Source organism: Eleutherodactylus coqui, chromosome 2 (genome assembly GCF_035609145.1).
Source record: "Eleutherodactylus coqui strain aEleCoq1 chromosome 2, aEleCoq1.hap1, whole genome shotgun sequence".
Classification (NCBI taxonomy): Eukaryota; Metazoa; Chordata; class Amphibia; order Anura; family Eleutherodactylidae; genus Eleutherodactylus; species Eleutherodactylus coqui.
Window position 1 is genome coordinate 298,488,342 of NC_089838.1, and position 239,215 is coordinate 298,727,556.

General features: G+C 44.2%; 2 protein-coding genes across 11 annotated transcripts; both read left to right on the forward strand.

Annotated features, from left to right (window-relative positions):
- The first annotated feature begins 32,087 nt into the window (after nt 1–32,087).
- On the forward strand, nt 32,088–216,213 carry ANK1 (ankyrin 1). 10 transcript variants are annotated; one of them, XM_066593421.1, is made up of 46 exons: nt 32,088–32,241; nt 36,651–36,750; nt 74,750–74,851; nt 96,480–96,578; nt 97,427–97,525; nt 97,615–97,713; nt 99,284–99,469; nt 100,646–100,744; nt 100,830–100,928; nt 103,126–103,224; nt 103,378–103,575; nt 104,655–104,753; nt 110,843–110,941; nt 111,089–111,187; nt 116,406–116,603; nt 119,826–119,924; nt 121,235–121,339; nt 122,666–122,863; nt 124,216–124,314; nt 125,486–125,584; nt 127,263–127,361; nt 127,658–127,750; nt 129,297–129,369; nt 129,551–129,574; nt 135,103–135,196; nt 135,287–135,419; nt 138,940–139,037; nt 146,678–146,902; nt 147,003–147,157; nt 148,768–148,979; nt 149,076–149,280; nt 149,368–149,464; nt 149,853–150,081; nt 150,727–150,852; nt 152,772–152,891; nt 156,946–157,030; nt 159,875–159,949; nt 170,936–171,067; nt 172,232–172,405; nt 181,553–181,861; nt 181,953–182,025; nt 185,970–186,141; nt 194,454–194,537; nt 198,868–199,020; nt 203,556–203,697; nt 214,769–216,213. In XM_066593421.1, the coding sequence occupies exons 4-45, from the start codon at nt 96,528–96,530 to the stop codon at nt 203,652–203,654; spliced, it is 5,364 nt and encodes a 1,787-aa protein (XP_066449518.1). In that variant the 5' UTR covers nt 32,088–32,241; nt 36,651–36,750; nt 74,750–74,851; nt 96,480–96,527; the 3' UTR covers nt 203,655–203,697; nt 214,769–216,213. The 10 variants fall into 10 exon arrangements, with proteins under 10 accessions (XP_066449518.1, XP_066449510.1, XP_066449513.1 ...); XM_066593413.1 differs by lacking the exon at nt 36,651–36,750; XM_066593416.1 differs by lacking the exon at nt 36,651–36,750 and having other exon boundaries at nt 135,287–135,365.
- Nucleotides 216,214–225,593: 9,380 nt separating this feature from the next.
- Nucleotides 225,594–230,939, forward strand: NKX6-3 (NK6 homeobox 3). Its single transcript, XM_066590041.1, has 3 exons — nt 225,594–226,777; nt 227,882–228,051; nt 230,181–230,939. The coding sequence occupies exons 1-3, from the start codon at nt 226,405–226,407 to the stop codon at nt 230,409–230,411; spliced, it is 774 nt and encodes a 257-aa protein (XP_066446138.1). The 5' UTR covers nt 225,594–226,404; the 3' UTR covers nt 230,412–230,939.
- The last annotated feature ends 8,276 nt before the right edge of the window (nt 230,940–239,215 follow it).

The window sequence follows — 239,215 nt, forward strand, 5'->3', positions numbered from 1 at the left end:
TAGGCTCCACACAGTAACTGCTGCTTATAGTGACCCTCGCACAGTAAAAATGTCCCCATTTAGTATTAATGCCTTATGCCTCCAGTCAGTAATGTGGTATAAGGATTGATGCAATATCAATCAGGTGCTGTTGAGGACCCTAGGTAACCTGAACTGACATCCTCCCTCACTCCTCTAGCTCGGATACGAGATGTGATACGGGCAGGCTTGGAGGCTCTAGTACCCTGTTGTGCCGCCCCTAGCTTGGATACAAGATGTGATACAGATGGGCATGAGGTTCTAGTACCCTGTTGTACCTCCTCTAGCTGGGATACAAGATGTGATATACGTGGACATGGAGGCTCTAGTACCCTGTTGGGCCACCTCCAGCTTGGATACAAGATGTGATATGGGTGGGAATGGAGGCTCTAGTATCCTGCTGTATTGCCTCTAGTTTAGATACATGATGTGATACAGGTGGGCATGGAGGCTCTAGTACCCTGTTGTACTAGCTCTAGTTTGGATACAAGATGTGATACGGGTGGGCATGGAGGCTCTAGTACCCTGTTGTACCAGCTCTAGCTTTGATACAAGATATGATACGGGCAGGCATGGAGGCTCTAGTACCCTGTTGGGCCACCCCTAGCTTGGATACAAGATGTGATACGGGCGGGCATGGAGGCCCTAGTACTTTGTTTTAGCATATCTAACTTGGATACAAAATGTGATACGAGTCAGCATGGAGGCTCTAGTACCATGCTATACCACCTCTAGCTTGGATACAATATGTGATGTCTGTGAGCATAGAGGCTCTAGCACCCTGTTGTACCAGCTCTAGCTTAGATACAAGATGTGATACAGGCAGGCATTGAGGCTCTAGTACCCTGTTGGGCCACCTCTAGCTTGGATACATGATGTGATACAGGTGGGCATGGAGGCTCTAGTACCCTGTTGGGCCTCCTCTAGCTTGAATACAAGATGTGATACGGATGGGTATGGAGGCATACAGGTTCCATATGGTATCCTGCCGCATATCGCTCCACATTTGATGTAACTGAGCCTCTAGATTGAGCAAACTCGTATACTGTTGAAGCTGGCCCCATACATGTTCTATTGGAGATAAATCTGGTGACCGGGCAGCCACAGATGTGTGACAATGTTGTGGAGGCATTTCTGTGACCCCCTTGTGTGTACGGTCGAGCATTATCCTACTGTCTCTTGGAAGCCGTCCTGAACATATCGCTGAGCTGTCATTGTCCCTCATACCACTACTAGGGGTGACTGACTGTCATATGGGATGGCCCCCCGCAGACCATCACACCAGCAGGGGGCAGTGTGCTGCTCCACAGCAAGTGCAGGATTGAGGCGCTCACCCCGAGATCTCCGGACACGAACATGGTTGTCATTGGTGCCCAAACTAAATCTGTTAGAGATGGGGTTACCACTAGAGGCACCGGGGTCTGGTTGGTGCAGGCTGCTCATCCTGGCGTGGCTGGGGCCCAGGCTGGCGGCTCTGTCCGGGGTTCCCCCACTCTGGTGATTGGTCAGGGCGGCCAGTCCGCTGGTCGACCGTGCGGTGCTTGGGTGGGTGCGCGCCGCCGGCGGGAGCCGGCTTTATGACTTCCTCCAGTCAACATGTGACTTATCCCTGCCCCTCTGGGCAGCGAGGTCTGCATATAAACCCTGCTGGCCCAGACTCCAGTGCCAGTGTTTTTTTTGACTTGTCTGACTACACCTGCTATCATTGACCTGATTATAGTGTGTATGACCTCTGCTTGCATTTGACTCTACTTCTGCTTTGCCCTCCTGTACCCAAAGCGTGTCCTTTGGTGTGACCCTGCCGGTTTTCTTGACTACTCTCTGGTCGGCTCATCATTGTCCTAGTCGGCTCACGGTTCCCATCTGTCTGTCTCCCAGTTCCTCTTTCTTGGGGTCCCCTGACACTAGTTCAGCGCAGGGACCATCGCCCAGTTGTCACCCTGGGGCCTAGCCCAGGGGGGCAAGTAGGTAGGGACACTGGAGAGGGCTGGTGTAGGGATCCCCTATCCATCTGCCCTTGCCGGCCGTAACAAAACTTAGATTCATCACTGAAGACAATTTGGTACCACTCAGTAGCAGTCCAGTTTCATTGTTCAAGACACGATTGCAAACGGAGGCGATGGTGGGTGTAAAAGGCAATACACATAATGGGCACCAAATGTCTTTCAGCCAAGTGCCTGGAAATGGTTCTGACACACACAGGGGTGTAACGATGGCACCACCTGTCTCTAGATGAAACAGTTGGAGCTGCTCTTGCTTGTCGGACAATCAGATTATCCTCTCTACTGGTGGTCTGTTGGGGGGTCCTGAGCCTGGTCATAAATCCACTGGTCCCAACACCTCCTAACAGTCTGGCCGGAACGGCCGGTGGCGGACAATTCATCGCTACGACCATCCAGCTTCTCACATCCCAATAATGCGCCCCTCTCAGACTCTGGTAACGGGGTGAAATCTCTTCTCTGCGTTGTAGAGGCGTCTAGTGGTCAACAAGCTCCACACAAGCGGAAGGAGAGGCCACTACACACAAGGAGCCTCCGAGAGCCTCTTATAGGCCAAGGAGGGAACCACTTTGAGGGCTTCAGACAAGACTGTTCACCTAATCACCACAACTCTCATCACTTGTATATAAGCCTGAGATGTAACTGTGTGCCAGGTTTTGCAGCAAAATGACAACTTCTACGGGCTTGTTTTTTTTTACAAAGAGTGTAGTATAAAATTACAGTTTTAGGGCACGCTCACGCATAGCAGAAGTGATAAAAACGTAAATGTTGACAGAGGTGTAAACATAGCCGAAGCGGAAGCATCCACTAGGATATAAACTGTTGTTGTCACTTTGCTATAGCAGGAAAACCCCTGCCAGAGGATAATGTAATGTAGCAGCAGATTATATAGTGACATTACATTCCTAGGGTAAAATACTGTGACACATACGTGATCCGGTGCGGTGACAATGAGTGATGGGGTGACAGGCAGTAATTTAGTCTGATTGGGAAACCACGGGGAAACAGTCCTACAGCAAATAGTTTAGTGACAGACGACAGAAGTAGGGCATAACCGCAGTGATTGTAACACAATGCGATGCTGCAGTGACAAAAGCCAATGTCGTCTGACAATGCACTCATTTCTCAGAGTCAGATTAATATTTACAGCTGTTTAAGGAGCACTGAATGAGCAGCCTCGTTGTTTAACCTGTTCACTCGCTAATTATGTCACATTCTGATTATGATCAGTCTGACAGGTCTGCTCTCCAGCGGTCATGCAATTGAGCTTTGCAAAAAAAATACAAATTTACAACTCGAGCCTTAGAGCGAATTCAGTTTTTACATCCTGAAGGCTCCAGATCAGTACCAGAGCCCCATAACTACTGCATTTATAGTACTGCTATACTGTTCTAAGACGGAGGAGTTTCTGGCATCGTCTAACAGCAACTTTTGCATCCTCTAAGCAGGGGCGTAGTTAAAAGTTCTTGGGTGCAAAAATCCAGGCTGCCCTCCCCTCCCTCCTAATTCTCTTCATTATCGATGGCTGTAGTTTGCCTGAAACTTTCCACTGCATTGAATTACTTAAGTAGCCCATCAATGCAGCACTATTTGCATACCTCTAAATAACGTAGTCATCATATAATAATCAGATGTCAAGCTGATGTCTATACAGTGATAGTGATTACAGTGCAGTTACCTCTGTATTTACAGGTGGTGTCTTCTCTGATTGATGACATCTATTTTTGTTTTTCTTCACTATCTCTGGCCCAGACCGCCATGAACACTTCTTCCAGCTAAAAAATCTTCTCTATACACTCTCCTCATCCTTCCACTACCCCCTTTTCTAATTGCCCCAACACACCCACAGTAGCCCCTCAGTGCCCCCACACATGCACAGTGAACCCTCAGTGCCTCCTCAAATCTACAGCAGCCTAATAGTGTCTGCATACATCCACAGTAGCTCAAAAGTGCCCCCCACCCCCACACACAGATGTCCTTCAGTGCCCCCACACACCCACAGTGGCTCCTTAGTGCCCCAACATATCCACAGTGAACCATCAGTGCCTCCCCAAATCTACAGCGGCCCAAAGTGCCAACATAAATCCGCAGCAGCGCTTCAGTGCCCCAACACATTTACAGTGGCCCCTTAGTGTCGCCCTACTTCCGCAGCAGCCCAAAAGTGCCCCCCCACATCCACATAGGCCCTTCAGTGCCCCTACATATTCACAGAAGCCCCTCTATGTCTGCATGCATCTATACTGACTCAGTATTTTTTCACTCAGACATTCACAACTATACTCATGCAGGCAACGCCGTCGCTGCCTGAGTTGGCCATTTTCTCTTCTTGCTCTTATTGTACTGAGCAAAGGAGACAGTCTGCGTGAGTGAAATTGCAAGTGTCTCAGTGAAAAAAGACTCTGAGCCATAAGAGGTTCTGGTAAAGAGAACAGAACAGCCCTCACTATCATAGTGGCAAGGGGGCCCATGCACCCACCTGGCTAAGGTGCCTGGTCGCAACTGCAACCGCTGTGACCCCTATAGCTATGCCACAGCCTCTAAGCCAATGGAGTTTTCAATGCAAGAACGGTGGATAAATGGGGCATTGTTGGTGCTTACCCCGCAAAAGATTGGCACAGCAATTCAAACAGGCTGTTGCAAACTGAAATTTTACTCAGAAGAGGCACAAACTTTTTACATGGCACAGTTCTTGGTGATTAAAATATGCAACACCATGACGGTGTCGCGGTTGGTGGTATGTGACGCATGGCCCAGGATACAACGCAGATAATGGAGTTACAAAAATAAAAAAAATGTTATTATAACTAATGAACTGCAGAAATGGTTATTCAATTTTTAGTGTACAGTTGGAGTTATGTAACACTCGCGGAGCGGTTTCTAAACCTGACTATCTCTAACTATATGTTGTAACAACTTTGATGGATAAGAGGTGGTATAACAGTCATCTATCACAAAGTCAGTAATTCACTTTAGCAATAGAGTAAATAATATTGCTTCAGTAAGTAATAACCTGTTAACTGTGGCTTACCACAATCAGGCTGAGTATAATAAAAGAATTATCTGAAGATGTGTCCCCAACCAGCAGATATGTTCTCCTAAAGCAAAGTTTCTAGAAGACTCTGGCTCCACTCCAGTACCGTCTCTGTCTTTTTGGTATGTGCTCGAGCCAACCATTTTACTTGCATCTAAGAGAATAATGTAGTGTGACTAGCAGGCCTGTATAGTCCCTATCAGCATCTCTGTTTGTATGCACATGTGTGCTTTATCGAGGTCCGACCTCACTTACGAACTTTCAATGGTTGCTGTACTGCAGCATGGTTGAAGAGCGTTTCGACATCCGCTGGTGATCAGTACTGCAGGATGGCTCTGACTTGCTCTCTCCCTGCATGTTGCTCCCCGTAGCCAACTCGAAAAGCAGCCCCTCCAGCTGTAGTTTTTTTGTAAATGGTAGGCATCTGAAGCATATTTGTGTCACAGCAGCTCCCCCTCAAGCAAAGTTCTCTACGCTACTTTGTTGGATATTGCGCATTGTCTTTCTGGCTCCAGCCACTGGGTAATATAGCAGCAGTCTCTCTTCCCTCACTGCACAGCTATCCCTGTGCTGCTTTACTGGTCCTTCACTATACAGCTGCCACTGTGCTGCTTCTCGGAATGTTGCTACAGCCGATACTGATGCAGCTACAATTCTTTACCTAGTGTCTGCTAGGCATAGGTAAGCCTGTAGGACCTGTTTTAGGGGTGGGATTAGCTGTTGTGATTGGCTAAAAGCAGCTGCAGACTATAAGGGGGAAAGCAAACAGTGCTTTCCCCTTATGACGGTACTTGTCAAAGTATTTCTTTTTGGCACGGGGGTGATTCGTACAACCCTCGGTCAGTCAATATATCATGATACGCAGCACAACATACAACTTACAGTCTCTGGCAATATTCTCTCTTCCTTCTTAACTGGCAGCTTCCACCTTGCCTGGCACATGCTTTTGCAGCAGCAATCACCTTTCTTAGCACTCCACCAACTCTCTGAGTCAACCGCTATAATTAGGACCCGAACCATCCATTGTCGCTCACCTACTCAAGGAACTCTCCCACCTGTCCCTGTGTCACAGCTCATGGCACACTCTCAAGTTGAAGCACGGTCTCTTATGGACAGCTCAACAAAATAGTCTTGGTTTAATACAGTTCTGTACACACAGTGGCAACAATATCAGGAAAACTACAGCGCTCCATTACTGCAACAGCCTGACATTCACACTACAACCTCTCCCGTGGATTGCCCTCACTGCAGTTGTAGTGGCCCAGAACCAGTGGGGCCCCTCCATAATGTTAAATGTCTGTCTCGTACCATTGTCCTGTCTGTGTCTTATTTATAGTGTGCATTTGGTATGTGTATTGCATCTCTCTAGCACTGCATGGGTTAATGTCTGGGTTATGTCTGGAAAATGTATCTTGTGGTATGTCATGTGACTGTCATATATATGTGTGTGCAAGAGTCTTCTTGCAAAGAGAGAGTGGTCTTGTGGAGTTCTTGCAAAGAATGGGAGTCAGTTAGCAAGTCAGAGTCTGCAAGCGAGTGAACCCCACAGATATTGCTTGGCCTGTGTGGAAAATGGAAGAAGCTGAGCAATTCCCTTCTGCTTGGCCTGGGCCTACTCTACCCGGGATGTGCCGCTGCTACCACTAAAGCACTGAGAGAGAAGGAAGGAAGGACGAGAGAGAAGGAAGGAAGGAAGGAAGGAAGGACGAGAGAGAAGGAAGGAAGGAAGGAAGGAAGGACGAGAGAGAAGGAAGGAAGGAAGGAAGGAAGGACGAGAGAGAAGGAAGGAAGGAAGGAAGGAAGGACGAGAGAGAAGGAAGGAAGGAAGGAAGGAAGGACGAGAGAGAAGGAAGGAAGGACGAGAGAGAAGGACGAGAGAGAAGGAAGGAAGGACGAGAGAGAAGGAAGGAAGGAAGGAAGGAAGGACGAGAGAGAAGGAAGGAAGGAAGGAAGGACGAGAGAAGGAAGGAATGAAGGACGAGAGAGAAGGAAGGAAGGAAGGAAGGACGAGAGAGAAGGAAGGAAGGAAGGAAGGAAGGACGAGAGAGAAGGAAGGAAGGAAGGACGAGAGAGAAGGAAGGAAGGAAGGAAGGACGAGAGAGAAGGAAGGAAGGAAGGAAGGAAGGACGAGAGAGAAGGAAGGAAGGAAGGAAGGAAGGACGAGAGAGAAGGAAGGAAGGAAGGAAGGACGAGAGAGAGCGAGAGAGAGAAGGAAGGACGAGAGAGAGCGAGAGAGAGAAGGAAGGACGAGAGAGAGCGAGAGAGAGAAGGAAGGACGAGAGAGCGAGAGAGAAGGAAGGACGAGAGAGAGAGAGAGAGAGAGAAGGAAGGACGAGAGAGAGAGAGAGAGAGAGAAGGAAGGACGAGAGAGAGAGAGAGAGAGAAGGAAGGACGAGAGAGAGAGAGAGAGAAGGAAGGACGAGAGAGAGAGAGAGAGAAGGAAGGACGAGAGAGAGAGAGAGAGAGAGAGAGAGAGAGAGAAGGAAGGACGAGAGAGAGAGAGAGAGAAGGAAGGACGAGAGAGAGAGAGAGAGAGAGAGAAGGAAGGACGAGAGAGAGAGAGAGAGAAGGAAGGACGAGAGAGAGAGAGAGAGAAGGAAGGACGAGAGAGAGAGAGAGAGAGAAGGAAGGACGAGAGAGAGAGAGAGAGAGAAGGAAGGACGAGAGAGAGAGAGAGAGAGAAGGAAGGACGAGAGAGAGAGAGAGAGAGAAGGAAGGACGAGAGAGAGAGAGAGAGAGAAGGAAGGACGAGAGAGAGAGAGAGAGAGAAGGAAGGACGAGAGAGAGAGAGAGGGAAGGACGAGAGAGAGAGAGAGGGAAGGACGAGAGAGAGAGAGAGGGAAGGACGAGAGAGAGAGAGAGGGAAGGACGAGAGAGAGAGAGAAGGAAGGACGAGAGAGAGAGAGAGGGAAGGACGAGAGAGAGAGAGAGAAGGAAGGACGAGAGAGAGAGAGAAGGAAGGACGAGAGAGAGAGAGAAGGAAGGACGAGAGAGAGAGAAGGAAGGATGAGAGAGAGAGAAGGAAGGACGAGAGAGAGAGAGAGAGAGCAGATTAGTCCGAGAAGTCATCACTGTCACACCACCTTCTAGAAGTGTAATTTGTGCCAAACTGCTGTTATACGTTGAAACTTTGCTGAAGTTACAGTAAATGGACATTACCGACCGTTCCTGGTTTTCCAGAAAGTATCCATGTGTGTAAAGTTATTTACTTCACTGAGATTCACCGCAGAAGGGGAAACGGTGGCGTCAAGAAGATTGCAGGTAACCTCCGCTAACATTTTCCCCGTGACCTCCCTCAGCAGTAACTTGGACAGGTCCTGAGCTACCCCCAGGGAAGAAGATAGTAGTGCCACCGTGACAAGGCCCTTATCTACCCCTCCATCTCCTCGGCTATGGGCCCGCACCTCTTACGCTGAAGGGCGGAGTTATTGGGTCATGAACAGGAGGAATCCTTTGCGCCTTCATTAAAAAGACAGAGAAGAAGCACCTGCAACATTTTCTCGCGACACGGAAGTCTATGCCCGTGCCTGACTGCATACGGACTCTCTAGTTGCATCCAGTTCTGGCCATCTGAGCAAGTTACAAAATCAGGGCTGAGTCACTTGCAAGAAATGCAGAAAAAAGGAAGACTTCAGGCTTCATTCCTATGTGTCCAGGATGCGTTATTCTGTTACAGATAGAAGATATTGAAGACAAGATGGGGGATCAAAATGGCGCCCAGGCTTCTTCTTCCTTCACCACTAAAGAACTCACAAAACTTTCCCGCAACTCAGTTCTCGCTGTGGCTGTGGGAAAAGTAGGGGGACCAGCCGCACCATGGAGCAAGTGCAACCACAGAAAGCTGAAGACCGCCCAGGGGAGATGTCACCAATGTTGGTGAATGAGCATCTGGACTTGTCCCAACAGACCAGCTTGAGCTCCCCTGTGGACAGCATGACCTCCTACGCCTTTCTCCACTGCGTCCCTGTGGGATGTCCTCCACCCTAACCCAGGTTCTATTAGGGTGATGAGCCGGAGTTGCAGGATCTGATACCAAGTACTCCAGTTAGACTAGACTTATGGACACGGCTGCACTCTCTGCCATTATGTCACAACCCACAATGAGGTGGTTGAAGCAACTTCAACTATAAGTTCAGACTCCTCCTTTGACGAAGCCATAGGATAACTCCTTTAATGCAGTGCTTTTCAAACTGTGTGACACTCCCCACTTGTTGGTAGTTGACCAAAGTACAAAGTTGCCGACTTTTGGATATGATTCCCAGAGAGATTTTAAATAATGGCGCACACCACCCCTCACCCTAATTAGAGCTGTACATCTGTGTATAGGTTGTGTGTGCTCTCTATATATCATGGCTGTGTATGAGCTGGCTGTGCCCCTCTTTAACATTTTATAAGAGTTTGTAGCGTCATATAACCTGCCTGTGTCCCCTCCATGCTCTCTATATTATATATTATGGCCACTTGTACAGATGTAGCAATCGTTAACATGATTGGCGTGTTTCTCTGCCGCACATCGCACTCGCCCGTGTGAGGGTAGCCTTATGCTGGGATGGGGCACAACCGGCTACTAATTAGATATCTCGCTGTGCCTATTTAGCCGACATGGTGAAATATCAGCGGAGAGGAATAAAAGGGTTCAGAAGCGAAGGATCTCAGATGTTTCCTGCGTTGAAAAGTAGGATAGAACTTTACTGTGCACACTTAAAAACAACTAAGACAGAACTACAGGGGGTGGACAAAAACATGGAAACACCGTACGAAATGCATGTCTTAAAATTGGTCCCTACATGTCTTATGGAAATATGATTTATAATCCCATGTTATTTAAGTGGAGGTAATATGACACAGATGCTGCCGGGCAGAAGTGAACATCTGCCTGAGCAACAAGGTATCATTGGTCAGAGAGCCATAAGCCAATCAGCTGCTGTTACCAGCTGGCTCCCAAAACCACCTAGAGCAGGGCAAGAGGTGAAGTAAATACAAATTTGGCGGGAAAGCTCTCAGCCAAGCAGGGGTCAAAAGGGCAACTCAGTGCTAATGATTAAATTCCCATGCATTCATACAGTGTTTCCATATTTTTGTCCACCCGCTGTATAACTTCCAAGCGGTCAACCAAAGTCATTTTGGGATTTGGAACTATACTGCCTTCCTTTGTCCTGCTGTATATTGGAGAGTGCTCCCATGCTAGGCACCCCAACCACTAAGAGAGACTATATTATTAGACTCTAAATATTAACCCCTTAATAACCGCCAATACGCCTTTTGATGGCCTGTATCGGTGGTCTATGTATGAGAGAGGTCGTGGGGTAATGTCTATTCATTTATTACAGCTGACAACCGCAGGCTATAGCTGCAATCAGCCACGTAGCTGATCAGTGCTATTAACCCTTTAAATGCTCCAAACTATGTTCGAGGGTCCCGTACGGCTCCCCCCTACGATGAGATCGAAGGGAGTCGTGCGGGTGTCATGGCAGCTGGGGGCCTTCTGAAAGGCTCCAGGGCTGTCTTAGCAGACTGCCTATGAAGCCATCCCCGTAGGTCAGATTTCAGTATGATGTAACGCTATGGCATTACATCATACTGCAGGAGCGATCAAAGCATCGCTAGTTGTGGTCCCCCGGGGGGCGCTACAAAAAAAACTTAAAATAAGATCAATAATGTTTTCCTAACTGTAAAAAAAAAAAAAGTAATAAAAGTTTAAATCACCCTTCTTTCACCATATTTATAATAAAAAAAATCTAAATAATCAAACAAAAATACATATTTGTTATCACCGCATCTGTAAAAGTCCGATCTATCAAAGTAGTGCATTATCTACCCCACACAGTGAATGTCGTCTGAAAAAAAAAAAAAAGAATGCCAGAAATGCACTTTTTTGGTTACCCTGTCTCCCAGAAAAAATGCAATTAAAGGCGATCAAAAAGTTGTATGTATTCCAAAATTGTACCAATGTAAACTACAGGATGTCTCACAAAATAAGAGCCCTCGCACAACTAAATTGACGGAAAAATAAAAAATAATATTGCGCGCAGAAGATGGCGGCAGAAAATAATTTAAAAAAATTAAATGTCTTAGAAAAAAAATAAAAGTAGTACAGCAAAAAAAAAAAAAAACATACAAGTTTGGTATCGTAGTAATCGTACTGACCCGTAGAATAAAGTTATTGTATCATTTTTGTTGCAGTTTGTGCGCCGTAAAAACAAGACGCAACGAAAGATGGCAGAATGTTTTTTTTTTTTCCATTTTACTCCACTTTTTAAAAAGTTTTTCAGTACGTTATATGGTACATTAAATAGCACCATTGAAAAATACAACTCGTCCCGCAAAAAACAAGCCCTCATACAGTGACTTCGATGGATAAATAACGACGTTACGATTCCCAATCACTTAAGAAGAATTGCGGTAACTTCTTGTCCCTGGTTGTTGTATTCCCAGCCTTTGTGTACTACCGCAATCACACTACAGATATATATGCCAGGCGAAACCTCCCCCCCATGCTGTGATAATGTGGCGGTAATACTAGGACCTGATATCAACAGAAATGGGATCATTTTCTGGTATGCAGCCTGTAATGAGGACCAGTCAAGCCGCAGCGCTAACAACTGATAACATAATGACCGTAATACTGAGAGCGCTGCGGTTAAAGGTAAATGACAGCCGAGCAGCAGCCCGTCACCTGCATACTCCTTGCTGTTGACCTCTGCCTCATCTGCACTCATTCGTAAGGGTTCCCGTTCCATCAGCAGTGCTGCAGCCATCTTGTGGTACTTTAGTATTATTACATAGACTAGAAAACCCAAGTAGACTTAAACTCATCTTAAATATAGCTATTTTCAATTTCAGACTACTTGGGGCCCAAAATTGTGACAAAACCTGGGCCCACAGATGGCGTTACCACCTTCGCCACAAAAAATACCAGCCAAGGTAAAAGGGTGCGGTGGAGGATGGGGTTTGGGGGTGTAGTTAGGGGTATGGCTTATCACAACGTATTTTTTTACCTCTGTTATTCTAGTAGCCGCAACTAGTAATTGTGTCCCCCTCAGTGCCCCCAATGGTAATAGTGCCCCCGGGAGTGGCTTCAATAGTAAAATCACCCTCAGTAATGGCTTTAATAATAACAGCGCCCTCAGTAGTGGCCCCAATAGGAACAGCGCTCTCAGTAGTGGCCCTAATAGTAACAGCGGTCTCAGTAGTGGCCCCAATAGTAACAGCGCTCTCAGTAGTGGCCCCAATAGTAACAGCACACTCAGTAGTGGCCCCAATAGTAACAGCACACTCAGTAGTGGCCCCAATAGTAACAGCACACTCAGTAGTGGCCCCAATAGTAACAGCACACTCAGTAGTGGCCCCAATAGTAACAGCGCTCTCAGTAGTGGCTTCAGTAGTAATAGCGCCGTTGGTAGTGGCCCCAATAGTAACAGCGCTCTCAGTAGTGGCCCCAATAGTAACAGCGGCCTCAGTAGTGGCCCTAATAGTAACAGCGGTCTCAGTAGTGGCCCCAATAGTAACAGCGGTCTTAGTAGTGGCCCCAATAGTAACAGCGGTCTTAGTAGTGGCCCCAATAGTAACAGCACCCTCAGTAGTGGCCCAAATAGTAATAGCGCCCTCAGTAGTGGCCCAAATAGTAACAGCGCCCTCAGTTGTGGCCCTAATAGTAACAGTACCCTCAGTAGTGGCCCCAATAGTAACAGCGTCCTCAGTAGTGGCCCCAATAGTAACAGCACCCTCAGTAGTGGCCCCAATAGTAACAGCACCCTCAGTAGTGGCCCCAATAGTAACAGCACACTCAGTAGTGGCTCCAATGGTAACAGCGTCCTCAGTAGTGGCCCTAATAGTAACAGCACCCTCAGTAGTGGCCTCAATAGTAACAGCGGTCTTATTAGTGGCCCAAATGGTAACAGCGTCCTCAGTAGTGGCCCTAATAGTAACAGCGCCCTCAGTAGTGGCCCCAATAGTAACATCACCCACAGTACTGACCTCAATAGTAACAGCACCCTAAGTGGTGTCCACAATAGTAATTGTACCATCAGTAGGTGCCCCAATAGTAACATCACCCTCAGCAGTGGCCTCAATAGTCACCCGCAGTAGTGACTTCAATAGTAATAGTGCCCTCAGTAGTGGCCCCAATTCTAACACCCTTAGTAGTGACATCTATAGTAATAGCGGCCACAGTATTGGCCCCAATAATAATAGTGCCCTCAGTAGTAACCTCAATAGTAACAGCGCCCTCAGTAGTGACCTCAATAGTAACAGCACCCTCAGTAGTGACCTCAATAGTAATATCGGCCTCAGTAATGGCCCCAATAGTAACAGCGCCCTCAGTAGTGGCCCCAATAGTAACAGCACCCTCAGTAGTGGCCTCAATAGTAACATCGGCCTCAGTAGTGGCCTCAATAGTAACATCGGCCTCAATAGTGGCCTCAATAGTAACAGCACTCTCAGTAGTGACCTCAATAGTAATATCGGCCTCAGTAGTGGCCTCAATAGTAATATCGGCCTCAGTAGTGGCCCCAATAGTAACAGCACCCTCAGTAGTGACCTCAATAGTAATATCGGCCTCAGTAGTGGCCTCAATAGTAATATCGGCCTCAATAGTGACCTCAATAGTAATATCGGCCTCAGTAGTAACCGTGGTCTCAGTTGTGACCTTAATAGTAACAGTAGGCTCAGTAGTGACCTCAATAGAAACAGCGACCACAGTAGTGGCCTCAATAGTAACATCGGCCTCAGTAGTGGCCTCAATAGTAACAGCACCCACAGTAGTGACCTCAATAGTAATATCGGCCTCAGTAGTGGCCTCAATAGTAACAGCACCCTCAGTAGTGACCTCAATAGTAATATCGGCCTCAGTTGTGACATCAATAGTAACATCACCCTCAGTGGTGGCCCCAATAGTAATAGCACGTTCAGTAGTTGCCCCAACTTAATTAGCAACCGGGCTGGTGAGTTATCGGACAGGTGGTAACCCACTCCAGCAAATCACCGATCATGACTATTTTACGTCTGAGGCTGTGCCTCTATCTCTGGGGATTCCTCTGTCCTTTAAATGAGCTGCTACTCTTTTTAGATTTTAGAGGGCCACAGCAACTTTCCCCAGTGCTCGCTACCACATCTGTTGCCATCCATCTTCCCCCAAATGCCCTCTCCAACTCACCCCATCTTCTCCACGCTTCCCCAGCGTGCGCATGCTCCTTGCCACAGAGCCTCGCCTACCCTCTGAAGACTGATGACTCCTCCTTGCCTTGCTTGGACAGAAGAGGAATTCCCTGCTTATGGTGTCTCTTCTGGCTTGTACCCTACAAACAGTAGTCCAAGAGTGACCTGTATGTCGGGTCCTGGCCAGCTGCCAGCAGGTTTTTCAGACAGCAATGCAGAGTAGCACAGTCAGATGAGCGACCAAGTTGGACTTGAAGGTGTTGGAAGAAGCTTGGCAGCAAGGCAGAAGAACAATTAAGGAGACCATTATTAAATTGGCGCAGGAAACCTGAGGCGCAGAGTCTAAAATGAATGGAAACTTTACCAATAATACTAAGCCAAGCCACTGCGGTGGAAAAGGAGCTATTTACCTGCTGCAGAAATTAGCACAGAACATGAGTGCACCAGCCCTACGAACAGCTGATCTGCAGGCATCTCAGGCGGTGGACCCCCACCGATTTACTATTGGTGGCCTATCCTAATGATAGTCCATCAATAGTTTGCAACTGGACAATCCCTTTACCCCTTAGTGACCAAGCCTGTTTGCGCCTTAATGACCAGGCCAAATTTTGCAAATCTGACACGTGTCACTTTAGCATGGAAAAACACCAGAAAGGTTTTGCATATCCAAGCGATTCTGACATTGTTTTTTCGTCACATATTGTACTTCATTTAGGCGGAAAAAATAGACCGATAGAATTTGTGTTTATTAAAAGCGCCAAAATTGGGAAAATTTTGAAAAAAAAATTGGCATTTTTTCACATTTCCAACTGCAATATCTTAACTATGTACAACAAAATATAGAAATTTTTGCTAAGATATATATTTCCATCCGTTTACTTTATTTTTGGCGCAAATTGGAAAAACTTTTGTTTTTTTAACCATTTAGGAGACGTACAAATTTAACATTACTTTTCAGCATTTTGAGGAACACTTTGTTTTCCTACACCAAGCCAAGATTGGAAAGGCTCATAGGAGTAAAAATGATAGATACCTCCACAAGTGACCCCATTTTAAAAACTACACCCTTTAAAGGTATTCACTGAGGGGTGTCATGAGTATTTTAACCCCACAGTTTTTTTTAGGAGTCAATGCAATTTAGAAGAGAAAAACCAAAATTTCACATTTTTGCAAATATGTCATTTTAAAGACAGGACTTTTTTCTATAGTACACATGAAAATGAGGATTTGCACCCCAGAATGGATACCCCTGTTTGTCCCATGCTCAGAAACATACCCATTGTGGCCCTAATCTTAAGTCTGGATGCACAATGGGGCCCAAAATGAAAGGAGAAACCGGTGGCTTTTGGAACAGAAATTTTGCTTGAAGGAGATTTAGGCCCTATTGCACACTTGTAGAGCCATTGAGTGACCAAAACGATGGAGAACCCCCACAAGTGACCCCATTTTGAAAAGTAGACCCCTTAACGAATTTATCTAGGGGTACGATGACTTTTTTGACTTCACAGTTTTTGAATGAATCTAAGCCAAGCAGAAGGAAAAAATTATGATTTTCATTTTTTTGGCAATTGTGTCAATTTAAAAACAGGTTTTTTTTGTACAGTGTACATAGGAATGAAGACGTTCACCCCAAAATGGATACCCCCGTTTGTCCCGTGTTCAGAAACATACCCATTGTGGCCCTAATCTACTTAAAGGAAACATAGCTAGGCCTATAATGGAAGGAGCACCCATTGGATTTCAGGGTACAACGGAATAAATTCCAGTCCCCATTGCCCACTTGTAGAGCCATTGAGCGGCCAAAACGATAGAGAACCCCCACAAATGACCCCATTTTAAAAACTAGACCCCTTAACAAATTCATCTAGGGGTGTACTGCGTATTTTGACCTCACAGTATTTGAATGAATCTAAGCAAAGCAAAAGGAAAAAATTACGATTTTCATTTTTTTAGCAATTTTGTCAATTTAAAAACTGTTTTTTTTGTACAGTGTACATAGGAATGAAGACGGTCACCCCAAAATGGATCCCCCCGTTTATCTCGTGTTCAGAAACATACCCCTTGTGGCCCTAATCTACTTACAAGACACATGGCTAGGCCCATAATGGAGGGAATGCCTGCTGGATTTCAGGGCAGAACTGAATAAATTCCAGGCCCCATTGCCCACTTATATGGAAAAAAAATTGACTTCCTAAAAATAATCCCCCCCCCGCCATCCCCATTTTTTGGCATTCCCTAAATATTAGATAAAGGTAACAATATAAACTGCGTTTTATGTCCGAAGACAGGGGTAATTATGGAGGCTGCTTTGGATGGGCACATGGGGCAAGAAAACCGGGTATCCCCCCTCCTCTCATGTATTTTGGGGTATTTCGTAACCTCAGCGGCGGGGATGGGGTGTAGAAAGTGGCGCTCTGTGAGGCTTTGTAATCTTGCTGTGGTGCGGCGGTCTCACGGAGAAGGCGCTCAACAAACTGCTCCTGGAACTGCAGGAAGGCGAGCGTTCCCGGGGCTTATTGTAAATTATGTATTACAGGTAGCGGTCTGAATAACGCCGGGCTCACACTGACGTAGGTGGAATCCACTTGCGGAGGCCCGCAGCGGATCCCATCTGTGAGCCCGGCTGTGACCCTGCGTACGGCCTCGTAATGTACTGCGCATAACAGCCTACTCACACAGGCGGTCATGCGCACTACTTTTTTTTTTGTTTGCATTTCCCGCACCGTCACTTAGAGATGACATGGGTACCCGCAGCCCGTACACAATGTATTTGCATATGGGCTGCGAGTATATCCGCGGTCATAGAGCACAATGGGCTCTAGGTCGCGGATATTCACGGTAAAATATAGCATGCTGTGTTCTGTTTCTGCGAGTGGATTACGTAATTCCGACCCGCTAATTGGGGGGAATTGTGTAATCCAATGCATGCGATTGATCCGTGGATTACCGCTGATCAAGCGCATGCAGAACCCATATTTCCTCTCCGGTCACGCGTGACCGGCCTAATGTTAGATCGCTACTTTATCACGTGAACGGGGACCGCTCAGCGAGGCCACCGGTCACTGCTCCAAGCACTCAGCGACCATTGGTCGCTGGGAGCAAGGAGATTTACAATTTCCTGGGCTCCCCAGCTCCTGCGAATGTGTCCGGCATTTTGACGGCGGGCGCATGCGCAGCAGTCGGAAGGGTCCATGGAGGATAATCGCATCTGGATTCAAATGCGGAAGCCTCCGAGAAGATGTTTCATCTCCCCCCACCGATCGCATCGGTGAGGGGAGATGAAACTGCCACTTTTTTAAGAACTTTTACGTGATCGCCATTATGCATTGTATAACAGCGATCACGTGACCAGTAACCGCATACCGCGGCTCCCCGTGACATCTCCAGGCTCTTGGCTACCTTTTACATTTCTTGGGCAATATTTCACTTTTACGCATGTGTCCGCCATCATGCTGACGGGCGCATGCACCAAAGCTGGGGTAAGGTCCGCGGATCAACATCCCATCAGGGAACAAATCCGGGACCTTGGGTACGTAATTTCATACCCCCTTATGGATACGATCCGTAAGGGGAGATGAAACTAACTTTTTTAACTTTTTTTTAACTTTTAACTTTTTTAAAAACTTTTTAACTTTGTATGATCACCATTATCCGATGGATAACGGTGATCATATGACTGGAAACCGCATACAGCGGTCCCCAGTCATATCTCCCTGCACTCGGCTATCTGTGACAGCCGGGTGCAGGGAGATTTTGAATTTGCCGGGCTCACCGGCCCTCTGCGCATGCGCGCCACATCGGGGCATGCGCAGAAGCCAGCGGGGGTCCCGACACCGGCCGGAGGACATCGGCGGACCTGAGGTGAGTATTTTCACCTCCCCTCGTGGATCCGATCCATGAGGGGAGGTGAAACTTTTTTTTTTTTTTAACACTTTTTTTCACTTTTCCGCGATCGTCGTTATCCATTGGATACCGCTGACATCTCCTGCCTCCCGGCTACCTACAGGAGCCGGGAGCCAGGAGATTTTAAGTCTCCCGCGCCGCTGGGCCTTCTGCGCATGCGGCTGACGTAATCCCGCCTGGCACGCATGCACAGAAGGACGGCTACGGCGCCCGGAGCATCAGGACAGCAGGGAGCAGCGTGCCGGACCCGGGTGAGTAATTTCAGCTGCCCTGATGGATCCGATCCATCAGGGCAGCTGAATCTTTAACTTTTTTTGCAGTTTTATTTACTTTTTTGAGATCGGCACTATCCATTGGATAGCGCCAATCGCAATGCCGGGGGAGGGTCCCCGCAGCCCGGGATGACAGCTCCATGCTGTCGGCTACCTGCGAACACCGACAGCATGAAGCTGTCACGTCCACAGCCTGAGGGGCTTTATTTTGTGCAAGACACATGTTTTTACGTCCTCAGAGAATAAAGCCCACTTCGGGAGGACGTAAAAACACTATGGGCTGGTCGTTAAGGGGTTAAGGCAAGTGTTCAATACCATTGCAGTACCACCACAGGGAAAATGGAGCATTACAAGGTGCCTGTTGAAATTAATCAGCTGTGCATGTAATGCATGGACATTCTGGGTCCTCCAGAGATAGAGGTGCTATTTGTAACCACTCAGGCTAATAGATTGAGGTCCCGGGCACGGAACCCTCCATTATAAACCTGGAATTCATTAATTGGGTATATGAAATGGGGTTTTATAACCCAAACAATCCCTTTAAAATGTGATATATGTTAAATCCCTAGACCAAATAGTCTGTATCAGGGGTCCCCAACTCCAGTCCTCAGGGACCACCAACAGGTCATGTTTTCAGGATATCCTATGGTAAGAACACCTGTGGCAATGTCTGAGGACTGACAATAATTACATCACCTGTGCAATACTGAGGAAATCCTGAAAACATGACCTGTTGGCGGTCCCTGAGGACTGGAGTTGGGGAACACTGGTCTGTATGATACAACTACTTGCTCAAGGCCGCTTTCACATGGCTGAGAAAAACGTACGAGATTTGTGAGTTCCCAAATAAGGCCAGAAAAAAACATTGCACGGCATAGGACGCAAAAACATCTCATATCCGCATTTCAAGGTAACAAATATCTACAATATGTATGCATGTTCCCTCCTCCTAATGTAACTGTAGAAGCGGGTTTCTGAATCTGAGAGCGCCATATTCTGCGGATTTTTTAAATCTAGTATAAAACAGCTTTTTACGGCCTATATATCAAGGCACATATTGAAAGCTGTCGTACATTGGCCAAATCAAATCAAATCTTGAGCAAAAGGAAATAATATATATTATATATGATGTAGCTATAAACGAAAGCAGATTGAAACATGGAAAACACAGACCGAGACCTGCTGCTTCCAGATGCTTCATCTTCTCGGTCACCAAGGTCTTTTTCTAATGAATGGCAGATCTAGTGGAGAATCAATTACCTTTCACACTGATTCTAGTGGCTGCTAGTAAATCTAATGAATAGATGGCATATATCATGGGTAATGGCCTCTCACTTCATGACATGATGGTATCACACAGTCCTGGATAAATGCAACCACATCGGAAAGAGGTGAAGTCTCCGAGCCCTGGTGATAGAACTGGTCCCATCATATCTGATGCCAGGTACGCTAGGAGGACAGCACAATGTATAATGTATATATAATATTAAAATGATGTATTATGAGCTCAGGCTTGTGTGATAATATCGTTGTTCAGTGTGTTAGCTATGTCATAGCACTTCTGCTATGGCTTTATGTTTCCACTATATAGTAACTGAATCATACTATTATGGAGTGATTGAAGGCTGTGAAAACCTTTGTGCATGAAAAATCAATACGCACATCTTACTAAGTCCCTGTAGGAAAAAAAATGATGCACTTACCTGTTTTTGCATTGAGTTTTCCTTCTCATGCATTTAGAAGACTTCATACTTGGTTTGCAGTCTCTCTTACAATCAACTTTCTGGCTGGAAAACATTTCCAGCCCTGATCGACTCGTCTCTCTCATGAATGCGCACAGGTTCAGTACCCCCTACCCTTTTCTCTTTCAGTGGCTGTGTAGCATAACCACAGCCACTAAATACTACACAGCTATCCCTCCATCTTTCTCATCCTCTTTAGGTCTCATGTCCACGTCCAGGTCTGATTCTGACTGTCAAATCTTGCAGAATCAGACATTGTGCTTCGGCAGTGACCCCCGCGTACCTGTAAGTTGCCTTCTCTCTCTGCTCTGCAGATGTGCTGGCTGGTGCACCACCGCACATGCACAGTGCAGAGAGTAGCAGACTGTCCATGTGAGCCTGTGCAAGCCTCGCACTAAAATAGTACATGCTGCGATTTTCCCCCGCAAGCGGAAAATGGCAGTTGATTTCCGCTCGTCGGCATGGAAAACCTTTTTTCTTTGCATGTCCTATGGGGAGTATTTGCTGCGGGATCTGGAGGCGAACACTCGCTTCGGTTCCCGCAGTGCAAATACGGCCGTGGGCATTGGGCCTTATGAGTAGCTGCTGCTGGTTCCCTCTCACAGCTGATAAGAGCAAAAAGTTCGTCCAGAACGATTTAGAGCCCTCTGTGATAGTAGCTTTCTCTTCTCTGTCCTGTTCTACTTTATCACTACCAGCACTGTAATACAGCCTAATGGAAAGGCAGTGTTCACACCAATGGAGCAGGCTAGTGTAGGAGCTGTCAGTTTACTCTGACTGACAGAATTGGTTAAAATTTCAGTCAGCAGTGACCTGGAAAACAATATACGCATAGTAATCAAACAATCAGAATCTTTCCTAAAAAAAAAAAAGCACAAAAAGTCTTCATTTTCAAAAACACTTTGATTAAAAAAGAAGAGAACAAAGGTGTACATAACCTTTAAATAATACTATCAAACTGCGACTGAATAATACCACCATACAGCAAAGAGTGAACAAATACTGAAATACCACAATACTATAGGGAAATAATACCACCATACAATGACTAAATAAATACCACTATACTGTAGCTGAATAAGACTCCCTTTACACTGACAGATGATCGCTCAAAAGTCGCTCAAACGATAGTTTGAGTGACAGTTTTGGGCGATCATCTTTGCATAGTCTATAGTAGCTATGTAGCTACTAAAGAGCTATGCAGGCTGAGCGGGACACCGCTGCCATCGCTTGGTGAACAATACAGCTGTTCTGCATAAGCAAACAGCTGCATTGTTCTCCGCACTTACAGCGTGCATTCTACTGTGAACTACCAGTGGGACACGAGCTGAAAGAATCTTATCAGTGCTGCCAACTGTGATAACAGCCTGCGCCGCTGATAAAAGTTCATCGCTCAATTCAAGAAAACTAGAATTGAATGATGAACGACTCATGCACGAATACTGCACGATGTCCGTGCATTTAGCCTCAACGGTTATTGCTCAAAAGATGGCTTTGAGCTAATTATGAGCGAGAATCGTTGGGTCTAAATGGGCCGTAATACCACTATACTGAGGTTAAATAATATTACAATACAATGACTGAATTATACCACCACGCAGTGACTTATTAATACCATCAAGTGGTGACTAAATACCAAAATACTATAGTGGAATAATACCATCATACTGAGGCTAAATAATACCACCATACAGTGACGGAATAATGCCATAATGCTGAGACTGAATAATACCACCATACAGTGACAAATCTAGACCTGATGCTTATACTGTGCTTACATATATCACCAATATATTCCATGGAGTTTTACACTTAAGTGGTATTATTCAGCTACAGTATGGTGGTATGTATTTTGCCATTGTATGGTGATATTATTTCCCTATAGTATCGTGGTATTTCAGTATTTAGTCACTCTTTGGCGGTATAATTGATTCACTGTATGGTGCTGTTAGTCCCGGTTTGATGGTATTATTATTCAGCTTCAGTATGGTGGTGTTATTTAGTCACTATATAGCGGTATTATCGAGCCCCAGTATGGTAATCGCTATATGCTGGCATTATTAAGTCACTACATAATACCGCCATACAGTGACATATATAGACATGATGCTTATACTGTGCTTACATAAAGCACCAATATATTCCATAGAGTTTTACACTTAGGGGAAGCAATAAACATTAAATGCCAATTCACGAGAAAAAATAAATAAAATCAAACGGCCCCTCACCATAAAAGCTTACAATCTACATTTCCTCATGAATGCAAAATTGTTAACATTTCATTTGCAATGGTTTTATGAGCGCTCCAGAGTCCCGGCTTCAATAGGCCCGGCCGATTTCTAGGTCAGTGATAGGAGACGAAGTGCTGGAGGCAATATATAAAATGGTTTTCCTATGACCGAGTAAGAAAAAAGTGCAAAGTCACTGCCGCCTATACTCTATAGTAAGCCAGTGGCGGGTTTAATGTAGGGTAATATGGCAGTAGGATGATTCTGTATGAGCAGCGCGCTCCCCCAGGGGGCAGATCTAATTCATACAATAAAGCGCTGGTGAATAGAGAGGATTTTTCGGGCATTCGGCGGTGTTTACCAGTTACCGCTGCTGGAGGTCACGCTGGGTGATCTGGAATAGTTCAGGGTGTTAACGAGCAGTAATATAGGGTTACTGGAGGATAACGTGTCGTAGAGTAATGCAGTGTGACAGTTCAGCTTATGAAATACTACTGTGGGGCATAGAGCGACGCCGGACACATTGATCCGGTGAAGCAATGAGCTCTGGTAGACATGGAGATCTCTATTGGGGTCATATGCCTTGAAAAAGTCCCGAAATCTCCTGCATACTCCACAGGATGGACGAAGTTAAGAGGCTGACAGACAGGGGTGCTGGGAGTCCAAAAGCTACAGGCAAAGTAAGAGGAGACTACAGAGAAGTGAGAAATTTGTTAGCAGACCCAAGGGTGTACATACATAGAGGCAGCCAATGCAGCTGCTATGGGGCCCCTGGAGGCAGGAGGCTGTGTGGCTGCATCCGCTATTGTAGTACATAGTGAGGACCTGTACAGGGATTCCCTCTCTGCAGGTCTGCAATGATAGAAATCAAGGCTGTCGGGTATTACAGATAAGGTAAAAGTTAACTTAATGTGTTAAATACACAGTCACACAAACTTTAAATTGACGCCTAACAGAACAAAAGTTTTTGTAGAAGTCAAAGTTTGCTACAATTGTGTATTTAATGTGTTATGTGCCAAGTTGCTACATTTATAGGTCATTAAAAGAAAATGGGGGTAAACAGCATCAGGTCCTCCTGTGTAAGGGCATTGCTAGGGTTTTAATAGATAAGGAGCATATGCCTCCCCCCCCCCCAAAAAAAAATAAAAATAAAAAAACCCACTTTCATACATATGTAGTTATCATGTAAGACTGTTGTCGCTATATCAGGAGCAAATATTACCACTGTGTATAGTGATTAAATATTACCCACATATTGTTACTAAACCAAACACACTATACATTGACAATATTACCAATGAAACCACTACGCAGGGCCCACATAATACCGCCACAATGTGATCACTGCTGTTCCCACTACATAGTGACTCAATACGCTTCCTGAATAAAAGCCACTACTGTACAACGACCAATATTACCAATGACACCAATGTTTAAGGCCCAAACAATACCTCCAGACCAGCAGCACTACTATTACCACTACATAGTGACTCAATACTATCACCATACGGTTACTGGATAGAAACCACTGTGCAAAGAGCATACACCCTGTATAGCACCCTGGTAAAAATCAACAATCAAAAGTAGTATTTAATACTACTTCCTGTTAATACTTAGTGGACCGCCTTTGGCTACAATGACATTGGATACTCTCCGTGATATATTGTTGTTGTTAGCTGTTTAGTCGTTTACGACCCTCGGCGATCCTAAAGGCGAGCTCCCTCTATGTTTTTCGGTTTTGCACTGCTTCTTTCAGTTGTGTGATATCCATGCCAGTATCAGCTCTGACAGTATCAGCCATCGTGTTCTTTGGCGTCTGTATCTCCTTTTTGCCGCTCATCTGACAAGGATTATGGATTTTTCTAGCAACTCTGGCCAAAATACGTGAGCCCGAGTCCGGTCATCTTGCCATCCAGTAATATATATCAGGTCTTATACGATTCAGAACCTCTGTTTGTTACTCTCACTGTCCAGAGCGGGGGGTAGCAGTGGGGAACAGGGGGGAGCTCTCTCCCTCCCCCCCCCCCCACTCCCCTCTGCAACGCCCCGCTCACCCCCGGCGTCCCCCGAATCTCTTCGTCCGAGTAGTCAGTTACTCGGAAAAAGCGGTGCTCGAGTGCAAAACACCCGAACCGAGTACGTTTGCTCATCTCTAATCCCTACTTTTCTGCATGGTATACTTTCTACTAACTTCTGATACACTTCATCTGGTATGTCCCTCCATTCATCCTGTAAATGTCTCATGAGTTCTCTAAAAGAAGACATACGCATTTCATATTTCCTGAAACTGACATCAGTTCGTCCCATAGATGTTCAGTAGGGTTCAGGTCGGACTGTGCAGCCGGTCCAATTGTGGAACATCCATATCTTCAAATCAACATAAAACGGCGCTGGATGTGTGACAAGGCGCGTTGTCTTGTTGGAAGTATGGCCGACCATTCCCAGAGTATTACCACATTGTCAGCAGCACATTAGTGTCTAGAATGTCAGGGTCATAATAAAACCTCCTAACTGTTGGCACAACACACTTCGGTTGCAGGCATTCCCCAGGCATCCTCCACAATGAGGTACAGTCATCTGATGTGAAGATGGAGTAGTGTGATTCCTCACTCCATAGAATGTTCTTCCATTGCCCAACTGTCCAATGACGACGCTCCTTGCACCGTTGTAGATGGCCCGATGCATTGTGCTTCATGCTGGACAGCTTGTTTTCAAGGGCACAATGCATGTATCCAATAATGTGCAGTTCCCGTCACAAACTATATCTGACACCTCTAAGGGTCTGCATCTTATGTAGCATGGTTTAGAATACATGACATGTTAATAAGACACAGTTCATTCTACTGATAAGGGTGTCCATACTTTTGGCAGGCTAGTGTATAATGCGATATACAGTACCAGTTCTACTCAGGAGCTCTGCAGACCATATATGTGATCACATCACAGCCATATCTAATGATCACAAGTGAAGTCCTTTTTGTTTGGCGCTGTTCACTTTATTTTTTCTATTTGGCCCATACCACCATGATGATGTCTTCCAGCCACATCTGCAATATTTGCTGCAAAAACATCTTTATCTCTCCAATTACTGTAACTACTGTGTGACATGGAGCAACCAAATAGCGTACTTCAGCGATAATGTAATACATTTAATTACCATACAAAAATAGTAGCACACAGACAATGCCATTGTGTACCACAATACCAGATAATATGAAAAAAAGGTCAGCCAGTAAAGCAAAGTGTGATTGTTCTCAGTAAGAGAAACCAACTAATCTTGTAAATATGATAGCTTTTAATGGCTGACAAAAATACATGATGGTATAGTGAGCTTTCGAGTTCTTCTATTGATCCTTCATCATGCTAATTAAACTGGTTTGGACGGGGCCCAAATATAACATACAAATGCAGAGGAGAGGAAGGGGGGACACACAGAAATGTGAGACTTAAAATAACACCAGACAATCTGAGCAGGCAATACCAGATACTACACCTAAAAATAATGGTGCCAAGCAGATAGTGCCCATAAAAATAGCGCCAACCAGTGCCCAGTATTGGGTCCCAGACAGTAATACTTAAAGGGGTTGTCCCGCGGCAGCAAGTGGGTCTATACACTTCTGCATGGCCATAATAATGCACTTTGTAATGTACATTGTGCATTAATTATGAGCCATACAGAAGTTATAAAAAGTTTTATACTTACCTGCTCCGTTGCTGGCGTCCTCGTCTCCATGGTGCCGACTAATTTTCGCCCTCCGAAGGCCAAATTAGCCGCGCTTGCGCAGTCCGGGTCTTCTTCTTTTCTGAATGGGGCTCCGTGTAGCTCCGCCCCGTCACGTGCCGATTCCAGCCAATCAGGAGGCTGGAATCGGCAATGGACCGCACAGAAGCCCTGCGGTCCATGAAGACAGAGGATCCCGGCGGCCATCTTCAGCAGGTGAGTATGAAGACGCCGGACCGCCGGGATTCAGGTAAGCGCTGTGCGGGTGGTTTTTTTAACCCCTGCATCGGGGTTGTCTCGCGCCGAACGGGGGGGGGGGTTTAAAAAAAAAAAAAACCCCGTTTTGGCGCGGGACAACCCCTTTAACCAAACATAGTAAAAGTGTCTTCATTTGTAGCTCATACAATAATGTGATCTTTGCACTGAAAAAGAGAAATACACTTGGGGTCACCCAATGCTGGTCTGTGTCTGGCACCAGTGTGCTAAGGAACAAAGTTTCATATTGTTTAACCCCTTCATGACACGGCCTATTTTGGGCTTAAGGACGCAAAGATTTTTGGCGGATTTTCTTCTCCATTTATCAAAAATCATAACTTTTATTTTTCAGTCGACGCGGCCGTATAAGGGCTTGTTTTTTGCGTGGCGAACTGTAGTTTTTATCGGCATCATTTTTGGGTACATTGAATATATTGTAAAACTTTTATTTATTTTTTTATGATAGCAGGGAGAGAAAACGCATCAATTCTACCACCGATTTTTTTTTTTCTTTACAGCGTTAATCATGCAGCATAAACAAGACATTCCATTTTTTCTGCGGGTCGGTGCGGTTACAACGATACCAAAATTCTTCAATTTTTTTAGGTTTTTCCCCTTTTCTGCAATAAAACCCCTTTTTCTTTTCTAAATCGCTGCATTCAAAATCCTATAACTTTTATTTTTTGATGTACGGAGCTCTGTGTGGGCTTATTTTTTGTGAGACGAGCTGTAGTTTTTATTGGTACCATTCTGGGGTACATACAGCTTTTTCGATCACTTTTATTGCGTTTTTAGTGAGGCAAAATGCTAAAAATTAGTTTTTTAGCGTTTTTTTTACGCATTTTTCCGTATACAGTCAAAAGCATGTGCAACTTATTGTACGCGTCGATACGGATGCGACAATGCCAAATATGTGGGCGTTTAATTTTTTTTTTAACCTTTTTTTATGCTAATCTGAGAAAAAAAAATGTAATTCATTTTTTTAATCTTTTTTTTTTTTACAACATTTTTGTCCCTCTGGGGGACTTTCACCACAGCCCTGATGATCGCTATGATCACTACTGCCCTGCCTTATCGCTTATACAGCCATCTTAGGCACTGGCAACATAGGACGCCAGTGTCTGGCATCCTGTTGCCATGGCGACAGGCCGGGCTCTCGCAATAACATTGCGAGAGCCGGCCGAAGACACAGAGGGAGTGCGGGGGTTAACAGCGGGGGGCACATCTCTGATGCACTCCCCTGCTGTTGCAGCGTGAGGCCGGCTGTGACTGACAGCTGGCTCCCGCCACGGGATAGCGCGGGATCATATGTGATCTTGCGCTATCCCCAGGATGTAAGTTTACGCCCTGTTGCGGGAAGTACCCCCCTCCCAGGTCGTAAACCTACACCCTGGAGTGGGAAGGGGTTAAAAAGCTGCTGGTCAAGGATTCAGGGTACAAGCTCTGAATCTAAGTGCCTATTGATGCTCCTGCTCCTGTGCCAGGTAGTTCAAGGTGAGGTAGTATTACCAAGTACAAGGGTGGGGCACCATAGTAAAGGTGTATCAAATCTATCTATGGCCCTGGGCAGACTTTTACTAATGACACCTTACAATAGCCTAATGGCTAGAGGAACCTATAGATCCCAACAGGACCATTTTGGGTATTTTTGGCCGACCTTACATTCTGTTTTCCCCAGGCAGCAGTTCAAACCCCCCTTTCATAGCAATTAGGGAACAATCAGATGTAATAATTAGTTATGGCAGGCTTCACACCAGCGTATGCACAATTGCACATACTTAAGCGCAACATAGTTGCGCTATGTACAAGTCTTTTTTGCGTCAGTAGCGGCGCATTATACTGTACTTTTGCGGGCAACACCCCCTTCCCGCCTTACACCCCCAGAAACTTCTATGGAACCCATAAGTGAAAAATTGGGCACAATATAGCAGGTTTCATTTACACCTAAAAAAAGGGACATGACATCAATGGGTTCTATTCTCTGCGGACTGTGCGCACAAATTTTGCGTGCAAATACCTCTGTGTAAAGCCGCCCCTAGACAGAGGCTGGGGACGAGAGATGACTGAAGCTGGAGGCATTCTACTTGTCCATTATGAATTGCAGTTGGCAATATGCATTAGAAGTACTGCAAAAGGGGTGAAGGTGACAAGCACAGTAAATACAGCCTAATTAATTACTTCTGTCTTAATACAACAGATTACATTGTCTTGATGCATGTAAAATGAAGCATGGAGAAAGTTGGCAAATAGACATAATTAAAACTCTATTGTTTCATGTCTGCAGCTCCCACAGCCATAATAAAGTTTACACGCCCCTTTTAAAATGCCAGGTTTTTGTCATGTTAAAGAATCTAACAAGGATGATAATTTCAGATTTACTTCCACCTTCAGTATGGTCAGAGCCGTTATCTGTATGAGGGTGCCTACCCACTAGAGATATTTTTTCTAGTTCGGCTCTTCACTCCGGCATGGCAGTCAACTTCTGTCTTCTGGAGGCCGGGGATTGAAAAATCCCCACCCCCAGAAAGCACTGGTCTCATTGGCTGAGCGCTCAGCCAATCACAGGCAGTGCTCAGCCATTGAATGACAGCTGCCTGTGATTGGCTGAGCGCTGTGACCAATGAGGCTTGAGAGTAAAAATCGCAGATGAGTATGAAACCATGGAAAACCATTGGTTTCATAATCATCGCTTTTGCATTGCAAAAAAAAATATCGCTAGTGGGTAGGCACCCTGATTCCATTAGGATGGAAAAATTAAGAAAAAGGAGAAACTAAACTAATGTGGTTGCATAAATATGTACACACTAAAACTAATACTTTGTTGATGGACCCTTTGATTTTATGACAGAATTCAGTCTTTTTGAGTAGGTGTCTATCAGCGGGGCACATCAGAACTTGGCAATCTTTGTCCATTCTTCCTTGCAAAAGCTCTCCAAATCTGTCAGATTGTGAGGGCATCTTGTGTGTAGCGGTCTCTTCAGGTCACCCACAGATCTTCAACAGCATTCAGGTCTGGGCTCTGGCTACGCCATTCCCAAACTTCGATCTTCCGGTGAAGCCATTCTTTTGATGACTTGGAGGTCCGCTTTGGTTGTCGTCATGCTGAAAGGTGAAATTCCTCTTTATCTCCAGCTTTTTAGCCGAGGCATAAAGGTTTTGTGACAACATGGACTGATATTTGGGACTGTTCATAATTCCCTCCACCTTGACTAAAGCCCCAGTTCCAACAGTGGAAAAACATCCCAAAGCATAATGCCCCCTCCACAATCTTCACTGCAGGTATTATGTACTTTTGATGATGGACAGGGTTGGCTTTACACCAAACATACCTTTTTGAATTATGGCCAAAAAGTTCCCCCTTGGTCTCATCAGACAGAACACGTTCTCCCATGTACTTTTAGCAGAATTGATGTGGGTTTTGGTAAATCATAGCCAGGCTTGGATGTTCTTTTTTGTTAGAGAAGGCTTCCATCTTGCCCCCCTACCACACAGCCCAGATATATGAAGAATACAGGAGATAGTTGTCACATGCACTACACAACTAGGACTTGCCAGAAACTCCTACAGCTCCTTTATTGTTGCTGTTGGCCTCTTGGCCTTCCGGACCAATTTTCTTCTGGTCTTTTCAATTTCTGAGGGACATCCAGTCTTCGGTAATGTCACTGTTGTGCCAGATTTAATCCCCTTCTTGCTGACGTCTTTACTGTTCCCCTTGGTATATGTAATGTCTTGTAGATGTTTTGATCCCCTTCTCCTGACTGGTACCTTCCAACAATCAGACCCCCTTGATGTCTCGTAAGATCTTTATGGACCAACTAACAAAATGTCGGGAAAATCCTCCTAGAAGAGCCGGACTTTATATGGGGGTATATCAGAACCCCCTGTAAATAATGGCAGCGGAGGGCCGACTACTATGTAATATGAGTTTAAATGTGATTGGCTACCAATACTTTTCAACTGAAACTATTAAATGATTGCCCTGAAGTGCAAACAAGGAGGCCAGAAGAGCTGAGCCTCCTTAATCCTCAAATATTAGGATAAAACTAAGTAGTATGTCAAATATCCCCTTTATACTTCTAGAAATACTGTATGGGGCTAATTTAGGGAAGGACAACCATACAAGAGGCTAATTACAGAGGCCATGAATAGAAGGTTGTCTGCTGTAGGGCTCGTTCACATCGATGCATTCTATTTCCATTGTTCGACTCCATCGTAGGAGTCCAACAGCTCCAAAAGTGGAAGTGCTGGATCCGGCACATGTCAAACCCATTGACTACTTTGTTCTGTCCAGCTGCCATTATGCAATCCGGTATTTTTCTGCACAGCGCTATTTTATCCGAGATTTTCGCAGAAATCAGCAACGGAGGTTCCATCGCTGATGTGAACGAGCTCTTAGCCAACCCCATCCATATGCTCTACTAGGGCATATAAATGTGGGGTTCTCTACTCAGAACCCCCTCCATTAGACTTTACTCACACGGGCACGTACAACTGTGATCCGCGAAAAACAGACCAATTATTTGTGTGATTTTCATGCGTTTCATGTGTTTTTTGCTTTTTCCATGTCTCATCCGTTGTTTTGCGCATTAAAAAAAAGGAAAGGCAGCATATATAGAGTCTTTTCGCTTCCTGACTCTGCTTGTTTTTGGGCCCATAAGTCCTCTAGCAATCATAGTCAGCAACCACGTACAGTGCGGTACATGTTTAACTTTGTCGCACTCTTCCAGTTCTTGCACACATGTTATTCGGTATGGTTTGAGGTTCGGAGATTTTGGCCCTCGCCAACATGTCGTTGGTGATACCCCAACTAACTGGGACAGTCTCTGAATTGACTTTTGAGTGCTATTTGCAATCCACAGCTGAATGTCACAGACGACTTTGCACGTCCGGACAGACGGAGGCCTCGGTTTCTTCATGTTTGCCGCAAAGTTTCGCGAAACAGAAGACCGATCAGAGATAATCGATTCTCCTTTCACTCTCAACTGATAGCAGCATATGTTTAAAGGCCGGCTTCAAACGTGCGAATGCGTTTTTGCACACACCTCAGCGCTATGAATGAGTCTTTTTGCACGTGTATCGGCGTCTGTTACTGTTCTTTTTGTGCACGCTGTCATGTTCATTTGCGTATATCAGAAACACGACGCAATTTAAATGGCTTTTTTCCTAATGAGTTCTTTTTCTCACAGAATTGCGCAGTCCTTTATGTATCCCGTTGCGTATTGCACACGCATTTGCTCACCCCCACAGACTTCTATGGGGACTTTTGGTGCACAAATGTGTTAAAAAGGTAGAACAGGTTCTACCTTTTCTTTGAACAACCGAAAATGAGCGAACGAGCCCATCGAAAGCAATGGGTTGTATTCACTGCATATTTCAGATTCTGCGCACACAAATGCATCCTTGTGAGGAGCCCTTACAGTGGGATTTAATTTTAGTCTTTCTCTAGTCTTACAGGTTATACTTTGTATATTATTTTCCATGATTTATCATCACCACATTCACCGATAATCCAGCAGGAGATCTGATTATGCCAGATTAAAGGAATTTTAGTGCATTTGAGCACTGGTGGTCACCCAATATCCTCATATACATAAAGCACCCCATTTTTATGACTTTATCCTTCCTTTGGGTATCAGTTGCCACACAGCTGTACGTTGCTTCGCTATATCTAAGTCGTTTCTCATCATGTTTGCTGATTGGCGTATTTCGAGTAATGTACAGTGAGACAAAGTTAGGGAGGAGGGCAGAAGGGTAGCGAACCAACAACGCCTGGACTCATAGATAGTGAGGCTGGAGTCAGAGATAGCAAAGAACCTCTCGTCTGGGAATCAGAAGGTCCAGGACCGTAAGTGGAGGAGGGTAGGGGCACCTTCCGAGGTGGAGAACCCCTTCTTTGTGGCATTATGCTCATTAAGGTGAGTGGAAGCGGTGATGGGTAAATGGCGTCTAATGAGTGAGGAGGTTGTAGGTGGCTTTTGAACTTGAAGCCACCTCTCCGCATGAATGAATTATTGTGTGTCCAATGAAGACTGTAAAAACCCCATCTGCAGCTGTTCCCGGCGTATCAGGAAGCAGTTCCCCTACTTTACAGCTGTTCTAAATTATGTTACAAAAATACTGAATTCTCACTTTTTACATTGTAACAATGAGTAAAAGTCGACTGTGTGGAGAGAGGAATGCTGTGACAATAGTTTATCCAGTTTTATGCAAATGCAGTATGATAGAAAGTTCTGCAAAAAGTTCTAAAACTTTCTAAGGGATCTTTCACATGGGACAGAATATTCTGCAGCAGCGCTGAAGGCAATACAGTCCCTGAATTCCGTATCAAAATCCGCTCTGCTAACTGTGGATTTTGATGTGGGATTGCCGGCAGGATTCTGCTATTCTGCACTTCGCACCAAAATCTGCTAGCAGTGCGGATTTTGGGGCTACATTTTCCGCAGGAGGGCATATTCCGTAACACTATTAATAAACTTAGGGGGGGAAGTTATCATATGTGTTTTTTAAGCCAGTTTTGCTGGAGGCCATTAATTGCCAGAGATTTACGGTTAGCACTGCCGCGGAGGGATTAGCTCTATTTAATAGGGCTAATCTATGTACAAGTACCCAACGTGGGATTCCATATGGTTACTACATGTAACCTGCATCAGTAAATGACGTCACTTATGTATTTTCTGTAATGCAGACTTGAAATCCGTATGGAAAAATCCTTGCCGTCGTTCCCATCCGCGGCGGCATCTGAGTGAAATTTGCGCCGTGTGAAAAAGGTTTATGCACATGGGCGCTGGCTAATCCCATTGGCTGAAAGTGGATGTGTTGGATTGTTTGAGCTAATCCTCATTAGTTCAGCCCTAGAGATGAGCGGTGCTGGGGATGTTTGACAGCTGCCTTCTCCCTTCATAGCATACCTATTCTCTCAAGTTGAATACATGTGTTAAATAGGAGTTCAGGGGGCAATTATTTTTTCTTTAGTTATGTCTATGACCAAACTTATCCAGGGCTATCTACTATCGCAGTCTTAATATATGTTCAAATAGGGCATAAATGCTGCAGATTTTCCATAGCGAAATTGCGTACAGAAGAGCTTAAAGGGGTAAACCGGACATTTAAACTCTTGTAGTATTGCTGACCTGTCCTGAGGATAGGACATCAATGGTTGAACGGATTATGCCATTCGAGATCCTGGGTGATCAGCTGATCTCAGCCGCTGCGCTCACTTCCGTGGGTCAAATGTTGACAGCTCCATTCAAATTGGGGTCAGAGCCAGAAGTGCAATAAAAGGTATAGCTCCCACTGAAATTAATGGGAGCTATGCCTTCTATTGCACTTCAGGCTCCGACCCCACTACGGATGTCCGGTTCTGCTGCAGTGACTGCAGGGTCTCAGATCAGCTGATCACCAGAGGTCCCGAGCCATGGACTTTTGGCGATCAATTATTGATAACCTATCCTGAGGATAGGTCATCAATACTGTAAGAAGTTAAATCCTGAGGATAGGTCATCAATACTGTAAGAAGTTAAATCCTGAGGATAGGTCATCAATACTGTAAGAAGTTAAATGCCCCTTTAAATTGGTGTGAATTTATAATCTGTAGCATGTCAATTTATACTATGGATTTTTGCCATGGATTTTACCCTTTGCAATACATAAGGTGAATTGTGCAGCACCCCTGGTTGTACCGAGTCCTCCACTAGCTAATAAAGGGGTGTCCTGATGGAACAATCCCTAAAAGTGAAGCCATTTCCCACTTTTAAAGCTCAGGGTGATTGGGGGTCAAAATCAAGCAAAACAAGCAGTAGAATTAGCTGTGCGATTACTTCCACACCATGAATAGTTGGATGCTTAATTATTTGGCAGCTGCCAGGTGAAAACCTGCCATGGATATTTTGGAAGCAGTATGTTACACAGAGGCTGGCAGTGCCCATCTGAGGCTACGCAGGTGACAGGCTGGCTAGATATACATCTGTTACCTTGTTGATAATAAATCCTTATGGACTGTTTATTTTCAATATTTTTACTGCAAAGCATCATGGTCTCACCCCCCCCCCCCTCCTAACTTGTAGCACACCAATAGGCGTCTTATCACATGTAAGCAGATTATGGGTGTGGTTGTAGTCGGTGACAGTGCACTATTACGTGTAGATGTCTGTCACTGGTAAATAACTAATGGGAAAGATGTTTTTCAAAAGATGATGTTTTAAGCATTCCTATCTAACCCAAATCTTGCATGGACGTATGTGAACTTTCCTATAGACAACCCTTATGCCATATGTGCCTGGTAAAGGCGGTGGCAGGGTTTTGATATAGGTAATGGTAATAGATCAGGGTTGCAAAACCCTGCCTCAGCACTCTTGTACATTTAATATCTGAATAAAATTGCGCAACTGTTGTTTATACTAACTGCATAAAAATACAAGGTTCTATCTTATCATATTTTGATCACATATGGGCCCATCCGCCACGTCCAGGTGAACCATATTGGTTGGGTTCCTGCTCAAAAAGACACCTCTCTTTGGGCCAGAGGTCTGCGAATCATCTCAAGGAAAGCCTAATACTTGGCTTATGCTTTTATTGAAGCACCTGAGACAGATGGGTGATTGGAGTGCAAGACAAAAGAGAAGGCAGCCAATCCTGCACCAATGCACATGCATGCAAAAACTAAGTCAGCACTTCCAACTAGAGATGAGCGAGCGTACTCGGCCATGCCCCTTTTTCGCCCGAGTGCCGCGATTTTCGAGTACTTCTGTACTCGGGCGAAAAGATTCGGGGGGCCCCGTGGGTGAGTGGGGGGTTGCAGCGGGGAGTGGGGGGGGGGGAAAGGGAGAGAGAGAGGGCTCCCCCCTGTTCCCCGCTGCTACCCCCCACTCCGCCACGCCTCCCCCCGCCCCCCGGCGCCCCCCGAATCTTTTCACCTGAGTACGGAAGTACTCGAAAATCGCGGTGCTCGATCGAGTAATTACTCGAAAAGAGTAGGTTCGCTCATCTCTACTTCCAACATATAAATGTGAAGATGCACAGCAGCCCGGGCTATGACAAATACAGTAACAGAAACACACGCTTCAGTACTCATACGCATTTAGTAAAGTTGCACAAATTTATACGAACCGCAAAAAATGCAAGGTTCCTAGTGCACATGTTGATCAAAACATGGAGGCCGATCTGCCACATCCAATTAATCTAGTTAATTTAATTTATTTGTTGGAAGGGCCTTGTTTTTTGTTGCATGTGCATTTGTGTAGGAGTGGGTAACTACACTTTTGTCATGCACTGCATTCACCCATCTGTCCCAGGTGATTCATTGAGAGTAATAGCCAGGTATTCAGCTTTCCTTAAGTTCATTTGGAGGCCTTTGGACCAAGGAGGTGTCTTTTAGAGTTAGTAACCCATCCAATAATTTCACCTGGACGTGGGGGATGTGCGCTAAAAACCTTGCATTTCTATGCAGTTAGTATAAACAGCTGTGCAGTTTTATTCAGATACTACATGTGTGTGAGTGCGGAGGCGTGAGTTTCAGAGAGAAGAGAAGTGAAGCACAGCCTAGGAATAGAGACAGGTATCACTAATAGTTCACTGGGTGCCCCCCATCTCTGGGACCCCCATATATAAGGGTCTCATAATGCTGGTGTGGCATTTTTATGAGAGTAATGAAACACTCGGCTGTTTTGGCATCTCATATAGACTCCAATGGAGAGAGGCGCTTACATGGCCTTTTCCCATCTGGAGTGGGAACGTTGGAGAAGGGGACCTTCGTTCTCTTGCTGGGTGGGAGTCCTGGAAGTGGTACCGATGCCTATCAAACCTCTATGATAGAAACGTTCAATATGTCATAAATGTCTTGAATGGTAATACTCCTTTAAGTTTTATTTCGACCCTTGAGATTGACTCAATCTGACAACGTGGTCCTCATTGCAGAAAAGGTTATGCATCCCTGAGTGTAATACTGGCAATGAGCAATTACTTATGTAATCATGTTAGGAGACAAGGACACCACTACAGTTCACAATCATATTGTTAGGTTCTGCTGCTGGGACCTGTTATTCTATATGGGTTTCCAGAAGCATACTTTCATAGGGGTGGGATAATTGAGCTGGCTGGGTGTGGAGTTTATCCATCCAGCCAATCCCCGCTGGTCTGCTGCACATAAATACCAGCTCCTCTTGCTAGAGGATGCTGGTCATTTTACTCATTGTTTTTTCCCACTCTGAGCTTAATGTTCTGCAAGGTTAGTCTGAAGTGTTTCTCTCACCTCACCTGAGGATGGTCTGGACATCCGTATTTCCTGTCTGCATCTTATGCAGACCCCCTCTCCCCTTCCTTTTTACAGGTGCGGCCTCCAGACATCTGATGTCTTGTGGATGATGCCTGACATGGTTCTGAGTGGGGTTCCCAACACACTGTGGTTTTGCTTTCTTGCATGATGTGTGGTGAGTATCTGTGTAGGTGGCCGACGTGTGTGGACAGTGATGTGTTCTGTTGGGTCTGTGCTGGTGGCTAGACATGTGTTGTGAACAACTCTGTTCTGTGTTGCATGCAGTCCCTGGTGTGTGGGTGTAAACTATCCCCTGTCCTGCTTTCAATCTTTCAATTTTACCATCTTTGGGCGAATTAGGTTCCTAGGTTCCAGCGTGGGGTAGTCCCTATCAGGATGCTCACCCTGCTTGCATACAGGCTCCTGGGGTAAGTTGTCTTGTTAGAGTAGGGACCCGTGAGACAATGAGGACCCTTGAAGCAGGCTTAAGTGACTTGGTCAATTGACAAACTAATACCTTGTACTTTTATAGTTATTCCATCTGGTTATTTGTGTAGGTATGCTTAGTGCGTGTTTTGATCATCAGTTCAGTACCCATGTTATGTCTGCCCATGACTCCTAGTTCCCAATTCGCAGTTCACTTTCTGTTGGTGCTTAGCATGTATGCGTTTGCGTGTAGATTTCGGATTACAGAGCCAGGATGTCCTGGGTGGACGTAACACATATACATTGAAGACCCACTTCATTAGAGACACTCATCTAGTAGCAGGTTGGACTTCCTTTGGCTTTCAAAACCATAGCAATTCATCAAGTGCTCACAGGGTATCAAAGGACCCAGGGTGCGCTAAGAAAACATTCCCCCCACCATTATTCCACCTCCACCTGGCGGGAAGGGTTCATCGATTCCTGCTGTTTGCGCCACAATCTGACCCTACCATCCGCACGGTGCAACAGAATTCTGGATGCATATAACCAGGAGCCGTTTTTCCGCTGGAATCTCATCTCTGTTTCTCTTAAACAGCAATGGCGCTAGAACTGACCGCCTGCTGTTATTGCCTATCCTTGCTAAGGAATGGCAAGTCGTACTTTCAGACATGTTAATTGGAGCAGCAATATTGTATTCGACTGCATTTTGCAACACCTGTTCATCAGAATGATTCCTGGCATCCTCCTCTGACCCCTTTTGGCATCGAGTTGCTCACATCCACAGGATTCCGTTTCGCAGGATGTTTTCCTCAATTACGCCATTCTCGGTATACTATCCACACCGCTGTACAAGAAAACAAGGTATGCCACGAGGTCCTGGTCCCGGCTAGTCTAATATCTATGACCAGGCTTCATTGAGAGTCACTGAGATTGCTTGAATTACCCATTTTAATGTGGATTTACCCTAAAACTGATCTGTGGAAAACTTGCTCAATTGAGTTTATGTTGCACTCAGAGATCACGACTCTAATTTCCATACAGGGAATCGTGAAAGTGTTGGGGTTTCGGTAATTAGCAGAAATATGCCATTTGGGATCATTGCCATTACATTTGGGAATGCAGTTGATTAGAACTTTCACACATAGAGTCAAGGACAATTGTTTCAAACTTCACCAAAATGCACAATTCACTGTTCTCAGCATTTGTGGAATTGGAGGAACATATAAAATTAAGTATATTAAAAGGTCCATCTACCCTAAAAATTGTACAAAATGGAATAGTTTGAGACATATCCACTTTCAAAAGTTTAGGACTCACTTTAAGGCCAACTTCACACAAGTATATTACAGGTGCATTCATGATGCATCCATAATACATATGGGTGTCCTGGCCTGACCGTGGCTCTACTGCCTCAAAGGCCATGGGTCAGATGGCTTCCATTGACTTCAATGGAAGCCGTCCGTGTGGAATCCTTGCAAAAAAGGAGCACGTTGAAATTTTTCCTACGCTTGCGAAAACCGGAATTGGTTTCCGCAAGTGTGCAGGAAAAAGCGTTTTTTCCATAGCATGCTATGGGTGGTGTTTTGCGGATCCGCGGTGCGGACGCCCGCCATGGATTCCGCAGCAAAAAATCAGACGGCCTTAGTGTGAATGTCTCCATATACATTCTGCTGCTGGAGATTCTGCTCTAATATTGTAGTTAGCAAGAAACATCCATCCTGGGAGAATATAACCTCTTCTTTATGATGCCTAGAACTAGAGCGCCCCGGCCTCCCATGAGCCCGTTGTCATTACAAGGAGAAGAACTTGCATGCCGTCTGCTGTTTAATTCATATAAGGAGGAATGACTGTCTTGTAGGATATCTTCTCTTAGTAATTACTTAAATATGTATGTAGTATTTTTTCATCCGTTCCCTGCTCAGTATTTCTCTTAAGTAACACATCAAAGGATCCCCCAGGCTTTCTAAAGGTCCAGACAGTCAAAATCTTTTCTTCAAGCACATTAAAACTACAAAGTAAAAACTGAAGTACAAAATAGAAAGTGAACAATGTCAGGGGGGAATTCTGTGAAGTAGTATGCAATGAATGATGGTGGCAAATTGTTTTTCTGAAGCCTCATTCTGCTTATAACCTTTAAGACTGTAGTTAAAGGAAACATGTCACGTTGAAAATGCAGTCATATCTCTGGGCAGCGTGTTATAGAGCTGGATGAGCTGAGCAGATTGATATATAGTTTTGTGGGAAAATATTTAATAGAACTGTAAATATTGCTCATTCTGAGTTAGGAGTCCAGTGGGCGGTCTTAGGACTGCCCACTGGACTCTTAAGCCCAGACTAATATGTTTACATGAATAAATTACTAGATCTACTGGATCTTTTCCCATAATATGTATATAGATTTACTCAGCTGATTTTGCTCTAAAACACAGTGCCTGTGCACTTCCAATGTGGCAGGGTCCCTTTAACTATACTCAGAAAGGTTATGAGAAGAATTAGGTTTTAGAAAAACAATTTGCCACTAACCACTCAGGGCACCGTAAAGCGGCCAGGTAAATTATCCATATATTTAAATAAATAGCTTCTATGGATAGGATATATAAACTCAAGAAAGAACTCTCCAGATACATTAACATCTGTAATGGGAGTTTTTGGCGTATGGAAAGTGCCTGCATCATTTCCTCTACTAATGGAAGTGAAATAGTTATACCTCCCATAAAAAGCCCTGCAACGGAGCTATGCATCTGCTGACTCCAGGAGTACTACAGACTTCTAAAGAATCTCGGAGAAACTCCAGAGCGCCTATTACAAGACACCACTTGGCTTACTAACATTACAATAGCTGCGTCCAAGGCGAGAAATATGAATATAAATATCATTACATAACAGCGCAATTTGGTAATTAGTACTACTGTGAAATTCATTTCATCTGGCATCTGTAAATCCATTACTCACCGTATTTTTCGGACTATAAGAGGCACCTGATTATAAGATACATCCCAGCTTTATAAAACAGGAAAAAATATTTCATACTAATTTAAACATCTCTGGGGGTCTAACAAAGTGAAGGGGCTACCGTCATTAACTTTGGTGTTCTAATATAAAAAATGGCGTAACAGTGAACAGTCAGCTCGTATTAAACCTAGTGTGTCTATTCAAACAATGGCGCAAGCACATAAGTTCACATTGTACACATACACAGCACTGCTGCACGCACATTGTACATGCGCACAACACACAGCTCTGCAGCATACACATATAGCTCTGCCACATACACATATAGCCCTGCTACATGCATGCATGCACAGCTCTGCTACATGTACACACACACACACACACACACTGCTCCGATACATGGATGCACGCACATACAGCTCTGATAAATGCACATACACACACCTGCAGTTGGCATGTCAAACAAATTTTATTAACACTTAAGTCCTCACATACAAGTGTAATAATGCACTCATTGTAAAAAACAGTCCCTCCCCTAGAAGTTGTCAGAATCAAATGAAACTTTCTCTGTGTCATTGTAACGTTGATATAAGTGATTACAATATTAGAGCAAAAGGGGAATTTATTGTGGAAAACTGACCCCTTGAAGGGAGGCTCTAGTACCCTGTTATACCGCCGCTAGCTTGGATACAAGATGTGATACAGGTAGGCATGGAGGCTCTAGTACCCTGTTGTACAGGCTCTAGTTTGGATACAGGATGTGATACGGGTGGGCATGGAGGCTCTAGTACCCTGTTGTACCACCTCTAGCTTGTATATAAGATGTGATATGGGTGGGCATCGAGGCTCTAGTACCCTGTTGTACTGCCTCTAGCTTGAATACAAGATGTGATATGTGTGGGCATGGAGGCTCTAGTACCCTATTGTACCGCCTCTAGCTTGGATAGAAGATGTGATACGGGCAGGCATGGAGACTCTAGTACCCTGTTGTACCGCCTCTAGCTTGGATAGAAGATGTGATACGGGCGGGTATGGAGGCTCTAGTACCCTGTTGTACCGCTGCTAGCTTGGATACAAGATGTGATACAGGTAGGCATGGAGGCTCTAGTACCCTGTTGTACAGGCTCTAGTTTGGATACAGGATGTGATACGGGTGGGCATGGAGGCTCTAGTACCCTGTTGTACCACCTCTAGCTTGTATATAAGATGTGATATGGGTGGGCATCGAGGCTCTAGTACCCTGTTGTACTGCCTCTAGCTTGAATACAAGATGTGATATGTGTGGGCATGGAGGCTCTAGTACCCTATTGTACCGCCTCTAGCTTGGATAGAAGATGTGATATGGGCAGGCATGGAGACTCTAGTACCCTGTTGTACTGCCTCTAGCTTGGATAGAAGATGTGATACGGGCGGGTATGGAGGCTCTAGTACCCTGTTGTACCGCCCCTAGCTTGGATAGAAGATGTGATACGGGCAGGCATGGAGGCTCTAGTACCCTGTTGTACCGCCTCTAGCTTGGATACAAAATGTGATGCAGGTTTGCATGGAGGCTCTAGTACCCTGTTGTACCGCCTCTAGCTTGTATACAAGATGTGATACTGGCGGGCATGGAGGCTCTAGTACCCTGTTGTACCGCCTCTAGCTTGGATGTAAGATGTGATCCAGGTGGACATGGAGGCTCTAGAACCCTTTTGGGATTCCTCTAGCTTGAATACAAGATGTGATACAGGCGGGCATTGAAGCGTAGAGGTATTATGCGGCATATTGGTCCACATTTGTTGAAACTGAATCTCTAGATTGTGCAAACTCAGAGGTTTTTGAAGTTTGTGTCCCAGATGGTCCCATACATGTTGTATTGGTGATAAATCTGGTGACCGGGCAGCCACAATGTTGAAGGGACATTCCTGTGACCCCCTTGTGTGTGCGGCCGAGCATTATCCTGCTGGAAAGTACCTCTTGGAAGCCGCCATGAGAGGAACACATGTGGCTGCAGGATGTCCTGAACATATCGCTGAGCTGTCATTGTCCCTCATACCACTACTAGGGGTGACCAACTATTGCATGCAATGGCCCCCCAGACCGTCACACCAGCAGGGGGCAGTATGCAGCTCCACAGCAAAGCCAGGATTGTGGCGCTCACCCTGGGGTCTCCAGACACGAACATAGTAGTCATCAGTGCCCAAACTAAACCTGGATTCATCACTGAAGACAACCCGGTTCCACTCTGTAGTGCCCAGTTTCATCGTTCAGATACCACTGCAAATAGAGGCGACGGTGGGTGTCAAAGGCAGCACATGTAATGGGTGTCATGAGACTAAGGCCGTTGTCACATGACCGGATTTGAATTTCAGATTCCATGATCATCGTCTGTGCGGACCATCCGCGGTAAAACATGGGCATCGAAAAAGCATGTATTTTTGATTTTTTCCTCCACACTCATGGATACAAATTGCGTATAATCGCAGCATGCTCTATTTTACCACGGAATCCGCATGGACAGTCTCCATTGGTGTCAAAGGACACCAATGGAGACGACCCGCAGTCCATACAAAATTAACAAATAGAAACTAAAAGAAGCCCACCTGTACTGAGCATGACTGCCTGGGAGCCTCTGCGGTCATCCACTAGACAGGTAAGTGCCGTTTGCAGGGTCACCGTTCAGGCATGCAGAATTCAACGTGTGAGCCCAGCCTAAATGTCCCTCAGTCCCCTGCCTGGAAATAGTTACAACAGACACAGTGTAACGATGGCGTCCCCTGTGTCTGGATCATGGACAATGAAACCGTAGAAGCTGCTGGTGCGTGTCGGACGATCAGACAATCCTCTCTACTGGTGGTCTTATGGGGGGTCCTGAGCCCGGTCACCTTGTGTGCCCTCATACATTCACTGGTCCAACACCTTCTAACAGTCTGGTCAGACGCTCCTCTTTACTGGTGGTCTGTAGGGGGCGTCCTGAGCCCGGTCACCTTGTGGGTCCCCATCCACTGGTCCCAACACCTCCTAACAGTCTGGTTAGATGCTCCTCTCTACTGGTGGTCTGTAGGAGGCGTCCTGAGCCCAGTCACCTAGTGTGCCCTCACACATCCACTGGTCCAACACCTACTAACAGTCTGGTTAGACGCTCCTCTCTACTGGTGGTCTGTAGGGGGCGTCCTGAGCCTGGTCACCTTGTGTGCCCCACACATCCACTGGTCTCAACACCTCCTAACAGTCTGGTCAGATGCTCCTCTCTATTGGTGGTCTGTAGAGGGCGTCCTGAGCCCGTTCACCTTGTGTCCCTTAACACATCCACTGGTACCAACACCTCCTAACAGTTTGGTCAGAACGGCCCATGTGGCAGCAATTCATGGATATGACCATCCAGCTTCTCGCATCCCTATAATACACCCCTCTCAGACTCTGGTAACGGGGTGAAATCTCTTCTCTGCGCCGTAGAGATGTCTAGTGGTCAACAAGCTCTACTCAAGTGGAAGAAGAGGTCACTACACCCAAGAAGCCTCCGAGAGCCTTTTATAGGCCAAGGGGTGAACCACTTTTGTGGCCTCAGGTGACAAGACCGTCCATGTAATCACCACAACTCTCATCACTTGTTATATCTACCTGAGATGTAACTGCAGGATGAGTTTTGCAGCAGAACGAAAACTTCTTCTAGGTTATGACATTTACAGTCCTGCTGCAAGCCCTTAAATGTTTGCTATTTTCCACCACTGTGTATGCGAGGACGACCTGTGTCCCGGGGGATATATGTGAGTGATCTCCATCATCTTCTGGAGGGGACTGATCGGGCCAGGAGATGGAGGACTGTGCAGCCCAGAGGCGTAACTTGAAGCCCGTGGGCCCCAATGCAAAACCTGTAACAGTGCCCCCAATTATAATGCTTTATTTATATGATTGGGCTCCCTATATGGAGAGGAAAGGCCTTCTGGGCCCGGGTGCAACCACATCCCCTGCATCCCCTATAGTTACGCCCCTGGTGCAGCCTCTGTATTTATGGCTACAGAGTTCTCCCGATGATGGATCAGTGCAATGCCGGATCATTAAAGGCAGTGGTCAGGGGTCTCTGGATTTATCAGACCCCCATTCCTTTGGACCATAAGGTGCAGACGCTTTTCAGCAAGTTTTTTATCTTGCTGAAAATTGAGTCTTATAGTCAAAAAAATACGGCACAGAACTGCAATATAATGTGGAATTTCAAGCTGAGCAGAAATAATCAATTAGCAAATGTCTTTGATGAAAAGATACAAAACGTCCCACTGCTGGGACCCTCTGTGATCAGCTCTAGTCTTCTCTACAACTTGACAGTGTGTGTTCAATTTCCCTGCAGCGCCACCACAGGGGACATTAAGCATTACGCAGTTCTCATTAAAATAAATGGTCTGTCAGTGTAATGCCTGGACGTGCTGGGAACGATTCTGTAGGGGAGGCATTGTGGTAATACATCCACATTCTGAGACTCATTAGCTTTTTTTTGCTTTTGTGTCGATGGAGCTGTCTGAGGGCTTGTTTTTGTAGGGCGAGCTGTAGTGTTTATTGCTGCCATTCTTTGGGCACATATGACTTTTTGATCACTTTTTCAATTTTTATTGGAGTGAACTAAATAATGTAAATCTGGCATTATAGTTTTTTCTCAGCATTCATCATGTAAGATAAATAATGCCATACTTAAAAGGGGTTTATCGACAGGAAAGGCCATCAATAGTTTATCAGCCAGAGTCCATCGCTCGGGACCCTGAATGATAAGCTAAGCGGGTACATGCTGTCAGCGCCGTAATAACACAGAGGTCGGACCGGAAGCCTCTGCACCGACCTCTGTGTAGTGGCCGGCGCTTGTACTGCAGGCAGAAGCATCGGCTACCACACAGAGGTCAGCGTGGAGGCTGGGGGTCCGACCTCTGTGCTGACAGCATACGCCCGCTCAGCTGATCGGTTGGGGTCCCAAGCAATGGACCCCAGCCGATCAATAGTATTTCCCCGGAAAAGCCCTTTAAATAGTTCTGTTTTCTTTAGACATGGCATTGTGGGAAAAATGGAAAGTAGAAGGGTTTTTTTTAATATCTAATTTTTTTTTATACTTAAATATGTCATTTTATTGAATTCTACTTTTTTTTAAAGTCTTGCATTGCAATGACAGGAAAACGGCAGGTTTACAAGAGCGTGATCGGTCTGAGTTTCCCCGACTGATATCACGCTCATCCGTGTAAATATGGCCTTAATTTGTCTTTATCAATGGCTTTTGTTTCGTTGAGAGTCAATTTAAAGTTTGCAGCAACTGTGCGTCTAAGGGCTCATGCCCATGACGTACTCCGCCAGTGGAATATCACAGCGGAGTCCGCCACGGCGCCCCCCCTGAACTCCCATACTTACCACTCCGGATCCTCTGTATGCATCCCGCATGGAGGGCTGGCGAGCATGAAGCAGTACAGCGTGACGCGCCGGCAGTGCCAGATGACGCGGCCAGCGGTGGGCAGGGCCGCATATTCACGCGATACTTCCGCTGTAGCACAGCGGAAGTATAGCATGACGGCCAGCTTCCATTGACTACAGTGAAAGCCGGCCGCGCATATTCCCGTGGCATTTAGAACATGCTGCAGTTTATCTCACGCTGCGGAATTCCGCAGCGCGAACATTGAGCTATTAGGTTCAATAGAACCTGATAGCTGCGGGGCAATGCCACAGATTTCCGCCATGTACAACATGGCAGAAATCCGGCCATGGGCGTTAGCCCTAATGCAGCAAGTTTCTGGTTAACATGTGTAATATCTATACACTGATGAGGGGCAAACCCCCCCCAAAACAGTTGTCTGTGTATTCTGGCTTGGCTTTCAATTCCCTATCATTGTTACAAGACTTGTATAAAGAGTCTGACATTGACTCGTAGGAATGCTGCCTTCCAATAGGTGGCGCTGCAGAGTGTACTGATGAAATGCTGAAGACATACAGTTGTAATGTCATCTGAAACACGTCCATAATACGGATTTGTATTACAGACTTGTTGCCATATGTTCGTCTGAAACTGACCTAAGGGAATGCCTCCCAACCATCCTGATTCCAGTGGGACAGTTCCGATTTTCAGTGCTGTCCTGTGAAGCATGCCTAATGGCCCAATTACATCTGAACTGTGCCTGTGTCCTCAGGATGCAGGATATAGTTGAATGCAAAGATGAAGTAAAGAGCCATCAGCTACTTGCTTCACCATTCACCCTGCAGCACTGCCGGCGGCGGCTTAGAGCAGGCAGGCGCAATCTAGGGACACCATCATACCTGCTGTCCCAAGCCACAGACAGATCAAAAGAGACCCGCAGAGTGATATCCTCCATGGGAGCAGGGTTAGGTGTGTTTTGCTGCAGAGGTATTGTTCCATCTCCCTTATTTGCATATGTTACCCAGAGGAGCTTGCATGGCCTTATAAGTCTCCGCACTCACCTCCTAGGTGTCTCCACACCCCTTTTGGGTGCTCTCCTTTGGGAGAGACAATGCCACTCCCGACCCACTCACCTACTAGGTGTCTCCACACACCTTCTACGTGCTCTCCTTAAGGAGAGAGGAGACCCCTCCAGATTTTACTTTTATTGTAATGGGGAGTACAAAGGAGGCTTCATAAAATAGGGGGTGGGAGCACTAAATAGGCATCACTGGGGGCACTTTTTCTGTCTAAGGACACTAACGGGGAATCTTTACAGGCATTAAATTCTGTGGGGGCATCACTAGTGGCACATTTTCTGTGTGAGGGCACTAAGGAGGAATCTTTCCTGGGTGGGAGGCATCACTGGGGGCACTAAGGGGATTTCACATTGTGTTGGGAGCAGTGAGGAGACATTATACTGTGTAGGGGGCACAGAGTGGGCATCTATTGTGAGGTAGACATTAAAGGGGCATCCATATTGTGGGGGACGGGGACTAAGAGAATTATACTGTTTAGGGACATCACTAGTGGCACTTTTTCTGTGTGGGAGCACTAAGATGGAATCTTTCTTGTGTAGGGACATCACTGGGGGCACTTAGAGGATATCATACTGTGCAGGGGACACTAAGTGTGCATGCTTTGTAAAGGAGGAACTATAGAGGCATTCATACTGGGGGCACTAAGAGAAGATGATACTGTGTGGGGGCATCAGTAATTACATATTTTCTGTGTGGGGGCACTAAGGGATATTGTACTGTGTTGGAGGCATTAATGAGACAGAACGCTATGTAGGGACACTAGATGGACATCCTTGATGAGGGGCACTAAGAGGGCATCATACTTTCTGAGAGCATCACTAGTGGCACTTTTTCTGTGTGGGACCACTAAGGGGGAATCTTTCCTCTGTGGGGGGCATCACTGGGGCACATAGGGGATATCATACTGTGTTGGGGCACTAAGGAAGCATCATACTGCCCAGGTAGCACTTAATAGACATCCCTTTTGAGGGGGACACTAAGAGGTAATCATTACTGTGTGGGTGGCACTAAGGAAGCATCACTACTGTGTGAATAGCACTAAGTGAATATCATTACCATGAGAGGGCACTATTGCTTACATGCCACACAGAGTGCTTTGAAAGGTTGAGGGGTGCCATTGGCTTGGGGGGGGGGGGGCACTAAGCAGGAATCATTACTGTGAGTGGGGCCTCATTACTGTGAGGGGCACTATTACTATGTGCCATACAAAGAGGGTAGTTTGAAAGTGTGTGGGGCACAGAGAGGCACTATTACTGAGTTGGTGGCCCAAAAGGGGCTGGACAGGGCTAGAGGCATAGCCTAATATAAAATATTACAGTTCCATGTATACCATGCTGCAGGTCATGCCCATTTTTCATTCTCTGTAGGTTGAGAGGTAGATAGTAAAATCCTGATAGGGTTATTGAATACTACCCTCCAAATCTCCAGTGCTCCAAATGCCAGCTCCTTCTATAGTCCTGATGTAATGCTGACTGATGGCTTCAAACTATCAGACTGGGGTCTCTAGAGAAACTCTGAGAGTAGCTCATTATATATGCAAGCCGGCTTAAAGAGTTTGCAGGCAGTAAAAGGAGACTCCCATTTTTCCAATCGACCTTGTGCTACTCCGTACTGGCAGTGTCCATGTTTTTTGTTCATTTATTTAAGAAAAGACTTGCTGTGTGTCACCTTCAGTTAATTCTACATAGTCTTTTGTACACTGTGTCCGTGCTAAAAGACCAGGGTCCCCAGTGCCTCCTCCTCCTGAGGCAGCACTACACATCTTCATGCAAATGCTGAGTTCTGGCTGCTGAGGACTCTCCCTGCTGGCCTCCACATCACAGCGCCAGAGACTCTGAAGTCCAGAGGAGCCGCAGAATAACAGCCAATTAACATGTTTAGCTTGCTTGTTTCTATATCATATCGTGTCTATCTATCTAATATTTATCTATTATCTAATATCTATCTCTCTTCTATCATATAATGTCTATCATCTATCTCTCTAATATTTATCTATCATCTAATATCTATCATCTAATATCTATCTATCTCTCTCATATCTAACTATCCATCTCATATCCATCTATATATCTATCATTTAATATCTATCTCTTTTATCTATCTCATATCTATTTCATATCTACCGTATCTATTCATCTCATATCTACTGTCTATCTATCCATCTATGTATCTCATATCTATCTCTCTAATATTTATCTATCTATCATCTAATATCTATCTCTCTACTATCTACCTATCGCATATCTATCCATCTCATATCTATTTCATATCTACCGTATCTATCTATCTCATACCTATCGATATATCTATTATCTATCTATTTCATATCTATATATATCATATCCATCTCTTATATTTATCTATCATCTAATATCTATCTCTCTTCTATCTCATACCTATTTCATATCTATCCATCTCAAATCTATTTCATATCTATCGTATCTATCTATCTCATATCTATTTCATATCTACCATATCGATCTATCTCATATCTATCTATCTCTCTAATATTTATCTATCATCTAATATCTATCTTCTAGCTATCTATCAATCCATCCCATATCTATTTCATATCTACGGTATCTATCTATCTCATATCTATCTTTATATCTATTATCTATCTATCTCATATCTATCTTTATATCTATTATCTATCTATCTAATATCTGTCTCTTATCTATCTATCTGTCTATCTAATATCTGTCTCTTATCTATCTAGCTATCTATTATCTGTCTCTTATCTATCTATCATCTATCTATTATCTATCTATCTCTCTAATATTTATCTATTATCTAATATCTATCTCATCTGATGGGTCCTATTCCTCTTTAATGGGTATAGGTAGATGCCAGATTGCTCATTTTGGCATCAGTTTCCATCTTTTGGCATCAGGAAATCCCCGGTATGAATTCTACAGTTTGTATTTGATTTATATTATTGTTAACTGAACAAAATAGACCTCGCCTTTGATTAGTATTTGGCATCTGTGATGCATTGTGTTCTACCAAGTAGAGTGCACCAGGCGTCTGCTATATAACCTGCATCAGACAATGGGGTTCATGCTGTGTGCCACATTTATTATGTGTTCAGACACTTATTATGTCTCACATGGCAGCTTTACAGAGTGTACAAAGAAAGGGGCATGCCTAGGTGCTAAAAAGCTCCACTATCCCTGCAATATCTGTTTATGATAAATGTTCTTGTATTTTCTAAGTGATCCTAGTCTGCATTACCCGTACAGACGCCCCCACTCAAGGCGTCCTGTAATAGCCGTCGCTGGCACTGGATTACTCTGTATGGAAATGCCCAGCAGGTGACCTGCTGGCCGGATGCGGCACTCAAAAGATTTTCCCTGGGCCCCAACTTCCTAATAGCTGAGCTGCTTGTGTTGTATGTCATCATTTTCTAATAAGATGAGGCCGCCCAAGAAGTAACCTTAACCACTTCACTCCCAAGACTTTGGGCATCTAGATTAAAAGTATGTAATACCGAGATGCCACCTCCTTACCATTTGGGCATTTCTATAGCTTCCCAGTTTGCACTAGGACAATCATCTATTAGCCAAAGCAGAGAGCAGCTGCAGAGTCTCTTGCTCTAAAGGACCTGCTACATCCGTGTATTACTATCAGTGGCCATGCTTACTGATATACAGATACAAAATACAAGAGCGGATGTGGAACCACAATCTCCAGCAGGCAGATCGGCAAATTGCTATATGGAGGAGCAATGTGCAAGCACTCGCATACCTACCACATATTGGGGAGATGGTTGCTTAGTACTATAAGGCATACAAAGGGTGCAAGGTTCCACTGATACGCATGGTGCACCATGCAGGCTTACAACCTATTAATGTCACTACATACGATTCAGCCCGGCAGCACCTTAATGTTAGTGCAGAGACTTGCAAGAAAACGAGGACCCTTGACGTGGGTTATGAGCTACTGAGTTTTGGCCAAAATATTAACTAATGCCTCGTATTTATCATTATTTTTGCAGCAAGCAGTCTGGCTTTACATGCTGGAGGAGACGGGGTGGCAGTGCCAGTGTAGTTCAATGTCGAGGTGCAGGGCAACCCACCAGGCTGAATGCTATGTGGCATCATTAACCCTTTCCAATCCACTGTCTGACCTCTGAAGACATTATGATTTAAAGCTGTACAGCTCCAATGTTGGAAGACATCCGTCGGGGTTCTGTTACTGTATATTGCCAGCCTCTCTGCTGTCGGACCCTATCTAACGTGACACCTCATGCAGTACTGGCTTTAGCCAGCATATAGCGCTGTTGTATAACGGAAGAAAAAGAGTAAGCCCCCTAGGAAAACCAGGATACAAATTGGATTGGAAAGGGTTAATAAGTTGTAAACCTACACATATCAGTTGGTCTGCCACCCTTTGTACGCCTTATCTATGTGCAAATATTAGGTTGGATTCACACGAGCTTATTGCCGCACGCAATATACAGTGAATAGAACCAATTGATTTCAACAGGTTTGTTCACAAGCGCGTATTTTGCGTATGCAATTCCATTGTGCAAAAAAAAAAAAAACACATGTTCTATTTTCCTGCGCATTTGCACAGGGAAATAGAACAGAGGAAGCTAATTAGCCATATTAATGTACAGGAACATGGCTGCGGGTTGTTTTTGTAAGTTACAATAAAAAACGCAGTTGTGCACGCAAATACACAACAATACACAACACCCTATGCGCAATTTTGCGTGAAACTATGCAGCCATCCCCCCGATATGTAGTAGGTGTGTGAGGGGCTGTTCATCAGTATTTTGAACTTATGCAATCCTCCTCCATATAGTAGTTTGGCTGTCTGAATGCTAGGGGTTGTGGTTCTACACCCGCCCTTGTATCAGTATGGCCGCTGGTAATGATTTTTGAACGGATATGCTCTTTTCTGTGGTATGTCTGGGTATTAGACAGATAGCTGTATTGATTTCAGTGGGCATGTGTAATACTTTATTGCCCCTGTGGTGGCACTGCAGCAAAAATTAAAAGCTTATCGCCCAGATCGATCATAGATTGAAGTTGATTGCAGCGGAGTCCTAGCAGCGGGACACTTTCCTGAGCAACTTTTTATTGTATATTTAAGTTATCTCCCATGCATCCCAGATTCAGCAAGACAGTCCCAGATTTTGAGTGCTGTCCCGCCGTCCATTGGAGGCAGGTTGGTGGGTTTTACTGATACACGTCAACAAATTAGCAGGACAGGAAAGATATGTTTAGCGCACGAAGGATGGTGACAAAGTGAATGACTCGGCCTTGTGACTATCCCCAGTTGGCTTATATAATAGTCCATCCTGTAATAATCCAGGCCATCTCTGTGCTCCGTTTCTGCCGATCTTCCTCTGGGTTTATTTTTCCCCGTTTTCTATGGATTCTGTTAGTGCTTATTATAGCATGGTTCACAAATTACTGCTATTATATTACAATAAAACCCACTTCTACCACTCAACCTCCTGGATATTCTCCATCTACAGCTGTTCTACGTGATTGTCATTAGAGTGCTCTTGTGTTACTAAATACTTTATTAAATTGTATTGCTTACATGAGCTTTTAGATTGGGTCTCAATCTGTTCCCTTGTTTTCTCTTGTTGCATACATGTTCTATTATACCACTGTTTCATTTTGGTTAGACTGATACATTTTCTGGTTATTGAAGGTAAGAACCCGGAGTTTCCCAATTATTCAGTAGACTCCCTGGTGAACCACTTTTTCGTTACGCCATTTTCTGAGCTACCACCATTATGTATTTGGGTCTGTGCTTAGCAACAAATGTGTTCTGTACAGAGGTAAACACAATGGGGTAGATTTACGGAGTGTGTTTCATATGCTGGTCTAAGTAAACTTAATGCTTAGGGCGACACCTCCGAATGCCAGATTAAAACCTACACCCGCAGGAACAGGTTTATGTGGTTGTTTGGGGGACAGGGTCACAGGGGGCCCTTTAGTCATTTTTAGGCCATGCCGTGCCCCCTTAGTAATTAATAAGTCCCCACTGTGCACTCTGAGTCATTTATAGGCCCCATTGTGCCCCTTTAGTCATTTATAGGCCCTGCTGTGTTATTAATGAAACCCCTCAGAGTTACCAGAATTTTCTGGTAAAAGTTCTATTGATGACCTATCTTCAAGATAGCTCATCAGTAGTTGATCGGTCAAGTCTGCCACTCAGGACCTCAACTGATCGGCTGATTGTGCACCTGCTGACAGTAAATACACAGGGGTCGAAGCGGAAGCCGCTGCTCCGACCCCGGTGTAGCGGCCTGCATTTGTAACTGCAGACATAACTCCCATTGATTTCAATGTGTACTTGCGACGCTGTCAGTAGGCGCACAATCAGCTGATCGGACGGGGTCCCAAGCGGCAGACCTTGGCTAATCAACAGAAAACTATTTTAGTAAGCTCCTTTATTACGCTCCCATGGTGCCCTCCATCCTCTGCCTTGGCCTCTTCTGGCCAGGATCATGCAGAACAACGCAGGCAGCGCGATGACATGATTGCACCACCTGACAGAGTAGGCACCAGATGGCGGAGCAAGGAGTGCTTGGCTTCCTGTAGTGCTGCTGTCATAGCCAATTGTAGTCATGTTTTCAGGATGCAGAGACAATTTCAAAGTACGAGGACTGAATTGATTCCACCCCTCCATGGTCCTACCCAGTGGACCCCGGCACCTACTAGCCTTTGCCAAGTGCTGACAACCGTAATTATATGATGAACCGCGTGTCCACTTAGGCCTCATCCACTTTTTCAAAAAGTTGAAAGGCCCGACTTGAAAATCTAAAAAGTCACAATTTTGGCACTTGAGTAAATTGTAATTTTTTTTAAAGGGGATTACCATTAGCATTGGTGCCTATATTGTTCCCTCTGGCAAGATTTCATATACATTGAGTTACGGGTTAGTGATAGAACAGCCGGTAATAACCCTAATGGGCTAGAGTAGTTTGAAACTATTAAACTTTGGTTGGTAAAGGGTTTAATGGTAATATCTATGGTGATCCACTGCAGTTATTGGTTATTAATACCTGATATTGCTGGAGAAGGGTGACGTAAATGTAAATAACTAATTTCCCTGCTGATTTTGGTTGTGGTATTGTTACGATCGTGTGGGCAAACTAAGCACGGGGCCCACATGATCGTGACCAAAGAGACGGATACACACAGGTTACAGACAACTGGCTGTGCTACAGGGAGGATGACATGGCCCTACCTAAGCGGGGCGATCGCCCCAATAAAGGGCGGCTCAGCGGTCTTCAGATCTGGGCCCTAGCTACTCCTAGGAACCATGCACCAGAACAGGATACATACACATGCCACATGACAGGGACAGAACAACAGAACACACAGAGCCAGAAAACACAGCATACAGCAGCCTAATGCAACCACTAGTAACAGATGATAAGCTATACATAAATACCAGGTATTAGTTGACATTTGGATCAAAACGTGAAAGCTAGCGGGCCACTTCATGGCTCCTGGCTATACCGCTAGTCCCTACACTAACCAGCAGTCCAGCAGCACTGGACACAGATCACACAGAAAGCTGCAACAGGACAGAACAGAGCACTGATCACACAGCAAGCTGCAACAGGACAGGACAGAGCACTGATCACACAGCAAGCTGCAACAGGACAGGACAGAGCACTGATCACACAGCAAGCTGCAACAGGACAGGACAGAGCACTGATCACACAGCAAGCTGCAACAGGACAGGACAGAGCACTGATCACACAGCAAGCTGCAACAGGACAGGACAGAGCACTGATCACACAGCAAGCTGCAACAGGACAGGACAGGGCACTGATCACACAGCAAGCTGCAACAGGACAGGACAGGGCACTGATCACACAGCAAGCTGCAACAGGACAGGACAGGGCACTGATCACACAGCAAGCTGCAACAGGACAGGACAGGGCACTGATCACACAGCAAGCTGCAACAGGACAGGACAGGGCACTGATCACACAGCAAGCTGCAACAGGACAGAGCACTGATCACACAGCAAGCTGCAACAGGACAGGACAGAGCACTGATCACACAGCAAGCTGCAACAGGACAGAACAGAGCACTGATCACAGATGAAACTCCACAGCAAGTCTATGGTTCCTCATACAGGGAGGATAGACAGTCAGCCACTGAGCTGATATAGGGAGCTGTGTCAGGAATTCACCAACTGACACACAGAGCGAGACATAAGACGTTTGGAGGCCGCACCTTTCAGGGGAAGGGAAAAAGGGAGCTGCATGTGCTGCAGACTAGGACTAAAGGTGTCCAAACCATCTTTAGAGAAGCAGAGAGACACAACAGACCTACTTGCAAACACAGATCTGAGTGGGAATAAAGCAGATACATCCAAACAGTACAAGACCAGCCTCAATTACTGACAGGAGCTGGGTTTATATGTGCTGCAGACTAAAGGGGATTGGCTACTGGAGAATACCACAACCAGCAACTCAATTAACCCCAACCTGTGAGATGTGCTGCTAGGAACCTTAGTACTACAGATCCCAGCAGCACACCCTGACAGGTATGTTTTTTTCTAATGTACACTATTCTAACAAAAGTAATTGGACACCTGAACAAGAATCAAAAGTAGTATTTATTGTCTTATGTTACTACTTAGTGGGGCTCCTTCGGTCCTAATGACATCGGATACTCTGTGGTATACTTTCTACTAAAGTCTGGTACACTTTAGCTGGTATTTCCCTTCATTCATCCTGCAAGTGTCTGGTGAGTTTTCTCGAAGAAGATGGACGCTGTTCATATTTCCTGACCCGATGTTCCAGTTCGTCCCATGGATGTTTAGTAGGGTTCAGATCGGGACTCTGCAGGCCGGTCCAATCGTGGAACATCTATATCCTTAAACCAATGTAAACCAGCGTTGGATGTGTGACAAGGTGCGTTGTCTTGTTGGAAGTATGGCCGACCATTCCCAGAGTATTACCACATTGTCAGCAGCACATTATTGTCTAGAATGTCAGGGTCACCTCCGTGTTCATGGTTCTTGTCACTACAAGCAACGGACGGAGACCATGCCACGTATACCATCCCCAGACCATAACGGGACCTCCACCGTACTTAACTGTTGGAACAACACACTCAGGCAAAAGGTCTTCTCCAGGCTCCTCCACACCCAGGTACATCCATCTGATGGAAAGATGGAGTGGTGCTATTTGTCACTCCTTAGAACATTCTTTCATTGCTCAACTGTCCAATCACGACGCTCCTTGAACCATTGTAGACGGCTTGATGCACCTTCATTGAGAGAACCTGCCAAACATTTACAGGATGAATGGAGGGAAAACCAGTTGAAGTTTAGAATGCCAGGCCTCCTGTCACATTTCTCCGCTTGAGTCCTCCGGGGACCAGAATAAGAAGCATTACTGTGCCACATGTTGATGCTTCAAACAAACTTTTAGTAGGGAAACGAATGGACAGTTTGATGCAGCAAACCGGATGGAGAAGTCTCCACTGCGTTTGGTATGGCATGAGCTGCAGTTGACGATTCTGTACAAGGCAGCAGATGCAAGATTGCTACTGAGGCCTGCCCGGGGCTAGAGACCAGCAGAGCAGCATCTGTCTTTACCCATGAGCTTCACACTGGTGCCAGAAGGTACTTCTGACTCTCAATGAATCACCCATTGCAACCATATGTCCTTAAAGTGATACACGCAAATAAACAAAAATGAGTAAACAAAAAGAAGGCAGACCAGAAACCAGAAGGGTGTGCGGCTATGCTGCTAGGAGGAGCATTGTTCTGTCTCTCCTGCAGTACCGCAAGGTTGCAGTACTTTTGCCCTACAGGCACAGAGTCCTCAGGCACACGGTGTGATAAAGACTACTGAGTAAAGGCCCATTTACAGGCAACGATTATCTCTCAAAATTCGTTCAAACGACCACAAATGAGCGATATTAGTTTCGTGTAAACGCTACCACCATGCACTTTTCGTCTGAACGATGATTTTAAGGTGAACTTAAAATCCATCATTCAGCAGCAGAGTGATAAAGTATCTCTCAACAGACCGCATGCTGTGTTCTCCAAAGGAGCCAGGAGATTACATTGTATTCTGCCCTTGCGAGAACAATGCAGCTATGTGCAGAAACCAACCCACATGCTGGGCTCTGCAAACAGCTCCTTAGGCCCATTTACATGCAAATGAAGATGATAAAGTGTTAATGGACATTAGTGTCGATTAACACTTTATGCAAAATGATCCGTAAAACTTTCAATCGGTTGAAAGATTATCTTTGCATGTAAATGGGCCTTAAGAGAAAACTCAGTCTACCACTGCCTCATTCTCCACCTGCCAACTATAAATGATCTGCTTGGAAATGTTGTAGGGCTTTAAGCCCTTGGTTATTGGTAACAATTATAAAGATCTTTGAGAAACCCAATTCACAGGAATAGGACTTACAGTGATACCGCTAAAGTGAAGTCCCCATAATAGCTGACCCGTTGAAAGTTAACAGAGAGACCCGGAGTTTTGATTCAAACTGTTTTACTAGTTTCTTCCGTAATGTCGGCTCCATGATCTTATGCACACCTCCTACCCGTCTTGGATCCATCATGTTGGGCATTGTTGGTGCACCGCACCGGTGCCAGAAGCCACGCTGGACTCTCGTCTCCGCCGCCCAATACCTTTTTAGTGACGCAGGCAGTGCGATGATGTCTGCATCATTCTGCAGCATATTGGCTGAAAGAAGCCAGGCAGTGGACAGAAGGCACCGTGGGGCAGGTGAGTACAGTGATGATGGGAAGTAGCATTCTTGTTTGTGAACTGACAATTCCCATCATACAGGTTATACTAGGAAGTACAGACTTCAATAGCAGGGGCTGACTTTACAATTTAGCCCTTTATTGAGCTTGGTTCTGGTGCTGTACTTAAGCTATGATGTTGGTTCTGGTGATGTATTTATATAATCCACTATTAATGATTACAATAATATATGTTTGGAGTATTGTAATTGATTTTGTGGACTATTAGTTTAGGGATAATTTTCTGCGGCGTGCTACATTTGCACAAGGAAAGACTAGAAGCAAAGGAAGGAAACTTTCTGACAGTGAGGGTGATCAATGAGTGGAACAGGTTACCACAGGAGGTGGGGGGGTTCTCCTTTAATGGAAGTGTTCAAACAAAGACTGGACAAATATCTGTCTGGGATGATTTAGTGAATCCTTCATTGAGCAGGTGGTTGGACCCGATGACCCTGGAGGTCCCTTCCAACTCTACCATTCTATGATTTAATGACATCACGGGCATTTCACATAAATAATTTATTCACCTAGGTTAGGAACATGCTATTAAAATTTTGAGTCCATTGGGCGAGCAGGTAAGAGGAATCCCCGCTGCCAAATGGTTCTGTCTCTGGAAGAAGCCAAATACCGCCGGGCGGACCCCATTGATTGTAGTGGGGCCCGCCCACTTTCCGCCTATATGGCCGACTTTTGGCTTCTGATATTTGTAGCCATTCGGAGGTTCTGACACAGATATGAAACCAGCCTTAGGCTGCCTTCACACAAGTGTTTTATCGCGGCTAATTTGCCGCGATAAAATGCTGGCCAAAGATCACGACCATCTGAAGCATTGGATTCCAATACATTTGTTCAGATGGGCAACTCTTTGGTGCGTAAAATCGGACAGATTGAAAAAATAGTGCATTGGCCAAAAAGATAGGTCAGAATACGCAGGCCGGTCCCATAGACTCCTATGGGAGTCTATGAGAGCTGCCGGAAAAGGGAGGTGGGAGGGAGTTTAGCAGCGGCTTGTGTTGGTAAAGTCCCTCCCCCTCGCCTTGCTGGCAGCTCCCATAGGCTGGAGAGAGTTTAGAACCCTTCTACTTGGCAGCAGATGCCTCTTGTTCATGAGATTTTCAGCCACGATGCTGGCGGCTGAAAAATCGCAGCGCCCGTGTGAAGGAGCCCTGAGACGTGAACAGATCCTGATGTATACTTGGCTTCCTACATCAATAATAGCATTTGTTCTAATTGTGATGCTATTTTTGCTTTGTTCTATAGGATGTCATCTGGGGAGATTCGGCACAATATGTCTAACCTCCTTATGCAGAAGATTTTTTTTCTGATGCAAATAACAAGTCTGCTGAGCTGATAATGAACATATGCTCTCCATACTATCACTGATCATCACCCCCAACTCCCCCGCACTTAGAAAACAAACCTGTTGCATGGCCATTTGGGGACAGGAGGTGATGCAATAAGCAGCTAAATTATTTAGTTTCTATATGCTGATGTGCCAAAAGTCATGGGATAGCAGTATGTAAAGTGACTATGAAGTGGTGTGACAATTTGGGGGCGCCCACACCTGTATAAGTTGTGAGGGGTTATCTTCGGAGTGAGGCTAAACACAGGCCAGCATGCTCAGGGCAAGGTGTTGTGAGTTAAAAGTTCGAACGAGGAGACCCCACATATATATATATATATCCCGCAGGTCAGTGCAGGAGACCCCACATATATGTCCCACTGGTCAGTGCAGGAGACCCCACATATATATATGTCCCGCAGGTCAGTGCAGGAGACCCCACAGGTCAGTGCAGGAGACCCCACAGGTCAGTGCAGCGTTCTGTAGCTTCCATGGGATATGGGAGCAGAAGACCCACCAGAGAGCCCAGGTAACCACCACAACACTCGAGACTGTGCCAAATCTGGACTCATGGAGTTGTTACCTGGACCATAGAAGACTGTCAACATGTTGTGTGGTCTGATGAGTCACAGTACTAATTGTTTTGGGCTAATGGTAGGGTTCTTGTGTTGCGTAGACCCCATGGACCCCAGTTCTGTACAAGGCACTGTGCAGGCTGATGGTGGTTCCATACTGGTGTGTGCGGTGTTCTCATGGCATGAGTTGAGTCCACTGGTCCACCTAAACACGTCATTGACCAATGTCTGCTACATATCACTGCTTGGTGACCATTTGCAGCCCTTCATGGATATCATGTACCCCCAGAATAATGTGCTATTCCAGCAGGATAAGAGGAGCATTCTGGGAACTTCCTACGAATGGTGTGACCTACAATCACCAGTATGGTGGGGAGCTCATTTCGCACCTACAAATACCATGGAGCTGTGGGTCGTTATCCAGACGGCTCCGCATCCCTCCAGACATCTTCCTTCCACTTGTGGAATCCGCGCTGCGTCAAGTGCTGCACTTTACTACCCTAGAGCAAGTACTACACAATATTAGTTCCTGTCCCATGACTTTTGGCATGTCAGTGCATATAAGCTTTCTTTCTGCTCTAACAAGCCTGCCGAGCTGATAACATATGCTGCAACGCTATCACGGCACATCAGCCCCTACACCCTCGCCCTTTCCTTGGTAAGAAAAACAAACAACCTGTTACATGGCCCTTTGCGGACAGGGGCTGATGCAATAAGCAGCTAAAGAAGTAGTTTATATAATGCATAGTCTGAAAACCATCATTCCTACGTGACGCGACTGGCGTACGGTTTGTTACGATAATACGTTACAATCCCTTATGCAGCCCCCCAAAATATCCCCTACAACCACCGTTCCCCAGTGAGCTATTACATCCTAGGAAGTTATAGTTCAATACATGCACTTGTCTTATGTACTAAAGCATATAGGACTCTTGTAGGGTGCCATCCTTGCCAATCTTGCCATTGCATGCCCTTAAATTCTCTTGGCAGGCATTGTAAACAACACGTCATTGCTTCTCCATCGGGAGCGAGATACGATAGAAGACACAATGCCATCAAATATTCTATATACACCGTCTACACAATACATTGGCTTCTGCACAATCATCTCCACTCCCAGTCTCGTGGGAACGGACGCTTCGGAAGCGTTTACGTGAGGATACTCTTCCGAAGGTTTTATTGATAACTCAACCTGTTATTGTCAATCATGGGGTTAATGGGTTCCCGGTTAATATCCCCATATCTGCTCCCGGTTGTGCAGCCCTGGGCACGTTGCCCGGTATTTAAAGACGGGAGAGGAAAGAAAGGAGGATGGGGGGAGAGAGAGGAGTGTGAGGAGGGGGAGGGACGCAGTGTATGAGAGACGGGAGGGAGGGGGGTACTGTCTGTATGCAGCAGAATGGCAGAGCGGGCGGGCAAGCAGCGGGCACGGCCTGTGAGTAAAAAGAGGGAGTGAGGGGGGTGGGATACGGTGAGACTGGGTAAGCAAAGGGGGGCAAAATGGTTTGCAATTCTCTTTCTACTTTGGGGGCCCCTGGGAGTTTATTTTTGGCCATGCTCTTAGGCACCTGCTGCCCTGTGTCCAAGCAGGCTGGAAAGAGTGAGGGGCAGCGACTGTGCAGACTCTTTAATGTAGACATTCAACCCACCCACCCGCTCGCCCTCAGTTTGTCACTGCCCTGTGCCCCACTCCCCGCCCAGTGACCCTGAATGGCCTAAATCTAAGCCACAATACATTGACACCTCGGAGCGTGCAAGGAGTACAATACTGTCACATCATGCAAACACTTGTCCCCCTATGCCCCCTGACTGGCACACTCCGTGCGTAACCCTGCACACATTGCATTAACCCCCATTTACACAGTATACGGACTCCTATGTCTACCCTTCAACTTATGTATATAGTGGCAAGGAATCGCTGCCCGCAGTCTATAACATGGGCACATCATGGGCATATAGCAAAGATCAACAGCAGACAATGTGATGCAATGGTTGATACAATGTATGCAATAATGAGAAACAATGTAATATATGCACAAGGAGTCAGATGTGGATGGAAACTTTCCATATGAGATCACTTTATAAGCTTAGGTGCAGATCGGTCGCAGAAATGACAATTTCAGGACAAACTACAAGGATCTGGTGGACAGAAAGTTATCACAACTCGTAGGGTCAGAAAGTTTGGCTCTCAAGCTGATTTGTGAACACAGGTGACGGTATTATGTTGCCTTTACACATAACAATTGTCATTCAGTTGAAACGCAAGGCAACGACTAAATGGCAAATGAGAATCGTGCGCTTCTCTTCAGTTCAGCCGCCATAAAAATCAGCGGCGGCTCGTGCAGTTTAAACGCTGATCTTCAGGGATTCACATAGGAATATATGACACTGAACGATTAGTGTTTGAGAACTAAACACGCCGCCCAAGCACGAACGAGCTGGGGATGACGTTACCAGCTCTTTCGCACAGGCAAATGAAAATCGCTTGATTCTCGTTCAGTATAAAAGAAGCATTCGTTATTTAAAGTGACCCTTTGTTCCTGGGCAAACAAACTTCTATCAATAAATGATGCCCCCCTGAATTGGTAGTCTTAGGTATTAGTGTAATATGTCGACACTGGAAGTATGGGTGTGCCTGGGCTGAGCTACAGGTAACAGCCAGGTCATGCCCACAGCTCCCAATTGGCTGCAGGATACCCAGCCTGACCAAGCTGCCGAGAGCTCGGTGCATCATAGGGATGCCGGTAACCGCTTACATGCCGCGATCTATGTTGATCACGGCGTGTAAAAGGTTTTCACAGAGGGAGGAAGCTCCCTCTGTCTTTTTGTAATCAGACCCCCGCGATAAAAAGAAAAAAAATAGCAGAGGCACGACAGGTTGTCATGGGAACGGGACGCCAGATACAGGCATCCTCTTTTGCCATCAGCCCCGACATTCACGAGCTCCGGCAGCGGGAGAGACGGCTGTCAATGATAGCCGGTCTCCCGCTGTATCAGCTTGGGGGTGCATCAGAGCAGTGACCCCTGCGGTAAAAGTAACAGAGGGCTGACAGGTTGCCGTGGCAACAGGACACAAATACAGGCGTCCTGCTTTGCCATCGCCTCCACCGAGTTCTCTTGCAGCCCGGTGAAGGCGTATGCATCCCGCAGCCAATCGGGAGCTGTGGGCGTGACCTGGACCTTACCTCTAGCTCAGCCTGGTCACGTCCACAATTCCAGTGGAGACATATTACACTAATAGCGGGCTCGTTCACATAGGTGTCAAAAATCGCACAGAAGTTCACCACACACACAAAAAAAAAAATCACAGCAAACTTGACTGAAAATCAGGCAAATAGAGGATTTTATGTGATCAAGTTCCGAGCTTCATTAGCGTTAACGCGCAATCTGGGGCTGCCGAAAAAATGTGCTGCTGTTCGGAATTCCCTCGGTTGATAGAAATCCTCCTAACAACATCTAATGTGTAAAATACAGACACCTGTCGTCTTTACTGAGCGTTGGACGCAGCAGCTATACTCCCTCCTCCTCCCTTTTTTCCAGCTCCCATAGGAGTCTATGGACACTTCTGAATTTTTGGGTAAAAAGGTAGGTCAAGACTAGGTCAGGGAATTTCAGTTGCTAACTTTAGTCGCTGATGTCCTATCTTTTTAGGTCCGATTGTTCTGCGTGGCTACAAATCGTTCGTCCGAATGTTTCCCTAGGAAACCATTGCTTCTAATAGTCATGATGTTTTTGCAGGGGTAATTTAGCCAATAATGTATCTGCCTGTATAAACAGGCTACACATGGTGATGTCACTCTCTCGTTCGCTGGTTCAAAGGGTAATCAGTTTTTTTCTAAGAGGACCCTAATACACTACATGCTGCTCTCACACGGCCAGCGTTGGCGATTCAATGCAGCATGTAGTGTATTAGGGTCCTTTTATACGGCCCGACAAATCATTCAGAATGCACAGACTGAAGGACAAATGATAATTAGTTTGTAGTTCAGTTTATGCATGCCTAAAAACCGAGCAATGCATCGGCCGTGTAATCAGGCAGTCATTCATCTATGAATGACTGCCTGTTTACTGTGAATGGAGGCTTATGGGAACGATTCCCGACCCACTCCACCTCCATTCACTCAGTGATGATCATTCCTGTGTAAAAGCACAAGAAGATTAACGCTGGGACGACCTGTCAGGTATCTGCACCCAACAGGTGGTCCCGTGTAAAAGACCCTAAGACACTTAATGCTGCTCTCACTGGCCAGTGCTGTTCACATGGGTAGGATTGGCTAATTAAGGCCCAATACCCACAGGAGTATTTGCACTGCAGGATCCAGAGCGGGCGTTCACCTCCGGATCCCGCAGCAAATACTGCCCATAGGACATGCTATGCAAAATACTTTCCCATGCCCACGAGTGGAAATCAACTGCAATTTTCCGCTCGCAGGGGGAAAATCGTAGCATGTCCTATTCTAGTGCGAACCTCGCTGTCCGTCCTGCGGTGATTTGTCGCGGATCCGCGTCATTCTCTGCAATGCGCATGTGCAGTGGCGTGCCAGCTGGCACATCCGTAGCACAAGAAGAAGACAACTGACAGGTATGCAGGGGTCACTGCTGGGGCACAGGGTCTGATTCCGCTGCGAGATCTTGCAGTCGGAATCCAACCCGGCAGTGTGCAATTGGCCTAAAGCAGGTGTAGTGTCTTAGAGTAATGATGCATACTAATTAGAGATGAGCGAACGTACTCGGTAAGGCCGATTTCCCAATCGAGCACCGCGATTTTCGAGTACTTCACTACTCGGGTGAAAAGTACTCGGGGGCGCTGTATGGCGGAGCGTGGCGTGGTGGAGCAGGGGGGGGGTAGCAGCGCGGAACAGGTGGGAGCTCTCTCTCTCTCCCTCCCCCCCCCCCCACTCCCCTCTGCAACCCCCCGCTCACCCACAACGCCCCCGAGTACTTTTCACCCGAGTAGTGAAGTACTCGAAAATCGCGGTGCTCGATTGCGAAATCGGCCTTACCGAGTACGTTCGCTCATCTCTAATACTAATATAAAATGTGCATCAAGTAGTCAGAAAAGTGGTGCGGCCATCTTTGTTTGCCCAGGACCAGAGGGTTGCTTTAAAGGATTTGTCTAGGTTAGTAAACTTATACCCTATGAGGGAATTCTGAAGTAAGAGAGATCATAATCGTGTATAAATAGTCTCGATTTGGAGGTCCTCCATGTGAAGGATGCTGTGGGAGGGGCAGCGGGGTGGTATCAAAGGCAGAAACGGTAGTGGGTCACATCCAATACCGGTGGCATCTATGGTTGATGCTGGGCTTTACCAACTGTGTACAGATTATCTCCCATAATGTATGTAACCAGCGCGGGGGGCGTGATTGGTCGTATTGGGTGGGTCCACATCAAAGAATGGTAGAGTTGGACGGGACCTCCAGGGTCATCGGGTCCAACCCCCTATTGACACAGTCAATAGAGACACTTTGCCAAGGAACCAAACTTTTATTGCCACAGTGCCACTGTGGTAAAGGATCCTAAGACAGTACATGCTGCTCTCACTGGCCAGTGCTGCGCTGCTCACATGGGTAGAATTGGCCAATCAATGCAGGTGTAGTGTCTTAGAGTAATGATGCATACTAATATACAGTGTGCATCAGGTAGTCAGAAAAGCGGTGCGGCCATCTTTGTTTGCCCAGGACCAGAGGGTTATTTTAAAAGATTTGTCTAGGTTAGTAAACTCATACCCTATGAGAGAATTCTGAACTAATGGAGGTCTGAATCATCCACAAACAGTCTTGATTTGGTATGGGACCAGCAGGGGAGTCACATAACAGTGTCATATTCACAGAGGTTTCAGAAAATAAACACAAAGGAGTAAAGGAACATTGAATTGGAGCAGGGTTCCCCCATTACACATGCATTACATGGACAGCCCATTACTTTCAGTGGGAAACGTGCAATACTTCTTTTCTCCTGTGGAGGTGCTGCAGGTGAACTAAACACTTGCTACATGTATTCTCTCACAAATTACAGCTAATTGCTGAGAGTCTCAGCAGTGACTTTGTTGGAGAACCCCTCTAACGAAAAGGGATTGTTCAAAGTAGGCGAAAAGCATGATGTTAGTGAGTAAATAGAATATATTGATATTTTGGAAGCAATTGAACTTAAAGACTCTCATAAAGACAACATCTGTCTATATGCACTATCCGTATATATGGATGTCATAGAGGCGCGGGGGTCCTCGCTCGGGGACACGCTATTAGCTAGAGTAGAGATCCGTGGCAAACAACTACTCTTGCTTTGGCAGGTTCAGGCTCCATAGTTTTCACACTATAATGGAAATGGCCAACCAGAGGTTTTCCCCAAGCAATTACCACTGATCACAAGGGAATATGAAGCTGGGCCAACCAGCTTCCATACATAGGGTGGCCATGGAAAAGTAGCCGATTTTGGTAGACTTGAAAAATATGGTAATTAAGGAGGATGGAATTTATTAAGTGCTAAGCGTCACAATTGTGACATAAAATAGTCACAAATATGGTGAACGCCATAGTTGCACAATAATTTCCAGCTTTTTGCACTTCTCTTGCCATCTTTTTAAATTGATTAGGAAAGCGGGTGGGGCTTGGCAGGAGGGGCGGGGTCACCACATTTATTATAATTTACATCAGATTCTGGTGTAAATTAAAGCATGAATCTGAACCAACTCAAAGCTGATGTATATTTCAATTTCTAGCGCATGGGCATCATAAGATGCACCAAATCTATTAACCCTTTGCAATCCAATTTTGGATTCAGGCTTTCCTAGGGGGCTTTCTCTTTCTGCCATTATCCAATGGCACCATCTGCTGGCTAGAGCCAGAACTGTAGTATGTGACATGCCTGAAGAGGCCCCCTAACAGAACGGCCAGTAATCTACAGTAAAGAATACCCTGCCGGGCATCTTCCGACATCGGAGCTGTACAGCCTTCAATCAGAATGTCTTTAGACGTCAGACAGTGTATTGGAAAGCGTTAAGAAGCATATGCCTTTTAAAAGTTTTGGCAAACTTTTCTCCCACCAGGAGTATAAATTCTAATTGAAATGTACAGACCCATACTTACTCACATTTTCTTTACATTAAATTAATTCCCTGGTTTAGGAACAAAATTCTGTCCCGGAGGGGCAGCTGGGTATATAACCTGCAGTCGTTCTTCTCTATCGGTACTCTGATCCACCAGTTCCAGGTCCTGTTGTTGGCCTGATGTGATCTTCAGACTACCTAATCCCCGCAGTTCATTGGGGGTGTTAGACTATTAATGCACTATACCTGCTGTTTGATTAGCCAGAGCTGCTCATGTGATCAGTACTGGCCAATCAGAGATCAGTGCATAGTGTGCATTAGCCAGTTAGAAAAGTGCTGCTTCAAACTTGGATGACCAAAAATAGGGCCGAAACTGGTGGATCGGAGGCAGAGAAGAACTGCAGGTAATATACATCATCCTTCCTCTCCTGGGACATAATTTTATTCCAAGTTCAGAGAGTCGCTTTAACCCTTTCCAATCCGCTGTCTGACATCTTCCTACATTCTGATTGAAGCTTGTACAGCTCCAATGTTAGAAGACGTCCGACAGGGTATTCTTACCATCTATTGCCAGCCACTCCGCTGTCAGAGCATCTCTGGTGCACACACACTCGCTTTAGCCAGCAGATGTGACAGTTGTATAACAGCAAAAAGAGAAAGCCTTTTAGGAAACCCTGAATCCAAAATTGGATTGGAAAGGGTTAATACCTGTACTTTGTATAATTGATTATCTAAAGCCCCCATACACATTCGGGTAACATTGTCCAGACAGCTATTGTATGTGTATGGGGGTGTCCAGGCTCTCCATATCAACCCTATAAGCAATTAGCTCTAAATAGGGTTGTTGTTTGCTGGATCTTTGGGGTCCTGTAGTTTTGGGGCTCATCATTGTGTTAGCACCAAGGAATACTGAACGATCCTCTGGTTGTAATGGCTCTAGCAGCACCCTGACTTCCAAATTGTGATGATGGTGATATAGGCACAACGGCCCAGAAAGATGTGATTTGCCAAGCGGAACACGCATGGTGTCATTCTGCGCTGGACACTAAGGGTCTAACATCTCCCTTTGGTGCCAGTACTGATAAGCTGGCTGGGTTGTCTTTCAGTCCAGTCAGCCTATTAATTTCTATGTAAAGGTTGCCGGTTATATGTCCAGTGTACTGGCCATCATGCGGTGCCGGTTCGTTTAGCGACTTGGAGTTTAGTAGTTCGGCGTTCAGTCGTCCAGTTAAAATTAGCTTTGTACATTGTTCTCCAAAGTTCCTGTGATTTAGTGCTAGGTTATCACCAGTGTACCTCGGACTGGTTATCGGATTCTATCCCACAGTGAGGTCACCCTTTTTGGGGCGGGTGCTCTGGTTGAAGGAACAGTCTGGTTCAGACAGTTCTGGTAATTTAGGTTACCATTTTCACTGTTCCTTGTTTCACGTTACTGTTGTGTTCTTACCGGACGTGCGAAATACATAAACAAAAGGATAAGCACTACAGTGCATGAAATAACAAATGAGCACGACCGTGCAACGTAAATACAAAACTAAGGGAAATCCTTTCCCTGCAAAGCCCCTACCTAGGGAGGGAGCTCTGCCTACTCGGCGGGTTGATTGCTTCCGACAGGTCCGGACCCACACTCGTACCTCGGCCACTAATAATTCCCTACCAGGGAGCCCTGATACAAAAGGGAACAGAAAACAGTAACCAGCAGTGGTACTTAGCTGTAGCAGCAAGGTGGAGGAGCTCCAGTGGCAGGCTGTGCTCCTCCAGCACTGAGGTCAATACTAGCACAGATTAAATAGGGCAGGGCCACTCAAAGACAGGTGCGGACTGACATCACCTCACCTGACATCACGCCCCTCAGCCCCAGGAAAGATAGAGACACTGCTAAACTCTGGTCCGGCCTGATTTCAAGGTGAAGACTTCAGAATGGCTGCAACAGTTACCAAAATACTTTTAGCTAATCTAGAAGGTTTCAGAATTTCTGCTCACCAGTTAGGACTCGAAACTTCTGGTTGTCCTAACTATTCTTACCAGGCATGACACTGGTAGTCTGGTAGGCCAGTCGAACCCTGACTAAACTTGACCCCATGTTCGTTTCTTGTTATATTCACATGAGACCTCCACCGCATATCATGTACTTATGAGTTATGGGTCAAGTAGAGTATAATACACTAAAGACTGGATAGATCTCATCTATCTACTAGAAAGCCAGAGAGCATTTTGCAATAACGGTACTTTACAAGTACAGTATAATGTGTAAGACAAGGTTAGATACAAGATGAGAGGAAACTACAGCACACCATCATTAGATCTAGATTATGAGCTTGGAATACTAGGACCAAAACAAAAAGCCTTCAAAAAAAAGAGATATCAGAATTTCATTGAGTGTACCTGTTAGGTCAGATCAGAGACTAGATTGAGGAGGAAACAATTTAGTCTTGTATAAGTTGAGGTAGTGGAAGAGGAAATTGCTGCAAGGCAGTCCAGTCAATAGATGGGACATTATGACCCATTCGATAGTTTTGAGCATCTTTGGAACATAGGTGAATCTGAATGTATATGAGCCAATAGCTAGTCAAAAGAGGAAAGGTCCAACAACAAAGTATTGTACTATACAGTGCTGAAGATGACGGGAGCTGTCAAAGCTCTGGCCCAAGACCTAAAATGACATCTTGAGCCAAAGTGATCAAGAGTCTGGAGCTAAAAGTAGTTGGGAAGAGAAGTTATGTTAGATAATATCCTAAGCAAGAATGGTCTACCAACATAGGTTATGTGTCTACTGGCAGTAATTCAGAGGGCACCCTACTTACTCAGTGTTTTTAGACAATCATAAAGCAGGCTTTCTCAGATTGTTATCAGCCCCAAACTCAGTTTGGCCTTGATATTTTTCCAGGTGTGTCTAATGCTGACAACAAGCTTGGTCCCTTGATTCCATGATTGTGTGTTGGTAGAAGATTGATCTGGTCTTTACAGGTTAAGTATGTTGAAGTACTACTGAGTACTACTTCTGTTAAAGCCAGCCTCCAATTTCAGGACAAAATTGTGTCCTGGGACAGAAGAGTAGGGTATATTACCTGGTATTGTTCTTCTCTACTGATGTTTCTCCGTGGTTTCTGAGTTTCCATTTTTAGCCATCCAAGATGGTCAATGTAGTCTTCAGACTACTTAATCCCCATGCTATTGGTACTGATAGACTACCAATGCACTTTACCTGCTTTCTGATTGGCCAGCACTGCTCATGGGATTAGCACTGACCAATCACAGAGCAGGGCACAGTATGCATTAAGTAGTTAGAGCATTGTAGCAGCCATATTCAATGACAGATAATGGGACCTACAATTGGCGAATTGAAGGGTCATTGGCAGAAAAGAACATCAGCAGGTAATATACCCCTCCCATCAGCCCTGGGACAGAATTTTATCCTAAAACCAGAGGGTCACTTTAAGTCTACTGAAGGTGTATTATGGTACAGTATATCTGGGGGAGGGCCCAGAAAAGTGTATCATGTCATCTAGATTTGATAGCCTTGCTTACTCAGAAAAAGCTGTCTTAAAAGCAAGAACTAGTTTTTGAAAAAAAACAACTTGTATTTACATTATTAAATCATCTACATTCAAGGGGGTAATGTTTCTCCTTGAGGAGAGCACCGCAACAGTATAGGGAGTCCTATGGAACATGTGACGATCCCTGGGAAAACAGCTATGCAAATGAGTGATGGAATAAATGCTTCCACAGCACCACCCATTGGAAGGTAGCTGCCCTATAAGTCAATGTCTTACCTTTTAATAGGCCTTGCAACATGACTAAACATGGAAGCCAAACCAGAATACCCATGTACATACAGCTGTTTCAGGGTTTTGCCCCTTATCAGTGCACAGTAGGGTTCTGGTTGGGTTGAAGAGGAGCCCTCAATGTGAGATTGGGGAAGCAATATTTCTTCTTGTGCAGAGCACCAAGAAAGTGCTGGGAGCCTTAAGGGCCTTGCAGTGCTCTCTGGGAAGGTAGCATGGCCTATAAGACTACTTACACCCTCTTGTAGTGCTCTGCACAAGGAGAAACACTACACCCTTTCCTTCCCCCAGACTCACATTGATAGCCTCTCACCCGGCCAACCAGAACTCCGAAGCATCTGTAAGTACATGGGTATTATGGTTTGGCTTACATCTCCAGTCATGTTGCAAACCCTGTTGAAAGGTCGGACACTGACTGATAGGTGGCACTGTGGAGGCATCATTCCACCACTCATTTGAAACCTCTGTGGAACACCAGGACAATCAGGCTTCAAATCTGAATGGAAAAGTATACATAGCAATTTTTTACTTTTTGCTATATCACATGATGTATGATATCCCGTTGTCTGTTTTTAAAGGGTAACTAACATTTGAAAAAACTTCTGACGTATCAAAAGTTTTGATCGGTAGAGTCCTAAATTTCCCACTGAAACGAAGAGGCAGAAGTGCTAAGCGCTCTGTACCTTCGGCTGTGATCGGCTCTGCTTGGAGCATGTGGTGTGCATGGATTCATTTACTCTCTATAGAGCCTTACATCACTCTGCTCACATCCCTGTAATATAGTAGACTTATGGGACACATGCAGATACTAAATGACAGCTAATTATCCTTTTACCGGAGAAAATTGTTAAACTTCTCAGATGTCATGAAGCGGATAACAGGCTACAGAAGGACTACTGAGAATGTCACCGCTTCTACTGGACCTGGTAGTCAACAGTTGAATCCAGAGACATTCACTGAGATGGCTTCCTCCATAGATTACTGAGGTTCCTCATCACAGAAAATAACAAACAGACTCATATTTGCCTCCCCATATCTCCCATCCTGACCTCTCTGTGACGTAATGATACAGGCTGCAGCAGCCCACTCGCCTGTGACATAATCTTTACAGGCTGCAGCAGCCTGTGTATGCGACATCATAGGCAGATGCAGCCAATCACAGACCTCAAAGCTCCAACTCTGTCATGTCTTGTACATAGGCTGACTGTAGCCTGTAAATAAAAGGGGACGGAACTCCAGTGTAGGAGATGAAGGGTGCCAGGAGACAGGAGCGTAAGCTTGTTTGTTATTTTTTTACGATGGGAAACTTAAAAAAATATATATATATATATTTTGGAAACCCCTTTAATCTTCTGGTCTGTTTTTAGGCCCAAGATTCAGTGATACTTCATTACGCTATCCTACCAAAAGTATTTGGACACTCCTATCAGTAGAATGGATTGTGTCTTATTAGCATGGATTGCAGGATGAATGGAGGGAAATACCTGCTGAAGTGTATCAGACGTTAGTAGAAAGTATGCCACGGACATTATCCGATGTCATTAGGGCCTAAGGAGCCCCACTAAGTAGTAACATATAGAAATAAATACTATTGACTTTTGCTCAGGTGTCCAATTACTTTTGGTAGGATAATGCATCTGTATAGTGGAGCTGTTTTTTGGCTGCATGTAGCCACCACTAGGGGGAGCTAACTGCATATGGATTTATACAGCCAGACTTGAACTGAATGGGAACTATATATATATAGCTCTGTATGTACTCTGCTCCCCATAGTGGTTGGCCCAAGTAGCCACTATAGTAGCAGTGCGACAGAGGAAGCCATCCAGCGCCAAACTCCCTCTTACACATAGCAGTCCTTGCCTCTACTGTCGGTACGCTACTGCTTCTGTTATTATTTAGTGTGCTATGGCTTCTGTGTAAGACATTTTTTGCTTTACTGTGAGATATCTGTAAGCGCATTACAGCATAAGGAGAACTGATGTTCTAGTAGAGGATTGCACCAAATGTTGTCTATACAGATCATTAGTCACTGGCTAAGTGTTTAAGTAATGTCCAAATGACCAGTGAATAATGTTACAAGTCTGTGTTACGTTACTTGGGCTTCTTCCCAGAAATGGGGGCCAAGGAAATACTTGATTTGAGGAACTGTGGTGGTTGTGGTTGGGGATAGGTTTGTAGAAACATTATGCCATCCGCTGGTCGGCTGCCAGATACTTTCTATAGTAAAATATCCAAGAAACCAGGAAGGACTTTTAAAGTACTCCTAAATACTTCAAGCACTAACCGCGCAAATAAAAGAACCAATGAAAAAGTTTCTCTAGCGCCACCTAGTGTGAGTTCAGAAAATCAATGCTCAGGGTCATACGGTTTAACAAAAAAGTCTGAAACGTGAAAGTCTTACCGCATTAGATTATAGACCTTATGAAAGGCAGGATCATGAGAAAGGACTTGTACGGGTTTATTCAGAAAACCTTACCCTTTATGTCCGTCTCCTTGTACTTCTGTGGTTCAGGGTATTTTTACCAGTTATAGATGAATTTTTTAAAAAACTTATCTTCGTAGATATTGGGCTCTGTTCACACTTTATCTCTCCTTTACATTCAGTGTATACAGTAGGAACACTTCCTGCGGTACACCAAGTGTATCCATAGGGCCTATTCACCAACAAAGGCTGAAATAGTGTTTGGTATACAGCAGAGGGGGCACAACTTTTTCTGGTCTGAGGGCCACATTGCCATACTGAATCCTGGCCATGCTTGGTATTGCAGGCAAAGTTCCCATTGAAATGAATTGGAACTTGGCCTGCAATACCAAACTTGGCCCCTACAGTAAGAACGGGGCTGTCTGCTTACTGCAGAAATCAGCTCAGTGCACAAGCATGCTGGCTTGGGTAAACAGCTGTTTGGTGTGGGTTGTTGAAGATGGACCCCCACTGATCTACTATTGATGACCTATCCTTATGATTGGCCATCAATACCTTACAAAAGGCAACTGCTTAGAGACAGCGAATACGCCTTTTTACTGACCTCACTAATGAGCTTTAAGCCTGCACATACATCTTTTATGGTGGTGGCTTAGCTGACTACTGACAGCCAGGCTCTTGCTCTAACAGCCAGGACTGGAGAAACCTCAGATCCTGCTAGTTTAACCCCTTACATGCCACAATCAATAGCAACTGCAGTATGTAAGCAGACAACTGGGGAGGGAGCTATTTGTGTCACCCATCCGCACCTCACAATGCAATTGCAAGGTACGAATGGGTTCCCATGGCATCCAGAAGCCTGACAAAGGCCTCCATGTCTGCCATGTAACTCAGCCTATTAGTCCTCTAATTAGACTCTAATTAGCTGCTGTCACAGGCATTATAGAATTCGCTACATAAGTAATGCAGTGTATTATCCTAGCAATTGAATGATTATATCTACACGTTTCCTTCACGGGGTACAAAATAGTGTCAAAAAAGTTTAATGAACTTCATTTTAAAAAAAAAAAAACATTTTTTTTCTCCATAAAAACTCATTTTAAATGGATAGAATACAAAAAAATAATTATAAAAAGGAGCACATAATAGGTTTTAATGCGTTTAAAACGATCCAAACAATGGGAACATTTTGTTATTTATCTTGCATAGTGAATGCCATAAAAATCATTTAAAAAAGTAATGCCAGAATTGTTGTTTTCCTTTTGTTCGCCTCCCAAAAAAATGCAATAAAAAGTAATCCAAAAGTCAAATATACCTCAAAATGGTACCAACCTCAACCCTTCCTGCAAAAAACAAGACCTCGCAGAGATCAATTACTGATCTTAGGGCTTATTCACACAAGCGTAGGCGTTTTTACGTGCACCCGTAAAAATGTGTGAATGGGTGCACAAATCTGCCATTTGTGCGCCCGTTCAGCTGGCCGGGTCCGCAGCATATGCACCGAGGCTGGATTGCCGTCGGGCAGGGGGAGATAGTTTAGCTCTGCTAAGCTGTCTCCCCTTTTCCACCCCCTCCCCAGCTCTCAGCAAAGGAAGGGGGCGGGACTGGGCAGGAGCTAGTGTGCTAAGCTACCGCCCCCTCTCCGCCCCTTGTCGGCTGCCAGCAATGGGAGGGAGCAGGATGGGGTGGGAGCTTAGTAACTAGCTCCAGTCCCGCCCCCTCTCATTGCAAACAGCCGGCAAGGGGCGGAGAGAAGGAGGTAAGTGAGTGGGAGTTTAGCAGTCACGCTGCTAAACTCCCTACTACCTCCCTTCTCCGGCAGCTACCATAGGCTCCCATAGGAGTCTATGCAGCAGCCGACGCATTCCACCTGGGAAAGATAGTTCCTGAACTATCTTTCCTGGCTGACGTAAAAGCGCCCGTCCAAAATGTGCTGCAATGCACTACCTTGGCCAGCTGGGTGCTTTTACATGGCGGAAAATCGCCTGTCTGATCTGATGCATTGGAATCCAGATGGTAGTGTATACCATGGAAGCCGTCCGTCACACAAGCACAGTGGCAGTATCGCGTGATTACGCGTCACGCGCTGCAATGTGCATGCGGGCTGGACGGGACTCACGCGGCGGATCTGGAGAGGTGAGTATGGGGTCTTTGGGGGGCAACGTGTCGAACTCCGCTGCGATATTGTCCAACGTGGCCGTGGGCAGGAGGCATAAGCCGTTACATACTATAACCAGAGATTTCATTGCCTCCTTGCACAGAGCAGTCACCTTGCAGCCTTCTCAGGTCTGTGCATGTGAGATAGAGAAATCAGATTGCCAGGGCCTGATGTGATCACGATCCGCTTACAGCGCTGTGGAATATGTTGGTGCAAAGGGGAAATAAATAAATGATGATGCTATAACATAATCTCTCTCTCTCCAGGCTGATGCAGCGACCAGCTTCCTGCGAGCCGCCAGGGCTGGAAACCTGGATAAAGCGCTGGAACATCTGAGGAATGGAGTGGATATAAATACATGCAACCAGGTAAAGCACACCCAACCACAATATATACCGCCATAGTCAGCTCTATGCATCCATCTTCTGAAAGTGAGCCCATCCCAAAGTTTTTCTTCCCCCGTCTCCCCAGACAGATCTACAAGGTATTTTTATAGCCGTCTTATCATTTCAGCCTACAGCTGAGATTTGTGCGATTGTCACCCCAGAACCAAAAACATGTCATGCTACATTACATACACTAAATGGCCACTTTATTAGGGGCACCCATAGCGTTGGACCTCCTTCGGCTTTCAAAACTGCAGTAAGTCATCATGGCATCCACCCACACGAATCAGAGGTGCACCAAGAAAACCTTCCCCACAACATTACTGCACCAGCCTGACAGGAAGGGGTCATCGGTTCATGCTGCTTGTGGAAAAGTCTGACTCCCATCAGCAACAGAAACCTGGATTCATCTGGAGATGTGTTTCCACTGCTCAGTGATACCGTTGTTGCGCTCTTTTGCTCGCTGGAGTTTCGCCTTTCTGTTTGACTCAATGGTGCTGGAACTGGTTGTCTGCTGTTGTAGCCCATCTATGTTAAGGAATGGCAAGCTGTGTGTTCAGACACATTACTTGGAGCAGCAGCATTGCATTTGGCTGCAGTTTGCTTGGCTGAGCACTAGAAAGATTCTTGACATCCTCCTCTGACCCCTTTCGCTAGAGAGTTCTTTACGTCCACAGAATCCCCTTTCGCTGGATGTCTTTTCTCGATCACACCCTTCTCTGTATACTCTGCTTGCCCTGCATGAGAACACCCCACAAGGTTGGTGGTGTATGAAATCCTGGCCCCGGCTAGTACCGATGACCGATGAAGTCACTCAGATCGCTGGACTTTCCCATCTAATGTGGATTCACACTGAAACTGATCTGTGGAAAACTCATCACTTGATTCTATGATGCAGTCTGGGGTCACCGGTCGGAAAGGGCCAGGAGCTAATAAAGGAGCCATTTAGTATATGTTTCTGCTTGACAATGTCTATTTACTAAAACCATAACTAACAAAATCCAATATCTGTGGTTAGATCTCTCAACCTGGAAACAACTACCTGCAAATGTAAGTGCTTTCTCTACTCCAAAGAAGTGGCCAAACTTTGTCAGTATGGAGCCTACTGTAGGTTTGTGGTGTTAGATGGTCTACTAAGGGACTATGCTTGTTTCTCGCCCCCTTTTCAGCTGGTGGCTTTCTTGCTTTCTAATGAATCATCATAAGGGTCATGTTTTAGTGTGTTAGTCCCGCTTTAGTCTGTCATATGTAGCCTTTTCCATTGCCCATTGTAGATATTTATTGTACTAGCTCCCCAGCTGTGTGTTCTTCATCCATGGTCATTCCCTTCTGCCCTATACTAGAGAGCACATTAGGTCTTAGAGAGTTGTTGACCATCTAATAACGCTGATTTAGGTCTATGACCCTATGCAAAGATTGTTTGCTAATTTCTGTGTTGAAGCCAACAAGACCAGACACCCTATTAGCCTAATTGTGAAGTCTACTGGTCTCCACTTTGAGGCCTACCAGTAGATCGTGAGTAGTATTAGTAGCATTATTTCTCATAAATAGCCAAGCACCCATTCCCACAAGCTTTGGTATTCCTCCACTTCAGTGACATCACCACTACGGTTCAGCCGGCACCTTTAGGTCTTCTGGAGAATATCGGGCGTGTGGGAAAGGTCCAGCCTCATATGTCCTGTGATCCTGAGGGGGAGATATGTGGTCAGACCTGTCCCACAGGCCGTGTATTCTGCCCGACCTCACCGTGCCTTCTGACCTACCTTCTCAACCAACACTGTGGAGTCGGATATGTCTTGTCTACTAGCCCAGGCATTGCCTTCTGAGTCTCTGATCCACAATACTTACTGTTCCAACCTTCTCTTCACCTGATTGATTGTTGTCAATTCTAACAGCTTTCTATTATGTTTGCAATTTTCTGCATTATTTGGGGGTCTTTTTTTTGCACTTTGTCACGGTCTCTTCTTAGGAAGTCCCCAACTTGAGACCCTCTCATTATTAGCCAGGATGGCCATACATATTAGATACAGATGGGCCAAACCTGCCATTTGGGTGGAAGTGGCCGTTTATCTAATGGGTATGACAGTCTCCCAATTCTTTCCCCAATGGTGGATGTTTGGGAGATAAGGAATGGTTGGGCAGAGCTATCTTGAGGGTTCAAGAGAGACAGCTGTTGGGACGAACAAGCTGTCATCCGACTGCTATCTAATGTGTACGGGCAACATAAGAGCTACTACAGAGACTGGTTCTACCTCGGAGGACTCGGTAGACTGCGCTGTGCATTGTACATGCAGAGGGCCCCTTTATATGATAAATGGATGTGGGGCAACAGCAGAGGCATAACTTGAAGCTCCTGGGCCCCAGTGCAAAACCTGTTAGATGCTAATTGAGCTTAAGGCAATTGTTCCATGCTAAAAGGATTTTAGCAGTGCCAGGGCCCCTTTAAACGGGACGACCTTTCGGGCACACAGGACTTTTCACTCAATGGTTGGCCCGGGTAAAAGTTCCCTAAGCTGGTTGTGTTATAAGGTGTGTGACGGATGTATGAAGATAACTGGACCTTTAATTTTTTTTAATCATATACTGCAATTGCAAAATATCCTACGTGTGTCCCTTCCTGCCCAATACTTATAGGACAGCTAAAGCATCCGATGAGTGATTCATCTCCCGCATTGGTCTGGGCGTACTTGGCCTTCTTTAGCCCCTCCGAGTCTGTGTTGATGTTCCAGCAGCTGGAACCGTTGTGCAGTCGAGAAACGTTGTGCTAGAGGATCCAGCACATGCGCAGTGCCAGTGACCCATTCGCGGTCATTCACGTCACAATGGACGTCAAGTGCGTGCGCTGTCCTCCTTGTGGCAGCTCCAGCTGTCGAGCTCAAAAGCGAAGACGTTGCAGCAGAGGGGATTCTCAAACACACAACGTCTCCAGCTGCTGGAGCTGGAGACGTCCATAAAGACTCGGAGGGGCGTGTATGGACTAACGGACCATTGCACGAGAAAAAAAGGCCAATTGGACAGTTTAGCCGTCATTTGCATGTCACATGGAAAGCAGGATATTTTGGCATTGGAACATCTGATGAAAAAATTAAAGGGCCGCTTCAGTGATTTTCTTCTGTCTGTGTGATGCTGTTACACAGGACCCACCTGCAGGGGGCACAGTTATTCCTATCACAGTTACTGATGATGATCACGCAGCTCCTGTCACACAGTTATAATAGAGGAGATCACAGCTCATCCTCCTGACTGTATACCAATGGGCTGTAGATAATTTAGCTGAATATAGAAGGTAATGACTGTCTTCCCCCCCATCAAGAAGAAATGTTATAGCCAATAGTAAAGCTGATACATCATGGAATACATGTGAAAATGAAACTAAAATCTCTATCTCAAGATTGTGCCTGATAAGTATCAGACAGGGGGCTGCACTGCAGGGACGTGGCTGTAATACACAGAGGAGACCACTAGAGTGTGACATACTATCAGGTGAGGGGAGCAGCGATGGAAAAAGGTATTTTCGCTGGAGTGGTCCTTTAACCCCTTCCCGCCCCATGACGTAAGGGTACGTCATGGTAGCGGGGTACTTCCCGCAAAATGACGTACCCATACATCATTGGGATAGTTCGGGATCATAGCAGATCTTGCGCTATCCCGCAGTGGGAGCTGGCTGTCACTAGTAGCCGGCCTCCCGCTGCAACAGCTTGGGGCATCGGAGATGTGCCTCCCCCCTCCCCCCGCTGTTAACCCCTTCCCTGCCGCGATCTCTGTGACTCCAGCCGGCTCTCGCGATAGCATCGCGAGAGCCCGGCTGGTTGCTATGGAAACAGGATGCCAGATATCGGTGTCCTGTATTGCCATATCCTGTGATCGCTATAGTAAGCGATAAGGGAGAAGTCCTGCCATGCCTTATCGCAGCGATCTTTAGTGCTGTAGTAAAAGTCCCTCAGAGGGACACAAGTGGTGTAAAAATAAGAGCTAAACAAAGTACAAAAAATAAAAATGTAAAAAAAAATGTTAAAAAAACCCTTTTTTTACGCTTTTTCTCATATTAGCATTAAAAAAATTAAAAGAAAATTAAAAATCCCACATATTTGGTATCAACGCTTCCGGCAAAAAGCGTTAAAAGAAATGCTAAAAAACTGAGGCAAAATGCTAATTTTTAGCATTTTGCCTCCCAAAAAACGCAATAAAAATGATTATAAAAAAAAACGTGTGTACCCCAAAATGGTACCAATAAAAACTACAGCCCGTCTCGCAAAAAATAAGCCTCACAGAGCTCCGTCCATGGAAAAATAAAAAAGTTATAGCACTTTGAATGCAGTGAGTTTAGAAAAAAATCCTAATTTTAAAAAAAAAGTGTTTTTATTGTGGAAAAGTGGAAAAACTTAAAAAAAATATAAGAATTTTAGTATCGTTGTAACCGTGCCGACCCTCAGAAAAAAATGTAGTGTGTCATTTATGCTGCATAATTAACGCTTAAAAAAAATAAAATAAAATCTGTGGCAGAATTGATGCGTTTTTCTCTCTCTGCGATCATAAAAAAAATAATTAAAGTTTTACAATATAGTCTATGTACCCAAAAGTGGCACCGATAAAAACTACAGTTCGTCACGCAAAAAGCAAGCTCTCACACGGCCGCATCGACGGAAAAATAAAAAAGTTATGACTTTTGAAAAATGGAGATGGAAAAATACCAAAAATCGTTTGGTCCTCAACGCCAAAATAGGCCATGTCCTTAAGGGGTTAAAGGTGGCGTTATCTTCAAGCACCTGTCACACGTCTTACAATGCAGCTATCTTAGGGCACATGTTTAAAAAAAAAAAAGTAAAAAAAAAAACGGTCCAAACACTGGATGGAAGCAGCCCCCGATCTTTTGAATGGGCGTGTTCACATGGTCTTTCATTTTACTGGAACGAAAAGTCAGAGTAAGGGGTCCTGCAGACGAGCGCAGGCGTAGATACGCTCACGATAATGGGACATAATAGCGTTGCGAAGAGAGTGCTAGCGTGGGCTATCACGTGCATATCCGTGCATTTTACTGTACTTTAACAGGCTGCGTCTAAGTAGTCGCTGTCCGATTTCCCCACGAAATTACGATTCTCGGCACGGGGTCTCACATCAGGCATCACGGGATGTCCGTGTGTTGTCCAATCAGAGTTGCCCCCATGAATTTAGGGTGTAACAATTTAAACATGCGTGTTCATGTACCCTTATACTTCACAAGCCAAGTGACAGACGTCCGTTATATATTACATTTCTAGATCCTCCAGAACAGAACATTTCATTTCAATTACGCGGCATCAGATAAAACTACCCCTGCGTGTAGATCGTAATGTTCCATACTTGTTACGGCGCCTCCTGCTGGTTTTCTTTATTCCCTCTCAGTATGCCCGATAATGAGTCCAGTGTTGTTGAGAAGAAGCTCAACCCAGTCCTGATTCTTATTTTCTGGCCGGTACAATAACAGGGATCACTGTGCCACCGAGTACAAGAAGCCCCCGGCGATGAGCCTGAGCTGAACGTGTGCCCTCCAGCACTGGACACATCACGTTCTTAAGGGAAATCGAAAGAACAGCAGGGGGCGCCATAACAAGTAAATCCACACACAGGAGTATTTTTAAGGCGTGTGCGCACTTACCCCACGTACTTGTGTGATAGACATTGTGTTTTTGTGAGTACCTCTGCACGTTTTAGGGCTTCTTCACACTGGCGATAAAATCGTGCAATTTTTGTGCAATGCAAGAATGAGTGAAAATGCAGAATTATGAAACCGATGATTTTTAATGGTTTTCTTCACATTTGAGGTCTTCGCTCATGTGATGTTGCGAAAAACAAAAATCGTGGGAAAAGGTCCCGATTTTGCCAAGATTTTCTCGCGGCAGTATCGCCAGTGTGACGGAGCCCTAACCATAGTTTTTGAGCGCACAAGTCGTATGTATTTGCGCAAAAGCATGCAACCATGCTCCCATGCGCGAATGGGACGGCCATACCTTTAGGGCTCTTCACATTGGAGAGGGCGATATTGGGGGTCGATTCGCGGCTCGATATCGCGCTCCCCACCGTGTGAAAGCCCCAGTGCTGCAAGGCGTTTTCATGTGAAAACAGCCTCGTGTCACTGCGGGGATTCCCTTCATCCCTGCCGCGGCAGAGGATCGCGCATTGAAAGCAATGGGCGATGTTGCAAAAAGATAGAACATGCTGCATTGTTTTTCCACGCAACATCGCAGGAGTGAAAACATCACAAATGGAAATGAAACCATTAAAAATCATCGGTTTCATAATCGTGCGTTTTCACATATTTTCGTATCGCGCAATTTTATTGCCAGGGTGAAGCCCCCCTACCGTTTTCTCCTGCACAGCGGCACTGTGCATGGAATTGTAACACAGCCCATTAAAGTAAGTGCGGACGGCCGCAGGTTGGTGGAGACACCGCTTTGCAGGGGGAAATTTAGGGACCGTCCACACAGCCACTTGCATGTAAATTCACGTATGCGAGAAACATACATTAAAAAAAAAGTGTAAAAACGCATTATGTTTTTAAATTTGAATGGGTGGTATCTGTTTTGATCCGTTTTTATAAGAAAAACATATGTTTGTCACTGTAAACTGTTTTTTTTTTTATTTCTAATAAAGTCTTGTAGTTTGATTGGTTGCAATTGAACGCTCCCTTGCAAGACTATAAAAAAAAGTTTTTTTTAAAAAAAGCAAAAAATGTAATAATTAAAAAAAATCCAGTTTAAATGGTGAATGCAGTAAAAACAAAATCAATGTAAAAACAATGGCGGAATTTCTGGACATTTTTCCCATTTTCTCTTTAAAAAAGACTGTACAAAAAAAGTGTACTAAAATTTCCCATTTTCTCTACAAAAAAGTGTACTAAAAGTTCCACAACACATTATATGTACCCCAGAGTGCTGCCATTAAAACATACAGAAAAAAACAAGCCCTCATACGAGTGAGTCAGAAAGTTATGGCTCTTTGCAAGGCTTGGCCCTTGAGGTAAAAAATCGGCTAGTCACTAAGGGGTTAATCATTCTCTGCTCCTGCGTTCCACAGTCCTACCGCTCTTGCACTTAAACATAAGCTTTCATGCAGAGGCGTGTACGGAAATCATAAGACTTGTTGGATAAAGTATAGTCACCCATCGGTGTTACTACAAGGACCTGTATAGTAATATACCGCATTAGGGCTGCGCTGTATTATACCGTATCACTGAAGTGCTTCCAGGCCAGTTAATGACCATAATCATATTTCCCATTTAAATGCTAATTCCACTTCATTCCACCCAAAACGGTTTAATTTGAAGAGGTGTTAAGTGCGATACAATTAAATCTTGAATCTCACGTACCTGCACAATCACTAATGCTACCTGACAACTCCGAGGGCCGTTACTACCGCTGCTGCAGATCGTCTCCCATAGTCCCTGCATCCGCCCCACCATCTGTCAGAAGGACCAAGGGCACCCGTCTCTAAACCACATGTAGGGCTGATAACAGCGGGAAAGAGAACGGCACCAATTGTAGCTTCTGCCTGATACCTGTGAGATGGAGAGCAGATGAGAAGAAAGACCCCCAGGAGGGGGTCACATACGGTAGAGATTATCTTGCTCAGACTCGTGCGACACAGGCCTTAGGCTGGATTTACACGACCGTATTTGTGAACGCATTTCAATGGATTCATTCACAATCGCGGATTTTGCGTGCGCAAAAAATACGCTGCATCTTTTTTTTTCCAACATTTTTGCGCGGGCGAAATAGGACATATGAAACTACCGTGTTTCCCTGAAAATAAGACAGTGTCTTATATTATTTTTTGTTCAAAAAGGTTTAACCTTTTTACATGTATAGCTGCCTGGACACTATTTAAATTGACTTATTTAATTAACTGTTAGCAGGGCTTAATTTTGGAGTAGGGCTTATATTTCAAGCATCCTCAAAAAGCCTGAAAAATCATTTTGCATCCTCAAAAATTCTGGAAAATCATGTCTTATTTTCAGGGTATGTCTTATTTTCAGGGAAACAGGGTAATTAGGCTAATTAACTATTTTAATGTATAGGACTGTAGCCGCGGGAGTTTTTTTTTTTGCGCACATTGATATTCATGATAGGCGTACGCAAAAGGTTCCGTAAAGACGCAGTTGTGTGCAAATATGCAACGCTCGATGCGCAAATGTGAATTCAGCTTCATTCCTGCATAAATTGAACAACGAATGAAAAGTGAGCGCTTTATCGCTCGGACGCTGGCTGCACTTAGAACGAACGATGATCGGTCACTTTCGCTCGCTTGAACGATAATCGTTCCGTGTAAAAGAGCCCTCACATAACCAGCTGGCGCAGGAGCTGTTTAACACTATGGAGGACTAAGGGCGCCTTCACACTTGCCATCGCGATATCGCTGCGTTTTTGTAACGCGACTGTCAATAGGACTTTCTAATGTTAAAAACGGATTGCACAAAAATCGCAAGTTGGTGCTCTGCGATTTATGTGCGATGCATTTTAAACATTAGAAAGTCCTATTGACAGTCGCGTTAAACAAACGCAGCGATATCGCGATAGCCAGCGTGCAGGAGCCCTTAGTGTGACGATGTCAGCACCCCTTCCCGCACGCCTTTCTTGATCAGTATGATTTTCGCTCTCTAACTGCAGCGGATGCCGACACCATGAAAATGTAGATTATTACCGCCATCACCGGCATCACAGAGTGCAACCTGCTGCTTACATTACATTCAGGTCATTCTGACCCCTCTGTGATTTCATGAGGTTTTCAGGTCCTTCTACTCTACAGCAAAGTCATTTAGGTTTCATCAATTACCATCATTTTGGTACCTAGTGACGTATATTATATCCATGGAGATATATATGTGTATCCTAAAACTTTTGCACATAGATAGATAGATAGATAGATAGATAGATAGATAGATAGATAGATAGATAGATAGATAGGAGATAGATATATAGATATGAGAGATATTAGATAGATAGATAGAGAGATATGAGATAGAGAGATATGAGATAGATAGATATGAGATAGATAGATATGAGATAGATAGATAGATATGAGATAGATAGTGAGATATGAGATAGAGAGATATTAGATAGATAGATAGATATGAGATTGATAGATATTTGATAGATATGAGATAGATAGATATGAGATAGATAGATAGATAGATAGATATGAGATTGATAGATATTTGATAGATAGAGAGATATGAGATAGATAGATATGAGACAGATAGATAGATAGATAGATATGAGATAGATAGATATGAGACAGATAGGGAGATATGAGATAGATAGATATGAGATAGATAGAGAGATATGAGATAGAGAGATATGAGATAGATAGAGAGATAGATATGAGATAGATAGATAGATATGAGATTGATAGATATGAGATAGATAGATAGATATGAGAGATAGATAGATAGATATGAGAGATATTAGATAGATGGATAGATAGATATGAGATAGATAGATATGAGATAGATAGATAAATAGATAGATATGAGAGATATGAGATAGATAGATAGATATGAGATTAATAGATATGAGATAGATAGATAGATATGAGATAGATAGTGAGATATGAGATAGATAGATAGATATGAGATAGATAGTGAGATATGAGATAGAGAGATATTAGATAGATAGATAGATAGATAGATATGAGATAGATAGATATGAGATTGATAGATATTTGATAGATATGAGATAGATAGATATATAGATAGATAGATAGATATGAGATTGATAGATATTTGATAGATAGAGAGATATGAGATAGATAGATATGAGACAGATAGATAGATAGATATGAGATAGATAGATAGATATGAGACAGATAGGGAGATATGAGATAGATAGAGAGATAGATATGAGATAGATAGATAGATATGAGATTGATAGATATGAGATAGATAGATAGATAGATAGATAGATAGATAGATAGATAGATAGATAGATATGAGAGATAGATAGATAGATATGAGAGATATTAGATAGATAGATAGATAGATAGATATGACATAGATAGATAAATAGATAGATATGAGAGATATGAGATAGATAGATAGATAAATAGATAGGTAGATAGATATGAGATTGATAGATATGAGATAGAGAGATATGAGATAGATAGATATGAGATAGATAGATAGATATGAGATAGATAGTGAGATATGAGATAGAGAGATATTAGATAGATAGATAGACAGATATGAGATAGATAGATATGAGATTGATAGATATTTGATAGATATGAGATAGATAGATAGATAGATAGATATGAGATTGATAGATATTTGATAGATAGAGAGATATGAGATAGATAGATATGAGACAGATAGATAGATAGATATGAGATAGATAGATAGATATGAGACAGATAGGGAGATATGAGATAGATAGAGAGATATGAGATAGAGAGATATGAGATAGATAGAGAGATAGATATGAGATAGATAGATAGATAGATAGATATGAGATTGATAGATATGAGATAGATAGATAGATATGAGATAGATAGATAGATAGATATGAGATAGATAGATAGATAGATAGATATGAGATAGATAGATAGATAGATAGATAGATAGATAGATAGATAGATAGATAGATAGATAGATAGGAGACAGATAGGGAGATATGAGATAGATAGATATGAGATAAATAGAGAGATATGAGATAGATAGAGAGATAGATATGAGATAGATAGATAGATAGATAGATAGATAGATAGATAGATATGAGATAGATAGATAGATAGATATGAGATAGGTAGATATGAGATGAGATAGATAGATAGATATGTGCCGGAAAACTGCAGCAACTAGATGTCAGTTCCAAAAGTGGCTGGAAGACGTCTGGAGGGATATGGAGTCAGGATCTTGGGTGCAAATGGACCTCTCAAATCACATCCTATAAATGCTTGATGTCGGACAAACATGAAGGCCGCACCATTCGTAGGAAGTCTCCACAACGCTCATCTACTAACTCTGTGCTGGATCATCACATTATTCTGGGTGTCCTTGAAGTCCGGGAGGACCTACAAAAGGTCAGCAAGCAGTGATATGCACTAGGCACCATAGATAGATAGATAGATATGAGATAGATAGAGAGATATGAGATAGATAGATAGATAGATAGATAGATAGATAGATAGATAGATATGAGACAGATAGGGAGACATGAGATAGATAGATATGAGATAGATAGAGAGATATGAGATAGATAGAGAGATAGATATGAGACAGATAGAGAGATATGAGACAGAGATATATGAGACAGATAGAGAGATATGAGATAGAGAGAGATGAGATAGATAGAGAGATATGAGATAGATAGATTGATAGATAGATAGATATGAGATAGATAGTGAGATATGAGATAGAGAGATATTAGATAGATAGATAGATAGATATGAGATTGATAGATATTTGATAGATATGAGATAGATAGATATGAGATAGATAGATAGATATGAGATTGATAGATATTTGATAGATAGAGAGATATGAGATAGATAGATATGAGACAGATAGATAGATAGATAGATAGATAGATATGAGATAGATAGATATGAGACAGATAGGGAGATATGAGATAGAGAGATATGAGATAGATAGAGAGATAGATATGAGATAGATAGATAGATATGAGATTGATAGATATGAGATAGATAGATAGATAGATATGAGAGATAGATAGATAGATGAGAGATATTAGATAGATAGATGGATAGATAGATATGAGATAGATAGATATGAGATAGATAGATAAATAGATAGATATGAGAGATATGAGATTGATAGATATGAGATAGATAGATAGATATGAGATAGATAGTGAGATATGAGATAGATAGATAGATATGAGATAGATAGTGAGATATGAGATAGAGAGATATTAGATAGATAGATAGATAGATAGATATGAGATAGATAGATATGAGATTGATAGATATTTGATAGATATGAGATAGATAGATAGATAGATAGATATGAGATTGATAGATATTTGATAGATAGAGAGATATGAGATAGATAGATATGAGACAGATAGATAGATAGATAGATATGAGATAGATAGATAGATATGAGACAGATAGGGAGATATGAGATAGATAGAGAGATAGATATGAGATAGATAGATATGAGATTGATAGATATGAGATAGAGAGATAGATAGATAGATAGATATGAGAGATAGATAGATAGATAGATATGAGAGATATTAGATAGATAGATAGATAGATATGAGATAGATAGATATGAGATAGATAGATAAATAGATAGATATGAGAGATATGAGATAGATAGATAGATAAATAGATAGGTAGATAGATATGAGATTGATAGATATGAGATAGATAGATATGAGATAGATAGATAGATATGAGATAGATAGTGAGATATGAGATAGAGAGATATTAGATAGATAGATAGACAGATATGAGATAGATATGAGATTGATAGATATTTGATAGATATGAGATAGATAGATAGATATGAGATTGATAGATATTTGATAGATAGAGAGATATGAGATAGATAGATATGAGACAGATAGATAGATAGATATGAGACAGATAGGGAGATATGAGATAGATAGAGAGATATGAGATAGAGAGATATGAGATAGATAGAGAGATAGATATGAGATAGATAGATAGATAGATAGATAGATATGAGATGATAGATATGAGATAGATAGATAGATATGAGATAGATAGATAGATAGATATGAGATAGATAGATATGAGATAGATAGATATGAGATAGATAGATAGATAGATAGATAGATAGATAGATAGATAGGAGACAGATAGGGAGATATGAGATAGATAGATATGAGATAGATAGAGAGATATGAGATAGATAGAGAGATAGATATGAGATAGATAGATAGATATGAGATAGATAGATAGATAGATAGATATGAGATAGGTAGATATGAGATGAGATAGATAGATAGATAGATAGATATGTGCCGGAAAACTGCAGCAACTAGATGTCAGTTCCAAAAGTGGCTGGAAGACGTCTGGAGGGATATGGAGTCAGGATCTTGGGTGCAAATGGACCTCTCAAATCACATCCTATAAATGCTTGATGTCGGACAAACATGAAGGCCGCACCATTCGTAGGAAGTCTCCACAACGCTCATCTACTAACTCTGTGCTGGATCATCACATTATTCTGGGGGTCCTTGAAGTCCGGGAGGACCTACAAAAGGTCAGCAAGCAGTGATATGCACTAGGCACCATAGATAGATAGATATGAGATAGATATGAGATAGATAGAGAGATATGAGATAGATAGATAGATAGATAGATAGATATGAGACAGATAGGGAGACATGAGATAGATAGATATGAGATAGATAGAGAGATATGAGATAGATAGAGAGATAGATATGATACAGATAGAGAGATATGAGACAGAGATATATGAGACAGATAGAGAGATATGAGATAGAGAGAGATGAGATAGATAGAGAGATATGAGATAGATAGATTGATAGATAGATAGATAGATATGAGATAGATAGAGAGATAGGAGAAACATAGATAGATATGAAATAGATAGATAGATATGAGATAGATAGAGAGATATGAGATAGATAGATATGAGATAGATAGAGAGATATGAGATAGATATGAGATAGATAGATATGAGATGAGATAAATGGATATGAGATAGATAGATAGATATGAGATAGATAGATATGAAATAGATAGATAGATAGATATGGGATAGATAGATAGATAGATAGATATGAGATAGATAGATATGGGATAGATAGATAGATATGAGATAGATATGAGATAGATAGATAGATAGATATGTGCCGGAAAACTGCAGCAACTAGATGTCAGTTCCACAAGTGGATGGAAGACGTCTGGAGGGATATGGAGTCAGGATCTTGGGTGCAAATGGACCTCTCAAATCACATTCTATAAATGCTTGATGTCGGACAAACATGAAGGCCGCACCATTTGTAGGAAGTCTCCAGAATGCTCATCTACCAACTCTGTGCTGGATCATCACATTATTCTGGGGGTCCTTGAAGTGCGGGAGGAGCTACAAATGGTCAGCAAGCAGTGATATGCAGTAGGCACCAGTCAATGATGTGTTTAGGTGGACCAGTGGACCCAACCCATGCCATGAGAACACAGCACACACCAGTATGGAACCACCACCAGCCTGCACAGTGCCTTGTAGACAACTGGTGATAACACTGCAGAGGGGGCACAGGGCTGATAACACTGATTGGGCCCAGTGCCTTGGTATCATTTGTTGTTGTTAGCTGTTAAAGGGGTTGTCCCGTGATAGCAAGTGGGGTTAAGCACTTCTGTATGGCCATATTAATGCACTTTGTAATATACATCGTGCATTAAATATTGGCCATACAGAAGTTATACACTTACCCCCTCCGGTGCTGGCGTCCCCGTCTCTATGGCGCCGACCAAAGCTGCCTTCTCCCTGGATTAGACGCGCTTGCGCTGAAGGGGCCGCTCCGGCGTGCTCGCGCCGCACAGGTCTTCTGCGCATGCGCAGAAGACCTCTGCGGCGCGAGCACGCCGGAGCCGGACAGAAGAGGGCAGACTGCGCAAGCGCATCTAATCCAGGGAGAAGGCAACTTTGGTCGGCGCCATTGAGACGGGGACGCCAACACCGGAGGGGGTAAGTGTATAACTTCTGTATGGCCAATATTTAATGCACGATGTATATTACAAAGTGCATTAATATGGCCATACAGAAGTGTATAACCCCACTTGCTATCGCAGGACAACCCCTTTAAGTAGTTTACGACCCTCGGCGACCCTAAAGGCAACCTCCCTCCATGTTTTTCGGTTTTGCACTGCTTCTTTCAGTTGTGTGATATCCATGTCAGTATCAGCTCTGACAGTATCGGCCATCGTGTTCTTTGACGGCCGGGTCTTCTTTTGCCACTGATCTGTCCAAGCATTATAGATTTTTCTAGCGACTCTGCTCGCATTACATGGCCACAATACGTGAGCCCGAGTCCGGTCATCTTCCCCTCCAGTGATATCGGGTCTTATATAATTAAGGACTTCTCTGTTACTCTCGCCGCCCAGGGTATACGCAGCAGCTTTCCCAGCCCCACAGCTCCAACGCATCAATCCTCCTATCAGCTTTTTTTTCGCAGTCCAGCTCTCACATCCATACATGGCTATTGGGGAATACAGTGGTTTGCACTATCCTGCGTTTAGTTGCTATACTGATATTCCTATTTTTCCAGATTTTGTCCATGTTTAGCATCGCGCTTCACCGCAATGCTATCCTACATTTTATCTCTGGCATATATTCTCCAGCCTGGTCAGTTTTCTAACCAAGGAAGATGAAGTCTCGCACACATTCTATGGCCTCGTTGCAATTTTTTGCAGTCATAATTTTTCCACTTTCAGTTTTAATCTTCCATATCAGCTGCCTCAGACCGGCTTCTGTTTCTATAAGCAGAGTTGTGTCATTCGCATAACGGAGATTGTTGATGTTTCTTCCACCTATTCTCACCCCGATTTCCAATTCATCTAGGTCCATTTTCCGCATGATCACTTCCGCATATAGGTTAAACAAGAAGGTTGAGAGGATGCAGCCCTGTCGGGCGCCTTTTGCCGATCCTAAACCGATCTATGTCCCCATACTGTGTTCTCATAGTGGCTTCTTGATGGGTATAGAGTGATTTTATCTGCCGGACTAGATGTGCCGATACGCCCAGCTCTTGTAGGACATGCCATAGCTTGTCATGGTCAACGCAGTCAAACACATGTAGATATTATTTTGGTATTCTCAAGCTTTTTCCATGGCCCATAACAGGTTTGCAATATGATGGTGGGTACCGCGTCCTCGCCGGAGTCTTGCCTGCGCATCAGGGAGCGCCGCTTCAACTACAGATCTCAGGCTTTCCTGTGTAATTCTGAGAAGCATCTTGCTGTCATGTGGAATGAGGGCAATTGTTCGATAGGTGGAGCAATTATCTACCCTATTACTGAAACAGCCCTGGTTGGAACTGATTAGAGCCCAGGGCTCTCGTAGCTATAGAACATGCAGAAGTAGTAATCATACTCAGACTCGGAGACGGTCCAAAGACCCCCTGCTACATAAAACAACACCAGTATTATAACTAATACATGGTAGGTCGGAGCATTGTTACAGATTTTGAATTGCAGCCCCGGAGCTTCAGTCTGAAACTGGTGGTATTTGATGGCGTAGCGGTGACAGATGGAGGCCGAGGCATGCTTTATACAGCAGAAATAAACTTATATTACACAAATAATATTTACAGTATATCACTCCATAGGGGGGCTTGGTACACTTCGACATTACATCATGACAGTCTGCATCAGTAAGTGAATATATTCACCGAAAGCCAAAACATGGTTTACCAAATACGGCACTACACTATACATCGTCTCTCAGTTTCTCCAAAATGGCAGCAGCAAGACACGTGTTACCTTGAGCCTCCCCCATATATGCGTGATCTATACCAAATTTTGGCAACTGTCTCAAACATTTCCGATTAAAAAACATGCTGGGCTCCAACTACAATTTGAGACTGGCAGCTGCTGGGATTCCACATCCAGCTTCCTCTTCTGGTAAGGCCAATATCGCTCCGGGCGTTTTTATGTCGGGCCCAAAAGACACCCCCCGCCCCCGTGCAGGCTCACCTCTCATCTCCTCCCTGCTCGTTCTGTACAATGGAAGGGCACGGGGGCAAAGCTAAGCGCCGTCCCATCCCACCTCCTCCCATTGATGGCTATGGACAAGAGTAGGGATGTGGGCGGAGCTAAGCTACCACTCTCTTCCCGCATCTTGTCCATAGCAATCAATGGGAGGAGGCAGGGAGGGCTGGTGCTTAGCTCTGCCCCCTCCCATTGCAAATAACGAGCACGGAGGAGACGAGAGGTGAGCCTGTGATGGGGAGGGACAGGAAATGGGCAACGGCATGGTGAGCTCGGTGAATATGCACTGGGCCCCATGCCGTGTGAACGCCGGCCAATATGCACTCGTGGGAAAGGAGCCTTATCATGTGGGAGCTTGTTAGCTACACATACTCAGCATACACCATACGTACAGCATATAGGGGCTTTACACATCCCTGATATTTAAAAAATTCCTTCCCGACTCCAGTCTGGCAATCGGAATAATCCCCGACTCACCAACCTTTTTGAAGTAATCAGTGATATAACATGTAATATTGTTACGCTCAAGAAAGGTGTCCAGCCCCTCTTGTACTCTTCTAGTGAGTTTGCCATCACCACGTCCTCAGGCAGAGAGCTCCATAGTCTTACTGCTCTTACAGTAAAGAACCCCCTTCTATGTCCGTGTAGAAGCCTTCTTTCCTCTAGCTGTAGAGGGCGTCCCCTTGTTACAGTCCCAGTCCTGGATATAAAGAGATGATGGGAGAGATCTCTGTATTGTCCCCTGATATATTTATAGTTATTATGTCGTTTCTCAGCCATCTATTTTCTAAACTAAATAACCCCCCTGGGTATTGTAGTCCGCCCATTCCATTTATTACTTTAGTTGCACGCCTGTGTACCCGCTCAAGCTCTGATATGTCCTTATTGAGTACTGGTGACCAAAACTGTCCACAATATTCCATGTGTGGTATGTAGAAGTCTAGTCGGGTATATTGCTATCCGCGACGTTATCCCAATATCACATATAACTCCAAAACAAACAAATCTCTATGCACAGCTGAGTAAATCAGACGCACAAATCTTGCACGAATATGAACCCCATTCTTTTGAATGGAGTCATAAACATAAGCAATTTTTTTCGTGGCATGCTCTTACTTTTCGCGTTCCTCAAAACGCATCGCCCATTGTATTCAATGGGACAGGAAAACACATTGAACGGCGTGCGATGCGAGGTTTCCCATTGAAAACAATGAGAAAGCCGCGCTGGAGGATCGCTGCTTTACCTAAAGTGATGGGAGGTATTTTTTTTTTAAAAAGCCTTGCACCGCAGATAAATCGCAGATTGGCGAGCGCGATATCAGGCAGATTTTTACGGCCCAATATCGCGCTCGGACGTGTGTAGGAAGCCTTATGGGATAATCACAAATAAACTATTACATGTTAATTATTGATATGCCCCATGTGTACAATGATAACAGAGATTATGATGTAAGTAAAAGTAGTCATGTATATGTAAGGGACTGCAGGCAGCGGGTTCGGAGCTTTCTCGGTTTTCTGCGTCGATGTTAACCTGATCGACATTCAGTGGGGCACAGGAAATTGATAACTTATGACCAGTAATCCGGGGTATCTCAGTCTGTCAATGGATTTCAGAAGTCCTCTGCACTCTCCGCAAGCTTCTCGAAGGCCGTATCTCCTGCTCCCGGAGGAAACTATCTTTAGGATTGTATCTGCAACACTGCATGCAGTGCACCAAGAGAGACTCCTACTTCAACCTCCGTCCTGTACCAAGCTCCTCCCTCAACTACTTCCTGTATCTTCTTCCAGCTCAGCTGTTCCTCTGTTACGGCCCCCTCTTAAAGAGACACCACCAATACAAAGAAAACAACATCATACTATCATTAAACAGTAGAGATGAGCGAGCACCCAAATGCTCGAGTCTGCGTTATTCGAGTCGAGCTTTTCGTAAAATTCGAGAGCTCTACTCGAGTAACGAACCCCATTGACTACAATGGGAGACTCCAGCATTTTTGTATGTGGGACGCAGGGTCACGAGCTTTTTTTTTTTCTTAAGTTCGTCCATCTCTCCCTCTCCCTCCCTCTCCCCCCCTCTCTCCCCGCCAGACAAAAAATTTGCCAATGACGCGCGCTGCGGCGGGGAGGGGCCAAAACAGGCATATTACAGCGGGGAGGAGCCAAAAACTGGGGCAGGGTCGAACACGGCTTGATGCTCGTTCGAGTAACGAGCACCATCGAGTACGCTAATACTCAAACGAGCATCAAGGTCGGCAGGGTATGTTCGCTCAACTCTATTAAACAGTGATAAACTGTATCTCACTACACATACACTACCGTTCAAAAGTTTGGGGTCACATTGAAATGTCCTTATTTTTGAAGGAAAAGCACTGTACTTTTCAATGAAGATAACTTTAAACTAGTCCTAACTTTAAACAAATGCACTCTATACATTGCTAATGTGGTAAATGACTATTCTAGCTGCAAATGTCTGTTTTTTTGTGCAATATCTACAAAGGTGAATAGAGGCCCATTTCCAGCAACTATCACTCCAGTGTTCTAATGGTACAATGTGTTTGCTCATTGGCTCAGAAGGCTAATTGATGATTAGAAAACCCTTGTGCAATCATGTTCACACATCTGAAAACAGTCTAGCTCGTTACAAAAGCTACAAAACTGACCTTCCTGTGAGCAGATTGAGTTTCTGGAGCATCACATTTGTGGGGTCAATTAAACGCTCAAAATGGCCAGAAAAAGAGAACTTTCATCTGAAACTCGACAGTCTATTCTTGTTCTTAGAAATGAAGGCTATTCCATGCGAGAAATTGCTAAGAAATTGAAGATTTCCTACAACGGTGTGTACTACTCCCTTCAGAGGACAGCACAAACAGGCTCTAACCAGAGTAGAAAAAGAAGTGGGAGGCCGCGTTGCACAACTAAGCAAGAAGATAAGCACATTAGAGTCTCTAGTTTGAGAAACAGACGCCTCACAGGTACCCAACTGGCATCTTCATTAAATAGTACCCGCAAAACACCAGTGTCAACATCTACAGTGAAGAGGCAGCTGCGGGATTTTGGGCTTCAGGGCAGAGTGGCAAAGAAAAAGCCATATCTGAGACTGGCCAATAAAAGAAAAAGATTAAGATGGGCAAAAGAACACAGACATTGGACAGAGGAAGACTGGAAAAAAGTGTTGTGGACGGATGAATCCAAGTTTGAGGTGTTTGGATCACAAAGAAGAACGTTTGTGAGACGCAGAACAAATGAAAAGATGCTGGAAGAATGCCTGACGCCATCTGTTAAGCATGGTGGAGGTAATGTGATGGTCTGGGGTTGCTTTGGTGCTGGTAAGGTGGGAGATTTGTACAGGGTAAAAGGGATTCTGAATAAGGAAGGCTATCACTCCATTTTGCAACGCCATGCCATACCCAGTGGACAGCGCTTGATTGGAACCAATTTCATCCTACAACAGGACAATGACCCTAAACACACCTCCAAATTGTGCAAGAACTATTTACAGCAGAAGCAGGCAGCTGGTATTCTATCGGTAATGGAGTGGCCAGCGCAGTCACCAGATCTGAACCCCATTGAGCTGTTGTGGGAGCAGCTTGACCGTATAGTACGCCAGAAGTGCCCATCCAACCAATCCAACTTGTGGGAGATGCTTCTAGAAGCGTGGGGTGCAATTTCACAAGCTTACCTCAACAAATTAACAGCTAGAATGTCAAAGGTGTGCAATGCTGTAATTGCTGCAAAAGGAGGATTCTTTGACGAAAGCAAAGTTTGATGTAAAAACAATGTTATTTCACATACAAATCATTATTTCTAACCTTGTCAATGTCTTGGCTCTATTTTCTATTCATTTCACAACGCATGGTGGTGAATAAGTGTGACTTTTCATGGAAAACACAAAATTGTTTGGGTGACCCCAAACTTTTGAACAGTAGTGTATATTCTGGATGGATGGAGGATGGGCCTGCAGACTCATTGTCTCTGGTAGGCTCGAGGAACCATAATGCATGTAATACCACATTTGACCTGTAGTGTCACTGTAGAAAAAATAGGTAAGTGCTGAGAGTTTCCTTCAGTGATGAACTCAAGTCAGACCCTGGCGATGACCTCATCTGTGCGGAAGATGGCAAATAAAAGAGACAATCTCTATAAAATCTTGAAACTGGTAACTTTGCTCTTGTCCATATGTGTCAAAAACAGTGTAGTTAGAAATAATGTGGTGAGTTTAACAATTCTGGTTACTTATAAAAAAGGCTTTGTTTTCTGAACAGATCGCAGAGAAAGTATAATGGATGTCACTGACTTTAATGGTGATAGGAAAAAAATAATATCGCTTAAACGAGGACTTTTTTACTGGGATTTTTTGTTGTTTTTAGGTCCTACCTTCTGTGGGTAATAACGTCTTAAAGGGGTATTCCCAGAATTACCATTTATCCCCTGTCTACAGAATAGGGAATAAATATATTACCACTGGGGGTCCCACTGTTGGTCCCCCATCAATCATAGTAAAGAGGAGTCTTGTTTCCCCTATATTCCTCACTGAACCCCCAGCATTGAGAAGGAGCTTGAACGCAATGGCAGTCGTGTATGTACATTGCTGCTCCATTCACCTCTGTGGGACTGCCAAAGATAGCCAAGCTTTGTACTCGATTTCTCTTTGGCAGTCCCATAGAGTCGAATGGAATCTTAGGGTGCGTGCTTTTCCACCGCTCCATTCAAACTCCTCTTCACTGCATGGGATGTTCTTGGGAGGAAATAGGGACACGGGACACCCATTCTCATGATTGGTCGGAGCTCCAATAATGGAACCTCAGCAATCAAACACTTATCCACAATCCTATAGATAGGGGATGAATGTTAGTTCTGGGAATACCCCTTTAGTATATATTTATAAACAAAAGTAACCCTATCTTCTCTGCAGAATGGGCTGAATGCTCTACATCTATCCAGCAAGGAGGGGCACCTTAAAATGGTGAGCGAGCTGCTACACAAGGAGATTGTCCTGGAGACCACTACTAAGGTGAGCACTAATGGTAATCTACTTACAGTATTATACTTATTATATTGGTGTCAAAGCGCTTGGACAGGATTAGAATAAGATGGATTCTTTGTTCCTAAAACAGTGCCATACCTGTCCACAAGTTATGGTTAGGGTTCAGTGGGAGAATGAGTTAAAGGGGTTTGCCAAGAAGGCATGCTCTGATCATATGCCCTATTGTGGACATCCCTCTACGTCCCAGAATGGAGAGCCGCTCAGTAACCGTGGTTCCCATCCTGGTGGACCTTCTGTCATCCTAATGGTTGTACAACTTGTCACAACCCCTTTTAAAGGGGTTGTCCCATCTATCCAAATTGAAAAGTAACTATCAGCTGATATCTTTGGGGAAGGGGGGTGCAGCTTAACGTCTTGCGCAAAATTGAGATGTAATAGACCATGAGGCCTAGATAAATGAAGAGACACACAAGTAACACATTGTTGTAGCCACCTTTCTATTGACTATCCTCTCTGGATAAGAAAACAGGACCAGAATTGGGAACTTCCTACTGTCGTGTCCATAAGGCATATTGAGATAGGTCTTCCTGATGGGGCAACCCTTTTAACATAGCTGACCTACCCCCCTTATCAGATATAACAGAGAGCAACATTTGCTACATCTATGCTGATTGTGGGGGTCCCACCACCACGACCTAACCCCAATCTAATGGATGATAGTCTTTATGGGATCCCCATAATCTTCTAATCAGAAATATTAATCAGGTAGTGTATGTTGTAAATCATCTTCTGACTGTGTCTCTGTAGTACTTCTCTATGTCTCTATATATGCAACCATCTAAAATATTTTCTCCCTCATCCCATTGGCTGTGTAGAAGGGTAACACGGCCTTGCACATTGCTGCGTTGGCCGGACAAGAAGATGTGGTGCGGGAGCTTGTTAATTATGGGGCCAATGTCAACAGCCAGTCACAGGTAACATTTTCCAGTACTGTAGTAGCATTATATGGTTCCCATAATTTAGCAGGAAGGTGACCATTACTTGTGCTTTGTGTGAAACACAGAAAGGCTTTACGCCCCTGTATATGGCAGCTCAGGAGAACCATCTTCCAGTGGTGAAATTCCTTTTGGAGAATGGAGCCAACCAGAACCTTGCTACAGAGGTCAGTAATTTGGTGACGTGAAATCTTTGTTCCTTGATATTAAAACCTAATTCCACTTCAGAACTTGAAATGAAGATGGAACTAAAGTTAATCTGAATATTCCAGCCCACCTTGTCACACTAACAGGGGTCCAGCAAGTTGAGATATGGGGAGCAGTTTGATGGAGTCATAACACTAAAGAGTGACATGGAGGAAACACTGTGGTCACTGATTATTTTCCATGCTTGACTCGCAGCTTAGCGGCTAGTGTCAAGGGGGTAAAATTTAAACAACCTTCCGCTTTTGGGAAAAAATTCTGTCCTGGGACCGAAGGGGGTATATTTTTTTTAAAAAAAAAAAGGTTAAGAAACCAGCAGTAGGGTTCTCCTTGGCCTTCACCATAAAGCCTTGTTTTGTTCAGTCTCCGACATATACTACGGGTGAAGACCATCACTCCAGATGTCTCCAGATCAGCCTGAAGTTCTTTGGATGTTGCACGGGGTTCTTTGTGACATTTTGAACCAAATTCGTAGGATTCTCTTACCAGTTGTCCATTTTTCACCACATCCTAGAAAGTTCCTGATTGTTCCATGAGTAACAAACGTCTTGCTAACTTTTCAACCTGTTAAAGTTGGGATGCCGAGGTCTATGGAGATCCTCTTGCACCCTTTAGACTGCTCGTGCTTGGTGATGACAGCATTTCTGGTCTACTCAGACAGCTCTTTTGTCTTTACCATTGGGAACCAGGAACAGGGGATAAATTGGACTTTTCCATCGTCAAAACCACCATTCATAGGTTAATTAAAATCATGTGAGCAATAACAAGGTGGAGGCAAGCAAGTCTAATGAATCACAAATGTGTGTGGTTTTGGCCTTGGTGCCATTAATAGTGTCTTGGCATTGCTATCAATTTTGTGTCCTTTTTTTTCTTGCAAAGTTTTTACTTAGCTCTTTTTGTGTCTTGTACGTCTCTGTATCACACTTGTTTTTATATATCCAAGCTAAATGCTTTATTTTAGGAGATATTTTACATGGTGTACTTAATATACAGGGGTAGCAGTTATGTTGACCACAACTTTACAAGGCTATAAGCCTTATTCAGACGGGGCTTTGTAATTTTTCACATTACTGAATGTTCCTGTTCTTTTAATATCTACATATAACACCATGTCATGAAATATCATCATCAGCAAGAAAGCAGAAGGTGCATTTGATAGCGATATGCAAGCCTATAATGTGTTTATTGCTTCTAGCCTCTGGATATGATCCCATTTCTTGCCAGTGGCCTCCTTTTGTCTTTTCGTAAAAAAAAAGGAGAAACTTCAGCTCACAGCTGGTTTCTGTCTAAAGCATGGCTGACCTATATTTATGGAGACAAGAGTGCACGGTGTAGCAAGGTTTCAGGCGGTCTCCAGACAGACGGGTCACTGACCTATTAAACAGCGTCCTAGTGTGCAGCCTTTTTGTCGAAGGACTCGGTGATACTATATCAGCTTTTGTTCGTCCGTCTTTGGTGCTTTCATGTCTTTTGATGTAAGTTCCCTTTAATCCCAGAACCTTACTATGTACTGTCACGTCTTCTCACACACAGGATGGATTCACCCCGTTGGCCGTAGCTTTGCAGCAGGGACATGAGAACGTAGTCGCTCACCTCATCAGCTATGGAATGAAAGGAAAAGTACGACTCCCTGCTTTGCACATTGCCGCTCGAAATGATGACACCCGGACAGCCGCCGTTCTCCTACAGAATGACCCTAATGCCGATGTCTTATCAAAGGTCAGATTTTTTGACCCTACATGCTGCCATTGGCTCCATCCTCAGTCTATGACCCTATAGTTTACTCTTGGTGGTCTTTTCTAGCATGAAGATTAAGTTTTTCCAACTGTCCTATACATGGTGACACGTGGATTGGTGGGATATGCCATATTTGGTGGGTTCATAGAGCGGGGAAACTGGAGAAGACTAATTGGGGATTCTCAGGCACAACTTAGAATGGAGAGCACTCAGAGACCCCACACTTACTTGTGCTATTCTCATCTGAAAGCCACACAAGAATAAGCCATCCATTTTCTCGCCCATTCACATGGCCGTGTGTGGCTTATTTATGCCACAGTCCAGATTTCTGTTGGCCAGGGAAAGATACTTTAGCGATGCTAAGCTCTCTCCCCCTCACTTCCTTACCTTTGCCGGCTGATCGCAGCAATAGAGGCTCCCATAGAAGCCAAGGAGAGCTGTGGCAAAGGGAGAGGGGAGGGAGTTTAGCAGTGCTAGCATTGCTAAACTCCCTCCCGATCCCTTTACTGGCAGCTTCCATAGGCTTCTATGGGAGCTGACGGCTGACTGGGGCCAAAAGATAGGGCAATACCTATCTTTTCCGTATGTGCTATTTTTTTCTGGATGGAAAATCGCTCATCTGAACGAATGCATTGAAATGCAATGCTTCAGATAGTCACAATTTTTGGCCAATGTTTTATTGCGCCCGTGTCAATAAAGCCTTTAGGAGTTTCCTATCTTATAAAGTGATGACATTTGGCTAGGATATGCCATCACTTTATGATCAGTGGGGCTCCACCCTGTACGGCCCCCACTGATCCTGAGAATGTAGAGGTGCATTGTCTTGCGGTTGCACTGTTTTTCCTTGTTCAACGGCGCTCACGACCATCTGACTGTGCAGGGAATTGCAGTTGACCCCATTCAAGTGATTGGAGGGCAGCTACATTTTCTGGCCAGGAGTGCCATTGTGCAAGGAAAACTTCTTACCAGTGATGCAGCTTCTTCTTTCTTAGGATTAGTGGGGGTCCCAACGATCGTCCCCAACCAATTATACAATGGTGGCATATCCTGACTGTATGCCATTACTTTAGGAATGCCCCTCTACATACTGTGGAGTCAGCAGCCCCATACGGTACGTGTATATTGTATCTATGCCCAACTCATGCCTTTGCCTTACAGACAGGATTTACGCCCCTGCACATTGCGGCTCACTATGAGAACCTTAACGTCGCACAACTCCTCCTGAACAGGGGTGCGAATGTTAATTTCACACCTCAGGTAAGTATCACTGCTGCACTCTTCTTGGCGGCGGAGATAATCATTGCTCTTTATCTTATATATGTCTTGTCGTTCCTTTCTTAAGAATGGTATTAGCGCTCTGCACATCGCGTCTCGGCGTGGGAACGTTATCATGGTGCGGCTCTTGTTGGACAGAGGAGCGCAGATAGATGCACTAACCAAGGTAATGGGGACTCGCGGTAGGATGTGGGGGGTGATGGAATCCATTATGTTCTGCAACTTTACTTGTTTTTATGGATTATGTTTTTTGGACTATAAAGTGCGCAGGATAATAAGTCGCACAAAAGTTTTGATGGAAGAAAAGAACTATCAGAGCAGGAGTGTCAAATTCTTTTTTTTACCAAGGGCCACATTAGCATTATGGTTGCCTTCAAAGGGCCGTTTAAAAGGGCGAATTTGCGCTTACACGGCTGTGGCGTTCTAGGTACTATGATGGGGTTTCTTCCCTGCCATTTCTTTAGCACCAGGCTTCCAACCTTGGAGGGTGGTTAGGGTGCCCGGTGAGGCTGGCAGAGCCGTGCCATCACCTATGAATAGTTGAACAGAGCGGTATGCACCAGAGCTTGGAATCCAAGATGGTACCTGTTCCCTGTGCTGGCTGCGTCCTCTGGAGATAGTGGAGAGCTGGTCCTTCTGTGTCTGGACCTTGTTACAGGCCACATATAATGACATGGTGGGCCGGATTCGGCCCACAGGCCTTGAGTTTACGCATGCATTAGAGCTACTGCATCATTGAAACTGGTCTTAAGCTGAATTGACATGTTACAGCAGTAGAAGCGCAGTTCCAACTGCACCGACACTTACATCATCCTGGTTTTAAAAAGGCATATTCATTTTCCCATTGTTGGATTGCTCCCAGAGTAATCCGTGACATCATAGAGTGAGTCATGTGACCTGCTGGAGTGCTCATGATCCAGCTGATGCAATCATGAACAGCCTGTGGACAGAGGATCTTCTTCAACCCTACTCATTACAGACCAGCCACATCACACCAGAAATGATTATCACACTGTGAACTGGCTTTGTACTTCCCTGCTACATCCTTGTGGCATCTGCATCCATTTCTATGCTGCACAATTCTCCATCCAGGATAAACCGCACAAGAGTTTTTGCACTGGGTGCCGCCATATTGCTGCTCTGCTTTCAACCTTGCTTTTGGATGGAACACAGCCAGTACACTCTGAGTGTGCTCCAGTAATAATGAACAGCTGGAGAATGTGCTCAAGAGATGCTCCTGGCATTGGTGAACAGCCAGAGCGTGTGTTCTGCACTCTGAGCATGGTCAGAATGTAACAATGAGGGCTTATTCAGGCGGGCGTATATCGGTCGGGTTTTCATGCCTGGCCGATTTACGCTGCCCCTCTCTGCAAGTCATATAACATTACATCATCCTATCAACTTAAGATGCAAGGCATTGCACTACCTATGGCACCAAACTTAACACCGCTCTCTAGTGTTAACCCTTTAGGTTAGTCCCAATAAAGGTCCACAACTCTCACACTGGCCAGGGAATTTGTGCCTCACAGAATCCAGGGGACAGAGTGCACACAATACTGATGTCGGTATCCAGTTCGTTGGATATAGACCTCTCCATAGCACTCAGAACCTTGCTGAGGTTTCCATTTTTGTCCGTGCAGTATCCACTGCGCAGACCTTTACAGTGCCTGCTCTGTCTCTGTCTCAAGGCTCCCTCTCCTCCCACCCAGTGGTCCACCTGCATCTCCATTCTCTCCAGCTGCTTCTTCATCTGCACACAGCAAAGGTCTTTGGAGACCTTTTACAGGCTCCATAGCAGTCTAGTCCTGGAACTCTTTGGCCTCTGGTCGCTTAGCTCCTGACTCTCCCCTTACTAGTGGCCTCTGCCACTTCAATAAGCAGGCTGGCTGGCTAGGGCTCTACTGTATAACAGTCTCTACCCAAAACTACTGTGCCAGTCTGGTTTTTTTAATACTTTTTCGGCACCTATACGCTTTTCCAGGTTGGCTGCCACCGCAGAGTCACATGAGGGGGTGGAGCCAAAGGTTTTCAAACTCTGTATCAGAGCAGAGTTAAGTTAAATCATGTGACCTCTGTGGAATGTCTTCAAAAACACACATTAACCCATTAACCATGCAAAGACAAGGTTACCCCTTACATATGAATACTGTTATAGGGACACCGTGCTTGGCAATGTTAGGGTCCATTAAGGCAGGTGTAATATCAGTCCATTCATTCCACAGGACGCATGCGGGCCAATTATAGCTTAGCAGGCTATACATACAGTTTTCGAAGACTGACATTCCGTATTTTCATATGTTTTCATGGATGCAATAATAAGTATTTTGAGTGCATAAACCTCTTTCCTATATATCTCCCTACAGGATGAATTGACCCCTCTACACTGTGCTGTAAGAAATGGCCATGTCCGGATCTCAGAGATTCTTCTGGATCACGGAGCCCCCATACAAGCCAAGACCAAGGTAGTACTAACGCTGAAGGATGTATTAATGAGGCACCCACTCACCTACCTGTCCAGCTAGGCTGAAATCTCTTCCACCTACACACCGCTACATAAACTGTATAGACATGAGAGGTGCACTTTAATTCAAGAATGCATGACGGTGTTTTCACAGAACGGGCTGTCTCCCATTCACATGGCCTCCCAAGGAGATCATCTGGACTGCGTACGGCTTCTACTGCAATATCAGGCGCAAATCGATGACATCACGTTGGACCACCTTACTCCTCTGCATGTGGCAGCTCATTGTGGCCATCATCGAGTGGCAAAACTTCTCCTAGATAAGGGAGCAAAGCCAAATGCCCGCGCCTTGGTAAGTTATGCCAAAGAAGAAATGGATTTGGATGCATGGACAGTTTTATGGGATGGCAAACTGGGCAATTGCCCATGGTCACCCTTTACCAGGGGATCCCTGAAGACTGGAAACAGAGGAAAACAGTAAAACAATCAAGCATTATTTAGCAGTATATGGTGGTATTATTTGAAATTTGAGATGTAGTTCTTTAAAGAAGTATCGTGTGGAGACTGCATATTATTCGGGCACTGTAAGGCCGTATTATGTTGACTCTTTAAGGAAATATTGTTTTGAGACCGTATAATAGTCGGTCAATATTTGGCGCTATTATGTGGCTATACATGGCAGTCTATTGACGTTATATGGTTGCAATAGGTGGGCTGTATGGCACTATATGGTGGTATTACATGGGCCATACATTGCAGTATATTGATACTATATGGTGGTATTAGGTTGGTAGCGCATGACAGTATATTGATATTAAGGTGGCAATATTAGGTGGGCTGGATATGGCAGTATATTTTCAGTATATGGCTGAACTATGTGGTCTAAAATTACATGGGCTTTATATAGCAGTATATTTACACTATACGGTGGTATTAGGTGGGTTGCACACAGTATATTGACCCTATATGGCTGTATTAGGTGGACTGTATATGGCGTATATGGTCGGATTAGGTGGGGTGTACATTGCAGTATATTGACACTATATGGCAGTATATTTACACTATATGGCGGTAGTACATGGGCTATACATGGAAGTATATCGACCCTCTATGGCTGTATTATGTGCTATACATTCCTGAGTAACAGTTGTCTAGAAGTGGAAGGCCATTGCCTTACGTTGCAGATTAATTGCTTACATTACACTAGAAAAATAATCACTTCCATCTGACTTGACATTCTAAAAGTTTATAGGTAATAGACTTTCTGTTCACCCAAAAACCACATTTTCACTTCTCCTTTCTTGTATGTCACCTTTCGCTGGTCAGTCTGTCTTCTACTGCAGTTGTGTATGTGGTGGATGTCTTCTGTTTCTACCCAGGTTCTTTTTGTGCTTAGTTCGGTGTCTCATCCTTTTCTTTTGCTTTATGCAGAATGGGTTCACCCCCCTACATATAGCCTGCAAGAAAAGTCATATTAGAGTCATGGATCTGTTGTTGAAGTCTGGAGCCTCCATTGATGCTGTCACAGAGGTGAGAGTCATAAAATGGTAGAGTTGGAAGGGACCTCTAGGGTCATCGGGTCCAACCCCCTGCTTAGTACAGGATCACTAAATCATCCCAGACAGATATTTGTCCAGCCTTTGTTTGTAGAGTTCCATTGAAGGAGAACTCCCCACCACCCATGGTAACCTGTTCCACTCATTCATCACCCTCCCTGTCTAATATCCAATCTGTGTCTCCTCCCTTTCAGTTTCATCCCATTGCTTCTAGTCTTTCCTTGTGCAAATAAGAATAGGGCTGATCCCTCTGCACTGGGACAGCCCTTCAGATATTTGTAGACAGCTATAAAGTCTCCTCTCAGCCTTCTTTTTTGCAAGCTAAACATTCCCAAATTCTTTACCCGTTCCTCATAGGATATGGTTTACAGACCGCTCACCATCCTGGTAGCTTTTCTCTGAGTTTGCTCCAGTTTGTCTATGTCTTTTTTAAATCGAGGTGCCCAGAACTGGACACAGTATTCGAGATGAGGTCTGACTAAGGAAGAGTAGAGGGGGATAGTTACCTCATGTGATCTAGACTCTATGCTTCTCTTAATACATCCCAGAATTGTGTTTGCCTTTTTGGCTGCTGCATCACATTGTTGACTCATGTTCAGTCTATGATCTATTAGTATACCCAAGTCTCTTTCACATGTGCTGCTGCTTAGCCCAATTCCTCCCATTCTGTATGTGCTTTTTTCATTTTTCTTGCCCAGATGTAGGACTTTGCATTTCTCCCTGTTAAATACCATTTTGTTAATTGCCGCCCACTGTGCAAGCTTTGCTATATTTTTCTGAATCCTCTCTTTTCCCTAGTGTTAGCTATCCCTCCTAGCTTTGTGTTGTCAGCAAATTTGATCAGTTTCTCATCAATTCCCTCCTCCCGATCATTTATAAAAATGTTGACCAACACTGGGCCTAGGACAGAGCCATGTGGTACCCCACTTGATACATTCTTCCACTTGGATGTGCAGCCATTTATGACCACTCTTTGAGTACTATCACTCAGCCAGTTGTGAATCCACCTAACAGTTGCCTTCTCAATCCCATATTTGGTATTTTTTTTCAATAAGGATGATATGAGATACTTTGTCAAATGCTTTACTAAAGTCAAGAAGGACAATATTGGGCCAATAAAAATATCTACTCTTTTTTTTCAACCTGTTAAGAACCACCCGTAAGGTGTGTGCCCTGGACTTTAAACCCTCACCATTGTAAATGCATAGAGTGGATTTAAAGCTCCTGTTCCCGCAATCTAACAAGAACAGTTCAGGTGCCTGTGTGTGAACCCTGAAGAGAAGATAGAAACCGTTTGTAATCGCTTGTTTGTATACTGTCCCTAAATTGGGTATTCCAGACATTTAATCCCTTGCAGTATTGATGACATTCTCAGGATAGGCCATCGATAGTGCAATAAAAGGTATAGTCTCCATTGATTTCAATGAGAGCTATATATTCTATTGCACTTCCATCTCCGATCCCAATGCCTACGTCCGGCCCCACTGCAGTGAGTGTGAGGACTGAAATCAGCTGATCGCTGGGGGGGTCCAAGTAGCGGACTCCCACCAATCAACTATTAATGACCTATTCTGTGGATAGGATAGGTCATCAATATTGCAAGGGGTCAAATGTCCAGAATACCCCTTTAATGAGCACTGTGTAGTGAATAGAGGCAGCAACAATGCCTGTACTGCACCAAGCAAGCTGGGCACCTCAAAATGACAAGTGTCATCACAGGGGGCTACTCTCATCTGACTCTTAAAGGTGTCCCAGGTATAGTGGAAAACTACAAAATACTTAAAATAATCATTTAAATGGTCCATAGAACACTTTTATGACCACCACATGTGCAATATTTCTATAAGGTGACTAGTTGTTAAGGGATTCGTGTTGTATGCCATGCGATGATTTTGTATGAAAACTCTCATCATAAGTCTCCCCCTTTCTATTAGAGAATCTGTAGATGGCCCGTTAAAACAGAAGTATTTGGTACCATTGTGCCCACTAAATCATCTCTTTCACACCCAGAAGTGCCCAGTGTAGAGTAAAAGGGAACTGAAGTCTATCTTGGGACTCTTTAGATATAAAGAGTGTCCTGGTTTAACCCCTTGAGTGGCGGGTTTCTTACCACCCTGTCGTGCCCACCAGGGCAGGTTTGTTTAAATAGGCCAATCATTTAATTTCAACTAATTTTCCAGTCTCGTTCCAAGAGCCATAACTTCTTCACTTTTCCATTGACACGGCCATATGAGGGCTTGTTTTTTTGCAGGACAAGTTGTACTTTTTGATGGCATCATTTTTGGGTATATATAATGTATTGCATAACTTTTGTAAAAACATTTGTAGGGAGATTGGGGGGAAAAAAGAAATTCTGCCATTTGTTTTTTGGATTTCATGTTTACGGCGTTCAGCGTGCAGAATAAATAGTGTGATAACATTATTCTTTGAGTCAGCACGATTCTGGCGATACCGAGTTTATACAGGTTTTTAATGTTTTGCTATTTTTGTACATTTAAAACATTTTTTTTCCTAAAGGTTTGCTTTTGTGTCGCCACTTTCCAAGAGCCGTATTAATGTTATCTTCCCATTGCCAGCGCTCTAGAAGGCCGTGTTTTTTGTGGGATGAACTCTAGTCTGCATTTATCTAATTTTTAGGAACATGTAAAATTTTGATCGCTTTTTATTCCATTTTTTTCTAGTGGCAAAATTAACAAAATCTGTAATTCTGGCCTGTTTTTATGTTTATTTTTCACTACATTCTCGGAATAAATACTATATAAATAATGTATAAATAATATATTAAAGTAATTCTACAGGCCAGTATGATTATGCCAATACTAAATTGAAATACTTTTTTTCTTTTTCACAACTTTTTCAGTTTAAAAAAAAAAATTAATAAAAGTTTAAATCCCCCTCCTTTTGCCATATCTATAATAAAAAAAATCTAAATCATAAAAGAAAAATACATATTTGGTATCAACGTGTCCGTAAATGTCTGATCTATCAAAGTAGTGCATTATTTGCCCCGCACAGTGAACGTAGTCCGAAAAAAAAAATAAAGAACACCACAAATGCACTTTTTAAGTCACCGTCTCCCAGAAAAAATGCAATAAAAAGTGATCAAAAAGTCGTATGTATTCAGAATTAGTACTAACGTAAACTACAGGACGTCCCGCAAAAAAAGTACGTCGACGGAAAAATTAAAAAGTTATTGCCCGCAGAAGATGCAGCAGAAAATAATTTTAAAAAATTAAATGTCTTTGAAAAAAAATACAAGTACTACAACAAATATACTATACAAGTTGGTATTGTAGTAATCGTACTGACTCATACAATAAAGTTATCATGTCGCTTTTGTTGCAGTTTGTGCACCGTAGAAACAAGACGCACTGAAAGGTGGCGGGATGTCATTTTGTTTTCATTTTATTCCACTTAGAATTTTGTAAACATTTTTCAGTACATTATACGGTACATTAAATAGCACCATTGAAAAGCACAACTCGTCCCGCAAAAAACAAGCCCTCATACAGCGACATCGATGGATAAATAAAGGAGCTATGATTTTTTAAACGGGGGGAGGAAAAAAAGAAATGGGGAAAGAAGAAAAAAAGGGATTAAAGGGGTTGTCCCGCGGCAGCAAGTGGGGTTCTACACTTCTGTATGGCCATAATAATGCACTTTGTAATGTACATTGTGCATTAATTATGAGCCATACAGAAGTTATAAAAAGTTTTATACTTACCTGCTCCGTTGCTGGCGTCCTCGTTCCCATGGAGCCGACTAATTTTCGCCCTCCGATGGCCAAATTAGCCGCGCTTGCGCAGTCCGGGTCTTCTGCTCTCTTCAATGGAGCCGCTCGTGCAGAATGCCGGCTCCGTGTAGCTCCGCCCCGTCACGTGCCGATTCCAGCCAATCAGGAGGCTGGAATCGGCAATGGACCGCACAGAAGAGCTGCGGTCCACGGAGGGAGCAGACCCCGGCGGCCATCTTCAGCAGGTAAGTATGAAGATGCCGGACCGCCGGGATTCAGGTAAGCGCTGAGCGGTTTGTTTTTTTAACCCCTGCATCGGGGTTGTCTCGCGCCGAACGGGGGGGGGGGGTTAAAAAAAAAAAAAAAAAACGTTTCGGCGCGGGACAACCCCTTTAAGGGGTTAAATGATGTACTAACTTCCTTCTCTGGGTCACTACGACGCACGGATACCACATGTGTGATTTTCTTTTAAATTTTTTACAAAGTAAAGTGAGACAAGTGTTTTTATTTTTTTAATTATTTTTTTACTTTTTTATTTCTTTTTATTTTTGTCCCTTTTAGGGGACTTCCACAGAGACTCATCAGGACCCCCTGATCACATTCCAGGGGTCCGATGGTGACAGCACTTTACATGCTGCAGTCGCATAGACTGCAGCATTTAAAGGGTTAACACAGCAGAGATCGGAGGTTTTCTCCATTCTCTGCTGTGTAAGAGTTGGTGCCCGGCTATCCTCTGACAGAGGGAGCCCCCTCCCTATGTCAGCCCTTTACATGCTGTGGTCGTATAGACCACGGCATGTAAAGGGTTAACACAGCAGAGATCGTAGGTTTTCTCTGATCTCTGCTGTAAGAGCACCAGCTCTCCCTGCCACAGAGACCATCGGCTGGCTTCTGACAAGCCGATGGTCTCTATGGCAACCTGTAAACAGAGCAGTGCAGGACTTTGAAAATGGAAGCAGGAGATTGCCAGCAGACCGGCAATATCTTCCTGCTTCTGTTTTTCAAAGTCCTGCACTGCTCTGTGTGTGTCTGTGCAGGCAAAGCACACTGCCACAGCTTATGGCGTTGTGCTCTGCAGCTCCCATAGTGAAACATAGCCCGGAAATCCTCCGGGCTATATCGCTATGGACAGTGGAGCTAGTCCTGGAAAATTTTTCGGGCGTGCCAATAGGGTTAAATGGGTTATCCCAAAATCTATAGTTATTCCCTATCCACAGGATAGAGGATAACTTTATGACCAGTGGGGGTCTCACTGCTGAGATCCCCATCGCTCCTGAGAATGGGGTGCCACATCCCCTCTCATCTTATCATGAGGGGGTCTCTTCTACCAACCCACAGTGAATGGAGAGCTTGCACGTATCCATGGCCACCTCTCCAATCATTTCAATAGGGTTGATGGAAATTGTGGATTACTTGGACTTGACTATCTTTGGCAGTCCCACTGAAAGTGAAAGCAGTAGCACCTCACATGCATGACTCCATTCATTCTCATCCTCATTGCTGGAAGTGCAGTAAGCGTGGAGGAGGTGGGGCACAAGATCCAAGTTCTTGGGATCAGTGGGGGTCTCAGTAGTGATTATAAAGTAATCCCTTATCCAGAAGATAGGAGATAACTTTAGATTTTGGGATAACCCCTTTAGAGCAGTCAGAGCATCAGCTATATGTATAATCAGTCCAATTAGATATGAATGGCTAAGAGGACTCATCCGTAGAGGGCAGCTAATACGTCTGCTTACTTATGTAAACTAGCTCAGCTCCAGAAGGAATAAAACTGTCTACTTAGTGCCAACTATATGCAGCAAACAGTAACTTATCATGTAATATGTAATGATAACTGCAATGCTGGAAATCAAGTTATCACAATATGCCAGTCATGGTAACGATTGCTACATCCGTAGCTACCCTGTAAGTCAAGGTCTGACCCGATAAAGGGTCTTGAAACATGACTAGGTATATCAGTCAAGCTAGAGACAGACATTTGAAGCCAGCACTGTCTTGGAGTTCTTGCCCCTCCCCAGTACAGAATAGGGGTGAGATGCCTTTGACGGACATTGACTTATAGGGCAGCTACCTATGGGTGGCACTGGAGAGACAGTATTCGTCCTTCTAAAGGAGGGCTAATTTGCATACTTCTTTCCCAGAGAGCATTTCTTTATGACTTCCTATACCTGCTGGATCTCCACAAGGTGAACCAGGAGCTTACTTATGCTTATTGACACGAGGGAGGCTACAGCAATATTGCACCTTAACTAGCAGACCAAAAGGTGTTTTATGAGTTAATCACATTGTCTTTATTCACCATTCTCTTGTCCTTTCCTTTTCCTTTCCAGTCTGGTCTTACACCGCTCCATGTTGCTGCCTTTATGGGACATCTGCCCATTGTGAAGACGCTACTCCAGAGGGGGGCATCACCCAATGTCTTCAGTGTGGTGAGAACAAAATTACACAATGGCAATCTATTCATCCATGTGTATGCCACTGCTCCGATCAACACATGAATTCTCATATGTGCATGATCATAGCATGTAACATGCAAGAAGTTGTATTGTGAACTGTGCTTTCTTTGTGTATCACAGAAAGTAGAGACGCCGTTACACATGGCGGCACGTGCGAACCATACGGATGTGGCAGAATTTTTAATCCAGAACAAAGCAAAAGTGAATGCTAGAGCTAAGGTGAGGAATACAGGGTGGGATGTATACAGTGATGTGTCGTGATGGAGGGTCTCTCTAGTGTGGTGCTGACACCATACATAAGTGATAAAGACCTCTAGGGTTGAATGAGTTAAAGGAGTTGTTCAGCTCTAAACTGCTGATGGTCTTTGGGAGTTGTTCACCATTGGGAACCCTTCCAATCAACTGTTTGCTAGCCCAGTGGGATTGTGCACTGAGCTGATTATTGCAGGAAGCAGACAGCTCCATTTCTACTGCAGTGGCCAAGCTTGGTATTACATGCAAAATTCTCATTGAAGTGAATAGGAACTTTGTTTGTAAGTTTGGCCACTGCAGTTGGAACAGAGCTATCTGCTTCCTGCAGAAATCAGCTCCGTGTTCAAGCACACTGGCCTGGCGAACAGCTGATCAGCAAGGATCCTGGTGGCAGACATCCGCCGATCTACTATTGATGGCCTATCCTTAGCATAGACCAATAGTTTACAACTGGCCAACGCCTTTAAAGAGCACCCAACCTTCTATTGGAGATGGATATTTTTGTGCACTGAAGCAATATTCTTGAGAATGCAGCTCATGTATTCAGTCCACTATAATGCCATAACCGAGGGTTGTGAGTCAGGGGTGAATGCCTTGGGCATTGTAACACTGCATTCTCTTTAATACTGCCTGATGCTGGAAGACGACATTCAAGAGGTAACTAATAACCTAAATCCCAAATGGTGTTTGCAACAAATTGTAGAAGATGACGCTAAAAATGGGAAGGAAAGGATTCAAGATGTTTATTGAAACATTTTTTTTTAAAGGGAACTCATCATCAGCGTTTTTGTGATTAAACCAAGGGCATGGCAATACAGGACTTTTAAGGGGGGTTGCTACAAAAATAGTATGGAAGGCCTATCCTTAGGAAAGGTCATCAGTAGTTGATCAGCCGAGATCCGCCGATTGAGACCCCAGCTGATAAGGTGTCCACTGATAGCGCCGGTATACACTGGGGTCGGAATGGAAGCCACTGCTCTGACCCCTGTGTAGTGGCCAGTACTTGTAATTGCAGGCGCAGCTCTCAGCTGATTGGGAAAGAGCCTCTCCATCCACCATTGGTGACCTAACTGAGCATAAGTCATCAATAGTTCAGTATTGGAAAACCACTTTAATAACATCCTGTTATTAAAGGCATGCGCTGTGACCTAAGGGATGTTGATTGCGGGAATCTGAACTATTATCGTTCAGTGTAAATGCCTGCACGATCTGAAAGACGAACAATAATTCATTAAGACTGTTCAGGCATAAAAATTAAATGACGTTCGGTCTGTATAAACAGGTAGTCATTTATCTATGAACGACAGCCTGTTTACTATGAATGAAGACGGCCAGAAGAGATCTCCAGCCCGCTCTATCTCCATTCACTGAGCGATCATTCATCCTATGGAAAAGCAGAGACAGCTGTCGGGTGCTTATGCCCCAACAGTCATCCCGTGTAAAAGGGCCCTAAGTTGTTTATCTTCATTGGCTTACTGCACATGCTCAGATTAAACCGTCCTTTCATTCCCGTCAGTGTAGCTGAAGGACCAGACTAAGAGACAGACAGCAGAGACGGGCAGAATGACATGTACAGCAGAGAAGGTAACCAGAGAATTAGACATACAAAATAATACTTGAGAGTAAGGCTCGAAAGGAGAGTCTGACTCTGGAATTATCCAAACTGAACTTTGACCGGAAAGTGGAGCACCTGCCCCAACAAGGGCAACCCCATGGCAGGGGCCTATCTTGATTCTCTAAACGTCCATCCATGTAATTTGGGAGAGTGAGAATCATGAAAAAGACAAAATGCAGTACCAAAGAGAATAAACATAAGAGTAGCTAAAAATCAAGACGGTAGTCAAAGTCCAGGAGACAGTAAAGCCAGAGGGGTGAGCACGAGTCGCAGTCAAAAGTTAAAAATCATACACCAAGAGTCAAATACCTCAACACTAGTACAAAAACCACCTAATAAAGTATCCCCAGGATCCTCTGCACAGAGGCGCTGGAATAGATTCCCTGGTCGGCTGCTTCAGACATCTGACAGTTTGGCCAGCCGATCAGTACAATAACAGAAGGGAGATGTATCTCCCTCGGCATCTGGTGCGAAATGACAGTCCACATGCACCAGCAGACACATCATATGTCCTGGGCTGACGCTGTGACATCACCCTGGACCCGTGCATTACTAGTGGCACCATGACATGTACTAGTGAAGGGAGCATGACAGCCCATATATTTCAGATCAGCTAGTGCTGACGTAAGATCATGATTGCAATCACAGAGGAGCGGGCGTGATTACAGCGATGACTCTACACGGCTCCAACACTGCCCCAATGACTCCAGAGAAGTAAAGCAAAGAATTTATAAAGTGACTTAACTTTTTATGTAGATTTTTACTGACAAATGATGTAAATTGTGGAAATATCCGGTCCATGGAATCCCATTTTTATGTATTTTGGATATGGAAATGGGTGTTTAGAATTGGTAATGTAAGAACACGATGAGCTGCTCAGCCACTTCTGGTAGAACATTGTGTATCATCATGGATGATCTCCTCGCTGTTGGAAGTGCCAGCATCTACTGGGGCCACATGCAGGGCTGGCAACGACACCAGGCAAACCTGGGCAGATGGCCTTTGGAAACCCATGGGAATCAGGGTAAAATCTGGTTAATAGAGTAGTGTAGTAGACGGGAGGACTGCTGGGAAAATCGTATTCATATGAATATTAGGTCCTTTAAATCTTAGATTTTAGTTGAGATGCTCTACGGAAACTTCACATCCTCTTAAGGAAACCAGTGGTACAATCAAATATCCTGATCTTACCTTGTGAGACAATGTGCCTACCAACATGTGATTCACAAATTGTGGAAAATTTGATGCTGTATCCAAGCAGTTTGTAAGGGGGACGTGAAACGCTAACCTAGAGTAGATAGTAAAATGTTATTGCTGATAGAGTGCAGTTGTAGAAATGGCGTAGTATGCTGGAACTTCGCTAGACAAGGAAATAAATACTGAACGACGCATGAGAATCAGTTCGCTTCTCGTTCGTCGTTCCGTTTCTGCATGCATAAAACTGTATATGAAGGTAAATGATGCTGATATTCTGTATAGTGAGAGCAACACTGTTTAATATGCAAATTCTAGAGTTTAGCAAAGGAATATGCAGATTTAGTGTAGGGCGTGCTATGTTGTTTATTGCATAACTGCAGAGGTATATGGGGTATTGTAATTTTGTGACGTAGTTTGATGTAGTTACTGATGTGCGAAGGAGGACGGATGACTGTCTAGGGTTGACACCTTTTGTCACCAAAAATACAGGCCAAGGTAAAAAGGACATGTTTTTTTGAGGTGTTAGGAGCGTGGGTTATCACAATGTATATTTTTACCTCCGTTATTCCAGTGACCCCCAGTAGTAATAGTCCACCCTCTTACTGGCCGCAGTAGCAATAGTGCTCCCTCTAAGTGGCCCCAGTAGTAATATTGCACCCTCTTACTAGCCCTAGTAGTAATAGTGCTCCCTCTAAGTGGCCCCAGTAGTAATATTGCACCCTCTTACTAGCCCCAGTAGTAATAGTGCTCACTCTCAGTGGCCCCAATAGTCATAGTGCCCCCTCTCACTGGCTGCAGTAGTAATATTGCTCCACCTCAGTGGCCTCAATAGTAACAGTGCCACCTCTTATTGGCCCCAGTCACAACAGTGCTTCCTCTCAGTGGCCTCAATAGTAAGAATAGCCCCAGTAATAATAGTGCCATCATTAGTAGCCCTAGTAATAATAGTGCCCCCTTTAGTGGCCCAATAATATTAGTGCCCCCTTTACTTGCCCCAGCAGTAATAATTCTCCCCCCTCCCCTCCTCTTTGGTGCCATTCCCACCCCTTTATCTCCATTCGGGCAGCGACCCTATCATCAAGCACTATAACTGACAGTCAAGCTTTGTTAAGAACGAGACGCCGCTGCAGCTCAGAGAAGACCCTCACTCCTTCTCCCAGGGTCGGTGTCGCATACAGTACTTGCAGGAATGCAGATGCCAGGAGGAGGTGTGAGGATCTGCTCTGATCTGCAGTTGGGTCTCATCCCAACTGGAGCTTGACTATGAGTTATAGAACGTGATGATATGGTTACCACCCGGCTGGAGTTGCTCACACCAGGGGATTATTTTTTACCAGCCATTAACATGCCAATAAAAACTGAAGATGAGTATTGTGTATGAGCAAGAAGTTGGGAAAGTGTAATAGTCTATGTCATGACCCCTGTGGGCATTATGTGAATTTCCAAGAATCCAGACATGATAACCATGTTGGTGTTTATCACTGAGTACTGTGCTGAGTGCAGTGTGTGCATCAAATGGACAAATAGTAGGACACTTCTCATCCCACAGGGAGGTGCCTGTATAAGAAACGGGGTGGCGTGTATAAGTGCAGATTGTGTTTCCTAAATTTATAAATTGCCCAAGAGGTGGTCAAGGTCGGAGCGTGCATGCTGCAATTGTGAGCCGCAAGAGGAGCTTGGTGATGTCTACTGAGATGGATGAGGGTGCAGCTTCAGAGTGAGAGCTGAGGAGATTTCTAAAATCTACAGTCCAGAGGAAGAGAATGACAACTGGGACCCGTGAGAGAGACTAGCATCACAGAGAATGTGATAGTGAATCAGTCAAAGATGAGTTGTATGTCCATGGAGTGCACAAGGCAGATAAGTAACCAAAGAGACCGAGTAACTAAAGAGATTGCCTATATAAAGCGACTATGAATACAAAGTATTGTATTCTGCATGGGCAGTGAAGTCAAGAGTGTGTCACAAGGACTGAAGATTGTACAAAGAGCTTGTTGGGTAGTTAAGAGACTGTATTTGATTCTGCAAAGACCAGCAAGCCCATACCATTAATTCCTGTGTGCAGCTTATAGTGACGGTACCGCTATTCTGCTGCTGAGTAAAGATTGTTGTAATTTGCTGCAATCTGTGTTTCGTCTCCTGCACATTGAGACGCCCCCACAAGCTTCTGAAAACTGTCTAAGAATACTTGTTTTATGCAAATTTTCTAAGCCCCGCCAACTTTGAGGTCCGGTCAATTAAACAGCACTGGTATAGGCTGTGTTCGGGCTATGATGCAGCAGTCATAAAAAGTTGTCAAAGACTGATTGTTCAAAAATTCTATCCATCTGTCACCGCATATATAATTTTCTTGGTATTAATTACTCTCCACAGGATGATCAGACCCCTCTTCACTGTGCAGCCCGCTCTGGGCATTTGGATATGGTGCGTTTGCTCGTATCCAACGGAGCTCACCCAGATCCCCCCACTACTGCAGGCCATACACCCTTACACTTGAGTGCACGAGGGGGGCACACCCAAACTGCTGAGCTTCTGCTGGACAACCAAGCTGCACACACTTCCATGACCAAGGTAAGACGTAATGAAAACAAAGGTTTGGTACTGTCTTAGCCAGTAGAGCAAAATGTGATTGTTTCCAGCAGGAGAAACCAAGTCATCCTGTAGATGTGATAGCTTTTAATGGCTAACAAAAATACATGATGGTATAGAGAGCTTGCGAACCTCTCGGGTTCTTCTTCAGGCTAAAAATGGAATAGACATGAATATTTATATACACTTATGACATACATAAAAAAAAGTTTGTTTTCTGTTGCAAACCAATCACATCCATGTCTCTGCCTTGTCATAAGTATGTGTGTCATAAGTGTGTACAAATATTCATGTCTCTTCAGATCTATTCCATTTTTAGCCTGAAGAAGAACCCGAGAGGTTCACAAGCTCGCATTAACATCATGTATTTTTGTTAGCCATTAAAAGGTATCATATCTACAAGATTACGTGGTTTCTCTTGCTGAGAACAATCACAAGGTAAGACGTGGAATACTTATTGACATTTTCTAGATGTACCCCATTATCAGATGGATTTCACACTTGCCATCACCACTATGCTTGGTTCAACACACAGCGGGAAATTCGTGACAAAATCCACAAATAAATCCACATTTTATATGTGGATTTTGCTGCAGATCCCCAAAGGAAAATCCACTGTAAATCTGTCCTATGTGCAGGTTCCCTAAGGCTATGTTCACTAAGGGCAGAATTGGCTGAGGAGTGTTTGCAGGAGACATTCCACAGCGCAGAATCCGCCCCAACTTTCTTGATCCACATGAAAAATATACTATTCTAAGGGCTTCTTCACATGCATGCATTAGTGCAGCATATTGCGCACAATATGCAGTGAATAGAACCCATTGATTTCAATGGGTTCGTTCGCATGAACGTATTTTGCTTTCGCATTTCATTCATGCAAAAAAACGCAGCATGTTCTATTTTCGTGCGTATTGCGCACAAATATAACTCATATTAAACTAGTTTAACATAATTGCCCATTGAAATCAATGGGAGCATGCTTGTGTGTTTTTTTGCGCACACAAGTATACATAAAATGCAAGGCAAAAAATACAATAAAACACGCACAGACGTTTGAAAAAATGCAATACCCATTGCGCAAATGCACTGCAACAATGCACGTGTAAATACGGTTACACCTGTGTGCAGCCAGGCCTAAGGGTGGATTCAGACGACCGTATATCGGCTCGGTTTTCATGCCGAGCCGATATACGGTGTCCTCATCTGCAGGGGGCGGAGGCTGGAAGAGCCAGGAGCAGGAACTGAGCTCCCGCCCCCTCTCTGCCTCCTCTCCACCCCCTCTCCGCCCCTCTGCACTATTTGCAATGGGGAGAGGCGGGGCGGGGGCGGGGCTAATTCTCAGAACTTTCACCTCCTTTCATTGCAAAAAGTGCAGAGGGGTGGAGAGGGGGTGGAGAGGAGGCAGAGAGGGGGCAGGAGCTCAGTTCCTGCTCCTGGCTTCTTCCATCCTCCCCCCCCCCCCTGCAGATGAGGACACCGTATATCGGCTCGACGTGAAAACCGAGCCGATATACGGTCGTCTGAATCCACCCTAAAGATGCATTCACACCTGGATGATATGGTGCAAAGTACACACCATAAACCACAATCAGCTATATGTGAATGCACCGTGAGGCGGACTCACACCAGTATGTTTGCGCATTTCTGCGTGCAATATGCAGAGAAAAGAACAATAGGTTCATTCTCATTACTCGTTTTCTCATCTTGAAAAAACGCAGCATGTTGTAATTTTGTGCGCATTTGCACACCAAAGGCTCCACAGAAGTCTATAGGAGGGGCACAAATGCACACTCAATGCCCGTGCAATTTCACAATACCCTGCAGAATTTTAGGAGAAAAAGAACACCTCTGGAACTAATTAAGCTAAATAATCATTTAAATCGGGGCATGGCTGTGTCCTGCACCCATGTGAAATCACCCAGCCAGCACAAACAGTGCAGTCATTTGCGCAATAAACATATTGCGAGTTGCACTTAAGAATCTATAGTGCGAATTACGATGGATAACACATGGACAATCGTCTGTGTACTGTCTGATCTGCACTGACCATGCACATTGCATGTCTTAAGCCTGTCAACGGATGAGAAAAGGACATGTGCAGCGTCCAAGGAGCAGGCCCTCAGACGAGGAAACAGTGGGGTAGAGAAATAACCTTGTCACGGGGCTCTACTGTCTCCTCCCTATGGGTGACTAGGAACCCGACCTTGTTACTACAGGGGGAGACCAACAATTAGTAACCGAGACTACCTTAAGTCCTGTTTTGTCACTCGTGACGCCAACGTTCCATCTTCTGCGGCAGACCACTCCGATAGAATAAAGTAGTCCACACACAGAGAGTATTTTCTGAATAAGAAACGAGAACGTTCGTTAAACTCTTCGGGCAGTAACAATAAACAGTTCTTGCACACCGCAATCTGCATAGTGTTGAAGCAGTGAGGGTTCCCGGGGCATTATGCATCCACAGTCCAAGTTATCTATAGGATCTTTCCTCCCAGATAAACTCTTTCCCTCTCTCTACTGCCAAACACTCCACTTTTTCTCGCATACTTGCTGTTTCTCTCTTTCTCCCGTTACATGCCATTCTTGCACTGCACTCCCACGTGTTTCCACCATGTCCGGGCTTTCATACCCCCTAAGGGCAGCTTCCAGAAGGAGGGTTCCTGGTATGGCTGGGCTCTGACATGAGCGGCAGACCATCTCTCTGCTTCCTCCATCTCTCCTCAACGTACTTCTCACCCTCTCCCTCTACAACTTCACTTCTCTCAACTCCTCACTTTTTTCTGTTGAGGATTACTAGCATACTATTCAAAGGGGCTAATCTGCATATGGCCATGTGGCGCTGTCATGAGCTATGGCGGGGATTCCCATTGAAAACGAGTGCTGGAAGTCATGCAGATTAGAACCCTTGTCCACATTGCATCGTGTGGTTATGAATAGAGCAAAGCCGTAATATTACTGTGTGCAAAACTAGTTCGCACAATATATAGAGCTGACATTTTCCTATATATGGCCCCATATTATGGACTTGGACTATAATAATAGCTGCATCCATTTCAGCACCTTCTTCCAGGTTCTCCTGTCACCTTCCCCAGCTGAATATATCTCTGCTGACTTGCTTCTTTTCTTTGCATAAATTGTCTTTATTGACCTCATTGTCATTTTGAAGCATTGCTCTGTGCTCACCTTCTTCTTCTCTCACCTCAGAAAGGTTTCACGCCTCTCCATGTGGCTGCAAAATATGGGAAGATCCAGATTGCAGAACTTCTGCTGGAAAGAGGAGCCCATTCTAACAGCGCTGGCAAGGTGACCCTGCTGACTTGTCATAATATGGTCCCTTTTATAACCGTATTGCAAAGCCGTTCTAATAATACTTATCTCTGCAAGAAAAAAGTGGCCTCTCATGTAAAAGCTGCGTCTTAAAAACCGTATGAACTGCACTTGCTCTATATGGGCTTCAGTCCGCAAATGTCACTAGACGATCATCAAGAGCGAATGTACTATAGATGCAGACATGCGGGTGCTATGGGGACTCTGGAATGACCAGACCAGGCTGGATGCAGCTCTTCTTTTTTATGGGGGTGAGGACCAATGAAGGAATTCAACATTTTTATAAGTGATCTGGAGGAGGGAATTTAGAGGAAACTGATCAAATTTGCTGGCGACACAAAGCTAGGAAGGATAGCTAACACTAGGGAAGAGAGAGTATTCAAAAAGATCTAGACAAGCTTGAACAGTGGGCAGCGACTAACAGAATGCAGAACGGTATTTAGCAAGGAGAAATGCAAAGTCCTACATCTGGGCAAGAAAAATGGGGAAAAAAAGCAGATACAGAATGGGAGGAATTGGACTAAGTAGAATCGCATGTGAAAAAGACTATACTAATAGATCACAGACTGAACATGAGTCAACAGTGTGATGCAGTAGCAAAAAAGGCAAACAATTCTGGGATGTATTAAGAGAAGCATAGAGTCTAGATCATGTGAGATAATTATCCTCCTCCATGTTCAGACCTCATCTGGAGTACTGTGTCCAGTTCTGGGCACCCCAATTTAAAAAAGACATAGACAAACTGGAGCAAATTCAGAGAAGAGTTACCAAGATGGTGAGCGGTCTGCAAATCATGTCCTATGAGGAACGGTTAAAGAATCTGGTAAAGTTTAGCTTGCGAAAAAGAAGGCTGAGAGGAGACTTAATAACGGTCTACAAATATCTGAAGGGCTGTCACAGTGCGGAGGGATCAGCCCTATTCTCATCCTCACAAGGAAAGACTAGAAGCAATGGGATTAATCTGAAATGAAATAGACGCAGATTAGATATTAAACAGTGAGGGTGATCAATGAGTGGAACAGGTTGCCACAGGTTGGGCTGTGTAAAAGACCATTAAGAGATTTAGTAGTGCTAACTAGTACCAGAAGGGGGTCCCATTTTTATATTGGCTCTTGCGCCCCTGACCTCTGTGTATGCTCCTGTCCTTGAGTTGAGCGGTCAGTTGTTGGTCATTTGTCAAAGTCAATTTTTTATAGTCAAAACAGGAACTCACAAAAGACGTTCACTCTTTATTACTTGATACCTGTTGGCCATCTTTTGACTCTTTGTCTCTCTCTTTACCACAGACTGGTCTGACTCCTCTTCATGTAGCTGTGTATCACAATCACCTCAACATTGTCCGTCTTCTGTTGAATAAGGGAGCGTCTCCGCACTGCACGGCACGGGTAAATGCAAGTAATAGACTAAATATACTATACATATAAATGACAGACAAATAGCACAAGTGCATTAGATAAATATTAGTCAATTCCAAAATCGGTGGGATTGGCTGATATTTTGTTTAACCCCTTCATGACAACTGATGGTAAATTTATGTCGCCGCTGCCTGAGCTCTGTGCAGCAGTGATGTAAATTTATGTGGGTATCTCTCCCGGTGCTAGTAGACCCCCAACAGCGGGTCAAACACCCAAACAGGCTGTTACTAACAGCCTGTTTGGGTGCCATCTCTGGGACCTGATTGTTTCAGATCCTGATGAAAGACTGTGTGTGTGTATATATATATATATATATATATGTGTGTGTGGATCCATATAACCATACCAATACATGGATTTTGGTTCGGAAAATCCACACCGAATCTGCTATGTGTGAACAGAGAGACCTTTGAACAGTGTTATACCCTAAATAAATATTAATGGAATACATGGTAACCTATTTTTGGGATCTCTAACTATTGGGAGATTCTTGGTAGGACTGTCCTTTTAAGAAGTTATTCCAACATTCCGTGAAAAGTAACTAAGCGTGAAGAGGGTGCAAAATAACAAACTAAGGCAACTTTCCCACCTGTGATGGGGATTCCGTTTTCCAGCTCCATTCTGGGAGCAGGAAAGGGGAATCCCCTGACTGAGCGGGTCTTATGATAGAACTGAACAGCGCCGAACAGACCCCATTGACTATAATGGGGTCAGTTTGGATTCTTCTCAGCTGCTTGTCATTTTACCAGAAGAAAAAGTGCTGCACGCAACACATTTTCTTCCGGTATTTTGTGCCGGACCTGCGACAGAGGCTCCAGTGCAGATATGAAGGCTGCCTAAGGCATATTCACTGGTCAGGTGTCCCTCGGGTCCATCACAGCCAATCCAGAACCAGAGAAGTGGTCACTTACCAGTTCCCAGGCAATTCTGCTATGAACGGCACGTGACTACTGAGGGCTGTGATTGGCTGAGTGGTAAAATGTACGATGAAGAGCACAGTTGCTGGTTCCAGAATGGAGGTGACTGGAGCAGTTGTGATGGACCTGGGGGCATCTGACCACTGAGTATGCCTTAGCTTATAATTTTGTGCCCTCCTCAGTCCTCAACCACTTGCAAACTGAAGGGTCATACTGGGTTAAGTAGACTCTTTGCAAAAGAGGGCGTTACAGATGGCCAGGCCAACAAATCATGTAGCCATAGTGAATATTAATGGCATAGCAGTGTTATTTAAACGTTATATATCTTATAGCATTTGGGGATAGAACAATGTCGGCTGCGCTGAATGTCCGTATTGTGTTGCAGAATGGATACACCCCCTTACACATGGCGGTAAAGCAGCGATCCGTCGACACAGCCCGAGCCTTGCTGCAGTTTGGTGCCACTTGTAACTCGCAGTCTCTGCAGGGTGTCACCCCCCTCCACCTCGCTGCACAGGAGGGTCATGCGGATATGGTAACATTGCTGCTAAGCAAGCAGGGAAATGTGCACATAGGTAACAAGGTAAGCACGGCACGAGCAAGCATTCTTGTTCCCTTTAAATCTCCTAGTGGAAATATGAGTATTATTCTGTTTTATCTTATATTTATTACTTTGAGTACAGATTCTCTTATTGGATAATTTGTGTTCCATTTCCTCACAATATTCAAGATTTCTGCTGTTCATTTACATTAGGGACCATGGCAGACCTGAAAGCCATTGACTGGCATCCGGCTGCCATGGCACTCCATCGGCCCTCCGCGATTGGATGGCGGAGGGCGGAGGACGTCATAGAGGGAGCTCCCTCTGTTTAACTCCGTACATGCTGCCACCAACATTGTAAGTGGTTAAAGGCGTGGATCATTGTTTTTTTAAATCATTTTTCTGCAAGGCCAGATGGATGCAAAAAGAAGTTAAACCCATTTAAGTGGTAAATTTCTGTCTGCCTGCAGTCACCACTAGAGGGTGCTCAACACATAGGCATTGATACGGCTGCCTTTTGAACTCCATTATAAATTAGAATGCAGTGAGTGTCTCCCCCTAGAGTTAAGAACGTTATCTTTTCTCCTTAAGGAGAACACCTAGAAGGTGAGTGAGGAGACTTATATTAAGGTCATTCATGGTCCTTTGGGTAATATGCAAATAAGGGAGATGGAACAATACCTCTGCAGCACCACCTATTGGAAGTCAACGTTAGACTCTTTATACAAGCCTTCATTGTTACAGCCTTCAATGTTAGACTCTTTATACAAGCCTTGTAACAATGAAGGCTTGTATAAAGAGTCTAACATGGACTTGCAGAAATGCTGCCTTCCATTAGGTGGTGCCGCAGAGGTATTGTTCCATCTCCCCTTAAAAACATGAAAAAATATTTCAAACTCTAGTCTTAATAATATTTCCAGTAGCGCTTAATCTACCGAATACATAAAGAGATGGATGGCTCTTCATATATTAGGCGCATCTCTGCCCCTCTGTGTGCCTATGCAGGAATCTACTATAGGTTTGCAGTTCATTCCTAATATAATTTATTCCAGTATCTGGCGTAAATTATATGTAAATGTGTTGGTGGCTACACCCCTCCCTGCAAGTCATGCCCCCTTTTTAATAAATTGGTGGGAGGCAGTGTACTCAGCAAAAAGTCACAAATTTTTGTACAAATGCCCAGTAAAACAAAAATTTGCAACTTTTTTTTCCCACCAGAAACTTGCTTAAAGGTTTTATTGAATGCCCCTCATAGGGTATGAAAAAGTTGCAAAACTTTTCATTATACTATGGAAAGCTCACAAGCCGTCACGTGTCGCTGATATCATCTATTAACTGAGGATTCCTGCTGGTAATTAATTTATGACATAATGCCATTTTTTTGCTGTTCCCAGAGCTCCCTCACGCCCCTCCATTTGGCCTGTCAGGAAGGTCACCTTAATGTAGCAGAAATCCTGGTGTCCCATGATGCTGCAGCGAGCGCCGAGACACGGGTAAATTCTACTGGAGAGGAGCCTAGCAAAATACGGACGTTGTATGGGATGTAATCACTGACTACCAATGTGGATCTATTAATCAATTCAATGTATCTCTAAATTACATTAATCATAAAGAATTTGGGGGTCACTTATATAGAACCTTGCATACATGTGTTATATAATACCTATCTATAGAAAATGACTGTGGATGTCTATGAATAATAGTTGCATGCACATCGCATTCTGATGTCAGAACCTGAGGTTTAAAGGGCCACTCCAGCAAAAATACACATTTTCCATCCCTGCCCCCCTCACCTAATTGCCTGTCACACTCTGTAGGTTTCCTCTGTATACTGCAGTCACTTCTATGCATTGCAGTCCCCTGTCTGATGCTCATCGGGCACCATCTTGTTGGTGAGATTTTTTTGTTTCACTTTCACATCAATCCCATGATGCATCAGCACAGCATTAGCTAGCGGCTATACCATCTGTGCCTGCTGGAGGGACAAATTAGTTATTATTACCTTCTATATGCATCCTAAAATGAGTTAGAGCCAGTACATATACAGGCAGGAGGATGAGCTGTGATCTCCACTATTATTGCTGTGTGACAGGAGCGTCTAATCATCATCAGTTACTGTGATAGGAGCTCCAGCGTCCCTCTCTAGACAGTTTTTGTAGCGGGGTCTATGTAACAGCATAATACAGACTGAAAAGCTGACTAGTTTTAGACAACATAACCCCAAGTAAACTTTGTGTTGGCCAGAACTGAGATCACATGACCATCTAAGGAAAAAGAGTTTCAGATAGAAAAGAATAACTAATAAAGGTAACACTAGTTCACTTATATATAATGGGAGGTAGGTACATAATGAATGGGGGCAAAAGTGGCCCTTTAAACCAAGATAAGTGGTGTCACATAAGCGCTGCTTATCCCTTCCCGCAGCAGTGCTCTGTCTCATGTGGCTTGTTCCTTCCCCAATGTCAACTACCAATTAACTGGCATGTAGTGTTCCCTCTCGTTCTTTAAAAAAGAGGCATTGGCACGTTGATCTTTTTTTACAAGATGTCTAAAACTGGCATAAAATTGGTGCCCACAAATAAGCCACTTTATAAAGGTACCGGTACGTGTATAGTTACCAATGTCTAGTAATGGTGACAGTTCAATTACTAGCTTTTCTTTTAGATGGGCTTCACTCCGCTTCATGTCTCCTGTCACTACGGGAACATCAAGATAGTAAAGTTCCTCCTACAGCATCAGGCCAATGTGAACGCGACCACTAAGGTAAGCATGTTACTAGGGTCTGCCTTGTTTTTGGTGTCTGGAGCTCTTTAAAGGGTTCTCTGGGACTATAACATTAATGGTCTATCCAAAATAAGTCATCAATGTCTGATCAGTGGGGTCCACCAGTTGGGCTCAATGTAGTGTTTACATCTGTCCATATGAGCAGCTATGCCCAATTGTGCAACTCGTCTACATGACGCCTCCTTCACATGACATCCCCTCCACGACCACTCCGTTATAGCAATAAGGAGAATGGAGAAGGTGGATCCTCCCAAGTAGATCCTTGACTAAGTCAACTGGAACCATCCACACGTGTTCTGTCCCAAATGTTATCTTGCTTTGGAGATATAAGCAGAAGTCACAACTCCCTCACAGAATTGTGCATTGAAGACCTAAGAAAGTGGGCAACTAGATGGAGGGAGATCTTCATGGAAATGATAAAGGACACTAAATGTAATTACAGGACAAGAGAAGGTCAACCAGGACGAAAACTGCTTTTCCTGAGCCCCTCTCTATTCTAAGACATAGAGGAAAGGGCCCCGAGCAAAGGACTGTGCATGTGATGTTCATATGTCCTAATAGGGCATATGAACAGAGAATGCCATCTTTTCCAGCAGCTGGGCCCGTTTTAAAAATTTAAAAAATAGATCATCCTCTTCTGAGTCCCCCGAAGCGGAGCTGAGTGGCTCGCATTGCCCTGGCTTCTGGGTAGATGGTTGAGTGGAAGCACATGACCGCTGAAGCCAATCAGAGGCCACAGCGTCACATCCCCAAACTCATGGCATCATGGCCCACCAGCATATAAGCGTTAATACCAGGAGCGCTAATGGTGATGCCGCAGCCTCTGATTGCTCACAGCGGTCACGGACTTTCACCCGGCTGTCTACCTGGAAGCCATTTCGGTGAGTACCGCAGCCTCTACACTGTATACCAAGCACAGCCCCATTCATTTTGTAGCCTGGTGTTGCAACTTTATTTGATATACTTGAACAGGACTCAGCTGCAGTGTGAGGATTGGATGTGTCATCAAAGGCCAGAGAAGAGCATGCAGCACTCACCATTTTATGGCAAAGGCACGACGGATTGACATGGCACCCAGACTCCAGTCAATGTCATGGCCTATGAGCAATATGATAAGCGATAATACACTGCAATATAGAAGTACTACAGTGTATTATCTGAGCATTCATGAGATCACAAGTTCAAGTCTCCTACAGAGATATAAAAAAATGTTGTTTTTTTTAAAATTACAAATAGTACAAACAAAATTAAAAAAAGAAAATAGTAAAAAAACATGCTTTTTTATTTAGAAAGAAAATGCATTTGGTATAGTCACATCCATAACAACCCCCCATTAAAAAAGCCCCAAAATGTTTTGTTCATTTTGTACCCCAAAATGGTGCTAATAAAAACTAAAGCGCTTCACGTAAAAAAAAAAGTGGAAATGAAAGTTTCAAAAATATTGTGTCCTTAGAAGCAAAGTAGACCTCATCCTCCAGGGATTAATTTCAATGGATGTTCTATGATGGGTTTGGATGGCATTTTGCACATTCATCTGGCATCTAATCCTTATAATCTAGATGATGATGGTAATGATCCACAAAGCTCAGACAGAAATTGTTTTATGATATGAACCCAACCGTCATAATATGTTTTCTTTGTATACTTCTTCTTCCAGTTGGGGTTCACCCCGCTCCACCAGGCCGCTCAGCAGGGGCACACAGACATCGTCACCCTTCTACTGAAGAACGGAGCATGCCCTAATCAGGCGAGCATGGTGAGAGCTACCAGTTGCCGCTTGACCTCTTCCGTCCTTATGTCTTGTCCAACGTCTGTCAGTCTTAGAAGACGTCTTCTGGCTTTGTTGTCCCGACCTCCTGTGGTCTGTCAGTTTTTGACTATCATTGTATTTTATCACCTTGTCCTGTTTTTTTTATTTTTCCTGTTCCTGTCACCTGTCTTGCCTTCCGTTATTCTGCCTCATCACCCATCCAATGCCACTTCTTGGCTTCTCATGCCTCATTCTTTTCCTCATTGCCCTATTGCATCTTCCCGTGCCCTACACTTCTGCAGAACGGGATCACGCCGTTGGCCATTGCAAAGCGTCTAGGATACATCTCTGTGACAGATGTTCTGAGTCTGGTGACAGATGGACCACTCACCCAGGTGAGTCATAAAAGTGGAGATGAAGTAGAAAAATGGGAAAGCTACAGGTCTTGGGAGTGAAGCGGGGAAATATAACAGGAGGTAGGTAAATATCCGGGAAAGGAGACAAGGTTTGCGGTAGCAGATACCTAGCCGGTAAACGGTTGTCTTTTTTGGCATACATGCAAGGGCAGATTGAGCGTGCTCAGGGTCATAAGGCAGTAAAGGTCCATGGCCACCATATCAACTTCCCATAGTAAGAATACACTTGAGCAGGGTTGCCTATAGTAAAATAACAAACTGAGCTATACTTACCCCTGTGCCACCGTGGATCCAGCTCTGCAGTCCCGCTGTGGTCCCGACAGCTGACGTCACCGGATATCAGGTGACCGCTGCAGCCAATCAGAGACTGGCGTCACTGCTCCTTCTCCTGTCATCCGCTCCTGATGCCAGGCACTCAGGAAAGGTAATTTTGCTGTCCTCTTCAACGCCCAAAAAGCTAAGTTTGTAGTTTTTATGTTCAGCATGCTGCTTGATGAAAACTGGTGGAAGGAATTGTGAATGTGGTAGCTAAAACTTAGAGGGGTTTTCCAGGATTAGAAAACATTGCCTTTTTTTTTAACAGAAACAGCGCCACTCTTCTCACTGGACTGTATCTAGTATTGCAGCTCAGCAAAACTTAAAGGTGTTTTGCTGGACTTTTTTGATTTGTTTTCCATTGATGATTGTCGGAGGTCCACCGCTCAGATCTCCGTCAATCAGCTGATTACTGGTGGCGCTGTCACTACCGAAAGCACAGGAATTACATCACGCTGACCATAGCGCAGCAGACCGGGTTCGTATTGCCGAAGCAGCTCTCATTAAATTTAACACTTGCTATATTAACCCAGGCCACTGTGCTCAAAACAGCGCAATCTGCTTCCTGCGCTGTCCGTAATGACAGCAGAGCCTGTAGTCAACTGATCGTTGAGGATCCGAGTGGTGGATCCCCACTGATCATCTGCTGATGGCCTGTCTTGAGGTCAGGCCATCAACAGAAAAAAAAAATCAAAAAAGTACTGGACAATGCCTTTAAGTGACTGGAGCTTAGGTGCAATACCAGACACAGCCTTTAGACAAGAGTGGCACTGTTTGTGGGGGGTGGGGGTGTGGGGTAAAGACCCTTGTTTGTAATCTTAAACAACGTCTTTAAGATTTTGAAAGACAGCAGAAAACTGGCTGTACAAAACGTCCCAGCTGTCGGTGTAATCAGTCATAGGGTTTGTTCAGATCCGGCAGCGCATTCACAATGATGGAACACAGCATGAAGTCACTGCGGGGAATATCTCTATGGCGGATGATTGATTTCAATGGCCAGAGATATTTGCTGTTCTTAGGAACAGCACGATCAATATGAAATCTCCAATATCCGACACATCCAATAATGCAGCTTTAGATCCCATCAGCTAGACAATGACCCGCAGTAACATCGTGGCAGATATAGGGGGTGGTAGTCCTGCAGAAGAAAAGGTGGCAGAATTATTGAATAGGGTGCCAGGGGCAGTTGGTGACTTTGTCTCTCCCACAGCTAGCCAACGAAAGGCACAGGATGAGCTTCCCCGAAACTGTGGACGAGATGCTGGATGTGTCCGAGGATGAAGGTGAGAGGAGCCATTGTTATCCAACAGCTTTAAGATTCTCCTGCCCTCAACCCCCCTCCTTGTGTCAGTGTATATGTTCTCCACCCCCTCCTCATAGTATTCCCCTCCAGAGTGTCCTTCTCCTCCTCACTTTACCCTGGACTGGGCCCTGGATAAAACTCTGGCTGTTCTTACTTTCTAGGAACTCCCCACTTGCCTCTACATGGTAGGAGCTATGGTACTTTTTAACCTAGCACAAGACTCATAGCAGCCTGATCCATTCAGCTTCTTCCATTCCATCAGCCTTGTCTAAAGAGCTCACTAATATCTAATTTCTTTTTGCATCTTAGCATTAATTTGGCCTTCGCTCAATCAAGTAGTCTATGTACAGTAAGGCACTGATTCACCGTCGAAGGGCGTATTCACCTCCATGCGCTATCTGTGTTTGCAACTGACTGCAGACAGAGAGCACCTTGACCCATTACAGTCAGTGGGGCTATACAGACATCGGTCTATGTAAAAAAAAATCGTAGCATGTCCTATTCTGGTCCCATTTCTTGGATGACCGTCACCTATTCAAATTCGATGGGTGCACAAAAAAAAAATGGAGCACATGGGAATGACGTCCAAGCACGCTCCATTTTTCACAATAATGCTAGAAAAAAAATGACCTCCTTTCAGTTTTTTTTAATGTACGAGAAAAAAAATCAGATGACGCATGAGTGACGCAGGGAAGTGAAAAGCAAATGCAACACATATGTATGCACAATGGACATACGGTACATACGCAGTACCAGCCATAGGTTACTGCACCCTGTGCAAAATATTTTTTTGGCACCCCTCCCTCAGGAAGAAACTATATTGCAGAGATAGGCAGTCTGCCTGTATTCTGTTTGTGCAGAAAGCTAGAAGCACACCATGACAGCTCAGTGAATAAATACAGCACCATAACCAAGCTCATAACATAAATACAATAACAGAACCAAGCTTATAACATATAAACAGTACCAACACCAAGCTCATAACATAAATACTGCAACAGAATCAACGTCAGTACATAGATACAGTAGCAGAACCAAGCTCATAACATAAATATGGTAGCAGAACCAAGTGATTGTGTTGCAGGGGCGCTGATGGGCTTATAGAAATGCCACAGAGCATCAGAGTGGAAGAGACAGAGTCAGAATTCATGTGGTTTCACAAGACGCTGCCATCTAAAGGGGCAGTTGCCCCAGCCTATACCTGCCTGGTACCCCCTTACAAGCTGGTGGTGAGGGCCCTGTGTGATAACATGGGTCATTCATGACTAAGGCTGGATTAAAATCAGTCTGTGTTTCGCTGCCTAAAATCAGACATGCTACTCTGAAGTAGGCCCAGTGCAAGACCTGAAGGCGGGGGGGGGGGGGGGGGGGGTTATATGATATGACAAGTTCTACCCTTTCCAGTCCTGCATTAGGCCTAACAGGATGCATCAATTTGGTCACATCAGGTTGGGTGGTGGAGACTGCTTGTCAGTGGACTAGCATCATACTCTGAAAGTAACTGGAAGTGGGTTAAAATATAAATAAATCAGTGCTGCACTCAGCGGATAGGGAAGATGGAGCAATACCTCTGCAGCACCACCTATTGGATGGCAGCATTCCTGCAAATCAATGGCCGACCCTTTATACAGGTCTTTGGAACAATGATTGGGAATAGAAAACCAAGCTAGAATCCATACACAGACAGCTGTTTCGGGGGGTTTTGCTTCTCATCAGAGAGATGATACCCCTCCCAACCCATGTCATAGGCTTCTCACTAGACAAGCCTGATTCCTACTGTACACTGATGAGGGGCAAACACCCTGAAACAGCTGTCTGTGTATGGATTCTGGCTTGGATTTCAATTCCCAATCATTGTTCCAAAGACCTGTATAAAGGATCGGACATTGATTTTCAGGAATACTGCCATCCAATAGGTGGCGCTGCAGAGGTATTGTTTCATCTTCCTTATTTGCATATATTTCCCAGAGGAGCATGCATGGCCTTATAAGTCTCCTCACACACTTTCTAGGTGCTCTCCTTAAGTAGAGATGATGCCCCTCCTGACCCACAATCAGCAGAGACTTGGCTGTAAAGATATGCTTGTCAGAAGTCGTGTCAAGTACTTGTAGAGGATTTAGTGAAATGTGGAGTTGGTCCACTAGAAAGATATAATTCATCATCAACATGCCTAAAAAAAAAATCTGTGGTGATAAAAGGTGGAGCGTTGACACAAAGCACATAGGGATTCCCTTCTTTTACTCTCAATTACTCAGACATTTGGTAAATTACATGTTAACGAAGTATCAGTGATTTATCGTACATTAAGATGCGATCGTTCTCATTATTACTCTTGGGCTTTAAAAACTTTCTCTCCACACTATAAAGTGTGTTAATTAGATGTTAGTTTTGCACATCATTGTATTAACAGAGGTAATTAGCATGTTTCATTAGGTTCCCATTGACACATAATTAGTGTTCATTTACAACTCAAGTGCGCTTACTCATAGTCTGCCTTGTTATGTTATTTACATGCTGCCTCTGCATATAATTGGCGCTTTTAAATGAGATATCATGGATAAAAGCTCAGCGTGTGTCCGGCATAAGAAAATATTATATGGAACTGAAGCTTGGAAATCTCTGGTCTGATTCATTCACATGTAAACCGGTCCCTTAATGAGGGTCCCCGGCCCTTTCTTCACAATTAGAGCTTCCCTGTATGGAAATAAGAGCCGTGACCTTGGGGTGCGGCATAAAATTGCATGACAAGTTTTCCACAGATCAGTTTCAGTGTGAATCCACATGAGATGGGAAAATCCAGCGATCGTAGCGACTTCCAGCGACGCTTGCTGCTAATTGGCCGGGATTTCCCTTTCAACCGCGTGAAGCTTTCTCATGCAGCATTGTGGAGAGTATTCGAGAATGGTGGGATCAAAGAAAGACATCCAGCAAAAGGGGATCTTGCGGACATTGACAAAAAAAGGTCAAAAGAAATCTCCAAGAATCGTTCTGACGAACCGGCATTGCACAGTCAAGCAAATCGGACACTGGTGCTCCAACTAACATGTCCGAACGCACAACGCGTTCCTTATCACGGATGGGCTATAACAGCAGGTGACCAGCTCTATTGCTGTCTAAGAGAAGCAGAAGAGCAAGACTCCAGTGGGCAAAAATAGTGCAAAAATTGTATCATGGAACATCGAAAAAACATCACTTGGTCCGATGGATCCAGATTTCTGTTGCACCGTGCTGATGGGAGGTCAGAATTTGACACAAGTGGCATGAATTGGTGAACCCTTCTTGTTAGAGGTCAACAGTTCCTGCTGGTGGATGTGAAGTAATGGTGTTAGGAATGTTTTCCCGGGTCTAATATTCCGACAGAACAATTTCAATGCCTAGTGAAACCTAAGCCGCGGCCAATTGCTGAAGTTCTGAAGGTCAAAGGAGCTCCAACGCACTACTAGATGGGTGTCGGTAATAAAGTGGCCATTCAGTGTACGGCATATATAGATCTGGTCATGTCGCTCCATTCCTTTGTAATTGCTTCTGGGCAATTCCAGTTATAAATGTAGTTGATACAGATTGATTGATTTTACAGACTCAGTTCCCAAACATGACCGAGGGCTATGTCTGAATAAGCTACAGAAATAAAGACAAGGATGCCAAAGTTTCAACATAAAGTGCGTGGGGACAGGTCACGGCATTGATTTAACCAGATCTTGCACATCAACTTCAGAGTGCACCAGGATGCTCCATTGTGGGCTTGATGATTCCTTTTACTGAATACTCCACTTCCCTTGGCAAGGTCCTGTGATATTTCTGTAAAAATGAAATAACATATTAAAATCGGGGTAAAAATAAGTTACCAGAGTTTTCCGACATTGCCATCATTCACCTAAACCTGGGTTTTATGTGTTGTTACTGCTAAGGAACCTTACCTGCTTTGAAAAAGCCAATGGTGCAGGCACCTCTCTTTATGGCTCAGATGGTTTGAGATGAGCCTAAGAAGGTGTATGATAATATACCATAATATAGGTGCGATGAAGACAATGGTGAAGGTGCCACACGCCCTGGGACGTTGTCTCAGATATGGGAGGACCATGGTGGCATAATAAGGATTGTCCAAAGTGTACAACCTAGGTTTGGATAAAACACTTGATTTCCAGCATACGTTCAAGACGTTGTGCACCTCCAGCCAAACCGAGGAAGAGGTTTTGACCTTGAAACGGGTAGATATTGCTGGTTTGAAAAGTAAAAAGTTGTTTTTACGTTTTGGCTTACACCATACTCTTCTTTGATACGTTCGCGCCATACCCTAGTTTTTGTTATGGATATCGCTTGTTCTTCTTAGCTTACAAGGTCATCATATGGAAGTGTAGGGGAGCCGTGTGCCAATATATATAGTAAGCCAGAATGGAGGTGATATTTTGGGCAAATGGTGTTTGCCCCATGGTCGTTGTTACTAAGTGAAGCACTCCCTAAATGGCTACACTACAGTAAGATATGGGGGTGATGGTGAAGGGCTGGTCTCTGCTCTCTGGTATGATGGTGTAGACTAGTGTAATGTCCCCCGAGAAAAGAAGAGTCCAGAGAACCAACATGGCTGTAACAGTTTAACTCACATTTACTTGTTTGAGAAGCACAATGGTTCAACAAAACTTTGTAGCGCAATGTAAGTGTCCAGTCTTGAAGGTGGTAGCTTAAGCAAGAGCTACCCTTTCTGCTCTGCACTGCTTATGTTGGATGATGCAGCCCTGGAATATGTAGCCCGGCTATAGCTCCATTCTGCCAATGTGTTTTTTTTAACCCCAGCCCTGGAGACTGCAGCTGTCTTGTATACTACTGCTCAGCAGGAACTTAATCTAAGACGGGCTGTGAGCTTCTATTCCTTACAACCAGTTTACTAATTTACACTATACTCTACTCTCCTCTAATCTGTCTTCTAGAAGTTTACAAGAACTTTTATAACATTTTCTCCTCCCATCAGCTTGATGTTGATTGGCTGCCCTGAAAGTAGCTGAGTCACGGGACTGTTCTGTCTCTCTCTCTATACTGTATCCTATCAAACCACCATCTTCAAGTCTAGACATCAGTAAGGTGCACAACACATTCAAAGGCACATTTATACACTTTCTCAGAACTATCATAGAAAGCCACTGAAAGAATGCTTTAACCCTAATAAACCATTATGGAGATCAGTAAATACACGTTGGGTTCAACTCGCCACATTTGCAGTCCTGACGTTGAGTCGCATGTACCGTACGTGACAAATCTATGAGTACAAGTTGCATGTCGGTTGTATTGAAGCACCACTAAAAGTCCAAGTTGAGTTTACAAAGGGTAATACAATGTGTATTCTGTGCAGGGAAGCATCCCTCCCGGTCTCTATAAGTCATTAACATAGCTACGCCTCTCATTAGCATAATGCATACTATTACGGGCTTCTGCAATCTCTCTGTGGGTCATTACTGCCGCGTCTATCTGATATCTGTCCGTGTGCGTGTTTGCGCATTGTGTGTGTGATTGTCAACTTGCACGCATTTTCTTTCCAGCATTCTTTGCCGGTGTTATTTGTGTATGTCACATCCCTATGTTCCTATGTGAAGCTGTACTAGAGATCCCTCCAATGACGGATGTGTACATACACTCGCAGCGTTTCTATGTCACCCCATTTGTATGAACCTGTGACCCCAGTTCTTGGCAGTTGTCTGTATTTCCCCTTTACTGTCCTCAGGAGAGGAACCTCCAGACTTTAGGCCTCCTCACACAGGTCTGAGGGAGCACGATGAAGACACAGATATGGAGTTCTTGCCAAAACTGGATCAGTTGTAAGTACAAAATGAAATCTTATATTCTATCATATCATGCAGGTATTTTTGAGTGTCTCACAAATAATCCCATTTGCTTTCCTTATACAGAGTTGGATCACCTGCAATACCCATAATTCCCCGCGTCACTCCTGAAAGCGTAATACTTAAAAAGGACGAGGATGAACCGGTAAATACTGCAAAAATAAGCAGTATAGTAACAACACAACGCATCCACAAAAAGGCAATAAATCATGATATACACTGAATGATATATAATATGATATAATATACACTGAATGATATATAATATGATATAATATACACGGAACGATCACTGCATCAGGAACAGCTGTCTCGTGATATTTTGTGACCAGTAGCGCGGTACCACGTGATGGTCGTGCACGGTCTGCTCTCAGGTAATGTGCTGAGTAGAGATGAGCGAGCGTACTCATTAAGGGGAATTACTTGAGCGAGCATGGGCATTTTCGAGTACATGCCTGCTTGCCCGAAAAGATTCGGGGAACGAGGGAGAGCGGGGGAAGGGGGGGCACGGGGGGAGATCTCTCCCCCCCCCCCCCCCCACGCTCACCCATGCTCACTCCTGCAACTCACTGCTTACCCCCGCCGGCCCCCGAATCTTTTCGGACGAGCAGGCATTTACTCGAAAATGCCCATACTTGCTTGAGTAATTTGCCTAAATGAGTACGCTTGCTCATCTCTAGTGCTGACCTCTCCTCTGCAGTCATGAGTGAACTTGGCAAATTGAATGACTTTGGCCACTGGCAGATTGTTTGTTTGTGTTGGAAGGTGTGGTGACAGTTTTTCTGACAGTTGCACTTCTTTGCTGTCCCCGAATCATGGTACTAAGACTGTACTAAGACTGTTTAAACCATGGACAGACCCCCCACAAAAGATCACATAGCGACAGGCCAGGTGTTGTTAATCTTATAGGCTAGCATCAGGTGGCTTGTCTTGTATCTCTGCAACAATGAACCAACTGACCCAGTAGTTCAACAGCGAGGAAGTTAGACAAATTCCACCATGACCTTGTATTTTATGTCCACTGGAGTTCAATAGCTGAAGACCAACAAGGGCGTCCCTGATGACCCCGCATCATCGCCAGCAACACCTTGCACAGGAAAGACATCAACAGACCTTGGACACATGGCAGGTGGTCAACTAGAGTGAGTAGTCTCATTTCCTGCCAAACCATATGGATGGCCAGATTCCTATCTGGTGTAAACAGCATGACGTTATATCCCGTTGGGGTTCAGGCTGGTGGTGGCGATGTCATAGTCTGGGGAGCATTCTCCTGGCAAGGCTTAAGACTTATGCTCATCATACTATAGGGATATTAAATGACTGACTGTACCCATATCTTTAGGAAGTCTTCCCCGACCACCGTACCTTCATTCAACAGGACAACGCTCCATGTCATTGATCTCAGATCACTAAGCAGTAGTTGGAGGAACACAACAATGACTTCTCCACACTGCCTTGCTTCCCAAACTCACCAGACTGTAACCCCATTGAACATGGTTGGGATATGCTGGAAAGGGCTGTGAGATCTGCTCCCACTTATCCACAAAATGTGCACCAACTGACGGAGCTGCTACAATGGGCATGGGTGGAGTTGAGTATAGAGGACATTCACAACCTTGTGGAATCTGTTCCCAAACATCTGAAAGCCATGACTGCCAAAAAAGGTCAGCCAATCTATTATTGAGTAGGTGCTTCTAATGAAGTGATTTTTCGGTGTACATGTACAACCCTAGACCTCACTGCTTACTTGCTATCTGTATGTAACCTAGGGCCACCTGCTTAGGTCTGATCATTTCAAAGCCCAAGTTGTGAAGTGGCCCGGAAATGGTGACCACATGAGCACCCAAAACTAACTTGGGAATGGTAAACCTCCTCAAGTTCTCTGGGTGTAACGCCCATAGAACTTGAGAGCATGTGGTTATGTTGGAATTTGGGGTGAACAGTATTTTGGGATTGTAGGATCATGTTAATTGTAAAATACACATTGGGGCTTAAGTATTGAGACATAAGCATATTGTCCACAACATGTGCTAGACTCAAGAAGACTCCACCTACAAACAGTACACACACCCATATAGTAATAATATACTGAAGAGTTAAAATAGCTCAATATTTAAATATGATTAAAAGGGATAGCCATAAACATAAATAGCACAAACACATATGAGGTAGGTAGTAACATCAAAATCTCCAAAATTGACCATAAATAAGTCATAAAAGAGAATAATACAATGAGTAAATAAGGCTGAAGTATAACAGTAAGCCCAAAAATACATTTGGAAATTAACCCCTCTTGATAGCCACAATCATCTAACCCATACCCACCACAATGGTGCATGTGTCCGGACATAGGGGAGAAGACCCAACGATATGCGCACTTTTGTATTTTTGGGGTTTCCTTACTTACTCATTGTGTTTATTCTTTTTAATGACTTCTTTATGATGAATGTTGGAGATTTTGATGTTACCTCATAGGTGTTTGTGCTTTTTTATGTTTATGACTAGCCTCTGTACTTATATTTAAATAAAGATTTGAGCGGTTTTTATCTCTTTGTTATCATAGAATCATAAAATGGTAGAGTTGGAAGGGTCATCTGGTCCAACCCCCTATTCAATGCAGGATCAGTAAATCATCTCAGATAAATGTTTGTCCAACCTTTATTTGAACACTTCCATTGAAGGAGAACTCACCACCTCCTGTGGTAACTTGTTCCACTCATTGATCACCCTCACTGTCTAATATCTCATTTGTGTCTCCTCCCCTTCAGTTTCATCCCATTGCTTCAGGTCTTGTCTTGTACAGATGAGAATAGGGCTGATCCCTCTGCACTGTGACAGCCCTTCAGATATTTGTAGACCGCTATTAAGTCTCCTGTCAGCCTTCTTTTTTGCAAGCTAAACATTCCCAGATCCTTTAACCATTGCTCATAGGACGTGATTTGCAGATTTCTCATCACCCTGGTAGCTCTTCTCTGGACTTGCTAATGTTAAATTATTATTATGAGTGTGTGTACTGTTTTTAGGTTGCTTATTGTAATTGTGGTTTGGCACACACTTTCCTACTTTACTATTTGCCCTATTGCAGTTGGGTTTATAAAGTGCAGAAGATGGTATAGTACACTTGAGTGGGGACCTCCATATTTAGCATCATGGTGTACTAGCGAGAGTCAATATGTCACACCAAGTTTTTGGTGTTTCCAAGCTATTTAAAGGCAGGAGAGTAGACAAAATTTTGGTAAATTTTTGGGATGTTAGCTGTCAGAAGGTTGTTTCTCATACACTATTCTACCTAAACTACCTGGAGATGTGAGCAAGAATCAAAAATAGTATTTATTAAATATGTTGTTAGCAGGGCCTCTTTTGGAAGGGAATTCTAGCTGAAGTGTATCAGACGTTAGTAGAAAGTATACCATGGAGAGTATCTGGTGTCATTAGGGCCAAGGGAGCGCCACTGAGTATTAACATATGGAAATAAATTCTACTTTTGATTCTTGCTTAGGCATCCAATTACTTTTGGTAGGTTAGTGTATTTATTTATTGCTCACTACTTCAGTTTTCTAGTGTTTGTGCTCTGTCCTTGGGTTGTCCACGTCAATGTCTTTGTACTTCATGTGTTTTTCTATGTACCATTCTACGTGATGTATTTGTATCATGCTTCATTGGTTCTACAGATGGAATCTTAAGATAAAGAAAATAACTTTATATCTCTCTGTCTTTAGTTGTCTAGAGAATTAGATGATGAATCTCTGATCCCCAGCAGTCCAGCCACCGAGACATCGGACAATATCAGTCCCGTGGCCAGTCCTGTCCATACAGGGTAAGTGATAAGGACATATTCAAGGTCATCTTTATCTTGTCATAGATGTCAACTTTTCGTCAGTGCTATAAGGCTCCGCTGTTCTGGAGATCCTCTGGTGTTCTTCACAATGCCACAAATGAAACTTAAGTTCAACATATGGCTGTGGCTATAAGATGCCAGGAAAAGGGGGTCACACATGTTTAATTTCAACATGCCCTTTTGTTCTTAGAGAAGATATGTCTAAAAGGTGTCTGGTCACGGCAGGCTCCCCTCCACCTGTTGGGGACATATGCACAATTGGCTGAGCCAAGCATCCATGTGTATGAAAGATCGGGAAGGATAATTGTCGTCCGACAGCTATCTAAAATATATGGTTACCTTTTAGGGTTTAAGTTGCTAATAGTCCATGGCAGAGGCGTAACTTCTGGGCCCCAATGCAAAACTTGTAATGGGGCCCCCAACTATAATGCTTTACTCATAGTACTGGGCTCCCTATATGGAGAAGAGAGGCCTTATGGGCCCCCTAAGGCTCCTGGGCCCCGGGTGCAACCGCATCCCCTGCATCCTCTATAGTTACGCCCCTGGTCCATGGTAAATCCTAACAATTACTTTAGGATCCATAACAATCTAATATTTATGGGAAAGGCCAATGGACAGCAGCTGTTAGCGAAATGACCATCCTGCCAACTTCTGTTAAATGTCAAATCGCATTAAGCTGGACACAAGGGGTCATGGTTTTGGAGCCTTATGGAAGTTGCCGTCACATACACATGTCCTCTATATAAAATATAGCATTATCCTTCGCCCACTGAATTCAATGAACAACCAATTAATATATGGTGACACTAAATCCTCCAGAACATATGCCATCCTTTACACCAGTGACACCGATCTATGATGTCCGTGTCGTCAACCACTACAAGAAATAGTAAAAAAAAAAAAAGGGAAAATTAAGTAGTGTGCATAAGTTTTAGGCAGGTGTGGAAAAATGCTGTAAAGTTAGAATGCTTTCAAAAATAGAAGTATTGAGAGTTCATTTTTGACAATTAACAAAATACAAAGTGACTGAACAAAATAGAAATCTAAATCAAATCCGTATTTGGTGTTGCTACACATTGTCTTCAAAACAGTATCAGTTCTTCTAGGGACACTTGCACACGGTCAGGGATTTTTTAGGATTATAGTCAGGTGTATGATTAACCAATTATCCCAAACAGGTGATACTGATCATCATTTTCATATAAAGGCTGAAATAGTCATTAACTGAAACAGAAACAGCTGTGTAGGAGGCTTAAAACTAGGTGAAGAATAGCCAAACTCTGCTACAAAAGGTGAGGTTGTGGAGGACAGTTTCATGTCCCAGGTCATACACCATGGCAAGACTGAGCACAGCAACAAGGTCTCTCCCAGGCTAAGATTTCACAGCAACAGACTAGGGTTTCAAGATGTGCTGTTCAGGCTTTTTGGAAGAAACACAAAGAAAACGGCAATCTTGAGGAGTATAGACGCAGAGGTCAGCCAAGAAAACTTATTGCAGCACATGCTTATCTTCAAAATTGGAAGATGCCGCCTGACTTCCGACTGCGGAGAGCGTGGATGGAGCCTTAAACTTTTGCACAGTACAGTATATTGACCAGCTTAACCTCTTAACATCACCAGGTTGGTACTTAACGCTCCAGGACATAAACGTACGTCCTGTGGATGGCGCGGGCTCAGATATGGCCCCGTGCCATCACGCAGCAGGATCCAGCTGTGACTGTCAGTCAGCATCCCGCTGCCACAGTAAGTGATAAGGCATTGCAGTACAGAAGTACTGCAATACATTGTCATAGCGATCATAGCTGCAATGGTTCAAGTCCCTTACAGGTAAAAAGAGGAAAAAATTGGGTATAAAAAAAAAAATTTGAAAAAAACACTTTTTCTGCATTTTCCTGTTTGTATCCATTTTTTTTAAATTATACATATTTGGTATCATCGTATTCGTAACAACCTGTACAATAAATTGAACACACTATTTATCCTGCACAGCAAAGACAGTAAACAAAAAACTAAAAAAACTGAGGCAAAATGCTTATTTTGTTAATTTTGCCTCCAGAATAATGCAATAAAAGTGATCAGAAAAGATGTATGTACGGTAGCAACAAAAAAACTACTGCTTGTCACACAAAAAACAAGACCTCACAGAGCTCCGTCCATGGAAAGAAAAATGTTACAGGATTTTGAATGCAACGACGTATAAGTAATAATAATTTCCAAAAAAAAACTGTTTTATTGTGCAAAAGTTGAAAAAAACCTATAAAGATAATAATTTTGGTATTGTTGTAATAATACCGACCCGCGGAAAAAATATGGCAAAACTTCTGTTTTCTCTCCCTCCCCTCAAAAAAAAAAAGGTTTACAATACGTTATATGTACCCAAAAACTACAACTCGCCACGCAAAAAAACAAGCCTTTGTATGGCAATAGGGACAGAAAAATTAAAAAACAGTTTTTAAAGGTGGAGATGAAAATCCCTCAAGAAAATAGTTGCTTTCTTATGGCCGAAATAGGCCGTGTCACTAAGGGGTTAAACAGTCCTGGCAACATGTTGCAAAAAGTAAAATAAGACAAACTTTTTGCTAATGGGATCTGTAAATATAGAGCTGTGCACATTCTAGCAGGTTGCTAGTAGGTGAATGTCACAGAAAGCAGCCCCGCAATCTCGACAAGCGTTGGGCTGCAGATGGTGTTTTCACATCGATCTGTCATCAATCTGCTTTATAAATAATTGTGGGACGACTGCGGCACGGATTATGCAACAAATATTCAGGAATTAGCATTAAAGAATGGTTGTACATATGCCACGCTGTGACCATGGAGATGCAGACTGATGCTGTCACTGTCTATTCCATACCAGCTTGTTCATACCTTATTACTGATAAGGGACGCGGCTAGAGATGAGCGAGCACCCAAAATGCTCGGGTCCGCGTTATTCGAGTCGAGCTTTTCGTAAAATTCGAGAGCTCTACTCGAGTAACGAACCCCATTGACTACAATGGGAGACTCGAGCATTTTTGTATGTGGGACGCCGGGTCCCGAGCTCTTTTTTATTTTTACTTGGTTGTCTCTGTCTCTGTCTCTCTCTGTCTCTGTCTCTCTCTGTCTCTGTCTCTCTCTGTCTCTGAGTCTCTCTCTGTGTCTCTGTCTCTTTGTGTCTGTGTCTCTGTGTGTCTCTGTCTCTCTGTCTCTCTCTGTCTCTGTGTCTCTGTCTCTCTCTGTCTCTGAGTCTCTCTCTGTCTCTGAGTCTCTCTCTGTCTCTGTCTCTCTCAACAAAAAGCGAGACTCCTCCGTCTCCTGACAGCCATAACTTTTTAATTTTTTCGCTGCCATAGTTGTATGAGGGCTCGTTTTTGCAGGACGTCCTGTAGTCTCTATTAGTACCATTTTGAAATACATATGACCTTTTGATCGCTTTTTATAAATTATTATTATTTTTTTAATATCAAAATGTTTTTATTTAACCATTACAGTACAGGTGGAATAATTGACTTCATTGCCCATCCTTGTATTGTTTGTATACAGTCAATATCTATATGGCATATATGTCTAATCATTATATTCTTGCGTGATAGAATCATACCTTATTGAAACACAATAACGGAATAATATATTTTCGAAAGACTAAGCTTGTCATTGTTTTCATAACCAGCCTATTCTTTTTTAACTCGTCCAAATTGAACATCCATAAACTCTTGATAAACTAATCTCATAAAGATGTGAAGGGTAAGTCGCCTCCTGGAGAAAAAAAGGGAAGGGATATATATATACAAAATAAAGGAAAAGAACAAAACACAAACACAAATTGGTTCCTGAGGGAGTTCCCCCACGGAGATTAGGGTAAGATGCGCGGGAAGCAAAGGGAAAAGAAGGGGGGGGGAGAGGGGTGTAGCTAGATAGGGGGAGTGGGAAGGGAGGAGCGAGAGGGTAAAAAGAATAACAGAAAAAGAAGAGTGAGCAAGAAGAGAAAAGAGAGAAAGAAAGAGAAAAGGGAGAAAAAAAAAGAAAAAAAAGGGAAGCCTCATATCAGTGTCAGTATTGTCAGGTCATCCTGGCCTTACTGATGAGTAGGCCGAATTTGCTAGCCACTGTTCAAACCCAGCCGACTTGCGGAATTCCAGCCACATCTCCCAGACGGCACAATAAATTGAGAATTTATCATCATCTCCAGCTCGCATCTCTTCCATGCGATCAATTTTTATCTAACGTCAACACCCAACTCAAACGTGACGGGGGGGGACTGGCATCTCCAGAGCCGAGGGATCACTACTCTCATAGCTATAATAAAGAACCTTAAAATGTTCCTTTTATCAGTGGCAATGGACCCCGGCAGAACCGACAATGTAACAATTTCGGTCGAAAATGACAAAGAGCCTTGGTTCAGGGTGTTGTATAGGTCTTCTATCTCCTTCCAAAGGCCAGAGACTAGTGGGCATGACCACCAAATGTGAGTAAATGTGCCTCTTACCTTTCAAGCATCTCCAGCACGAGTCAGATGTGCTCTGCTAGAACCTTGATAGTCGTGCCGGGGTGCGATGCCATCTTGTGAGCAATTTGTAATTCAGCTCTTGGTGAGAACCTGCAACCGACATCTTGTGAGTCAGGAGCAAGGACTTAGCCCACTCGTCGTCTGACAAGGAACGTCCCAGTCCTGCCCTCCCCCCCCCCCCCCTCGGCCACCAGAAGAGAATAGACCATGTAGATCTCACTCCCTGAATGACGCGAACTGACACAGAGTTCCTCGAAAGGGGTGAGTAGCTTAGTCAGGTTCGACAAGGATCCAAGTGCTTGAATGAAGTGGCCTATCTGTAAGTATTGGTACCACGCACCAGGTATAGGCCCCCCCCCCCTCTCCCAGAATTGATCTCAACAAAGACAAGCCCTCCTCTCCTGTCAGGTCACGCACTCTCGGCAGCTGGCATCCCAGCCTATCGAACAACAACAGTCCCATGTCTTCCTGAGGGAAATCTGGGTTTCCTACCAAAGGGGTCAGCAATGCAAAGCCATCCCATATCTTTAAGAGCGAGCTCAAGAAGGGGCAAACCTTGATGCCCCTATGACTCAGACCCCCCCCCCCCCCCTGAGCTCGGCCCGGGACTGAATCTTGCTCCATCTCTACCCATAGTTTGGAGGGCCCTCCGTGTATTATATCCAGAACGGCCTTGCATATCGCAGACCTATAATAAAGAAGGAGATGGGGCAGGCCAGCCCCCCCCCCCCCCTCTCCTTTCGCTGGGGAATAAAGCGCCTTGAATCCCCCCACACAAAACATGTCACTGCCTTTCTCAATTTAATGAAAAAGTTTTTTGGGATCTGTATGGGTAGTGTTTGAAAGAGATAGAGAAGTATAGGGAGGGAGTTCATTTCAACTGTATTAATTTTGCCAAACCACGAGAGAGTCAACGGCCGCCACCTCTCGAAATCCTTCACGATAGAGGAGTATATGGGTTCGTAGTTCAAGTCGAACCATTTCCCTGGGTCGGGGGACAGGCTAACACCTAGATATCTAATATGGTCGTCTCGCCAGTTTAGGGGGGCCAGTGGTTTGAGCTGCTGAATTTCCTGCACTGGAAGCGTAATATTAAGGATTTCTGATTTATGCAAGGTGATTTTGAAGTTACTGAGCTGACTATAAATGTCGAATTCCCTTAATATGGCTGGAAGGGCCTCATTGGGATTAGTGGTATAAACTAGGAGATCGTCGGCGAACGAGACCACTTTATGTTCATTTTGAGCTACTCAGTAACCCTGGATGTCCTTATTTGCCCGTATGAAGTTGGCTAGTGACTCCATGACCAAGATGTACAGGTTCGGGAAGAGGGGGCATCCCTGTCTCGTGCCATTTCTTATATTAATTGGTACAGAGAGTTTCCCATTTACCCTTAACTGGGCTGTGGGGTTATCGTATAGGGCCACAACCCAGTTAACAAATCTGCTGCCTAGCCCTATTTTTGTCAGTGTTGCCTCAAGGAACGCCCAGCTGACCCAATCAAACGCCTTTTCAGCGGCAACCGAAAGGAGATACAAGGGACTTTTCACCTCCCATGCTCTCCCTATCAAAGAGAGTGTCCTGATAGTATTGTCCCTAGCCTCACGGCCCGGGACAAAGCCCACCTGGTCTCTATGGATAAGTGTAGGGACAAGGGGTCCCAAGTGTGTGGCCAGTGTCCTTGCATATATTTTTGTATCTACATTTAGCAGGGATATTGGGCGATAGTTTTTATAACATTTTTTCCTGGAGATGAGGGGAACATAAAAAGCGCAATTCTGACATTGTCGGGTTTTTCTCTGACGACATTGACCGTGTAAAGTAAATAACGTGTCACTTTGATAGATCTGACTTTTATGGACGCAGTGATACAAAATATGTTTTAGTTTTTTTATTTAGATTGTTTTTTTATTATAAATATGGTAAAAGGGTGGCTTTTAATTTTTTTTTAAATAATTAATACAACTTTTTTAAAACTGATTTTTACTTATTTTTCATAGGGGACATGAACTTGCAATGGTTGGATCGCTCCTGCAGTATGATGTAATACAATAGTAACACATCATACCGCCATCTGACATGCAATTTATCAAGCTACGTCACAGGCGTGGTTTGATAGGCAATCTGCAATGGCAGGCCTGGGGGCTTTTAGTAGGCCTCCAGCTGCCATAGCAACCGAACAGCACCCCACGATCTCATCTCGGTGGGCTGTTCGGGACCCCTGAACTCCGATCCTGGCATTTAAACGCCACTGTCAGAATAGACCTTGGTATTGAAAGGGTTAACAGCTGCGATCAGCGGGAGTGTTGATTGCAGCTGTTGCGGGCAGGTCTAAACTGTATTTTGAGCCATCACCCGCAGTGCATGGAGTAGGATTGACCCTCGATCTGCCTCCATACAAGCCCCGAACCTCCATGACGTAGCATAGTATTCCAGTTACACAAAGTTACTGTCAAATGAATGATTATCAAATGTTACTAGAGCTTGCAATGTGGTTTTGATTTGGATTTTGTGTCTGTCGCTCTATAAACCATCACCTTCTTCTCGCAGTTCAGAAGTGTTTATTCCCAGGTTGCCATGGATACGTCCTGTAGACGTTCAAGTACTACAGGTCGGGCATGCTCAGTAGGAAGAATCAGGGACAGCTTTTTTTGTATTCAGCTCTTGGGACTGGATTGCTGACCAATAACAGGAAGGAAGTACAGAGCAGGAAATTGTGATAAATGTAGTTTCAAGCTACATGCCAGCAGGGATGCGACAGCCTTTTTGGAAAATAGTGATGTGGGGAAACATCAGAAATGGGGGAGAGGATAAGAAAGTAATGGCTGTGTGATTTATACCAATAACCAGCTATGTATAAACGTGCTGCAGACCAGAGGCGTAAGTTGAAGCTTCTGGGCCCCAATGCAAAATCTGTAACAGGACCCCCAAGTATAATGCTTTATTCATAGTACTGAGCTCCCTATATGGAGAAGAGAGGCCTTATGGACCCCCTAAGTCTCATGAGCCTGGGTGCAACCACATCCCCTGCACCCTCTATAGTTACGCCCCTGGTGCAAACATCTTTCATATATGAAATTTTTGAAAATTCGCTTCACAACTGAAATACCCATTTAATTACTCTTTATTGCAGGTTTTTAGTTAGTTTTATGGTAGATGCCCGAGGTGGATCAATGCGTGGAAGCCGTCACAATGGTCTGAGGGTCATCATCCCACCCAGGACTTGTGCTGCCCCCACAAGAATAACTTGTCGCCTTGTGAAACCACAAAAGCTTAACTGCCCGCCACCAATGGGTGAAGAAGAGGGGCTGACCAGCAGGATCATTGCTCTGGGTCCTACTGGGGCACAATTTCTTAGGTGGGTATCAAGGTTTGCTGAAACTTCTCACATTGTGTCAGCATCTTTAATACTTAGCTTCTTTTCCCAATCTCCTTACTAAGGTTCTTCTTCATTCTAGCCCTGTGGTGGTGGAGATCCCTCACTTTTCCTCAGTGGGACGTGGCGATCGAGAACTGGTTATCCTGCGTAGTGATAATGGGTCGGTGTGGAAGGAACATCAGAACCGTTATGGAAAGGAATACTTGGAGGAGGCACTGAGTGGTATGGATGAAGGTATGATGTAGACATTAACAAAGGAAGGGTTGTTCTTCTTTATATTGCCATACTCTTCTTGGTCCCTTGCCATGATCTGTTTTCAGAAACATTTAGGTTTGGGTGATGACTTTGGACATACACCAATTATGAAATGCTAGGTACCTAAACAAAAAGCTCAATACTTGGGCCTTACTGATCAGCTATAATCTGTTGAGGAAACTGGCAGAAAGTGTTCATTTCCCCTACAGCACCACCACAGGAGAAATGAAGCATTACACAGCTCTCACTTTGACAATCAAATACCATGCTCTGTAGTGATGAGGGCCAAGAACCATGAAAAAGCTGTTTGATGATGGATATCTTTTCCTATTGGAGAAGATTTTTGGTTTGACTAATATCTTTAAGCACATTGCAAGGCCTGTTAAGGAGTTGGACATTAAAGGGGTATTCCAATCTCAACTGTTCATGGCCAAGATGAGAAAACTGGGCTCTCTGTTTCCCACCACCCATCGGAAACAGCCAAGCTCTTCAGCTCAGTGCTGTTTCCATAGCTCTCATTGAAGTGAGCTATAGAGACAACATTACACAGCAAGCTACACTGTTTCTATAACTTCCCGAGTTACGGAAACAGTGTAGTACAATGTGCTACACTGCTTCCATAGCTCCCATTCACTTCAATGAGAGCTACGTAATCCGTGGTGAGCTGTTTCCGTAGACTCTGGCCAGTAACTATTTCAGGGGTTTTCCGAGATGGGAATACCCCTTTGACTTCTAAAGTAGCTACCTTCACTAGGTGGAACTAGAAAGACAAGTTTCTTTCTCTTGGAACAGAGCAAATTTACATATCCTTTTTTCCCAAGGAGCATTGCCTGGCCTATAGACTCCCTACACCAGCTCTAGGGGTCTCCAAAAGGAGAACAGTAACTCCCGAGAATCCCAAGTTATCACCGGTCAATGTTTAAAACTCTATTGTTTATTATTCATCAATAGCTTTTAACCCCCAGGTTATTGATCAGAATTAATTTCATAGTCCGTGCTGACTGCCCAATTATGTTTGAAGGATGATCCATACTGGCTTCATTTTTTTTCTTGAAGGTTCTCCAAACCCTATAGATTCTGGGATCAGGTGATTGATAATATGAATTCAATTTTTAATCTTAGTATTTTCACAGAAAATACATTATGTGTATTTAGTGTGTCGAATATTGTCGTCTTCCTCTCCTCGGCCATTCAGAAGGCACTTTATGTGGCAAGAAGATTAATTGCAAGTAAATGGCTTTCGAAAGATGCTCTTACGAATGGTGAATGGAAAAATTGCCTATTTAACATCCTTTTATATTAACGGCTGTGTTATACCAAAGTTGACAAATTAGCTGGAGTTATGGAGACGATGGATTTATTACACTGAGGTTTAAAACACTGCATTTGTGAACTGAAAGTGGACATAATAATGTTGGTATATCAGAGTTTTTCTTTCCTTTTCTCCTCTGTTGGTGGTTGTAGAGTTGGGTATATGCAGCTTTTTTCTTATAGGGTATTATTTTTTGTGTCAGGCTAGGAAGAAAAAAAACACTTATTTGCATGGAATTACTAATGGTATCATGGTCTGTTCTCTGGTACTGCTGTAGAGTTGGAGAGTGAAGAGGAGTTACATAAGAAGCGCCTTTGCCGTATTGTCACCACTGACTTTCCACTATACTTTGTGGTGATGTCACGGGTATGTCAAGATTGTGAACTCATTGGGCCAGAAGGGGGAGTCCTTAAAAGCCGGCTAGTACCTCAAGTTCAAGCCACCTTCCCCCCAACTGCTGTAACCAAGAAAGTCAAATTGTCACTGCAAGTAAGACGCACTCTAAAAACACAAAATAATAGTATCTTATTGTGTCTGTATATTGTGTTGGGGGCTAGTAACATTCGACCTCTTGTGTCTTCCTAGGCTCAGTCTGTGCCAGATGATCTAGTTTCACGGTTGCTTGGCAATCAAGCAACATTTGGCCCCATTTGCACTGTGGAACCAAGACGTAGGAAGTTTCACCGGCCGATAGGTCTGCGCATACCCCTACCGCCATCCTGGAAAGATAGTCCTCGAGATAGTGGAGAAGGAGATACCACCAGCTTGAGACTCCTTTGTAGTGTAACTGGTGAGGGATCTGGTGTTAATATGACAATGTCTCGATTGAAGCCTTCAAGTTTTCCTTTATTTCACATTTACTTCTTCTACTTCTAAGGTGGAACAGCTCCTGCTCAGTGGGAAGACATTACCGGGACTACTAAATTAGTATATGCCAATGAATGTGCCAATTTTACAACCAATGTCTCTGCCAGGTAAGTGGGTGAAGCACAATTGTATGATTCTTTGAGATTCTACTCACATCACATTTAGAGCTTACGCTTTGCTCCCGGCATATACGCCAAAAGTATCCATATGGTTCCATTTACCCAATGACGGGCCAGTATACATCAGTATATTTGTTTCTCAGCATGAAATATTGTAGTGGATTAGGCTATTCCATACATAGGCATACCTTAAAAAAGGGAGCCTTTGAGTGATGTACTCCACTGTATGTTTGCCTGTATGGAGGGATACATTGCAGAATTGTGGCATGGGTATACCTCATATGATCCTCCTGACATACATTTCAAAAGTAGGCTCTACACCCAATGTGAACAGAGCCTAAGATACTCATTCCGGCATCTTCTAACCTATTGGCAGGTTTTGGCTCTCGGACTGCCCCCGCACTGCTGAGGCGGTTTCCTTCTCCACTCAACTCTACAAGGAGCTTAGTGCCGTCCCATATACAGCACGATTTGTTGTATTTGCCAAAATGTCAGATGGGCGGGAAGGTCGTCTACGATGCTATTGTATGACAGGTGACAAGCTGGAGAAGACTCTGGAGCAGCATGAGAACTTTACGGAAGTTGCACGTAGTCGGGACATTGAGGTACATAGAAGACCATGGTTTATTGACCATCTATAGTGATTTAAAATGCATGATATAGACTTGGTCCATGTTCTGGTTTTTGGAGGCAACCAGTGACCTCCTAGCCTGGCTGATGTGATCAAATAATGCAGCCCTTGCAAGATACATAGATAAGAACCTACAGTAGTTGTGTAACTGAAGTGACTTCAAGCAATGGTGTACCAAGTGGTACTTTATGAGCTTCATACTGTTTTTGTTTTTACATATGCCCTGCCCATTAACTTTGGTCAAACCCTCAAGCACTGCCCACAAGTGGTGGAACTGTCATCACACTCCAAAATGTATTCAGTACCCAAACTTAATCCGGACCCTGAAATAAATTCAGACCCCAAACTAGACTCAAAAATAAAAATGGACCCCAAAGTCTTTTGGCCATAGCGTCAGGGCATTGTGAGTGGCAGTGAAGAGGACTGTATGATGTGGTAGCCAAGAAACCATATACTGCGCCCGAGAGACTTGTCTGCGCTACAGGTAGTTTCCTCTTTAACAGGAAGTTGTTGAAAATGGGAGAACTTATATATGACTCATGTTTATTTACTTATGTGATTCTGTACTTTAACATCCCATGAACAGGACTCTAGCTGTTCTTTTATCTTGTGTCCACAGGTTATGGATGGGACTCAACTTTTTGTAGAGCTGTCGGGAAATCTAGTTCCTCTCAAGAAAGCAACACAGCAGAGAAGTTTTACTTTCCAGGCATTTAAAGAAAACAGACTTGCACTGCCCATTAAGGTGAGAGAGCAGCTCAGAAGATTGTTCTCCTGCTATGATTATGTCACGAGTCTAGTGCAGGATCGGAATCTCGTGTTGTAGCCACTTACTGGAGTGTAGCATGGTCTAGAATAAGCTAAGGTCCGGTACACAGGGTGGTAGTGTAGTCCAGCAGGTTTCGGCAGAAGAATAGTTAGGTGGAATAGCCAAGGTCTGGTACACAGGAACAGTCTTCTCTTGTATGGTAAAGGCAGGTAAAGACAGGAGCAGGTTTATAGGCTGAGGTACTGAACACAATAAACACTCAAGGAAGGAGGGAACAGAGCCAGGTTTATATAGGAGACTAATTGGGGAAGGTACAAGACACAGGGTGGACTAGACAGGGAAGACACGGAGCCAAGACATGGAACAGGAGACAAGGAACGGAGAACACAAGAGTAAGAATCCAGGGAGCTATCCAGCATGCTGAATAGCTCAGTATGAAGGGCTGCCGCTCGGGGTGCAGGAGGTTATTTGGAAGACATAAGCATGATGTGTGCAGCCACATAGTGACCTAAAAACAATGCTTTTACCTTTTTTAGTAAATCTCCCTCACACAGTTGCTCTCGTTGGGCATATTCCACACTTTATTTCGCCCTTGTAAATGTTGGAAAAAGTTAAAGTCTAGAGATGAGCGAGCATACTCGTTAAGGGACAACACTCGAGCGAGTATCGTCCTTTTCGAGTACGTGCCTGCTCGTCAGAAAAGATTCAGGTGCCAGGGGGGAGATCTCTCTCTCCTCCCCCCCCTCCCACTCCCCCCTGCGTACTCCCGCAACCCACTGCTCACCCCCGCCAGCACCCGAATCTTTTCTGACGAGCAGGCAGGTACTCGAAAAGGACGATACTCGCTCGAGTATTGTCCCTTAACGAGTATGCTCACTCATCTCTATTAAAGTCTTATAAAGTCCCTTTAAAACCAACATGTCTTAAAGGGACTTTACCACCAAATACTTTTAGATCCTCTCCACAGGATAAGAGGTAAAAGTCTGATCATTAGGGTTCTATCACTAGGATCCTCAGCGATCCTAAGAACTGCACTCCCATAGTGCGCCTGCTCGACCAATGCTCCATGCACTTCTATGGAACAGGTGGAGATTAATGCACTCAGCAATCTCCCTCTGATCACTGCGACCCCCAGCCATCCCGAGAATGGCGACCCCAAAAGCCACATGTGAATGCACACATGACCACCACTCCATTCATTCCTATGGGATGGAAGGAGACTGTTGAGCGCATCAGTCTCACGTTTATCCCGTGTTCTGTTGATAAGGAAAAAATGTCTTTGGGGGTAAAACCCCCCTAAACTACTGTTTGACATGTCAAAATTACTATAATATTAAAGTCCCAGAAAACCCCTTTATTAGGTTTGTTGATTTTCGATAATCCCCTTTTCTTAGAAGAGTCGCCCACAATATTCTGATCACATGGTGTCCCGCTGCTACGGCCTCCAGTGAACAGTTGTAATCTGTAAGGGAGCCTCACAGCAAGTGTTTAATTTTTCTACAGCGCCACCAGAGGAGAATTAAATTATTGCACCTTTCCCATTAGTCTGTACTTGCGAATAACAGGCATCCCACAAAAAGAGAATTTCTTTGTAGTCGGCCAACTCCTTTCAAGCTATATTCATCCAGGCAATTTTCCCATGCGAGTTCTGTCCGATTCTGAGATGAAGCAAATCACGCGTTATGATATCCTAGATATTTATCATATAACTTATAGGAGCACGCCTAATTACTATGTTTTTATACTAGGATCATTAATATCATATCAATAATCATTAAAAGGTTTAAATAAGATTTTTCTTTAAAGGTTTCCATGAAAATAGAGAGTTACAAAAATAATACTTGTAGTGTAGTTCTGAGTTCTGCATATGTAATGTGATATATGTTCTTGCTTAGGTGCGGGACAGCAGCCGGGAACCGTGTGGCTCTCTTTCGTTCCTGCGTAAATCTATGAAATATGAACCGTCCCAGCAAGTCCTTTGCCATTTGAATGTCACAATGCCACAGTATACACAGGTACGACGGGTACATAAGCGTAGATGATCCTTAGCCAAGGTTGAATACTTGCACCCTATACTGATAGCTTTACAGTGCGTTATGAATTATTAGAACACCATTTTACAGTTTAATCGGAGAAAAAAAAAAGACATCAAACATTGAGAAGTTTTGTAAATACATTGCGGTGACATTGAATTAGAGCCTGTAATATACTCCAGAGCTGCGTTCACCATTCTGTAGTTAATCCATTAGGCCAAGATTCACACTTGTGGATTCTGCAGCTAAATCTTAGTCGAATTCACAGCATTACCACTGGCAGTCTATGTGAATGGGGTATTTTATGCATTTATTTGCTCCTTATCTACATGGATTGCTGCATGTTAGCTCCTCTAATTTTCAGTGCAGATACTCAGAATGCAAATTCACAAGCAAATCCTGATAATTCACAGCAGATTTGCCTAGTGCATATTCTGACCATGTAACATCACCTTAGAGGGAAATAGGAAACTCTATTACCAAATTAAAGGCTGCAGAGCTCAGGAATATATACAGTAGAGTTTTCTATGATTTAATGCAGTATTTTGTGTAAAATAACCTGTTTCACTGTTGCCAGGTCTCATAAAGAAAGCCAGCGAGTCCTGCTTCCTCTACCCATACATAGAGGAAGCCTGTGAGTCCTGCTTCCTCTACCCACACATAGAGGAAGCCTGTGAGTCCTGCTTCCTCCACCCACACATAGAGGAAGCCTGTGAGTCCTGCTTCCTCAATCCACTCATAGAGAAAGCCTGTGCGTCCTGCTTCCTCTACCCACACGAAGAGGAAGCCTGTGAGTCCTGCTTCCTCCATACACACATAGAGAAAGCCTGTGAGTCCTGCTTCCTCCATACACACATAGAGAAAGCCTGCAAGTCCTGCTTTCTCCACCCACACATAAAGGAAGCCTGTGAGAGTGTGGGTAGAGGAAGCAGGACCCACAGGCTACCTCTATGTAAGGATAGAGGAAGCAGGACTCACAGGCTTTCTTTATGTGTGTGTGGAAGAAGCAGGACTCAAGCTTCCTCTATGTGTGGGTGGAGGAAGAAGGACTCACAGGCTTTTTCTATGTGTGGGTGGAGGAAGCAGGACCCACATGCTTCCTCTATGAGTGGGAGGAGGAAGCAGGACTAACAGGCTTTCTCTATGAGTGGGTGGAGGAAGCAGGAACCACAGGCTGACTCTGTGTGTGTGGGAAGCAGTCCTCACAGGCTTTCTCTATGTGTGTGTGGAGGAAGCAGGACTCACAGGCTCTCTCTATGTGTGTGTGGAGAAAGCAGGACTCACAGGCTTTTTCTATGTGTGGATGGAGGAAGCAGGACTCACTAGCTTCCTCTATGTGTGAATGGAGGAAGCAGGACTCACAGGCTACCTCTATGTATGGATAGAGGAAGCAGGACTCACAGGCTTTCTTTATGTGTGTGTGGAAGAAGCAGGACTCAAGCTTTCTCTATGTGTGGGTGGAGGAAGCAGGATTGACAGGCTTTCTCTATATGTGGGTGGAGGAAACAGGACTCACAGGCTTTCTCTATGTGTGGGTAGAGGAAGCAGGACTCACAGGCTTTCTCTCTGGTGGGTGGAGGATGCAGGACTCACGGGCTTTCTCTATGAGTGGGTGGAGGAAGCAGGACTAACAGGCTTTCTCTAAGAGTGGGTGGAGGAAGCAGGAACCACAGGCTGCCTCTATGTGTGTGTGGAGGAAGCAGGACTTACAGGCTCTTACTATGTGTGTGTGGAGACAGCAGGACTCACAGGCTTTTTCTATGTGTGGATGGAGGAAGCAGGACTCACTAGCTTCCTCTATGTGTGAATGGAGGAAGCAGGACTCACAGGCTACCTCTATGTATGGATAGAGGAAGCAGGACTCACAGGCTTTCTTTATGTGTGTGTGGAAGAAGCAGGACTCAAGCTTTCTCTATGTGTGGGTGGAGGAAGCAGGACTCACAGGCTTTCTCTCTGGTGGGTGGAGGATGCAGGACTCAGGGGCTTTCTCTATGAGTGGGTGGAGGAAGCAGGACCCACAGACTTCCTCTATGAGTGGGTGGAGGAAGCAGGACCCACATGCTTCCTCTATGAGTGGGTGGAGGAAGCAGGACTAACAGGCTTTCACTATGAGTGGGTGGAGGAAGCAGGAACCACAGGCTGCCTCTATGTGTGTGTGTGGGAAGCAGTCCTCACAGGCTTTCTCTATGTGTGTGTGAAGGAAGCAGGACTCACAGGCTCTTACTATGTGTGTGTGGAGGAAGCAGGACTCACAGGCTTTTTCTATGTGTGGATGGAGGAAGCAGGACTCACTAGCTTCCTCTATGTGTGAATGGAGGAAGCAGGACTCGCATGCTTTCTTTAGGTGTGTGCGGAAGAAGCAGGACTCAGGCTTCCTCTACGTGTGGGTGGAGGAGGCAGGACTCACAGGCTTTCTCTATGTGTGGGTGGAGGAAGCAGGACTCACAGGCTTTCTCTATGTGTGTATGGAGGAAGCAGCACTCACAGGCTTTCTCTATGTGTGGGTGGAGGAAGCAGGACTCACAGGCTCTCTCTATGTGTGTGTGGAGGAAGCAGGACTCACAGGCTTTCTATGTGTGTGTGGAGGAAGCAGTTTTCACAGGCTTCCTCTATGTGTGTGTGGAGGAAGCAGGACTCACAGGCTTTCTATGTGTGTGGAGGAAGCAGTTTTCACAGGCTTCCTCTATGTGTGTGTGGAGGAAGCAGGACTCACAGGCTTTGTCTATAGGTATGTGGAGGAAGCAGGACTCACGGGCTTTCTGTATGCGTGTGTGGGGGAAGCAGTCCTCACAGGCTTCCTCTATGTGTGTGTGGAGGAAGCAGGACTCACAGGCTTTCTCTATGTGTGGATGGAGGAAGCAGGACTCACAGGCTTTTTGTATGTGTGTGTGGAGGAAGCAGGACTCACAGGCTTCCTCTATGTGTGTGTGAAGGAAGCAGGACTCACAGGCTTTCTGTATGTGTGTGTGGAGGAAGCAGGACTCCCAGGCTTTCTGTATGTGTGTGCGGAAGAAGCAGGACTCAGGCTTCCTCTACGTGTGGGTGGATGAGGCAGGACTCACAGGCTTTCTCTATGTGTGGGTGGAGGAAGCAGGACTCACAGGCTTTCTCTATGTGTGTATGGAGGAAGCAGGACTCACAGGCTTTCTCTATGTGTGGGTGGAGGAAGCAGGACTCACAGGCTTTCTCTATGTGTGGGTGGAGGAAGCAGGATTCACAGGCTTTCTCTATGTGTGGGTGGAGGAAGCAGAACTCACAGGCTTTCTCTATGAGTGGGTGGAAGAAGCAGGACCCACATGCTTCCTCTATGAGTGGGTGGAGGAAGCAGGACTCACAGGCTCTCTCTATGTGTGTGTGGAGGAAGCAGGACTCACAGGCTTTCTATGTGTGTGTGGAGGAAGCAGTTTTCACAGGCTTCCTCTATGTGTGTGTGGAGGAAGCAGGACTCACAGGCTTTCTCTATGAGAGCTGGCAGCAGTTACACAGCTTTTTATATGATAATACAACATGAAACCATAGAAAATGGTATCTCCTAGCTTCTGTATGCTATACTGCTCTCAGATAGGAGACCTGACTGAGCCCTTACTTATGGAACATGTGCATTCTGAGAAAGGTTATTCGGGTGCACATCATTTGAGTAGAGACCGTCAGCAATGTGACTTAAATGAATATAACCCTTGTGAGGAGAAATTGTTGACTTACCCATGTCTATATTTACTTCCCAAGCAATCATCCAGCACTTGTCCTTTATATATGGCTGTCTAGTACCCTTTCATCTTGTAATTGTCTTTTTGTTGGGTCATTCAGCATTGGCTTTTGTCACTTTTTTGTATCTTTTGTCTTAAGGTATGTGTTGTGGATTACAGCAATCTCTGGAATGTCTGTTCTGCTGTGTTGTTGTTGCCATTGTGTACTTGTGTTGATACTTTTTATTGTGCTTTGTCTTATTTTCTCTGTGCTCGTGTCCTGCATTGTACTGAGTATTACCATATTGTGTCATTATGTAGTTGTGTAAAACTGAGTTGTGTTGTCACAGGGCCCAGGCAGCCTGGACAGGAGGAGGACGCTGACCCCACTTGCTCTAAGAGAGCGATACAGCCTTCTGAATGACAGCACAAGGGGTGAGACAGTGGGATAATAGATGGGCACACTGGGCAAGTTGGACATATTGACTATATGGTTGGTTGGAATATATGGCAGAATAATAGGATTTGGGGTGAAATTTATCAAATCTTGTATAAGGGAAAATTAAAGGAGTTGCCTATAACAACCAATCAGATCAGATAAGAAACTGGAAATGAATCGTTATCATTATTCGTTCATTATTACAGTTACATGGGGAATAAGAAGGAGGATGAGATTCTGGGTGTATGTGGACAAACATGGTGAACACATATGATCAGAGAGATAGCTAAGAAACAGGTTGGGGGCTGTATGTGTTCTGTCTGGTCATATATCCCCCTTAGCACTCTTCTGCTTTCTTCCCCCTGTCCCAGTTTTGTTCCCCCTTTTCCTACACATGTCTTTCTGATTCTCTAATCCCCAAATCTCCTACAGCCATAATCTTTATTCACTAACAATCAAGAAAGTTTTAGGCTTCATGGATGCTACTGTACAGGGGCACCCGGGCCCAGAAGCCTTAGGGGGCCCATAAGGCCTCTCTTCTCCATATAGGGAACCCAGTACGATAAGTAAAGCATTATAGTTGGGGACCCTGTTACAGGTTTTGCATCGGGGCCCAGGAGCTTCAAGTTACGCCTCTGGAGCCTTCATACAGTAGCATACAGCCTCTGAGTTGTACAGAGTTGTAATATGGCAGCCATAAATGCCTATTTCCCCTACTATACCTCTATATGCCTCCGATTTAACACGCAGCTATTGGGAGCATTGTTTATATCACATTCTGTATGTGCCATTTGCCCTTGAATGTTGTATTACAAAGACATTCTACCCCGAAAACATTGCATTGCTCTCAGAGGAGAATAACCATGTAGTACATCCCGTAAGGAGGCACAGAATGACGGTTCTGAGTACATAGTCACAGGGACTCTGCGCGTCTCTCTACGTGACTCTATGCCATGTTCAGAGGCTCTAAAGAAAGTACTTGCAAAGAAATAAAAGTTTTTTTCAAGACATATTGTTAACAATTATTGATACAGTGTGCGAGTCCCTCTTACTCTTCTCACAGTCCTCTCTTACTCTGATCTAGGTTCACTTTTACTGTCATTCTCCTTGTAATATCTTCTCAGTTTCCTCTTCTTGTCATCTTAGTCACTTCTTATTTTCCAGTTACAGTCCCCTCTTATTCTCTTCTCGTAGTCTCTTCTTGCTTGCTTCTCACAATCCCCTCTTACTCTTTACTTAGTGCTCACTTTTTTCTCACAATCTCTCCTTATTCTCTTCTCAAAGTCCACACTTGCTCTACTTTCACAGTCCCCTCTATACTCTCTTCCCACAGTCTCCTTTTACTGTCATCTCACAGTCTCCGCTTACTATACTCTCACAATCCACTCTCTCTTCTCACAGTCCCCTTTTATTTCGTTCTCACAGCCCCCCTCTTGCTCGCTTCCCATATCTCCTCTTCCTCTCTTCTCACAGTCCCTCCTTACTGTATTCTCAAAGTCAGCTCTCCTCTTCCCAAATCCCTCCTTACTATCCTCTCATACACCCATCTTGCTCTCTCTTCTCATAGACCCCTCTTACTTTCTCTCCTCACATTCCTCCTTTACTCTCTTCTCACAGTCTTTACTTATAGTTTTCTCAGTCCCCTCTCACTCTCTTCTCACAGTACTCACTTTCTTCTCTACTTATTCTTTTCTCACAGTCCACTCTTGCTCTCCTTTCTCAGTGCCATCTTACTCTCTTCTCACAGTCCCCTTTTATTGTCATCTCGCAGTCCCCTCATACTTTTGTCTCACCATCCCCTTTTACTGTCTTCTCACAGTGCTCTCTTCTCATATCCCCTGTACTATCTTCTTACAGTCCCCCTTTGCTGTCATCTCACAGTCCCGGCTTACTATTCTCTCACAGTGCTCACAGTCCCCTCTTACTCACTTCTAAGTTACCTCTTAACTGTTTTCTTACTTACCCCCTTGTACTGTCCTCTCACAGTCCCCTCTTACTCGCTCCTTATAGTCTGTCCTTGCTCTCTTCTCACTTCCCCTTTTGGACTCTTCTCACAGTGCCATCATGTTTTCGTCTCAAAGTCTCTACTTGCTCTCTTCTCACAGTCCCCTTTTACTGTTGTCTCAGTCACCACTTACTATACTCTCATAATCTACTCTCTCTTCTTACAGTCCCCTCTTTCTCTTCTTCTATCTCCTCTTGGTCTCTTACATTCCCTCCTTACTGCCCTCTCACAGTCCCCACTTTCTTCTTAGTCTCTACTTTATTCTTTTCTCACAGTCCCCTCTTACTCTCTTCTCACAGTCCCCACTTTCTTCTTAGTCTCTACTTATTCTTTTCTCACAGTCCCCTCTTACTCTCTTCTCACAGTCCCCACTTTTGTTTCACAGTCTCCTTACTCTCAGTTTACAATGTCATATGACTCTCTTTTTACTGTCCATTCTTACCCATTTTTTAGTCTCTCACAGTCCCTTATATTTTATCTCTGCTGGTTTTTATGATATGCCATCTTCTCAAAGTAGTCTCTTCTCACACTTCCCTTTCATTCTCTCTCTCCAGCCCTCCTTAGTATCTTCTCTCAGCCATCTTACACGTCTTAATGTTTCAGAGAACCCCTTTAACACTGATGGCCTATCTTTAGGCTATGATACCGCTCCCTTATCCTATATTCACACTTCCCTTTTTCCTGACGCTCTCCTTCACTTACACACTCCCATTTTATAATGTATTCTCATGCTTTCTCTTATTATTTTTCGCACTTTCAGTGAAATGTACTATTTTCTGCCTCTGTCGTGTAATTTTTTCTTACTTTTGCACCCCCGTTTTCCCTGTCTCCCCAGGCTCGCTCGGTGGCACAGACCGTTTTGATATGAAGATGGCCGTTATATCCGAGCACCTGGGTCTAAGCTGGGCCGGTGAGCTTACACACCAACACTGGAAGACTTTATGCCCTTCATGCTAATTCTAACCAACCTCGTAATATATCTTTATAGAGGCAGCATCTGTTCTGCATGCAAACAATTAATCAAGAGACTAAGCATATTCTCACAGTGTCCTTGTCATGAATCCCACACTGATATCACTTACTATGTATTCCTATGCATTAGCGCTATGCCCAAGGTCCAGTATTTTAATTAATACGGATTTTGTCTTTCTTTTTGTGGATTTTTTTTGAAAAGCGGGTTGTGCTGCCAAGATGGCATCAGCATCATTTTCTATATTTGGTGTAATCATGGAGCGCCACCTGTTGGCTGTATGAGGGCACTACAAGTAAATGACTAAAAATCGTAAAAAATACCACCTCCGATAAAGGCTCATTTTCACTGCTGTTTATGGATTCCATTTTCCTATTTCATCATGGGAGCAGGAAAATGGAACTCCTGGTGGGAACCGATCCGTCTTATGATGGAACCGAATGGTGCAGAACTGACCCCATTGACTTGAAAGGGGATCTGTCTGCTCCAGCGACAGCTTTGACCATGGGGGAACAGCAGGGAGGGTAAGTATATTACTCCCATCCCCGGACTCAGCCTGTCAGCTTGTATGAGCCCTGAAGTTTAGTTTATGAAGTTCATAGAAACTGACAGATTCCCTTTAATGAAGTCTGTTTGGCTTTTGTTATGCCTGTGACATTTTCCAGGATGACATAATACTGCAATCAGCGTTATTTCAGCCTGGATTTTAATGTAAATCTGCTCTGAACGGTGCCTCCGATGTGAACGAGCCCTAATAATAGCTTTTAATTATAAGGTTTCTCTGGGGATTTACTCATTGGATCCCGGGACTTACAGCATTATTGGTCACTCAAACCCAGCACCTGATTGGCTGTATAAGGAAATTTATAGGTAGACCGTTGCGTTCTTTTTATCCCTTTACTGATCAAGCGACATAAACATATGGCGCTTGGTCCTGGGCACTAAACCCACACTATCGTAAATTTATGGCAGGGACTTAAAGCTCCAACTCCTGCAGTCTAGCAGTAGCAGATTGGGTGCTCGGCTATCTACTGAGCTCCAGTCGAGCTCCTACTGTAACCTCAGTTCCTGACCTTCCGTACCACAATCAATAGTGATTGCTACATGGAAGCAAGTGACTTGCTCCTCCTGGCACCCTGCAATGTAATCAGGAGTTGACAAAGGCCTCTGTGTTTGCCAGGTATCTCAGCCTATCAGACCCTGCCTCCATCAGAGTTCTGATAGGATGTCGGCATATGCATGGTATACTGCATTACAGAAGTAATGCAGTGTACTATGCTGGCAATCGAATGATCACATCTTCAGTTCCCCTTGAGGGACTCAAAAATGGTGTTCAATAAAGTTTATCAAAAAGTCCGCTGTAAACATAAAAAAAATATTTCCCCTACAAAATAATTTTTAAATGTAAAAATAAAAAACCTACACATCATAGCTATTGCCACAATTGTAACAATCCAAGCAATTAAATTTTTTAATCATTTACCCCACAAGGTGAATGATGTAAAAAATACATTTTAAAAAAATGTCATGATTGCTATTTTCCGTCACTTTGCCTCAAAGTAAAGTGAGGGGGAAAAAACGATCAAAAAGTCACATGTGCCCTAAAATAGTATTACTAAAAAGTGTAACTCTTCTTGCAATAAACAAGACCTGACATAGCTCCATAGGTGGAAAAAAAAAAAAAACTATGTGACAATGCAAACTCAATTTTTATTTCTTTAAAAAAAAGTGATTTTTACTGTGTAAAAGTAGTTAAAAAAGAAAAAAAAACAAACAAAAAAAAAACTATATAAACTTGGTATCGCTGCAATTGTATGGACTCGCAGAATGATGAGAAGAGATCGTTTATGCCACACAGTAAATGCCGTAAAAAAGAAGAAATATATTCTAGAAGTCCTGTTTTTTGCTATTACTACCTTCCAAAAAGTGGACTAAATAGTGATCAAAAAGTCATCTGTAGTCCAAAATGGTGCCAATAAAAACCGAATGTCATACTGCAGGGTTTACTGCTTTTTGGATGAAAAAGTAAGACTGTTCTTGATCTTGTACTGCGGTGACAGAGAAACTAATTTATTTTTTAAATATTTTTAGTGTGCAAAAGTAGTAACACATAAACTGGATTAAATTGGTATCGCCATTATCGTGCTGATCCAGAGAATCACTTGCTAATGTGTTTTTTGACCATACAGTGAACGCCAATAAAACAAATAAAAAAACAATGGAATTTATGGGAGGTTTTTACATCCCTCCAAAACACATATTAGCCTCTTACTCTCAAGCTCAGTACTATGGATCAATTTCAGCAACCTCATTGGTTCTGATTCACAATTCCAGCAACCTGATTGGTTGTTTGGGTTGTCTGGTTCAACCTGATTGGTTGTTTGGGTTTCCTGATTCAACCTGATTGGTTGTTAGGGCCGAGCTTAAGAGTAATATAGATATACGCCTCCCAAACTCCCCAAAAAATAAGTTTTACAACACATCATACACACCCCAAAGTGGTGCCATTACAAAAATAAGCGCTGCGGAATAAGTTGGCACTATAAAAATAAAGATTATTATTATTATTAATAAAATATGGGTATGTTGAGAAGAGTTAAAAGGTTATGGCACTTTCAATATGACGAACTAAGAAAATTATTAGTGCACAAAATAAGGCAGCCACTGAGGGGTTAAAAGAACAATTCATAAATTGCGCTCTCTAAGCATCCGTCTGCTCTGCCTACCTGTAACTGCACATTATATACAACAAACCAACCATAGTTCTCTCATAGCGTCAGAGCCAGTAAAACAATGACCTCCTCCATACTTGTACAGCTTTGTGGGCAGCTGATGGCGGTCATTTACAATGTGCGCAATAAGTATACCGCAAACAGCTTTGGTTTGTCATTAGTGCGTCTCTTTAGACTGTTGAGTGTAGATGTAATCAACGTACCAGGGTTTACAGACAGATCCACTAATGAAATGTATGTCTATGGTTATGGCTGGCCTAGATTTTTGTTTTCAGTAGTGCTTGAAGAAATACATTTCTTTGTAGACACAAAAAGCAATAACTGTGCCTGCTGCAAAGCCAATTCAGTAGTGCCTACCACAATGCCCCTATAGTACCTGTCGTGGTGCCCCATTAAGAGATGCTACTGGCAGCTGTTACTAGAGGCTCAATGAAATATTAACAGTTATGGCCATACTGATACATATTGAAGTGGCCCGAGCATCTGTAGATCGGGTGTTTGGTCATGTTGATGCATCTTAGACGGCAACATGTCAGAACTCTTGATGCTTAACCACCCTACAGTTTAAGAGGATCTCTGTTCTTTTTACAGCATAAGAACATTACAGTTTTGGATGAACAGAGCTTGGTCTACTTCAAACGGTTGTAGCTATGGCTTTAAAATGACACCCGAAGCTTGTCCATAGCATAGATAGAACCGGAGCCACAGCTGTTTGAAGTGGGGCCGGGAATACTGTATTTACAGTTGTCCTTTCAGTCTGCGTAAACGGGGCAGCAGAACAGCAGGCAGCAGAGAAGATCTGGGATTCTAGTGTCAGTTCCAAGGGAGAGGTAACATGGAGTTTTGTCCATGTAATCGCCCCCTTTATCAAACAGAAAACATATTTTCTCTTTGATTTGTCACGTGTTTTTTTTTAATCCCAGAAAAGGAGTGAAATGATGCTCATCTGATCATGTCTCTATGCTGTTTGACCCTGCAGATGCTGTGACCATTGGTGACCATGGCATCTAAATGTTTTTACAGAAAAATAACTTTTCCTCTTATAGAATGCTTTAAAATAGTCTAAAATGTTACATGATTTATGTAGCATTCTGTAAGAAAAAAACTAAAAAAAGAAAATGTTAAAATGACCAGAAAACGGCTAACTCACTTCACCACAGCAGGAATAAAAAGTAGTAAAGTCATATAAGCCTGGTCATCCTGCCCAAAAAAAGTTCTCATGCTGCACGGTCAACAGAAAAATAAAAATGCAACGCAAAAAGTATTTTTGTTTTTTTCTTTTAAAAAAAAAAGGTTATATTATACAAAAGTAGTAAACTTATAAAATAGCCCTATATAAATTTGGAGTTTGTCAGAATCGTAACAACCCATAAAATGAAGCTAAGATAAAATTTATACCACATGGTGAATGCTGTAAATATAAATCTCAAAAAACAATGCTGAAAATGCTTTTTTTTTCCATTGCCCAACAGCAAAAAAATTAATAAAAGTTATTCTATACGTTGTATACACCGAAAAGTGGTTTGTATAAATACTAGAACTCGTCCCACAAAATGCAAGATGATCTCTGGAACACAAAAGGGAAACTATTTACTGGTTCTTAAGGCTCAAATTAGTTAAGTCACTAAGGGGTTAATGGGCTTAAAGGGGTTCTGTCACTCAAAAAGAAAAATGCTCTACTTATCTATTCCTCCCCCCATCAGTCTACTTACCAGATCTTCACCTCCCTTATCTTCTCCTGTCTCCTGCAGTCCAGGGGGTCACTTCACCTCCAGCTGCCTGATTCTTCTCCTTCCTGTGAGGTTACATACATTTGGTTGGCAGTCTTCCAATGTACGTTAGGTCACAGCTCACAGGCCAGCAGGACGACTGCCTATCTTCAGAGATTGCTCATGCGAGCTATCCCTGAAATAGATTACAATTCCTTCCCAGGCAGTGAAGCTACAGCACAGGGATGTGACCTTCACTGACCCAGCAGGAAGGAGTTTGTGATAAAGCAGCCTTCATAACAAGCTGGGCCCAGCCTGCAGTGAGCTGACCTGGGGCACTGGAGAAGCTCAACCAGGAGAAGATGTGATAAGGAGACAGACAGGGAAGGAATAGGTAAGTTTAGATAATTTTTTTTTAATGACAAAACCCCTTTAAGGCAACAGCACCAAATATATTTATGTGAGACAAATTCAAAAAAATACATTAAAAATTACATTTTTGAGAGGAGTTTTCCAATTTTAGTGTGACTATTAGAGGGTTTAAGAACTTTCTGCAGTCTATCAGCCTTCTCACTCAAGGGGAAAGTGACGTAAGCTATACTGTATGATTTGGATGTTACAGGCTAAAATCGTTAGACTTGAGGCTATGATTGTGTCTTCTAGTACCATGCAACTATATATTGTTCTGTATGATGATCCCAAATTTCTTATAAAAAAATGTGTTTAAACAGAGGTGTCATTGCCAGGAGAACAGCTATAGGGCAGGGTTGGATCCAGGTTTATGTAGACCCTCAGGTGATAGTCTCAGTGGGCCCCTCTTTCCATCAATGCCCCTTTTGTTCCAATCAGTAATAATACCTTCTCTTTACTCCTTTTTAGAAAATTCCCCCTTTTAAATATAATGCCACCTTTTGCCCCTTTAAGTATAATGCCAGCTGTTGCTCTCTTTTACATAGAATGACACCTTTAGATACTTAGATATGCCACCTCTTGCCCCCTTTTACATTTGTATGCCATTTCTTGCCCCCTTTTACATATGTATGCCACCTCTTGCCCCCTTTTACATATGTATGCCAGCTCTTGCCACCTTTTACATATGTATGCCAGCTCTTGCCACCTTTTACATATGTATGCCATTTCTTGTCTCCTTTTACATATGTATGCCATTTCTTGTCTCCTTTTACATATGTATGCCATTTCTTGCCCCCTTTTACATATGTATGCCAGCTCTTGCCACCTTTTACATATGTATGCCATTTCTTGCCCCCTTTTACATATGTATGCCAGCTCTTGCCACCTTTTACATATGTATGCCATTTCTTGTCTCCTTTTACATATGTATGCCATTTCTTGCCCCCTTTTACATATGTATGCCATTTCTTGCCCCCTTTTACATATGTATGCCATTTCTTGCCCCCTTTTACATATGTATGCCGTCTCTTGACCATTTTTACATGGGCATGCCACCTTTTAAATATGTGATAAAATAAAAAACAATACATACTTTCCTCCTCTGTCACTCCTTGGCGGCTGTAGTTGGCGCCACTGTCCCCGCTGTCTGACTTCTGGGTTATGCGATCATGTAACACACATCATCGCTGTGGACATTTCCTGATCACAGTGATCAGAGAATGTCTGCAGCCATTATGTCTGTGCCACATAATTGCATAACCCAGAAGTCAGACAGTTGGAACAGTGGCACCAACTACAGCTGCCGGGGAATTTTATTAATCAGACTTTAAAATTAAAATCAGGGGGCCCCAACTGCTGTGCTGACCCAGCAGCCTGGGCCCCCTACCCCTCTTGGGCCACTATGCCCTGTGGGCCCACCCAGAGTCAGTGCCCCCTGACACCTGCCTGGGTTTGCCAGGTGCTGTCCCCGGTCCTGCTATAAGAGGTGCTGAAGTAGCAGGTAAACCAGGGCACCAGTCTTATAATTGGCACAATAGATAGGGGGCCCTGCTACAGATTTTGCCTTGCGGTCCAGGAGCTTCAAGCAACACCTCTATTCACTGCCCCTCCAATCATGAAATTCTGGAAATCTACCATCCGAGGTTCCATGAATAGTGTTGGCTTATGACTGCAGTCTGGTGTTCCATTTTGCCCATGTTGTTAGATAGAGTATTCCCGTCTTGTACTTGGCTGAAACGTTCTTGCTGTCTGGTTTTGTTGCAATATACATATTATTATTATTTTTTTAACTTTACCATAGACTCTCCTGTATATGGATGAGTATAGTACTCGGTGTTGTAGGACGCCGCCATGTTCTCTCACCAGTCTGGATTCATTATCTCCATTTTTTTGAATTGCGATAATTTAGTTGACGCAGTTCCAGAACGCCTGCCTAGCTTTTCCTCTTACATAGTTGTGTATTATGTTGTATTAATTGTGTGTTGTCTGGAAGTCAATACAAGTAGGTCTCCCTAAGAGTGATTGTTGGTAGTCGTATACCCATTAGAAGAGCATCCGTCATCAGTATATACTGGAAGAGCCATGGAATGGCTTGCCAAGCAACCAATTAGTCTCCACGCATTTAGCAATTTCTGTACAATTTTACATTATGATTTTTTTTTAGAATAATATGATGTTCTTAATCAAATTGTGTAAGCCTACGGTCCCTTTTCTAAAGTTTAAGGTGTTGTCCCATTAGAACTGCTGTCCATATGCTTTATTAGGACATCTTGGATGGAAAATAGACATCACATCTTTCCATTCAGGATCCACCTCTTTTAGCCAGAGCAGAGAGCATTTCCCACCCTGGAGGACTCCACATGATGCAATATTTAAATCAACACCATGTAATACCACATTTCTCCTGAAGTGGCCGCTGTAGCAGAAATTTGTATCTTCCTAAAGTGTCTCCTGTTGATGACAGCTGGTCGCTTGGAAAGGGAACAAACCCTTCTAGAGAAGTCCTCTCTCTCAGCTTGGGTATTCTGTACCTGCCATGCTGATTACACAGGCTGATCCGTTCTATCAGTGGAAACTAGCAGAACCTCTGATCCATTTAACCCTTTAAATTCCACGATCAACACTGTTTGGGACATTCAAAGGGAGAGACTGGAGGCGGACCTTTTGATTGCGTCATAGGGAACGCCAATGATGTGACTGAGGCTCATACCTTGTATGGACAGACACCCCATGGTCAATTGAAGGACCCCAGGGCTGTCTGACCATATTTCCTGTTGTTAGCACATAATATTAATACATATTCTAATATACTGGCATATATGTACAGTATATACTAGTACATTGTAGTTGAAAAACAAAACTCAAGATTAAAGTTGTTGGAAACTATTGATGGGGGTAATATGGCGGGAATATGAGCAATCAAACGATCACAAGTCCCCCTATGAGGACTAAGAGAAAATAAAAAAGAGTAAAAGGTTTTTATTATTAGAACTTTAAAAGGTAATAAAAGTAAACCTTTTCCCATATTTATGGTAAAAAATAGAAAAAGCAAAAAAACATATTTGGAAGCGCTATCAAAGTAATGCATTATTTATCCCATATGGTGAACGCCGTCAGGAAAAAATACCACTGCCAGAATTAAACTTTTTTGGCCACCCTGTCACCAAGAAAAAATTTAGTGGAAAACTATAATAAAATAGGAACTCCACAATTGTACCGATAGAAACTACAGGAGATTCTGCCAAAAAAGAGCCCTTATATAACGAGATAGGCAGAAAAATAAAAAAGTTATGGCGGTAAAAAATATATTAATTTTTTTTAAAGATATATATTTTTTTAAGAAGTACAGCAAAAAAAAAAAAGAATTTGGTATCATCATCATTGTAGTGACCCACGGAATAAAGTTATTATATCATTTTTGCTGCAATCTGTAAACCGTAGAAACAGGAACCCCTCTCCCAAAAGATGGCAGAATTGGTTTTTTTTCCCCCATTTTCCTACACTTAGAATATTTTTTACAGTTTTTCAGAACGTTATATGGTACATTAAATAGCACCATTGAAAAATACACCTTGTCCTGCAAAAAAACAAGCCCTCATACAGCGACGTTGATGGATAAATAAAAGTTATGATTTTTCGAAAGTGGAAAGGTAAAAGCAAAAATGAAAGAAAAAAAAAGGGCTGCGTCTTTAAGGGGTTAAATATACTATAAGTCTCAAAACATCAAATTATATACACATTAGGCCAGATTCACACAAGTGTATGCATAATTGCGCTGTGTTTTTTTTTTGGAATGAGCGTTATATATTTGCACGCACATCGGCGGATTTTACTGTACTTTTGCACTGGCAAGTGCTGCAAAAAAAAACGCAGTAATGCTCTCAGCCACTGAAATGGCCAATTAGTTTAATGAGTCCAAAATTCCTCTCTTTTTTTCTTACGCAAATGCGTAAAACAAATAGAGCCTGCTGCTTATTTTTTGAATGTGAACAAACCTATTGAAATCTATGGGTTCTATTTTCTGCATATTGTGTACAAATAATCGCTCAAATACATCAGTGTGCATCCTGCCTTAGGGTGCATCCACATGAGCGTGTGCATATGCATACATTGGTGCGCACAAAACCGCGCGCCCACGTACGTGCACAAACACTCATGAATGCAGGTCTGTGCAGCATCGCTTTCAATGGGGCCACGGCTGCACTGAAATCAATAGGATGCCGGCACCCCTACAGTGATTTTCAGGCAAGGGCTGAAAATCAGCCATGGTTTGTGTTAAAAAAACAACAACGAAAAAATAAATATATATATATATATACTCACCTCTCCGCCGCTGCTGTGTAACTATTCAAATATTTCCCGCGGGAAGTAAAGAATCCTCTGCCACGGCTGTGGCACAGGATTTCTTCATCCCTGCAGGGAGTCCCCTTGTCACTGAACACTGTGACATCACTGTCACAGTGTTCAGTGACAAGGGGACCCCCCGAGAGGCTGAAGAATTCCCCTGCCACAGCTGTCACAGCTGTGGCAGAGGATCACAATGTTCTCCCATTGCCTTCAATGGGACTAGCACTTCTCCGGTTCCATTGAAAGCAATGGGCTGCCGGCAAGCCCTGCAGGGATTTTCGGGGAAGTGCTTTAAATATAAGCCCTTCCCTGAAAAATCATCCCTAGAATGTGTTAAAAAATTTAAAAAATATATACGTACCTCTCCTCAGCTGCTGGGGCTCAGGCGCGTCCAGCCTGTCTCCTCCCTGCACTGCTCTCAATCTGTTTCATCAGGCGGGGATTTAAAATCCCCGCCTGCTGAAAGGGCTGTATCTGAATGGCTGAGTGCTTAGCCAATCACAGGCAGCACTCAGCCATTCATTGAATTCAATAAATGGTCAAGCGCTGCCTGTGATTGTCTGAGTGCTGTGAGTCAATGAATTTTAAATCCCTGTAAATTCTTTACTCCACGCGGGGAGTCCTCTCGTTACTGAACACTGTGACAGGGCTGTCACAGTGTTTAGTGACAAGTGGACTCCCTGCTGGGGAATATTGACATGCACCACAGACTTATGGTGCATGCATGTCTTATGTTTTGCAGGTACACGCCTGTAAAGCACGAACATGTGAACACACCATAGGGAACCAATGGTTCTAATAGACGCGTGGTATTGTGCTCACATAAACACTCTTGTCTGAATCCACCCTTAGGGGGTTGAGTAGAAATAGCAGTACCCAACAGCTGTGTCAAACTTGCAGTTTCCCTCATTGCATAAAGATCACGGGCTGCGGGATCAAGGAGTGCAATGATAAGAAAGGCGCCTTTATTATCTGTTGCACTGGTTGACCTCACAGCCCGTGATGTTTATTTAATAAAAGAAACCTGTAAGTCTGACACAGCTGTTGGGTACCGCTAGTTCTCCACCGTCTGGTGTGAAGTTAACTGTTTGTGTAGGAACTGAGTACCGCTAACTACCATATGCAAGCATCATGTTGTTCTCATGACCGTGATTTACTTTCTGGAAACAGTGCCAACTTAAGGGCCTTTTACATGGGCCGATAATAATTCAGATTTCCGCGATCCAGCAAGAATCTGACCCAGTATCGTTCAATGTAAAGGCACACCCCGAACGACGAACGAGAAGTCATTTCTGGGAATTAACTGATCAGCAGCGATTCCAAGCAGTAGACCCCTGACGATCAACTATTGATTCCCTATTCTGTGGGTAGGTCAGCAATAGGAAAAGTCTCCAAATTCTTCGACATCCCCTTTAAGATAAGATAACGTGCAGAAACTTATTAATTTCGAGTTAAGTGTGGCCACCTCTGTACTCCGGGTACATTTAAGTAGACCAGAACATTGCGCGAACCCGCAACCATCTCATATATCCTTTAAATAGCTCTGCTCAAAGTCACATTATCAGCATATTAGAATTTTGCTGACGCGGTTATCATGTATGTCAAGGAGCAGATAGACTTACACTCCTGTCATCACCATGTTGAGAGTCTCACAGCGGTTTGTGTAATGGACTCATTATAAAATATTACAGGACTCTTTAGTAATGGTGGATGTGTCCTGTTCACAGAGCTGGCGCGGGAGTTGCAGTTCGAGATGGACGACATCAATAGGATCAGAGTGGAGAATCCGAATTCACTACTGGAGCAGAGTGCAGCATTACTACACCTCTGGGCATCGCGGCAAGGCTCCAACGCAAAGTGTAGGTATACTCCAAGTGGTGATTGGCTGCCATAGGGGTTTGCCAGCTGCCAAGAGATTCCTCCTGATTATGAGATGTCGTCATAAGAACAACATGTATACAGTGTCGGACTGTAGTTTCTTGGACCTGCCAGAATAAATTATTCTGAGGGTTCATGCTCAATTATAGAAATACAGTAGACCCTAAATTATTGGTTCCAATGCCAGCTCCTGTTGGCGCCTTTTGGCCTCACTGTATTAGTAGTTCATTATTTCTCAGATCCTGGGTCCACTGGAAGGTCCTCTGGTATTCCATGGCCAGGTTGACCTTGTGCTGCATTTCAAGGGTAGCTCTGGGCATAACTATAATGGGTGCAAAGGATGCTGACGCATCTGGGAATTTAGGAGGCCCCATATGAGGAGACCACTAATGAAGTATTATAGTTGAGGGGCCCTATTATAGACTTTGCACTGAGATCCATCTGCTTCAAGTTACGCCTTTGGGGGCAGCACATTTTCAAGTAATAGCTAAAGAAGAGCTTTCTGGTTCAAATACACCACAAGAATACCCATCCATCTCTATTGAATGTTCTCGGTTTATTCAATATGGAGAAGGAGATCTCTGGCATCACTTATCTGAGGGATAGCTATAGGATTAAACAGATTAAAATCCAACCTGTTGGGGGTGATTGGTAAGTCCTCATTGACTATGGGGTTGGCCAGTTTAGAAAAATGTATTATCTATTGCCAAAAGGATTAATGAGACAATAAAAATGTTTCTGTCTCCCCGCGATACTGAGGTTTCTCATCATCCAAGCTCCACACGTGAAAACAATCCACCACTGATGGATGACATATGGCCTTCACAGAGAAGAGCTTTCCATTCAGGACCCCCTCTATTAGCCAGAGCAGAGAGCAGCTACAAACAACATTTCCCACTCTGGAGGACACAGCATGACCACTCATTTTTTAAAACACCATGTAATACCACATTTCTCCTGCAGTGGCCACTGTAGCAGAATTGTGCAGCTGCCCAAAGCTTCCCCTGATGTCGACAACTGATCGATTCTTAGCTAGACAAGGAGAACAACCACTACTAGCATAGTCCGTTCTCTCTCATATACCTAGTTAGCAGAAATGGTATTTATAATCGCATGCCATGACTTTTTATCATTAAATCCTGCAGTAGAAGACCTCTACACAGCTCTGCGGAACATAGATCGCAATGAGATTGTCACTATGTTGGAGGGATCTGCACGTCAGAGCAGAAGCCTACAGGGGGACCGTCGGTATACAAACAGTGATGGATCTATTTCCCCCTCTCAGAGAAATGGGACCGTCCCATGGGGGTCCTCGCCAGGTAAGGGACAAAGCATGTGACATGGGACGCACGGTATGTAGGCCCTTCCTCTATACGCCTTCAATGGAATTAGACTGGACAGTGTCTTTTATTAACTAGAGCAGTGGTGGGCAACTGGCAGCCCGGGGGCCACATGCATCTCTCGGGTGCCCTCCCCGTAGCACCTGGCTCCCCCCTTCCTTCTTTTTGTCTACTGTCTGTGTACTATCATATTCAGACCCCAGAGTCCCTAACTCCTTAAGGTAACCTTTTTTTCTTATGATCCTAACATGGTTTTTGATGTGAACATCATCATCACCAAACCCCTGACATGTCTGTTTTAGTAAATCCTTGTCTTCCCCATAAAATAACAGTTCTGGAACATCTTTTTTTCACATCTCTTTGTTGCACCACTCATCTCTATTCTTCCTAGAAATGTTTGAATAAATTGACAAGTGGGTGTTACCATTCACCCGCCACCATTTGGTTCCTTCCACAGACGGAGCCGTTAGGCCGCAGGGATTCCCCTTTCCTGCTTCCCTGAATGGAACAGGAAAGCGGAATCCCCATAGCAAGTGTGAAAGCACCCAATGCCATTTTGCAGGGTTCTAAGAAAAAATGCTCCAGAATTGTGATGTTTATGGGGAATACCAATATTTACTGGTCGAAGATCTTTAAAGGGTTGTCTGGTTATTTTTTGAAAATTGTGTGGCCAATGGAGATGACCTAAAATAACAAATCAAGCAGTACTTACCCGTCCTTGGCGCCAGTGATCCAGAGCTGCAGCCCCGCCATTCATCCAGTTTCTGTTGACAGCGGAAGTCAGGTGACGTATGATGCCAGGAGTTCCGAACTGTGACACTGCAGCCTCCTATTGGCAAACAGCAGTCATCTGACTTCTGCTGTCAACAGAGACCAGGTGAACATGGAGGCTGCATCACTGGATCAGCAAGGACAGGTAAGTACGGCTTGATTCGTTATTTTAGACCACCTGCATCTGCCATTTAATTTTCAAAAAGTAACAGGACAATCCCTTTAAGGGTTTTTCGCCACTATGTACATTTATGGCATGTTTATACATTATATAGTCCATTAGAGTATAATGGAGAAGGAGCGCATACTGTATGTATAGTCATCTCTCTACTACCGAGTGTTGGAAGCAGGACATTGTATGTAATGGCCTTACTGAAACCCCCATAATGTGCTAGGTCAGTAGTATCCCACCAGTAACTCGGGAGCCCAGTCTTACCATAGAAGCCCTTAGTTATGGAAATGTGCACTGGTTACAATACATCTACACTGAAAATATGTCAAATTTTGCAGTGAATTACCTGCAAATCTTTGCAATTTCATGATTTCTAATTTCGTTTTTACCAGCCTCCGTTTTTTAAATTAAAAGGGATTTCCAGGTCTCACCTATTGATGATCTATCCTCAAATGTACAAGTTGGGGACCTCTGTGTTTGGTTGACCACCACTAAACTAGAGGTATCCCTTATACAGTACATCAGAGGGAATTCCCATCAGTTATAAGTAATGGGTTCCTATAGTAGAAGGTTCTTCTATAGGTGTATGTGCCATAGAAAACGGAGACGTGCACTGAAAAAAGTTGGATGCAAGTTGGATTTAGTTTACTTGATACCTACACATAGTGAAAGTAGAGATTTCATGGAATGAGCAATTATGGAATTATTACAAATTAAGTCCTATCCGTATACAGTATCCTACCAAGAGTAATTGGACACCTGAGCAAGAATCAGAAGTAGTATTTATTTCCATAGGTTAATACTTAGTGGGGCTCCTTTGGCCCTAACGACATCGGATACCCTCCGTGGTATACTTTCTACTAACGTCTGATGCACTTCAGCTGGTATTTCCCTCTAGTCATCCTGCAAACGTCTGGCGAGTTCCCTCAAAGAAAATGGACTCTGTTCATATTTCCAATTCACCGAGGCAGAGTGAACTTATATCACGTAGCCCATTCACAGAAAAGAACCCTGTTCAGATTTTCTGACCCGACGTTCCAGTTTGTCCCATAGATGTTCAGTAGGGTTCAGGTTGGGACTCTGCAGGCCAGTCCAATCGTGCAACATCCATATCCTCAAACATACATAAAACAGGGTTGGATGTGTGACAAGGTGCGTTGTCTTGTTGGAAGTATGGCTGGACCTTCCAAGAGTATTACCACATTGTCAGCAGCACATTATTGTCTAGAATGTCAGGGTACACCTCTGTGATCATGGTTCTTGTCACTACAACCAACGGACTGAGACCATGCCATGTAAACCCTCCCTGGACCATAACGGAACCTCCGCCGTACTTACCTGTTAGCACAACAGGCTCCTCCACATCTGATGTGAAGATGGAATAGTGTGATTCATCACTTTGTAGTACGTTCTTCCATTGCTCAGCTATCCAATGATGACGCTCCTTGCACCAATGTAGACGGGCCGATGCATCCTCTTTGAGAAATTTGTAGGGTGAATAGAAGGAAATGCCAGCTGAAGTGTATCTGGTGTTAGTAGAAAGTATATCATGGGGAGTATCCAATGTCATTGGGGCCAAAGGAGCGGCATTGGGTATTAACATATGGAAATACTAGTTTTTTTCTTGCTCAGGCATCCAATTACTCTTGGTAGAATGTGTAGATTACAATGTATTACTCAATATTATGAAAAATTCTTCATCCAGCAAATCGCCCATTGAATGCATGCCATCAGCACTAACATACTCACAGGCATTCATGGAAAATCTCAATGTAGCTATAAGGAGTCTGGCTTCACCTGCACATGCTTCCTTGTATAACCCATAATTGGTATGATCCATGTCTGTCCCATCTTCTCACCCATCCCGACCCGTGGAGAAATATTGTGGGGCTGGAGTCAATGTGTGTACGTCTCACCCTTTCTCTCTCCTTTCTCTCACTTCTTTTCTGAGCCTCTTCGTTCACCTCTGACCTCCTCATGCTTCTGTTCCTCTTTCAGTCAGGACCAGGTGCCCCTCCATCCTCAATCCCACCCTAAACCTGAGGGATGTATGTATTTCCGTGGCCTTTGATCTGTCACAAACTCTAGTTCCAAATACTGTATATCAATATATCAAACATGTTCCATGTACATATTTAAATGAGTTGTCCAGGATTAAAAAAGCATGGTCACTTTCTTTTAAAAACAGCGCCACACCTTTCCACTGGTTGCACATGGTATTGCAGCTCAGGCCCATTCACTTCAATGCAGCTATAATACCAGACAGAACCCATGGACAGGTTTTTCCGGAATAAAGCAGCCATGTTTTTCTTATCCTGTATGTTTTATTGTATTATACTGTTAGCTACTGTATGGATTTCAAGGTGCACATTTTTTTAGACCTCTCTTTATAGTTTAAGTCATATATTTTATTAGAGGGTGGCAGCTCCATTGTGGACACATGTAGCTTTGGTGCTTTATTCTTCTTCACACATAACTAACAGAACTTTGAAGGCGGACTGATTGATATTCAGTCCCTGTAGACATCAGTAGGAGTTTACTATGAACTTTTTATTGACCTACTGGAGAAGTGAGTACAAATCAGCCCCCTAGTGGTAGCCGCTAGCCCTCAACATTAAAGGGGTTTTCCGGTCATTTACTTTTGACAACCTATCCTCAGGATAGGTCATCAGTAGTTGATTGGTTGTGGGCTACTATTAAGATCCCCGACGATCAGCTGATTCTTGGGCAGCTGTCAGTGCAGCCAAGCTGAAAGTCTACATTAGGGGTCAGAGTGAGAAGTGTAATAGAAAGGCTTTGCTTCCATTGAAATTAATGGGAGTGATGCCTTCAATTACACTTCCTGCTTTGATTGTAGTGAGGATCTGGAAGTGTAATAGAAAGCATCACTACTAGAGATGAGCGAGCATACTCGATAAGGCAAACTACTCGAGCGAGTAGTGCCTTATTCGAGTACCTGCCCGCTCGTCTCTAAAGATTCGGCTGCCGGCGGGGGGCGGGGAGCGGCGGTGAGCAAGGGGGAGGGGGGGAGAGAGGGAGAGAGAGGTCTCCCCTCCGTTCCTCCCCGCTGCTCCCCGCCCCCTGCCGGCACCCGAATCTTTAGAGACGAGCGGGCAGGTACTCGAATAAGGCACTACTCGCTCGAGTAGTTTGCCTTATCGAGTATGCTCGCTCATCTCTAATCCCTACCATTGGTTTCAATGGAAGCAAAGCTTTTCTATTATATTTCTGGCTCTGACCACTGATGTAGAACTTACAGCTTGACTGCACTGACAGCCAGAGGATCAGCTGATCGTCGGGGATTCCAAGTAGCGGCCCCCACGATCAACTATTGAAGTCATCAATTGTAAATGCCCAGAAAATACTTTAATTTAAAGGGCTTTTCTAAACTTAAAAAAAAAATTGCTAACGGGCAGATAAGGGTATAAAAGCAAAAAAAATTCACCTTTTTAATGTCGCACTGCTCCAGTGCTTCCGGTCTAATCCCCACTGCTCAGGGCCTGGAAGCTGATGCAGCGGTCATCTACACATGACCGCCGAAGTCAGTGATTGGCTGCAGCAGTCACGTGAATGATGAATAGTATGCGACTGCTGTAGGAGCTTCCAGGACCAGAGTGGCGAAGACCGGACCGGCAGTAATGGAGCATTGGGACATTTAGAGGGTAAGTGAACTTTTTTTTCTCCCTTTATGCTCTTATTCATCCTGGCAATTTTAAAAAAAGTCAGAAAACCCCTTTAAAGGATAAGAAGAAAAATGAAAGATGTCCGTAGCGTGAGATACAATATGCCTTATATCATACCGTGTAGCAATCATTTAAGGTGCATTCACGGAGGAAAAACCTGCACTTAAATCGGCATTGTTCGTTGCGGATTTTGCTGCTGCTTCGCAGCAGATCTCATCCCTTCCATTGAAGTTATGCCGTCTGCTGCGGATCCACGCCAAATCATTTTACCATAGCGGTTCCGGAAATTTAAATCTGTGCTCTGATTAGTTGCTGTGGGTGATAATGACTGTTCTACTATTAGACGGCTTTGATCAATGAGGCCCAAGGTGTTGTACATCTCAGAGCTGCCATCTGTAGTATTTCACATACATACAGTACATAGTGATCAGCTTACGTCATCCCAGATGGGCGGTCAGCGGAGCGGGGGCCCTGTGCTCTGCATATCTATGTCCGTGTTTGCATGTCGGTCAGTGTGTGTTTTGGTGTACCTGTGGCGGTGTAAGCCGGACTTATATATACCGTCATTTGTAACGCTTTGGCATGATGAAGGGGACGCCCTGGTATGGTGCCAACTATTTTGTAACACGCTGCTAGTTATATGGCGGTTGCATATCTTCGGTAAGTGCTGTTATTTTGTGCATCAGCAGAGGCAGAGGGTGGTGGGATTCTCCCTCCCTGTTCTGCGGGGGTCTCACGTTTCTAAAAACAGCAGACAGGGTGCGACACGTGGCCGGGTGGCTGTCAGCGTTGATGGCTCAAACAGCTGAGTAACAGCATGGTGACAAGAAGCTTCACAGCCGGCAGCGTCCGTATCACACACTCTATATAGGGAATTGACCCTAATATATCTCACTGTAAGCGGTTCCCCCCCAGCGTAGTCCTCTGTCATGTCATTTGCAAAGGAGATCGAATCAATAATGCTGTCAACGCTCATTAAGTCTGCCTCGCCATGATTACGCCAATAGTCGTGATAATACAGCCGGCCGCAGAAACTTTTTTCGGCATACAGTAAAACTATTTGGCCATGAAATAAAAAAAGAAGCGGCTTCGTAATAAAGACCCGGGGGCAGATTTACTAATCCCGTCTAATAGATTTACTGTCAATTTAAAGCCGGAGGATAAATTTGGCGCATCTTTAGACCATTTTATCTAACCTCATACCGCCTACCGATTGGCTTTGTTTGCACCAAACTTTCGGCACTATTGTGGTGCATGATGTCACATTGAAGCCACACTTTTTCCCCCGATATGCCCGTTGTCGAGCGATGCACAATGGATTATTTGGTTTGGAGCATTTGCTTCATAAGTAGGTCTAAAGCTTGATGTGACATTAGACATCAAAAATGCACTAAATTTCGGTGCACTTTACAACAAGTCTAGGCAAAATCACTCCAGTAGATCTGCCCCTTCGCAGTGTTTTCCAGTTCTAGGATTGTAGGGATTGATGTTTTCATTCAGGTTGCCATGGCTACGTCCAGGGAAATATATAGTACACGTCTTTATTCTAAGGGTTCTTTTACATTGGTCGATTCTTGGCCCGATGTAAACGAACACTGATCAACAAGTATGTTAATTGACCCTTGTTTGCTAATGTTTAAATGGGCTGAGACTCACTGCTCTGGGGATTAATGGTCATTAGTACAATCGTTCATCCCCATAAACTGGCTGTATATCTCCCTGTTCACATTTGAAGATGTACAGCCAATCAGGGAGCTTTTTTATACTTCTTGGCAATCAATGATCAGCCAACGGATCATTGATTGTTCAGGGGGATATTCGTGCCCAATAATTGGACTGTGTAAAAGGGACTTTTACCCTTAGGCTGCATTCACATGAACGTATATCGGCTGGGTTTGGATGGAAGAGCCAGGAGCAGGAACTGAGTTCCCGCCCCCTCTCTGCCTCCTCTCCACCCCCTCTCCACCCCTCTGCACTATTTGCAATGAGAGGAGGTGGGATGGGGGCGGGGCTAAGTTCAGTGAATTAGCCCCGCCCCTGTCCCGCCTCTTCCTATTGCAAATAGTGCAGAGGGGCGAAGAGGAGGCAGAGAGGGGGTGGGAGCTCAGTTCCTGCTCCTGGCTCTTCCAGCCCACCCCCCCCTGCACATGAAGACCACGTATATCGGCTGGGCGTGAAAACCCAGCCAATATACGTCATCTCTCTCTGCAGGGGGGGAGCCTAGAAGAGCCAGGAGCAGGAACTGAGCTCCCACCCCCTCTCTGCCTCCTCTCCGCCCCTCTGCACTATTTGCAATGAAGAGAGGCGGGACAACGGCGGGGCTAATTCTCTGGATTTAGCCCCGCCCCATCCCACCTCCTTTCGTTGTAAATAGTGCAGAGGGGCGGGAGCTCAGTTTCTGCTCCTGGCTCTTCCATCCTCCCCCCTGCAGATGAGGGCACCGTATATCGGCTCGGCGTGAAAACCCAGCCGATATATGGTCGTCTGAATCCCACCCCTCTCCGCCCCTCTGCACTATTTGCAATGAAAGGAGGTGGGGGCGGGGCTAAGTTCTGAGAATTAGCCCCGCCCCCGCCCTGCCTTTTCCCATTGCAAATAGTGCAGAGGGGCGGAGAGGAGGCAGAGAGGGGGCGGGAGCTCAGAGCACTGCTCCTAGCTCTTCCAGGCTTCCCCCCCTGCAGACAGAGACAACGTATATTGGCTGGGCATGAAAACCCAGCCGATATACGTTCATCTGAATCCACCCTTAGGCTCCATTCACATAGGGCAGTTCAGTTGCATTGAAAACCACATCAAAAAGTGCATTGGTGAAACTAAATGTGTGTTTAGTGTGTTTGTAATAAAATGTGGCAAAAAAGCACAGTTTTGCGAATGCGCTTTTTGGTGCAATTTTTTAAAAACAAAATTTTTATTGCTACCGAACTGCCCCGTGTGAATGGAGCCTAAGGATGCGTTCATTTGTAGCTGATTTGTTGTGGATGTTGTCGCAGATTTTGGTGAAGGAGTGAAATCTGATATGAATCTACAATAAAATCTGCAGCAAATCTGCGATGTGTGAACGCACCCTAAGGTGAATCCGTAGCAAAATCTGCATACATCACATATGGATTGTGCTGAGGATCCCCTGTGGATTTCACCCCTGCTATATTGAAAGTGGTGAAATCTGCAATAGAATTTGAAAATCCGCAGCATAATCATTTTTCTGCACAGAAAATATCTGCCACATGCCTAATACTGCAATCCGCTGTGAATATTAACTGTGCAAATCTGCAGTTAAAATCTATCATATCGGAATTTACCCTAATTGTGTCCCTTCATTTAGAGTTTTTGTTAAAAAAAAAATATCTGGACACTAAACATCACTACAGCACATACTTACCGTAATATAGTTCATTTACATATTATCATAGTCAAGCATATCTATGCATTTCATACACAGTCCACTAATTTCAGTGTGAACCGTGTAATACTTCATTCCTCCTGCGGAGGCACTGCAGGAACACTGAACACATGGTTGCCCTAAAGATGACGTCTGATCACTGGAGATCCGACCAGCAAGACAACCTTATCTTATCATTGTAAGCCCTTCTCACAGAAAGGTATTGTCCAAAGTCGACAACCCCTTTAATATCTATACATAGCCGTGGCAACCGGAATGAAAATGTTCATCATTTGTGCTGCATTCAAAGAAATGTAAAAGTAAGATTTATATTACCTAGGAACTTTCGTTTTATGTTATCAGGAGTTTTACTTTATAGGCATTGGGTCATCATACGTGTGTCCTCACTCACCTTACATATTTGTAATATTAAAGAGCATGTCCCCTAAAATCAAAAAATTGACAGCAAATAATCACCATAGGTCTAGTTCTCCTAAATACAGTAGCTACATCCTGCGTAACTGCTCAACTGGGTGGAATAACTACCGTGTTTCCCCGAAAATAAGACAGTGTCTTATATTAATTTTTGTTCAAAAAGGTTTAACATTTTTACATGTATAGCTGCCTGGACACTATTTAAATTGACTTTTTAAATTAACTGTTAGCAGGGCTTAATTTTGGAGTAGGGCTTATTTCAAGCATCCTCAAAAAGCCTGAAAAATCATTTTGCATCCTCAAAAATTCTGGAAAATCATGCTATGTTTTATTTTCAGGGCATGTCTTATTTTCAGGGAAACAGGGTATTTGTCACTGCAAGAAAGCTGGGTAAAAGTCCATAAGTACTGTAGCTGTCTGTAGTCGTCGCCATATTGGTTGTCGCCCAACAAAAGTCACAAAAATGACTAGAGTGACAGAAGACAACTGGTTCGACGTACATTTATGGGTGATTATTTTTATTCTAGGGGTCATTGCTCTTTAACCTTTTTAAGACATTCATAGGATGGCCATCGGAACGCAAAAATGGCAGTCATAGATGTGGGCGGCAAGAGGGATATGGTTGTATCTACTGTATTTTGAGTGAGTGAGTGTGACATCCCCTTCCCCATCCTCCCCTACCATAGGTAACCCCATGACGCAGGATGAGCTGCTTTCCCCGGCCTCTCTCAACTACTCCCTGCCCTCCCCATTGCGACTGGAGCCGTACTGGAGTGAAGCTTCCATATTGGATGGAGTACCCATGGCAACAGCCGAACCTGATGGGGTGCTTGATTTGCCTGATCTTCCACTCTGGGCCTCTGGCCTGTCCCCATCTCTCGTGGCTCCTGAAGACTCATCCCTGGATTGCAGCAAAGCTGAGGATGAGTGGGATGCCGCACCACGTCCATCTTCGGGCTCCCCTGATCTGGATGAGGAGGAAACTGAAGCTGGAGGTCAGAGGTTAAAGATTGTGGTGGGAGAAATCCAAAGAGAGAAAGAGGATGGACAATGATACCTAAACAATCTGTACATGTCTCATTGCAGGACCGGAGCGGGTCCAAGCCCGGATCACTGAGACCCCCACAGCGTGCAGAGTGACAGGTGGTAAAGTAGAGAGGTAAGTCTTATATCGTAGTATGACCTCCACAACATAAGGACCTCCTGTAAAGACATAGGAAGAATAACCATGTAAATGTGACCACTACTAACATTATCTCATATCAACCATCACATCTTTCATGCTGAATTACTGTTTTTGTACATGAAAACCAAAAGAGTGGGGCTTAATGTACCCAAACTTCATGCCCATGCAAACGTCCGCACTCAATGTCTTGCAATCGTCCCTATTGCCTGAAAGTGATCTTTCCAAATTCAAGGAGGTCAATGGAAGATCACCGCAAGCAGAACATTGAATTATATGCTTGCTCATCATGCAGGTGGCTGCAGTGGACCTCAGGTTGGTGGACTCTATGTACACTGATGGCCAAAATTGTGGAAAATTTTGGAAAAAAGTGCATTTTTGATATTTGATGGCTTATAACTCCATTCTTTTTGTAATAATTAGAGATGAGCGAGTATACTCACTAAGGCACATTACTCGAGCGAGTAGTGCCTTAGCCGAGTATCTCCCCGCTCGTCTCTAAAGATTCGGGGGCCGGGGAGCGGCGGGTGACAGGTGAGTTGCGGCGGGGGGGGAGAGAGGGAGAGAGAGATCTCCCCTCCGTTCCTCCCCGCTCTCCCCCGCCGGCCCCCGAATCTTTAGAGACGAGCGGGGAGATACTCGGCTATGGCACTACTCGCTCGAGTAATGTGCCTTAGCGAGTATACTCACTTATCTCTAGTAATAATACCATAAAATGACTTGTATCGTTGGAAAGATAATTTAGTGTATAAAGTTTGTTCAATTCCAAGAGTTCTATCCAAAGTCATAGCTAAATCATCAGAAAAAGTAAGCACAACATCCTCAGATTGATATGAACCGGCTTTCCTTTACTGAAATGTAACCCATGAGAGTCAATGAGGCCACAGTAGCTTTCAGCTCTCAAGGTCATGAGTCAGACATGAAACATCCAGGTTTGTGTTATGCGATTGGTATCACGTTGGTCGCTTTTTTTTGTTTTCCTTTGTGTAGTTAGCTCATAGAACTTAGTAAAAAAAATTAAAAATGTGGAACGCATGACTGGTCACCCAGAAAGTGATGCAAAATAGTCATTTTGTTTGAACAAGACCACTTATGATGATATTAGAATAAAAAATGAGTGGAAACCTCACCAAAAAAGGTATTGTTCAACTTTTTTAGAGGTATAAGAAGACTGATGAAGGCAGGAAAAAGGTGCATAACAAGCAGGTAATAGAAGAATTAAAAGAATTCATCTAGTTAACAGAAGAAAATCATCCAAACAAAGTGAACTGGCTCAATGTAGTATGAAGCTGAGTGCAAGACTGTTCAGTGCAGATTAAAAGAATTGGGTCTAAATGCTAGAATTCCATGAAAAAAAGCCATTCACGTGTCTCAAACAAAGATTGAAAGGATGCCAGGGGGGCAAAACCTATGTAACCTTAACAGAGGACCAATGGGACAGAACCATCTGAAGGGATGACACCAGAAACGTGCCATTCGGTATTGATGGCATAAAGACCGTAAGGAGAAGAACTGGAGAAGACTTTGCATCGCGACTGCCTTACAGCAACCATGAAGCCCCCAGTTAGTGTTATGATGTGGGGATGTATGACAGCAATAGGTGGTGGGCAGAAGGTGTGCGATTAATGGGCTGTAAATGACCAAAAACACATAAATGAGATACTTGAGCCCAAACTGAAGCCTTCTGCAGGCATCTCCTCCAGGATAGTGAAGCCTTTCTATTTCAGCAGGCTTCGGCCCCATGTCATGTTGTTGCTGTGGGTTCAGGATAATCGTATTACACTGCTAGAATATCCTGAATATATCCTGATACGGCCGTGATCTGAACCCCATCGAAAATCTATGGAGCCGATTAAATAAACTTATTAGCAAGAAGCAATCAAGGATTAACCCTTTCCAATCCACTGTCTGACCTCTGAAGACATTATGATTTAAGGCTGTACAGCTCCAATGTTGGAAGACGTCAGTCAGGGGTTCTCTTACTGTATATTGCCAGCCTCTCTGCTGTCGGAGTCTATCCAACATGTCACCTCATGCAGTACTGGCTTTAGCCAGCAGATAGCGCCGTTGTATAAGGGCAGAAAAAGAGTAAGCCCCCTAGGAAAACCAGGATACAATTTGGATTGGAAAGGGTTAATACAAGCAATAATACAATCTTGGTTTTACAATATAACACCTGCAGAACTAAAGGACTTACTTCACTCCATGGGAAGGCGCTGTAAGGCCACATTTAAGGCTAAGGGATTCCCAACTTAGCTCTAACTGACTTGCTGAGAAGTTTTGAACAGTTGTTTTTTTCTATGTGTTTCACTTTTCTGCTGTTTTATCACAAATTCTATTATAAAGTTGCATTACATTCTGCATTAAATTATCCTTCCCACGATATATAATTTATGGTATTATTACAAAAAAATGGAGTTCTGAGTCAAACATGCACTTTTTTCAAAAAGTTTCCATAATTTTGTCCACTAGTGTATGCCAGCAGGGTGATGGGGGATCGCCCCAAGGCTGAGGAAATCATGTAGCGTGTTAAACAAGTACCAAACCCTTTCAGCCTATATGGCAAAACATGTCACTGTAATGGGGGTGTCATTTAGATTTTGGCTATACCGCCTCCTTTCTTTTTTTGTATGCCCCCTACTTCACTTGCTCTGACTTTCCCCCTTCAGTCATTGCAGTGGCCTCTTCATCTATTGGGCTCCATATCAGTTGAGGGGTATGTCTTTTGCCTTGGTAGTTACCCTCCAGAATGTACTAGGTGACCATACCCGGTATGACAGATCTGTACTGTATGAAGATGCAAGAGGGTAGTAAAGGAAAGAAATGGGAGCTGATGCAACCATGTGAGAAGTAAACCTTGAGTCAAGGAAATGGGAAAAAAAAGTCTTCTGTATTAGTGGCAGTAGCTAACTAATATTGAGGCCAATATGTCCCTTCAGAGCAGCTGTATTGGCCTTGAAACACATTAGTAGTATTTATTTTCATATGTTAATACTCAGTGGGGCTCCTTTGGCTCTAATGACATCAAATACTCTCCATGGTATACTTTCTACTAACTTCTGATACACTTCAGCTGGTGTTTCCCTCCATTCATCCTGCAAATATCTGGTGAATTCTCTCAAGATGGACGCTGTTCATATTTCCTGACCCAACGTTCCAGTTCATCCCAAAGATGTCCAGTAGGTTCAGGTCGGACTCTGTGCAGCCAGTCCAATCATGCAACATCCATATCCTCAAACACACCTAAAACAGTGTTGGATGTGTGACAAGGTGCATTGGAAGTATGGCCGACCATTCCCAGAGTATTACCACATTGTCAGCAGCACATTATTGTCTGGAGTGTCAGGGTTCACCTCCGTGTTCAAGGTTCTTGTCACTACAACCAACAGACCGAGACCATGAAACGTAACACATCCCCAGACCATAACGGAACCTCCGCTGTACTTATCTGTTGGCACAAAACATTTTGGCAAAAGGCATTTCCCATAATCCTCCACACTCAGGTATGTCTATACGATGTGAAGATGGAGTAGTTTGATTCACCACTCCATAGAACATTCCTCCATTGCTCAACTGTCCAATGATGGCACTTATTGCACAACTATAGATGAACTGATGCATCTTCTCTGAGAGAGCTCACCAGACATTTGCAGGATGAATGGAGGGAAATATCAGCGGAAATGTATTCGACATAAGTAGAAAGTAAGCCACAGACAGTATCTCATGTCATTAGGACCAAGGGAGCCCAACTAAGTATGAACATATGGAAGCAAATACTTTTGATTCTTGCTCAGGTGTCCAATTCCTTTTGATAGAACGGTATATATATATATATATATATATATATATATATCTATGGTTATAGATTAGTCAGCGATGGGCACCACACAGTATTAAACAACTGTCCTTCCGATCTATAGGGTACTAGAATGGAGAGCAGATGCCCCCTCACCCTCTTCTCCTCGTCGATCCCCCCACCAGGACAATGGTGCTCCCTTGCCGTATGAAGAGCTTCACCCAACATTCAAGGGCAGCGCAAGGATACGAGTAACACAGCAGAGCACGGTGCACAGCAAAACTCGTCTGGGCAGGGTAAGTACCCTGATGATGGCGTAATGGGCAAAAAAAATAAAGGATCTATCTCGGGAAAATCCAATATTTTCATATGTACAGAGATAGCAGTGAAAATGTCAGCCTGCTGGTGACCTACAGTACAGTTCTGAGGTTGTACTGTATGTCCCTCCACCACCTCCTCTTCTCTTTCCTGTCTCCCTTTCCATTTTAAGGGTTATTAAATATCCCTCCGCCTTTCTTCCCACCAGGTCCAATTTCAGACCCTCCCTTGAAACAGCTGAGACATTCACATCCACACAGACTGACATCTACCCTGGAGCTTTCACATGGGGCGTCCCCCCAGCCCCCCGACCTGAACAGGGGAAAACATCTGCAGATTTCAGGGCTGACGTTTGGATTCAAGTAGTATTTGGTTTCACCCCATTCTTTTCTAGGACTTTATCCTCCTGGGTTATTTTAGGGCATGCTTTGCCTATGTATAAGCATGCATACGTTTTATTTTAGCTGGGGTTGACACCAACATAGCGCTTTTTGGCCTTTTTTTTTTTAAGTGCAAGAATATTTTTATTCCGTTGATTAGTATTAACTGGATACAACTAAGTAAGGTAGAATGTGGGGCTTCCTGACACAATTGGGGGTCTGCATAGTCCTGATCGGCTTTTTCGTGGTAAGCTGCCAAAATGTGGTGCATATTGTACGGGGTGCTGCAAAGTATGTGCTGCGTCGTGTGCATACTGAGCTAGACCGGGAACTGGGAGAAGGAGGCGTGGATGACGATGAGGAGACTCTGACCACCAAGGTGGTACGGCGGAGAGTGATCGTCAAGGTAAAGGGGTGCGGGGTGTGCTTTGTAAATGACTGACTCACATAGCAATATAGATCATACATGATTGTATATAGCCGATGTATACAAAGTTATCTGATACAGGCTGCAGAACTATATTATGTATATATAATAGGGCTGTTCTCTACTCTGTATAGTAGCGTACAAGAAGTAGCCTCTTGCGTCTCCTCTCTGTATATCAATGTATAGGACGTAGTCTCCGATGTGTGTGTGTGTGTGTGTATATATATATATATATATATATATATATATATATATATATATAGGACTGTTTCCCTCTCTGTATATCAGTGTATAGGATGCATTATCTGATGTGTATGTATGTATATATAATTACCCTAGATACAGGTATATAGCTTGATTCGCACAGACGTATTTGCACGTGCAAAATGTACCCTCCCATTACGCGGAGAATAGATTCCATTGACTTTAGCGGGCTCGTTCGCATACATGTATTATTCCTGCACAAAAAAAATACAACTTGCTCTATTTTTCTGCGCATTTTTACACCAAAAGTCCCCATAGAAGTCAATAAGAGGGGCGCAAATGCGTAAGGGTACGTCATGGGAGCGGGGTACTTCCCACAAAATGACCTACCCTTATGTCATAGGAATAGCCCGAGATCATGACTGATCTCGCGCTATCCCGCAGCGGGAACTGGCTGTCAGTCATAGCCGGCCTCCGACTGCAGCAGCGGGGGTGCATCGGAGATGCGCCCCCCGCTGTTAACCCCTTCCCTGCCACGATCTATATAGATCGCGGCATGGGAAGGGTTTACAGAGGGAGCACGCTCCCTCTGTGAAGTTGTCGGGCTCTCGCAATATAATCGCAGAGAGCCCAGCCTGTTGCCATGGCAACAGGACGCCAGATACTGGCCAGTCCTGCCATGCCTTATCACAGCGATCATCAGTGCTGTGCTTTAAGTCTCTCAGAGTGACATTGATGGTGTAAAAAAAAGCTAATAAAAATGTACAAAAAAATGTAAAAAAACACCTTTTTTGTGCTTTTTCTCCTATTAGCAAAAAAAAAGTTTTAAAAAAATTAAAATGGCACATATTGGGTATTGACGCGTCCGTAACGACTTGTACAAAAAGTTGAACATGCTTTTTATTTTGTACGACGAAAAGCATTAAAAAAACCCGCTAAAAAACAGAGGCAAAATGCTAATTTTTGGCATTTTGCCTCCAAAAAATGCAATAAAAGTGATCAAAAAAGCCGTATATTCCCCAAAATGGTATCAATAAAAACTACAGCTCGTCTCACAAAAAAGTAAGCCCTCACAGAGATCCGTACATAGAAAAATAAAAAAGTTACAGGACTTTGAATGCAGCGATTTAGAAAAAAAAAAAAAAGATTTCCAAAAAAGGGTTTTTATTGCAGAAAAGTGGAAAAACCTAAAAAAAATATAAGAATTTTGGTATCGTTGTAATCGTACCGACCCGCAGAAAAAATGTATTCTGTCATTTATACTGCATAATTAACACTGTAAAAAAAAGCCAAAAATCTATGGCAGAATTGATGCGTTTTCTCTCCCTGTTATCATAAAAAAAAATAATAAAAGTTTTACATATAGTCTATGTACCCTAAAGTGGCACCGAAAAAACTACAGTTCGCCACGCAAAAATGCAAGCCCTTATAAGGCCGCGTCGACGGAAAAATAAAAAAGTTATGACTTTTGAAAAGTGGAGATAAAAATCTGCCAAAAATCGTTGCGTCCTTAAGCCCAAAATAGGCCATGTCATTAAGGGGTTAAACTACTTAGCCATTTAAATCAGTGCATCTTTGTTTGCTTCGCAAATGAGCATGCATTGCAGGCACAAAAAGTATAGTAAAATACACCGATATGCGCCAAAGAAAGCATTGATCGGTGCGCAAAAAAGTGGTGCTAAGGCGTGCGCAGATGCATATATGCTCCTGTGAAGTCGGCCTTAAATAGGACTATTCTCTGGTCTGTATATCAGTGTATTGGATGCTACCAGCATAGAAGGCAGTCTGGTGTACATATGTAAGGTCCTTATCAGTAGCTCCAATGGTGCAGTTATGTGCACCAGACACACTATTGTGCTCCTGCACCACCAGTGAGAGATCACAGGAGGGAGGGGAAGGGAGGGACTTATTCTGCAGCAGGTAATTTTTATTTATTACCCCCCACCAAGCTGGGTACTTCTTTTACCAACCTCGGAAGGATGGAAGGTTGAGTCAATCTTGAGCTGGCTATCTGAACCATGCGGATTGAACTCGCAACCTTCAGGTCGTGAGCGAGAGCTTAGGACTACATTCTGCTGCTTTAACACTCTGTGCCACACGAGGCCCCATAGAAGAGGTTATGAAAGTGTTGGCCCCCTTTTATCACAAGTCAGTGATACGGCTAACATGTCACCCACTGTGAGGACAGTAGGCGGGGACCCATGAACTCACCACACAGTACCATTTTGTGCAGTCAACATGGCGTATGCCACATGGAGGGCACTAATCCCCTTGTTGAAAGTGAAAGCAGCACAAGGCCCTACCATAGTTGCTACTGCAGTAAGGAGGGTCGTAAGTCAGGCCCAGCATTCCGAATGCGGCCGCTGCTGGCATGATGGCACGAGGACGACTGCAGAAACCAGCATGGCCCAACCAGTGTATGTGATACAGAATAATTGGCCATGTTGGAAGAGAAAGTGTCTCCCTACCTACTCAGTTGATGTCAAGGGCTGCAGAGATGACCAACTACAGACTAGGGCCACTGATGAGATGCAAGTGGAATGATAGGGAGTCTCCCTCTCTTCTGTACGGTTTGGTAAGAGGGTGCCAGGGTCCAAGAAGAAGATGGCATCAGGGTTAGTGCCAACAGGTCATGAGTTCAAACTTCAGCCCGTAGGTCAGCCCCTAACAGTCATGGGTCTACAGAATGAGTGAATGCCTTGGGTGAGTGTATGTCACCATAGGAGAGGGGGCCTCAAACAAAGCCAGAGCAGCATGGATGTCATTGCTCCTGTATTGGAGTGGTCCCACTTGGGAATACAGAGATTTTATATATATATATATTTAACCCTTGAGGCCACAAAGTATATATGGACTGTAATCTGTTACCCAGACACTGATTTCAAGTAACGTTAAAGTAAACGTGTTTTCCCATGGAGTGTCCATATATTCAGTTGCAAGAAAAAGTAAGTGAACCCTTTGTAGTTCCCAGGCTTTTTGCATTGATTGCTAATAAAATGTGGTCTGATTTATTATCTAAGCCACTATTACAGACAAACACAATCTGACTAAATAACACAGGAACAGTTGTACCGTCAGCATCTTTTATTGACAACATAGTATTATTATTCACAGTGCAGGGATAAAAAGTAAGTGCATCTCTGATTTTACTGATCCCCTTTTAACAGCAATCACCTCCACCAAATGTTTCCTGGAGCTGCAAATTAGGTTTGCATAATTTAGAGGAAAATTTTAAGAAAATTTCTCCCTACAAAAGTATTTCAGTTCATCAATATTTCTAGGATGCCTTGTGCGGACATGCTTCTTCAGTTCATGTCACTGCATGTCCATAAGGTTAATTTTATGGACATTGCAAAACTTTTTTTTTTTAACCATTTTTTAGTTAATTTACTTGTGTGTTTTGGGTCGTCACCAAACATCTCTAGTGACGTAGATAACAATCAGACCACATTTCATTAGTAATCAATGCAGAAATCTAAGTCATTCCAAGGGGTTCACTTACTTTTTCTTTTGTGTGATACGGGCAGGCGTAAAGGCTTTAGTACCTGGTTGTACTACCTCTAGCTTAGATACAAGATGTGATACGGGCAGGCGTGTACCCTTTTGTACCGCCTCTAGCTTTGATACAAGATGTGATACGGGCAGGCATGAAGGCCCTAGTACCCTGTTGTACCGCCTCTAGCTTTGATACAAGATGTGATATGGGAGGCCATGGTGACTCCAGTACCCCATTGGGTCACCACTAGCTTGGATACAAGATATGATATGGGTAGGCATGGAGGCTCTAGTACCCTGTTGGGTCACCGCTAGCTTGGATACAAGCTGTGATACAGACAGGCATGGGGGCTCTAGTACCATGTTGTACCGCCTCTGATTTGGATACAAGTATGGTATCCTGCAGCATATCATTCCACATTTGCAGTAACTGAGCCTCTAGATTGTGCAAACTTGTAGGCTGTCGAAGTTGGCGTCCTAGACGGTCCCATACATGTTCTATTGGTTATAACTCTGGTGATCGGGCAGACATGGAAGTGTGACAATGTTGTGGGGACATTCCTGTAACCCCCTTGTGTGTGCAGCTGAGCATTATTCGGCTGCCTCTTGGAAACCGCCATGAGAGGAACACATGTGGCTGCAGGATGTCCTGAACATATTACTGTCCCTTGTACCATTACTAGGGGTGATCAACTGTCATATAAAATGACCCTCAGAGCATTACACCAGCAGTGGGGGTAGAATTAAGGCCATCACCCCTAAGTCTCAGGACAAGAACATGGCTGTTGTCATTGCCCAAGGCAACCTAATCCCACTCTGCAGCAGTCCAGTTTTGTCGTTCACAACACCACTGCAAACAGGTGATGGTTGGTTGGTGTCAAAAGCAGTACATGTAATGGGCGCTGTGAGACCAAATGTCCTTCAGCCAAGTGCCTGGAAATGGTTCTGACAGACACAAAGGTGTAACGATGGCACCACCTGTCACTAGATGGTGGACAACAAAACAGTTGGAGCTGCTCGTACTTGTCAGATGCTCCTCCCTACTGGTGGTCTGTAGGGGGTCCTGAGCCCAGTCACCTTGTGTGCCCTCACACATCCACTGGTCCAACACCTCCTAACAGTCTGGTCAGACACTTCTCTCTACTGGTGGTCTGTAGGGGGCGTCCTGAGCCCGGTCACCTTGTGTGCCCTCACAGATCCACTGGTCCTAACACCTCCTAACAGTCTGGTCAGATGCTCCTCTCTACTGGTGGTCTGTCGGGGGCGTCCTGAGCCCGTTCACCTTATGTGCCTTCACACATCCACTGGTCCAACACCTCCTAACAGTCTGGTCAGATGCTCCTCTCTACTGGTGGTCTGTAGGGGGCGTTCTGAGCCTGGTCACCTTGTGTGCCCTCACACATCCACTGGTCCAACACCTCCTAACAGTCTGGTCAGATGCTCCTCTCTACTGGTGGTCTGTCGGGGGCGTCCTGAGCCTGGTCACCTTGTGTGCCCTCACACATCCACTGGTCCCAAAACCTAACATTCTGGTCAGAACGGCCAGTGCGGGACAATTAATCGATACGACCATCCAGCTTCTCACATCCCAATAATGCGCCCCTCTCAGACACTGGTAACTAGGCAAAATCCCTGCAATTGTATCATAGAGGCTCTACACAAGCGAAAGTAGAGGTCACTACACACAAGGAGCCTCTGAAAGCCTCTTATAGGCCAAGGGGAAAGCACTTTTATGGCCTCAGGTGACAACACCGTTCATATAATCACCACAACTCTCATCATTTACGTATCTGCCTGAGATGTAACTGTGTGCCGAGTTTTGCAGCAAAACGACAACTTCTTCTCGGAGCCAAATTTTCTTTTTTGACAAACAGTGTATAATATACAGATACCGAAGACTGCATCCTATTCACTAACATACAGAGCAGAAAACTATTCTATTACACTACACAACCAGTACTATTCCCATTAGACTACACCACCAGTACTTCCCAGAAACTCCTGCAGCTCCTTTAATATTGCTGTTGGCCTCCTGGACCAATTTTCTTCAGGTCTTTTCATTAATTTCTGAGGGACGTCCAGTTTTTGGTAACTATTGTGCCAGATTTAATCCCCTTCTTGCTGACGTCTTCACTGTGTCCCATATTATATGTAATGCCTTGGAAATGTTTTGGTCCCCTTTTCCTGACTGGTACCTTCCAACAATTTTTGAAATGCAACTAAGAAAATGTCAGGAAAATCCTCCTAGAAGAGCCGAACTTTATATGGGGTATATCAGAATCCCTGAAAAAACTGGCAATGGAGTGCTGACTCCTATGTAACAGGAGTGTAAATGTGATTGGCTAATGCTGAACACAACCACATCCCCGAATATAAGAGGGTGTGAACACTTATACAAACTTATTATTTTAGTTTTTTTTATAACTCTTCCACCCTCAAAGATTTGTTTATTTTTTAATGGAGTTGTACAGATAACGGCTCAAATGGAAGATGGAAATAAATCTGAAATGATTCATTTTTGTCAGATTTTTTTTAACATGGCATTTTAAAAGGGCTGTGTAGACGTTTTACACTATATATATATATATATATATATATATATACACATACACACATATATATACACACATACATACATACTATATATTTCAATTGGTGTTTAGGACGTAGTCTCCGCTGCTGTATATAGAACAGCTGGAGCCGGAGCTCAGGGAGGAAAGGGTTAACAGGATAGATTTTGCTAGAAGGGGAGGGGGAGTCAATGGAAGGCTAGGAGGGGGAGGGGAGGAGTCAGTTTTGGGTGGGGTAGACTCACTTCCAGCAAGATGGCGAAGAGTTCCGCCCGCCCACCCGGAAAGTAGGGGGGGGGGGGTCATTTGTCCTAGCAGCTTGAGGGGGAGGGGTCCCTTGGAGCCAGTAAAAGGGGAGTAGGGGGGTAGCAGGGGCTGGATAGCTTCCTGCCTCTCTTTGATGTGGTTTATTTTAGGACTGTCACCTCTGGGTCTCTCAGGGCGGGCCCTGCTGAGTTGGTGGGTATGGTTAGCCAAGTTATGGCTAGCCGGCCTCAGGGTCCGGTTGAGGCGACCTGGGGCGAGGTGGTGAGTGGTGGGCCCCCGAGTCTGTGGACTGGCGGCGGGGGCAAATGGTAGGAAAATAGTGTCGCCCGAGTCGGAAGTGCGACCGGCGACAGGTACAACTATTTTCCGGCAGGTTATTGGTGAGGCGGCAGTTAGTTTAATGGTTAGGGCTCCAGGGATCTGTCTCAGGGTTAGTTCAGAGGGGGTTAAAAATTTGTTATTATATGTTAATTGTGTTTGTAACTAAACATGGCTGCTGTGGCCATAATTAATCTAAGTTACTGAGTTGGTCTTTATTGGAAGGAATGGGTAATAGGGGTGGGGGGAGTCAGGTCACAGTGGCAGCGACTCCGTAATACCTCGGTCAAGTTATTATATAATAGGACTATTTTCCGGTCCCGGAATCAGTTTGACTATTTGTGAATGGGGCAGCCTGTAAAATGACGTTGCTCTATGATTCAACCGGCTACTTAAAGCCATTTTTAACTACTCATTGACCTGTAAATAGCTCTTGTGATCTTATGAGCTATTTACAGATCAATCTAGACAAGCCCCATTAAACTGGCGTTCCGCATAAAAGGACGCGGCCATATGGCTCTGTAATCACGGGCCGGTGCAAATGCAATCTGTAAGAATCATTAAAAGTAATATGGGAAAAAATATCTAAAAGCGTAATATACTTATGTAACATCTTCATCCCGTTCCAGGGGAATGAAGTCCCTGACATTCCTGGGGAGCAAGTGACAGAGGAAGAATTTACAGATGAGCAAGGGAACATAGTAACAAAGAAGGTGAGTTGGTTGCATTCATCCATCAAAGCTTATGTATCTTGGGACTGTTTTAACTCTATGCTATATTTTGACACTCTATTTCGTGAGGCTATGTTCACATTGGTATCATGGCTTTCATACTTAGTGGAGCCACGATCAACCGTTTTTATATGAATCCTGATGGATCCCATTGAAATGTATTGGTGCTTTGTCATGTTTCCACTTTTTTTCCCCTGCAAGGATAACCCTGTAGGCTGCGCTAAAAGAGTTGCAGCTTCTTCTTAATGCGTCAGATTTGCAGTTTGACTTTTCAGCTACTCATTGCAATTCATATTGAGGAGCCCATTGGTAGTTCCTTAACCCTTTCCAATTCACTGCCTGACGTCTTCCTACATTCTGATTGAAGCTTGTACAGCTCCAATGTCAGAAGACGTCCGACTGGGTATTCTTACTGTCTATTGCCAGCCATTCTCCTATCGGAGCCTCTCTGGCGCACACACACTGCTTTAGCCAGCAGATGGCACTGTTGTATAACAGCAAAAAGAGAAAGCCTTTTAGGAAACGCTGAATCCAAAATTGGATTGGAAAGGGTTAAAGCTCACAAAAAAAGCGCAAAAGCATATTTAAAGTGTAATTACACTATCTAAAATAGGGACAAGTCAGAAGTTTTTATTGTTGGGGATCTGGTTGCTGAGACCCCTACTGATCGCTAGAATGCAGCAGCTGAAGTGCTCGTCCATGCGTAGTCCCTGCCTGCTAGCTGAAGATGGGCTCAATAGAAAGTCTATGGCTGGGTTCACATGGGGCGGATTTGCCACAGGACGTCTGTGCAGACCCTCAGTAGCAGCAAAGTGGATGAGACTTTGAAAAACGCGTCTATAATCTGCAGAAATAATGCGCACAAAACCAGTGCGGTGCAGAATTTAATTCCGCAGCATGATAATTTGACCACCGTTTCTACTGCGGAATTCACCTCTTCTTAATGAGGGGGGGAATTATGTACAGGAAGACACAATAAAAACACGCCTCAAAATCCGCACCAGATGGGTCAGGATTCTAGATTGGCTTTCCGCTGCTGATCTGCTGCAGAATACCCGCTGCGGACCTGTCTCTGCAAATCAGCCCGGTGTGGACCCAGCAAATGGGTTTATGTTTAGCCGGTGAGCAGTGACAGCCCTCGGGCGAGTGCTGTAACCGCTTCATTCTAGAGATCGGTAGCGGGAGCCCCAGTGATCACAACTTTTGAAGTGTGAACATTTTTTAGAAGGCGTATTTACATCACTTTAGTGGAGAAACAGATTTTACTAACAGTTACTGAGCAAACACCTGCTGAGTCACAATGGTTTCCAACCCCCTAAAATTCTTACAAGTTAACAAGCCACGAACACTTTTGTAACCAGTTTATTGCTTCAGTGCATCTGAAATAAAAATTGAAGCAACTTCCAGTTTCTGTAAACAGCTCCTATATAGATGTTTGTGTCTCCATGTCTTTAAATAAAAAAAAAAAATAGGTCTTAGAATGTGGCGCAGCGGATTCAATTGTTTTTCTTCAAAAACTTGTATTTTTGTGTTAAAGTGTGGGGAGGGTCCGGCAAGGGGAGGAGGCATCAGTGTAGTGATCAGCACAGGGTGGAGGCATCAGAATAGTGACTGGCACGGGGTGGAGGCATCAGTGCAGTGACTGGCACGGGGTGGAGGCATCAGTGTAGTGACCGGCACGGGGTGGAGGCATCAGTGTAGTGACCGGCACGGGGTGGAGGCATCAGTGTCGTGACCGACACGGGGTGGAGGCATCAGTGTCGTGTCCGGCACGGGGTGGAGGCATCAGTGTCGTGTCCGGCACGGGGTGGAGGCATCAGTGTCGTGTCCGGCACGGGGTGGAGGCATCAGTGTCGTGTCCGGCACGGGGTGGAGGCATCAGTGTCGTGTCCGGCACGGGGTGGAGGCATCAGTGTCGTGTCCGGCACGGGGTGGAGGCATCAGTGTCGTGTCCGGCACGGGGTGGAGGCATCAGTGTCGTGTCCGGCACGGGGTGGAGGCATCAGTGTCGTGTCCGGCACGGGGTGGAGGCATCAGTGTCGTGTCCGGCACGGGGTGGAGGCATCAGTGTCGTGTCCGGCACGGGGTGGAGGCATCAGTGCCGTGTCCGGCACGGGGTGGAGGCATCAGTGCCGTGACCGGCACGGGGTGGAGGCATCAGTGCCGTGACCGGCACGGGGTGGAGGCATCAGTGCCGTGACCGGCACGGGGTGGAGGCATCAGTGCCGTGACCGGCACGGGGTGGAGGCATCAGTGCCGTGACCGGCACGGGGTGGAGGCATCAGTGCCGTGACCGGCACGGGGTGGAGGCATCAGTGCCGTGACCGGCACGGGGTGGAGGCATCAGTGCCGTGACCGGCACGGGGTGGAGGCATCAGTGCCGTGACCGGCACGGGGTGGAGGCATCAGTGCCGTGACCGGCACGGGGTGGAGGCATCAGTGCCGTGACCGGCACGGGGTGGAGGCATCAGTGCCGTGACCGGCACGGGGTGGAGGCATCAGTGCCGTGACCGGCACGGGGTGGAGGCATCAGTGCCGTGACCGGCACGGGGTGGAGGCATCAGTGCCGTGACCGGCACGGGGTGGAGGCATCAGTGCCGTGTCCGGCACGGGGTGGAGGCATCAGTGCCGTGTCCGGCACGGGGTGGAGGCATCAGTGTCGTGTCCGGCACGGGGTGGCGGCATCAGTGTCGTGTCCGGCACGGGGTGGCGGCATCAGTGCCGTGACCGGCACGGGGTGGAGGCATCAGTGCCGTGACCGGCACGGGGTGGAGGCATCAGTGCCGTGACCGGCACGGGGTGGAGGCATCAGTGCCGTGACCGGCACGGGGTGGAGGCATCAGTGCCGTGACCGGCACGGGGTGGAGGCATCAGTGCCGTGACCGGCACGGGGTGGAGGCATCAGTGCCGTGACCGGCACGGGGTGGAGGCATCAGTGCCTTGACCGGCACGGGGTGGAGACATCAGTGCCGTGACCGGCACGGGGTGGAGGCATCAGTGTCGTGTCCGGCACGGGGTGGCGGCATCAGTGTCGTGTCCGGCACGGGGTGGAGGCATCAGTGCCGTGACCGGCACGGGGTGGAGGCATCAGTGCCGTGACCGGCACGGGGTGGAGGCATCAGTGCCGTGACCGGCACGGGGTGGAGGCATCAGTGCCGTGACCGGCACGGGGTGGAGGCATCAGTGCCGTGACCGGCACGGGGTGGAGGCATCAGTGCCGTGACCGGCACGGGGTGGAGGCATCAGTGCCGTGACCGGCACGGGGTGGAGGCATCAGTGCCTTGACCGGCACGGGGTGGAGACATCAGTGCCGTGACCGGCACGGGGTGGAGGCATCAGTGTCGTGACCGGCACGGGGTGGAGGCATCAGTGTCGTGACCGGCACGGGGTGGAGGCATCAGTGTCGTGACCGGCACGGGGTGGAGGCATCAGTGTCGTGACCGGCACGGGGTGGAGGCATCAGTGTCGTGACCGGCACGGGGTGGAGGCATCAGTGTCGTGACCGGCACTGGGTGGAGGCATCAGTGTCGTGACCGGCACAGGGTGGAGGCATCAGTGTAGTGACCAGCACAGGAAGGAGGCATCAGTGTAGTATTCGGCACAGGGTGGAGGCATCAGTGTAGTATTCGGCATAGGGTGGAGGCATCAGTGTAGTGACCGGCGCAGGGTGGAGGCATCAGTATAGTGACTGGCATGGGGTGGAGGCATCGGTACAGTACAAAAAGATGAGCTGGTCCGCAGCATGCAGGATAGTCTGCAGAGGGAAGAGTTGAGTGAGGGAACAGACCGATCAGTAGTGAGCTACAGTAGTCAATGCGAGAAGGAATCGGGGCAACAAAAAGGGTGTTAATTGCTTCTACAATAAGTAAAGGACAGATTCTGGAGATGAAGAAATAATTATTGAGCATCTCCCTCATGCTTCTCTTACCAATGTACCAGTTCAAACCAGTATTTTTGAGCCCACCATGTTTGTTAGCCTAGTTTTTGGCATGTGTTATTTTTCTATGAAGGTGGCAGTGCCCCCAAGACTGCATGAACCCTATGCAGCTGTACCTGCACAGGCTGCCCATATTGCATGGCTACTTTTAAATGACATATACGCAATAAGGCTATATTTTGGTGGGGGCTATCTGTATCTGTAGTTCATCTTTGCATACAAAATAGTATCCTGCCAAAATATATCGAAGGTACTGTACTTGTTTTTGAAAATTTGGGGGTTGTCATCTGGTCCCCAAATCTGGCCAGGCTCTCTTGAGATAATAATGTGTATCTTTCCATTGATGTTCCTTCTGTTTTCTGACATCACCTACAGATAGTTCGGAAGGTCCTGCGCAGGGTGGGACCACCTGGGTCCACAGAGTTGGGGGACAATGAAGACTTGATCATTGAAGGGACATTGCAAGAGCCAGAAGAGCTTGAGAGTGAGACTCCCAATTACCTGAAGTATGCAGTACTGCACCGAGAGGTATGGGGTTCTTCCTTCCGCATTTCTCCTCTTTCCCTGCTTCTATTAACCAACCAGATGTGACAGATATACACACATTGTATGCTCAGTCATTTGATCTCACAGATTTAAGTTGGCCACACACACTAGATGAAGGTTGTCTGAACCTGCTGACTCTGATGGGATCAGTCAATTATTTAAGTACAGGACCCTTCAATATTCTTCTACTCCCCAACATCTGGGGTAGAGCAACAGTTGGATTTCATCTCCAAGGATCAATTCCAGATCCTTTCCTCTCAGGTATTCTTTAGCAGCCGAGACGTGTACCCCAGACGTGTACCCCATTGCAGTTTCCTACGCAATCCTGAGTTTTAGCAATCGGCAAACTGGCAACTGAATTTTTTTTTTAGGGTGTGGCCCTTTAACAGACACAATCAGCAAAATTTGCTAAGCTACTCATGTAGATAACTAACAAGAAAGATAAGGTAACTTTGTATGAGGCGATTATTGACCAAATAATAGCTGTAAACAGCGAATTTGGGAGATTGCTGCCTCGTGTCCATGCGGTCAGGGAATGCTCACTTGTCAGAGTCGCTTGGCTTTTAGCTCATCTAAAGATGAAGCGACTGTGGTCTGTGTAAACTGGCAGTCGTTCATTTATGAATGACTGCTTTTTTGCAGTAAATGGAGGCAGATGGCTGTAAGAGATCTCGGGCCGTTCTGGCTCCATTCTCTGGACGACTATTGCTCATGTGTCCAACAGTCGTGCCGTGTAAAGTGGCCTTTACATGAGATTGCATCATAAAGTCCACTGGGGTTTCCAAAAATGTGAGATAGGAGAGGGTTAGCTTTATAAGTAAGACAGTGCTGAGAACTGTATAAGGCAATTACAGGTTTTGTAATAACAGTAGATAACTGTTTGAAGAGTTGTTGATGGAACTAAACCTCTTGGCAGAGGTTTCAAGGATCGGACCCCACCGACCACATATTGATGACCATCAAGGATTTTCCCCCCATTAGGGAACATTTTATTGTAGTTCAGGTGTTTATTTAATAGATCCTTGAGATTGCATTTGTTTCTAAAGGCCCTTTTACACGCAGCTGTTCACTGGGCCAGTGTACTCTTGTACTGGGCTGATTTCCGCAGCAGTTATCTGCAATATCAAGCCTGGTGGCTCGAACCTACAAACTCTTGCACTCCAGTCGGCAGCTCTCTCCATTCGGCCAGCCATGACTTGGACAGTTCCTTTGCTGAAACCTAGCCTTGTTCTATAGTCCTCCTTATTTAGGTCCTGCATCTCTGTCCTGGCCCCGTCCTGCCGCTAACTGGGTCTCTCTATATATAAAAGCCTGGCCCTGCCACTCCCTTCTAGTGTGATTATTCTGCTTTACAGCACTGTTTGGTCAAGCTCCACGTTACCTGCTCCTCCACCATTTCTGCAAGACTACCCGATAATGACTCTTGGCTTCCATCTGACTCTGCTTTCTGCCTCACCCATTTGTACGGCAACTGTGACTACCTGATAATGCAACCGAGCCAATTTTGTCGGCGTTTATCTGAGTGGGTGAAAGATGAACTTGCTAGAGTGATAACCCCTGATAACCTAGAAGATTTTATCCAGCTGTGCATTCAAATTGTCCAGAAGCCTTCCGAGCAGCAAAAAGAGAGACTGTGGCGCTTGGGCACTAACACCAATCCACGTTGAGCCCCCAGCCGAGGACTGAAGCCACACCAGAACTGATGCAGGTTGACGTAAACCGTAAACCCCTCTTCACCACTGAAAAAGAAAGGCGACGTGCTGAAAATCTGTGCCTTTACTGTGGAAGCTTGAGACTTTATGGCTTAAACTGTCCAAGTAAGTCCCAAGGGACTCTCGCCCTAGCCAACGTCAAGACCACAATCCAGCCATGGCAAAACAAGGGGATATCACCTAACACTCCTTTGCACCGTTAGTTGAAAACTGTGTGAAACCTCTTCCCCCACTCCACCACTTTGTCCTCCCAATAGAGATCTTAACGGTTAATCAGAAGACGCAGTGCTCAGTAATGTTGGATTCAGGAGTGGGAGGAAATTTCATGAACTTAAAATTTGCTCCTGACAAAAACATTGCCACCAGGTTGAAACCCATACCGATTGATAAGGAAACCGTGGATGGGTTACCCTTGTTCTTCGGGACTTGTCACATGAGTGACAATCGAACTGGAGCTCCGCATGAAACCCAACCATCAAGAAGCGATCAGCTTCCATCTCATCTCATCCCATAAATTTCCAGTGATTCTCGGGATCCCCTGTTTTCTCTACCCATAATCTTTATATCAACTGGGAAACAAGGACCATTGCTTTCCCTTCAGAATACTGTAAAGAGAATTGCCAGATGGCACTATCTGCCCCTAAATCAGACTTTGAGGATGGTCAACAGGACTTTGAGAAATTACCAGTTCACTATCCGATGTTCAGGGATGTCTGCAGCAAGAAGAAAGATGACTAGCTGCCACCTCATCGGCCAAATGATTGTCATTTGAGCTGCTCCCTGGATCTTCTATTCCATTTGGGTGTATCTACAACCTCTCAGAACAAGAGTTAGGGGCCCTTTGGGAACATTTAAATGAAAATCTAAAGAAGGGCTTCATCTGGCCCCCTTTTTTCCCAGCAGGAGCACCAATTTTCTTTTTTAAAAAAGAAAGACTCTTCAACCGTGCATTGATACCGGGAACTAAACAAGATTACTGTTAAGAATCGCTATCCTCTCCCGTTAATTTCAGAACTGCTAGAGAGACTGTGATTCCAAGCTGGCCGGCCACTTTGGGGTCATAAAGATTCTGGAACTCGTGCTTTGTTCCTTTTGGTGGCCTGACTGCAGTAAGGATGTGAAGAGGTATGTCATCTCTTGTGAGGTATGTTCTCGAAATAAGACACCATGAGCTTGCCCTCTGGATTCCTACAACCCCTTCCAGTCCCATCCAGGCCATGGGGGTCTATATCTATGGACTACATTGTAGAGCTACCTCCCTCGAAAGCTATGATCGCCATTCTTGTTGTTGTGGACCAACTTACGAAGATGGCTCATTTCATCCCTATCAAAGGAATTCCCACCGTGGAGTTGATGATCTGAGACGTTTTACGCATACATGGCATTTCTGATGATGTGGTCTATGACAGAGGGGTACATTTCACGTCAAAATTCTGGAAACACTTCTGCATGGCCCTGGGAACTACTGTGAATCTCTCCTCTGCCTCTCATCCTCAATCTAACGGGCAGACTGAAAGAACAATCCAGACTCTGGAGCAGTATCTCCGCTGTTTCATTTCCCTTTTGCAGAATGACTGGGTAGATTAGATTAATAATTGGCTTCCATCTGACTACACCTTCCTCCTCATGCATTGTGCTGCAACTGTGACTACCTGCTGGTGACCTCTAGCTGCCTCCTGACTACTGTCCGGTTCTACACCCATGGCTCCTATCCAGCGCCAGTAAGACGTTATACCTGGCCACTGCAGTAAGAACGGGGCTGTCTGCTTCTTGCAGAAGTCAACTTGTTGCATGAGCGCATTGACCCAGTGAATGGATGATTGACAGGGGACCCAGGTGATGGACACCTGCCAATGTACTATTGATGACCTGAGTACAGGCCATAAATAGTTTACAACTGGACAACCCCTTTAAGTAGACTGTAAAAGATGGGTGATGACCCCTTTAAGTGCTGGCAAAATTGATTATCACTCTCAAAAGAAAAATTTGGACAGGGAAATTTAATTAAATCTATTTGCAAAATTAGTCGACTTTGTATGTAGATTAATTTTCTTAATGTCTAATGATCCTGAGTTACGGCTTGTATTATACTCCAGAGCTACAGTACATGTAGAATTCTGCAGGCTTCCGAGTTGAAATTTCTCAACATTCCTTTTTGGCTATTTTGACTGAGCTTGTACTTATATTTTGCATTCTGGGTAGTGTAGTCTGTACAGTAATCTGAAAAACTGCCCCAATATTGAAGCTCAGATAACTATAAAGGCTGTATCTGTTAACCAGCTTGTTGACTATTTTGAATGATAACCAGTGGATTTATGAGTGCAGCTCTGGAGTATAATAGAGGTTTATCTCCAGAGAACGAAAGGATTGGGCAGTTGATATCCAACTGTCCAATCCTTATCTCCCCCTATATCTGCTATCAGGGAGAATCAAGAGGCCACCATATACTTTAGATGACGAGTTGGTTCCACTGAAATTCAGCAGATTCAGCCAATCTATATGTAATATGTGCGGCCACCCTAATTCTGGGATTTGTTAAGAAGTTGTCTAGGCCATGACCTATTTTTCCCATGCACTATGATATAGAATCATCTGTCTCTCTGTTTGTTTTTCTGTTCTTGAAATGTTCACGTCTCTATGAAATTTACATTTGTTATATTTTTCTCTATCCTATTTCATTGTCGTTTTACCCTTCTGTGTCTTTGGTCCCACGTTTTACCTCTGTCGTTCCCGTGTGTCATTTAATGCCTATCCTTAATGTTCACCCCTGACCTCATGTCCCCAACCCCGATCTGCCCCTGGCAGGCAGAGGATGAATATGATTCTTTGAGATCAGAGGTCGGAGACGGGAGGAAAGGGGCACAGATTGTGAAAAGAGCCGGCACCAAACGGGTGCAGCAGTGAGACCACAAAACTGGGACCCCCAAAAATAATGGGAAACACCCAGGTAATAAATATCAGTAAGGGACATTCCCAGGTAACATCCTAACCAATAGCACCTCTACACTAACTGTGAATCAATCGCTAAAGTAGCCTAATCTAGGTCTAAATGACAGTATTACCAGAAAAGTCACTTACATCTTAGGTCTCAATAAAGACAGCCAAGACATTGACACAGTCCTTTCAGACAACATGTATGTATCTACCATCTGGACAGTTTGCTTACTGCATTAAGAGCTTATCAGCAACAGCTCCATTGTAACCGTAAAAATGTTAGTTAGGTAGGGCATCATTTCTCCTTAGGGAGAGCCCCTAGAAGGTGTGAGGAAATTTATAAGACCATCCATGTCCCTATGGGAAATATGCAAATGGGCAGATGGAACAATACCTCTAGAGCACCACCTATTGGAAGGCAGCATGCCTGCAAGTCAATGTCAGACCTTTTAACAAGCCATGTAACAATGACTATGCATGGTTGGCTTTGGCTCATAATTACCAGACAGCTGTTTCTGGGTTCCTGCTCCTCATCAGTGTGCAGTAGGTTTCTGGGTTGGCTAGTGAGGCCTGTAGACATGGGTCGGGAAGGGTGAAAATGTTGCACCATGAAAAAGCATAGGGGTATAAAAATTGGCATAACTATAGGGAGTGCAGAGGTAGCAATCACACCTGATCTCTGGTGCCAGATGAGACAGGAAGGCCTCTCAGCTACACAATAAAAACAGTATTATAAATGGCATATTGGTAGGGACCCTCTTATGGAATTTTCATTGGGGCTCAAGAGCGAAGTGAAGCTTCTAGGTAAAAACAATTTATTGGGAAATCGCAACACCTGTAACAAAATTCAGTCCCGGGGCAGGAAGTGGAGGAGGGTTTATTACCTTCCATTGTTCTTTTTTGCCCCCTCTCCAATTTGCCAGTTCCAGGCCCTATTTTTGGCCATCCAAGATGGTTGCGGCAATTTTCTAACTGCCTAATGCACACTGAGCACTGCTCTCTGATGGACCACCCAAGCATCTCTGGCCAGAGAGCCGGTATAGTGCATTAGGTAGTCTGAAGATTGTGTCAGTTATCTTGGATGGCCAAAAATGAGGCCTGGAAATAGTAGACTGGAGGGACGGCAGAGAAGAACAACTGCAGGCAATATACCCTCTGCCCTTCCTGTCCTGGGTGAGATTTTGTCTTGAAACCAAAGGATCACTTTAAAAGGGTTGTCTAGAAACAACAAGATTACTTACCGGTCATTGACTTTCTATGAGCCTATAACAGCACCAGTAAGATATCGCCTCTCATCCAGACAAGAACCTCCCAGATCTCTTTAAAGGCAGGTACACCCTTCACCTCCTCACAAGATCCATGGACTTATTGAGGCCGATCCCTTTTTATTTACATTTTTACTTGAATTTTTCAATTTATTTTTAACTCAAATTCTGCAGTAGGTGGTGAATTAGTGGTGCTGTCATGGACTCAGGGAAAGCTGATTACCGGTAAGTAATCTTTTTGTGTCCCTTACGCCCCTGACCGAACCAGTGAAAGATTAAACTAGGGAAGGTTGATAGCCTCAAATAATATTCTACTGATGGCTAATAATTGGTGGAATCTCCAATCCAATGAGTTAAATACCAGTGAAACCCCAAAACTGACTTGTAGCCTTGAAGTATTGGCATTCCCTAATAGATGTTCTAAATTACAGACTATCTAACAGCTTTTAAGACCCAAGGATCCAACTTACCCCCATTGTACTGGTTTCCCTCTTAGAGCCATCTAGACTATGGAACACACTTTTCGTTCTCAGGAAGGAAGGAACATACTATTTACAGAATATTATACCAATATATTGTACTTAGGATGAAAGCCAAATTTCTAGCTTGAGCTCTCCATATTAAAGTTAGGAGGATCGGTATAGATAGGTTATCAAAAATGAATGTTCCAAAGTATAAAAGCATCCTAAAGCTACTCCACATAAGGATGCAACCTCAGTTAGAAAGATTCTTGTAGAACATTTCCCACCGGAGGTAAATTGTAACCTTCATCTATTTGTCATCTTGTTCTTATGCAATCATCAGTACAGTCTTATCTCAAAGGTATTCTTTACCATAGATACCTTACGGAAGACGTGCGGCAAGGAAAAAAGGCTTCATCTATTGTCTTTCCACTGATGATCAGAGGTCACTGGCCAGCAGCCCAACACAGAGGATAAGAGTAAACAGGTCATAGGCAGAGCCTAGAGGCTAAAAGTCAAAGGCAGATCATAGAGCCATAGCCAAAGCTCAGCAGCCACAAGTCTACAGGCTAACATGCATAGGTCAGATCCATAGGTCATAAGGCAAAAGGCTACAACCGGCCATTAGCAGAACCATATGGTTATAGGTAAAGTTATGAATGCTATTATGCTGTCGAGCTATATAAGCAGAGCCCCAAGGTGCGCTCCACCTCTTTTCAGTCAATGACTATCATTCCATTGTAAAAGCACCGTAACAAGATCTTCTCTTTCCTTCTGATGCATTCTCTCAGTCCGTCACTTCCACTGATCCCACTTGTATTTCCTAAATTCTGCACCCTCAGCAGTCCACCCTTACATAATGTTTTCCTGCATTGTCTTACATCTTCTCTGTGCCATCTCCTAACTTCTCATGCCTTCCTGCACTAGATCCATGTAAAGTCTGCATTTGCTAGAGCCAGCTTTCCAAACCTTCTCAGAGAAACCACTCTACGACTTTGATGGGGTCTAGTATGTTCCACCAATCCAGCAGTGTCCTAGTAGCCCTTTATATAGCCATCTTCTTCTGCTTGTAGGGATTGTCCTATTGATGACCTATCCTCAGGATAGGTCATCGATAGTCGACCAGTTGGGGTTCACCACTCGAGATTTCCGTGGAAGCCTGGGTTGCTATTGCACAGAATTCAATTGCAGCCACACCTCAAACACCAATTTGAGATATTGCACATCAAGCAGAGCCGTCTACAGTGACAGCGGGCCCAGCAAATAGCTGATCCACAGGGATCCTGAGTGGTGAACCCCCACCAATCCACCATCCTGAGCATAGGTCATTAATAGTAAAGTCATGAATAACCCCTTTAAGTGCTCATGCACAGCAATACTGTACAGCAGCGCACATAGTTTAAATGGGTCCATAGTACTGACCATGGGCATTCTGTGAGTTGCAGTACGATGCCTCCACCACGTGCTGTACAGTTCCCTAAAAGCAATTAGCTTAAAAGCACCACAACACACAGCTAAAGTTCCTGCTGTGGAAATCCACACCAAAATACGCACAGCTGCAAGGGGTGGACAAAAATATGGAAACACCATACGAAATGCATGCCTTAAAATTGGTTTCTACATTTCTTATTGAAATATAAATTATAATCCCCTGTAACTTAAGTGGAGGTAATATGACGTAGATGGTGCCGGGCAGAAGTAAACATCCACCTGAGCAACAAGGTTCCATTGGTCAGGGGTTTGAGCCATTCAACTGCAGTTACCAGCTGCCTCCCATAACCACCCAGAGCAGGGCAAGAGGTGAAGTAAACACAAATTTGGTTGGACAAAATCTCTGCCAAGCGGGAGTCAAAAGGGCAACTCAGTGCTAATGGTTAAAATCCCGTTACATTTTGCACAGTATTTCCATATTTTTGTCAACTGCACTTGTGGACTTTGATGTAGAATTACCAGAAGTCATTTTCAATTCCGCACTAAAATCTGCAAGGGGCTATGCAGATTTTGGTGTAGAATTTTCCGTGTTGCATGCGTCCTACGGCCAAAATCCACTGCGTACAATCTGCAGAGTACATATATTAAGCTTCTTGGGAGAGGGTATACTTGTCTGCTGTAGCAGCCTCCTGGATACTGGGCATGGCCTTACACAAAGGGCCATCTAATTATAGAGCTGGCAGCTGCCCATGGGCTCAAAGTTTATGGCCGGTTCAGCTATGCAGGACAATTTAGAAATGAATACTTGGAATACAAGTTTGTTGCTGTCTGCTGCAATATTACATAGTATGCAAGACCAAAAAAAGACATACGTCCATCCAGTTCAGCCTATTACCCCCAATGTTGATCCAGAGGAAGGCAAAAAAAAAAACCAATGAGGTAGAAGCCAATTTATCCCCATTTATGGGAAAAAAGTTCCATCCTGACTCCAATCTGGCAATTGGAATAATAACCAGGTTGCTTTGATTTGCTCTATACTTTGACACACAGAAAGCATGAAGAATGAGAGCAGCCATTGCCATATTCAGGCTTGTGCATGTCATAACTTTGTGAGAACACATTATAGATACAAGTTATAGGGAATTTATGTTCGAAGGAGAAGAGAAATCTGAGATGTATGAATGTCAAGAGAGACCAATAAGCCGGCAACCGTCTGTTTTAATAATAGGACCCAATTGGCAGCTGCCCAGGGGGGGGCGAACGGCAGCTCAAGGGCACCTCTGTAATGCAGGACAGGCAGGATGTATCTCAGCTGACTTAACAGGCAAATTATCACCTCATTACAGATTAATTCAATGCATGGACTAGAAGTATGAGAAACAAAGATATTCAATGGTCTGGTATGATTTAGCCTTCAACCCTTGCCAACTCAGCTACTTTCAGGCTCGACATTTGTTTTAGTAGCATCTCACAATAATCATTAAAACCTACATAAAATGTTAAGTTACAAGATCAGAGGCATGATTTATTGTTGCTGGGCCCCAATGCGAAAATCTATGATAGGACCCCCTAATAATAATACTTCATTTCTAGTACAGGTCTCCTCATATGGGCCTGTGTAGAACTGCATCCTCTGCGGCCCCATAGCTAGGCCCGTTGGACAGGATAGTTTCTTCTCCATTCATGAAAGTTTGAAATACTCTTCATAATGCACATAATCCTTATGCTAGGGCAATGCTCTTGTGTGGATTTTGACTCTGTTTCAGCTGCAGAGCCACAGCTGATTTTAGCCTGCAATGCCAATCGACTCCTCACCGCTGTGCACATCCCTCACGGGAAGTGGGCACATCACCTGACCAGCAGCAGCGGGCTCAGTAGTGGGTGCCGGATGAGGGATGGGCACTGCAGTGAGGGTTAACTATTCCAAGGTGAGAGAATCAGCGTTATGGGTTGAAATCAGCTGCGGATCTGCAGTTAAAGCAGAGTCAAAACCTGCATCAATGGTGCGGATTTTGATGTGGATTCTTCCTCTGCAGCATTATCGCCATGTGTGAACGCACCCTTAGTGAGCTTTCTGTATGTAAAAAGATAGTGGCGGTTTAAGTGATCACCTAATTGCCGTAGGATAGATCCTCAATAATAAAGTCCCAGACAAGTGCTTTAACTACGGTAAAATTGATGATGAGATATTGGATTGCTCATGTTCCTCTTCCTGCCTTCATATTGACACGCGATCTAAATATACGCAGATATTTCTGGTCTCTTACATTTCGTCCTCTCGGTGTGCAGTCTTGTCTCTGTCACTTTGTCCCCGGGAGTCTCTGTGATTTATCTTCTGATAATCTACGTGTGCTTTTTGCTCTCCATCCTGCCCAATTAGAAGACAGACGTGGCCCGCTCCCCCATCACACGGGTGCAATGCTACATGACACCCAGAGGGATGAGCTGAGATAAATATAGGCAGATGATTAGTGCCGGTGACATGTTGACTAGTTGTGCACCTGAGGACATACACAGCTGGTAATTACCACCGCTACTGTACAAATCTATAAACTAGTACTGAAATACAACCAGCCTGAAGAGTTAGAATCCCTGGTAGTCCATACCAGGGCCAGTCTTAGGGGCTTACGACTTGTGTGGTCGCGTAGACTGTATCAGCTGCCCCTACCGAATGGGTCACCAAAGTTGGCTTGGTACCTGAAGCTTGTGGCCACCATGAATCTTAAAAGCGTAATCCCAAGATATTATCTTATGAAGTCATATTATCTTATAAGTCACTGATTGTTGGTGGTCCAACCACTGGGACTTCCACTGACCATGAGAATTGGAATCCCATGCCCCGCTAGGTTTGCGGAGCAGCCGACGAACATACCATTCCTTTTATATCTACGGGGCTGCTGAAGAGAAGCCAAGTACAGCGCTTGGGAATATTCAGCAGTCCAATAAAGATGAATGGAGCGGCAATGTGTAGGCAAAACCACCTCGGCAGCGAGACACGTTAAAGATCCGGCGGTCAGACCCCAACCAATCTGATCATGGGGATAGTGTGATACCATATTGAACATGGCAGGTTCCCTTTAAGCACTCACCAGTGTTGTTTGCATACATGTACATATCGTTAAGCTGATTGCATATTTGACAATGTTTGCCACCTGATCTGCATTCTGTTATGTTATACTATTAGGACATTATGTGTGTGATGTTGGGAATGGTTTTCCATGTAGAAATGTATTCCCTTTCTTGCTTAATCTAGCTGGAGAAAAATATGTACTTGTAGCTTCTTAACCCTTTGCAATCCAATTTTGGATTCAGGGATTCCTAGGGGGTTTTCTCTTTCTGCCATAATACAATGGCACCATCTGCTGGCTAGAGCCAGTACTGTGGTATAAGACATGCGTGAGAGGCCCCTGACAACAGAACGGCCAGTAATATACAGTAAGAATGCCCTGCCGGACGTCTTCGGCCATCGGAGCTGTACAGCCTTCAATCAGAATGTCTTTAGACATCAGATAGTGGATTGTAAAGGATTAATGAACCCTTTTAAAGTTCTATTAACATCACATCTGAACATTTGGCATGCAGATGGAGTATGTTGATGTGCCCATAGACTAGCATCAGCCAGTCTATATGTTTATTACAGTGTACCTGACTTTTCAGAATAAGCTGCTGTGTGTACATGAGGAATAACAGTATTTCTGGGCAATGACTTGTATCCTGCATTTATCACCAATTTTCCTCTCTGCAGGCTGTATATGTAATTCTCAGTCTTCCCTGAGCTGGTGGGTGTAGATTAGCTGCTATGATGTTTCCACACTGCACGCATACTCACGTAGTATGTTAAGCTGAAAAAAGACATATGTCCATCCAGTTCAGCCCATTACCCCCAATGTTGATTCAGAGGAATGCAAAAAAACCAATGAGGTTGAAGACAATTTTCCTTATTTAAGGGGAAATAAAGGAGAGCAGAGTATCTTTTCCATCTCTCTGAGCTAGTGGATGAACACTAGCTGCTATGATGTCTCCCATATATTCCACAAAAAGCAGAGTAGGATATCGGCCTGTATCTCTGTAATACACCATCATACGTTAAGGCAGCAGGGAGGATATTATACAGCAGTATGGAGCAGTGTAGATGTGATTTCAGTAGCTGTGAGATAGTAAACACTATTGGCTGCAGCGGTTTCTGTTTGAGCTTTTTTTGTCTACCTCCTGCAGCAGCTTTCTTCTCCTCAACCCTCTCATCTCCATAAACTTCTATGAGCAGCTGTAGACAACACTATCCCCTACCCCTCCCTCACTCACACATACACACACTGTTGGACTGGAGTGCTTAGGGCCCAACAGTAAAATTCATTCTGGGGGCCCACAGTACAACTACATGTAAATATTACCTGATCCCTGTTCACAAAATGCCTGGCCGCCACATTGTCTATACACCTCAAGGGAAAGGTGACTGCATTTGTGTGCAGCCCTGTCTCCACTGACGTTTGTACAACTCATGCAAGTGTAGGGTCTTGGGGGTCCACTCCTGGCTCAGGGCTCATAGGAAAATTTACTTGTGTCTCTGTGGGCCAGTCTGAGCTTGGACCGAGACACTTCCTGTAATCCCTCCCCATGTCTCTATTACTAGAGACAGACTTTACTTGACAACAGGCAGTGGACAGCAAGTAAGAAGGAAGGGAGACCCCTAGTGGCCAGCACTTTAGAGTGATTTTTTAGCACAAAAACATTATTTTAGGTAATTAAAGTGATTTGCACTTTTGCTAGTTATCACATTGACTATCCAATAAGTTTGTTGAAAAGTTAGGGTGTATTTACATGGGCGATATTCTTGGACAAGTTCCTTGCAAGATGGAAGCAACACTCAGGAATAGAACCCATTTATTTGAATGGGTTAATGCACATGAGCAATTTTTCACTCGTACCGATCGTCCAAATTTGAAAAATTGCTGCTTGTCCTATTCTGTGAGTCTCGCACGAGGACATGTAATGTGCGGTGTCTCGCCAGCAGACAGCACACGGACAGAATTAGAATCACGGGCGCAACTCGCTCTCAGCCTTAGGGACCATTTAAATGTACTGCCAAGCATAGTCACTAGACTTTCAACACGAGGGTATCCTGCAGTAAAATGGATATATTTTTACACAATGGGCAGGTGCATGGGTACACAGTTGCATACATCTAGGTGCATGCCAGACATGGTGCCCAAAGGTAATGTGGACACAGCGCAAATGCATACATACCATAGAGTCCTTTGTAGAGAGGGGTCCTTGTTAGGTCCATGTCGTTTGATACCTATGCAGGACTTCCCAGGGGTCATGAAAAATGGGGTAATAAACTAGACCCTTCTGTACGAGACGTCGAATCCTGGAGCTATAATGGGGGCCCCTATGTTCTACATATGCTTAGTATGTAGAGCATTACAAAATGCACAAGGGATAGAGCTACAGGGGGGGCAAAAGTAATAGTTGCACCCAAGTCCTGGTGACCATAAGGGCCCTCTTCCTCATGGGGATACCAGTACTGGTTCTACTTTGAGGTCCAGGAGGTTTAAGTTGCACAAAGAAGAGAATGTGTTAGCTCCATGATGTGTTTGGTGAATGATGCGGATATATACAGCACAACATGTACAAGAGGGCCGTCTGGGGTTAATTTGCAGTAACGAGGTTTGAAATAGTACTAGAGAGGGCAATGAAGGACACATCTGGGACAAGAGATTGGACAGAATAAGGACAGGAGAGGCAGAACAGGATTAATTAGTATAAAGAGGACACAATGCCATTTCCGCTCCGTGTCAGCGCTGCTATTACACACAGACAATACCCGCTCTAATTCTAGCCCATCCAGCTAAATATACGCACCAGGCAGCGCCACCCCAGGGATCGCTTCTTACTAATCACTGCTCACAGGCGCACAGTTCTCTATAGGAAAGAGCAGGAAACCTCAATAAGTATTAATCCTCCAGTCGTCGTCTCCTGTCAAGTTGTTGAACATTCTGGTTAGCCTTTTGCTCTGTTATATCTGTTTCTGGAAAAGCTGGGGGACAACTAATCTAGCTGCCGCTGCAGGACATGGGGGTTATAGCTGCCGCTGCAGGACATGGGGGTTATAGCTGCCGCTGCAGGACATGGGGGTTATAGCTGCCGCTGCAGGACACGGGGGTTATAGCTGCCGCTGCAGGACATGGGGGTTATAGCTGCCTTGGCAGGACACGAGGGGTTTTAGCTGCCACTGCAGAACTCAGAGGGGCTATAGCTGCCACTGTAGGACACTAGGGGTTGTAGCTGCCATGGCAGAACAAAAGGGGTTGTAGCTGCCACGACAGGGCACTAGGGGTTATTGCTGCTGTAAGACATGAGGGGTTGTAGCTGCCACTACAAGACACGAAGGGTATATTGCTGCTGTAGGCCATGAGAGGTTATAGCTGCCACTGCAGGACACAAAGGGGTTATAGCTGCCGCTGCAGGACATGGGGGTTATAGCTGCTGCTGCAGGACACGGGGATTAGAGCTGCCTTGGCAGGAAACGAGGAGTTGTAGCTGCCACTGTAGGACACTAGGGGTTGTAGCTGCCACGACAGGGCACTAGGGGTTATTGCTGCTGTAAGACATGAAGGGTTGTAGCTGCCACTACAAGACACGAAGGGTATATTGCTGCTGTAGGCCATGAGAGGTTATAGCTGCCACTGCAGGACACAAAGGGGTTTTTGCTGCCACTGCAAGACACTAGAGGTTACAGTTGCCACTGCAGGACACGAGAGGCTATTGCTGCCACTGCAGAGCACGAGGAGTTATTTCTGCTACTGCAGGACATGAATGGATTATAGCTGCCACTGCAAGACACAAAGGGGTTATTGCTGCTGTAGGCCACGAGAGGTTATAGCTGCCACTGCAGGGCACAAAGGGCTATTGCTGCTCTAGGACACAAAGGGGTTATAACTGCCACTGCAGGACATGAAAGGGTTATACCTGCCACTGCAGGACATGAAGGGGTTATAGCTGCCACTGTAGGACACGAGGGGTGATAGCTGTCACTGCAGAACATGAGGGGTTATAGCTGCAAATGCAGAACACGAGGGGTTATAGCTGCCACTGCTAGATATGAGCAGCTATAGCTGCCACTGCTGGAGGGGTTATTGCTCCTTAAGGAGGTCACTTTTACTACTGAGGGCATTAGTACTACTAGGGCCAGTAGAAAGGGCATTGTTACTACAGGAGTCACTAAAGGTGCATTATTAGTACTGGAGCCACATAGAGGAGGCACTATTACTACTGGGGCCAATAAGAGGGGGCACTATTACTACAGGCACTACTGAGAGTGGGCACTATTACTACTGGGCCTTTGAGATAAAAGCATACATTGTGATAAGCCATGCCCTAACCACACACCCTTTTACCTTGGCTGGTATTTTTCGGTGGCAACCCTAGGGGACACTGTCAGGAAGAGATTTCAGTGGTGAGTGGGCCATGACTTCAGCGAATGACTGAGACCTTCTAATTACATTATATTAGTAAGTTGCCAACATACATAATATTTACTGCCCTGCACTGATTATAATGGAACCCTGGGCCTCCAACCAGCTATGGGTCCTCAGGTACTTCTCTAATGCCCCAATAGTCAGTTCGTCCTGCCAAGTTGTTTAATAGTCAACTTTTTCTTAGTAATATCTGTTTCTGGAGTGACTACCAATATGGCCACCATTACAGACCCCAAAGCAACTATTGCCCAGACACCGGTGATGTGTCAAATGAGCCAATGATGAAGCACTATGGGTTCAGGTGATGTTCAACTTCATATCGTTACTAAATTAGGGGTTTAAGGAAGCGGGACGAACACCCCGATGGCAGCCATATTGCTTGGCACCCTACCTATATGACTTCAGGCTGTAACCAAAGAACTAATTTTCACTTTTCCATCTTTCCCCAGAACTACACCTCAAGTACAAGCTATTGAAGCCGACCTGACTGCCATTCACTGCACCCCACAGAATACGAATCAGAACCGAATTTCTCCTCGCTCATCTATTAGCAGACATCTCCCCTCCTGGAAGAATAAATCACCGAGGGGTCCCTCCCCCTCCAAAGTCCGAAGCAGACGATCACCCCCCTGTATGCTCACGGCATGAAGATTTGCACCCTGCATGTTACAAAGTAATATGCATGAGATGACATTGGGGAAGAGGACAGAGTTGCCCCCCTTCCCTTCTTCCCATTTTTCCCATTCTTCAAAACACACTTGCCCCCTCCCCACTACCCTTTACCCCCATTTTAAGCCCCAGCGGGGAGGGGGGGCATTTACGGAATCGGACTGGAATAAGTTGGCGACACTTTAACCCTTTCCTTCCACACCTATCCCAGCTGCAAAATGCTTTGTGTCTCAGATGTATATCAGTACTGAGTATGTCTATACACTCTACAGCAGCGTCAAGGGAGCCCCCGACCCCCCCTTCCCCCTTATACTTTATATTATACTCGTCTGTCCGTCGACAAACAGCAATAGGAGTATCCCTCCGCCTGGGTAAGGATTGTCTTCCAGGCCACAGGGCACAGCACAACGTTGACTGGGCAGACCAGGCAAAGGGTTCTTCTGCATGTTGCAGTTATAATTTGCGCTCCAAAACTTTTCTTCGAAAGCGAAAAGGGCTAAACGTTAAGAGATACTCAGTATCGTCACGCAGGGAGACGTCTTCACCCCCAAGGGGGCTACAAAAAAAAAAGTGTATGTAGATACTCAGTACCATTATACAGCGCGGCATGTTCTTCTTTTTCAGGTGGCTATGGCATTTTTAGGGGCACCATTATACAGTGCAGCATGCTTATTCTCAAGCTACTGGTAGTGCATAAAAGGTAGTCTGCATTATTGTACAGTGCAGTACGTTTATAACGGGGGGACGGAAGTGTATAGATATAAGCGGATCCATTACATTTGCAGAGCAGCATGTTTATTACCCGGGGCTAGGAGTGTATAGAGATACTCATTCTCATTATACCGTGCAGCATGGTCATTAGATGCCCAGCATCTTCCTACAGTGCAGCATGTTCATTATCAGGGGCTGAAAGCGCGTAGAGATGCTCAGTGTCTTTATACAATGCATTAGGGGAAGGGGGGGTGCGGGGATTAAACTGCCCCCCTGACTCAGGAATGTGGTTCCAGCTTTAGGGGGGGAGGGGAGAATTCTATATATTAAAGCAACCCCCCTCCCCAATCCAGTTATCCCAAGTCCAGACACTCCAGCCCTGCTCCGGAGAGATAAAGCACTCACCTTCACAACCTCTCCAGCGCTCTTTTTAGATGCAATTTCTGATATGCATAAGAAGCTGATTGTACAATAACTGCTCATATGGGAATAAATACTATGCAATATAATCTTATCACGAGTCGTTCAGTCTGTGATATTCAGAATTACCACATGGCGGTGCTGTTGAGTCAGATTTGGATTGCTTGATGTAGGTGGGATGGATATATACATAATAAATATATATATATATACATATATACAAAGGCATCTACTAACATGTGTGTATATATATATAGATATATATATATAGATATAGATATATATATATACATACTCCAATCAGTTCTGTTGGGGAACTAGATGTCACAGCATGCCATGATGGGAAGACACGGAAAGTGTGTGATATGAACAAGTGGACATGTATCCCATATGCTACATAGAGGATGAGCGCCGTGCATAGGACTGACATGGGATATCATGAGACTGGGACACGTGTGAAGCCTCTCATCATTATATTAGAAAGCTACATTTGTTGTATATGAAAACATACAATTTTCTAATATAACTCATATATCAATTGTTCACATTTTTAAGATCTCTGCTGCTGTCAGTGAATAGAAGGGAAAAATATCTATAGATAAACAGATCTATCTCTCTGTATATATATATATATATATATATATATATATACACACATATATATATATATATATATATATATATATATATATATATAGGACACTTTTCTTGGCCTCTGTTAGGTGAATAAGGACCTATGGATGCATTTTACATACAAGCCTTGATTTTCCTTTAGGAGTAAAAAAAAAAATTATATATATATATACACACACACACACACACACACGTATATATTTTATAATCAAGGCATGTATGTAAAATGCCTCCATGGGTCCTTATTTACCTAACAGAGGCCAAAAGAAGGGTCCCTTTTGCCTCCATTAGGCCAGTTTTACTTTTTTCCTCAGTTCTATGGAATAGCGCAGCCTACAAAGACATCTACTAAAAAAATCGTATACAGTTTTTAACATGGGATCCTATGGCCAATGTCTGATACTCAGGGACGGCACTTCTGTTTCCTGCTTTGTATTGCAGTGAAATCTGGAGCGCTTCCAGTTTCCATGTCTGCCATGTTGCATGTAGCACACCCCAATAAAGGCCTGGGAGAAGGGGAGCAGATTAACTCCTGTTTACTTGTTTCAAAGCTTGATGGTTTCTCACCTGCATTGCAGAGGCATCACACTTGATCAGATATTCCTGGTGGTTGCTGTAGCATTTTCTTTTCCTCTCAGTCATTGTTACTGGACCTCGGTTATTTGTGATTAAAGAGGTTTTTCTAGGTAGCGCCCGCTGTCAGTGCTGGGATATACTGGGTCGGAGCGGAAGCCTCTGCTCTGACCCCAGTGTAGTGGCCAACGCTTGTAATTGCAGGTGCAGCTCTCATTGAAATCAATGGGACCCCAACCTGCAATAACAAGCACATCTCCCATTGATTTCATTGATATCACTATAGGAAAAGTGGTAAAAGTCTGATCAATGGGAGCATTGCAAAAACCCCATACCATCACAAAAATGGGGGTCTTGTGTCCACTTCCTGCTTGTATGTGACTATTTCCATCAGCCCCAGTGAAATGAATGCTGCTCTACACAATCTCCATGTCACTGCAGGGGGCGCAACGTGCTCAAAGTGAAGAGAAGACACTGGACTCCTGTTCTTGAGATTGGTGGGGCTCTTAGTGATGAAACTCCCTACCAATCAGACTTTTATCACCTATCCTATGGATAGAAAAGTCTATTTCGGGAATACCCCTTTAATGAGTGCAATGTTGAAAACAGCAAGGAATTTATGGAGAAAATATATCAGGAAATTGCACAACTTTCACCATCAATCGATGTATAAACTTTTATATGATACATTAGAACTTTGTCATTTTCACAAAAATGTTATAGTTTTGCCGCTATTACAAACATTGTGACAAAAGTAAAAAAAAATTCGATTGAGACTATTTTTTAGCAAAAACATTAGCAAAACAAAATATCCAATTTTCCACCAAAAGCAACAGGGGATCAAAATGGATGTGTTATATGTTTTCTATGTAAAATGCTGCAACAGAGAAAAACAGCTAATAAACACACCCAGTGCAAACACCAAATTAAAGGGAACCTGTCACGTTCCATAAACACCATAAACTAAGTTATATAGCTAATTGGACAGGAAACGTGGAGTCTGGTGGTATACTTCTTATTCGTTCTGTCGTGGTCACCCCTGTCCCATAACGAACAGTATGTGTGCATGCCTGAAGAAGAGAGTCACGCTCAGAGTCCAAGTGCCAACTTCCACAGGAGGAAACAGGGAGTCAGGTAATTATATCAAGTACACCCCGGACTTCACACTCCTTGTCCTATAAGTAGTACCATAACTTATGGATAGGTTTCATTTAAATGCCAGCTCAAGGAAGCGATGGAGACCATTGCCAGCTGGTATACTGTTCATAGAGTCCTTCCACTTTGTGTTTACTGCCATAAACTGGTTTACAGCACCTACCCTATTGTACCCGTGTATAGCATACTGCATAGGGTGACTAAAAGGCATACGCAAGGGTTTTCGGTCAAGATGCCATAAGAATCTGAAAGAAAATTGTAGCATGTTCCATCAGATGCCATATTAGGGAGCACCATATGGCGGCACATACATTCAGCTCTATAGGAAGGAGCTTTCAGAGCTGTGTGTGCCTTCATCCACATTTCTGCTCCAGGCTAGGCTGTGTGCACAAGCCCTTAGTTACAAGGTCAAGGTCAAAGAAGTGTAGGGACTTAAGGAATTGTCACATGTTCCTTTTATAACATGCTTTGTTTTGACCGTGGCTAATCTATAGGGATTGTCATATCTGCAGAACGGGAAGGCGCTATTGTTACCGGGGACAGCTGCAGTTCTTGTACAATGACTGCAAAGCTGTATTCTTGCACTGACTCATAACTTAAAGGATTTGTGCAGGATTATTTTTAAAAAGAGTCCACTTTTTTTTTTTTTTGCTGTATTGACTTTTTTTTTCCATCTGCTGTGGTGTTGAGAGTGAAACTCACTCAAGAGAATGTGCAGTGCTGGACATAGACCCCCTTTTTCAAGTAATCATGGAAATCAATGGGCTGTCCATACAATGCAAATGAATGCCATGTCCTCCGGAGTGAGAGATGCTCTTTAATATCACTCTCCTTTTTAGCTAATGGTTGAGAATCCTATTAAATGGGATGTCCCACCACAGTAACAGATCACTTTCCGATCAGTGGGGGTTGCTGGGACTACAGCTGGTACTTTGAACAAAAGTTTTCCTGCAATGAACCTGGCAATCTACTGTGCAAGGAACTGTAATACAGTCCCAATTACATGGTGGCAATGGTGTAAAAGGACCTTCTGCTCCTTCAGCTACAAGATCTGGAGGATCCCAGTGGTTGGACCCTTGTAAGGGGGCTACCCTGTTGGGGTGTGTGAAGAAATACACAAATAATCCTAGCTGATAAATGTATTAATCTGTTACAGAGACATCTATTGGCCAAGTTGTGTAATAACATGTTTGGTTTAATTTACTCTGAACGATTTTTTGATTGGTAGTCTTCAAGTCACCTGATAGAGAAGGGGTGGCAGAGTTGTGGTGGAGCATGCTCTGAGAGAACTGGTGACACAGTTAGTTTTGGAGTAGCTCACGAGGAGTGACTGTGGGTCTCCCAAGTCTACCCTGCTGGTAGAAAAAGACATCTACCTAAGCTAAAAGGAAGCTGCTGGGAGTGGGGAAGAAATGCTCAGTAAGAGAGCCTAGAGCATTGGGTCACCAGTAGAGATGAGCGAGTATACTCGCTAAGGGCAATTGCTCGAGCGAGCATTGCCCTTAGCGAGTACCTGCCTGCTCGGGAGCAAAGATGTGGCGGGTGGGGAGGGGAGATCTCTCCCTCTCTCCCCCCTGCTTACTGCCCCAACTCATCTGTCAACCGCGCCGGCAGCCGAACCTTCTCTGCCGAGCGGGGAGATACTCGCTAAGGACAATGCTCGCTCGAGCAATTGTCCTTAGCGAGTATGCTCGCTCATCTCTAGTCACCAGCGTGTCTGGTGAGGATGGGTTGGTGATCCCGGAGGAAAAAAAAGCAGTGATGCCATACATCACTAACAGCAACTTGCAAATGCTACAGAGAATGCCCATGCTGGTTATGCAGCAGCTGAACTTGAACAATAAGTGTAAGTAGAGACCGGTCTTCAGGGTAGGACTATAGTGTGCACACTTAAAAACAACTAAGATGGAACTATAACTCCCATGTGGTCGACCACTGCCATTTTTGAGCTTAGAACTGTGCTGCACAGGAGAGTGCCCCCCAAGCCGTGAGGGCACCTGGGAGGCTACATCAATAGACTCTAAATAATGTGGAGACTTGGATCTGTTCTCATTGTTAACGAGGATAGGAATCAACTGATCAAAGAGAGCTTCTATTGCCCTGATCAAGCAGTGGACTGTTATTATAATTACTAGAGGGCAGTGTGTGCCCACGTTTAGGCCATATTTTGGCTGTAACGACCATCAGGCTTGATGACACACTGATTATGCCCTGTCGAAATCTCATTCCAAATCCAGTTATTACTAGTAAAGAAACACTGTAAACTGTGTCTTTAAACCCCCAGTCGTATTCCGAGCCCTTGTGCAGTACCACGGCCACACTGCACCCTCAGCAATCACATATAGCATATCCGAGCAGTATGTTCTACTGGTATCAGATGACCAAGCAAACGTACAATCGACTGCAAGATATCATAGTCACTGTGTTTACAATCCTATATACATGTATGATGACAATGGGAGGGCACAGTTACTTTACACGTTACACCGCAAACCGTTAATAGTTATTGTGGTGACAGGCCGTAGGGTTAGCATTTTTACAACTGGAGAGGATGATGCACTCTAGGCCCTGGTCTATGCGGTGTTCCTCACTGCAGCCATCATCACCTGCAGCTGTCTCTTTTATGATGCACTCTCTTCTGCACATGGAAGCTCCTGCCGGGCCACACTCATAACAATGGCCATCTTCTGGTCACGGTAGCGTCCATCACTCAGCTCCAGTTGGGAATTTAGTGACTCCCACTACTCATGCATACTCTGGCTCTTGCCAACTGGACTGTCCCCTGCTGCAGAAGCTGCCCTGGCAGAGCCTCCTCAGCGTTCACCCCTAGCAGGGGGGTGAGTACCTGTCAAGCGGCATGTGCCACACTCCTCTGTTCAGTGCACTCACTAGCTGATTACTATGATGTGCTTTGAGATGTCTCTTTTAGAACATCTCTTACGGCTACTGACTTAAGGACCCCCAGCTCTGGTCATGTGATCACAGGTCCATAACACATACAGTCCCAAACAGCGCTGGCAGTCCTCATCATTGAAGAATTTACAACACAGGCTAGGGGATAACTTTATGATGGTGTGGGTCCAACCCCTGTGACTGGGGGTCTGGTCAACCCCCACGTAAATAAAGTGCAGGTCACCCGCTGGTACACTACTACTGCATTCACTTCAATGACAGTGCTGGAGATTGCCGAAGCACTTGAGCTCGGTAATCTTCGATGCTGCCGTTGAAGTGAATGGAGCAGCGGCGCCCCTGCACGACCCACACTCCATTCACTTGGTACTGACCGCACCCTGTTCTCAGGATCAGTGGGTGTCCCAGTAGTTGGACCCCGTCGATCAGAAAGTTATCCCTTATTTCATGCATAGAGGATAACTTTCTGACTTGGCACAACCCCTTTAAAGTGGGGGCTCATCCACTACATTGCGATGGGCAAAATGAGCTGGCACCCAACTGAGCGCAATATCAGATTGATGCACTTACATAGTAATCAGGAATTCAGAGCCGTCCTACTGATGAACACAACAGAAATATCCATAAAGCAAGCTCTGCCAATGCAATTGGTACTTTCAAGTTTTTTCAAGCCAGGTCCCTGACTATTGGCTTTAAATGGTTTTAAGAGATTAGAAAAAAATGCAATAAACAGCACCACCTTCGCCCAGAGGCTTTGTCTGGTATTACAGCCCAATCCATTCAAGTGCTATTATAGAGGATCTACTGTATCACCTCTCCTAATATGTCTGCTTTATTAAATACTTGCATTCTCCAACAAAAATAACAATTGTGAAGCCTCTTTTCTTAGCACTTTGGCATTGTGACATTCTTGGTATTTCTCCTGGAAATGTATGAATAAATTGGCAACAGGGTGCAACTATGTCCTTTGCCAATAAGATGTGTCCTTACAGAGTCTGAACCTACTAGGACAATGTCGGACTGCGTAGGGACACACCTCCTTGGAATGGTAGCAGCTACTTGTCAATGTAATCATACATTTCCAGGGGGAATAATGGAGGGATGAGATAAGGCAGAGATCTAAAACAGATGCTTCAGAGTTTTTATTATACAAATCCGTAATAATAGGGCAGCTACTACTATTGTTGAAAAAGTGTCAAAGGAAGTTTAATTTCAATTATGGCCTAATTACACAAAACAAGATAAAGATCAGCAGAAGCAAATAGACGTTAGATAGTGCCGTCTGCCTGGTCATAGGTCAATAAGGCTGCTCTCACATCTGCATTAGGAACCTCCTTCTGGAGATTCGGTACAAAATGCCATAAGAGAAAGTCTTGCATGAAGGACTTTTTCGGCCAGTAAAATGACGGAGAGTCAAACGGACACCATTAAAGTCAATGAGGTTCGTTTGGCACCATTCGGTTCCATCGTAAGATAGATCCATTTGGCTAAGGGATTCCCCTTTCCTACTCCAATAACGGAACAGGAAACCGGAACCCCAATGCAGATGTGAAAGCAGCCTAATTATTAGGGCTCCTGCACACTGGTGAGAGCGATACCGGGCCATGATGCATAGTCCAATATCGCTCTCACAATCCATGGGAAACCCCTGGATGCGAGGCATTTTCATGTTAAAACAGCCTCCCATCCCTGTGGGGGTTCCCTTTATTCTATTGCTTTCAATGGAGCGGCAGCAGCGCTGGCCCCATTGAAAGCAATGGGAGAAGATCGCGCTCCTCTGCCACTGCTGTGAGAGCTGTGGCAGGGGATTCCTTTATCCCCGCGGGGAGTCCCCTCCTCACTGAACACTGCTACTGCCGCTGGCCTCATTGACAACAAGATGAAACCCCTGGATGTGACAGCATCCAGGGGTTTTACCTCCAAAGAATCCTACTGCAGTTGTCACAGCCACAGCAGGGGATAGTGATTCTCTCACATCTCTTTCAATGGGGTTGATGCTGCTGCCGCCGACCCATTTAACACCAAACAGGAGAAAACCAGAGGATATACAAATTCCATGTGGATGTCTTATTGGATCTGAGCCATGGGTCCATTATTGAAAGGCACAGATCCATTGCATGCCTTCTTTGAAAAAAGGGCTCATGCACCCAAACCTATTACGGCTCCCTATAACCTGTTTGCTGTATGGAGTCGTAATATGGCATCTATACACTTCCATTAGGCCCAATTATATCTACATACATCTGCTATTTCATACTTAGGCATATGAAGGTTTGTATCACCAGATGAAAGACATTCTAGAAAGATTTTTATAAAGTAGTGCCATAAGGAGCAACATATGGTGACATGTAGGGTGCCTACTGCTGCAGAGACTCCTTGAGCCCTCATGTATGCCTTTGTTTCCTTTCCTCCATAAAGAAGTATTCTACTACATTAATGAAATATTACTAATTGACAATTAAAGTAACCCTCCATTCTCAAGGCAGGATTTGGTCCCAGGCCTGGAAGTGGGGGGCATTACATGCCACTGTTCTTCTCTGCCAATGTCCTCCTGATCCGCCAGTTCCGGGAAAAGTCTTCAGCCATCCAAGATGGCCACTACAATTTTCTAACTACCTAACGCACATTGTGCACTGCTTTCTTACTGGCCGGTGTTGTTCATGTGAGTCTAATACTATCAATGCACTGTGGGAATTAGGTAGTTTGAAGATTGTGTGGCAGGTCGGGGCACCACTGTCACCCTCACCTCTTGCAGTATGAGTCACTAGGTGTCCACAGTCTAGGCTATTACCTCCGCAGTCGAAACAGGAGAAGGGTATCCCCTCTCCATACAGGCTCAGATCTGGTGAGCGTCTGGCAGGCTATCAAGAAATCCATTGTCATATCATTATACTTGGCCCAAAATGCACTGTGGGAATTAGGTAGTCTGAGGATTGCATCAGCCATCTTGGATTACTGAAAATGGGTCCCAGAACTGGCAGATCAGAGGGAAACTGGCAGAGAACAACAGTGGCAGGTAATACAGGGTGGCTCAAAAGTGTGGAAACACCCATATAGAATAAAAATGGTTTGGCAGGTGAATGAAGCACATGTGTCATCACTGAAGATTTCAATCAATGCAACCCAACGGACTCCCATTACCCACAATGCAGTTGCCAAACTTCTTTCCAAATTCCGATAAATAGTTTCTATCACTGAGAAACCAAAATCTGCTGATTGATGCCAGCACTGCGGTTGGGTGGCATTGATTGAAATCTTCAGTGATGTCACATGTGCTTCGTTCACCTGACATAAGGATGATCTCGACACGTTAACATGAGAACAAATGACGCACACCATTGTATTTTTGATGAAATTCTCTGCTAGTTTCATATATCATACATTTACCTTCCCATTCTAAAAATTTGAGTTCAATCCACTATGAAAGCGTTCAAAATGGCCGTCATGTTGGTGACAAAGCCTAACAGGTTTCCCTCTTCCTCTACAGCTTGTATATAGAATTGAAACACCATCTGCAAAACTGTTTTCATTCTCTATGGGTGTTTTCACACTTTTGAGACACCTTGTATAACAGCCCTGTCCAGTCCCAGGACAAGCTTTAGTCCTACGACTGAAGGGTAGCTTAAATTGCTAGTAGATCCCAAATCTGCACACAAATTCCCTCACTTCTTCTGGCTTCCATAGCTGACATATTATCTATGTCTTTTAGGCAACATATTCCATCTTATCAGCAATGGTCATATCTTAATTGAGGTCGATATGGGTACTAGTCCGGGAGATAACTGGTTGGGTAGTGGAAACTCAAATCATTTGTATAATCAGCAAGAAAAAACAGTAACTCACATACTCCACCCTTAATAATACAGAATGATATACTTCAAGTAGTAGAAAAGGTAATAAGGAAGGACTGACCGAATTGGAGATCCGGGATTGCATTCCGTAATCTATTTACTAAATATAAATCCCATTGTGTAGGAGAGGGGATAGGCAAAGAGTCAGAGAGTAGACAAACATCTCGGTGGAAAAATCAAACTCATTAATTCCCTATCTTAAAGTTCAATTTATCTAGGGACGTCCAGCAGGGTACGAAGGCTGTGGGGAGCCGCCAATCATTGGCCATCACCCATCGCATTGGCCAATAGCTATATGGAGTGACTAAGGGGAGGAGGTGAGCCAATGCGAAATATACCTCACCTGAATAGTATCCTTATCATTTGGCAAGCAGGGCTATAAGACGACAGAAAGTTGTTGGGACTGAGATATAGATAGGGGGGGAAAGCAAAACTAGACCGAAAAGCAAGGTTTAAAAAAAAGTACAGGGGGACTTCCAAGGAAGAGGTGAACTTAGAGAAGGAGCTGTATTAAAGGGGAAGTTCTAGAATAAGATATGAGACAGCTATATCTTGCAGAGACGAAGGACAAGCTAGGGGGAATCTAGGTGGAGAAATCGAAAGAAAGGAAAGTGAACAAAGGAAATGATGATTGCAGAAGGAATGAGATGGAGTGGAAGGCAATAGAGGGAGAGAACAAGACAGAGGGGGGAAGAAAAAGAGAGAGCGCGCACCGAAGGAGCTAGAAAGTGAGAAATGAGAGTTTGAAAGAGACAGTGACGGAGTGAGAGATAGTGAGGAACACACAGCCGGGTAGGGAGAAAGAACAAGGTGAGACAGAAAACCAGTGGGATTGCAGAGAGGGAGCGTGTAGAAGAGAGAGCAAGAAGAAGAAGAAGAGTGCAACTAAGAGTCGGAGAGAAGACATTACAATAGAGTAGTAACATCAACAGAAGTAAGAAGCCAGAGGAAGGGAAAATGAGACGGTAGTTCAGACATCTGGAGATTAGACCTTCTGAGAAGTTTAGCCGTCTGACTTACATCCAATTCCATTTGATATACTCTACGGACAACCGGTAAAATTTAGGAGAAAGTTTGATGAGTTTGACCCATGGTGAAAATTTTTCCAGCAGTTTCGCTGGTACCATATTAGGAAAGCAGCTGAGTTAAAATAATTTAGGATCATGGAGACCCATCATCCTGGAGCCTTCATGTTGCCTCCTTATTCTGAAATCAAAGCCCCTCCTGGTTGCCAGTTTTCTGCCCACACAACTTTTCACAAGCTGAGTAGCACTGTATTGGGATGCCATCTCCCAGCCGGGACCCCACACGGCATTTCAGACATTCTCGGCCGACCACTACCAACTCCACATAGTGGGATGTTGCCAGCCTACCCTACAGTGCCAGGATATGGAAGATCATCAGCCACCGGTGGCTGTTTCGGTGAGCAAGGAAATATTATGACCAAAAGTGGAAGCCCATACAGCAATCAAAACCAAGGTGGCTGGACGGACATTGGGCAGGAATGGAGAACAAGCAACAGGACCCTCAGCAATGGTAAGTAAATGATAAATCTAAAGGGGTAACACAAGGGGAGTAGCAGATAACCAAAGTTTGTTGAAACTAGTATTAATGTCTACCACCACAGAAAATCTAAAAATTGAGGTGAATGTAGTTAACCCCAAATCCATTCACAGGGTCCAGGAAGCTGAGATGTTGGGGTAGCAAAATCTATTTCAACTCTTTTATTCTGAGGGACCATCACTGATTAATAGCTCTACAGTTTGATGACCCTTAAAAACAAATCACTATCCTCCAGTTTCCTGGACCCCAATTGAGTATGACATGGAGAGAATATTTGGGTTTTTAATGGAGGTGCAGAACATCGAAACATGGATATATCCAGGCAAAACTAAAACATATATAATGATAGCTAAAGTCAGTGGTACAAAATTATTGGGATTTCCGATCATTTTTGGTGGCGTCTAATGGGCATGGGAGATGCCCAACATCTTCTCGGGGATGAATTGGTCATTTCAGATTTTTTTGTCAATTTTTTTGTTATTGGGGATCACCAAAATCATATGCCAGTCAACAGATGGTTCAGATGACAGCCACCTGATGTCCATACAGATATATTGTTTTTTATTATATACTTGTAGTAATGCATAATTTTAAACCATGCAATGCATCAAGATTAATGCCGATTTCCACTGAAATATTGACATTTTCATGGTGACCTTTTCAACGCCGCATATGGAAAGCTTACCATATGGATGTATGCATTAAATATGTTTGCACTAAATCTGGCTTCAGATAAGGAACAGCACCAAGGTATTGGCTACTGCCTTATGTGGCGAAGCCGGGATGATGTTAGCATATTACCCAACATTGTGAGATTTTGACCTATTTGGGCTTATATATCTCCATAATTAATCAAGATGTTCAGCAAAGGGTCCTTGTGACGTTATAAATTGATAGAAAGCTATGAACTAGGATAACAGTGTCTTGGTACACATGCTCACCTCAATCTCAAAAGTAAACTTTTATCTTTGCAATTGAACGATTCTCATACCTGTATGAATGACTAGTCCACTCGCTCGACTAGACCTGTTCTAGAATTTGTTGACATATCAAGTTAAGTGCTATATCTATATTCAGGTCCCTCAGCAAGCACAGATGTATCTGCAAGGAAGAAGCACACCCGTCCTACGTTCACGGGCCACCAGATCTTTGCCTTGGAGAAGACCTTTGAGCAAACAAAGTATCTTGCAGGACCAGAAAGGGCGAGATTGGCATTTAGTCTTGGCATGAGTGAGTCCCAAGTCAAGGTGAGTTCTTTGGTGCTTTATGACATTTCTTACTTGTTATCACCATGATTGTTTTATTCTATGGAAAGACACAGATATAAAGTATTAAAATGTAGTAACCTCTCTCAGTGGAGAGTTTTCTGCACATCCATCGTAACTATTGCTAATATAATTCAGATCCCTATCTATTTGCAGTTCAGAAAATATTAAATATGAGTTGGATGGATAGATAGATAATAAGATAGATAGATATGAGATAGATATTAGAGAGATAGATTGATATGAGATAGAGGGATAGATATGAGATAGATAGAGAGAGAGAGAGAGAGAGAGAGAGAGAGAGAGACGATAGATAGATAGATAGATAGATAGATAGATAGATAGATAGATAGATAGATAGATAGATATGAGATAGATAAATAGATATGAGATACATAGAGATAGAGAGATAGATATGAGATAGATAGAGAGATAGAGAGATAGATATAGATAGATAGATATGAGATAGATATAGATTAGAGATGAGCGAGCGTACTCAGAAAAGCACTACTCGCTTGAGTAATTTGCTTTATCCGAGTATCGCTGTGCTCGTCCCTGAAGATTCTGGTGCCGGCACGGAGCGGGGAGCTGCAGGGGAGAGCGGGGAGGAACGGAGGTAAGATCTTTCTCTCCCTCTCTCCCGCCCGCTCTCCCCTGCTCCCCGCTGCGACTCACCTGTCAGCCGCAGCGGCATCCGAATCTTCAGGGACGAGCACAGCGATACTCGGATAAAGCAAATTACTCGAGCGAGTAGTGCTTTTCCGAGTACGCTCGCTCATCTCTAATATAGATAGATAGATAGATAGATATGAGATAGATAGATAGATAGATAGATAGATATGGGATAGATAGATAGATAGATAGATAGATAGATAGATAGATAGATAGATAGATAGATAGATAGATAGATAGATAGATATGAGATAGATAGAGAGATAGATATGAAGATATGATAGATATGAGATAGATAGAGAGATAGATATAGATAGATAGATAGATTGCTATGAGATAGATGGAGAGATAGATATGAGATAGATAGAGAGATAGATATAGATAGATAGATAGATTGCTATGAGATAGATAGATAGATAGATATGAGATAGATAGATAGATAGATAGATAGATATGGGATAGATAGATAGATAGATAGATAGATAGATATGAGATAGATAGAGAGATAGAGAGATAGATATGAAGATATGATAGATATGAGATAGATAGAGAGATAGATATAGATAGATAGATAGAATGCTATGAGATAGATGGAGAGATAGATATGAGATAGATAGATAGATAAATAGATATGAGATAGATATATAGATAGATCGATAGATATGAGATAGATAGACAGACGATAGATATGAAATAGATAGATATGATATATATATATATATATATACATATATGAGATAGACGATAGATAGAGATAGATATGAGATAGATAGATAGATAGATAGATAATGAGATAGATAAATAGATATGAGATACATAGAGATAGAGAGATAGATATGAGAGAGATAGATATGAGATAGATAGATAGATAGAAAGATATAAGATAGATATGATATGATATATATATGAGATAGATAGATATGAGATATATAGATATGAGATAGATAGATATGAGATAGATAGATAGATAGATATGAGATAGATAGATAGATAGATAGATAGATAGATAGATAGATAGATAGATAGATAGATTCATAGGTATGCGACAGATTCAGAGACACAAAGACAGAGTACAGGTATAAATAATGTTCAGGAGGGAAGTAGATTTATTAGGAAATTAAACACTACAACAAGGCGGCAAGTCTGAGATTAGTTGGAGGAAGATCAGACGCAGTGCCAGAAAACATTATATTACTGAAAGAGTAGTAGAGGATTGGAGGAAAACTTCAAGCAGACGTTTTTGAAAAATCATCAGTAAGTGAATGTAAGCTGCCTGGGATAAGCATCTATCTATCCATCTATCTAGCATTCTTGAGAGAAATAGTACAAAGCCAGACTAGACTGACCAGTGAGGCTTTTATTGGGACGATCTTTGATGGATGGATGGATACCGTAGATAATGCAAAAAAACCAATTACCTTCTTATTACTCTTCTCCAGGTCTGGTTTCAGAACCGTCGCACTAAGTGGCGTAAGAAGAGCACTGTTGACCCTTCAGGCCCACCTTCCCTTGGTTCTCGGGCTCCTGGGGACCTAACACCCTCTGAAAATGAGGATGATGAATATACCAAACCACTAGATCCTGACTCTGACGATGAGAAGATCCGCCTGCTACTGAGGAAACACCGGGCGGCATTCTCTGTCCTCAGCCTGGCCCCTCACAACCTGTGACAGAGCAGACAAAAAGCATCCAGGGGCCAAGAAGGACTTTACAACCCAAAAGATATCCCTATCAACCATGTGCTAGAAAATATACTGGGACACGCATGTTCTGGAACACACTGGAAATTCATCTATCATTCTCCGCTGTCAAAAACATGGACAATGCCACATATTGCAAGGGTACATGGAATGATAGAACTTTATCCGGACAGTTGTATCATGGTGACTGGTGACCCGTGTGTCAATCACTCTCATCAGTGGAATTACAGATTTCCAGAAAGATCTGGAGCTTTCTGACTGCAGGCCCCGAAATCTGTGCAACCTGGACTTGCTGCATTGCGTCCGACGAGTCCTCATGATAAACTGTCAATGAATGGAGACTCTGAATATGCTGCACTCCAAAAAGTATTTATCTGCTTACATAAGGACTGCTAGACCCGAAGAGCCCAACAGAAGACAAGACATTCGGGAGGGACACTATTTATATTGGGGCCAGTTTGAAAAGTGACCTAAAGGGAATCTGTCAGCTCAAACTTCCTGTCCAGACTGCAGGCATGATGTTGTAGAGCAGGAGAAGCCGAGCAGATTGATATATAGGTTTATGGGGAAAGATTCAGTATAACTTATAATATATTCATTTATATCTCTGCTCATTCTGACCTGGAAAGTCTAATGGGCGGTCCTACACAGAGGTAGCTGTCAATCACTAATAGCTCCGCCCATTGGACTGTTCAGCTCAGAATGAGCAGAGGTATAAATGACTAAAACACAAGTTATACTGAATGTTTTCCCATAAAACTATATATCAATCTGCTCAGCTCCTCCGACTCTATAACATCACGCCTGCAATTTGGAGAGCAAATTCAAGCTGACAGATTTCCTTTAAAGGTTGTATAAAATTAGAAAAACATGGCTGCTTTCTTCCAAAACAGCACCACACCTGTCTACAGGTTGAATGTAGTATTGCAGCTCAGCCCCATTCACTTCAATGGAGTTGAACCACAATACAGACACAACCCATAGGCAGGTGCTGCACTGTTTTTGGAAGCAGCCCTATTTTTCTAATGCTGTACACCCCCTTTAATACCAAAGACTGAGGCCCATCAGTGACTACTCCACAGTTCTGAATAGTAATATCCAGTAGAGGAACAAAGAGTCATCTGCTACAGAAAAAAAAATCAGCATTATCATACTGTATGTCCGGTGATGTATGGGGCAAATACAATTCCTGTAACGACATGTGTATCCAAAATGATCATTAAAAGTACACAAGTTCCATTGTTTTAGTGTTTGTAAATTGAAGAGATTGTCCAGAATTAGATAAATGTGGCCACTTTCTTCCAGAAACAGCAGCACTCCTGTCCATGGATTGCATCTGGTATTGCAGCACAGCTCCATTGAAGTGAATAAACATTAAACTGCAATACCACACACAACCTGTGAATACGAGTGGCGCTGTTTTTTTTGGAAAAGAGTAACCATGTTTTTCTAATCCTGCAGTACCACTTTAAGTAAAGGGGGATGAGATACACCTCTACAGGCTGGCGTGCAAGGAATGGGGGAACCAGGTGAGAGATAGAGGTTATTTATCTAAACAAGGTTGAACTTGATAAGGATGCTTTCTCGTGGAGCGGTTTGGTTGCAGATAAAACTACACCAGAAACTACATCAGCGAAAACTGTGCTGGAATAATACCTCCACAGCGCCACCTATTGGAAGGCAGCATTCCTTTAAGTCAAAGTTAGACTCTTTATACAAGCCTTGTAACAATGACTGGGAATTAATGTTAATATAAAAAGTCTAACTTTGGCTTGAAGGAATGCTGCCTTCCAATAGGTGGCACTGTGGAGGTATCATTCCCTCTCCCTTATTTGCATATTACCCAGAGGAGCATGAATGGCCTTATAAGCCTCCTCACTCACCGTCTAGGTGCTGTCCCTAAGAAGAAAATATAGCGTTTTTGGGTGCTGTTACACGCAGCGTTTCACCCCTGAAAAATGCAAGCAGAGACACTGATTGTATCCGGCACCTGGACTCGTCAATGCAAACTGCACAATGAGTACAAGTGTTGGCCACAAACCGTGGAGCTTTACCTGCGTTTAGTCATGGAGGAATGCTGCTGTGTAATAGCAGGCTTATTGCTTTCGGGTTCATATCCCATATAATATATGGCCATCTACACTCTGTAGTGATTACATCTTAAGCAGAGAAGTTACTACAAGTAGAGGAACCACCCTATATATGACTGAGACAACATCATTTTCTGCCTTCTTTGTATATTTAAATACCCTGGAGAAGGAACAATGCCTTGTTGGTGCTCCCAGCACCAGTGGCATATGCCTCCCAAATGTGCCCCTGTTCTATAGGCTTTTTATCAGATTGCAGCAAGGTGTACAGAAGACATAAACACCAGATAGGTTCATGTTGCACAGCGATATTTTAAGTTCTCTCTGAGCTGGTTTGAGGAGTTGTCTGCCTTCTTAAACACTGTGCACAGAAGAAACTGCAGTTTCTGTTCTCTACAGCACGCAGAAACAGAAGAATCAGGGAGGACATTAGAGAGGTACTGAGCAGTGGAAATGTGAATAAATAACAGTAAGTAATTCACCAATAACTCATCTAAAAGCATATCTGTGGGTCTCTACTTCTCCTCTGCTCTATAGACTTCAGTGAGTAGCACAAGTCTTCTACCTCCTCCACTTCCTTTTCTCTGTATTGGTCCGTTTATGTTGCAGGTTTTCCATTGCATGTGGTCAAGATTTCTTAAAGGGCCACTCCAGTGATTAGTTTTTCACTCACTATGTAGCTTTCTCTCCAGTATATACAAGTCAGCTAGTGTTACCTTGGTTAGTCATCTGAAACTCCTAGCTTGTTTCTCCTCAGATGGCCATGTGATCTAAATTCTTACCAGCTCAGATCTGCTTGGAGTTATGCTGTCTCAAACTGGTCCGTTTCTCACTTTGTGTGAGGCTGTTATATGTGCCCTACCACAGAACCTGCCTCGAGGGGGACACATACACTCCTATCACAGGTACTGATGATGATTTCACAGCTCCTGTCACACAGTTATAATAGAGGAGATCACAACTCATCCTCCTGACTGTATACTTATGGTCTATAACCTATTTAGGTGAATACAAAAGGTAATGATGATAATTAAACTGTCCCCCCAGCAAGCAGAAATGGTAAAGCCTCTAAGCTAATGCTGTGCTGATGCATTATGGGATAGATGTGAGAGTGATACCAAAATCTTTTACCATCAAGATGGTGCCTGATAAGTATCAGACAGGAGGCTGCACTGCATGGAAGTGACTGCAATACACAGAGGGGACCTCTAGAGAGTGACAGGCAATCGGGTGAGGGGGGACAGGAATGAAAAAATGTTTTCCCACCAGAGTGGCCTTTTTAAATCCCATCCACATTGCTAACACCGTAAAATGTGCTGTGGAAAATCTACAGTGTTTGAACATACCCTAAAGAAATTGCCTACTTTTGACAACCTAGAAGATTCCCCCAACGATGAGTTGATCAGCAACGATCAGCTGTAATCTATGTTGAAAACCAACAGTTAGTATTCAATTTTCCTGCAGCGCCACCACAGGAGAAATGTATTATTACACAGTTCTCATTTAAATCAACGGACTGTCCATGTAACGCACTGATATACCAGGTACTCGAGCCTTATTTATGATATATGGATGCGCTGGCAGTCATAGCAACTACTAGATGAAAATCCTAAATGTGAGACTCTCATCTATTTAAGGGGTTATGCCAACATGGCATCCACCTTTCATAGGCACTATTCTGGCATATCAACCTCATGGATGGGCATACCTCTCTTGGGACCCCCCCTCTCAAAATGGGGTAGGAGTTGCACCTGTCCTGGCGGACCTTCTGCTGTTCTGTTAGGACAGGATGGCCATTGATGTGAATGGCTGCTCTGCAATACTACATGTCAGGCTGGCAATGGCTGCCCCGGACAAAATCAGCATTTTTTAATGGGTGCCAACAGCAGGACTCGGGGCAAGAGCCTCACATTCTAAAAGGGGTTGGACATCTTGGCACAACCCCTTTAGCTCAGAATTTCCTGTAAGAAAACTTAAAAACCAGAGCAAATGATCAATCTATAAAATAACAATGGCCCAGCATGGCAGGAGGTTATATGTCATTCTGCACCATGATACGCCAGAAGTCGTTTTTGGTGCTGCAGGACTGGCGACAGTGGAAAGAGAATTTCTCTGGGATGATTTTTGGTGCCAATGCTGGTGTTTCTGCTGATCAAGGTCCTACACCATGAGGCAGGTTTATACTCAGTTTGCTATGACTTATGTTTAGAGATGAGCGAGCATGCTCGGTAAGGTCAGTTACTCGAGCGAGCATCGCTCTTCTCGAGAAACTGCCTTCTCGTCCGAGCGTGCTTGGGGGGGCATGCTCGGGAGAGCGGAGGGGAGGGGGGAGAAGAGTGAGAGAGATCTCTCTCTCCCCCCACCGCCCCCCCCATCCCCTGAGCACGCTCGGACGAGAAGGCAGTTACACGAGAAGAGCGATGGTCGCTCGAGTAACTGACCTTACCAAGCGTGCTCGCTCATCTCTACTTATGTTCTAAGGGTTAACAGCATTATTTGGGCTGTGCATTCTCATCTCTTCTCATGGAGCAGCCCGTTAGGCCAGACGTAGAAGAGCTGCGGTCAACTGCACAGTGGCAGAGGGCCAGACGCAGAATGATCAATGTCCAGCAGCCTCTCAGACAATGCTCAAAAACACAGAAAGGGAACATGGGCTAAATGAATATCTACACCAGTTATCTTATATGCATTATACAAGTCATAGTAATAGAGAAAAACTCAGGGAAATAGCGGTTCCCCATTCAGCATTGGTTTTACAATAGGACATTGAAAAGATGCTAAATCAGCCCTGCTGTATAGGTCTTCTGCCCCCGCAAATATACAGAACATGGGCCTTTTTTAATTGCTTTTTTGCAATTATATACTATAACCCCAATTCCAAAAAAGTTGGGCCGCTGTGTGAAATGTAAATAAATGTAAAGAAAAAAAGGATGCAATGATCTGTAAATCTCCTAGAACCATATATTCTTCACACTAGAACATAGAACACATCAGAAGGTGACGGGGAGACATTTTTCCATTTTCTTTTATAAATAATAACTCATTTAGGAATTGATGGCAGCAACACAACTCACAAAAGTTGGGCGGGGCCGTGTCTACAATTGTGCAGCATCCGCTCTTCTCTTCACAACAGTCTGTAGACGCCTGGGAAGTGAGGAGACCGATTGTTGGAGTTTTGGGAGAGGAATGTTGTCCCATTCTTGTCAGATGTAGGATTCTACCGTGTTTCCCCGGTAATAATCCCTACCCTGATTTTTTTTTTTTGGGGGGGGCGCTTGAAATATAAGCCATCCCCCAAAATAAGCCCTAGCTACACTACATAAAAAAACAATACTTACCTAGCAGCCAGCGTTCGCACCCCTTGCAGACTTCCGTGTCCTCCTGCCAGAGCAGTTCTTCCTGGTGCTGGCTCTCATTGGCTGATGTAACCAATGAGAGAATTAGCTTGCTGAAGGCAGGGTATTCAAGCCTCGCTACCAGGAAGAACTGCTCAGTTGGGGTGCCACAGGACACGGAAGTCTGCAGCAGCGACAGAGACCAGTGCGAGGGACCTGAATGCTGGCTGCTAGGTAAGTATTTTTAGACCACCACCCACCCCCGAAAATAAGACACTGTGCCTCTTTTGAGGCAAACCTTAATATAACACAGTGTCTCCTTTTTGGGGAAACACAGTAGCTGCTCAAGAGTCCGAGGTCATCCTTGCAGGATTTTCCATGTCATAATGCACCAAATGTTCTCTATTGGCGGAAGGTCTGGACTGCAGGCGGTCAGTTCAGCACCCGGACTCTTCTTTTGTGAAGCCGCACTGTTGTGATGGATGCAGTATGTGGTTTAGCATTGTCTTGCTATAATATACAAGGTCTTCACTGAAAAGGGCGTTGTCTGGATGGAGCATATGTTGTTCTAAAGCCTCTATATACGGCTCAGCATTGATAGTGCCTTTCAAGATGTGTAAGCTGCCCATGCCATAGGCACTAATGTAACCCCATACCATCAGAGAAGCAGGCTTTTGAACTGTGCACTGATAACAAGCTGGGTGGTCCCTCTCATATTGAGTCCACAGGACACGGCGTCCGTGGTTTCCGGAATAAATATCAAACTTTGATTCATCCGAGCACACAACAGATTTAGATTTTGCCTCAATCCATTTTAAAATGAGCTTTGGCCCAGAGAAGACGTTGGTGTTTCTGGATTGTGTTGATGTTTGGCTTCTTCTTTGCATAATAGAGCTTTAACTTACATTTGTGGATTGTATGGCGAACTGTGTTCACAGACAATGATTTCTGGAATATTCCTGAGCCCATGCAGTGATTTGTATTACAGAATCATGACTGCTTTTAATACAGTGACGCCTGAGGGCCCGTAGATCTCAAGTATCAATATTGACTGTCAGCCTTGTCATTTGTGCACATGAATTTCTCCAGATTGTCTAAATCTGGATGATATTATGTAAAGTAGATGGTGAGATATTCAAAGTCTTCACAATTTCTGAAATTGTTCCACAATTTTTAGGCACTTTTTTTTTTATTTCTGACCATCTTTCCTTCTGAGAGACTCTGCTTCTCTAACATGCGGTTTTGATACAGTCATGTGACTTAGTGGAAAACTGACCCTCCAGCTGTTTTTCATTAGTACCACTTACATTTCCAGCCTTTTGCTACCCCTGTCCCAAATATTATGAGATGGGTTGCTGCCATCAATTTCTAAATGAGTTATTTTTTTTAAAATGAAATGGAGAAATGTGTCCTCCTTTCACCTTCTGATGTGTTCTATTGTGAATAAAATATGGGTATATGAGATTTCCAAATTAAGGCTTTCTTTTTTCTTTACATTTTACACAACATTTTTGAAATTAGGGTTGTATATGGGGCAACAATAAGTAAATATATAGAAGATACATGAATGATTTGATCACCCCCCATTGTCTCAAGTATATTATAGTTAGTTGCAGCTAGAGTACATGTATAAATATGGCATTAGAAGTAATAAAAAAAATTCTTATATGCATTTTTCATAGTTATACATTTTTTGATCATGATGCTTTTGATAGGGACATCTCCTACATAGGTCAGAGGCATTCAGAGAGTTCAACTCCGATCTTCCCAATCCTCCTCCCCACGGATACTGAGCACCTGTGTACGGTATGAAATGCACTATTGGCCATTTAAAGGTGATATGTAGATGATATAATGTACATATGGAATATAACACAGGCCAGGGTGAACTGACTCAATGCCAGTGCAGTCCATATATCATAAGTAAAGTCAAGAAATGGAGTAATGAGATAACGCACCTCCTGGCGAAATAAATGTGTCATGTAATCTTCTCTACTTCCTCTTTAGTCTGATTTTAACATCCTAGAGCATTCCATTCTGCAACATATCTGAAGTCTGGTGTTGCATTGCATTACATAAAATGTGATTGTTCCCAGCAAGAGAAACCAAGTAATCTTGTAGATATGATACCTTTTAATGGCTAACAAAAATGCATGATGTTATAGCGAGCTTTTGAACCTATGCAGGGTTCTTCCTCAGGCATCATGGAAAAGATTCTAAGAGGCATATACATATATATGACAAGGCACAGACATGGCAAGATTAATTTGCACTTAAAACAATACCAGGACAGGATAAGTAGAGGAGTAAATACTTAACTTTCACATCCCTTATCAGCGGACTATTATTAACTCCTCTACTCATCCTGTTCTGGTAGTATTTTAAGTGCAAACTAATCACACCAGGTCTGTGCCTTGTCATATATATGTGTACATAAATGTATGCCTCTTCAGATACATTCCATTATGCCTGAGGAAGAGCCCTGCTTTGGTTTGAAAGCTTGCTGTAACATCATGTATTTTTGTTAGCCATTAAAAGCTATCATATCTACAAGATTACTTGGTTTCTCTTGCTGAGAACAATCACATTTTACTCTACTGGCTAACACCGGACCAAACCTTTTTTTATTTTATTACATAGCGTGTCAATACAGCTGCTTCTATAGATGCAATAAGATTCTATGTATGGAATTGCTGCCCGGCCCGTGGTGCTCACACCAGGTAATTATTTTTACTGGCCATTAATAGGGCAGGTAAAATATAAATAGCGGCGCTGGCCTTTAAAGTAAATTACCAGCTGGGCTGGTAGCCCTAACTATAAGCCATGTTCAGTAGAGAAGTTCAGTCCTAGTTAGGTGAATGGGACTGAATTACAACCCATGGACTAGATTTTTGGGGATTTTTAGGGTTCATTCAAAAGTAGTGGATTTGTTGTGGCTTTTGCAAAAAATCCACACCAAATCCGCAATGTGTAAATGCACTCTTAAATACAGTAAGCTCTTATCATAGAATTTCAGACAACCCCATTAAGGGTAAGAGCGGCATAAAAAAACTGTATATGGATTCACTTGAAGTGCCTCTCCACCTAAGCAATAAGGCAGTAGGGCCAGGAAGTTGCAACCATTGTCAGCTAATTTGGCATCATGGAGCCGATTTCTTTACTGTTGTAGACTTTTACCCTTGGCCTGGACATTCCACAACTGATGGGTGACACATCCACGTTGCCATAATCTTGTGATCCAGCATTGTCACTCATCATATAATACAATAGATTGTGCTAGAACACTAACCATAAGCACTTCCACTGTCGCCTGCCAGGACAGGAAAATAATGCTAGATGGCATATATCTAGG

What these genes read in the sequence shown, in the direction of transcription:
- NKX6-3 (XM_066590041.1), top strand. Translation starts at nt 226,405, where the DNA reads ATGGAGACCCATCATCCTGGAGCCTTCATGTTGCCTCCTTATTCTGAA. An exon ending in CAACAGGACCCTCAGCAATG is followed by an intron (nt 226,778 to 227,881) that starts GTAAGTAAATGA and finishes ATCTATATTCAG; the next exon opens with GTCCCTCAGCAAGCACAGAT. An exon ending in TGAGTGAGTCCCAAGTCAAG is followed by an intron (nt 228,052 to 230,180) that starts GTGAGTTCTTTG and finishes ACTCTTCTCCAG; the next exon opens with GTCTGGTTTCAGAACCGTCG.
- ANK1 (XM_066593413.1), top strand. An exon ending in AGATAGATGCACTAACCAAG is followed by an intron (nt 100,929 to 103,125) that starts GTAATGGGGACT and finishes ATCTCCCTACAG; the next exon opens with GATGAATTGACCCCTCTACA. An exon ending in TCCCCACTTGCCTCTACATG is followed by an intron (nt 129,575 to 135,102) that starts GTAGGAGCTATG and finishes TACTGTCCTCAG; the next exon opens with GAGAGGAACCTCCAGACTTT.